This window comes from Microcaecilia unicolor, chromosome 2, assembly GCF_901765095.1.
Source record: "Microcaecilia unicolor chromosome 2, aMicUni1.1, whole genome shotgun sequence".
Classification (NCBI taxonomy): Eukaryota; Metazoa; Chordata; class Amphibia; order Gymnophiona; family Siphonopidae; genus Microcaecilia; species Microcaecilia unicolor.
In genome coordinates this window covers 421,233,010-421,521,367 of record NC_044032.1, presented here as the reverse complement: position 1 = coordinate 421,521,367, position 288,358 = coordinate 421,233,010, and the positions used below count along the sequence as shown (strand labels likewise).

The window sequence follows — 288,358 nt, the reverse complement described above, 5'->3', positions numbered from 1 at the left end:
CTTGAAACAATAATAGGGCCATCATTGATGGGGGACCAGGGTGCCTTGCTCCACCACACCATACACACTCCACTTTTAAAGGCACACAAGTTGTTCAGGTTCATCAGACAAAACGTTTCTACAAATACTCATAACCACACAGAACCCACCCCACCTCCCCCTCTACCCTCCTTTTTCTACACCCCAACCCCCTCCCCCCAACAAGAAATAACATGAAACAGTAAAACGTGATCTAGTCTTCCAGAATAGTCAAAGTAGAATATAACAAGCATCTCCAGTGCTGTCAGATGATTGAGGAAGGAAACAGCTACATAAATCTAGGGTCCACACAATCAGGAGACTCCATCCAGAGGCCATACTTCAGCAGGTTGGTGGCGCTTGGAGTGGGTATTGCGGGGAGAAACTTTGCTCCAGCAAGACAGTGTTGGTGTCAGTATTGGAGTGGGAGAGGCTGGGGAATCTGCTGCTTTCCAAAGTCCTGCTTAATCTAAACACTCCTGGGACTCTCTCACCATCTTGACTCTATGGGAGTTAACACTGAGGATGAAAGAAAGCCCAAAGGGAAACAGCCAGCGATATTTAATATGTTCCCGCTGCAATGTTTGAGTGGTTTGAAAATGTGGCATTTTTGTAAAGTGAGAGTTGAAAGGTCCTGGAATATTGCTATCTCTACCCCATGATAGGAGATCAGGCCTTTCCTACGTGCTTCTCTGAAAATAGTATCCTTCGAGGTCTGAGATTGAAAACAGGCCACAATATCTCTAGGTTTATTATTCTTGGGGGTACTCAGGGCCCCATGTGCTCATTCCACTGTAATGTCCTTGGGCCCTGATATAGAAGAGGAGGCAAAATCAGGGGCATGTAGGAGAATCTGGAAACTGATGGCTTGTATCAGTTGAATATAATTTTCCTCCCCCTTGGATTTGGGAGACCCGGAAATGGAGGTTAAAGCGCCAAGCTGTGTTTTCTAAATCATCCATTTTCTCCAGCTTATTAGCGATTTGAATGTCCTTAGTATCAAGGTGAATGGAGAAGGTATCCAGTGGGCTGCCTGAGCCTCTATATTATGTTCCTCCAGGCATGTGTTCATGTCCTCTAAACCTTCCCGCACATCTTTTATGAGCATTTTGTGTTGCCGCATGTGTTGTGGCATCTACTTGCAAGGCTTCTCGCAGCTCAAGCAACATCCGATAGAGATCCTGCTTAGTCAATGGGTTTGAAGCTCTGTCTGCAAAAAGGATAACCCTCCCGCTTCCTCCAAGAGGGCAAACGGATTAGGACCCACGATGACACTGTCATTGTCTTCACATGACTGCATAGCAAAATAGTGTTCTATCTTACTTGGGCGCCACCTCAACATCACGAATGCGAGGCTCTGAACAGCAGTGGTAATCAGAAAGGTAAGGATTGCAAACAATCTCACGTCCCATTGGGATACCTGAATTACTCACTCGATTCTGGGAAACACAATTGGATCCTCAGGCTAAGATCGCAATCACCCTGCTAATGTCACCAGAACTCCCAGACACTTTATTTAAAGCAGATGGGTTTTTTCGTTTGGGTGGTGACTGTACTGGATGTAAAGACCACTAGGCCTGAGCATTTTTAATTTTCAAACAGGTTAACACTTTGCAAAATAACACAAAACCCTGCAAAAAAAACACCCGAAATCTATATAGGAAACATACCAAAATATAAGAGCCCCAACCCACCTACAAAAAGACAGTGCTATGAATATTACATTTGGTCCTAGAACACCAATATACCTGCTTCTGGGAAACTGGAACAAGATGGACTGTTACAGATTCATACACAGACACTACATGCTAGCAGAATCCTTCACCTCAATAGCAAATGCAGAACATGACTCTCACCTGATACAAAATAGGGGACTACAACAAACATACAGAGCAAAACTGAAATGGAGGCAAAAACTGAAACCAGAGATACCAGACTCTGCATGTTCTGTAACACCAGAGAAATAGAAAGAAATGCATGTCCTCCTGTACAGTGCAAAATAAAGCTAACAGATGTAACTTCTCAATACTGACATAATTCAGCCACTAAATTATGGCTGAAAATAAAATCATTTCCCCTACCTTTATTGTCTAATGATTTTATTTTTCAAATCATCTTTTTCTCAGTCTTTGGTTCTGCTTCCCTCTTAACTATGTTTCCAGGGCCTTCTGTTCATTTGCTATTTCTTTTCTTGCCTCCATTCTTCTTCACTTCCTTCCCTGGGTCTATGTTTGGTACTGATCTTTCATGTTCAGGTTTCTCCAATTTTTCTTCCTCAAAGCTATTTAGTTTTCCTATTTCCCTCCCTTGCCCTTCATGTGGAGCACTCCCCCATCTACTTTCCTTCCCTTCATGTCCAACATGTCTCCCCTCTTCTCTTCATGCTCAACATGTCTTCCTCTACCTTTCCCTTCCCTTCATGTGCAACATGTCTCTCCTGTTCCTTTTATGTGCAAGGGTGCACGTAACTTACAGTATTCTGTAAGTTGTATGCATCATTGGCAGCACTACCCTTGCCCCTCCCATTCTCTACCCATTTGAATGCCCCCTTACATATATGCACTATGACACTTATGCATTGCTTGCTTTCCTGCCACTTTTGTGTGTAAGTGTACACTTACCCGCGAAAGTGCTTATATTCTGTACATCTACACGCACAAGTTGTGCGTGAAAGCAAGCACCCAGGTATACAATTGCCCTTTAAAAATGCATTTTTAGTGAATGCTGATGGTCTAACTGGCTTCTTAACATATCCCAGGAGATATAAGTGCATAACACAGATCTAAGTCATGGGGTCATTCTAAATTGACTTGACTGGTGGCAACCCTATCTCAGCACCTGCTCTCAACTGATATCTTTATAAATGATGTACGTGCCCTGACAGGATTTGGATCCAAGCAGCCAACTAAAATTAACCTGCTTGCAAGACCTATCAGATCTAGAAGTTATTAATTCAGTCTCTTAAGGAAGCATCAGCTTTGTGGAATAATAGGTGCATTATTTCTGCAGATGTGACCCAACTCTATTGTAGAAGGTTGGTTCACAACAGTTAGTTATATTCGTTGTATATGAAATCTCTGGAGGGCTCTTCTTTTCAAGTCACTTTGTTCAGCAACACTTTCAAGACGCAAAGAATAACCATAGACAGCCAACTGAATTCTATCCGCCATATAAGCTTGCAGTAAAATTAGAAGGGTAAATTCAACCATACATAGGGCTTAGAAAAATGTCCACAATAAATAAATAAATATATATTTGCTCCCACGAACAAATTAAAAATAATTGGACCCTGAGTTTGAAAAATGCTGCCAAGTAGATCTGGCAAATGCAATTAAACCTCCTTCGTGCAAGGTGTTAAAGTAGTTCCTGCTCTCTGTTATGTACTAAATTCATAGAGAAAGGGAAGGGAAATGGGACTTGATATACTGCCTTTCTGAGGTTTTTGCAACTATATTCAAAACGATTTACATATGTTCAGGTACTTATTTTGTACCAGGGGCAATGGAGGGTTAAGTGACTTGCCCAGAGTCACAAGGAGCTGCAGTGGGAATTTAACTCAGTTCCCCAGGATCAAAGTCCACTGCACTAACCACTAGGCTACTCCTCCACTCCAGCTTTATTATAATATGCATTAGACTCATTTTTTTCTTTTCAGACTTCCAAAATTGCTTTGCTGATGACAAGTGACATGGAATATGTCACAAGGAGCATTTAGAGATTTCCTTTATTTGGCTTCCAGACCCACTAGTCTCATGATACAACCACTATCACTATGATGTAGAAATAGCCTTTTTGAGTCAGTGAGCCATGGAAACAGAAATATTCAGTGATTTCTCATCCCCCCCCCCAACTACCCACTAGAGGACCCCTAGCATGTACCAGAGAAGTCTGTGGGAAATGTTGGGATCAGGGGATTGGAGGGTTACTTCTGTAGCTGTGGCAAGTGCAGCTACTTTATAGGCACTGTTACTGCTCCCCACTCCTTGCTATGAAATGCTATCAGAGACTTATTACTCGCCAACTCTCTCACTCAAGATTCAAGGCGAGTTACAACACTTAATTGAGAAAACTGATAACAACCAATCAATCAGGAATTAACAGAAAACACTATAAAATACAGATAATTAAAAAAAATCACAGCCTCCCCATCCTAGAAAACAAGTCTTCAAAGCTTTTTGAAATAATAAATAGCTACTCATTGAACATAACTCTGAAGGAAGAGCATTCCAATCATGAACAGCTGAGAAGAAAAAAGAGCTTTTAGCCGTAAACCTTTAGTTGACGGAAATATTAACATCAGGAGATTACAACTCCTAGAGCTAGCCATGAATTTTAATAGACTTAATAATTGAGAACCACCTTCAGGATCAGTACCTTCCAAAAACTTAAATACAAAACAAAGTGTCTTAAAAATAATTTGAGCCTGAACTGGCAGCCAATGTAAAGAATTCATCCATGGAGTAATATGATCCATACATGTTTTCTGAAATATTAGCCTATCAGCTGAATTTTGAATCATTTGAATTCTTGAAAGTTGACTAGAAGACAGACTCAGATATAATGAGCTACCATAATCTAGCAGTGATAAGACAGTTAATTGTACAATAACCCTGAAATGGTCTTGTAAAAAATAAGATCTTAACAATCGCAGTTGTTTAAATTTAAAATAGGCTTTTCTAGTTAGGCCATTGATCTGTGACTCCATAGTCAAAGATGAGTCCAAAACAATACCCAAGACTTTAGAGGTTTTCACTACATTCAATCTTCTCTTTCCAGATGGACTAGCCGGAGGCTTTCTTCCCTTAGTGTAATGGTGCAGTGGTTATAGGGAAGTAGGAGCCAAAGACAAAGGAATTGAAACTGACCTGGGTATTTATATCGGCACAGTTTCCCTCCTACCATTGTCAGTCACTTGTAGGCAGGCTAGCACCTTGCTCCAGAAGCTGTTGGGGTATTAACGTCAAACTCCATTATATTAGTCGAGCCATTAGAGTTCTTTGCAGTCTTTTAAGGGAACGGGTTTCTATACTTTTGAAAGGGGATTGAAGAGTTGTGAATCCAGGAAGTAATATTGACAGGGGAGTGGTGGGGGGATTGGGGATTTATTTTGGGAAGGGATCAGTGAGATTGTGGATCAGGGTGGGTGGATAATATTGGTAGGGGATCGAGGGCAGGGTTAGGACATTTGGGGGTACTTTTAATAAAGGATTCATGGAGTGGAGAGGATATATTTTTTTTTTTACCAAGCCACAGGGCCTTTAAGTTGCTCTCCAGGAGATTAGGCCATGCTTTAGTTTCCGGGATGGAAAGAGCAACATCTTTTGTGGTGTTCTCTTTCCATGAATAACACAGTTTGTAAGTTTTAATGTAAGCTCTCTCCATTCTCTGAATGACCATCGGATGGTTCTCCCAGGTCCGAGGCATGCCCAGCATGAATTGACAAGACACAGCGGAGCTAATATTTAGCCAGCAGGAGGCAGCCCGCTTAAGTGTCATGGTCAGCGCTGATCCTTGATATTCAATGGCGTGCCATTTCCGGTGACCGGCATTGAATATCCGGTTTCATTTTGGGCCGCTGGAAATTAACCTGTTAAGCTGATATTCAGCATTAACCGGTTAAGTTCCTAGTGGTTAAAGACAAGACTGCTATTTATGCGGTCCTAGTTAACCACTTAACCTAGAGCTGAATATCGGCGCTAACCGGCTATTTCGCATGATATAGCCGTTTAGCCACTATTCACTAATCACAAATATTCAGCGGAGATAACTAGCTATCTCCTGCTGAATATTAGCGGTAAGCCAGCTAAACACTATCTTACCGGCCAGGAGTCATTCTTGGTTAGTTAAATAGTGCTGAATATCGGGGGAGTACCTTATTTTTTTTCACTTCGCCTGCTCTCTGGAACTCCCTTCCCCTGGAAATTCATAGGGAACTTTCCCTGTCCCGTTATAAATCGGCCATAAAAACCTGGCTTCTTAAACAAGCCTTCTGTGCGCCATTGTGATGGAGCCTGTGCTAGCGCTGACTGCCTTGTATGATTGATCCTCCTCTTCTCTCTTAATTACCTTTCCTCCCTTCTTACCCCTTTGGAACCCCCTTGGATGAGTGTCTGACCTTTCCTGTTTGGATATTGCAGTTCTATTCCTGTTTTCTCAACTAGTCTGTACGCCGCTCCGTTCTGCTAGTCAGTAGTGGCGGTATAGCAAATCGAATAAAGAATTTTGCATAATAATGAACTGTTTTGGAATCATTTCCATGCTTTGCAACTTATTATTTAACATGATTTGCAATAAAAATCCATCATTAAGATGTGTTTTATTAGCAAAAAATACACGTTATTGCCAAGTAATGTATGTTAATTGTTAAATAATGTGTATTATTACTACGGCGCAGCTTATTTAATTTATTTATTTGTTACATTTGTACCTCACATTTTCCCACCTATTTGTAGGCTCAATGTGGTAGTACCGTAAGGCGTTCGCCAGTCGGCTGATAACAAATACAAGGTTATATTGTGGTCGAGTGAGGTAGGTGTGTATCGGCACCATGAGGGTCGAAGGGAATGAAGATTGTAATATTGTCCAGTACAATCATTGGTTATATTGTGTTGCTGGGTGTGGGGATTTACGTTGTATCGGTGGGGTAAGCCTTTTTGAAGAGGGTGGTTTTTAGTGATTTCCTGAAGTTTAAATGATCATGGATTATTTTCACAACTTTTGGGAGTCCATTCCATAGTTGTGCGCTTATGTTGGAGAAGTTGGATGCGTAAGTTGTTTTGTATTTAAGTCCTTTGCAAGTTGGGTAATGTAAGTTTAGGTATGATCGTGATGATCAGATTCTGTTTCTGGTTGGTAGGTCTATGAGGTCTGTCATGTATCCTGGGACTACGCCGTTGATAATTTTGTGGACCAAGGTGCAAATTTTGAAGATGATCCGTTCTTTGATTGGGAGCCAGTGTAGCTTTTCTTAGAGGGGTTTAGCACTTTCAAAGCATGTTTTACCAAATATCAGCTGGCAGCTGTGTTTTGGGTGGTCTGGAGTTTTTTTGCGAGATGTTCTTTACATCCCACATTGATTGCACATAATCTGCATGGCTTAGGACCATTGATTGTATTGGTTTCGAAAAGTTTCTCTCGGGAAGAAAGGTTTTATTCGTCTAAGTTTCCACATTGAATAGAACATTTTCTTTATTACAGAGTTTACTTGGCTCTCAAGGGTAAGGTTGTGGTCAATTATGATGCCGAGTATTTTTAGGCTATCTGAGGTAGGGAGGGTGTGTTCTGGGGTGTTTATGGTTGTGGGTTTGTACTTGTTATGTTGAGATGAGAGGATGAGGCAGTGTGTTTTTTCAGTGTTCAGTAAATGTTTATATTTTATGTTTTGTGCATTTGCATTTCAATACATTTTGAACTGTTATATGATACCAATTCATTAAATTTCATAAATTCTTTTTTTTTTTTTTGCTGCCCTTTATATAAAATGCCAGAGTACAACTAGGCAGGCCTGTTTTTTGGTGTGTCCAGATGTTTGGGTACCATCTATAGAATTACCGTCCACATGTCACAATAACATTTACAACAAAGAAAATGAAATACACATCTGCAACACGTGGAGGGGCATAATTGAACAGGGTGCCCGTACTATTGAAACAAGACGGGCGTCCATCTTTTGTTTTGATAATACGTCAGGGATGCCCTTCTTTTTTCCATTATCAGCCGAGGAAGCCCATGTGTTAAGCATGCCCCAGTCCCGCCTTCGTTATGCTTCCAACATGCCCCCGGGAACTTAGGTCGTCGCCGCGATGGAAAGCAGTTAAGGGTGCCCAAAATTGGCTTTCGATTATGCCAATTTGGGCGACCCTGGGAGAAGGACGCCCATCTCCTGATTTATGCCGAAAGATGGGCGCCCTTCTCTTTCGAAAATAAGCCTGTAAGACACTCATTTTCGAAGCAGATGGACATCTCAAAATAGCAAAAAAAAAGTCCAATGGATGAAAATGTCCAAATCATGATCATTGAAAGTCAGAATTTGGATGTTTTACACTGCAGTTCATCCAAATAGCAAGGGGGTATGTTGGAGGCGTGTTATGGGTGGGACTAGGGAAGGCCTAAATTAGGACTTCTTTCAGCAATAATGGAACAGGAAGAAACGTCCAAGGGAAAAAAAAAGGACATTTTTATGTAGACCTGCATCAAACATGTCCAGGGTACAAAACGGTGCCGTGATTGAGCAGCTGACCACTGGAGGGCTGAAGGCATGACCACTTCTTAATCTCCCAGTGGTTACTGACCCCCTCCCACCCTCCTAAGAAGTGAAAGTGACAGTGGATACCAGGCTCTATGACAGTTTCAGGTATTATGGCAATTCCTAATAGAGCAATAAGCAACTGGCCTGGTGGTCAATGCAGTGGACTTTGAACAATGGGACAAAGGAGTAACTCCCACTTTAACTTTATTTTTGTACAAATATGTGAGCCCTCCTGGAACATAGAAATATCTGCTGTACCTGAATTTATAAGACACCTGCAAGCATAATGGCAATTGTACTGGTTTACTTTTAGGTGTTCCTGGAGGGCTCACAATAACATATAAAGGAATTAAGGTCAGATTTGTACCTAGGTCCAGTCGTTTAAAGTCCAGTACAGTGATCACTAGGCTGCCCCTTAGCTCTACGGGATGACTGTGTGGCCATGTTTGTACAAATGATGCCAGACAGATGTTTTTGTGCCTGCTTTTTGGCATTCTTATTTTGGACATTTCATTTTGGACAATGGCTGTTCGTTTTGGACGTTTTCAGCACAAGCATGTCCATCTCACACATTTTCAAACAGGAAATCCCAATGTTTTTCCTGTTTGAAAATGGCTGTATGATGGATAGGGATTTTTTTGGGAAGTTATGAGCGCGATGTTCCAATTCTGTCTTGGACTTTCTTTTGAAAATGCCCCTCCAAGTATCAGAATCGGCCCAGTAGGGATAGGGGTGTAGGAGTAGATGAAGGGTGTGGTGAAGAATGCACGTGGAGCACACCTCATGGAATTACAATCCCCCAGTCTATGTGTGTCTGTGTAACGTATGCTTCTATGCGTGCATATGTTTGTGTCTCTGTTTTGTTTGCATCTTCTATGGGGTCCTTTTACTATGCTGTGATAAAAGAGGCCCTACAGTGTCTTCAGAAAGTGGATTTGCTACACGTTGAAGCCCCTTTTAACGCAGCAAGTGTTTTGTGGGAAATGCTTGTGTGGTAAGTATATACTTGCCAAGCAGCCATTTCCTGGGGGAGCCCTTAGGAGGCGGTAGGGGGCTCCCACACTAACCTGGTGGTAACCGGGCAGCGTGCATCACTGCCTGATTACTGCTGGGTAAGCCCCGGGTGGAAAAAATAAAAAAATAATTTCCAGTGCACCAGAAATGGCACACCGTGAGCCGGCGGTAGTGCCAGATTAGCACGCAATAAAGTGGCAGTAATTCTCCTGCCAGTTTGTTAAAGGTCCCTATATGTGTGTCTGTGAGTATACATATATATACTTGAAGCAATTCAGAGAAAAGCAACAAAAATGGTATGGGGTTTACATAGCAAGACAAACGTGGAGAGACGTGGAGTGGCATAATCGAATGGGGTGCCCAAGTTTTCGTGAGGGCGTCCTCACAGGACATCCCCGCGAAGGGACGGGGAAACCCGTAGTATTGAAACAAGATGGGTGGCCATCTTTCATTTCGATAATACGGTCAAGGACGCCCAAATCTCCACATTTAGGTCGACCTTAGAGATGGTCGTCCCTAGAGATGGGCCTCCCCGATTTTCGGCGATCATGGAACCCAAGGACGCTCATCTCAGAAACGACCAAATCCAAGCCCTTTGGTCATGGGAGGAGCCAGCATTCATAGTGCACTAGTCCCCTTCACATGCCAGGACACCAACCGGGCACCCTAGGGGCACTGCAGTGGACTTCAGAAAAAACCTCCCAGGTGCATAGCTCCCTTACCTTGTGTGCTGAGCCCCCCAAAACCCACTCCCCACAACTGTACACCACTACCATAGCCCTTAGGGATGAAGGGGGGCACCTAGATGTAGGTACAGTGGGTTTGTGGTGGGAATTGGAGGGCTCACATTTACCACCACAAGTTTAACAGGTAGGGGGGGATGGGCCTGGGTCTTCCTGCCTGAAGTACACTGCAGTACCCAATAAAACTGCTCCAGGGACCTGCAAACTGCTGTCATGGAGCTGGGTATGATATTTGAGGCTGGCATAGAGGCTGGAAAAAATATTTTAACATTTTTTTTAGGGTGGGGGGGGGGGGGGTTAGTGACCTTTGGGGGAGTAGGGGGAGGTCATCCCCAATTCCCTCCGGTGGTCATCTGGTCATTTAAGGCACATTTTTGTGGCTTGGTCGTAAAGAAAAAAGGACCAAGTAAAGTTGGCCAAATGTTTGTCAGGGACGCCCTTCTTTTTTCCATTATCGGCTGAGGATGCCCATGTGTTAAGCACGCCTCAGTAACGCCTTCGCTATGCTTCCGACACGCCCCCGGGAACTTTGGTCATCCCCGCAGTGGAAAGCAGTTGAGGGTGCCCAAAATCGGCTTTCGATTATGCCGATTTGGGTGACCCTGGGAGAAGGACGCCCATCTCCTGATTTGTGTCGAAAGATGGGTGCCCTTCTCTTTAGAAAATGAGCCCAATAATGACCTAAACTGTATACCTTGGATGAAAGGAGAAACAGGGGTGATATGATACAGACATTCAAATATTTGAAAGGTATTAATCCGCAAATATGTTTTTCCAGAGATGGGAAGGTAGTACAACCAGAGGGCATGAAATGAGGTTGAAAGGGGGCAGACTTAGGAATAATGTCAGGAAGTATTTTATCACTGAGAGGGTGGTAGATACCTGTAATGCCCTCCTGTGGGAGGTGGTGTTGATGAAAATGGTAATTGAATTAAAAAATGTGTGGGACAAACACAAAGCAATCCTGTTTAGAAGGATAGGATCCAAAGAAGCTTAGCAGAGATTAGGTAGGAAACATCTACAGTCTGTGCCCTGATCGAGGCTGAATAAATTTGGATGAGCTGGAGTGGAGCTATTCAGGAGCTTTGACAACAACTTCAGAAATTTTAGAACAAGACCAGTGCTGTGTAGACGTCTATGGTCTATGCCCTAAAAATGGCAAGGATAAATCAAAATCAGGTATATATATGATGTATCACTTCATTCCATATGTAATGAGTTATTATATTGGGCAGACTGGATGGACCATACAGGTCTTTACCTGGCGTCATCTTCTATGTTAGTTTATTACTAAGTTAGGTGTCATCGTGGACAGTATACTGAAATCTTCTGCTCAGTGTGCGGCTGTAGCCAAAAAAAAGCAAACATAATGCTAGGAACTATTTGGAAGGGAATAGAAAATAAGACAAAGAATATTATAATGCTTCACCTTGAGTATTGTGCAATTCTGGTTGCTGTATCTCAAAAAAGATACAGCACAATTAGAAAAGGCTCTTTGACAGTAATCTAGTTATATGGTTCTTCTAATGGAATGGAAGTTTATTATATTCTGTATTGTATTTGGATGGATGTTATATTTAAAATGAATAAAAAAATAATGGAACAAATGGCAAAGCACAAAGACTAGAGTACACTCCATGAAGTTACATTGTTATAGTTTCAAAACAAATAAAACAAAACATTTTTTCGCTCAATGAGTAGTTATGCTCTGGAACTCGTTGCTGGAGCATGTTACAGCAGTTATCATATCTGGGTTTAAAAAAGGTTTGGGCAAGTTCCTGGAGGAAAAATCCATAGTCTTCTATTAAAATAGACACGGGGAAGTCACTGCTTATCCCTAGAATCTTGTTACTCTTTGGGATTCTGCCAGGTACTTGAGACCTGGCTTGGCCACTGTTGGAAGCAGGATACTGGGCTAGATGGACCATTGGTCTGACCCAGTATGGCTATTCTTATATTCCTGTGTTATTATGTTCTTATTGTAAATTCCATACAAAACATAGCTTGGAGATGATTTCAAAGCAGGGGCAGACTGACCATTTGGGTAACTGGGCAGTGCCTGAGGGCCCAGAGGCTCTAGGGGGCCCAGGGGCTCTGCCCGGATGCCCGAACACTACAGCCCTCCCCAGTCCTACCTTTAAAGGTGCACCGCTGGTGATCTAGTGGCCCCTGCGAGGGGGGGGGGGAGACGGACGGACATGTTCTTTCATGCCCATTGTGCTGCTGCTATTCATCCTGCCCAGCACTGCTGTACTTTAAAAATGGTGGCCGAGACTCCCTGAGGAAGTCTCGTGAGGCTTTCGAGACCTGTGGGAAGTCTCAGCTGCCATTTTGAAAACACAGTGGTGCTGGCAGGTGGGAAAATAGTGGCAGCGCAGTGAGCAGGAAAGAACATGTTCCTCCCCCTCCCCCCCCCCCCCCGGCAGAGTCCACTAGACCACCAGGGACCTTCAGGTAGGCCCAAGGTAATGGGGACGTCAGCTGCAGCAGTAGGGGATATGTCGGACAGTGGACAGGTGGGGGGCCCAGACTACTCTCAGTCCACCCCTGCTTTGAAGGAGTATGATAGAGGTTTATATAAACCTGAGTATGTGGAACAGGTTAATAGGGAACAGTTATTTACTATTTAAAATAGTACTGGGACTAGGGAATTCACCATGAAACTAACTGACTTCAGTTTTAATAGAAATTTAAGAAAATATGTTTTCAAGATGGCTTATAGTACAGCTGTGTTTAAATAAGCGGGGAAAGCATGTGAAGTATGGCCCTTGGAATTCTTTGTAATCCCTCTGTATGTGTATGTCTTTGTACACATATATATTTCTCTGTGTGTGCACATTTGTTTGTATCTGTACAGTGTGTGTGTGTTTATGTATATGTGTCTCTGAGCTGGAGGAGGGAGGATGGGGTGCTTTGAATAGAGTGGTAATTGAATATTCTGTTAGTTTGGAAAGTATATTAAAATAAAGCAAAACATGACTATATATCAGATTATGAGAAGTTAATGTAAAATTTCAAGAGATAGATTTTACACTGACCTATAGTAAAAGGGAGATCCATATTTCTCCTCCATTAGTTGGCAGCATATATATATATATATATATAGAGAGAGAGAGAGAGAGATCATTACAGTACCAGTTACTGGTGTACTGTACAAAATAACCAATAAGAAAGCTCTATGGTTCAATCACTCACAGTAGAATTTACAACAAATTAAATAAAATGGGTTGTGTTTGTCATTCGAGTGTGTGTTTGCTTTGTTTTGGTGTGTATGTTTACGTCTCTATTTTACTTGTGTGTCTGTTTTTGGTGTAAGTGAGTGTTTGATGCTGAAACCAGCTCAAAACTCAAATTCAGACATGTTTCAGTTTCGGCTGAAAATGCCAGTGCATTTTTGGCTGAAACTGAATCTCCCCCCACCCCACCCCCCTGAACAAAAACAGGCCCTGCTCTGGCCTCACTCTGCCCCCCAATCAAAAATGGGCCCCCACCTCTAGGCCCATCCGGGCTTACCTTATAAACCCTAGTGGTCTAGTGGCTTTGTCACGGCAGGAACAATCCCCAGTTCCTCCTACCTATGCTGCCTCCACAGTCAAGATGGCTTCTGCAACTTCCCATGGTAGCCTCGTGTCATAACATACATACATAGTAGATGACGGCAGAAAAAGACCTGCACGGTCCATCCAGTCTGCCCAACAAGATAAACTCATATGTGCTACTTTTTGTGTGTACCCTACCTTGATTTATAACGTCTGTGGGAGATCGCAGTAGCCATTCTGAGGTCGGAGCCGGCATGGGCAGGAGCGACTGAGGATTGCTCTTGCCCCAAAGAGGCCTCTAGACCACCAGGGTTTGTATGGTAGGCCTGGGGGGTGGGGGCCCACTTTTGTTTTGGGGAGGGATTTGTGCTGGTACCGGTTTTGGTTCCAGCTTTTGCTGAAACTGCACGACAAATTTTGGTGTAGATTTGGTCTTGGCCGCCCTCTAGGCTGTTGTAAGTAGTAACTCCTAAATGTACACATGTTCTCTGCCACTTGCCCTAGTATTCTGTAAAGCAAAGTAGGCGCCTACTTTTCTTTACAGAATAGGCTTAAAATGGGCAACATAACCAGCCCTAGTACATGCCCTGTTATGAATTTAGGGTCCTGTTTACTAAGGTGCGCTAGTTTTTTAGTATTCCTTAAAAACTAGCACGTGCTAATGCTAAAGACATTCATATATTCCTATGGGTGTCTCTAGCATTAGCACATGCTAATTTTTAGTGTGCACAAAAAACGTTAGCACGTCTTAGTAAACAGGGCCCTTACCCTCTTAATATCTGCTCTGTAGGTAACTGCAGAGTAATTTAATTTAATTTTGGCACTTATATTCCGCTTGACCAAAAATACTTCTAGGTGGATCAGAACATATTAAAATGTACAAAGAAATATAGAAAAAACAGCACAAACATCAAATTAAAAAAACAAACAAACCTAAATATCCCCACATTCAATCACAATATTAGGTTCCAAAGAACATTTGAGTAGGGTTGTGCAGGCAAAAATTGTTATTTTGTTTATTTTTCTGTGTTGTTTCTACGCTTTTTTGTTTTGTTCTTATTTAGGAGGCAGTAAGGGCTCCCACGCTAACCCGGCGGTAACCGGCACATACCGGAACTACTGCTGGCTCCTGTGGTAGCCAGTGATAGGGCCGATTTGCTGTGCGCCACTGCCGTGTAGCCCTACCGTGGGTTTGTAAAAGGGATCCTTTATTCAGTAAACAGTTGGTTTGCCAGCTCTGGAGTGGACTCAATTATTGAGCAAGTGGAGATAAATAGTGACTGTGGAAGCTGCATATCGGCCTCATAGAGTTTTCCCCACCTAAATAAATATTATGTTCCAGGGAATACCACATCTGGGTATACTATAGGAAGTTATCTAGTAGCACTAAACCAACCCCAGGTTACATTTCCTCTTCCCCACTAATTCAAGATACTCTCTCTTTCTCCATTTCCTGCCATCTCTTGCCCTCACTCATCCACCTTCTTCCCCTTCTCAATTCCAACCTTTTCTGTCCTTCCCCCCCCCCCACCATGCTCTCTTCTGTCCTCCCACTTTGTCTCCATTGCTCTATCCCACATATACACTCTTCATCTCCTCTCTGTCTCCATTCCTGCTCCCTTCTTTTGCTTGATCTTTTGTTTCCATCCCTACCCTCCCTTCTCACTCACTCCCCAAATTTTTGTTTCCTCTTTCTTGCTCGCGCTTGTCAGTTAAAATGTATTTATCAATTTGCAATGGAACAATAAACAACCAAATAGAAAACTACATTAACATCATTGGTCATATCAGAAATAGAAATACACAGCTAGGGACTGTACATATGAGTCTAACTTTGCCCAGCCCCATGCTCACTTGTCCATATTTTCCAGATGTTCAGTCATAACCCCATCATAGTTACCATGCAGGCATGAGGTGTTTCAGCACACATGTACATCCAATTGCTCTTTCTTCTCACTGGTGCTCCGCTTCCTTCCCCCCCTCCCACACCTAAACTCTTGCTCGTTACTCTCTGGCCCTACCATATACTCACACTGTTGTTAACCTACTTCTGATTTCTCATCTCACTTAACCAGTCTCTTGTTCTGTCCTCCCATGACCTCCCCTCACTTACGCACAATCTTTTGACGTCTTCTCTGACTTTGCCCTCCCTCACGCTCTTGCTCTCCTCCCACTCTCAATCACTCTCAGACATAGTCTCTTGCTTTCTTCTCTCTTTGGACCGCACCATCACTCATTTTCTTGCTCTTTCCTCTTGCACCTTCCTCCATACAAACTGTTTTGCATTCCCCTCTCTGCCCTCCCCTCCTCCCCAAATATAATCCTCTCTGTGCCTTCTAGCCCACCACTAATACCTCTCAGCTTCAGTGTTGCCAAGAATTACCTTTCCCAAGCCTCCTATTATATACTAGGCACTTTCATAAAAGAGACTGTGTATAGAAAACAATTCTGCTGAACGTGATTAATCATTTTGTTTTCATGATTTGTATAGCTCTGTGAGATACATGCAGCCTTTTACAGAAACAAACAAGAAACAAAGAGGAGACTCGGAGTTATGTTGGCAAGAGCATGACTGGGGGCTATAATTGTGATTATCTGAGGAAGGGGCAAATTTTTATTGTGTTAATTATATATTCATCTTTGTATCATTCAGTGTGGTTCGACAGGTAATTGCAAGCTATATGAGTTGATTACATGAAATACTTCATACTGTTGAAATTGACATTTTTTTTTTTAAATTAAAAAAAGAACAGAGTGAAGAAATGCATGGTTAAAGGAGAAAAGGAAGAAAAAGGACATGTAAGATATAGGGCAAAGAAAACCACTACTGGGGTAATTCTATAAATTGTCACCTCAGTGTAGGTGCCCCAATGCCATGCGCTTAGCATTGGTTCGATAATGGCATCTGGCTTCATGGTTCGTTATAGATTACTAGAGTAAGTTAGCATTGGCACTATCATGTTTAGGTATGCCCTCTTCTGTTATGCCAATGGCAGGTGTAAGTTGGTATGTCTAGGTGTACCAAGTGACACACATACCCACAGATTCTATAAAAGACGACTAAAGTTACGCATGCAGATCAGCACGTGTAGCCAATTTGAGCTCACAATGTAATTGTTTAACAAACTAATCAGTGCTGATAATTGGCTACTAACAACCAATTATTGGCATTAATTAGAATTTGCATGCTCAGCTTTCTAAGTGTACTCTGTGAAGTGGTGCGTGTAAATTCTAAAGTGTGAATCACAAAAGGGGGTGTGGCCACAGGAGGGGCCAGGGTGGGTTGTGGGTGTTCCTGAAAATTACACGCACTGTTACAGAATTTGACCGATCCACGCCTGAATAAGACATGAGCATTTACACCAAGTTTTAGTTGGTGTAAATGGCTGTGCCTATATTTTAATCAAGGGATGGCCATGACACATATTCTATAAACCGTGTCTAACTTTAGATGAGGTTTATAGAATAGCATTAAGCGAGGTTTTTTCAGCACCAATTTTTTTTGGCGCCATGTATAGAATCTGACCCATAGTGTATAAAATTCTATAAATTCTGGGTCCGATATTCGGCCAGTGGTGATCAGCATTTTGCTGATGTCCGTCAGCATTATACCCAGAAATTCAATGCCGCGTTATGTCCGGGCTCCAGCATTGAATTTCTGGGTATACAGTGCCGGCAAAAAGAGCCAGTTAAGTGCAATATTCAGCAGCTAACCAGCTATGAAGAGCTGCATAAAGATAGGACTGTGTTTTATGTGGTCACATTTATGCGGTTAGCTTAGCCAGTTAAGTGCTGAAAAATTGGAACTTAACCGCCTAAGTGCTGACTCCGCCCCCAAAACATTCCCGCAATAGTCAGTTTCAGAATGGGTGCTAACTGGCAGTGGCGTTCCTAGGGGGCTGACACCTGGGGCGGATCGCCGATGCGCCCCGCCCCCCAGGTGCAGCGCGGACCCTCCCTGGCGAATGGACACCACTCGTGAAGGACCCCTCCCCGGGTGCACGCCACTGGGGGGGGTGCTGCGCGCGCCTGTCCTCCGTTGTTCCATGCTTCTTCTCTGCCCCGGAACAGGAAGTAACCCGTTCCGGGGCAGAGAAGAAGCATGGAACAACGGAGGACAGGCACGTGCGGCACCCCCCCAGCGGCGTGCACCCGGGGCGGACCGCACCTACCGCCCCCCCTAGGAACGCCACTGCTAACTGGGCATTTTCAGTGGATAGTGCCACTGAAAATACCTGGTTAGCCCTGGGCAGGCTATTTAAACAGCCAGGAGCCTGTGCTAACATGTTTAGTATGGAAAAAAAATCATAAGTACATAAGTAATGCCATACTGGGAAAAGACCAAAGGTCCATCGAGCCCAGCATCCTGTCCACGACAGCGGCCAATCCAGGTCAAGGTCACCTGGCAAGCTACCCAAACGTACAAACATTTTATATAAGTTATTCCTGAAATTGTGGATTTTTCCCAAGTCCATTTAGTAGCGGTCTATGGACTTGTCCTTTAGGAAACCGTCCAACCCCTTTTTAAACTCTGCCAAGCTAACCGCCTTCACTACGTTCTCCGGCAATGAATTCCAGAGTTTAATTATGCGCTGGGTGAAGAAAATATTTCTCCTATTTGTTTTAAATTTACTACACTGTAGTTTCATCGCATGCCCCCTAGTCCTAGTATTTTTGGAAAGCGTGAACAGACGCTTCACATCCACCTGTTCCACTCCACTCATTATTTTATATACCTCTATCATGTCTCCCCTCAGCCGTCTCTTCTCCAAGCTGAAAAGCCCTAGCCTCCTTAGTCTTTCTTCATAGGGAAGTCATTCCATCCCCGCTATCATTTTTGTCGCCCTTCGCTGCACCTTTTCCAGTTCTACTATATCTTTCTTGAGATGCGGCGACCATGGAGCGATACAACGGCATTATAACATCCTCACATCTGTTCTCCATACCTTTCCTAATAATACCCAACATTCTATTCACTTTCCTGCAGTAGGTTTTTGGCAGTTCATGTGATGTATAGGGCTTGGGTGCGGAAGATGTGAGATTGAAAGGCACTGCTGCTCCTGTGCAGGGCAGTGAGCAGTGCCACATTTCTACTGAACAGTATTGCTTGAAACCTTACACAGTGTATATATAGTATGTGTGTGTGTGTGTGTGTGTGTGAGAGAGAGAGAGAGAGAGAGAGCGAGAGAGCGAGAGAGCTAGCATATGAATACTGGTGCAGTAATAAATTGGCAATACCTTTTATAGATGTTTGTCCAACAGCAACATAAAATAAAATGTGACTTGATCACCCTGCACAGGGAAATATTTTTGGTTTGGTGTAGTGTTGAGCGTTGCCTTATTTTAGTTCTAATTAAGTTCTGATTAAGACTGTCGGCAGACTATCGTATGACCATTCTGTTGCCCCAGTCAGTCATCGTGCTGCCTTTGTAGACTGTGTCTGTTGATAGGTGAAATCTTTTCAGTCTTTGATAGTTATGAACACTTTTTTGTATTGTTTTGATAACATTTTAAAGTGTTGAATGAACCATAAACTTAAATATAGATTTTTTTAAACATACGAGATAATGGGGCCTAAAATTATGGATAAAAAGATGCAGGCACATATTTGGAGGCCTACAACTTAGTCATAATAATGAGAGAATCAAAATAAAATCATCTATGGCTTTTGGGGGGATTTAGCTTATGTCTTATCAACTGAAGCTCAAAATGAGTTGAATTTTGGTGTAGTAGGTATTTCCCTGTCTCCAGAGGACTTACAATTTAAGTTTGTACCTGATGCAGTGGAAGGTTACTGTATATACGTGAATATAAATCAAGATTTTTATGTGGAAAAAATGCATCAAAAATTAAATCTCAGTTTATATTCGGGCCTACTCTCCCCCCCTCATGGCATTTGGCATTCCTCTCGTTCTCTCCTCTCTCCAAGGTATCCTGCTGTGGCTGGCTCCACTCGCCATCCCCTCCTAAACTGAAAACATGCAGTCCCTCCCTCCCTCCATACAGAAAATGGCTCCCATGAGTTCCAGCGGCAGTCTCATGAGATTGCTGCTGGAGATTGCGGCAGCCATTTTGGGATTGGAGCCAGCAGGGCAGGAGTGGAATTGAACACTGGTTCTCAGCTTCCTGCTGTAACCACTGGGCTACTCTTCAACCCTGAGCAAACTTGCTATCATCTTAAAAGATTTCTTTCCTTTGTGTTGGAGGAGATGAATACGTAAGTATAGAGCTGCCAAGGGGTCCCAAGTTTTGAGAGGGAGATTTTAGTACATGCCCCAGCCCCACCCCACTCTGCTTGACCCCACCAACTCTACATGGCTCTGTCCCCTGACATACCTCAATCCCACAGTTATTTCAGAAAATATTTTATTTAATAGCCTAATACCCTTTTCACTTAGTTTTCAAAGTAGAATGCTGTTATGGTATCTTCTACTGACCTGAGGAAGAAAGTGCTGGTCTCTGAAGGCTAATCAAAAATGTTTTAAAATCTGTGAAGGTATCACCTTATTTTCTATTTTGTGTTTTATTTGCATTTATTAACCTTAACTAACACAACTACCACATTACTTTATCCTAAATTAAAAATAAAATTATTTTCTGTACATTTGTTGTCTGGCCATGTACTTTTTTCTAATTGTGTTGGTCTCTTAACTCTCTTGCCAGGGTTTCCTGTCCATTTGTCATTTTTCGTTCTTTTTTCTTTGTTTTCTTCAATTTATTTTTCTGCCTCTCTCTCAGTCCAGATTTAATTCATTTGTACTATCCATTCTTTAATTTCCCTATGATTACTTTATCTATCTATGGCTTTTCATCTTTTCTTCACTTTTGTTATCCCCATGCCCCTTACAATTATTCTCCAGTCTTTCACTAACTCTATCCTCTCCCCCTTTCCATCCAGCATCTCTCCTCTTTCTCTTCCCATCTTTCCAGTGTCTCCCCACCTCTTTCTCTCTGCATCCTTCCATCCAGCGTCTCCTCTTTCTCTCCCTATCCTTCCATCCAGCACCTTCCCCCTCTCTCGCCTACTCTTCCATCCAGCGTCTTCCCACTTTCTGTCCCCTACTTCTAGCATTTTCCCTCTTTCTCTCTCTCCTTTCATCCAGCATTTCTCCTCTTTCTCTCTCCATCTGACCAACCAGTCTCTCCCTTGCTTCCCTTCCTTCTCCCCAACAACTTGTCTCTCCCCTGCCCTTTTCCATGTCCCCTCTTTCTCCCCCATTTTTCCATTCATCTCTCTCTCTCTGTACCCCTCTTCTATCCAGCATCCTCACTCTTTTTTCTTTTCATCCAGCTTCTCCCCTCTCACCTCCATCCAGCATGTCCCCTTCTCTCTCTCTCCCTTCCACCCAACATCTCCCTCGCTCTCCACCTTCTGTCCAGTGTCTCCCTTCTTTCATCCATCACCTCTCTTTTCCTCCTTTCATCCAGTGTCTCCCCTTTTTCTGTCCCCATCCAACATCATTGATCTCTCTCTCCCCTCCATGCAACATACACTGTCTGACACACTCTTTCTTCCTCCTCCCCTTCCAAACAAAATCTTTTTTTCTATTCTCCTCCACCGCAGCATTTTTTGTTTCCCCATACCCTAGTTCCCTAGGCACCCAAGCGGCTGTTTTCTCCTGGGACCAGCCAGGGAGCTCAGCTGCATCCCTTCTACACGCTGTAACTGTGAGCAGCTGCAGCAAAAGAAGAAAAAAGAAGCGTGGGGCCGCAGCAGTAGTCAGGCATGCGCTGTCGGTCTGCTGGTCCTGTGCCCCGGAACAGGAAATTGATGTCACCGGGGGCAGAGGACAGCAGAGCTGACAGCGCATGAATGGCCCCACGCTTCTTTTTCTTCTTTTGCCGCGGCTGTTCACAGAGATGCAGCGGCGGAGGATCACCTCAGTGGGAGACTTTCCCGCTTTGGCGGGAGTGCGGGAGATGATCCGCTGAATGCGGGAGACTTGGCAGGTCTGTAACTACATAAGCATTGCCATACTAGGACAGACTGAAGGTTCATCAAGCCTAGTATCCTGTTTCCAACAGTGGCCAATCCAGGTCACAAGTACCTGGCAAGAACCCAAAGGAGTAAAATAGATTTTATGCTGCTTAACCCAGAAATAATAAAAAAATATAGCAAAAAATGACAACCCTCCACCACTTATAATTTGAACCATACACAACAAACTGTCAGTGGAGCAGCTCACACTTATTTATGCTTTGATAAAGGGGATGTCTCATACTGTCACACAGGCACTTCTTTTTTTGTGCTTCCTTAAAGCCTCAGCTTTAGTGACTCAGTTATAATCATCGACTACACCCAACCACCGATAGTGCTGTCAACCACCTCAAAATAAGTGTGCTGCAATAAATTAATCCATATTTCAACTGTGCTTATATAACAAATAATTCTTCTTTAGTTTATATCAAATTTTTGTAAATTTTTATGCACTATCGTTTGTAGCTTATATACAGAGCTTAAACTCGTGCAGAAACAATATTTAAACTTGTCAAGCAGGATCAATGTTTTGACTTATCTGGCTGAAAAAACCCCTGCTGCTTTATTATCTGTAGCTCATGCTGTGGATTCAGCCGTCCTGCATTGCTTAGATCTCACTTGTCAGCATTCCATTAAACAGCCGGTGAATATCTTGTCCCGACAGGAACCTGTTTCCCGGTGCCTGCTTTGTCAAGGGAACTTGCATATACTTCACCAGAGACATGCAGACAAAGAAATAAGAAATAAGCAGTGGATTTTCCCAAGTTCACTTTAATAATGGTTTCAGGATGATGAATGCCAGAGTTTAATTATACGTCGAGTGACAAAATATTTTCTCTTATTTGTTCTAAATGTATTACTTAGTAGTTTCAATGCATGCCCCCTAGTCCTTGTACTTTTGTAAAGAGTAAACATGCTATTTATTACAGTACTTGCAAAAGTGCTGTTAGCAACTACTAAGTTTGACCGTCACTTAACCCTAGAACGCATGACGTTAAAAATATACATATTAACGTCATGGGGGCCTTTTAGGCCCCCATGCACATAATGTAGAAAAACACACTTAAATAACTTTCACAAGTTTATTTCAAAATTGCTCAATAAAATATGAATAGTGGACAACATTTTAATTATAATTTTTCACAGAAAACACCAAAAAATCTTTTTTTTCCCAAATTTCACGCAAAGACATGAAAACACACAAAAATGCATAGAAATCTATAGCAAACTAGCTGCAGCTACATTTTTATTCTAACTTTCTTTTCTATTATATTAGTCTTCCAAACAATTCTGACATGTTATTTTTTCAGAAGAGTGTTCTTTGCAAACAGTTTCCTTACAAGTGGAACAATATCGCTCAGTTTTCCTCTCTATGTTTCTTGGACACATGAAACAACGCTTTCGTTTTCTTTCTCCTGGCTCTGGAGTAATCTGAAACTGTACGCCACACCGTTTCATTGCTTCTTTAGTTTTCTTTGGCAAGCATTTCAAGTCGCTTCGCTCTATCATGTGAGGTATTACAAGTTCATGACAAAGGTCCTTCAAGAATAAGCGTCTCCTGTCCTTCCTCTGTGCATGAAATTCAGGATGAGTTTCTGTATAAATAATGAATGAATTTAGGGCTGCTACATCAAGCATATTTGAAAATAGTACTACAGGCCATCGTTTTGTTTGCCTCTTACACGAATATTCTCCCACCATCTCATCCATTTTATCTACACCTCCTTTTGTTGCATTGTAATGCAGGATGATTTCTGGTTTCAATTTTTGGTTATTGCTGTCAACACTGCAATCGTGATGCATGGTACTGAGTAAAATTACAGATTTCTCCTTCTTTGCCTTGTAAGATACCAAAGTCGCTTTGTTATTGAATCCAAAGACACTCTCATAAAGTGCTCGCTGACGATTGTGTTTGAGTGCTGCTGGAATTTCTCGTCTGTTTTGCTTTATAGTACCAACAAGTGTAATAGCTTTTGCAAGCAGAAAATTGCCTAGTTCAACATTAGTGAAATAATTGTCCATGGTGATGTTTCTACCTGAATTGAATATTGGAACAGCAAGAGTTTTGACTATTTCAGACCCCAGATCCTTCTGTACTGGTGCACCAACCTCTTTGCCACAGTAGATTACGCCATTTATGCCATAATAATTTGCAGAATCACACATCCAGAAGATTTTTATACCGTACTTGGCTGGCTTGCTGGGCATGTATTGTATGAATTTGCAGCGTCCTCTGAACGGTACAAGTTGCTCATCTACAGTAACATTAGTACTAGGATTGTAAAGTTTTGTGCAATTTTTGATAAATATGTTCCAGATATAACTGATAGGGGCTAATTTGTCTGTTTCAAACCTCGCTGCACGAGTTCGCTTATCATCAAAGCGAATGATCCTTCTAATTTCCTCATATCTGCCCACTGACATTGTCGCCTTATAGTGTGGATCAGAAAGTGGGTCCAGAAATAATTCTCGTATTGGGACATCATACGATTTTTGACTCCCTGCCAGCAGGAAAAGTCCAATATATGCATAAAGTTCCTCTTTTGAGATATTTTTCCAGGACTTATTTTTTGCTGAAGCGATACGTCTTCCTTCTAGGTTTGAACATAATAGGACCTCTTCTGCAATATTGTCAGAAAAATAAGTACAGAATACATCTTTAGGGGTAAAGTAACTGGGACTTCCCACAGCTCCTTGAGCCTGTCTCACAATATTGTGTATTGGAGTACGTCCGACTAATGTAGGATTACTGTCCCAAAAAACATTTGTTTTGGATGTTCTACTTATCACTTCTTGAGGATCCACTAGATTCACTTCTTCATCATCAGAAGAATCACTGGATGAGGATGTTTGATTAGCTGGTGGCAGATATTCTTCATCAGACAAAGATAGTTCACTTTCATCATCGCTTTGAAACATAATCGCTTCAATCTCTTGGTCAGTCAGACACTTGGAGGAAGACTGTGCCATTGCTGACTAGATGTTAGAAAATAAAACAGATTTCCTCTCAACAGCTTATCTTATCACAGGTCCTTCAGCAATTAGCTCACAGTGTATACTGTCCTCAGTGTTCAGAGGACCTGAGGTGATGTCATGGCCTTATCACTCCCTCCAAAAATCACATGACATCCTCACATGTTATTATCCACACCCTGGCCCCTCCACCAGCATTACTGAGTACAAATAAAGTAACTTGAGACACAAACACTTCTGAGAACATGATAAAAACAGCGGGGGCCTAAAAGGCCCCCAATTCGTACAGATGTAGTTTTCACCAAACAAGCATTGTTACACCATAATGCCTATGAAAAAAAATTATATGAACAACTGGATATTATCAACAATGACATACTTGAGTAATACCTTGAGTTTCAAAATTCTAACTAAAGTAATTTTGCAGATAATAGCAAAAATGTAAGCATGGGGGCCTAAAAGGCCCCCAATATGCGTTCTAGGGTTAAACCAGAGTATATAGAACATCACTGTGAAGATTCAGAACTCTTGAACCAAAATCTTTTTTAATGCAAAATCATACAATGGAAATAACTTACGGTTCTGAAATGTTGAACAAGATTTTCTGCCCAGTAGATGGAAGAGTCTGTTCTCAACCAGCTCAATCTGTATGCAAAAGGAGCCAGGAGATCTCAGCCCCAAGCTGAGAGAGTAGATGTTGTAAATACTTTTAAACAGGTAAAAATTTGATGTCACAAATGTTTTGAAAGGCTCATGCAGCAAGGTACAGTGCTTAGTTACAGTTCATAGAGAAGCGCGGTGCAGACAATGTGAAGCAGATTTTTAAAAAGAGTTCCGGGGTGATCCAGGAAATTACAGTCTAGTAAGCCTGACATCTGTGTTGAGTAAAATAGTGGAAACTATTATAAAGAATAAAATTAAGGAACATAAATAAACATGGTTTAATGGGACAGAGTCAGCATGGTTTCAGCCAATGTCTTGTTTCACCAATTTGCTTCATTTCTTTGAAGACGTGAATAAACATGTGGATAAAGGTGAGCCAGTTGATGCAGTATATTCTAGATTTTCAGAAAGCTTTTGTCAAATTTACATATGAGAGACTCCTTAGAAAATTAAAGAGTCATGGGATAGGAGGCAATGTTCTATTGTGGATTAGGAATTGGTTATTGGACAGAAAGCAGAGGGTACGGTTAAGTAGCCATTTCACTCAATGGAGGAGGGTGAATAGTGGAGTGCCACAGGGATCTGTACTGGGACTGATGCTATTTAACATATTTATAAATGATCTGGAAATCAGAACGATGAGTGAGGTGATTAAATTTGCAGATGACACAAAACTATTCAAGGTTGTTAAAACACATGCAGACTATGAAAAACTGCAGGAAGAACTTAGGAAATTAAACGACTGGGCATCCAAATGGCAGATGAAATTTAATGTGGACAAATGCAGAGAGATGCGCATTGGGAAAAATAATCTGAATCATAGTTACCTGATGCTAGGGTCCACTTTGGGGGTCAGCACCCAAGAAAAAGATCTAGGTGTCATTGTAGACAATATGCTGAAATCTTCTGCCCAGTCTGCAACAGTGGCCAAAAAAGCAAACAGGATGCTAGAAATTATTAGGAAAGGGATGTTAAATAAAATTGAGAATACTATAATGCCTCTGTATCACTCCATGGTGCAACTTCACCTTGAATATTGTGTTCAGTTCTAGTCACCATATCTCAAAAAAGATATAGCGGAATTAGAACTGGTTCAAAGAAGAGCGACCAAAATGATAAAGGGGATTTAACTTCTCCCATATAAGGAAAGGCTAAAGAGTTTAGGGCTCTGGGTTTAAAAAATGTTTGGACAAGTTCCTGGAGGAAAAGTTCATAGTCTGCTATTGAGACAAACATAGAGAAGCCACTGCTTGCCCCGGGATTGGTAGCATAGAATGTTGCTACTATCTGGGTTTCTGAAAAAATGAAGAGGAGTATTGAAACCGAGCAAAAATGGTGCAGATCATGTAGGGCTATGTAAACAAAACTACCCAACAGAACTTTTGAAGGTAAATCCAGCTTGGAGGCATCATAAAGCAATTTGGTCGGATGTGATCTCCTATAGCACAAAGCTATTCCAGATCTGCAGCACTTTTGTATGTCTGACGGCACTTTGGTGGTTGGTGTCTGGTCTCTCATCCACTGATTGATGAGATGAAGGTGCACTGTTGGTGGCAAAAATGGTCATCTCCAGACAAATGGTTAATAATTATTTACAAGTCTAGACTTGAAATAGGTTTAAGGCCTATAAGAGGACCTAGGACCCTTATTATACTTTATCTGATATCTTTTGATCACACCAATAAAATATTCATAGAATATTACATTTGTGTGCTAGTATCACAGATGATTGTGTTTCCCATTATTTGTTCTTTAGTTTAAAAATTTATGGGGGAACAGTGGGTTGCCCTTTTTCTATTTATAAGATATGAAATAAATCATCTTCTGCCAATGTAGAATAATAGTCCAGTTCTTTTCTGATGACACCTCTTCAAAACCAATCATTTCCTTCATAAACTCAAATGTAGAGCAGATCCTAAAAATCACTTTAACCTAAGTATTAGCAAACTCATATCAGATTTAGCTCATATCAAATTTAGTATTCCTATCAACTAATGATTTAACTGTATTAAAGAGCTGATAAGGATAGGTGAAAGAATTAGATTTTATTTTTAGCAAAAAAGGATGACCTAACATTGTCATACCATACTTATACCATAGCTGAGATAATATTTTTTTATCTCTCCAACCTCATGTGCAACTTTCTTTAAATTAGTCACCTTATTTTCTAACTCTTCTTACTCTCTTACCTATCTATGCTCCTTTGCTTATACCCTACGCTGTCTATTAAAATGTTTTATGTACTTTGTTGACATATTTTGTAGTTATTTGAATATTTTTACTGTTGTAATTGTCTATTGCTTATGTTTGATTTAGTCTTACTGTACACTGCCTTGAGTGTGTTCTTTCAAAAAGGAGGCAAATAAATCCTAATAAATAAAAAATTAATTAATTAATTTGTTTATCTTCATGTTGTAAGGCCTTTGCCCTTATTTTATTTTATTTATTTATTTGCATTTGTATCCCACATTTTCCCACCTATTTGCGGGCTCAGTGTGGCTTACAATATATTGTGAATGATGGAAGTACAATTAGTTGCAGTACATTATGGGTTACATTATGAAGAGTTATGGGAAGACAGAGTAAAGTCAGGATATCATTTGGGAATAGAACAGCGGAATATAACAGTGGTGAATTGAGAGGGGGACAAAACAGTATCGAGGGAACATAAAGGTCTAACAATTTTATCTGTGGGTAGGGTTTTAAGAGTGGTGAGGATACGGGAGAAGAGACTTCAGAAGAGAGTGTATTGGTGCGTATCTATTAGTTTGTATGGACTTCAAGTGTTTTGAACCTTGCCGTAGATTTTCTCAAAGAGATAAGTCTTCCTCAAGATTTGATTTTTTTCCAACAACATTTAGTAGTACGATGAGAGCTCAACTGATCTCACCCCTGCTAGTTGTTGAGGGATAGCTGGAAGAACCCTCAAGTGAGAAAAGTGATTTGAGATTAATTTTGGGATATTGCAGTAATAGAAAAATATATCTCCTAAAGCTGGGTCTTTTGCATGAGTATATGTAACACCAGGTTCTTGGTTCTGAGACAACTGCGATTGGTCAGAAGATTTTTTGATCTAAATTCCTTCAATTCTCTCATTTTCTTTACTAGTTTCTAGGTTGGACTATTGTAATATTGTTTACATGGTTTATTCACAATTAATGCTGAAGAAACTTCAATTTTTCCAGAACATGACTATCTGTCTCCTTTGTCATCTGCATAAATCAGATCATGTCTACCCACATCCTCCTATGCAACTTATCCACCATCACCACCAAGGATTCCATAGTATGTCCCCTCCAGAACTCGTACTGAAAGGAGTCCAACCCCTGCACCTGATTCACAAATTCCTCAAACTAGCACAGTGCCAACTTCTCAATTGCCTTACCCACCAAAGGGAGCACAGATGGGTGGGTAAGAGAAGCCCCAAAATCATTAATAACCCTCAGAAGGGCAAGACATCAAATACCTTTATAGAATAGGGGAAAAGAGTAAAATCTGGAGAGACTTGTATACCAATGCCCACAGTATGGGAAACAAATTTTTAGATCTAGAGGCTGCAATGATAGAGGGCAATTTGGATTTAGCGGCTGTCACAGAGAAGTGGCTCATGGAGAAACATGACTGGGACGTAGTTATACCTGGCTATAAAAGGGGTGGAGTGGCATTATATGTTAAGAATAATATTAAAGTAACAGAATTGCAGGACATACAGGGTAAGGAAGAAGCACTGTGGGTTAAACTGGTATGAGGGAAGAGGGAAAAGAAAATGTATTTACATTGGTGCAATATACAGATTACCCCCACAGAAGAAATGGACAGAGATTTAATTGAAGACATTCACAAGATAGCTAAGAAAGGGTGGTAGTACTAATAGGTGACTTTAATATGTTAGACGTCGATTGGAGCGATCCTGCTGCGGGGTCATCTAGAAGCAAAGAGATCTTAGATTCTCTACAGGAAGAATTGTTCCAGCAGTGGGTGACGGAACTGACGTGGGATGGAGCAATTCTAGACCTTGTGCTTACAAACGGGGAGAATATTTCCAATTTTATGGTGGGAGATCATTTAGCATCTAGTGACCACCGGATGGTGTGGTTTAATATTAAGAGGAGGAGGAGAAGGCTTATTCAAGATTGAAGGTCCTAGATTTCTAAAGAACTAACTGCTGAGATGGGGGAATTTCTCAGGGAAGAGTTAGTTAGATGGGAACAGCTGAAGAAAGTAGAACATCAGTGGGCAAAACTGAAAGGAGCTATTCTAAAGGCAGCAAACTTTTATGTTAGAAAATTATATAAAAGGAAAAGGAAAAGAAGGCTGCTCTGGTTCTCGAACATAGTAGCTGAAAAGGTAAGGGAAAAAAGGTTAGCCTTTGTACATTACAAGATGACTCAGAAAGAGGAAGACAGGAAAAAATACATGGAAAAACTAAGAAAAGTTGGAAAAACTGTCAGAAAAGCAAAGAGACAAATAGAGGAAAAGACAGCTGATATGGTAAAAATGGGGGACAAGACATTTTTTAGATATGTAAGCGACAGGAGGAAGTGCCTTGGAGGGGCATAATCGAAACAAGATGGGCGTCCATCTTTCGTTTTGATAATACGGTCGGGGACACCCAAATCTTGACATTTAGGTCGTCCCTAGAGATGGTCATCCTTAGACATGGTCATTTCTGATTTTTGGCGATAATGGAAACTAAGGACGCCCATCTTAGAAATGACCAAATCCAAGCCCTTTGGTCATGAGAGGAGCCAGCATTTGTAGTGCACTGGTCCCCCTGACATGCCAGGACACCAACCGGGCACCCTAGGGGGCACTGCAGTGGACTTCAGAAAAAGCTCCCAGGTACAAAGCTCCTTTACCTTGTGTGCTGAGCTCCCCAACCCCCCCCCCCCCCCACTACCCACTACCCACAACTGTACACCAATACATAGCCCTTACGGGTGAAGGGGGGCCTAGATGTGGGTACAGTGGGTTTGTGGTGGGTTTCGGAGGGCTCACATTTACCACCACAAGTGTAAAAGGTAGGGGGGATGGGCCTGGGTCCGCCTGCCTGAAGTGCACTGCACCCACTAAAACTGCTCCAGGGAACTGCATACTGCTGCGATGGACCTGAGTATGACATTTGAGCCTGGCACAAAATATTTTTAAAGTTCTTTTTTGAGGGTGGAAGGGGGTTAGTGACCACTGGGGGAGTAAGGGGAGGTCATCCCCGATTCCCTCCAGTGGTCATCTGGTCAGTTCAGGCACCTTTTTGTGCCTTGGTCATAAGAAAAACTGGAGCAGGTAAAGTCGTCCAAATGCTCGTCAGGGACGCCTTTTTTTTCCATTATGGGTCGAGGACACCCATGTGTTACGCACGCCCAAGTCCCGTCTTCGCTACACCTCCGACATGCCCCTGGGAACTTTGGTCATCCCCGCGACGGAAAGCAGTAGAGGACGCCCAAAATCAGCTTTTGATTATGCCGATTTGGGCGACCCTGTGAGAAGGACGCCCATCTTCGATTTGTGTCGAAAGATGGGCATTCTTCTCTTTCGAAAATAAGCCTGATAATAGCATTGTGAGGCTCACGGCTGAGGGGAAGGAATATGTAGAAGCTAATAAGGGTAAATCTGAACTGCTAAACAAATATTTCTGTTCAGTCTTCATGCATGAAAGGCTGGGGGCAGGACCGCAGAGGACAAATGCTAATGAGGATGGATGTATGGTAGACCAGGACCAATTCTTAGAAGACTGTGTTCATGAGCACCTGGCAAAATTAAAAGTAGACAAAGTGGTGGGGCTGATGGGATACATCCGGGGGTACTCATGGAACTTGGAGAAGTTTTGGCAGCTCCGCTGTCTGACCTGTTCAATGCTTCCCTAGAATCTGGAGTGGTCCCGAGGACTGGAGAATTTATTTATTTGTTACATTTGTACCCCACATTTTCCCACCTATTTGCAGGCTCAATGTGGCTTACATGATACCGGAGAGGTGTTAATAGACTCCGGAGTAAAGCAAATTCAGATAATGGTTAAGTTGGGGTAGGAAGGGTAGGGACCACATGAAGGAACATGTGGTGGGGTCGTATAGAGGATAGCAAGAACAGATGAGATTGTTTGGTGATCAATACGAACTGTGGTGGTGTAGTGTCGCTGATTTCAGGCATTTAAGTTGGGTCGGGGTGAGGGGGTAAGCCTTTTGGAACAGGTGGGTTTTTAGATTTTTTCTGAATTGGAGGTGGTCATAAGTGGTTTTCACGGTTTTTGGTAGTGCATTCCATAGCTGTGTACTGATGTAGGAAAAACTGGATGCATAGGTTGATTTGTATTTTAGTCCTTTGCAGCTTGGTTAGTTAAGGTTTAGGTATTGTCATGCAGATGCGGATGTGTTTCTGGTTGGTAGGTCGATTAGGTTCGTCATATATCCCGGTGCTTCACCATGGATGATCTTGTGAACCATAGTGCAGAATGGCAGATGTGGTCCCTCTGCGCAAGGTTGCAAATTACAGACCAGTCAGTCTGATCTCAATGGTGAGTAAACTAATGGAAACGCTTCAAAAGTGGAGGATTGTGAGGTTTTTCGAATCAAATGGACTGCAGGACCCGAGGCAGCATGGTTTCACTAGAGGCAGATTTTGTCAGACAAATCTGATTGACATCTTTGACTGGGTGACCAAACAGATGTGGGAGGGATGCTAGATGTGGTGTACTTAGATTTTAGCAAAGCCTTTGACACGGTTCCGCACAGGTGACTGATGTCAATCGTCGCTGATAGGCTTTGGGTGTGCAGCCTGCTCTCTCTAGAATGGCGGCCTTCACTTTCACATACGTGGCCGTCCCAGTGGTGTTGACTTCCTAAAAGAAAGCCTGGCTGCTACCAATTAGAAGGTTCCTAAATAGGCAGTCCATGATGCTTCTGGCCAACCCGATAAGCCAGCTGTCCTCTCAACGCTTGTTAAAAAATAGTCCATGTCATCTTCTGGTACCATTTTTTTAAAGCATCGGAACTGGAGGAGTCGCTTGTAGACTGGGTGCCTGGAGGGCCACAGCTGCCTGGCCCAGAGAGCCCTGTTGCAGCTCTACCAACTTCTGCAACATTTGTTGCTGCACCTGCTGCCACTGCTGATGTTGTTCAAAGTAATCTTGCATACATTGCTGCTGTTGTTGCCATTGTTGCTCACACTGAGCTTGCATGAACTGCTGCTGCTGTTGTTGCTGTTCCCCTTCCAATAGGGCCTAGATCAGTTTCTCCATGTTTCCCATACACCCGCAGCACAAGAATCAAGACAAAATAAAAACCTGCCCGTCCAGCTCATACTAAACTTTTTCAAGGTTCCCTCTGTCTCCAGGGCAGAGCTAACCTCTCTAGCCTATTGGTCCTTTGTGGTAGTCCTACAAGAGCCAGAGCTCTGGAGACTAAGGATTCCGGCGTCTTCTGGCAAGATACTCTCAGATCCCCCCACTGCCATAACATGTGGTACCATGAGCAAGGTAAGACAAGCCACACACACTCCACAAGTTACGGTGAAAACAAATAGTATTTTATTAAAGGTGTCTGGGGACCGCTCCTGCTCACTTCACAGGAGAGGAGAAACAGTATTCAAAGCTAATTCTATAAGCACAGCAGTGTCTTTGGGTAGGACCACAGCATACATGGATTCCACTCCACTCAGCAACAATGTTTGCAGGTCTCTGGCCTGGTCCCTGGATCCAGAGTCCCAGCATAGTCTCTAGCAGGTACATTAGGCTGGTCTGCAGCCGGTCAAGTCAAAGCCAAAACTCTTCAAGGTTCCAAGTTGAACCTTCCTACCTGGTTGCAGCTTCTCAGCTTTGGAGTAAAGGCATCTGCATTGGGTCTCATTGGTTCCCGCTGGGCCCCCTTAACCTACCTCTGGCCTAGCCTTTTATACTTCCTGGATCATGCCCTCCTGGCTCAGTGCCTCCTGGTGCCTCCATAGATAAGCACAACAGAATAGAACCAAGACTATTAACTGCTGGTAAAACACATCTATTAATGCTAAAACCCCCCAAACAATGAGCTCAAAATAATGTCTCTGTTTTCAAAATATTGTTTCTCAAGGGTTTATTTGTGGTTTTTTTTAATTTTTAATTTTTTGAGAGTACCCTCAGCAATAACTACTGTTTTTTAGGCAATACTGTTTTATTAAATTACAAAAAATCAGGAAGATCAAATCCAACCAACCAAGTTAAACCTTAAACTCACTATAGTAAACTTGGGTTCAGAATAATTTATCTTTATATATATATATATATATATATATATATATATATATATATATATAATATGTTTTATTGCCAAGTGGCATTGCACCTCTTTCATCGGGCTACTCTCTTATTTTTTCAAATGTGCTATACTTAATGTGCTCAGTGTTTGGGGTTTTTAGCATTAATAGATGTGTTTTACCAGCAGTTAATAGCCTTGATTCTATTTTGTTGTACTATTACTATACACCATAGACTGTGGGGTTGATTTCTGATCCATAGATAAGCAGGCATATAGGACCGCACAAAAAGCAGTCCTAACTATACTTGCTTAGTTATGTGGGTGCTGGCTCTAAATATCAGCTAGCACCTGCATAACTTATAGGCATGGGTATAGTTTGGGGGGGCGAGGGGGACATTGCCCAAATGGTTTGCCACCTTCGGTATTGTCCCAAGTGGTGTGGCATCTCCTTCTCTCCTTCCACCCCCCTCACTGGAGGATTCAGTATCACTCTCCCCCCACCCCCCATGCTTAAATCTTTCAATCTGCTGGCAGCGTTAGCGATATAAGCATGCTGCTTTTGGCCTATCCCAGAAGCTTTCTCTCTGTTGCAACCTGAAGGCTTCCTGGACTGCCAGTAGCCCAGAAAGATTGAAGGACTGCAGCGTGGATGTCAAAAGACATCCGCAGAAGACTTGCAAGGTCACTACTTGAAATCTCGGCAGCCATTTTGAATCGGCGCCAGGAGAAAGACAGTCTGCAGATGCACCGGGCAGGAAAGAGGGGGGCCCTTTCCTGTGCCGAAGAAGTCACTAGACCACAGGGCACCACACTAAGGTAAAGGAAGGGAAGGGAGGGGTAGTGAATGGAGTCATGTGAGTGGAGGAAGGCTGGAAAATTGGGGAGAGGATCTACATAGGGGGGAGAGAGGGAATTGGGCTTTCTTTGGGGGGTCAAAGTGACAGGGGGCAGGGATCTACATGGGGAAGAGAGGGAATCTGGCTTTCTTTGTGGGGTCCAAGTGATGGACGATGCGGGGTGCGACAGGGGATGGGGCAGAGGTGCAACAGGGGTGGGATACGTGACCTGTTTTTTCTTAGGGCAAATATGGTAACCCTACCTTTCAGCTAACCTAAAGCTTACACAGAAACAGCACTCTCTAAAGTCTGTAATGACCTGTTCCTTGCCAAATCCAGAGGCCACTACTCCATCCTCATCCTCCTTGATCTATCCGCCGCTTTTGACACTGTGAATCATGACTTACTTCTTGCCACACTGTCCTCATTTGGGTTCCGGGGCTCTGTCCTCTCCTAGTTCTCCTCCTATCTCTCCCACCGCACCTTCAGAGTTCACTCTCATGGATCTTCCTCCACCCCTATCCCCCTATCTGTTGGTGTTCCCCAGGGATCAGTCCTTGGACCCCTTCTCTTCTCAATCTACACCTCTTCCCTGGGCGCCCTGATCTCATCTCATGGTTTTCAGTTTCATCTCTATGCTGATGATACCCAGCTATATCTGTCCACACCAGACATCACCGCAGAGACCCAGGCAAAGGTATCAGCCTGTCTATCCGACATTGCTGCCTGGATGTCCGACCGCCACCTGAAACTGAACATGTCCAAGAACGAGCTCATCGTCTTTCCACCAAAACCCATGTCTCCTCTTCCTCCACTTTCTATCTCAGTTGATAACACCCTCATCCTCCCTGTCTCATCTGCCCGCAACCTCGGAGTCATCTTTGACTCCTCCCTCTTCTTCTCTGCACATATCCAGCAGATAGCCAAGACCTGTCGCTTCTTTCTTTACAACATCAGCAAAATTCGCCCTTTCCTCTCTGAGCACACCACCCGAACTCTCGTCCATGCTCTCATTACCTCTCGCCTTGACTACTGCAACTTACTCCTTACTGGCCTCCCACTTAGCCATCTATCCCCCCTTCAATCTGTTCAGAACTCTGCGGCATGTCTCATATTCCGCCAAAACCGATTTATTCATATCACCCCTCTCCTCAGGTCACTTCACTGGCTTCAAATCAGATACCGCATTCAATTCAAGCTTCTCCTTCTTACCTACAAATGCATTCAGTCTGCTGCCCCTCACTACCTCTCCTCCCTCATCTCCCCCTATGTTCCGGCCCGTAACCTCCGTTCACAGGACAAATCCCTCCTCTCTGTACCCTTCTCCAACACCGCCAACTCCAGGCTCCGCTCATTCTGCCTCGCCTCACCCTATGCTTGGAACAACCTTCCTGAGCCCTTACGCCAAGCCCCCTCCCTGCCCATCTTCAAGTCTTTGCTTAAAACCCACCTCTTCAATGTTGCATTCGGCACCTAACTCTTACCATTCACTAAATCCAGACTGCCCCAATTTGACCACCCCTATCGGACTGTCCGTTCACTTGTCTCTTAGATTGTAAGCTCCTTGAGCAGGGACCATCCCTCTATGTTAAATTGTACAGCGCTGCGTAACCCTAGTAGCGCTTTAAAAATGTTAAGTAGTAGTAAACAACCAATGCCCCTCTGATGTTCCTTATTTCTCTGGGTTCTCCAGGAAGTTATTTCTCCCTCAAATGAGTAAAAACTAGCAAGGAATAACAGGAGATAGAGCTGTGGGGGCCTTTTGACTAAAATTTACATGCACTAACAGACATTAGTGCGTGCTAAATGCTGAGCATCTTATTTTTTACCTATGGGCCATGTGGCAGCGCAGGCTAAGCTTTAGTAAAAGGGCCCCTCTATCTGCCAAAATATTAATTTCCACCAGGTGTTCAGGCCTCCTTCAAAATGTGGTTATGAAACATGATGTACACAATGTCCACCCCAAGAGAAGAATTCCTCCTATTGGGATTTGCATATGTGTTACGGAAATTCAGAGATGATTGAGAAACCTGGTTCAGCAGCTTTTGATAAAGTGCCACTTCAGAGCTTCAGATCAAATTTAGGCCTATAAAAAATCATTTTTGCTCCGATCACAGTCTGAACGCCCATTTAAAGAAAGTGACTAAGAAATACTACATCTTTCTGGCAGGATATTTCACTGTGACTGTTCCATTTAGTTGGAGCAGCTGCACTTCTCATCTCTTTTCTCACAATCAATCTGGAACATGGAATATACATTTTTTTTAAATTTTGGGCAAATTAATGAGCTACTCTACATTTCTGCCTGAAATTGTTATGTATAGTAACTTGGTAATCAGGTATTGGAGCCCACCTAGGACCCAAGCTGCAACTCAGCCACAACTAATTCTTTGATTTGCTTTGGGCTATTGAATCAAAACACTTTTATGGATGAATTTATCAATTTCTATTGAATTGATCACATAATTCATAAATTTGGGGACAGGGGGGTTTGCCTGAAATGTAGCAATGAATATTTAGTGGGGTTTTTTCATTCATTATTGTATTTACAGTACTCTGACTAACCAAAAATGAGTTATTTGGTACATTCTTTCTGTACAAATTGTAACCATAGCTAGCTCCATTTGTAAAATCACTTTTATAAGAACACCATTTACACCAGTTCTTCAGAAATCATTTATTACTGTTTCTGCTCCAATAATACCAGATTCAATAATATACACTTTGCTTATGTTTTCTGCACTCCATCACAGAATTAGACCCCATTCCTGATGTCGGTTTATAGTGGAAGGGAGGTGAGGGGTGCGGAGTCTAAGTCTCTTGAAATAATTGCAGGGTGATAGATAATTTATCTGTGCTTTTGCTTCAGTTCTAGGGTCTGGGGGAAGGGCAGTGGGGATCAGGCTGCAGCAGATGTCACATGGTTTGCTCCTTCTGTTACTATAGGCATTCAGACTGACAGCTCTTGCAGCAGGGATGAAGTTACAGAGAACGTGCCAAGGGAGAAGGGGACTGAATCACAGTCCTGCTGTCCGGTAGCGGCAGAAGCCATGGAGGGGCCGCAGAAGTCGTCGGAGATGGCCTCTAGTCTGCTAAAGAGAGTCATTTCTAAGAAAATGCAGCTGGAGCAGGAGTTCTGCATGGAGCGAGGGGAGATAATGAACACCAGCCAACTGGCCAAAGAGCTGGAAGGGCTCAAGGAGAAGGGTTTGCAGAGACAAAACTCATGCTACTCTGAGGCCAGCTCCGAACACACCATCTGCATGTCTGATGGCCTGGAGGAGCTCTTCAATGCCAAGTCATCCCCGAGCTGTGAGTGTACTTGGGAAGTGCAGCAGGCAGCTGCTGGCGATGCCCAGCAGAGTGCAGCCAAGATCATCAAGGGGCACCTATTGCGAAGCCAGAACAGTGCCTTCCGATTCTGGCACGACAGAGAGCTGCAGAAGGCAGATCGTGCTGAGCCATATGTGGTCCGGATGAAAGACTGGCAGGCTGACCCAGACAAGCTCTCGGTAGGCCAATCCACTGAAATGTCTAGCCTTTTCATGCCGGGCATTCAGCAGCACATACCCAAGAAGAATCAGCCTGAGAAGCAAGCCACTAAGGGTTCGGCCACCTCCATCTACATGAACTGGAACTGCTCCAGCCGCTATAAGGAGGCAGCACCACCAACTGCCCCGGTTGCCTCCCAGGCGTCCAACATCCAGGTCATGGCCAGATCTGCTCAGGAAGCCAAGGATCAACTCCTGAATATCAATAAGCTGATGACACCTAACCTAGACCCCATTCCACCCTATCTCACCAAAACAACCAAAGATGGAGGTCAGATGGCACCCAAAAGTGAAGAGAAACTGCCCCATTTCTTCATTCGGGATGTAAGAGACAGCAAGTCCAAGACCCCAGGGACCACTCACCAGGTGAGAGACATCAGGAAGCTGATGAAAAGTGCCCAGCTGCCCAGCATCACCGAGACTACTAACAGGGCCAGTGCAGTAGCTTCAGCAGTAGCCTTGGAGCACAGCAGCCTCAATCCCAAGTCCATGCTGGCCCTAGCCAACATTCCCAGCTACAAGGTAGTGAAAAACAAGGAGGAAAACCTAGGTGCCCAGGGAATGCATGGCCTAGGGACCTCCAAGTCTCAGCTTCTAGACACAGTGCTGGTGCACCGCACCTCTGGCCAATTGCCTGTGGCAACCATTGCACCCAACAAATCATGCCCACGACTGCCTGTGGTGAAAATCGTCCCCAAAGCATCCACCTGGAAGCTGGAAAAGCCCAAAGAGCCAGAAACAAAAGAGGAGCTCAGTGCTCTAGAAAGGCTGACAGCGGCTGTGAAGAGCATGGAGGAGCCATACACCTTCAAGCAGCATGAGTGGAGATATAAGAATAAACTGCTGCCCATTGCCAATAACCACGTGCTGTCAGCGTTGGACAGCCAGGAGAAGGGGGCAATTGGGGCTAAGAAAGATACCAGATCCCCAGGGCTGACACGGATTCATGAACACCACGATTCCACGCCAAAAGTCACCAGGTTCCAGCGGACAAAGTCTATGCCCGAGTTAACGTTACAGGAGAAGAAGGGGGCAGAGCAGCCTGGTAGGGCACTGGGGAGGGAGCCCACCAGAATCAGCACTGGCACCACCAAGAGCCTCTTTACACTCAGCAGCACTCAGAAAATGCCAGGAGTTGGCAGCAGCAGGATCCAGTCTGCCCAAAGTCCCGCTGCCACCATTAAGCCACCACTGCCAAAACCCCTACCTGTCTCTTCAGCCCCCCATTCACCAAGACCGGAGAAAGACAAGGGAAGCAGACAAAGCACCACCAAGGCAAGTCCGCCCTTGCCCAGCAACCAATCAGGCAACACTGACTACGGCAACTACCTGACCATCCAGGAAAAGGGTGACAGTGGCAGTCCCCTGAAAGGACAAAGTGGAGGGGTACCCAAGAGACCTGTGCCGCTCCAGGCCACCATTTATCAGCCGTCCCCATTACCGCTGGTCTTCTCACCACCACCACTGGTGCCCATGGCCCCTCCAGACCTGCTGAAGCCACCCCCACCGCAAAGAAAGGTGCTGATGGACCTGAGCACAGGCCAATGCTTTGTTCTGGAGGCACCTAAGCGCAGACTCTATGACCCTGAGAATGGGCAGTATGTGGAGGTGCCTGTCTCACCCATGCCCCTGCCTATCTCCCCACTGGTGCTCAGCCCTGGTACATTCAGTCCTGCCTACATGCTATACCCCGGATTTCTACCTGCTGCCACTCCCCTGCTCCCGGCCAGTGCCCTCTTCTCAGAGGCCGGCTACAAGGTGCCCAAAGAGGAAAGCCCCTACTACCTGCCCACAGGAAAACCCACCAACGCAACCACTGCCACAAACATCACCAGTACTTCCTCGGAGAGGAAAGAGGGCCAGTGCCTCAGGGACTCTGCTTTGTGGCACCACCCTCCTTCAACAGCACTACCTTGAGGTTCATTGTGGAGCACCGATGAGGCAGGTAACTGGGGGAGGGACAGTGCTGCTTGCAACAACTTCAGGGTCCAAGGAAGAAGCACAGTTCCAAAGAAAAGCTAATACACCAATGTAGCAATAATATAAGGTGATACCCAATGAAATGGTGTCACCTTATATTCCCAATTGAGGGTTGAACAAGCTCAAAGGCTGACTATACTGACTATCAGATATTGACTATATCTGATACTGGCTAGAAGTTCTGCCTATGCCCTGCTGGTTGTCAAATCATCTCGTACTGTTGCTTTGTGCCAGTCAGCTTTGCCAGCTCCCCATGTTAATCTTCTACTATTTAGAACTGAGGGTGGAGGGAGACTGTGAATAAAAGATGAGGAGGCATAAGGGGTGGTAAAAGCAGGAGACAGACAGAAAAATGGGGAAACAGCGGAGGAGGATGAACAGAGAGAGGCTGAGAAACAGACCAGAGAGCTGAGAGGTGGAGGTTAAGAGCAGAAATAAGAGGAGAACAGCTACAGGAGAAGTGGAAAAGTGGTTGATGGAAATTTGAGAAGAAGAGAACTGGGGAGAGTGGCAGAAGATGGAAAGTTTATCAGAGGAGAGATGGAGGCTTTGATGAGATGGGTTAGAGTAGGAGATCTCATAACTTTTTGTAGCCTCGGAGAGTAGCTACTAACTCTTGCTACTGGCAATTTAGAAAAGATTTTCCACAAATTCACACATTCATTTCTCTACACCCTTCCATTCCACTTACCCACCCCACTCCATCTTCTCATAAGATCACCCACTCATATCTCCAAATGTACTTAACTACCCTCATCCAATGCTCTCACTACCCGATGTATAACTTAACTCTGTAGTCCTCTTCTGCCTTACTCACCCACCTCATCTGACCTCCTCCCATAATGATCTTAATCAGTACCAGCACTGTCTGGTCCCCTTCCAATGCTCTTACTCACCTCCCCTAATCCTCATCCATTCATTCATCTGCTGTTCTCTGGATTATGCCCATGTACACTTTCCCTATCCCTGATCCCTCCACCAACCAACAAGGTAAAAGAGAAACATCATTCCCTCCTGTCAAATGCCCTGTCTTGCTGTTCAAAGCTTGGCTACTGGACACTGCAGACACTAGTTGGAGGGAGATAGGGATTAGGTGCTGCATCAGGGGGTGGAGTGGGAGGAGGATCAGAGCTGCATTGGGGGCTGGGAAAGAGGTGCTTTATTGGTGGGATGTGGGAGGAAGATAGGCACTTCATCTGGGGGTGGGAAGGTGGATTGGAGAGGGATTAGAGCTTCTACAGGAGTAACAGGACATATGGGAGAAATTTATGCAGGTCTTGGCAAATATTGGCTGAGATCCGCATAAACTCCAGCGGCTAGCACCTAAAGAATTTGCCCTGGATATCCAATGCAGTGCCCAGACATGGCATTGAATGTCCGGGGCTAATTCAGCCCACGGCGGTGGCATTAAAAAAATGACATCTTGGCTCCACCCCTGAGGCACATTAAATTTTAAGACCATGATTTACCTCATGAGCCCATAAAGCTTTGACAGTAATTTTCCCCTCTGTGTCTGAGAGCTTGGCAACTCCATTATTTCCAAAGGAGTCTGTTTAGTCCCTCTTTTCTCTCCAGGGTTGTCTCTAGGTGTAGATGTAAGTGCCTGGTGTGTCTGGGAACATCATATTTGGTTGCTAAGCTGTCAAAGGATAGGAACAGAATAAATAAAAAAGAGGCAGTGAGAACTAGTTGGAGCTGTCTGATGACTTTATTCCAAATGAAAATCCAATAAGAGTTTGGCCCTCGAACCAGGTAGGGCAGGGCAGGTGGTCAGGGCTCCCCTTCATCTTCTCTGAGTGTGACCGGTGGCTTCTCTGTACTGCCGTTACCCCCTGTTCCTGGCTGAGGCTCTTCTCTGTGCGGGATTTCCTCTTTCACCAGTACTCTCTTGGCTTTCTGGTGCTATAATTTATGCAAGTTAACTGTGTGCCCTGCCCAGGGGTGTACTGGTAAATTTTTAACAACAGGCTCTTTCTCCGGACGTAGCCAGCTCTGCAGCTGGAAGAGCCAGGGGTGGCCGGGGGGTGGGGTGGGGGAGCAACACTTACTTCTCTCTCCTCCCTCCCTTCATGCGGGCATGCTAGGCATACCTTTGCTGGCAGCCAATAAATGGACTGCCACCACTCTCAACGTCTTGCTCTGAGTAGCATGCTGGAACTTCTCTCACATGCTCGAGAAGTCCCAGCCTGCTGCCCAGAGCTGGAAACAAGGAGCGGGGAGCAGCAGTAGTCTATTTACTTGGCTGGCAAGGCTTAGCATCCCCACCAGCAAAGTAAAAGATAATTCAGCAGGGGGCCCAAGCCCACATTTTGGGAGCCAGTTCTTAAAGTAGCCATGGAGGGCCCTACTTTAACAACCGGCTCCCAAAATTCTTAAAAACTTAACAACCGGCTCTTGCGAGCCTGTGAGAGCCTGCTCCAGCACACCACTGGCCCTGCCCCTGATCTGCCCAAATTCTGCTTATGATTCATAAGAACTGGCAAGAAAAGGCAGGATTTAAAGGGCTTTGCAGTATTCTCATTTTGTGATGTGAAGAGCAGTCTAGTTAGAACTGGGCTGACAACCAAAGAAGCCCAGTTGAAATCCTTCATTGCCTCAGGTTCAAAGTTAGAGGTCCTTTTACTAAGGTGCACTAATGAATTAGTGTGCCCACTAACACCTGTGTTTACAAAGGCGCGCTATAGGCGAATTAGTGCTTTTAATGCGTGTTAAACGCTAACACGCATCAAACGCTGATGTGCCTATAGGAATGTATTGGCGCATTAGTGTTTAACATGCCTTAACTTTATAGGCGCGTTAAAAACGCTAACGCGCCTTTAGTAAACGTACCCCTAAATCCGTTAGCACCTTAGTAAAACGACCCCTTAGACTGCAAGCTTCTGGGGACATGGAAGTACCTAGTATACCTGTAACTCACCCTGAACTACTACTGAAAAAGGTGTGAGCTAAATCCAAATAAAAGAAAGCAAGGGCATCGCCAAATACTCATAGATGGTTGGAAATGGATTGTCCAGATTTAAAGGAATTTACTCAATTGTCCTTGACGCAGGCATTAGCCCCAAAACATATTGTTCTGTTAATCAAATTTTCATCTGTACTGGACATCTTCACCTTGTTGTGACTTGGATTTTAGTTCAGGATAAAGTTGGCAGCTCCTACTAATTTTTACCATCTTCTTATTCTCTATTCAGTTTGCTGTAAGTGGATTTGCCTCTGTTGTTTTGTTTAAAGGATAACAGTATTCCGTGTTCCCAGAGATCTCAGAACTACTTCAGTCCTTGCTCCTTCCACATTTCACGTCTGATTCAAATGTAAATGGTGTGATCTGGGGGTTAAGACTCAGCACTGAAATAGAGGAAAATTCCCACATTGTTTTTATTTTACTGTATACTCCCAAGTGTACGAGGAAGTGATTTTTGGTAATGGAATCTTTCATGTTCCCTTATCTTCAGAGTCGTTAATTGTTAGGTTCTTGGGTGGAAGGTACAAGTAAAACTTTGTTTTGTTTCTGATTAGGTGATTTACTTAAAACGGATTTAGATTTCTAATTTGAATTTTCATTTTTTCCCCCCATAACTGGTCTATATGGCATGAGGGTGCATAAGTGGCTGAACAGCATGTCAAATGGGGAGTGCAGTGCAAGTATTCTTGGCTTTATGCCCTTTCACTGACATCAGTCTTTTCCAGATGTTGCTGATATCATGGGGGTGACTCATATCCTAAACTGAATAACAAGGTTCATGCATAAGTGAAATTAGGCTGCTAATGTAATACATATTTCAAGCAGAAGTTGCTGCAAAAGTGTGCATAAAGGTATTCATATGACTTTTGCAAAATGAACAGGTTCTGAATGATGCTTTCTTTAACATTAGTTTATTTTATTTATTAGGATTTATTTACCGCTCTTTTGAAAGAATTCACTCAAGGCGGTGTACAATATGAATACATCAACCATAAGGAGTATATTAAAGATACTGTATGTAAAACAGTTGCTCGACACAGGCCGTGTTTCACCCACAAAGGACTGCATCAGAGGCTAGATTGTATCTTTCTGAAAAGAACAATTTCAACTTACATACCAGCTTTGATAGTGAAGTATTCACTGGCGATTTGGAAACACAATAGGACATGCCGTTTTATGCTGTTTTTTTCTACGTTTCTTCCTTGAGCTGGTATGTAAGTTGAAATTGTTCTTTTCAGAAAGATACAATCTAGCCCCTGACGCAACCCTTTGTGGGCGAAACACGGCCTGTGTCGGGCAACTGTTTTATATAAGGTATCTTTAATGTACTCCTTTTGATGTTATACTGATCTGCTGGCTTATTTTCCACGTTGGATTTTGCAGATCACTTGCCTTGTTGTTTTTTGGTACATCAAACATAAGCAATAGACAATTACAGCAGTAAATATACTCAAATAACAATACAAAAGTATGGCATAATACACTACTTACAATGTCAACACAGAATATAATAGAACATTTTAATAGCGTAGAGGGTATTTGCAAAGAAGGAGCATAGATAGTTAAGAGACTAAGAAGACTTAGAAAGTAAGGTGACTAATTTAAAGAAAGTTGCACATGAGGTCAGACAGATGATAAAATGTTATCTCAGCTAGGACAAAAGTGGATAAACATGTCCTGTTGCAGTATGTGCAGCCCGTGTCACTCCTTGTGTACAGAAGCATAGCCAGGTTGAAGGTGTGGGGGAGAGCAGACCACCGACGGCGCCAGTGCATGTCTTTAACATAAAGTGAGCACTATTTAAACTTGGTGCCCGACTTAGATGCCTCAGTGAATGCTACAAGAAAGAAAAAGCCATGTGGAAGTTTTATGGATAGAAATTTCATGTGCAATGGGGAAACATATAGCAGGGGAAGTGGGTTGTTCTCCATCCGAATAGAGTGATAAAAACACAGTGGAATGCTAACAGAAATTAGGAAGACTAACAAATCTGATAACACAATAATAATAATGAGAGATTTTAATTACCTCAGTATTTATTGGGTAAATATCAGGACATGGGTAAGGAGGTTGAATTTCTAGATACTATAAATGACTGTATCGCATCCTGCAGCAGTTGGTCTTGGATCCAACAAGAAGATTACTTGTTGGACCTCAGGACCTGGTGTAAATGATAACGGAAGTGGCTCTGCTGGGCTAAAGTGACCATAATGTGATTACATTTTTCATGATGACTAGAGGGATCCTACAGAAAACTACTTCTACAGTTTTTAAAAGGGAGAAAATGAGAAAATCAGTTACAAAACAACTAAAAGGCATCAATGCTGTGTACAAATATTCCATGTGTTATATCAAAAAAAGATCAAATGAATGCTGGAATGGTTAAAGGGTGATTTGTGAAGCGCTGCGTACGACTGGTAGCGCTATAGAAATGATTTATAGTAGTAGTAGTAGTAAATGAAGGAGGCTATTAAAGCTGAAAGAGTAAGGTGCTTATTTTAAAAGCTCTATTCATGTTTTAGACATCTGAAAACCAGCATTTAGACATCCATATTGCTCATGTTTGATCTGAAGAGGAAGGTATTGCCTTTGAAAGCTAATCAAAAAAATATATTAAGTTAGTCCAATAAAAAGCGTATCATCTTTTTTCTTTGTTTTGTTTTATTTCTGTTTATTACCTGCTGAATTTTGAAAGTCATGAGAGAGGACACAATTTAATGTCTTAATGTGGATTTGGAGCTGCTTAAAAGATAATGAAATATTCTCGGGTTGATATTCAAAGCAATTTAACCAGCCAGAAATGTTTTATGGCTAACCGGTAACCGCCTATGTCAAAATCCACTACTTTGAGGGCATTCACTTTGGAGTCAGCACTTGGCAGGTTAAGTGCCAATATTCAGCACTTAACCTGCCAGGTTAGCCACATAAACAGGACCACATAAAAATCAGTCCTATCTTTATGCAGTGCCCCATAGCTGTTTAAGTGCTGAATATCACACTTAGCTGGCTATGTTTTACCCAGCTCCACAAACCCGTAAATTCAATGTCAAAGCCTGGACATGGCCCAGCACTTAATTTCCAGGCATAACCCTGACACCGCCTTCTGAATTTTGACCCATCTCTGTTTTCTATTTTTTTATAAATATTTATAGACTACTTTCTTGACACTCTAGAATCAACCAGGGCTCAGTGGTGTAACTACGGGTGGGCCTGGGTGGGTACAGGCCCACCCATTCTTGCCTCAGGACCACCCAGTCTAGTGGCCCTTGAGGCCTCAAAACACCTCGGTGGCAGCGCCTTCTTCAAAAAATGGTTGTGAAACATGATGTACACAATGCACTCCCCAGAGGGCTTATCCCAGAAATAAGCAGTGGATTTTTCCCAAGTCATTTTAATAATGGTCTACAGACTTTTCTTTTAGGAAGCCATCCAAACCCTTTTTTAAACCTCGCTAAGCTAACCGCCTTTACCACATTCTCTGGCAACGAATTCCAGCGTTTAATTACACGTTGAGTGAAGAAAGATTTTCTCCGATTTGTTTTAAATTTACTACTTTGCAGCTTCATCACATTCCCCTAGTCCTAGTATTTTTAGGAAGAGTAAACAAACGATTCACATCTACCCGTTCCACTCCACTCATTATTTTATAGACCTCTATCATATTTCCCTTCCGCCGTCTTTTCTCCAAGCTGAAGAGCTCTAGCCACTTCAGCCTTTCCTCACAGGGAAGTCGTCCCGTCCCATTTATCATTTTCGTCGCCCTTCTCTGTACCTTTTCTAATTCCACTATATCTTTTTTTAGTTGCAGCAGCTGTACTTCTTATCTCTTCTCTCAAAATCATTCTGTATCAAATTCCCCTATTTAACCACTCGAACATGGAATATCTTTTTTTTTTTTTGCAAATTAATGAGCTACTTTACATTTTGCTTATAAATTCTTATGTATAGTGACTTGGTAATCAGATATTACTGTCCATCTAGGACTCAAGCTGCACCTTAGAACGCTACAGCTAATTCTTTGATATGCTGTAGGGTATGTGGTGCCTTTACAATATTTGCTTCTAGAATAAACTTTTCATATATAGAAGAATATTGTCCACCCCTACTTTTTTTCTGCGCCATTTTTATTGAATGGATCAACAATGTTTTCCTTAAATGTAGTAGTGAGCATTTCATTTTTGTTTTTATTGATTACTGTATTCATAGTACTCTGACTAACCGAAAATCAGTTTTCTCTTTGCAGTTTGTAACCATAGTTAGCATCATGTATAAAATGACTTTAACAGGATCACCATTTACACAACTTGCTGAGGTATCATGTATTACTGTTTCTGTTTTAGGACCTTCTGGTGTTAATATAGGAACAAAAACCATACCACAGATCCAATAATATATGCTTTATTTATGTTTTCTGCTCTCCATCACAAAATTAGCTCCCAACCCTGACTCCGGTTTATAGTGGAAGGGAGGGAGTCTTCAAGTCACTTAAAATAATTGCAGGGTGACGCGTGCATCTCATTCAGTGGAAGGATAATTTCTCAGTGCTTTTGCTTCATTTCTGGGTGTCCGGGGGGGAGGGCGGTGGAGATCGGGTTGCAGCAGATGTCGCATGGGTTGCTGCTTCTGTTACAACAGGCATTCAGCTCTTTCTGCCAGACCAACAACTGGGAGCAGGGAAAGCGCAGCAGCCCCAGCCTAGTCCTGGGAACTGCTTTGGGATCCCAGCAAGCAGCAATGAAAGGAGCAGCGGCACGGCTCAGAGCTTCCCTGCAGCAAAACCAGAATGGTACTTATGTGGAGATCTGTGATTCCACCGGGGGCAGCAAGGAAAACCCTCAGACCATCAGGCTCAGTTTTGCTGGGAGCCAAGTGGCCTTTGTAAGACCCAAGCAGGGCACCACCACCTCTTCCTCCTCTGGGAGTCCCCCACAGCCTGCACCTGAAGGGGAAAGCCATGCTGGTGATTGGGTGGTGGGTAAACTCCCTCCAGTCCAGCCCTCCTCGGAAGATGAAAGCACAGAAAGCTTCTACAGTCCAGCCAGCACCACCACTGCTCTCTCCCCCACCTCTGACTTCTCCCAGGGCCGGCGGCCAGCAGGGGGCGGTGGTGAGGAGCCCTTTTACATAACCACCCACGAGATCCAGCTGTGTGAGGTGGACCACCAGCTGGACGATGACTCGGGCCCAGCCTCCCGCTGGCAGTTTGAGGACAACAATGTCATCTACTCTCTGGTGGACTATGCTTCCTTTGGGACCGAGGAGGGGGAGAGTGAGGATGATTCCGATTCCAGCTATGGCAGCCCTGCCACCACCATCAGTGGTGAGCAGCCTCTGGCTAGTGACAGCACGGAGTTGGTGAGCAGCAGTGCCACCTCCACCTCTGAAACCGATACCTCTGGCACAGGGGAGCATGGGACGCCTCGCTGCAAAAACCAGGGAGCAGCAGAATCCAGTAGAAGCCACTCTGCCGACCAGATACACCTATCAATCAAAGCGGCTGCCCAGACTATAAATGAGCCCAGCAAAGCACCAGAGAAGCAAAATATTATCACTGCAGCTGCCAAGCATGGAAGGGAAAAGGCCATGAGCCAGTCAAGATCACAGCAGCAAGAGGTGCTGGGCAGACATTTCATTGCTATGCCTGGGCGCCTGCAGACTCGGGGCTATTGCAGGCCAGCTGAAGTATCCAGTGGTGCCTCCAGTGCGGTCAGTGAGCTGGATGATGCAGACAAAGAAGTGCGGAGCCTGACAGCCAGAGCTTTCCGCAGCTTAGCCTACCCATACTTCGAGGCACTGCACTTCAGCTCCAGTGAGTCTTCATCTGTGTCCGAGCAGCATCGCTGCAGCTCTACTGTCACACTCATAGACTCGAAGGGAGGTGAGGATAGGGTAATGGGCACTCAAGAGGTGGGCAGCAAGACCCAACAGGTGGCTGCACCTGGGGACTGCAGGTTTGCCAAGCCTCCGGGAAATGCGGCAGCATTGGTTTGCAGCAGGGATGGAGTTACGGAGAGCATGCCAAGGGAGCCAGGAGCTGGATCCCAGTCCCGCTGCCTAGTAGCAGCAGAGGCCATAGAGGGACCGCAGAAGTCGCAGGTGGCCTCCAGTCTGCTGAAAAGTGTCATCTCCAAAAAAATGCAGTTGGAACAGCAATTCCGTATGGAGCAGGGAGAGATCACAGACATCAGCCAACCAGCCAAGGAGTTGGAAGGGCTGAGAGAGAAGGGCTTGCAGAGACAAAACTCATGCTACTCTGAGGCCAGCTCCGATCACACCATTTGCACATCCGACGACCTGGGGGAGCTCTTCGATGTTAAGTTATCCCCAAGCAGGGAGTGCATCCGAGAACCACAATTGCTGGCTGCTGGTGATGCCCAGAAAAGTGCAGCAGAGGTAGCCAAGGGGCTTTTCCTACGCAGCCAGAATAGCGCCTTCCGATCATGGCACAACAGAGAGCTGCAGAAAGCGGACTGGGCTGAGCCACACATGGCCCAGATGAAAGACTGCCGGGCTGATCTGGGTGAGCTCTCAGTTGGCCGATCCACCAAGATGTCTCGTCTTTGCATGCCTGGCGTTCAGCAGCACTCATCCAAAGAGAAGCTGCCCAAGAAGCAAGCCACCAATTGCTCTGCTGCCTCTGTCTACATGCACCAGAGCTGCTTCAGCCACTATGAGGAGGCAGGACCACCGACTGCCCAGGTCATCTCCCAGACACCCAATATCCAGGTCACGACCAGGACTGCTCCAGAAGCAAAGGATAAGCCCTTTAACATTGCCAAGCTGTTGACTCCTAACCTAGCCCCCAACCCACCCTCCCTTGCCAAAGCATCTGAAGACAGAGGTCATGTGCCACCCAAAGGTGAAGAGAAACTACCTCATTTCCATGTTCGGGATGTAAGGGATAGCCAGTCCAAAACTCGAGGGACCATCCACCAGGTGAGAGATGTCAGGAAGCTCATCAAGAACACCCAGGCATCCAGCACCACCGAGACCACTAGCAGGGCCAGTGCAACAGCATCAGCAGCAGCCTCTTCAGAGCAGAGTTGCCCCAATCCAAAGTCCAAGCTGGCTCTAGCCAACATTCCCAGCTCACTATCCCCAGTAGTGATCACCTGCCAGGCAGTGAAAAGCAAGGAAGAAAATCTGGGTGCCCGGAGAGTACAGGGTTCAGCGACCTCCAAGTCTCAACCTTTAGACACAGTGCTGGTTCACCGCACCTCTGGCCGATTGCCTGTGGCCACCATTGCACCCAACAAATCATGCCCTCAGCTTCCCATTGTGAAAACTGTATCCAAAGCATCCACCTGGAAACTAGAGAAGCCTAAAGAGGCTGACTTGAAGGAGGAGACCAGTGCCTTAGAAAGGCTGACGGCCGCTGTGAAAAGCATGGAGGAGCTGTACACTTTTGAGCAGCATGAGTGGAAACGCAAGGATGAGCCACTGCCTGTTACCAATAGCCATGTCCTGTTGGCGCTAGCCAGCCAGGAGAAGGAGGAGGAGAAGAGGGAAATCAGGGTAAGGAGAGGTGCCAGAGCCCCGGGGCTGACACGAACTCCTCAACACCTTGAATCCACTCCAAACACCACCAGATTTCAGTGGGCAAAAGGTGCACCCGGGCTCACATTCCAGGAGGAGAAGGGAGCAGAACAACTTGGCAGGACACCAGGGAGGGAGCCCACCAGCATCAGCATTAGCACTAGCACCTCCAATAGTCTCTTTACACTGAGCAGCTTTCCGAAAGCACCAGAACCCGCCCACAGCATGATCCAGCCTCCCCAGAGCACTACTGCTAACATTAAGCCCCCACCGCCCCCACCCATCTCCAAAGGCACTTATCCACTGAGACCAGAGAAAGGCATGGAGAAAGAACGAAGCACTGTAGAGCCATGTCCATCTTCACCAAGCAACCAATCAGTCAGCACCGACTATGGGAACTACCTGACCATCCCTGTGAAGGGCAGTGGTGGCAGCCCCCCAAAGGGACAGAGTAGAGAAATGTCTGAGAAACCCATGCCGCCCCCAGCCTCCATGCACCAGCCGTCCCCACTGCCACTGCTCTTCTCACCACCACTGATGCCTGTGGCACCACCAGACTTGTTGCAGCCACCCTCGCTGCAGCGGAAGGTACTGATGGACTTGAGCACAGGACAGTGTTATGTGCTGGAAGTGCCCAAGCGCAGACTGTATGACCCTGAGAATGGCCAGTATGTGGAGGTGGCCGTCTCACCCGCACCCCTGCCTATCTCCCCTCTGGCTCTCAGCCCTGGTGCCTATGGCCCTGCCTACATGCTGTACCCTGGCTTCCTGCCCACTGCCACTGCTGCCCCCTTGCTCCCGGCCAGCACTGTCTTCTCAGATGCTGGCTATGAAGTGCCTGAAATGGAAAGCCCCTACTTCTTGGCCACAGGCAAAAGTGCCATGGCAGCTGCCACCACCAACATGTCGAGGACATCCTTGGAGGGGAAGGGAGCAGAGAACCTCAGGTACCCCGCCTCATGGCCCCACTATCCTTCGACAGCACTGCCATGAAGTTCATCGTGGAGCATCAGTGAGTCAGGTAACTGGAAGGGAGGGGACAGCACGGCTTGCAATACCTTCAGAAATATAACCCAAGGAAGAGGCATCATTTTAAAGAAAAGCCAATACACCAGTGTAGCAACAATATAAGGTGATATCCAATAAAATAGTGTCTCCTTATATTCCCAAATGAGAGTTGCACAAGATCAAAGGCCTTACATATATTGATTATATCTGATACTGGCTAGAAGTTCTGCCTGTGCTCTGCTGGCTCTCACTTCATCTTGTACTGCTGCTTTGTGCCAATAACTTTGCCCCCCCCCCCCCCTAAATCTTCTAGTATTCAGAATTCAGGGGAAGGGAAGGTAGAGATTGTGAATAGGGAGAGATAAGGGGTGGTAAGAGTTAGACAGAGAGATAGACAAAGGGGAAAACAGAGGAGGAGGATGGACAGATGGAGGCTGAGGAATAGACCAAAGAGCTGGGAGGTGGAAGGTAAGAGCAGAAATAGGAGGAAAACAGCTACAGGAGAAACATAAAAAGTGGTTAATGGAAATTTGAGAGGGAGAGAACTGGAGAGAGTGGCAGAGATGAAGATGGAAGATTTATTGCTGCCGCTCTGTCCTAACTCTGCCCCAGCCCACCCCTAACCTAGCTGGTTATGGGATGGCTGGTTAGCAGCGAGATTCAGCGGAGTATATGGTATTGTAAGGGAAGATAGATATACTGTAGAGCTTGACCCAAACGATATGCTCTATGCACAAGGCAAAGAATTTTAAATAAAATTTGAAATGATACAGGGAGCCAATATATTTGGATTATTAGAAGAGGTGTAATATGATCGAATTTATATACCCGACAGAGTAATCTGGCTGCAGAGTTCTGAAGCCTTTTTTACATGAAATGATGGTAAACCAGCATATACAGAGTTACAGTAATCAAGACTGGCAAAGAGGAAAGTGTGTATAAGAGTATGTAGGAAAGCAAAAATCCAAAAAGCTGTGCAGGAATCTGATCTGACGAAGGGCCGCAAAGCCCTTATGACCTACCTCTGCCAACTGTTCCATAAAACAGTGTTTCTCAAGTTGGTCCTGGAGTACCTCCTTGACAGTCAGGTTTACAGAATATCCACAATGAATATGCATGAAAGAGATTTGCATACAATAGAGGCAGTGTATGCAAATCAATCTCATACATACTCGTTGTTGTGGATATCCTGAAAACCTGACTGACAAGGGGTACTCCAAGACCGACTTGGGAAAAACTGCCTTAAAAGACAAATGAGAGTCAATTGTAACACCTAAATAATGGAAAGATTAGAAGGGGGTAATCTGAAGATCAAATAATTGATATCCAACAAGCAATGGTTTTATTGGGATTCAGAACCAATTTATGGCTAAGCATCCAGTCAGCGTCAGATTGCAGACATTTCTGTAACAGATGAAGATCAATGTGCAGTGGGGAAGTAGGGAAAAGAAGGATGTCAATTGGCATAAAAATAAAACCAGATATTGAAGGATTGAATGAGAGTAGGAAGAGGACTAAGACAAATATTAAACAAAAGCAGGGACAAAATAGAACCTTGAGGAACACCACAAGTGACTGGGTAAGAGGCAGAGATTTTCCCAAAAAATAAAACTGAAAAAGCGCGACCAGCTAGAAAAGAAGCAAACCAAGGGGGTCTTTTACTAAAGGTTAGTTTGAGTTATCTGCAGCAGGTCCCATTTTATTCCTATGGGCCTTGCAGCAGATAACTCGAGCTAATCTTTAGTAAAAGACCTCCCAAGAGAGAATGGAACCTGCAAGACCTTGAGATGACAATCTACATAGAGGAGGAGAATGGTTTCTGAGGTCCAAAGCCACAGAAAGATCAAGCAAGATGACTAGACAAATCTCACCTCTGTCAAGGACAGAGTGAAGGTCACTGAGAAGTGATGTAACCATTGTCTCGATACTACTGAATTGGCAAAAGCCTGCTTGGTGGGGGTGAAGTATGGGGGGACTGTTTAGTGAAAGAGAGCAATTGTTTAAACATAACTTTCTTGGTAAGCTTGACAAAGAAACAGAGGTTGGAGACAGGGCAGTAATTAGCGGGGGCTACAGGGTCGGGGGATCCTTAGGAGGTATCTTTGATCAAACTTGGTAAATATACTTTGGGGTCCTTTTACTAAGGTGTGCTGAAAAATGGCCTGCGGTAGTGTAGACACGTGTTTTGGGCACGTACAGAATTATTTTTCAGCACACCTACCAAAAATGTCCTTTTAAAATTTTTGCCAAAAATGGACATGTGGCAAAATGAAAATTGCCGTGTGTCCATTTTGTGTCTGAGACCTTACCGCCAGCCATTGACCTAGCGGTAAAGTCTCACACGGTAACCGGGCGGTAATGACCTACGCGCGCCAAATGCCACTTGGTGCGCGTCCGATACGTGTGTCTGAAAATAAAAATTATTTTTTGGACACGAGTATCAGACACGTGCCAAAAATTAAATTACCGCAAGAGCCACGCGGTAGCCGGGTGCGGCTTAGTAAAAGGGCCCCTATGTTATTTGCACTAAGAAAATGGAGACGGTAATGCAGGTCTGAAAAGAAAGGGAAAACTTCTTAACATCAGCCTCAAATTTAACCTGCACATTAAAAAAAAAAAAAAGCAGAATATTGGGATTTTGATGCAGGTTTGACTAATTGTTTTTGGTCCCTTTTTTTCCTGAGTGCAGTTTGTATTTTTTGTGTTGTGGTACTTCTCAGTCATGAAGTGGAAAGCAGGTTTCATTGAGCAAGTGCAGTTGTCTAGTGCTATTTAAGGTCTTCTGACAGTCAGCGGATACTCAAAGTTTGAAGAACGCTGAAGCTATTTGTATCACAATCCTCATCAAAGGGGCTTGATTTTTGTGTGTATATATATATGTTTGATGGATTGTAAAATCAAATAGGGCTGGTGCTATGATCTGTGGCACTCCCCAGCAATATATAAATCTGCACCCTCCTCCCTCATTCTTTCCCTTCTCCTCCTCTGGTTATTGCTGTCCTGACTTAGGAAGTGAGTTCTTACCTTTTTGTCATTATGTTCCAGCCAGTGGTCACTTCCCCCCATTGAAGTTTGCTGTTTGAATTGCAGTTTTCCTTTTCCCAGGGTACTAGGATTACCAGCTTTTTGAAAAAGAAATCCCACCCTATGCTGCTCCATCCCCAAAATAACTACAGTGATGACAACACTGCAGACTTTAGTATTTGCAGGCCATAATGTGAGGGGGAGAGTAGAAGAGGATTGTACTTTTTGATCCCCATTGAGCCACAGTCCCCTCCTCAGTCCCCCAACATACCTAAGCTCTCCCATATGGCGTGGAAGAAAAAAACATCAAGATCATCCGATATAGGAAAAGCTGGTACTTATTTATCACACTGGTCCCAGACTGCGTACTCAACACTGGCTGTGTTTCGGCTTAACAGACTTCATCAGGAGTAACTTTAACAGAAATATATGAGACAATAATACAATAAATACATCATCATACATGTTGATGTCAAAAATAATATTTAAGATACAAATAAAAATGGAACTTGAATAAAAAGAAATAAGATACGAGTAATATAATAAGTGAAAATTACATAATATGTAAAAAAAAACCTCACCCTTAAGTGTTTAATAAACCAATAAAATCATGCTGAAAACATGTAAGAAGGAGTAGAAATATTAGAACCCCTAGGAAGGTATATCCAACACATCTCTGAATGGGTGATGATAAAATAAAAATGACATTATTTTTATAGGTCACAAGGCGAGGAAGTGAGAAGGCATACCATAATGATCCATCCTAAATACTAGACAACTAGACTTTATATGAACTAGACAAAACCGAACTCCTTACACTAGACTGATAACCTTCGTTGCTACTACTGAAAGTTATGTAATACGCACTACCACTTTATTTCTCATGCCGGAAATGTACTTTCTATAGTTGGTTACCTAACCTATTTTATAATTCACTCTATCATTCAGGAACTTCAATGCAATACCACTTTGTTTTCTACTTTACCATTTATGCGCCTTAACGCAATACCACTTCTAGTTCTCTATCCGGAAATGGCGATCGCCATTACGGCATAATGTAAGCCACATTGAGCCTGCAAATTGGTGGGAAAATGTGGGATACAAATGCAACAAATAATAATAATAATAATAATAATCTTATACATCCTGTTACCTGTAGGTTAAATATAAACATCAGTGGCTCTGTTTTAATACATATCCATGTTTTCATATTTTTCTGTAGTTTGTATCATTGAAGACGTTTTAACATTGTCTATTTTTTAAGTTTTGTACTTACTGCAAGTTACTTTTTAAGAAACATTGGGGCCCTTTTACTAAGGTGTGCCCAAAAGTGGCCTGCGCTGGTGTAGGTGCGTGTTTTGGATGCACTGGTCCATTTCCTGAGCACGTCTGGACAAAAGGGGATTTTTTTTAATGTGCTGCAAAAAGGAAATTTGGCAAAATGAAAACCAGTGAATGTCCATTTTCAGCCTGAGACCTTAACGCCACCCACTGACTTATTTTCTACCGTGTGTTTTGGGTGAGTGCCAAAAATGGAATTGCCACCCGGGACACGGGGTAGCCAGGCAATAGTGCCAATTTGACGCATGTTGGACGTGAGTAGGTGCTTTTGCACCTTTGTAAAAGGGCCCCATATTTATGTATGTTCATAATGCATAAGTTATCTTTTTGTACCCTCTTATGTACATATTCTCTGCGATAACAGGCCATATGATCTTTATCTGCCATCATTTTCTATGTGTCTGTAATTCTAATTCAGGGTTGCCTGTCAGTTGGCCACTTCTCTCTCTTTCACTTCCTCCCCTACATCCATCTCTAACAGCATTCTCTTTCTTTTATCTTTAATCCATACATTTTTCTGTCCAAATTTCACACCTCCTTCATACCAACCAGACATCATTCATCTTTATAGCTATCTACAGCCTTTCATCTCTTTCCTTCACCTCAGCCATCCCATTTCCTATTGCTGTCTACTTTCCCAGTAACTCCCCTGTTTTCTGTCCTCCTCCCCGGGTCCGCATTCACCCTCCCCCCATCCACTGTCTTACGTCCAGCATCCCCTCTCTATCTGCCAGATCCCTCTCTCTAGTTAGTCCAGCACCACCCCATCTGTATCCCTATTCCCCCTTCTACTGCCCAGCAGGTCCCCTTCAACCTCTTCACACCCCACTCTGTGTTCTCAAGTCCTTCATGTCCCTTTCCTCCCTGTGGCAGCACTCTTGACTCCAAATCTGCAAATGCAAGAGCCATGACAGAAGTAAAACACTACAGGATCTGTCTTCCATATAGGCACACTGAAGAAATGTTGGTGCCACCCTACAGATACTGGAAACCTGAGCTGAAGGAGAAGGAGGGATCGGCAACACTTCAGTGCACTTGTAAAGAAGGGAGGCCACACATGTCGTTTACTTCTGTAGTGGCTGTCCCGTGGGCAGGAAAGAGTGATTAAGAGGGCAGCTGCAGTCTAGGTCCACTCATGGCTATGCCCCTGCTTCAGACACTGCATAGTTGGTTTTCTGTTTTCCTGACCGCCAACTTCCCATTGTGAAAAAATGGTCAGGCTAGCTAAATATCAGCTGATTGGCATTAAGTCTGTGGTAGAGCAATGGGGTTGGTAGAGGTAAAAAATAGGAGACTGATGTGTTCACTGGAAGTCTCTGGTTTTATTTCCATTGCATTCAACTGAAGTAAAACCGGGACTGGTTTAATCCAGGGGTGTGCTGGTAAATTTTTAACAACGGGCTCTCTCTCTGGGCATAGCCGGCCCTGAAATTTTGGGGGTGGGGTGTGGGAATACATGCCTCTCTCTCTTCTCCCTTGTGCGGGCACGCTAGGCATACCTTTGCCGAGCCCCACCAGCCAATAAATGGACTGCCACCATTCTCTGCTGCTTGTTTCTGGCTCTGAGCAGCATGATGGAACCTTCTTGTGCTTGCATGAAAAGTCCCAGCCTGAGGCTCAGAGTCAGAAACAAGGAGCAGGGAGCAGCAGCAGCAGTCTATTTACTTGGCTAGTGGGGCCAGCATTACTGCCAGCAAAGTAAAAGAGAATTCAGGAGGGGGCCCAAGCCCACATTTTGGGAGTCAGTTGTTAAAGTAGCCATGGGGAGGCCTACTTTAACAACCGGCTCCCAAAGTTCTTGAAAACTTAACAAACGGCTCTCGCGAGCCCATGAGAGCCCGCTCCAGCACACCACTGGTTTAATCTATCCTTGATGACCTGGAGACATCTGGATAGCTGTTTTGGCTTCTACATCGGCTGTCAGATACAGAATTAGCTCCTCTTACTTTGCAGTATCTCCCTTTTCTCTTTATTCCCCTTCATACCCCCCTTCTACTGTTAAGCATCTCCCTTTTCTTTCCACGCCTCTCCATCCCACCCATCCATCCAGCATCACTTTTCTTACTCTTTCCTCCTTCCATCAACCTTTCTTTCGTTCCTCCTTTTCACTCACTTGACTAGCATTACCTGTCTTTATTCTCTCCTAGGTCCAGCATCACCTATTCTCACTTCCTTCTTCTCCCCCCCCCCCCCCCCCCCCATCATTGAGCATCACTTTCCCCTCTCCTACACAGACCAGCAGTCAAGAATCTCCCTTCAAACCCTTCAACTGCTGCTGCCATTGCAACCACCATTATACCTCTAGGCCAGCAGCAGCAATCAAAGAAGCAGAAATAATAAGGGCCGGGAGCTTTTGAGTCTGTGAGGGGGTTTATAGAACACTGTCCCTTACCCTTAAGAATAGTCCTTCAGGTAGTCTGAGCCACCTTAAGAACACTAGTCTTGCCCCAGGAGGAAGTGAGCAGGGAAGGGTGGAGTCTGAACCAGGGAGTATAAAGGACAGGGCCAGACAGAGATTAGAAAGGCCCAGGAAAGGAAGAATAGAAACTCCAGCATACACCACTACAACAGATGTTTAATGACTGTGACCTGGCTGAGGTAAGCCACTTTTGCTTCTTAACTGAGTCTTACAAGCCTTGCTTTGAGGTCTGGCAGAAGCCATACTTGGGACTCAGAAAAGAACTGAGAACTTACAGGCTGTGTTTGGGGCATGGCATCTCCAGCAGCTATAGACTGCAACAGTGGCATAGCTACGTGGGGCCATGGGGGCCTGGGCCCCCATAGATTTGGCCCTGGACCCCCCCCCCTGCCGATGACCCTCTCGACCCCCCCCTCCCGCCGCCAACCCTCTGCTGCTGCCGTCGGCTACCTTTGCTGGCGGGGGACCTCAACCCCCGCCAGCCAAAGTCCTCTTCTTCTGGCGCAAGGCTTCATTCTGTTTCTGTGAGTTTGACGTCCTGCATGTACAATGTGCAGGACGTCAGACTCACAGAAACAGAACGAAGCCTCGTGCCGGAAGAAGAGGACCTTGGCTGGCAGGGGTTGGGGTCCCCCGCCAGCAAAGGTAGGTGATGCAGCGGCGGGTTGGCGATGGGAGGGGGGGTCAAGAGGGTCATCGGCAGGGGGGGGCTCAAAGTTGGTGGTGGTGGCGGCGGGGGGGTCGGCAGTGCTGGGGTGGGGGCTAAAATGTGCCCCCTCACCTCGGGCTCTGGACCCCCCTCCTGTCGAAGTCTGGCTACGTCCCTGGACTGTGATATGGGCATGCCAGCCAGAGCCCACTTAAGACTGTGTTACTGAACCACAGAGGTTTTTCCACCTTATGTTCCTGGGCCTCTGACATAACAGGCTCCAGGATTCTGTTAAATAAGCACAATGTATTAGTAGACCGGTGGCTTCCATTCCACTGCTTATTAAGGTAATGGAGGGTTGGGATACTGAAAAGTTGAATTGCTTTTTGGATAAGATTCAAATATGTAGATCTCAATCAGAATTTCACCAAGACTTTTGCACAGAGTCTGTGGTCTATTCTTTGGTTACATTGGGTCGGAAGTTACCAGGTACAGACCAAAGTTCTATTATAGTTCAATTTAACCTGTCCAGTGCTTTTGAATTAGTTGATCACGGTGCCTTGCTTTTGCTCTTGAATTCATTAGAGATTGAGGGTTCTGTTTTATCATGGTTTCAGGGCTTTTTAATGAGATCATGTAAGGTGAAGATGCAAGGTGAATTCTCTGATGTTTGGGATGCATTCTATGGGGTACCTCACTTCACCTTTACTTTTTAATATTTTAATGTAACCTTTAGCGGTTCATCTAGACTCTCTACAATTTCAGTTTTATATTTATGCTGATGATATCTCAGTGTTAAATCCTTTCACTCCAGGAAATTCACTTCACAAAGCTAATGTATTAAGCTGTTTGCAGGCAGTTGATACCTGGATATGTACATTCAGGTTGAAATTGAATAAAGATAAGACCAAGTTTCTCTGGATAGGTCCCTTAATTTTCTTGAAAGATAATCCTACTGTTAAAATAGGTAACTCTGATTTAATTCTTTAAATGTAATTCTAAGATTATAGGAGTAGAATTAAATAGCTTTTTCTAACTACTCAGGTAAATAAGGTGGCTAGTCAGCTTTTTCTAACTACTCAAAAAGCTTTGGATTATTCATAAATATTTTGAGTTATCGGTTTTTTATTTAGTAGTGCAGTCTGTAATTTTATCCTTACTGGATTATTGCAAGTCCATTTATATTGGTTGTTCGAAATCTTTAATTATGAAATTGCAGAGAGTACAGAATGCTGTAGTTAAGGTCATTTTTTTCAGCAAACGAATATGACGTTATTTCCCCTTATATGTTACAGCTACACTGGCTCCCAGTGGAGGCCAGATTACTATTTAAGATCCTGGTGCTGATTTTTAAAGCTTGACAAACACAGACGAAAACTAGCCTCCGCACTTGGATACCCAAAGAGCAAAGTCACAGCGAAGGAGACAAAAAAAGATGATGCCAAAAAAACTTCTATTGGACTCAAAAAAGTTCACAGCAAAAGTTTATTGCAACGATCTGGACTCGACATGAGTCGTGTTTCGGCCACTCCGGCCTGCCTCAGGAGTCCCTCTATGTTGTTGTTACAATAAATGCAGGAAGACGACAAAGTATTCTGGGAATATGCAGCTAGCAAACTTAAAAGCTGTGGATAGACAAAACTTCTTTCCTCGAGTGTACGCCGTCTATACGATGCAAGCATCCTTCGCTGTGACTTGTAAAGCTTTCCATGGGGACTCTCCGGGTCATTTGATCAATCATTGTATATTTATCAATAGGAATCCTGGCAGAGCTACTAGAAATGTATTTCTTTTAGATTTTCCCTTAGTTCAAAAATTAAAGGCTCTTCGCCTTCATCAATCTTCGTTACTATATCAGGCTGCCTCTAGTAGGAACTCTCTTCCTCCTTTTTTGAGGCACACAGAACATTATTCTGAGTTCAAGAAATTACGTAAATACATAAGTATTGCCATACTGGGACAGACCGAAGGTCCATCAAGCCCAGCATCCTGTTTCCAACAGTGGCCAATCCAGGTCATAAGTACCTGGCAACATAGGAGCCAACTTTTCAAAATTAATGGGGGTGCTAAGCCCAATGGAAATAAGCCTTCCCTGGACAGATACAAGTAATTTTCTCAATATGTTTTGTTTATATCCCCTTTGTCCAGCTGTGTTATTTCACTGGCCTAACTGCAACCCTCACTCGGGTTATCACAGAGTCCATGTGCTCAGCAAAAGCCCTGCCAGTCCTGCCCCCTCTAATATGTACAGAACACATACACACAGCTGATATCTCAAGTGCCTCTGCTGATACCAGCACCACTAGCATGCTCCATTCTTGTGCATGAACTGAGCACGTGTAAAAACTGAGCATGCTCACAGTGCCAGTGGCGGCACTTTGAGCTACTGACAGCTGCACTCAGGGTTGGGTCTTAGCAATTGTGGGGCCCTGTGCAAACCAGGTGAGTGGGGCCCGTGCCCTGGACTTAAGGTTTCAAATGAGGTGTCAGGGATTATTTATTCATTTCAACAGAATTATTAATCACCGACTACTAGTGTAATCTTGGGGCCCTGTTTACTAAGCTGCACTAGAAGTGTGCTAGTGTTATTAGCACACGCTAAATCCTAGAGATGCCCATAGGAATATACGGGTATCTCGAGGGTTTAGCGTGAGCTAAAAATGCTAGTGCACCTTAGTAAACAGGGCCCTTAGTAAGACAGCAATGAGGAATAGAGGATGGGATCCATGAGAAGCTAAGGAAGTCACTCTGGAAAGAGAAAGGGCAGCAGAAGGGGATTCTACCTGAGTTATGTTGGCTCTGAAAAGAAAATCTGCAAAGCACATTCAGATAACCCAAGTTTACATTATGCCAGTCACCTACTTAGTACACTGTATTAGAAATAAAGCATTAGCTTATATTTATTTTTTAAACCAAATTTATTAAAATAAGTAAAACATATTTACATTATATCCTGGTAGAAATATGTCCAGAATTAAAAGCAAAATAAAATGAGAACTGTAAATAAAACTAGTGCGAGTCAACAACCACTGAACGAAATACCTATTTATATCACCCAGTGGCATAGCCACAGGGGGCCTTGGGGGCCCAGGCCCCCCCCCCCCCCCAACAATGATGGCCAGCTAGGCTGTCGACTGACTCTTAAAACCAGCATGACAAAAGCCGGTCTTTTTTTGCTCCCTCAGGCTCCCCATGGTCAGGCAGCTGAACTCTCCCTCCCTTCCTTTGTGTCCGACTGGCTGGCTACATCTTTCTCTCCTCCCTTTTCCCACAACAGCGAGTTCCCACAACTCTTTTGCGAGTTCTGTGCCTACAGTCATTGCAAGTGTTTGTTCATTTGTTTTAGTGCTCAAGTATTTTGGACGGTCTACAGCTTCGTATATGAGCAGACCTGTAGTCCTGCGCCTCTATCTAGAGCTTACTGTTTGACTCCTGATGGAGGCGCATGCATGTGTCGAAACACGGGCCGTGTCGGGTCCTTCCTTTATATATATATTTCTTCTTCAAGTTTGGTTGTAAAAGGCATGGGAATAATGATGGCTAAGGGAAAGCAACAGTAGAAGAGCTGGAGCTGAATGACATTTATGTTTTCCAAATGGTGATCCATAGCTTGATGGGATTTTCTTTTTGTAAGACCAGAGTAAATCATTTCTTAGCTTGTTAGCTGTGTGGTGACTATTAAATTTATTTCCATGTCTAATTTCCTTTTTGATGTGCTGACATCACGGAATTTGAAATGTTGAGATTTGAAGGCTCCATTGCAATCAGCAAACATAGCTAATAGGAAGTCCATTTTACTACTACTACTACTACTTATGATTTCTACATTGAACGGTCTTATATAATGTCTTTGAAGAAGTCTATGTTAGTCTCAGTTTGTAAAACTGGATTCAAGGTGTTTATAGTTTGCATTGACAGTTTACTGATGCTCTATGACTTCTTGATTGGTAAACCTGCATATCAAATGAGATTCCTGTGTGCCTTTAAAGTAAGCCTAGATCACGTAGTTATTTTTTGGCAAAATTCGGCAACTCGGGGACTGTAACAACAACCCATCAGCTAGGCATTTCATTGCTGTATATAAAAAAATGCTCATGCATAATCTGCAAGGTATTCTCCAAGGTAATTGCCTGCCTCTGGAAACTGTTCCCATTTTAACTGTATTACATAACTGAAGTAACACCCTCAGCATCAGTCCTTAACGATTCTATAAGTGGACACAAACTCATTGATCCTGATAAATGTGTAATACCCGGGGCCTTTTTTGAGGGAGTACTTGGGGAGGGGTGGGGTACTGAGTACGGGCACCTTTTCTATTGTCTGCTAAAATTGACCCATGATCCCCAAGTTTTAATGAAAGAACTCAGGATATACACACCAATTCTGCCTTGTCATAGATTCTGTGACTGGTTGCAGGGGGCCTGGTTATTGTAGGGTGGGTCCCGCAGTGATCATCCCACCCCTGAAGGGTGGCCTGGCATTTGAGTACCGACACCTTTTTCGCTAGAAAAAATGCACTGGTAATACCAAACCATGATTACACTTATATCCGAAGACCTGCCCATCTGTCCATGTGTTCAGAAACATTTCTTGTATATATTGCTGTATATGTTGTTTTTAAGTTGCAAATATCTCTACATTGTGAGCCCTGCATAAACGCTTTGAGTAATGATAGTGGCAGTGAACTGTGTTCATTGATAACACAGAACAGTAAAGCTGGCCTTATTTTTTTTCCCTCAACAGATGTTACTGAAATATGTATTGTGTCTTAAATCCAGCTAGCTTAGCAGCTTCGCTTTCTCGGGTTTCTTGTTTTGAAATAGTGCAGTTCTGTTTGAGAAGCTTCTTAACACAGACTATATTCTCCGTTTTGTCAGGACACGTGTAGGAAATCATGTGCTTTTGTTAATTAAAGCTGTGGCAGAAAAATATTTGCAAGTGTGATTTTATTATGCAGGAAAACAATACACCGCCAAAATACAAAATAGCAAGCAACACAATATTAGCTGCCAAGTTCATACAAAGTTAATTTTTTTTCAGTGGAAAATAAATCTGTTGGCTACCTGCTATGTGAATATTTCATCACTGTTTTATTATTGCTACTAAGTATTACATATTTAGAGCATATGCCTTCAACACAGATTGTTTAAATTCGTTTATCTGGACCTTACATGCAGATGGTATTGCTTGTTAAACCCAAAGGCAAAACCTAAGGGTGGTTAAACAATTTGGTATAAACTATGTTTATGACTTTACTTGTTTTGAGTTGGGTGAGCTTATAAGAAGGGAGGGAGGGAGAGGAGTATGGGAGGGAAGGTTTCTTGGGGTATGTTCTCTGTATAAGTTTTTTTTTTTTTTTTAATTGTGCAATGTCAGATGGTTCACTAGTTTTTCTTGTTCTGGAATGTGCTTTGCTGTTTGCAGGATTTGGTTTCTGGATCTCTATTTCTGTTATGTAAATTTTGTGAAGTAATCATAGAACATACATACATGTGGCTGTTTGTTTTTTCTTTTGAGATGGCAGCCCTAGTGCAGGCAGTTGGTTATAGAGGAGCGGGGTGATGAGGGTACAACAGTAGGTGTGGCAAGGGACTTGTGTCCACTTGCACGCGTATACACTAGTATGCTGTCTAACTGCTATTCGGCAAATACCGCCTAAAGTACATGTCACGTCTTTGCAGAATACATTCAAACACTGTGGCTGGAGACACTCTGGCCAACATTCAGTGCTACTTAACCGGCCGGGAACAGTCTGAATATCGGGTCCACATGTTTTTAATATTTCATCAGTATCCAGATAATTTATTTGTGGGTTTTAGTTTGGGGTAGAAAGTAATCTTGCATTTTGCTTCCTATAGTAGATAATGCATTTTTATTTTTATTTCTCCTGTGCTGTACTGCTTATAGAGAATGTGATTTCTTAGTGTTTCCTTTTCTAATTTCTGGTCCTTTATTCTGTAATTGGTGAGGATTGGTTTGCGTTCTGTGAGTGACTGAGGTAAGATTTTAAAATGTCAGTATTTCCATAAGTGTGAATGTGGTTTATGTTGATGCAGAACTGTTTACTTTTTAGAAATTCATCATAAAGCTTACTCTAAGGCATTATTTGGTATACACTTAAACACTACTCATATCTATATGCCTAGTGCCCCCCCATGTTAACTCTGCCCCCCCCCCCCCCCAAATGGCTACATCTCTGATATCACCTGCTGATGAAATGGGCTCTTTTAAAGCTTTTTTTGACATAAATCTTTCCACTACCAGGTAAATGGTGAAAACATACAAAATAATACATAAGTACAATGGTAGTAATAATCCTATGATTCAAACAGCAAAACCTTACCTATGAATAAGTAGGAATATAACTAGTACGCTGAGCCCTAAAACATCAAGAGGGGCATAAGCGAATGGCGCCGGCGATCTATTTTGGCGGCGACGCAACAGCTGGCCATAACTGTATTATCGAAAAAGATGGCCAGCCATCTTTTCTTTTGATAATACGGTTTGGCCTGGCCAAATGCCAGAGTTCGGCGGGTTTGAGATCACCGGTTTTGTTTTTCAGGGATAATGGAAAAAAATGCCGGCCATCTCAAACCCGGCGAAATCCAAGGCATTTGGTCATGGGAGGAGCCAGCATTTGTAGTGCACTGGTCTCCCTGACATGCCAGGACACCAACCGGGCACCCTAGGGGGGCACTTCTAAAAGTTAAAAAAAAATATACAAATACCTCCCAGGTGCATAGCTCCCTTACCTTGGGTGCTGAGCCCCCCAAATCCCACTCCCCACAACTCTACATCACTACCAAAGTCCTTATGGGTGAAGGGGGGCACCTACATGTGGGTACAGTGGGTTTTGTGGGGGGTTTGGAGGGCTTAACATTTACCACCACAACTATAACAGGTGGGGGTGGATGGGCCTGGGTCTGCTTGCCTGAAGTGCACTGCACCCATTAAAAATTGCTCCAGGGACTTGCATACTGCTGTCAGGGTGCTGGGTATGACATTTGAGGCTGGCATACAGGCTGCCAAAAAAGGTTTTTATTTTAATTTTTTTAGTGTGGGAGGGGGTTGGTGACCACTGGGGGAGTATGGGGAGGTCATCCCCAATTCCCTCCGGTGGTCATCTGGTCAGTTGGGGCACCTTTTTGAGGCTTGGTCGTGAAAATAAAAGGACCAAGTAAACCCGGCGAAATACTGATTAATGCTACTTTTGTTTTCCATTATCCGCGAAAGCCGGCCATCTGGTAGCCACACCCATGCCCGCCATGTCCCGCCTTCGCTACGCCGCTGACACGCCCCCTTGAATTTTCACCAGCTCGGCGACGGGAAAGCGGCGATGGCGTCAAAAAAGCAGCTTTCGATTATACAGATTTCGCCGCTTTTGAGAGATCGCCGGCCATCTCCCGATTTATGTCGGAAGATGCTCGGTGATCACTTTCGAAAATAAGCCTGCAATACACCTAACACAGACAGACTCTGACCAAATACATATCAAATGATCACAAAATTAGAAATAGAAATAGGAAGACAAAATAATGAACTGGGAACCCCAATAAATCAAACTCATACAACACTGGAGAAATAAAAAATAGAAATGCATATTTCCTCTTATAGTGAGTGCAATACAAAGTCATTTGTAATACACATTTCCTGAATCTAACATATTCCAGAGCACAGCACAGAGAGGGCCCAAAGTACAGAACAAAGTCCAAATAGCAAAAAGAAGCAAAAGAGCCTTCAAAATCGGGACAAAGTATCTTTAATCCAGTACCTTTTTGTGCTGGTACGCCCTGTTTTCCCCCCGGCGAGTCCTGCACCCTTCCTCTCTCTCCCCTACTTAATACTACGTCAGACTCGGCAGCGCGAACGGTGCAGGCAGTGATTGAGAGAGGCTGGCAGCGTCAGAGCTTCCCTCTGCGAGTCCCGCCTACGTTGTTTCAACTTCTTGTTTCCGCATAGGCGGGACTCGCAGAGGGAAGCTCCAATGCTGCCAGCCTCTCTCATTCGCTGCACAGTTCGCGCTGCTGAGTCCGATGCTGGCAGGCAGTGGAGAAGGAGGACAGGCTGGGAGGAGGATGGGCTGGGGGAAGAAGAATCGCTGGACATGGGAGGGGAGGGCAGGGGAGGGAGGAGACATGCTGGACATGGATGGGAGGGCAGGAAAGAGAGGAGAAATACTGGAAATGGATGGAGAGGAGAGCAGGAGATAGAGGAGCATTGCTGGACATGGATGGATTGAGGGGTTGGCGGGGAGAGAGGAGAAATGCTGGACTTGGGTGGAGGCAAGGGGAGAGAGAATTATTGCTTTATATGGATACAGGAGAGGGAAGAGAGGAGAAGTGCTGGACATGGATGGAGGGGAGGAAAGAAAAAAAGAAGATGCATATGGATGGAGATGAGGGAAAGGGAAGAGAGGAGAAAAACTGCACATGGATGGAGAAAATAGGCAAAAGCTGGATCCATGTTTTACCTTCTCCAGTAAGTTCCATGGAGGAGGACCCAGCTTTTTCTTATGGATATCGGGCAAGAAATGAAGAAGAAAGGAGAAAAGTAAAGAAATAAATGAAAAGGAAGCCCTGGAAACGGAGTTAAGGGAACAGATAGAGAGCAGCAGAATCAGAGACTGGGACCAATATGGATAGAAAAACAAAGTCACCAGACAACAAAGGTAGAAAAAAATCATTTTATTTTCATTTTAGTGTTTGAAATATGTCCAATTTGAGAATTTATATCTGCTGTCTTATTTTGCACTGGGTATACTGGAGCTGTAACAGCTTACAGAAATTATTTATAATGAAAAAAATCACGTTATTTTTTTCTCCTATACTAGTATAATATTTTCAATGATGTCTGTTTATAAGTGCCATGGCTGGTATAAGGGGTGTGGCTAATGTGGGTGTGGCTATCATAGGGGTGGAGCCTTATGTGGTGAACCCACCCATAATAAGTACCAGCACCTTTTTTTTCTACAAAAAAGCACTGCTTTAATCACATAACTTGGACAACAAGCTTCCAAAAATGACCCACCACGGGCCGTGTTTCAGCACACAGCACCTGCGTCAGGTATCATAAACGTAGTAGCAACTAAATGTGCAGTGGCGAAACTTGCTCCTTTGCACATGTATTATAATAAAAAGCTGTCCCTTTGTGCTCACTAACTTCCATTGGGTCTTCTCCTCCCATCCAGTTTTTTCTTTTCTTTTCTTAGTTTGGTGATATCTTTCTTGGAAAAAAGGAAACAAATCCAGCATAACATGAACAAAAAGATCATAAACAAATATAGCCTATACAGTAGAACAGCTGTTAAAGATATTCTCAGACATTTGAATATCACCTAACTCTGCCCTTTTACCTCATGGATCAAAGCATGTGTGCTGTGGGGAGTATGGAAATTTTCAAACAAGTCTTTTATGCAGGTATTTATTTCCCCACAGAGAAAGGCTTGAAAATTACTGTCTGAATGCAAACCTCTATTACGTTTTCACATTTATAAATCTAGTATTAACTCTACTACTACTACTACTTATCATTTCTATAGCACTACTAGATGTATTCAGTGCTGTACACTTGAACATGAAGAGACAGTCCCTGCTCAACAGAGCTTACAATCTAATCAAGTCAGACAAACAGGACAAATAAGAGATAAGGAGAAAGAGTAGTAAGGTTCCGTGCAGAATCCCAAAAAGTAGCAACATTCCAGAACCCCAAAGACTGCTACTACTACTACTTATCATTTTTATAGCACTACTAGACGTATGCAGCACTGTACACTGAATATGTAAGAGACAGTCCCTGCTTGACAGAGCTTACAATCTAATCAGGACAGACAAACAGAACAAATAAGTGATAAGGGAATTACTCAAGGTGGGAAAACAGACATGGGTACGAATAAGTGAATAGGGGTTAGGAGTTAAAAGCATCCTCAAAAAAGTGGGCTTTTAGCCTAGATTTGAAGACGGCCAGAGATGGAGCTTGACGTACTGGCTCAGGAAGTCTATTCCAGGCATATGATGCAGCAAGATAAAAGAAACGGAGGAAGGAGTTTGCAGTGGAGGAGAAGGGTACAGATAAAAGAGATTTACCTGATAAACGGAGTTCCCGGGGAGGAGTGTAGGGAGAGTGGAGAGGTACTGAGGAGCTGCAGTGTGAATGCACTTGTAAGTTAATAAGAGGAGTTTGAACTGTAAGTAGAAATGGATAAGGAGCCAATGAAGTGACTTCAGGAGAGAGCTAATATAAGCATAGTGACACTGGCAGAATATAAATCGTGCAGCAGAATTTTGAAGGGGAGAGAGATGGCTTAGTGAGAGACCTGTGAAGAAGCAAGTTGCAACAGTCTAAGTGAGAGCTGATAAGAGTGTTGTAATGTGCTAAGAGAGGAAGGGACGAATTTTGGTGATATTATAGAAAATGAAATGACAGGTTTTAGCAGTCTGTTGGATATGTGCAGAGAGAGAGGTGTCAAAGATGACCCCAAAGATACAAGCTGATGAGACCAGGCGCGTAGCCACAGGGGGCCTCAGGGCCCAGGCCCTCCCAATGTTGGTTTAGGCCCCCCAACGTCTGTACATTCACTGCCTCTCTCCTCCCATTCATTTATACCCCATTTCTCTCTTCCTTTCCACCCATCCCATATTACCAAGTTTCTTTCTCTCCTCCCTTCCAAGTACCGATGTCAAGCAGCACAAATTTCCTCCCTCCCTCCTCTTGCAGCTCTGCTGGGCCGTGCTAATAAATAACCCAAAGAAGACGTGTGGGACTGTGGCTCTCTCAACTTGCCTTCTACTGTTTCCTGTGCCGGCTCCACCTCCTCGCATGTAAATTTCTGGGGCAGGCAGAGAGCTGCAGTCCCGTTACGTTGGTACCTGGAAGTAGGGGAAAAAGGGGGGAGAGAGTGAGAAAGCACAGGGGCAATACTTGATGGGGGAGAGAAAGATGGGGCAATACTGGATTAGGGGAGGAAAAAGGAGAGAGAACACATGGGCAATACTAGAAGAAGGGAGAGAAAGATGGGACAATACTGGATAGGAAGGTAGAAACACAGAGGCAATGTTGGATGGACTGGAGAGACTTAACGCATGGTGAGGGGGGCGAGAGAGAGAGAAAGAAAGAGGGGCAGAGCTGGATGGGGGAAGAGAGATAGGCAGGGGCAATGCTGAATGGTGCAGAGGGTAGAGAGGCAGGGGCAGTGCTGCATGCTAGGAGGAGAGATAAAGACAGGCAATGCTGGATGGGGGGGGGGGGGGGTAGGAGAGACAGAAGAGATGCCCCCCCTCTCTCTCTCTCTTTCTTGCCTTTAATCCACCAATACTCTATGGAAGAAAGAGAGAGAGAGAGAGAGATAAGGAACAATGCTGGATGTGAGGAAAGAGAGAGAAGGACAATGCTGAATGGTGCAAGGGGAGGTGGGAAGGAAGAGAGATGAGGCAATGCTATATTCAAGGTGCAAACAGACTGACAGAGAGGCAATGCTGGATGGCAGGGCAGGAAAGAGACAGAGGAGATACTGGTTGGTGGAGTGGGGAAAGAGAGAAGAGAGGGGATGCTGGATGGCAGGGGGGAGAGAGAGACATGGAGGGTGGAGATGCTTGATAGTAGAGGTAGAAAGAGACAATTCTGGATGGCAGGGGGAAAGAGGAAATAATTATTGAAAGACTAGGAAGAGGAGGAAGAAGAATGGCAGATTTGGAGTTGGATGTAGTGGAGTAGGTGAAGACAAAGGGAGAGAAAAAAAAGTCAAATGGACAAGAGACTTTTGGAAAGGAAAAAAAAAAAGAGTTAAAAAGACAGGAAAGCAGTAACCAGAGACTGGGGCCAACACAATTAGAAAAATTAAATTGCCAGAGAGCAAAGGTAGAAAAATAATTTTAATTTAGGATGAAGAATGTGGTAGCCGTGTTAGTCCACTTTAAAAGTTAATAAATAGAAATAAAAGAAAAAAAATGTAAAAGAAGGTGATACCTCTTTATTGGACTAAATACATTTTTGACAAGCGTTCTTAAGCCAAAACCTCCTTCCTAAGTCAAGATAAGCTTACTATAACAGTGGTATACTGTTCAGATCTGAAGAAGATTTTGGCATAAGAAAGCTAGTCAAACAATATATTTAGCAGTAAAAAAAAAACATAGCACCTTTTTTCCTTTTATTTGATCATTCAAGTGTAGTAATTTGAATATGTCAGTTTTTGAAATTTACATCTGCTGTCTTTATATTTGCTCAGTACAGAAGGACATGTGTCTGTTTCTATTTCTCTGTGTTGCACTGTATGCAAAGTCCTGATTCTTGGGGGTTCATTTTAATTTGTGTCTACATATTTCTACTTTTAGTTTGTGGTTACTTATTCTATATTTGAGGGTCTACCTGTGTGTGAAGAAGGCCAGGTATTCTGTTAGCATTCCATGTCTGTGTAGGATTGATCTGTACTAATCCAGCTTGTTTAGTTTTACAATTGGTATATTGATGTTCTAGGTCCCACTGCAATATTTACTGTGTTGAGTGTTCCTGGTAGAATCCTTTTTGTGTTAGTGGTGTTATGGTAGATTAGCTCTATAGGTCCTGGGTAATTTTTCTAGGTTTGGCATTACAGGTACTTCACTGCAGAGTGTTTGTTTTTACTGAGATGACACCAAAATCAGATTTCCTTTTTTTTTTTTTTTTTTTTTTGGTATGGTGAGTTCCTGAGGAAATGCTCCTTTTCTGCTTTACATAAGAAATAAGAAAAGCCATATTGGGGCAGACTGATGGTCCATCTAGTCCAGTATCCTGCTTCCAGCAGTGGCCAATCCAGGTCACAAGTACCTGGCCAAATTCTGAATAACAAGATTCCATGCTGCCAACCCCCAGGGCCGCCGCTGCCCCCTCCGTCCACCACCGGGCCAGCCCCCCCTGAATTCAAATCATAGCGCCTCACCTCGACCTTGCTCCGTGTGAAAGAAGCGCAGCAGTGGCAGTCTGCAGATCGCCTCCCTTCGGGCCTTCCCTACCTGTGTCCCGCCCTCGTGCAAGTTATGTCAGATGAGGGCGGGCCACAGGGAGCAAGGTCGAGGTGAAGCGCTATGATTTGAATTCAGAGGGGCCCATCCTGGTGTTGGACAGAGGGGGGCGGGTGGAGGGGACTGCAGCGCCGGGCCCCCCTTGGAGGCCTGGGCCCGGGGAATTTTGTCCCCCCTACCCCAGGGATAAGTAGTAGCTTCCCCAACTCCACCTTAACAGCAGTGTATGGACTTTTCCTCCAGGAACTTGTCCAAACCTTTTTTTAAACCACGTTCTCCGCCAGCGAGTTCCAGAGCTTAACTATTCATTGAGAGAGAAAAATATTTCCTTCTATTCATTTTAATAGTATTACCATGTAACTTCATTGAGTGTCCCCTAGTCTTTGTACTTGTGGAAAGAATAAACAATCAATTCACATTTACCTGTTCTACTCCACTCAGGATTTTGTAGAACTCTATCATAATCCCCTCTCAGCCACCTCTTCTCTAAGCTGAATAGCCCTAAACCTCTTAAGCCTTTTCTCATGAAAGGAGTTCACTCCCCTTAATCATTTTGGTTGTCCTTCATTGAACCTTTTCTAATTCTGCTATATATATATTTTTTAATTCTTTTAAAATATCATTCTTAGAGGAGGGATTATGGAGCTGTATGTGGATGCAAAATATATGTTTAAATTAACAGCATGATGGTCAAGTGTGCAGTGTCAAGGGTTGATACTTTTATTTATTTATTTGTAGCATTTGTATCCCAAATTTTCCCACCAATTTGCAGGCTCAATGTGGCTTACATTTGCCGTAATGGCGATTGCCATTTCCGGTTAACAGGATTACAAATGGTATTGCGTTAAGGTGCATACATACATGATAACATGCATGGAACATATTATATATGGAACAGATCATGGTGTATATATATATATATACACCATGATCTGTTCCATATATAATATGTTCCATGCATGTTATCATGTATGTATGCACCTTAACACAATACCATTTGTATACCATGTGCAGACATACATGGTAAAGAAGAATACATTATGGTATTGCAAGAAGGTTCCTGAGTAATAAATTGGTAGTGCTTGATCATTAATAGGAAGGAGGTTAAGCAGTCATGCGATTAAAGTTCGGTTTTGTATAAATCGTGTATAATGTTATTATTTAGTATTTAAGATTTTTGTATATTAGATTTTAAGGGCTACATAATTAAACTACTACTTCAAAGGTATTTTTTCCTGTTTTATTAATACAGCTTTATAAGAAATTTATATTTGTTTTAAAGCAAAGTTGAAGGATATCTGACATTGTGGTAATTATTTTGCCAGATACTGCAACGTGTGTTGAGATGTTGACAAGACACAAGTCTTCTATAATGACAAAGTTTAAGTTATGGGATAAAGCTACTATATTTTAATTTTCAATATTTTTATTGATGACAATCTTGTTACAGAACATTCAAATTTTGGTCTAAACAGAAATGCTAGCATCAAAGCATCTATAATCGAACTGAAGGATAGCATCTGCCATCAAACAATTTTAACATTTTTCACCTCTTCCCCTTTCTCTCCCTCTCCCCCATCCTCAATGTTAACATAGTTACCATCATGATAACCTAGATTAAATTAACCTTAATCTATTTCCTCCCCTCCTCCCTCCCACCTCCGTCAATATACATCTAGGAATTTAATAGTTTTATTACATTCCCTCATCTCTTATCACGTCGTAACCACAATTTTATTAACCAGATCCTATGTTTCATTTTCCCTTCTTCCCCTATTCCCCCCTCCCCCCTCCCTTCTGTTAGCATGGTTCAACCTTAACTCAATCTACCTTCCTTACTTCCCAAGGCAACCCATTGAGCACTTGACTTCTTGCTCTTGGTGAAATCATATTTATATATTGTCTCCAGACAGTCAAAAACCTTGCTTGCCGTTTTGGCGTCTCTCTCGCCCCTCTCGCCTCCCATAACATTAATTGATGCATCTTATTCCTCCAGTACCAGTAAGAGGGGGGTGTGCCCGATATCCAATGATTCATAATACATTTTTTCCCCACTATACAGGATTTGCTCAAGAACACTCTATCTCCTTGAGTCCCTACACCCCACTGTTCAGGTATACTCAGCAGCATCCTATCAAATGTAATGAAAACCTGTGTACCTAAAACCTCCCTTGCGAAGTTTCCTATTCTCCGCCATAATGCCTGTATAGGCTTACACTGCCATATGCAGTGCGCTAAGTTGGCATTGCCCTGTCCACATTTTAGGCACTCATCTGTCCCTGTTACCCGTGCATGGAATGCCCTTCTGGGAGAGAGGTAAGCCCTATGTAGTATTCTGTATTGGCATTCTTGCAATTCTGCACTGTATATTACCCTCTGTATGCCCCTCAGTGAGTGTTGTAATTTGCGTTCAGAAATAGGCCTATGAGTCTCAGTTTCCCACTTCATCGCTACCTCTGTCACCTGCTTCTCCGGTTGCCCCTTCTCTAGTTCTCTAAAAACCAAGATATGGATACCTGTCCCAACGCATCCCCTTCCAAAAACTCCCGCAATTTAATCTCAAATCTATGGGTCAGCCCTTCTTTGGGGATACTATGTATGTAATGAGAAAGCTGGTGATAAGCCAGGATTCCTAAAGACCCCCCTGAGTATTTACTTTGAAAATCAACTAGGGAGATTACAGTGTCATCATCCTTAAGAAAACTGCCCAATAGTTCCACACCTTGTCCATGTAGCCTGCGAAACACTGCATTATCACTTCCCGGTGTGAAATCCCTATTCCCAATCAGGGGGAGGAGTCGACTAGCCGCTGGGTCCTGGCCCCACCGGTGTGCCAGATCCCGCCATGTATGCCATAATGGTCCCAACAACATGCTATCTCTAAACTTTTCAGGTATTTGTCCTTTTCTCCTAACATGTAGTAAATAATTCAGGTGCCAAGGATAAAAGTATGCCCTTTCTAGACCTACATCTGTGTATGTGTGTGCATCAAGGATCCAATCTCTCAAATGCCTCAAGAGACAGGCCTGGTTATATGTCCTTATACAGTGGGGGAAATAAGTATTTGATCCCTTGCTGATTTTGTAAGTTTGCCCACTGACAAAGACATGAGCAGCCCATAATTGAAGGGTAGGTTATTGGTAACAGTGAGAGATAGCACATCACAAATTAAATCCGGAAAATCACATTGTGGAAAGTATATGAATTTATTTGCATTCTGCAGAGGGAAATAAGTATTTGATCCCTCTGGCAAACAAGACCTAATACTTGGTGGCAAAACCCTTGTTGGCAAGCACAGCGGTCAGACGTCTTCTGTAGTTGATGATGAGGTTTGCACACATGTCAGGAGGAATTTTGGTCCACTCCTCTTTGCAGATCATCTCTAAATCATTAAGAGTTCTGGGCTGTCGCTTGGCAACTCGCATCTTCAGCTCCCTCCATAAGTTTTCAATGGGATTAAGGTCTGGTGACTGGCTAGGCCACTCCATGACCCTAATGTGCTTCTTCCTGAGCCACTCCTTTGTTGCCTTGGCTGTATGTTTTGGGTCATTGTCGTGCTGGAAGACCCAGCCACGACCCATTTTTAAGGCCCTGGCGGAGGGAAGGAGGTTGTCACTCAGAATTGTACGGTACATGGCCCCATCCATTCTCCCATTGATGCGGTGAAGTAGTCCTGTGCCCTTAGCAGAGAAACACCCCCAAAACATAACATTTCCACCTCCATGCTTGACAGTGGGGACGGTGTTCTTTGGGTCATAGGCAGCATTTCTCTTCCTCCAAACACGGCGAGTTGAGTTCATGCCAAAGAGCTCAATTTTTGTCTCATCTGACCACAGCACCTTCTCCCAATCACTCTCGGCATCATCCAGGTGTTCACTGGCAAACTTCAGACGGGCCGTCACATGTGCCTTCCGGAGCAGGGGGACCTTGCGGGCACTGCAGGATTGCAATCCGTTATGTCGTAATGTGTTACCAATGGTTTTCGTGGTGACAGTGGTCCCAGCTGCCTTGAGATCATTGACAAGTTCCCCCCTTGTAGTTGTAGGCTGATTTCTAACCTTCCTCATGATCAAGGATACCCCACGAGGTGAGATTTTGCGTGGAGCCCCAGATCTTTGTCGATTGACAGTCATTTTGTACTTCTTCCATTTTCTTACTATGGCACCAACAGTTGTCTCCTTCTCGCCCAGCGTCTTACTGATGGTTTTGTAGCCCATTCCAGCCTTGTGCAGGTGTATGATCTTGTCCCTGACATCCTTAGACAGCTCCTTGCTCTTGGCCATTTTGTAGAGGTTAGAGTCTGACTGATTCACTGAGTCTGTGGACAGGTGTCTTTCATACAGGTGACCATTGCCGACAGCTGTCTGTCATGCAGGTAACGAGTTGATTTGGAGCATCTACCTGGTCTGTAGGGGCCAGATCTCTTACTGGTTGGTGGGGGATCAAATACTTATTTCCCTCTGCAGAATGCAAATAAATTCATATACTTTCCACAATGTGATTTTCCGGATTTAATTTGTGATGTGCTATCTCTCACTGTTACCAATAACCTACCCTTCAATTATGGGCTGCTCATGTCTTTGTCAGTGGGCAAACTTACAAAATCAGCAAGGGATCAAATACTTATTTCCCCCACTGTATCTGGGATGCCTAACCCTCCCTGTCTCAAATTCCCAATAAGGTATTGCTACTTCATCCTAGGTTTACTACCAGCCCAGCAGTATTTCACTACTAAGCTTCGCAATGCCACTAGCTCCCGCCTTCCCAAGCGTAATGGTAATGCTTGTAGTACATAAAGCCAACGTGGGAATACTATCATTTGAAATAGCTGTATCCGACCCATAAGTGACACAGGTAACCCTGACCACCGTGATAATTGTTCCTGAGTGTCCTTTAGCAATTTGGTGATATTCAGGTGATAAATTTGCCTGGTATCCATAGGGAGCTGTATTCCCAGATACCTAAAGGAACCCCTTGCCCACCGTATAGGGAATCTATCTCCCCACTCCCCCTCAAGTTCTACATTGCTAGCTAGGGCCTCAGATTTCATGAGGTTCAGCCGGAATCCTGAGAAGTCCCCATATTCCTCCAAACTTTCCATAAGATATGGCAGAGATCGCTTTGGGTCAGTGATTAATACCAACAGATCATCTGCAAAAGCTGCTGTTTTAAAGCTATGGTCTCGTATCATAACTCCCTGAATATCTGTATTATGCTGGATTTCTCTAAGGAGGGGGTCCAATGCCAATATAAAAAGTAGTGGCGATAATGGGCACCCCTGCCTCGTACCTCTCTTTATCGGGAACCAGTCGGACCTTAAACCATTTGCAAATATCTGAGCCTGCGGGTCCGTGTACAAAGTTCTGACTGCCCTCGCATATAGCCCTGTGATCCCATAAGCCTTCAACACTGCGAACAAATAGTTCCAATCTACTCGGTCAAATGCCTTTTTGGCATCAAAACTAATAAGAAGAGCTGGGTTCCTATCGTGTCTTATTTTCTCCAGAGCAACCCAGATTCTACGCATATTCTTTGCTATGACTCTCCCACATGTAAATCCCACTTGTGAATCTATTATTAAAGATGGTAGAAATCTGGCTAGCCGATTTGCCATTATCTTTGCAAATAATTTCAATTCAGTATTCAGCAACGATATCGGCCTATACGAGTCTGGTTTATCTGCTGGCTTACCTGGTTTTGGCAGTACACTAATTTGTGCTCTATTAAGATGCCTGAGCATCTGTCCCTGTTGTATGGTGTCATTAAACACTACAGTCAATACGGGCCTGATCTCACTATTCAGAAGCTTGTAGAATTCGTTCCGCAGACCATCCGGCCCTGGTGCCTTCCCCAATTTGCTCCATCTAATTACTAGGTCTACCTCCTCTTCTGTAATTGGAGCATTTAACACCTCTGCATCTTCTTCTGAGATCTGCGGCAGTTCTACACTAAGAAGATAAGTCTCGCTAGGTCTCACTAGGTCTTTTTGTTTTGCATACAGACGACCAAAAAAATCCCCCAGAATTTTTACTATACCTTCATCCTGTGTAACCCGCTTTCCCATACTATCCTCCATCACGAGTATTTTTTTGGCATTGAATCTCCTTTGAGCAATCCTGGCTAGGAATCTACCACTTTTATTAGCAAACCTGTATAACTGATACTTATAATATATGTTTGTTTTTTGTGCCTTCTCATGTAAAAGTTCATTTAGGGCTTGTTGCGCCTCCAATAATTGTCTTTTGAATCGCAACTCATGATGTACCCCATATTTCTTCCGCAACTCTACTACTTGTCTTTCCAGTCTCATCACCTCTCTATTTCTGATCCGTTTTTTGAAAGCTAGGTAAGATATTATATCTCCCCGAAGCACTGCCTTCGCCGTTTCCCAAAAGAGCACAGGGTCTATCCTATGTTGTGCATTGGTACTACTATAATCCCTCCACTTCTCCACTAGGAAAGGCAGGAACTGGGGATCACGGTAGAGATAGGCTGGAAAACGCCATGCCCCCATCTGAAAGCCTCCCTCTCCTACTGTAATTTGTACTCTCACCCAGGCGTGATCAGAGATCATGATGGGGCCTATCTGTGCCTCCTCCACTTTTGTGAGTAGCTCCCTTGAGATCCAAATGTAATCTATTCTAGACAATGTTTGATGTGCTCTGGAGAGGTGTGAGAAATCCTTGTCTGTCGGATGTAATGTTCTCCACACATCTACTAGTTCTAACATATCACAGATTCTAGAGTTACCTCTCTCCCTTCTAGCCAGATCCCTCCCTGTTGGGTGAGACCTATCCCATGCCGGGTCCAACACGTCATTCAAATCTCCTCCCACCACTATGGGGATATCACCCAGTATGTGGATTTCACGTGTGATGCGATCAACAAACTTCTTATCATATGTATTGGGAGCATAGATGTTGCATAGCAGAAGTGGTTGCCTCTCCACAACCACTGAGGCTAGTACATACCTTCCCTCTCTATCAGCCACCACCTTCCTGACCTCTACATTCAGATTTTTCCGTATCAATATCACCACTCCTCCCTTCTTTCCGACTGCTGGTGCACCATATTGCTCTCCCACCCACCAAGTTTTCAATTTCTCATGCTCATCCTTTGTAAGATGCGTTTCCTGCAAAAATGCTATAGACACTTTTTTATCATTCAACACTTCAATATTTTTTGTCTCTTAATCGGGGAGTGAATACCTCCCACATTCCATGTTATACACTGCAAAGTAGTCATGTCACTCCTCTCTCTGTTCTATGTTTTGAATGTGAGACTTCATAACCACTCTTTTTCCTTACGTGCAGAGAGAGCGTCCCAGCCTTCGCCCCCCCTGCACCCAAAGATTCCTCCATTGTTCCCCTTTGGGTCACCCTTAGATTCCCTTTCACATTTCTTTCTTTCTCGCCCCATGCACACAGAAATATCCCCCTCCTATCCCCCCTCCCTCCTTCCCGTCCACCCCCCTCCCCCCACCCACCCTCTCTCTTTCCCCCTCTATACCCACCATCTGTCTCCCCTTGCCTATTGGCATACTTCCAGCTTTTCAAGGCTAAAGCACCTCCTGGATCTATAACTATCCCCACCCACCCAACCCATCTCCAAGGCTCTGCTCACCAAACCTCTTGTGTTTAATCAAGGTCCACTATATTGTCCCTTCTATTCATGTCATCGTGGGTACACCCAGTTCTCCTCAGACTAGTAGCCATGCCAGCCCCTCTCTGTCCAGTTGGTGGATGTGGTCCATCTAACTCCATGTCTCCTGATGTTAACAACCACAGTTATCCACTTCACTTGGAACAACAACTTCAAATCCCTGCAGACCACCGGCTCTCCTCTCTGTAAGGTACTGCTTCTTTCAGGTATTGTATGTCTCATTACTCCAATTTGGGCTGGTTGAATAGCGGATACCCATCCTGTATCCTAGCCCGGGCAGCTCAGAACACGACAAACCAATGTTCCAAGTAATCACAATCCACATCAGCCTTGCCCATTGCTCATTGCTCCTTTGACTTGTCCAGTTAGCCCCTGTTTGTTATGCCAAGTATCCTTACTGTTGCCAGCAACTGGCCTTACTGCAGACTGCAAATTCTCAAAAAACAAACAATCAATAGGGGCAGGCATCGTCCCAGAGGGCGGTGCTCCCCATTATCAACCAGTCAAACTGTATTGTAACTTGCAACTTGAATATCAATACTCCTTAACCCAAAACATGTCAATAACTTTCGTTTGTAGACTGCAGTCAAACTCCGCTGGTGTTGTTAACTTGTGAACAATGTTCCGGGATCTCAATCTCCCTCTCAATCTCAGCTCTCACGCCCCTTTGCCAGCATTCGATCTACATACTTAGTTGCATCTTCTACTTTGTCAAAGTATACTGTTTGTCCATTTTCCAATAGTTTGAGTTTGGCTGGGTAAAGAAGGCTGAATCTGTACTTGAGCCCAAATAGTTTTGTGCACAGCGGTGCAAAGCCCTTTCGCGCTGCAGACACTGCAGTTGAATAATCCTGAAAACAGAGGATTTTTTTGCCTTTATATTCCAGCTGCTTGCCTGCCCGCAGCTCTTATAAGATAAGTATTTTATGGGCATAGTTCAGAATCTTAAAAATCACCACTCGGGATCTTTCTGTGTCCTCTCTCCTTGTGCCAAGTCTATGTGCTCGTTCCACCCGTAATGCCACCGCCAACTCCGCGTTGCCAAGCGCCTCTGGGAGCCATTTTTCCAGGAATACGCAAAGGTTCCGCTCAGACAAAATTTCAGGCAGCCCTACTAGGCGTAAATTGTTCCTTCTTGAGCGATTTTCAAGGTCGTCGAGCTTTGCCTCCACCTCCGCTAACCGCGCCTGCATTATGGGTTGTTCCTCTGAGACCTTTTGTATATCCTCCTCAGCCTGCCCCACTCTCTGCTGTACCGCCTGAAGTTCATTAAACAGTTGTGTGTGCTTCTCCGTCAGCCCTTTTAATTTGTCCAATATTAACTGTAGTTTATTACCCACCGCTTGCTCTACCGCGTACCTCACTTCCTCCGTGAGCTCGGCCGCCCACGATGGACCAGGCGACGGCGATGCTGGAGCGGCCCTGTCCGCCATTTTGTTCTCTGCGCGGGCTTTTTCCTTCAGATCTTTACGGGTCATTTTTGCAGCCATCCGCGTCACCCTAGCCGCCACCAACAGTCAGTTCTTGATCACTATGCCTTCGCTGATTTATTGTTCCATTTTTTGGGTGGGTGCGCGATTTTTTCGAGCGCAGATTTAAATAGGTGCCCCGGAGCAGCTCTGTGTCATGTCCTCACTGCTCCATGCCTCAACCGGAAGTCAAGCTACTATATTTTAAAATGTTAGTGTTTCCAAAGTTAATATGGTGTTATTGTTGATGCAGGACAGAGTGTTTACTTAGAAATCCATTATCAAGTGTACTCTATGGCATTATTTAGTATATTAAGAACTACTCACACATATATGCCTAGTGCCCCCCCATGTTAACTCTGTGCCCCCCCCCCTCCCCAAATATCAGGTCTGGCTATGCCACTGGATAAGACGGGGAGGATGAAAATTATCCACAGAGATAGAGAATGGAGGAAGAGGAAAGGTAGGTTTAGGGGGGAAGATAAGAAGCTGAGTCTTGGTCATTATGTTTAGTTTCAGATGGCGGTGAGACATCCAGGCAGCAATGTCAGACAGGCAGGCTGAGACTTGGGCCTGGATTCCTGCTGAAATTTCTGGTGTAATCTTGTAGCAGCAGTGCATCCAACTTGCAGCAAAAATATCTTGTGCTATATGTAGGAAGGCAAGCCTCACTTGCAATAGGGGTGAAGGCTTCCAGGGACCATTTTTCTTTTCATTTACCAAAAATATGCTATAATTAAATTAACTGGGAGTCAAAAATATAGCTAGAGGTCAGCAGCATGACAACTGGCAGATGGCCACTTTCTGAAGGCCAAGTTTATTGTAAGTGTCTTTTTCAAGTAAGATATATTTAGACAAAGCAGCTCTCGGTGTTCTCCTCCCTTATTTCAGTCTACTCGTGGTAAAGGAAATGTTTTCATGTATAGGTACCCTGCTGTTTTACATAGTCCTGTACAATAGTTATCTCCAATCTTATTACCCCATCCAGTCTTCCTCTTTCTCTCGCTCCCCTCCACGGTTTGACTCCAGCAGTATGTCCCCATCTTGTTCTCGGAAACCCAAACCCACCCCTCCACTCATACCTTTACTTGCATCACTGTTTCAGCATAGAAAGCAGGGGCGTAGCTACCCACCCAGGCCCACCCAATGTCGGCTCAGGCCCGCCCACCCAAGCACGGTTGAAAAGCGCACAGCCTTCTCTACTGTCATTGCGTTTGCATAGCCGTAGAGTACCGCGGCGCCCGCTCAGCTGATCTCCAGCCCACCTACCTTTTGGGCTTGAGGCAGAGGCATGCACGGCACGCAGTCGCAGACGGCACTGAATTGAAATGCAGGTCGCAGCTCTAGTGGTGACCCCGTGCGTGACCGTGACGTTCTCTTCTGCGCTGAGGCTGCTGCGTGGCGTGCTGCTGATGTTGTTCCATCCTACGTGGTATGCTGCGGCTGTGTGCGGCCGCGGCGGCGCGCTCAGCCTCAGCCTCGTTCTCACTCCGCTCCGTCCGTCGAGATAGTAGTGTGATACAAAGTACAACAACCGAACCGTGGTGCACTGTTCAACTTTACTGCCAAGCAGCTGCCAGCCCACTGAGCCCAGCCCAGCACTGCAGGTAATAAAATTTTAAATACATTTTTTTACATCATAATTTTTAACATTGTGTAGTTTTTTTTTAAATTAAGCTAGCTGGGGCCTGGGCACTATTAAAATTTATTGTTGGGGAATTTCTGGGTGGGGTAAGCACTTCACTGCCTAAGGCAAAAAATGTATATATTTAATGATTATACCTTTTTTTGCCCTGCAGTGAAGAGCCCACCCCTACCCAGGTACTTTCTACATTTGAAAAGTAAGAGATGGCTTTGTTCTTGGTTTTTATTTTAAGCTGTTTGTCTTTACAAATGTCCCTGACATAGCCTTCAGGCGAAACATGGTCATGTTGGATGATTTTCAGTAAAGTTTTTTTGGTTTGTTCTTCGTCTGTGATTCGTTCTGTCTTTTGATATACATTTCTTGTAAAGCAAAGTAGAAGGATTAATCAGGCATTTACATTTGTTATAAGCAAAGTATATGCCATTGCTGTAATTATATTGTTATGTGTGTTGACATATTTGCCATTATAGTAGACATATCTGATCAAGTTTGATATGGCATAATGTAACCATATTTAAAACTATTGGGTTTTTTTCCACATTAAGTGGTTTATGCTGATGCAGGGCACCTGTTGGGCAGAATACTTAGAAATCTATCATCAAGTGCATTCTAAGGCATTATTTTGTAGTATCCCAAGAAACACTACTCATGTTTCTGTGTGTGTGTGTCTCTCTCTCTCTCTCTCTCTATATATATATATATATTGCCCACCCATATTAGCTCCGGGCCCAGCCAAAATGTCAGGTCTGGCTACACCACTGGGACGCCCATCTTGTTTCGATAATATGGATTGCCCTGCCCCTTTACTGGGCCATCCTGCGAGAACGGGCGCCCCGTTCGATCATGCCCCTCCAAGTCACCTGAGTAAGTGCAGAGGCCAAGTAGAGGCCTATTTTGAGGCTACTTTATAAAAACACATAAGCACCTCTGGGTCTATGTAAAATACTAGTACAAAATCTGCCAGAGCTGCAGCTAAAATGTAGTTGTGTTCCTTTTCACCAGTTCAGGAGCATGTGTAAATGTATATGGCTGAGGTTCGCTTATAGGCATGTATTTTGTAACTTGTGCAGACTCTGTGACTCCACCCACGCTCTGTCCAGACTCCTTCCATAAATAAGCCTGTACCCAGGTTGCATTTAAGTACATATCTACTTGTCATGTACTTTGTGCACAGGGTAATTTATATATGGTATTTGACACAAGTATACTGGCATATACATATGCACAATCCTTTATCAAATGACCCCTTTAATACTTCTGTATAGATTTATAATGCAAAGGTGTGCAATTCTGTTTGCTGCATCTACCCCCACCCTCCCCAAATATGCAAAACTAAAATAGAGAAGGTCAACAAAAGTGGTAATGGGAATAGAGCAAGTTGGTTATGAAGAAAAGCTGAACAGTATAGTGCTCTTGAACTTTGAGAAGAGCCAGTACAGAGGAGATAGAGGGTCATAAATTCATGAGTGGAACACCCACACAGGAAACATTTCTCTTTTCAAATTGTAGTAGGACTAGGGGACACTCCTTGAAACTAACAGGTACAAGATTTTAAAACAAATTCAAGATAGTATTCTTTCGGGCAACACACAGTTAAGTTGTGGAATCTGTTGCCAGAGGATGTGATCCAAATTAATAACACGGCTGGATTTAGAAATGGTTCATAAGAGTTGCTGGAGGACAGCTTCGTTAGCTTTATAATCTAGACCAAAGGTCTTCAAATCCAGTCCTCGAGGTCCACAACCCAGCCTGGTTTTCAGGATTTCCACAATGAATATGTTTGAGATCTATTTGCATGCAATGGAAGCAGTGAATGTGAATAGATCTCATACATATTCATTGTGGAAATCCTGAAAACCAGGCTGGGTTGTGGACCTCGAGGACTGGATTTGAGGACCCTGATCTATACAGATACGGCGGTCTGAGAATGAGCAACAGGGAGGAGACAGAATGCTGGGTTTGATGATGCTTTTTATTTCCTAATAGATTTTTACTTGCAAAGGCAAAAGGGGGAGTATTTGAGAGTAGAAAGTAACTGTAAATTTTGTATATAATCCAGAAACCTCATCTCAGTCTTGGAGGGCCAGTGGAAAGGCAGGAGAGAGCTGGATGAGGGCGTAATATAGCTTTAAAAATCGCTAGCAATTCTAGCACAGGACAGTTTTAGCAGTAGACAGAATACATGGGTAGGAGCTGGTAGGAAACATAGGTGAGTTGTATTCATAGAGCTACAGTAAATGAGAAGTAGACAGGATGCTTAGAAATAGAGGGGTCCTTTTACTAAGCCGTATAGGTGCCTACGCTCACCCAAAGTGCATCAGTTTGGCGTTACTGCCTGGTTACCATGTGGCCCTTGCAGTAATTTCATTTTCGACGTGCGTCCGCTACATGTGCCAAAAAATAATTTTTTATTTTCTGGTGCGCAGCAGAAACTGGGCGGTAATCGTCATTTTACGCGTGTAGATGATTACCACATGGTTAACACGTGAGACCTAACAGCTAAGTCAATGCTGGTGGTAAGGTCTCAGACCCAAAATGGACGCACACCAATTTTTATTTTGCCGCACGCCCATTTTTGGCAAAAATTTTAAAAAGGTCTTTTTTACAGGCGCGCTGAAAAATGGATCCACGCATGCTCAAAACACACGCCTAAACTAGCGTAGCCCATTTTTCCGTGCACCTTAGTAAAAGGGCCCCTTGATTTGTAATATGATTCCTGGTGGTTTCAAGAGTAACCTCCAGAGGGCAATATAGATCAGGATGCAGTTTTAGATTAAGAATTGTCACTTTTGGAAGCCCTGAACCCATAAGCCTGATTGCATTCCTGTATTTCTATAAGCAGACTTTCTAGTCATCACCTTTGTTTGAGCAGCCGTGCAGGACCCATTGTAGATTGACCCTCTCTGTCCATGAAGGATCAAAAACTTTACTGCCCAGCCAAGGAGAAATTGTTTTCATCTGATTTAAATTTATGGCCCTTTTGAGAGTAAATTTCTGGTTGCTGGGTTTTCCCATTGTTTGATGCATGCCGACCCAGTTCCATTCAGAATTTTGTAGAGTGGTAATGTCATCTGAATATTTTAACCAATTCTTCGATAATTTTATAAATAATATTTATGATGGTGATAAGTTTCAGTTTTGTAGCACCTGCCATCAAAGCAGAATCTTAATTTCTGTTGTAATATGGCAGAAAAATTGCACACGGCCACCTTTTGGAATGGAAGGGTTGGTTAAAAAATTATAATCCCATATCTGTAAGAGAGAGTTGACCATTGTCATTATAGTTGGCTGAACTGAAAATTGTCCAAGGTCAAGCTGTGAGAGTTAGTGAACAAGAAGGATTAGCACACCTAAATTCCAGGCAGAACTGATGCAAGGGTATTGGGTGCCCTAGGCAAACCTTCAGCCTTATGTCACTCACCCAATTAAATTTCAGGCCTCTAATCTGCCCCCCCCCCCCCATATATCATAATTTTAAATATTAAATTTTGGGGAAAGGGGGAGGTGTGCACCACACGCACAAATACTGTATTAAAGGCAGTTTTCATAAGTAATTTACTCAGGTACTGTAAATGGGCTCTTGAAAACTGCCCACTCTTCCTACCAGTAAAAGTTGGTATTGATGGTTATTTGAGGTTGTGTGATTGTCAGAGTATCTATTTTGACTGATGTTGCTCTTTGCTACACCCCCTCCCCCCCAGAAGCTGCTGCCCAAGGTGACCACCTAGTCTTTGCTAATTCTTGGCCCAGCCCTGTTTCCAGGTGCTCTCCCAATTACCACTTTTGATCTATCTGACAAAGCAGGGTTTTTCTTAATGTTGTACTCAAAGCCCTCAACTCAGTGAGGTCTTCAAGGCAATCAAAATGTATAGATTTACTAAGTTTGTAGACAAATTGCATGCAAATATACTGTAGCTCACATGCATGTTGTAGGTATCAGTAAAAACCAGAGCCAGCTCATGGTCATGAGGACTGAATCTGGAAAACCCTGAATAAAACGACTTCTTTATCATGGAAGCATGTATTGATATCTTAGGGGCCCTTTTACTAAGCCGCATAGGCACGTACGCACATCCTATGTGCGTCAACTTTGAACTACCGCCCGACTACTGCATGGCCCAGGTGGTAATTTCATTTTTTACGCACGTCCACTAAGCACGCCATAAAAGTTCTGGCACGCAGCACTAACCAGGCAGGAATCAGCATTGTATGTGCATAGACCATTACTGCCCGGTTAATGCGTGAGACTTTACCGCTAGGTCAATGGGTGGCGGTAAGGTCTCAGGCCCAAAATGGACGCGCGCCAATTTTTATTTTGCCACACGCCCATTTTTGGCCGAAAAATAAAGCCTATTTTGCAGGCGCACTGAAAAATGGGTCCAATACACGCACCTACACCAGCACAGGCCATTTTTTGGTACCCCTTAGTAAAAGGACCCCTTAGTTCCTATAGATGAAAAATACTGGTGATGTTCTGTTCAAACTGGAAGTTTGTGGTTTTATGGAGATCAGTTTGAACATGGAAAATAAACAAAGCAGATCGTTTAAGAGATGGACCCTTGGTCTTTTCCCAGTATGGCGGTGCTTATGTATTTTTTGGTTTTCATTAATAAGTTATATTTTGTCTCTTAAATGATCTGCTTTGTTTATTTTCCGTCTTGGAGTTTGCAGATCATCTGCCCTTTTGCTTACTTGGATCAGTTTGAACATACCATTTTCAATTTAGTTGATTCAAAAAGCATGGAACTTGTGATAACGGCTGTAAATGAGAAATGACCCCCCCCCCCCCCCTTGCTTTTAATAATGCTTTCATATGTGGAGTTAAACCTTATTTTACAAATAATCCCATTTCATTGATAGAAATGTGATGTATATTAAACAGAAAGCAAACAATTTACAAAAATTATTTTTTCTTTTGTGGTGTTTTCACAGGAGGAACTGAGAAGAACGATTGTACTTTAGTCTGAAATCACTTGGCAAATGCTACGCATTCATTCAGTCTGTTTCTGCAATTTTCTAATTTTTCTGCTGCATAAAAAGCAAGTGTGTAAGTTTCTTTTGTTTACACTGTCCACCCTCTCTTGACCCTTTTTCAGAATGGGACTATGTAAAACAGACTGACCACAGCATTATTTCTTCTGAAGGCCTCGTAAGATCAAGGGACGTAACTAGAGGTTCACATTCTGCCCATGTAGTAGTATTTTTAAAAGATTGAAAATGGAACAGTGAAGCAGGTGGACAGATATGTGATGTTTGGAACGCTTATGGTATTTTCACAGCCTGTAATGTGACTCAGGTTCACTTTGCATCAAAATACCTTTGTGTATCTTGAAAGATTTAGCTTTTGAATGACTTATAATTGGTCTCAACCACTTGATTAATGATGGAAATGGTGTTTAATTATTCTGCTTCACAAAATGTTTTTTTGTACCTATTGCTGGCATATTTTCTGCCAGGCTCTTCCACACCATGCCTTTATTTAAGGATGTACCTGCACGGAGTGGCAGTTACAACTCTAACCGCCTAACTGGAAGACGGGACGGGCCATTTCAGTCTTTGTATGCTGAAATCTACTATGTTATTATATATCTAGGTTATCCACTCAGTGTTTTTCATGAGCTAAATGTGGTTTTTCTAATGTGCGTTTTGTGGCTTTTGCCAAGCTCCCCCTCTATCCCCCCCCCCCCCCCCCCGATTGCTCAGCTGCAGCCAGTGTTCACTGTGAGGTGTACGCTTGCACAATTGCATATACCACTGGATCCCAAGGGAAGGACAGTGGAAACCCATCCTGCCTATGCTGCTGTTCTATCCTCTCTGTGTCTGCCCTGTGAGTATAGTCAAAATTCAGATTCCGACCTGTGAGTTGTGAATATATTCATAAGACCAGCACCATCAGGGAAGAGCATCATCTGCAGGTTGTATTTTTTCACAAAATGGGTAATGAAAATATACAACTGCCTTTAGGGAGGTGATAGAGTAACAACTGTATTAGTGTTCCAGAAAGATGAGATGAGCAAATAACATCTTTAATTGAGAAGAAGTGATGGGTGGCCTATTCAGTACTGTCGTGAGAAGAGTACATGGACACTCTAAATTGGAGTGAGCAAAACTTTTATCCTGAAAGTCGCATTGGGAACCCAAGTGGTGGAGCCAGTGAGAGATGGGACATCCAGAAGTCTACAGAAAGTTTCAGGAGTCAATAGAGCAAGGGGTGGGTTAATGGATCAACATCACTTGCAGCCAAATAATGTCTCACGTTTACCCAGAAGTGATATGCTGTACCCATCATGCATTGGGTCTGATGCATCTTGGTAGAATGGTTGGATTCTTATCATGGGCCAGGGTTTATCATTTTCTGGACTAGATGATCCATTCTGCCTTTTTATGATATTTTATTTCTTATCCAAGAGCATGCGTTCAATATCTTTTAGAAATGAGATGAGATATTATCTATCTCACGAAATGGGCAACCATGGTCCTCGAGGGCCACAACCTAGCTGGTTTTCAAGATTTCCCCAATAACTATTCATGAGATTGATTTGCATGCAAATCGATCTCATGCATATTCATTGCGGAAATCTTGAAACCCCAACTGCGTTGTGGCCCTCAGCAGTGACGTTCCTAGGGGGGCTGACATCCGGGGTGGATCGCCAATGCGCCCCGTCCCCCAGGTGCAGCGCCCCCCCTGGTGCAGCGTGACCCCCAAGCCAAAAGGACACACCCCCACCCCAGCGAAAGACCCCCCTGGGTGCACGCCGCTGGGGGGGGTGCCGCGCGCTGGTCAGCTTCGTTCGTTTCCATGCTCCCTCTGCCCTGGAACAGGTTACTTCTTGTTCCGGGGCAGAGGGAGCATGGAAACGAACGAAGCGGACCAGCGCGCGACACCCCCCCAGTGGCGTGCACCCGGGGCAGACCGCCCCCACCGCCCCCCCTTGGTACGCCACTGGCCCTCAGACTGTGGTTGCCCACCCCTGTTCTATCTGCAAGAAGTGTTCACATATACTACATGCAGGGGTGTTCAAATTTTTCAATAATGGGCCATATGACTAGAAATTCATGTGTGCAAGACATTAATTTTTAAGCCTGTGATAGCATGATTCATGCTCATCCAAATTTGTGAGTCTGTTCTGTAGAGGAGTGTGGTAGTCGTGTTAGACCACTCTTAAGGTTATCAATAGAAATCAAACAAAATAAAACATGGAAAAGAAAATAAGATTATACCTTTTTTATTGGACATAACTTAATACATTTCTTGATTAGCTTTCGAAGGTTGCCCTTCTTCGTCAGATCGAAAATAAGCAAATGTGCTAGCTGACAGTGTATATAAGTGAAAACATTCAAGCATTACTATGACAGCCTGACAGGGTGGGAGGATGGGAGTGGGTCGGATGTATGCATGGGGACATCAAAGCATATCATTGATATTCTAACAGGATAGGTGTGGATAGGTGAGGGGTGGGGGGATCAACAGAGACATACAGCTTTATGGTTTATAATGGGCTAGGAACCCCAGGACTTAACAAGGATCTGGGGTTCCTAGCCCATTATAAACCATAAAGCTGTATGTCTCTGTTGATCACCCCACCTCTCACCTATCCACACCCATCCTGTTAGAATATCAATGATATGCTTTGATGTTCCCATGCATACCTCCGACCCACTCCCATCCTCCCACCCTGTTAGACTGTCATAGTAATGCTTGAATGTTTTCACTTATATACACTGTCAGCTAGCACATTTGCTTATTTCTGATCTGACGAAGAAGGGCAACCTTCGAAAGCTAATCAAGAAATGTATTAAGTTATGTCCAATAAAAAAGGTATCATCTTATTTTCTTTTCCATGTTTTATTTTGTTTGATTTCTATTGAGTCTCTTCTGAAACTGTGACTTCATATTCATCGACTTGTTCAGCAATTTTTCAAAATCATGTATTCTACCTAATTAAGGGGCCGTTGTACAGACGCATGGCAAGCTTGCCACATGCCAATTTGGTACTATCTTCAGGCTACCATAGGAACCCAGCGGTAGTGCCTGCCCCCACCATGCGTCATTTCTGGCACGTCAGAATTTTTGAGCAGCGGGGGGTGCACCCGGAGGCACCACTGGGCTACTACAGGAGCACTTACCGCCTTCTAAATAGGAGGCAGTAAAGGCTTCCCCAGGAAATGGCCGTGCGGGAAGTGTAATACCACACCCATTTCCTTTTTTAAGAAGAGAAACCCGCTGTGGCGGCAAACCTGCATGCCAATGCCACCACGGGCCCCATTTTACCAAAGCATGGTAAAAGGGGCCCTAAGTGAACTTTTTTTTTCCTAAAAACTTCAAACAGGCTGCATCCTGAGGTCAGGTGGGTCATGTTTGGCCCACAGACTGCATGCGGGATGTCCCTCTGCTACAGAAAAACTACAATTCTAAAACATTTTTGAACAGGTGAATAGAAACTAGGGAGATCTTTTAATACTAGACTTGTAGCCCAAATGTTTGTAAATCTAGAGCCTAAGAGGGACTTTAGTGTCTCCTGAATTGTGGATGGAGCAGCAGACTACTGCCATAAGAAGGCACGGCTATACAGTGTAAAAAAGCTTGATTTTTGTTTATAGACACTTCAAATACCTCATGACTGCCATGGTAAAGGCACATAAACTTTTTAACGTGCAAGACTAATTATATAGGGAAAACAATGAAATTAAGCAAAGACAAAAGGATTTTTTTTTACATTAATTTGAGTCTGAAGAAATGTCCAGAGACTCCTTTTGGACTTTTGTTAGGATAGTACTAAGAGAATAGCTGGTTTTCCCTTCTTAGTAAAAAAACATGACCATTACAAAATTTTTAGGCCAAAAATTAATTTGCATTTTTAAAGTAATCTAGAACTTACTGCAAGTGTAAAATTTTAGACAACCTTGGTTAAAATGTATGTTTCAACACATCTCTAAGAGGGTCTTTTACTAATGATAGGATAGCACGTGTTATGTGCCATGGGCCTGTTTTATTCCTATGGACCCTGCTGCAGATGACATGCACTAACCGTTATTAAAAGCCCTCCTAAGTGAACTGAATCTGAAACAACCTCTATATGGTACAGTAAAATGTCCTCTTCATGCTGAATTACTAATTTAAAAAAACTGAAAATTATTTATGAATATGATAGGTACAACAGTTTGGACGCCCTTCCTGTTGATTCAGTACTACTGTTTTTGAAGTTGTTAATAAGGCCCCCCCAAAAGTCTAGTAACACTTTAGGCCTTCAGTTAATCCAACCCCTCTAAATTCTCCGCTTGTGACCTGCTTCTTCAAGCAGCTGTATGAGCATTTGAAAATTGAGATCATTCGCTCTTACAAAACAAAGAAAGGCTACAAAAAATCTCTTTAAATTATTTTAGCTAGCAATTTGAACTCTCATTGTTAAGAAATGGCAGTTACATGGAACTGAGGAAGTCAAGGGCAACTTCTAGATGACCAAGAGGGGTAAATCGAACGGGGTGCCCAAGTTTTCCTGAGGGCATCCTCGCAGGATACCCTCGCAGGACGTCCCCGCAAACCTGTATTATCAAAACAAGATGGGCGGCCATCTTTCGTTTCGATAATACAGTTGGGGACGCCCAAATCTTGACATTTAGGTCGTCCCTAGAGATGGTCATCCTTAGACTTGGTCGTTTCTGATTTTCGGCGATAATGGAAACTAAGGAAGCCCATCTCAGAAACGACCAAATGCAAGCCCTTTGGTCATGGGAGGAGCCAGCATTTATAGTGCACTGGTCCCCCTGACATGCCAGGACACCAATCGGGCACCCTAGGGGGCACTGCGGTGGACTAACTGATGCACTAACTGAACGGAAAAAGCCCTTCCCTTACTGATCCCTTAGCGATTCGGAAAGGAACGGGCATGTATGAAGGAAATCGCATGCAAATGAGCTGCTCACTGTTAGCTCATTTGCACATGATTTGCTTCCTAAGAAGGGGAAGCCAGTGCAGAGCAGCCAAGCATTATGCATGGCTGCTCTGCACATGCCAAAGACGGCTTCATACATGCAGACAAGCTGCATGTATAATAGCCATCTACAACCTTAAATAAATTGCCATCTACAACCTTAGAAAAATACAAGTCCAGGTGAAAACGTCCAAGTGCTCGTCAGGGACATCTTTTTTTTTTTTTTAGAGTATGGGTGAAGGACTTCCTTCGCTATGCCTCTGTCCCTGCAATGGCAGTTGAGGACGTCCAAAATGTGGATGTTTCTGTGAGAAGGAAGTCCATGCCTGGATGTTTCTATGAGGATGTCCATGCCTGCTATGCCTCTGACACCCCCTTTATTTATTTGGATTTTGGATCACAAGTAGCAGCAGTGGGATTTGAACTGACCACCTCTGGATTGCAAGACCAGTGCTCTAACCACTAGGCCACTCCTCCACTCCCTTGAAATTTGGCCATCCCTGGGGGGGGGGGGGGGCAGTTCAGGATGTCCAAAATGTTTGAAAGAAGGACGTTTACACCTTCGCTATGCCTCCGCTGACACACACATACCTCCTTTCCCAGGGACCTGCATACTGCTGCAATGGACCTGAGTATGATATTTGAGGTTGGCAAAAAAAAGTTTTTAAAGTTGTTTTTTTCAGGGTGGGAGGGGGTTAGTCACCACTGGGGGAGTCAGGGGAGGTCATCCCTGATTCCCTCCGGTGGTCATCTGGTCAGTTTGCACAACATTTTGAGGCTTGGTCGTAAGAAAAAATGGACTAAGTAAAGTCACCCACATGCTCATCAGGGACGCCCTTCTTTTTTCCATTATTGCTCGAGGATGCCTATCTGTTAGGCATGCCCCAGTCCCGCCTTCGCTACGCCTCCGACATGCCCCCGTGAACTTTGGTCGTCCCTGCGACGGGAAGCAGTTGTGGACGCCCAAAATCGGCTTTCGATTATGCCAATTTGGGCGACCCTGAGAAAAGGACGCCCATCTCCCAATTTGTGTTGAAAGATGGGCGTCCTTCTCTTTCGAAAATAAGCCTGCAAGACTACCTGGAAACCTGTCAAATCCATAAAACAGAACCCACTGAACAGTGCAAAGGACCTGCTGAAAAGTGAAGTTGACACTGGAGTAACTGTTCACAGTACAGTCCTGCTTACATGATTCTTGTCTACATGGAAGAGTTGTCAGAAGGAAGCTTTTTCTACAACCTTGACATAGTCATTGTCTAAAGTGTGTAAAAGAGAATTTTGATAAGCCTTAAACTTTTCGGAGCAAAGTGTTTTGGACTGCTGAGACAAAAATTGAACGATCTGGCCACAAGCACATATGATGTATTTGAAGAAAAAAAGGGGGAAGCCTTCCCCCTTTTTTTCCTTCAAATACAACATATGTATTTGTTAGCAAGCCTTGCTAACTATTACGCATAGGATGGATCCATTATGTTTTGGTGCTGTGTAGCATCAAGTGGCACAAGAAATAACGTGCCAGTTGAAGGAAGATTCGCTTGTAAAAGTATATGCCTTCACGGTGCTGCAAATGTCCACCTAAATGTTTATCTTAAAGTTATACAATACCTACTGTTTTGCTATACCAAGATGGACATATATGTTATGGGGAAAATGCCTGAATTTTTTGCCACTTTTCATATAATTTTTCCTTTTGCCTACAGCCAGCCCCAAATCATGTCTTTTTGAGTCTCCCACTTGATCAGCTAGAATTTAAATGTTGGATGGAATTTTTTTTTGTTAATTATGCACCCTACAGTAGGTGGTAACTTAACCCCATAAAATATAAGCAATAATGCATCATAGGACTTTAAAACACACACAAACACGAAAGCATATAGGGCTAGATTCTATATATGACGCCTGAAATTCTGCGTGAAAAAAGTACGCCTAGGCGTATTCTCAAAAGTACAGCTAAATGTTGTAGAATAGGCTTAAATTTCCACACGGTATGTAGAATACACCGAGCACCTCTCCACACGACCAAATTTAGTCATGGCCATTTATACCACGTTTTACCTGGCATAAAACTCAATGCCTAAATTAGGCACAGAGCAGGTGTGTTCTATAACACGCATAGATTTTCAAAATGCCCACACCCCGCCTATGGTCACACCCCCTTTTCAACTATGTGACTTAGAATTTAGGTGCACCATGTTATAAAATACACTTAGGGGCCCTTTTACTAAGACACGTAAGTGTCTACGTGCGCCCAACTTTCACGCCAAAATGGAGTTACCGCCAGGCTACTGTGTTACTCTTGTGGCAATTTCATTTTTGGCGTGCATCCGATACACGCATCCGAAAATTTTTTATTTTCTGGCACGTGTCCGCTACGTGCGCCAAGTGGCATTTGACACGCGTAGGTCATTACCGCCCAGTTAGCACATGAGACTTTACCACTAGGTCAATGGCTGGTGGTAAGGGGTCAGATCCAAAATGGACGCACGCCAATTTTGATTTTGCCATACGTCCATTTTCAGCAAAAATTTTAAAAAGGCATTTTTTGCAGACACGCTGAAAAATGGATCTGCTTGCACTCAAAACATGCGCCTACACTATCGCAGGCCATAGTGCTGGGCAGACTTATACAGTCTGTGCCAGAGACGGTGGTGGGAGGCGGGGCTGGTGGTTGGGAGGCGGGGATAGTGCTGGGCAGACTTATACGATCTGTGCCCTGAAGAGGACAGGTACAAATCAAAGTAGGGTATACACAAAAAGTAGCACATATGAGTTTATCTTGTTGGGCAGACTGGATGGACTGTGCAGGTCTTTTTCTGCCATCATCTACTATGTTACCTTAGTAAAAGGACCCCTTAGTGAGTTGTGTGTATAAATCTTATTGTTATAGAATATTCTTTGATTTCCACATGGAAGGTAAGGTGCTATATATAGAATTCTGCAGATAGCCTACTACTCGATGCATATTCTATAACAATGCACATAACTTAATTAGTTAACTAGCTAGTCAGCGCTGTTAATTGGATGTTAATAAGCAATTATCAGCACTAATTGGCATTAATTTAAGATTTACGCATACAACTTATTAAGAGTATTCTATAACGTGGTAAGCATAAATTCTAAGTTGCATAGTTGATAGGGGGCATGGCCATAGACATGGCATGGGTGCTTCTAAAATCTGCACATTATTATAGAATACATCCACTCTTGGTCAGATTCTATACATAGTAACATAACATAGTAAATGACGGCAGAAAAAGACCTGCACGGTCCATCCAGTCTGCCCAACAAGATAAACTCATATGTGCTACTTTTTGTGTATACCCTACTTTGATTTGTACCTGTCCTCTTCAGGGCACAGACCGTATAAGTCTGCCCAGCACTATCCCCGCCTCCCGCCACCGGCTCTGCCACCCAATCTCGGCTAAGCTCCTTAGGATCCATTCCTTCAGAACAGGATTCCTTTATGTTTATCCCACGCGTGTTTGAATTCTGTTACCGTTTTCATTTCCACCACCTCCCGCGAGAGGGCATTCCAAGCATCCACTACTCTCTCCGTGAAAAAATGCTTCCTGACATTTTTCTTGAGTCTGCCCCCCTTCAATCTCATTTCATGTCCTCTCGTTCTACCGCCTTCACACCTCCGGAAAAGGTTCGTTTGCGGATTAATACTTTTCAAATATTTGTACATGGCGCCTAGTTTCCACGTGGAAGTACATGTGTAACTTAATTGGCATAACAAGCCAATCAGCATTTTTAACAGCACTTAACAAGCAATAATGAGCACTAATTGGCAATTATCAGAAATTGTGCGTGGAAATCGCTAAGCGTATTCTATAAAGAATTGAGCCAAAATTGTAAAGCACACAGTTCAAAATAAATGTGCATAGTTTAGAAGGAACGTGTTTATGGGTATTTTGTAGGTGTGCCAAAATTTCCTTGCATAATTACAAAATATGGGTCAATGCGCCTAAATCTGCACGCATGAATTTATACCAGGTTTTTATTGGTGTAAATGGGTGTGTAGATTTAGGCACTATGGTATTGACTAAGTGTATTCTATAAACTGCGCCTAAATCTTATAAAATACGCTTAAATCCACATGGATATTTTAGGCGCCATATATAGAATCTGGCCCTCTGCACCAAATTTAGGGCCCTGTTTACTGAGCAGCGTTATAGGCATATTAATGTATATTAACCATGTACACCTACAATATCCCTATAGGCACCTACATGGTTAGCACGTATGTTAAGTGTAGGTGCGCTAAAAACAGTAACTCGCCGTAGTAAACAGTGCCCTTAAGTATTGGGATTTACACCAAGTAAAACATGGCCTAAATGGATGCGACCAATGGATGCCACTTGGCTTATTCTGTATACCGCATGGTATTTTAAGCCTATTCTATTTAGGCTTACTTTAGAGAATACACCTAGACATAATTTGTTTTCCACGCAGCTTTTTCAGGCACCATATGTAGAATCTAGTCCTATACGCGGAAAATTGTTGAAAAGCTTATCACTGATACATATCTAACTTTTTCAGACTGTGTGTGTGTCTCAAAAAGTTAGGTATGTATCAGTGATAAGGAGGGGGGGGGGGGGGGGGGAGAGAGAGAGGTGTTAATTTTGTATGATTTGTTCCTGCAGGAACTGTATTTAATTTGAAGCACAGTTGTCTGTAAATATGTATTTCAGCTTGTATTTCATCAAAATCTGTTTGTTTACAGGGACAAAATGGCGATGAAGTGCACTGCGAACACACAGCTAATTTGGCTTAGCACATGCTGATTTTTTTTTTATCTGCACAGTTGTGGAAATTCTGTGGCAAAAGGTTCACTTTCCTTATTTAAGGATATCCTCCAGTGTGTGATTGCAAATTTATATCGGGCTACCTTTCGTATTCCTGAATAACTCTGCCTGAAAATTGCACGGGCTTGTGTGTTTCTCTATTCAAAATAGATCTAAAAATATGTGCATTTTTTTTGTATGCTTGATTCTGGTGTGGTTGTAGAAAAAGATTGATTTCTAAGGCAATCTCTCTCTGTTATCTCAGAGTGAAAGTTCATTTTAAATTTACTAGGTCACATAAAGAAAGTACCTGTATTCCATTTGGCTTCCCTTCTATTAAAGGCAAAAATAGAATGAAACCTTTTCAAATTCTATTTGCCTTTCAAGCTGCTAGATTGGGAGAAGATATATTTTGCAAGGTTTTACGGATTTTTTTGTAGCTATTTAGATTTTAGGATGAGGCTTAAAACTATTCTCTTTCATAAATATGTGTTAAACAGAGAATAGTGTCACAAGCATTATAGTTTTTTGTTTTTAATCTAGAAGATTACTGTATTTCTTGTCATTTTATTATGTAAATCCCAGGTACTGCTCTGGCTTCTTTCAGTTTGTGATTAACTGTGAAGGTAATAGCGGAATATAAATCCCGATGTTATGTTATGTTCATTGGACTGCTGGACAGTACAGGTACCAAACTGAATCACCTTAACAATTGCAGGACTAGATATAAGAATATGATGCCCATAGGAGAGGTCAGCACACCGGGGGTGGGGAGGTGGGGGTGGAAGTCCCAGCTTTGAGTACCTTCATAATTTGGCATCCTAGGCACTTGCCTAGGCCCTCTATGCCTAAATACAGCCCTGCTGGCACACACTATCTACCATTCTAGCAACCATGTTTAAAATAGTAGTGATCTACATTTTCATTCATTTTTGTTGCTTGAAGAAGAGTTTCACTTTACAGTTTACAAGGTGTCATTTTGCACACAGAATTCTCAGGTTTTGTGCTCGACAAACATCTGCCTTGCACTTTTTTCAGGTGCCTTAACGGGAAAAAAAAAAACCTGTAAAAAGACCCACAAGTGTTACTGCCATCTTTACCTTTTTTGTCAGAGAACAAAAAAGCTTTTTTTTTTTGTAGGTGAATATTTTACTTTATTTTGTTAATATCATATCTACACTTGCCTAAAATTCTTGGGGATCAAGTATGCTGTTACATGCAGTTGATTTCCACAGACTGCTATCGTTTCGTGTTTCACTTTGTGGTGCATTATTGGGGTTAAGCATGTAATCCACATTTACAAAAAGTAATTCAAGAAGCAGCTGTCTTTGCCCTTTGATATCCATGCACATTGCTTACATAGAGAGAAGGATAAACGCACATATCCTCTCTTGGCAAAAGACAAGTGGCGGCAAAGAATAAAGATGATGTACAGTATGTGTATATTTTATATTTGGTGATGCCTTTACTGTTTAGTATTAATGGCCAAATTGTTGTTCCTTTCCTTGCAAATTATGGGGATGATATTCAAAAGCACATATGCAGTGAGCCGTGGGTGCTGACCATATACAGCATGGGGTAAATTCAAGTTTAATTAAATTTAAAGCTAGGCACCAAACATATGGACGCTGTGCTTAAAGTTAGACTCTATTTATAGAATAGTGCTTGCGCCTGGAAATCGTACTTAACTTGATGTGTGGCCATTTGCACCAACAGAAACATGGTGCAGATGTACATACCTACATTAGGCACGTACCTCCATTAATCCATAACATCACATTCCGCTGACGACCTCTCATTTCCGTGCCCCCTTATTCAAATCGTGTGTAAATCTGAGGCGCAGACCCCACACCTACATCCATGCATACAAAGTTCAATTAAATTTTTTTTTATTTTATTTTATTTGTAATTTTATTATACATTTAACAAGGTAATCCTTGCTAGAAACACAGGCAAATAATATACATCGTAACATTCTCATCCAGTGCTTTACCAGTAAATAAGGAAATACTTCAAAAAGAAGAATCTTATAATGGACAAGAAGATTAAGAAATAATTATACATTAAGGCAAAAAATAGTTTAGCCTTTCTTAGACCCCAATAGTGAGGGGGGAGTGATAGAGTCAGAGAAGTTTCAAAGAAAATAAACGATATTATTAAGTAAAAGCTGTCTTATATTCCAGGTTATTATATTACTTCAACTGTTTCATATCTAGAAACGATTTCAGTTGTTCTGGTGAAAAGAAAGTATATTTGTTCTGACCTAACTTAACTACACATTTAGATGGATATGCCAAGAAGAAAGAGCCACCAATATCAATTGTCTTCTGCTTCAAAGCGAGAAATGCTTTTCTTTTTTGTTGTGTTTGTTTAGTCACACCCCCTTCCCCGCCCACCCGCCAGTCAGCCATTGCTGACCCCGCCACCACCAACTTTGCCCCCCTGCAGACGCCCCCCCCCCCCCCCGCCGTCGCCTGCCTTTGCTGGCGGGGGACCCCAACCCCCGCCAGCCGAGGTCCTCTTCTTCTCGCAAAAGGCTTCCTTCTGTTTCTGACATCCTGCACTATAGAATACACCTGATCTGCACCTAATTTAGGCATCGGGATTTACACCAAGTAAAACATTGCCTAAATGGACGCAACCAAATGGGGTCACATGGTAAGCCGCTCGGCATATTCTATATACCACATGGAAATTTAAGCCTATTCTATAAAATTTAGACATACTTTAGAGAATACATAATTTTTTCCACTCAGATTTTTCAGGTGCCATATATAGTATCTAACACCAAATACATAGATTTTGAGTGGACAAGTTTATGTTCACCAAACTTTATCTGTTTAGGAGAGGTTGAGGCCTAAAAATGTGTCTATGGACATATTTAAGGCCTCAACCCCTCCTAAACAGATAGTAGTGATATTCAACCCCTCTCCATATACATTTATGGCTTTAAATTTAGGACTGCATATTTAATGGATAGGCCTGTGAATACTGGGCCTAAAAGGTCAGCAGTTAAATCATCTTCTACTTGCCTTTCTGCAATGACTGGCCTTTTGAATATTGTCCCCCATAATTCTGGTTCCCTGAGTGTGATTAATTTTGCCATTGAAGACTGCCAGCTTTCCTTTCGAGGACTGGGGGTGAGGGGATGAGATACCTGCAGTGTTTGTGCGGAGCTTGTACATGTATGTGAAGACTAAAGAAAGTAGAGACTGTGAGAGTTATGTGCACTAGAGGGAAGGGGACTTTTGAGCAAATGAAGGCAGCAAAGGGTGAATGCACTTATGCTTATGCGTGAACAGTGTACAGGACACAGAGGTGCACTGGAAGAAAGGCATTTGAATGGCTTTTTCTACTCAACTGGGGAGGACATTATGGCACTTTCTTAGCCAGAAACCTCAGTGATCATATTACAAAGTGCAGGGGGGTGTGCAATAGAAGAGCAACACATTCAGCAATAGAGCTCAAGGAATTGCACTAAGGATGTTGAAAGTGGAGTCAGATGTAATGGGCAAAGACGGATTGTTTTAAACTTACAGATACCAAAGTTTTTAATTGATTGTTTGATCATTTTTACTATGCTTTTTTTTCTGACTGATATAATGTATAAGATGTATTTTCATTAAAAATATATTGAAAATAAAGGTATCGTCATCATTTATGGAAAGTAGAGAAATGATACACAGAGGTGTCAGCCCAGACCACTTCCAGGTGGGTCCTAGTGTCATGTCTCCTCACCAAACGCATCCCCCAAATTCTGGGGCCCTTTTACTAAGCCGCATAGGTGCCGATGCACGCCCAATGCGTGCCAATTTGCAACTACCGCCTGGCTACTGCATGGCCCGGGCGGTAATTTAATTTTTTATATGCTTCCAGTATGGGCGCTGGAAAATATATTTTATTTTCCGGCACGTGGTGCTAACCGGGCGGTAATCGGCATTGTACACGCGCTGACGATTGCCGCCCGGTTAACTGCATGAGATCTTACCGCTAAGTGAATGGGTGGCAGCAAGGTCTAGAGCCCAAAATGGATTAGCACCAAAATGGATGATTTTCATTTCGCCGCACGTCTATTTTCAGCCAAAAAAGAGACTCTTTTTTGCAGGCGCGTTGCAAAATGGACCCGCGTGCCTCCAATACACTTGTCTACAACAGCACAGGCCATTTTTCGGGGCACCCTAGTAAAAGGACCCCTCTGTAACACGGCATGTAACTTTTTGTAATGCCTCTGATCTGCCCATGGCCATGCCCTTTTTGGGTCATGTGCGAGAGGATATAGGTGCTGGTCTTTATAGAATTGCACATAGGCTGTTGCATGCTCCAAATTAGTCACAATTAATGTCAATAGTTTATTTTTATTTATTTATTTAGATTTTGCTCACACCTTTTTCAGTAGTAGCTCAAGGTGAATTACACTCAGGCACACTGGATATTTCTCTGTACCAGGAGGGCTCACAATCTAAGCTTGTACCTGAGGCAATGGAGGGTTTAGTTGATTGTTCAAAACAAAAACAAAAATCCACTACCTCACTGGTAAAACAAATCAAATAGAACATCCACAACCAGGAGAGAGTACCAAATGTATAGAAAGGAGAGGAGCGCCCTCAGAAATTTAAACTCCCACCTGGTAGTCGCTGAAGACCACTAATGGGTGGAACAGTGCACTTCATTCAGTGCACTTAGACACCCATATTGCCCTTATAAAATAAACCAAAAATCAATTTTGTTTTCCAAATAGCCTATTTAATAGCTATGGTCCTCAGCGATGCCCCTCACTGATATTAACTTTACTATCAATGAGCATCTCACACCTTGTTCGTCATTGGCCTCACAGATCAATAATGTTGAAAACAATGGGCTCCATTTACAAAAATTTAAAAAGGTGCCTATTTTATAAGGGTCATGCCCTCAATGAAATTATATTTTTTTGGAAACCTATTTCTACATAAACCAAAGACCAATGTTTATTTATTTATTTATTACACTTGTATCCCACATTTTCCCACCTATTTGTAGGCTCAATGTGGCTTACAGAAACCTGTTATGGCATCACCATACAGGGTACATGATACAACTGGAGTTACAATGAGATCAAGGGATGACAAGAAGAATTATTCAAGTGATTATAGAAAGAAGAATTATTCAAGTGATTATAGAAAGAAGACATTCAGAGTAAAGGCGGAGTGGAGAAGTGTTATAGTCGGGTTATGAATTCTCGTGGTTTCCAAATAGCTTCACCCATTACAAATTCATGCTATCCTCCTTCCAGTCCTCCCTATTCCTTGCCAAACAGGAATATTATTCTCAATTAACCAATTCTCTTGGCTCCAACCCTCGTCGCCTCTTCGCCACCCTCAACTCCCTACTTAAAGTGCCCTCCGCTCCCACCCCCCTCACTCTCTCCTCAAACACTTGCTGACTACTTCCGTGATAAAGTGCAGAAGATAAACCTTGAATTCACTTCCAGGCCTTCTCCTCTCTGTGACTTCTTAACCCACTCCCTCAACCAACCTAACCTGGCCTCCTTCTCCTCCTTCCCTGAGATCACCGAAGAGGAAACTGCTCGCCTTCTTTCTTCCTCTAAGTGCACCACCTGTTCCTCTGATCCCATTCCCACCAATCTACTTACCAACATCTCTCCTACAGTTAACCCCTCAATCTGTCACATCCTCAACCTCTCTCTCTCCACTGCTACTGTCCCTGACACCTTCAAGCACGCTGTAGTCACACCACTTCTCAAAAAACCATCACTTGACCCCACCTGTCCCTCCAAATACCGCCCCATCTCTCTCCTACCCTTCCTCTCCAAACTACTTGATTTCCTCTCCTCTCAGGCCGTCCTCGATCCGCTTCAATCCGGCTTTCGCCCACTACACTCGACAGAAACAGCACTCTCTAAAGTCTGCAATGACCTGTTCCTTGCCAGATCCAAAGGTCACTATTCCATCCTCATCCTCCTCGACCTATCTGCCACCTTTGACACCGTCAATCATAATTTACTTCTTGACACACTGTCCTCATTCGGGTTCCAGGGCTCCATCCTCCCCTGGTTCTCTTCGTATCTTTCCCAACGCACCTTCAGAGTATTTTCTTTTTTTAAATTTTAAGTCTTTATTAATTTTTAATCAAATTAACAATACAGTTACATTTGAATAAGCAATGCAGAAAGGAAAATATAAATTTAAATGAAACATTTTTACCAAAAGAAAAAACAAAATATCTTCTTTAGACCACAATAATGGGGGATAGTCTAAGCAAGTATGAAGACTACACAAAGTAGAAAAAAATTAAATAGGAAATATGCATTGCATGTATACCTATCTTATTAACAAATATTTATTCATCAGGACCTACGGTTTACCAAGTTTCTTCATATTTATAAATGCCTTCAACTGTTCAGGCTGGTAGAAATAATACTTAAGACCCAAATATTTAATAACACATTTACAAGGAAAATTTAAGTAGAAGGCGGCTCCTAAAGATGTCGCTTCTGTCCTCATCGCAAGAAACAGCTTCCTCCTTTCTTGGGTCTGCTTTATAATATCGGGATATATCCAAATCCTCTTTCCCCTGAACAGAGTCTGCATTTTCTTGAAGTAAATACGCATAACCGCGTCCAAGTCTTGTTGAAAAATGAACGATACAATTAGAGTCGCTCTTTCAGAGTTTGAGTCCAAAGTTGTTTCTAGTAATTCAGATATGTTCAATCCTGGCTCTTCAGATGGAATTACTGGAAGAGAAGTTTCGGGAGGCTTTTTAATTGGTATATAATATACTTTATTCAGTGGTGGGATAGTTTCAGGGGAGAAATTTAAAACCTCCTGTAAATAAAGCTTGAAAGCATCCAGTGGAGTAATTCCAAGTTCCTTCGGGAAATTCAATAACCTTAAGTTAAGCCTCCGATTGTAATTTTCCATCATCTCTAACCTACGTTTCATGGAAATATTATCCTTTATAATTGTAGTCGTGACTTCATTTAATTTAGCAACATCCTGCTTAAGAGCTCCCAATTGTTCTATAGTTTCTTGTTTCGCGGTATTAAATGAAAGGGAAAGGTTTTCAACAGTACTTACAAGGTCTTTTATCTCTTTTGCTGAATTGGCCACCGTAGCGTCCACCCTCTGCAGAGCCATCCAAATGCTCTCGAGGGTCACCGCAGCTGATTTCTTCATTGGAGCACTATGCTCTACCCGATATTCTCTCGGTATCGGGTCTCCCTCTGACATTGTGACTCCCGCTCCTCGGGTCGCTTCCATACCTTCGACCACTTCCGGGTCAAGTCGGTCGCGCCAGGAGACACATTCTTCAGGGAGCGGCGGTGGATGAGAATCCGGAGGGGAGAGTGAAATTTCAAGCCCCAAATCCCCAAAGGAGTCTTCACCGACGGGGAACGCAGGGCCCCTCTCGGGAACTAAGGTAGGTGGCTTCAGGGTGTATTTCTCGATCGTTTGCTGAATAGGTGAGGATGTCCCGGCAGTCAAGGAAACTGCCTTGAGCTTCCCCTTACGCTTGGTATGAGGCATTTTCAATTTAGAGGTAAAAAGGTAATATTAGCAAACTACAGGAGAGTTCCACCTAGATCTCTCAACATGCAGCCATCTTAAGACACGCCCCCAAAACTTTTCTCGACAGTCCCAGAGTGTTTTCTAATGGCTCTTCTTCCACCCCGTCCCGCTCTCTGTTGGGGTTCCTCAAGGATCTGTCCTTGGACCGCTTCTTTTCTCGATATACACCTCTTCCCTGGGCTCGCTGATCTCATCACATGGTTTCCAGTACCATCTCTATGCTGATGACACCCAGCTTTACCTCTCCACTCCTGACATCACAGTCGAAACCCAGGCCAAAGTTTCGGCCTGCCTCTCAGACATCGCTGCCTGGATGTCCAACCGGCATCTGAAACTGAACATGGCAAAGACTGAGCTCCTTGTCTTTCCACCCAAACCCTCTTCTCCCCTTCCCCCACTTTCCGTCTCTGTTGACAACGCCCTCATCCTCCCCGTCTCTTCAGCCCGCAATCTCGGAGTCATTTTCGACTCCTCCCTCTCCTTCTCTGCCCATATCCAGCAGACAGCTAAGACCTATCGCTTCTTCCTCTTTAATATTAGCAAAATTCGCCCATTCCTCTCTGAACAGACCACCCGAACCCTCATCCACTCGCTCGTTACCTCTCGTCTTGACTATTGCAACCTTCTCCTCGCTGGCCTCCCGCTTAGCCACCTATCCCCCCTTCAATCTGTCCAAAATTCCGCCACACGTCTTATCTACCGCGTGAACCGTTACTCTCATATCACCCCTCTCCTCAAGTCGCTTCACTGGCTCCCGATCCGCTACCGTATACAGTTCAAGCTTCTCCTATTGACCTTCAAGTGCACTCAATCTGCAGCCCCCCATTACCTCTCTACCCTCCTCTCCCCGTGTGTTCCCACCCGTAACCTCCGCTCTCAGAACAAATCACTCCTATCTGTACCCTTCTCCACCACCACCAACTCCAGACTCCGCCCCTTCTGCCTCACATCACCTTATGCCTGGAACAGACTTCCCGAGCCTATAAGCCATGCCCATTTTCAAGTCCTTACTCAAAGCCCATCTCTTCTCCCTTGCTTTTGGTGCCTAACCACCTTCCCCATTCATGATACCTACACTGACTACATAGTTTGTTACCTTTAGATTGTAAGCTCTCTTAAGCAGGGACCGTCCTTCCCCATGTTTAAACTTGTACAGCGTTGCATAACCCTGGCAGCGCTATAGAAATGCTAAGTAGTAGTAGTAGTAGTAGTATATAAAATATTATATAATATAATATATAAAATATTTGTACTCAACTTTTTTTTTATAGTTACATTTTTTTTATTATAAAAGGTGCAGAACAATATAAGAATGCAATAGCAACAGTAGAAAATATATAAAATTTACAGTACCTTAATCTTATCTCATCTAAACCACCTCCCAGCATCCCTTATCCCTACCCACTCCTGACTCCCCCTTGAAGTATAAGCTTGTCTTTCATACAATCAAAAATTTAATAGGTAACTTCGAGCAGTAGAAGATAAATGGAGGCATAATCGAACGGCGCTCGCCATCTATATGGGTGGCCATCTCTAAGGCCGGCGCCGTAAAGAGGTGTCCTGAACTGTATTATCAAAACAAGATGGCCAGCCATCTTTCGTTTTGATAATACGGTTGGGGCCGGCCAAATGTCAGAGATGGCCGGCATTGGTTTTCGCCGATAATGGAAACCGATGCTGGCCATCTCAAACCCGGCCAAATCCAAGGCATTTGGTCGTGGGAGGGGCCAGCATTCGTAGTGCACTGGTCCCCCTGACATGCCAGGACACCAACCGGGCACCCTAGCAGGCACTGCAGTGGACTTCATTAATAGCTCCCAGGTACATAGCTTTCTTCCCTTGGGTGCTGAGCCCCCCAAATCCCCCCCAAAACCCACTCCCCACAACTGTACACCACTACCATAGCTCTTATGGGTGAAGGGGGGCACCTACATGTGGGTACAGTGGGTTTTGGGTGGGGAGGGGATGGGCCTGGGTCCGCCTGCCTGAAGTGCACTGCAGTACCCCCTAAAACTGCTCCAGGACCTGCATACTGCTGTCATGGAGCTGGGTATGACATTTCAGGCTGGCATAGAGGCTGGCAAAAAATGTTTTTTTTTAGGGTGGGAGGGGGTTGGTGACCACTGGGGGAGTACGGGGAGGTCATCCCCAATTCCCTCCGGTGGTCATCTGGTGAGTTGGGGCACCTTTTTGAGACTTGGTCCTAAAAATAAATGGACCAAGTAAAACCGGCCAAATGCTCGTCAGGGCCGGCCTTTTTTCCATTATTGGCCGAGAGTGGCCATGTGTTAACCACGCACCCGTCCCGCCTTCGCTACGCCTCCAACACGCCCCCTTAAACTTTAGCCAGTCCTGCGATGGACTGCAGTTGAGGCCGGCCAAAATCGGCTTTCGATTATGCTGATTTCGCCGGATTTGAGAGATGGCCAGCCATCTCCCGATTTGTGTCGGAAGATGGTCGGCCTTCTCTTTCGAAAATAAGCAGGACAGTTAACCAAAAAGGTTCTTATGTCTTTTGAAAATGGTGGCCTGGGTCACTATCGAAGGTCATAATCCCCTTGCCTGTTTAGGCGCATTTGCACCAGCAGTAATGTCCACCAGTATTGAAGAGTATGACTGGTATCATCCAACCAAGTCAACAAAATAGCTTTAATCCCAAACAGCACTGCTTGTTGAAAAAAACTGCTTGAAGCCAACAAGAATAGGAGCTGTGCAAGAATAATGTCCGAAAAGGAGTTGTGGATCCTGATTGCCTGTTGAACCCCAATAGGCCACCACAGCCTGCAGGACAGCCCTCCAAAACCGGGTGATCACAGGGCAGCTCCAATACATAGGGTCTGAAAACCTCCACACTTAGCTCAAACCATACTGTCTGTTAAAGTAGCCTTATATGCTCAATACAGAGCCTCAAGGCAAATTTATAGAGCAGTTCTCATTGCAAAATAGACATGTGCAAAGTATGCAGTCTTTTACTGTAGCTATGGAAATGCTCCGCTGTTAAAGTACATTGAAGATCAGCCGACCATCGCTTCACTAAGCTCCCATAATCCAGATCGGCGATAGTATCTTTTAAATATTCATGATGATATGCTAATGGCACATGTTGTTGAGAGTCCAGCATGTAGGCCTCTGCCACATGTTTCCACAACATCCTTGGTGAGGTCAGTCCATACTGATAAAGAAATATAATGATGAAACTGCAGATAAGAAAAATAATGAGCCCGTTGCAGTTGATTAACTGTATGCAGCAGATATTGAAGTCCATTTGCAGCCCATTGAGTAAATACACAAACCCTGAGCTAGAGGGAAGACTTGGTTATCTTTCAAAGATAAATAAGGTGTTACTTTTGATGAAAAATGAGATCTCTTACACACACAACACCACACTGCTCTCAGAGACCTAAGCAAGGAATATTTAGAAAAGGTATTAGGTGGCAGTTTACTAGATGTGTGCAAAATACGACTAAAATGCACTCCAGGGATCAAGGTAGTCTCCACCAAAGTGAGGGAAAAATGCTCCATGCCCCTAAACCAATCATTAATATTACGCATGCTGCTGGCCACAGTAAGATATCTGATGTTCAACAGAGCCGTCCCTCCATGAGGTTTGGGGCAGGGGTGTGCTGGTAAATTTTTAACAACAGGCTCTTTCTCCGGACGTAGCCAGCTCTGCAGTTGGAAGGGCTAGGGGTGGCCGGGGTGGGGGGGAGCAACCCTTGCCTCTCTCTCCTCCCTCCCTTCGTGCGGGCACGCTAGGCATACCTTTGCTGGCAGCCAATAAATGGACTGCCACCACTCTCAACGTCTTGCTCTGAGCAGCATGCTGAAACTTCTCACACATGCTGGAGAAGTCCCAGCCTCCTGCTCAGAGCTGGAAACGAGCGGGGAGCAGCAGCAGTCTATTTACTTGGCTGGCAGGGCTCAGCATCCCCACCAGCAAAGTAAAAGAGAATTCAGCAGGGGGCCCAAGCCCACATTTTGGGAGTCAGTTAATTCTTAAAAACTTAACAACCGGCTCTTGCGAGCCTGTGAGAGCCTGCTCCAGCACACCACTGGTTTGGGGGTTTGAATCAGTACCAGTGGCATTTGGGGTCTTTTTCCTTTACATAAGTAATTTTGCAATAGCTCATTGAGTAGTCATTTCTCTGTAACCCTCAAATACAAGGGCAATTGTTGAAATATATAAAGCCACTTAGGGGAAAGTATCATATTAAACAGGTGAATACAACCCCATAATGAGAGAGGATAAGCCTGCCAAAGTTTCAAAGTTAGTTTCATTTTTGTTTCCTCTAATAAAGGGGTAACATTGCTCTTGTATAGAGTGAATAGATCAGCCAGTAAAAGGATCCCTATGTAGCGTAATGCTGAGTCCTCCCAAGTTAAAGGAAACTCCCCCCTCCACTTCTGTCAGATCATTGGACTAAGCAGTAGGGCTCTAGACTTATTATAATTGAGAGAAATCCAGATAAAGTGCCAAAATGGCTGACAAGTGACAACATAGGGGACAAAGATTGTTGTGGAGAAGTGTGAACCAGCATGACATCATCTGCATACGCTAAGGCCTTTATGGGATAACCATTCAGATGAACACCCATGATGTCCGGTGTGGCATTCAAAACCTTCAGTAAGGGCTCTAAGGAAAGATTGAACAAAAGAGGCGACAAGGAGTAACCTTGTCATGTACCCCTTTGGATGTCTATCACGAGAGATCGCCAACCATTTACCAATAAGTTGGCTTGTGGAGACCTATAGAGCACCACCCCTTAAATCCCACCCAATATAACACCTGAAATAAGTAGTACCAGTGGACATGGTCAAAAGCCTTGGCGGCATCCAAGCTGACCAGCATTGCTGGAATATCGTGCGCTTGGCAGTGCAACATGGCTAAAAGAAATTTGTGTGTGTTAGGTACCGATTGCCGATTTGTAACAAAGCACACTTGAGATGGACTTATCAAATCCAGTAATAATAGGGACAATCTTGATGCCAACACTTGCGCCAACAACTTGCCAACACTTGCGCCAACAACATTAAGCAATGAAACTGGATGCGGCTTTCCAGGCTTTGGAAGTAAAGAAATTAAGGCAGTGTTTGTCACGTTTGCAAAACAGGAAACTAGGTTGTGAGCCCTTGGGCCACTGCCGAGGAGCGGCAGCGGCAGGCAAAACCACCCCACACCAGTGACAAGGCAGAGCTTTAATGAACAGTTAGGCTTCACCTGCACCTGGCCACTTTTCACCAAAGGTTGAGCCCTTGGCTTCAGGTGGCTGGCAGGACTTGTAGGACAGGGCAGTAACCGGATCCCAACTAGATTGAACAGGGACTGAGGGTCAGAGGGGAAAGGAACATACAGGGACAGCAGGGCAAGGAAAGGGTAAAATAAAGGACAGGACTGAAAGCTGAAAACAGCCACTAAAACAGGGAGCAAAATACTGATTAACAAGACACAAAACCAAAAGCTGCAGAGCAGCCACTAAGATACAAACAAACAAGGACTACACACAAAACTATAACCCAGAGACAAGACTAACAAACAAACAACAAGCTAATCTAACTATCCACAGACTAACTAGAACAGACAAGAATCAAGGCAGGAAACCATACTAGAAACTGGACTCAGCAGAAGTGCACCAGCACCCCAACATACCAGGGCCTTAGACGCGATGCAAAGGCAAAGCCAGAGAGTTTCAAAATGGCTAATAAGCCCAGACAGGAAAGACTCAGCTGCAGCAATCACCAGGAAGCTATGGTGGCTGTGCAGACTCAACTCAAGCAAGCAAACCTGGCAGCCTGGAAGATCCGGACCGGACTCAGCTAAAATCTGGAACGGGTGATGGTCCATAGCAGCCACCTGTACTGGCCACCAGAGGGCGAGGAAAGCACAGACGTAACAGTACCTCCTCCTCAAGACCCCCCTACCTCCACGGGGAATTCAGGTCTCCATGGGTAGCAATGGTGGAATCTACAGAGGAGCCTCAAAGCATGACCAGGGGTAACTTGGCTGAAGCTGGAACCAGAGTCAAGACTGACATCCGGACAGGCATCAAAGCTGACCCTCGGACCGCTCTCAGGACTGGACCTCGAAGCAGACTCAGGCATTGCTTGGCTGGAACTCAACCTCAGAGTGGACTCAGGAACCGCTGGGCTGGAACTCCACCTCGGAGCAGACTCCGGAACAGCAGGGTTGAAGCTCAAACTCGGAACAGACTCAGCATCCTCTGGGTTGGGATTCAAAACAGACTCAGGCAGTTGACTGGAACTCAGAGCAGGCTCAGGCACTTGGCTGGGATTCAGCGCAGACTCTGGAACCTCTTGGCTGGAACTCAGGGCAGGCTCAGAAACATCTTGGCTGGAACTCAGAGCAGACTCTGGCACTTGGCTGGAACTCAGTGCAGGCTCAGGAACATCTTGGCTGGAACTCAAACTCAGCAAAGACTCGGCTAGGAGTGCCACTTGAACAGGACCCCGGGGCTTGACTGGAAGCACCACCTGGACTGGAAGTGACGGCTTGGATTGAAGTACCCCTCGGGCAGGAATCGGAGGTTCAGTTAGAAGCACCCCTCGAACTGGACTCAGAGGCTTGATTGGATAGGTCCCTTGGACTAGGACCAAAGGCTCGACCTGGAGTGCCACTTGAATAGGTCTCGGAGGCTCCATCAGAAGCACCTCCCGAGCTGGCCTCAGGGGTTTCACTGGCAGTGCCACTTGAACGAGGACTGGAGGCTCGGCCAGACGTGCCACTCGAGCAGGAATCAGAGGATCAATCGAAAACTTCCCTCGGACAGGACTCGTCAGCTTAACTTACTTGAACTGGAATAGAAGGCTCGGTTAGAAGCGCTGCTCGGACAGGAATCCGAGCTGGGATGGAAGTGGAACTTAGTATGGGCTCAGAGGCTTGACTGGAGCTGGAACTTGGCTTGGACTCTGGAACAATCCGGCTGCGAGCGTCCCTCCGGATGGACTGATAGTACGCCCGGACCTCGGGCTTCACCACATGCTCTCTCTCCACGGCAGCTTCCAGAGTATTCCGCAGGGCTGGGTCGAAGAGACGTAGGTGACGGTATTCCCAGAGTGGGGTCTTAGGATCAATGGCAGAAACTGGGTTCACCCGGTGCCCAAGCCGGCGGACATGCTTTCTCTCCGCTGAAGCTTCATGCAGCTTCCTCACACATGGATCAGACAAAAGTTCTCTACGATATTCCTCCAGTGTCATGAAACGGTCAAAAACAACAATAAGGTCAGAACCAGACTTCACAAAGGAAACAGGAGCAGAAGTTTTAGGCTGGAGGCCCAGCAGGTCGGGTGATCTTGCTGAGCTCATGGCCTTTGCATTCTGTCACGTTTTCAAAACAGGAAACTAGGTTGTGAGCCCTTGGGCCACTGCCGAGGAGCGGCAGTGGCAGGCAAAACCACCCCACACCAGTGACAAGGCAAAGCTTTAATGAACAGTTAGGCATCACCTGCACCTGGCCACTTTTCACCAAAGGTTGAGCCCTTGGCTTCAGGTGGCCGGCAGGACTTGTAGGACAGGGCAGGAACAGGATCCCAACTAGATTGAACAGGGACTGAGGGTCAGAGGGGAAAGGAACATACAGGGACAGCAGGGCAAGGAAAGGGTAAAATAAAGGACAGGACTGAAAGCTGAAAACAGCCACTAAAACAGGGAGCAAAATACTGACTAACAAGACACAAAACTAAAAGCTGCAGAGCAGCCACTAAGATACAAACAAACAAGGACTACACACAAAACTATAACCCAGAGACAAGACTAACAAACAAACAAACAACAAGCTAATCTAACTATCCACAGACTAACTAGAACAGACAAGAATCAAGGCAGGAAACCAAACTAGAAACTGGACTCAGCAGAAGTGCACCAGCACCCCAACATACCAGGGCCTTAGATGCAATGCAAAGGCAAAGCCAGAGAGTTTCAAAATGGCTAATAAGCCCAGACAGGAAAGACTCAGCTGCAGCAATCACCAGGAAGCTATGGTGGCTGTGCAGGCTCAATCCAAGCAAGCAAACCTGGCAGCCTGGAAGATCCGGACCGGACTCAGCTAAAATCTGGAACGGGTGATGGTCCATAGCAGCCACCTGTACTGGCCACCAGAGGACGAGGAAAGCACAGATGTAACAGTGTTCTCATGCTAAGGAAAAGCACCTACTTCTACCACAGATTGATGATAAGCTAATAGAGAGCCAAAAGGTATATTTGCATGATCTTAATTCTCCAGAAAACCTGTCTAGCCCTGGTGCAGAAAAGTACTTTATCACTTATTGGATTTCTTTAGGATGAAGGGGATCATTTAAAGATGTTAAGGTCTCCTCTGAGAACTGAGTCAGACTCACTTTATCCAAAAAAAAGACTCTAGAATCTGGGAAGGGCCACTCTGAATAAAGGTCCTTAAAATGATCTGCTAAGATTTGTGTTATCATACCGGGCTTATTAGCTATCTGCCCAGCTCTATCTCGCAATGCTCCAATAGTTCAAGATCCCCCTCCCCCCCAAGATTTCACCACCCAAGCTAACATCTTACCAGGCTTATTACCAAACACGTGAAATCGATATTTCTGATATGAGACTTCTCTGGATCTGTTCCTGAATGAGATACTTCAGAGCTACCTGTATAAAAAGATATGTATCTTTATTTAAAGGTGTGGGGGCTCTAAGGTAAGCTCGTTTTACCTGCTGTAATTTCAGCTCTAACTGTTAATTGCTAGCCGCTACTTTTTATGGCACACTGTAGCATACACTATGATCTCTCAATACGTGTTAGGTATTCAAGGCAGAAACTAGGTTTGTGAGCCCTTGGACCACTGCCGGCAGGCAAAACCACCCCACACCAGAGACAAGACAGAACTCTGACAGAAACAGCTAGACTTCACCTGCACTTGACCGCCCTTCCCCAGGAGTTGAGCCCCTGGGTGCAGGCGGCCGGCAGGACTTACCGGACAGGGCAGGAACTGGATACCAACTAGGCTGAACAGGGACTGAGGGTCCGAGGGGAAGGGAATATACATGGGCAGCAAAGCAGGAAACTGGGCTAGGACTCACAGACAGACAATACTACACAAGGCAGGAAATGGACAAGCTAGAGGACAAGAACTGAAAGCTGCCAAGCAGCCACTGAAACAGGATACAAATACTGACAGACAAGAGTCAGGACTGAAAGCTGCAGAGCAGCCACTAAGCAAGAGACACAGACAAACAGAAACTAGACCAGGAATACAAACCTGAAACAAGACTAAGAAATAAGCAATAACCCTAAGCTAAACTACACACAGACTAACTAGAACCGGACAAGAAACTCAAACAAGAAACCAGACTAGGCAGAAGTGCAACAAAACACCAACAAACCAGGGACCTTAGATGATGCAAAGTCAAACACAGAAGTTTCCAGGTGGTTAATAAAGCCCATTAGAAATTGAAGTTCAGCTGCAAGAATCACAAGGCAGCTACGGGTGCTGTTCAGGCACAAACAAGAAAAGCAAGTCTGGCAGCCCGGAAGATCCGGACCGGACTCGGCTGAAATCTGGAATGGGTGACAGTTCATAGCAACCACTGGTTCTGGCCACCAGTGGGCGAGGTGAGCACAGACAAGGAAACATCGTGACAATACGTTACTGCCATTCCCGTACACCAAAACAATTGTGGTTGATCGGCATGTAGTTGATTGTACATTAAAAATTCTTCCCATTGAGAGAGCAAGTGAGTATGAAAGTCTTTATTCTTGGCTAAATAGATGGGAAACTGCCAACCTGGAGTCACCTGAAACATAGGGGTCACCTCCAAATCAATCCAAACCATGGAGTGATCAGAGATCACATCCAATCCAATCCTCGCCTCGGTATCCATGGGGAACAAGGAAGAGGAAATCAAGACATAGTTGAGCCGTGACAACATGCTAGATGTTTGTGAATCAAAACAGCTACATCCTTTCTTCTGTCTCCCGAGGAAACAGGTTCTTCTAAGCTTCATGTATTTCCTATCTGTGAAACAGGTCTCCTATAGACATGCAATATCAGCATTCTGTCTCTTAAGTGGAGTCAATATTTTCTTGTGCTTAATAGCGGAAATGATACCTCCTACGTTCCAGGTAATTAACCTACTCTGCAGCACAGACACTGAGGTCAAAAAGCATGTGCAAGCATATCAATGATTGGTAGCTGAGGTGCCCAGCCTTCACCTCAGCCAGAATATCATCCCCACGACAAAATGTACAACCATACAAAGTATAGAAGAGGGAGCCACCCCTCAAAAGATCTACTCGTATGTCCAACTCCAGCACAACTTGCCCACTATGCTTTCCAGTATACCCTTTACATACTTCTAGAAATCCCCCAACAGCCCAGCTCTCAAATCCTCCCCCTTCCCCAAAACCCACCCCTTTATCACACAACAAACCTCCACAGATGCCACCAACCACCCAACCTACTACCCACACTCCTCCCTCTCCCTCCCAGAAGAGGCAGCAAAAAGATCACTTGGTGCTTAGGGTTCCCGCACTACAACAACCTCCCAGGAAAGGGAGAACCAGAAGCCAGGTAAAAAAAAAAAAAACCTGTTCTGAGAAGGTGGTCCTTACCCCATAGCAATAGAAAGTACAGTGACAAAATAACATGAAGCAGAATAGTACAAAAACATGGCTACATAATTGCTGCTTACAGTCAATATTTCTGTCATACTAGTAAAAAAAAGAAAAGAAAAGAAAGAAGCAGGAGATGACACAAATTGTTTTAAGATTTCTTCATCCTCAGTTAAGGCCCTGTTTACTAAGCCACGCTATGGGTGCGTTAGTGGTTTTAGTGCACGCTAAAAATTACTGCGTGCTAAAATCTAGAGACACCCATAGGAATATATGGGTGTCTCTAGCGTTTAGCACATGCTAATTCTAGCACGCACAAAAAACGCTAGCACATCTTAGTAAACAGGACCCTTAATCTGCCAGAGTATTAAGACATTCCTGTGCAGCCGGAACTGAGACATAGGACACCCAGTTGCCATGCACATTAACGTTTAGGATCGCAGGATATAGTAATGACTTCTTTTCATACAGTTTAGTGCATATTGGGGTAACGCTCCTCCTTTTTTCCTGTACTGCCACAGATTAATCCTGAAAAAGCTTAACTGGTTCTCCCTCATAGGTTCTCTTTTTAGTTTGTATCCATGCATAATCTTAAATTTGTGAACGTGAACATAATTATGAATTTTTATGATGACCACTCGGGGTTTTTGGCACCTATCTTGGAGACGACCCAGCCAATGGGCCTGCTCTATGCAAAAAGGACCTAGTCTGTCAGTAAGGGCAAATTTATTTTCCAAAAGTATCACCAAATTTCTCTCAGGCAGCTGTTCCTACAAGCCCTCTCTCTGCAAATTACTGCGATAGGAGCGGTTTTCTAAATCCTCTAGCTTAGCTGACTGCTCCTGTATGGTGCACTCCAGATCTGCCAGTGTGGGGCCATGCTGAGAAGTTGAACCCTTCAGATCCGACACTCTTTTTTCCAGCTCAGTAGTACGCTTTGTGGTATCTGCCAACCACACTTCTATTTTATTAATTTGGTCAGATAGCATCTCCAAACGAGGATCCAGTGCTGCTCATATTGTCGCTGTGAGCTGTGCTAACTGATGGTCTGTGAATGCTGGCCTGGGCTGAGCAGTCTGGTCCGCCAACTTGAGCTCCGTGCCACACGGTTTTTCTTTCTCGATTTTACAGCCTCTTCTGGACATCCCAGTTGTTACTGGAACCATAAATTGGTCAATTGAGGGTTCCGTTGCGTGTTTCTACATTTGATATTCCAAATTAGTAAATAGAAAATAAAGTATTAGGTTGATGAAAGCGCAGGACCCCAGAATAGTGCTGACTTACATCCTCTGCTCTCAGTTCATCACGCGATCTACTTTGTACTCATCTTTAAGATTGAACTTTTCCAACGAATATCTGTAACTGTATGACCCGTCTCCAAACACTGATGCACCAGCAGGGCTTGCTCATTTTTAGTTGTAATACGTGATTTATTTTCTGTGAGTTTTAACCTCACGGTTCTGTTACTGCGTCCTACATAAATAAGCTTGCAAGGACATTCGATGATGTATACTACATTAGAACTAATACAAGTGGTATTAGTTTTTGAAGTTAACACTCACTGAATTTGCCCCTCCACCTAAGTTGAGTCAGCTATAGATAACAGGCACCACTGGCATTCCCCACATGTTTCATGAGTGCTCCGCTGTTGATTAGCAGTGATCTCCCATATCTCTGTCATGTTAACTGATCTCCAATTGTACGGCCCCGAGTATAAACAACAACAGGGAAATAATCAAAAATAGACTGTAAGAGTATCAAATGCCAATGTGACCTTATAATATTCACAAGTAGCCATAAGGTAATACACAAGTTAAAATGTCTTCATATTCAGACCGTTTGCCCTTCAGCAAAGGTTCACGCTGTGCAAGCTTCACTCGCAAATAAGGTTGACGCAAAGCTCTTTTACGGTACCCCCTCTCTCAAAACCATTGAGTAAGCAGTCGGGCTTGATGTTTAAAGTCATCTAACTCAGTACTGGTAGGTTATATTTAAGATGATGTGGATGGTAACTACGAAAGTGCATAAAAGTATTTCTTTCTACCGGTTTACGATATAAAGTTGTAACAAAGTGCCCCGCAGATTTTTGCACCTGCATATCCAAAAATTCCAGTTTCTGCCAATCATATTTTAATGTAAAGTATAAATTGGGGTCCAATGTATTTATCAAAGTGCCAAAAGATTGAAGATCCTACTCTGAAGCATCCTAAAGGAAAAATATATCATCCAGGATCCTCTTCCAAACCACCACTTTTTCAAACTCATCTGTAGGATACTCAGTAACAACACAGACATGCCCAAATATAATTAAAGAACAGGTTAAAACAATAAATAAAAATTCTTAACCCAAGTCTACTAAGCATACTGGCTCCTTCTGTATCACGATGGCTTGTTTTTGTGTGTTTTTCCCTTGAGCATTTTTTTTAATGGTCCAAAAAGATAGGCAAACCGAGTACAAAAACATCTAGCAAATGGGCATTTTTAAAACAAAAAGCTGGACATTTTTCTAGTTTGAAAATAGCCATGTTCGCTACTGGAATTTTGGATGTTTTCCACAAAATGTCCAAAATGGAATTTAGATGTCATATCGAAAATGCCCTGCCACAAAAACTACCTTTTTGTGGAGCAACCAAAGAAGAAAGGCTGAGAACCACTGCTGTAGGCTAATAATTTATTCTGCACCTGTGGAACTCAGTTTATTATTTACCCTCTCCTTTTTATGGATATATATAGACTGAGCCAGGTCCAATCAGGCTGATTTTTCTGACCCTGAACTTAAAGCAGGGTGCCCTGCCTCCTATATATTGAAAGGCAGACTGGAGGTAGTCAGGGTGTCCCATGGCCAATAGAGCATCCTCAGGTGCACAGTAGCCCAGAACAATGGCTGATAAAGAAAATCATCTCTATACACTGTGAACACACTCCATGCCTCTGAATGTCCATCATAGAACATGGCTGTGTCTGTGACCCTCCTGCAGTGGCCATTTCAACCTGTTGCACCAGCCTTCTCCTGGCCCAGTGCCCCATGAGTCATAAGAGCACAGTCAGCCCAAGCTCTAAAACTCTGCTTTGGTGGCTAGACTCAAAAATATTTTTAACCTCTGCAAAAAGAAAATATATTTTAAATGCTCTATTACACACCATTTTTACTATAAAATTGGTGCATTTAGTTTTGGTTTGAACACCCATGGGCAGTGTAATAGTTGAACATTATTTTTGGAAGATTCACTGTCTTGTTGTTGCTGTAACCATGGAGATACTATATATAAGTCATCACCTTCTAGTTCCCAGTTGCTCAGATAAACCCCCTAAGAATTCCCATTATGCCCATCTGTTATGGTCAAATGTCTTCAAAAACAAGTGCATTGTCATGATATCATAGAGCATCTGTGAAGTCAATTTTCACCTCTGAAGGGACATATTTTGGCAAGTATTTGCTTGTTATGACTAATGAAAAGCTGCACTGGAAAGTATGAAGAAAGTCTTCAAGTCGTTAAAATCATGTATCTTATATCCTTGCATTTCCACAGCATGAATATTGTGCACAATAATAACTTCACTTGTAGAGAGATCTTACAATAAATTATTGTTTGTTGTAATGATTTTAGTAGTTTAGGGGCAGAAATGCACATAAAGGGTGGAATTCTAGTAAGTTGAGCACACAAGGGCAACTTAACCTCTTATAGAATACTATGTTAATAGCCTGTACTTTGCCAGTGGAAATCTGCATGAGCAGGGTGCACCAACATACATTTAAATGATGGTATTCTATAATTTATATGGGTTGTGGCTGACATTTAGGCCCAGGAGTAAATGCCAGAGGTCAGGCCCAAGGGTATCCCGTGCCCTTGGTGAAACTTCAGCCATGTGCTCCCATGCTCCTTAAGGGTGGCTCACGGTCCTATCACCTTCCCTGATAGTTCAGCATCTTCCCTTTCCCAGGTGGCCAGCAACCCCTTTTAGCCTTTCTATTCCCTCAGTTGGCCAGCATCTCCCCTTTCACTTCTTAACTGCCCTCTTCATGTCCAGTATCTCTCTTCCCTTCTCTACCAACTCCTAGGTCTAGCATCTCCCAATACCACCCTTCAGGTCCAACACCTTCCCTTCCCCTCCCTACCTCACCCAGGTCCAACCTCTCCCCTTTACTTCCCCACCCTCCTTGTCTAGCATCTCTCCTCCCCCTTTTCTTTCCCCTTCTGCCAACAATGTCCCCTTCGCCATTGCTCTAAATGTACTCGATGGTGATCCAGGACCTTTCGGTAGAAGCATATGCTCAAGCATTACCGTGTCACAGCCTTGACATAAAATGAATTGGGAACAGTGGGGCTTGGTAATGCTTGAGCATGAGCCTCTAGTGAAAGGTCCCACACTGGCACTGAGTACATTTGGAACAACCAGGAAGAGGTAAGGCAGTAAGGTAAAGAGGTGAGATACTGCTCTATTGTCCTAGGTGGATGCCTAGTCTGTCTAGTGGGAGGGCCAGCCCCGCCAGAGTTACACACATAACTTATGGAATTCTATAAGTTACATGCAGAACTGTGAATCCTGTCTATGCTTGACCTAGACTTTGCCTATATCTACATCTATCTGTAAAATATATGCCATGTAATATGTGCATGTATTTGCAGGATAGTGCTCAGGAAGGCTTTTGGCATGTACACATGTATGTGCCCACATATTTACACATATGTTGTTATTCTAATTATTTATACTTGCTATCATTACATAAATGTTAGCACCTGTTTCATAGAATTACCCTTTTTGTATTCAAGTTAAATGGTCTTTGAATAATCAGATCTTTAAACATTTGTGCTCATGATACATATTTATTGCTGCGAAAGGCAGAAATAAATCATGACATAAGAAACTGTGAGCCTTAGGATATGACACTTAGAAGAGCATGTCCCATGGATTAAAACAGAAAGTATGTATACTTACTAAGCAAATAGCTATCTAAATGCTGCACTGAGATGTGGCTAGTCATGGTTACCAAATTACAAAGGGAGTAAATATAATGTCATGTTTTATTAGGAGTTATATTTCTGTAGTTCACACTTGCTTGTTAGGTTCATAGGGTTGTTGTGTCTTTTCCATGTGTCATGAAAACCTGTGTGTAGCTCTGTACTTTACATATGGCATAGGACTAACATTAAACATAGTAACATAACTTAGTAGATGATGGCAGATAAGGACCTGCATGGTCTATCCAGTCTGCCCAATAATATACATATTCTTGATCTTGATTTTGCCATTTTTCAGGGCACAGACTACTGAAGTCTGCCCAGCACTGGATATAATCTCCAACTACTGGAGAAGCCCACTCCAGCCCATCCAGATGGGTGTAGCCATAATCAGGACACAGACCATAGAAGTCTGCCGGACACTGGTCTTATTTCCCAATTACTGGACTTATAGTCTAAGCATAGCTAAGGTTTTTGTTCTGTTTCCATTCTCTTTCCTTATAGGAATCCTTTGTGTTTATCTCACGAATTTTTGAATGCTGATACTGTTTTTGTCTCCGCCACCTCCAGCAGGAGGGCACTTCAGGCATCCACCACCCTTGCTGTGAAAAAGTACTTCCTGACTTTACTCCTAAGTCGACCCCCCCTCCCCTTCGCAACCTTAATTCATGTCCTCTAGTTCTATCGCTTCCCCTCTCTAGAAAAGATTTAGTTGCGTATTAATACGTTTCAAATATTTAAATGTCTGCATGATATCACCCCATCCCTCCTTTCCTCTTACATATTCAGTTCCTTAAATTTCTTCTCATGTCTTTTGATCCAAACCTCATGTTGCTGCTTTTCTTTGAACCACTTCAAATCTTTACTCCTAGATACCTTTTTTTTTCCATACTATGAAAGCTCTTCTGTAGTGTGTGTAATATAGTGTCAGCTCCTCAGTTCATTTTGATCAAAATCTTTCCCAATTAGATATAGGGAAACTCTTGGATTCTTTATTTCTTTAGACAATATCACATTTTATTAGGCAGCATTCTGGTTGGCCAGGAACCAGTACAGCTGTGGTGGACAAAAAGACATAAGATTTTCATCCACTTCCTAATTTCTGAGTTTCATGTGTACAAGGTTCAGGTTTACTTCATAATATAAAGTTTAAACTGCCACCAGGTCCTTACCAGATACATATGGTTCCTGTGGAAAGGCCATGTACTTAGAGATAGTGGGAGGGGCGGGGCTTTTTTTGAGGGGGTACTTGGGGGTACTGAGTACCGGCACCTTTTCCATTGTCTGCTAAAATTGACCCAGGGACCCCAAATTTTAATGAAAGAGCTCAGGCTCTACACAACCAACTCTACCTTGTCATAGATTCATGACTGGTTGCAGGGGGCCTGGCTATTGTGGGGTGGGTCCCACAGTGATCACCCCACCACTGAAGGGTGACCTAGCATTTGAGTATCGGCACCGATTTTGCTAGAAAAATGCACTGGGGAGGGGACAAAACCATCTGCTAAGCACTGTCCCATGGGAGGTGCCAGAACCATTCATTCCAGTTTTTGATAGACTGACCCCATTCAGGGTTCCAGAACCAGACTGTGTGTGCTATTTTTGTTGGATTATTTGTAGTAAATAATTAGCAGATTTTAGTACACACAGCTTCAGCTTTAGAAATGTTAATTTCTTTCTTCATCTCTCTCTCATTCACCCCTGAATAATTCACTGCTGAGTCACTTTAAAGTTGAAGTAACAAAACATCTGTTTACTCACAGTTTGTAGTTAGATTATAATCAGACAGGCTTATATATACATATTACTATACATTTGTATTATCAGCTCCTTCCATGTGCTTAGATGGTAATGGATGCTCACACCACCATAGATCCTCTCAGGTTAGGAGAGATCATGAGCTCCATGTGCTCCATGTGCTGCATGTGCTGTATCTGCTGTGTCTATCCCCCACAGGAAGTTGCATAGCTGTGTGACCTCTCTAAGTAATTCACATCAGAGGTCACAGAGTAATCACAGAGAAATAATAGGTGACAGGCAATGCATGTAAAAATACAATTACATTCCAACAAACCCCTTCTCATGCATAACTGTCATGCAATTATTTATTCATACAAAGTCCAAGCTTTATACGCAGATTCACAAAATGTTCTCTGGATAACGGTTTGGTCATGATGTCAGCTGTCATCTCACTGGTGTGACAATAGTGTAGACTGATGACCCCTTCTTTTGCCAACTCTCGCACGTTGTGGTATTTCGTTGCGATGTGCTTGGTGCGTGACTGAACCTTGTCATTCTGTGACAGTCGGATGCAGCTCTGATTATCTTCCATTATCTGGATTGGTCTCTTTTCAGCTATTCCAAAATCCAGCAAAAGTTTTTCAATCCACATCAGTTCTCTGCACGCTTCCGATACGGCCACATATTCAGCTTCTGTAGAAGACAAACTCACAATACTTTGTTTATGACTGGCCCATGAAATTTGTACATTTCCATACATAAACACATATCCACTTGTGGATTTATAATCAGAATGATCCCCTGCCCAATCTGAATCACAGTAACATATTAGTTTTGGATTACTATTGGCTGAAATCTTTAATTTACAATCAATGGTACCCTTTAAATACCTTACCATCCTTTTAACTGCAGTCCAATCTGATTTGGTAGGTGAGCTGACCCTTCTGCTCAAAATTCCTACTGCATTTGCTATATCAGCCCTGTACGTGGCAGCTAGATATAAAAGCTTACCTATGGCTGATCTATATTGGATGTTATCTGGTAAAGGTTCTCTTACTGTTTCATCCTTCAGAAAATCAGTGATCATGGGAGTGCTTACAACTTGGGCATCTTGCATACCTAAACTTTCAATAAGCTCATTTATTTTCTGCTTCTGGCTTAGAAGATAAGAACCATCATTTTGTTTCTCAATTTCTATACCAAGATAGTATGACACATTACCCAGTTCTTTTATCTCAACATTGAGGTTTAAACATTTTACAATGTCCTTGTACTCTTGCTCACTTTTGCTTGCAATGAGCAGATCATCAACAAAAGCTAAAATGTATGCATATTGTCCATTTGTGCACCTAGTGTACAAGCATTTATCTGCTTCACCTTGCTTAAATCCTAAATTTGTCAATATTTCATGCAATTTATCATCCCAACATTCTGCACTTTGCTTTAATCCACAAAGACCTTTGTTTAATTTACACACTAGCTGTCTTTGTTTTGTATTTATGAAACCTGTTGGTTGTTCCATGTACAAGTCTTCAGTTATTTCTCCGTGAAGAAACGCTGTTTTCACATCAATGTGTTTGACTTGCATGCCTTTTGAGACTGCAATGCTCAGAAGTGTTCTGATTGTCGTGTGTTTCACTACAGGTGCAAACACTTCATCAAAATCTTCTCCATATTTTTGAAGATATCCCTTTGCGACTAATCTGGCTTTATACCTTTCCACTTTTCCTTGTGCATTCCTTTTTAACTTGAATACCCATTTGCATCCTATAGCTTTCTTGCCAGGAGGTAATTTTGTAAGAATCCAAGTATTATTTTTTTTTCAATGCATCAATTTCTTCTTGTGCAGCTTTATGCCATTCAGCAGCTTCTTCTGCTGACATTTTCTCAATCTCATCCCATGTTAAGGGCTCTTGAGCTTCTGCTGACTTTGTTAGGTAAGACAGTCTTGGGGGTGGAACACCTTTGTTTTCCCTGGATGAGCGTCTGACAACAGGTTGGTCTGACCTTTCCGCATCCTCTAAATCTGAGAGTTCTTCTCCAATTGATTCCCCTTCTCCAACTGTACTGTCTTCTTCAATGATCCTTTCTGTGTCTGCTTCCTCTGCCTGTTCCTCGTTAGATACAGGTGAGTTGCTTTCAGACATCTGCCTTGGTATGGCATTTATATACACTGGCATGTCTATTATTGTTCTAGTTTCATATTCTGGATGATAAGGCTCATCTGGGATAATCCAGCCTTTATCAACCCTCTTGTTTTCATCAAAATATGTAACATGTCTTATGCCAACAATGCCAGTTTTCAGATTCAAAATTCTATATCCTTTGTGTCCTGGAGCATAGCCAACTAAAATGCCCCTTTCTGTTGTGGAATCCAGCTTATGCCTTCTTTGCTTTGGTACATGAGCATATGCTGTACTTCCAAATGTTCTTATGTGTGACAGGTTTGGCTTCCTACCATGCCATGTCTCATGTGGTGTGCGCTCAGCGCCTTTAGTTGGCATTCTGTTTTGTAGGTACACTGCTGTGAGAATGGCTTCCCCCCATAGTCTTTTAGGGAGATTGCTATCTGACAGCATACATCTGGTCATTTCCACAATTGACCTAAATTTTCTTTCTGCAACAGAATTTTGCTCTGGTGTATAAGCTACTGTTGTGATATGTTGAATGCCTTCTTGTTCTAGAAATGTGCGCATGCTTTGTGAAGTGAACTCACCACCATTGTCGGTCTGAAGAACCTTTGGTTTTCTTTCAAATTTATTGCCCACCATGGCTACGTATTTCTTCAGCATGTCTGTGACTTGACTTTTTTCTTTCAGCAAATAGGCCACACAATATCTAGAGAAATCATCCAAGAATATCAGCACAAATCTGTTATTTCCCAATGATGGGATATTAAACGGTCCACATAAGTCACTGTGTATTAAGTCCAGTACTTTATTACTCCTATTTCCTGTGTATGCAGGAAATGAGGGTCTCACACCTTTTTGAGTAACACAGTCTATGCATTTCTCCATTTTACCAGCATCTGCACTTATCTGAATGCCGGTGGCCAGTTGCTTACTGTAAAGATCCTGGATCACCTTAGAATCACGATGTCCCAGGCGGCGGTGCCAGATTTCCAGACTACATTTACCATCATTCTTCCTTACTTGCGCCATATGTGAGGCTTCACCTGAAATGTTCAGCTTATAAACATCATTATGCATAAAAGCTTCAGCATACACTTCATCATTTTTAGAGATTGTGCACTTACTGTTTTCAAAATGAATCGCAAATCCCTTCTTATCTAATGTAGATACACTAAGCATATTGCAAACTGCTTGGGGAATATACAAGACATCACTTACAGGAATTTCTTTAACTTCATTAGACACTTTGCATTTTAAGAATCCAATACCTTTTGCTTGGATCTTAGCAGTCCCTGCGTTTGCAGTTTTAAGAATACCTTCCTCTGGACACATTTCCTGAAAGAAATCCTTACAATTGGTTAAATGGCATGTGCTCCCCGAATCCAAAATCCAAGTACTTTCATTTGAATTATTATTTACCATAGTCAAAGATTTTTCTGCCATTAGAAAGCCCTTGTGTTTATCTTTGTCCTTCATACATTTCCTGGTTTGAAAATTCTTTAGTTCCATTGGCTTAGGTGAGCTAGAGGGAGTGTTTTGTGTTTCCTTACACCATTTAGATACATGTCCCTCCTTTCCACATGAGTAGCAAATCAGCTTGCCCTTGGGTGGAGTTTTCCCATAGCTCCGCCTTCCTCTGTTCTTTGCCAAGAAATTTGTTTCATTTCTCTCTGACTTGCTTTGAGAACACATCTCCTCAGAATCATTTATTATGCATTCCTGCCTTAGTTTTGATGTTGCCTGTTCAAAAGATTGCCCCTCAATGGCCTCATTTACAGACCTAAAAACATCAAACTTCTTTGATAGTGAGGTAAAAAGAAATGCTCTTTTCAATGCATCACACATGGGAATTCCTGAAAGTTCTAGCTTTTGAAATGAAGACATAAGATGCATAATGTGATCATTACATTTACTTTTATCCCTTAATTTGGTTTCATTCAACTCTGCCAACCAAATTGGTTGCTGCTTTGCATATGTAGTTGCATACATAGTTCTCAGTTTATATAAAATGTCCTTTGGTGTATCTTTTCCCTCCACTAATATGGCTTGTTTCTCTGAGAGAGCTTCCAAAAGCATGCACTTCACATAATAGTTTGCATTGTCCCATTCAGCCATATTTTCAGCTGTTCTGTCTTGGTCTAAGCATATATCTAATCTTTTTGCTCGAAGGAGACATATGAATCTTAGTTCCCACTGCTGATAATTAAACTCAGTTAATCTAGGCACCTTGAGAGAATAGAACAATGGTGAATTTCTTCCCTCAGCCATTTCTTAGCCTTCTGTCTGCTGTGTGGGGGGAGAGAGAGACAGACTGAATCTTTCCTTTAAAACTTAAGAGAAAAATGTGGCCTTTTTTTTCTGCCTGGTAATATTTCTCTTATTTTTTCAATTCTTGGCCCTGGGCCCATAACCCTTTTGTTGGATTATTTGTAGTAAATAATTAGCAGATTTTAGTACACACAGCTTCAGCTTTAGAAATGTTAATTTCTTTCTTCATCTCTCTCTCATTCACCCCTGAATAATTCACTGCTGAGTCACTTTAAAGTTGAAGTAACAAAACATCTGTTTACTCACAGTTTGTAGTTAGATTATAATCAGACAGGCTTATATATACATATTACTATACATTTGTATTATCAGCTCCTTCCATGTGCTTAGATGGTAATGGATGCTCACACCACCATAGATCCTCTCAGGTTAGGAGAGATCATGAGCTCCATGTGCTCCATGTGCTGCATGTGCTGTATCTGCTGTGTCTATCCCCCACAGGAAGTTGCATAGCTGTGTGACCTCTCTAAGTAATTCACATCAGAGGTCACAGAGTAATCACAGAGAAATAATAGGTGACAGGCAATGCATGTAAAAATACAATTACATTCCAACAATTTTGACAGAAACAAGAAGCAGCACTTTGTCCTTTCATCCAAGTAGGGATCTGCAGAAGAGGCATTTGCTGAAGTCAAATAGGATATGGACTCTTCCATTGACTTTTCTGAAGGTTCTCTGTGGAGAGAAGAGCTGTCATTCCTGAGATTTGGCCCCAGCAAGAAACAAATTCAGTTTTTCGGGGAAGGGGGTACTTTTTTTGAATTTTGCCATTACAGATGAGAAGTTTCTGGAACCCACAACACTGAGAACCAAGAAATATCTTTGGAAGGAAAGAAGAAATTCATCAAATTATGCTACAAAGAGGAGAAAGCAGAATGAGTCGGAGCATTGGAGAACAGATGCAAGGGGGGGGGGGGGGGGTCATAGAGCAAAGAAGCCCTTCTTGCTGAAGAGTCATCACCCAAACAGATCCTAAAGTCAAAGGAAGCCAAAGGTGATTGTGAAAGAGTACACTATTGTATGATAGCACATGTTGTATCATTTGTGAAGCTATGGTTTCATCAGCTAAAAATGTTATCAGAATTGGGCAAGTTTTATATCAGTTGTATTTAATGTTTTCTGTTATTTCTATGTTCTTCTCTGGTATTCTAAGAGGGCAATGATGGCCAAATTTATTTATCTATCACTTTCTCTGTTTATTCAATTTGGTTAAATGCCTAATAAAATAATAATGACTAAGTGTGGTACAATTCAATAAAAGTAAAATCAATCATTAAACCATTCAAGCCTAAAAAAATAAAAGTAAAAATTACATCCAGTAATCATAAAACAAAGTATGACAAAAAGATAAGCCCGTGCACCTTTCTTTAAATTATTCACCTTATTTTCTAACTCCTCTTACCCTCTTACCTATCTATATGTTCTATCTTCGCTTATATCCTACAGTGTCAATTAAAATGTTCTATTACATATTGTGTTGACATTGTAAGTAGTATACTATCATACATACAGTTATGACTGCACCCATGCTTCAACCCAGCTCCTCCCCTGAAGTTGTAAAATACACACATAGGGCTAGGTTTACTAAGCGGCGCTATGGGCGCATTAGCGTTTTTAATGCACGTAAATGGTTTATGCGCGTTAAATGCTAACGCGCCCATAGAAATGTACAGGCATGTTAGTGTTTAATGCGCCTTAAATTTATGGGCGTGTTAAAAATGCTAACGCACCTTAGTAAACGTACCCAATAAACAGGTACTTTACATCAGTGTTTCCCAAGTCCAGTCCTTGCAAGTCAGGTTCTCAGCATATCCATAATGATTATGCATGAAAGAGATTTGCATATAATGGAGGCAGTGTACGCAAATCAAGTCCATGCATATTCATTGTAGAGATCATGAAAACCTGGCTATCAAGGGGTACTACAGGACTGGACTTAGGAAACACTGTTTTTTTTACATGCTAAAATCTATGTCTGCTCTTAAACTCAATCTAGGTACTATTTCTGTAGGACTTGTACTAGTGTTTTATGAAGACACACAGGGCTAGATTTTATATATGGTGCCCAAAAAAATCGGCACTTCCACCCAGGGGTTGTGTGTAAATTTAGAAGCCACCATTTGCACCAACGAAAACATGGTACAAATGCCTGCACCTAAATTTACCCATGCAACCCCCATATTCTATAATCGCACATGCAACTCAAAACCACACCCCTGATTCGCTCCCAAATGCCCATAACCCTCCTATTTCCATACCCCCTTTCTTTGGCCGTGCATAAAATTTAGGCACAGATCCTGCACCAAAATGTACACATGTAAGTTCAAATTAAATCTAATTAATGCCAATAATTGCTTGTTAAAAAGCCAATTGCACTAATTGGCTTGTTATGCATGTGCAAATTTTATAGAATTTCTTAATAAAACAGGCTGCAACCTGGCACTCTTTTTGCCCTTTGCATATAAGTGACTTTTTATAAATTTATCTTCCACTTGTGCGATTTTGCAGGAGAAAAAGTCCACAGTAAAACTGGCTGATCACACACATTATTGGACAGTTTTACTGTGGCTTAATTTTTTGACCCCTAAGTGAGATTCCGTGTGTCTCAAAAACTAAATCTAGTCTACTAAAGAGTGTTAAGTGGTGGGCTTAGAGAGTGCTAACTTGGGACATTCCTGCGTTCTAAGCCCATTTCCAATGTGCCCATGAAATAGGGCATTTCCCAGTATTTCATTTTCAGGTTGTCAGCTAATCTTCACATTAGTACGTGTAACCTGAAAATAAGTGATACAGGAGCTCTGGTAAAGGCTCCCACGATATGAACACACTAACCAGTTAGCACACGTAACTGTTGATGAGCTAGCTGAATAGCAGATACATGCCAATTCTCCGCTTCTTACACACCCCCTCTCAAAAATACAAAAATATAATAACACACAGTTAGCGCGTGCAAAAGGGTTACTTACTACAAAACACTTTAACACACTTTGCAGTACAAGTTTTCACATGCACTAAGTGTACGTCAGGACTTAGGAGTCCTTTTACTATGGTGTGCCAAAAAATGGCCTGTACTGTTGTATTGGACGCATGCAGGTCCATTTTCAGCGTGCCTGCAAAAAAGGTCTTTTTTTTGGTTGAAAATGGATGTGCGACAAAATTAAAATTGGCACGCGTCCATTTTTGGCCTGAGACCTTACCACCACCCATTGACTTAGCGGTAAGGTCTCACGTGTTAACCGGGCAGTAATCATCAGTGCACGTACACTGCCAATTACCGCCCAATTAGCACCACGCGGTAGAAAATAACAAATATTTTGGGACGCGTGTAAAAAATGGAATTACCACCCGGGGCACACGGTAGCCGGGCGGTAGTTCCAAATTGATGCACATTGGATGCGCATAGGCTCCTACATGCCTTAGTAAAAGGGCCCCTTAATGTCCTTTAGTAGACATACCCCTAGGATTGCTGAGTACTAGGGTAGCAGATTCGACCACAAGAATATGATCTTTCTTACCGCCAAGTGAAATTCAGCATGAGCAAGGTTTTAAAAATAATCTCAAGAAACCAAATCAATGATAGGGATGCTCTTTCATTTCAGATGAACTGGAAAACAACAACATTTCCTGTTTCATTTTACTTTGAAAACAAATGCAATTGTATTTGTTTTCCTTTCATTTTCAAGGAAACAGCCTCCAGCTCCGGCCTCTTTCCCCAACACTAGTGCCCCACAATTTAATAATGTGAGCCCCCACTACCCTCTGGGCCCATGTTACCCCATGGGTCCATGTCACCCCATGGGGCAAAAGCAATTCCCAGTCACTCTTATTCCACTCAATCAGTATTTCAAAATGGCAGGTTGGGGGGTTAAATCTGTACAACGAAATAAACAACCTCAGGGCCCAACAGAACCATTTTGAAATACTGACCAGCAAGACATCATTCATGCTCCATTTGGATCTATGGACCTGATAGATGAGTAAGATGGATTCATGTGGTGAAGGAAGATCTGAAGGTTTTCCATTTTTAAATTATGGAAATTACTTGATTTTATTAGGTGACAGAGGGGACCCTGCCTCCTGTATTTATCTTTATTTTCATCTTTTTTCCATTTCTTTCTTTATGTTGTTTCAAATTAATAAAACAAAGGGCCCTGTTTACTAAGGTGCATTAGTGTTTTTAGCGCACCTACACTTAGCGCATGAGCTAACCGTTTAGGCGCCTATAGAGATATTGTAGCCATGTACATGGTTAACACACGTACATGGTTAACGCGCGTTAAAAATGTTAACACGCCTACAACGCTACTTAGTAAACAGGGCCCAAAATGTAATAAACACAAATGAAACACACACAAAAAAACCCAACTAAAATATTAAGTGCACACCTCTAATAAAAGGAGGAGGACAGGAACACAGCATCCCCACAGAACTGACAAATGTTATGTTATTAAATATGAAACAGAGATAGCACAATCTTTTACTGTTCTTCCATATGCACAAGACTTATCCTAAATTTACTATAAAAATGTGGCAATCCTGTTCAGAAGGAATGTATCCTTGGGAGCTTAGCCAAGGTTAGGTGGCAGAGCCGGTGGTGGGAGGCGGGGCTAGTGGTTTGGAGGCGGGGCTAGTGCTGGGCAGACTTATACGGTCTGTGCCAGAGCTGGTGGTGGGAGGCAGGACTGGTAGTTGGGAGGTGGGGATAGTGCTGGGCAGACTTATACGGTCTGTGCCAGAGCCAGTGGTGGGAGGCGGGGCTGGTGGTTGGGAGGTGGAGATAGTGCTGGGCAGACTTATATAGTCTGTGCCAGAGCTGCTGGTGGGAGGTGGGACTGGTAGTTGGGAGGCGGGGATAGTGCTGGGCAGACTTATACGGTCTGTGCCAGAGCTGGTGGTGGGAGGTGGGGCTGGTGGTTGGGAGGCGGGGATAGTGCTGGCCAGACTTATACGGTCTGTGCCCTGAAGAGGACAGGTACAAATAAAAAGTAGCACATATGAATTTATCTTGTTGGGCAGACTGGATGGACCGTGCAGGTCTTTTTCTGCCGTCATCTACTATGTTACTATGTTACACACTAGGCCATGCAAAAGAGTATCAGATCATATAAACCTTTTCCTGTTTAACTATATGAAGCTGAAAACATTACAAATAAACAAACAGATCTCATCTCATGTTTTTAATGTTAACAGTATTTTATTTCCAAGTTCCACAAAAAAGCATACAAACAACAATTAAATGCACTAGATACCAACTAAAGGGCAGGAGCTATTAACATTTTTCTGGGTCTTAACATGAATTCAGCTTTAAATACTTTGACAAAAATATCAAGTTTAAATTCTCCAATTTATATGTATACTTTTATTGAAGTTGGAAAAATGGAGATTGAAACAATAGGCTACTGATGAACTCCTGTTTCTCTGCATGGAAGCGATTTTATATGCTCTATGAAAAGACATCTTCGTTTTTTGGAAAAGAAACCTTAAATAAGTTATTTGGAATCATGGAACTGCTTACATAATCCTGCATCTGAAGAGGTGTGAACTGTCTGATGGTAAGGTGTGAATGGCAGAGTGAATAAGGGAAGACGGACAGGGTCTCTTCTGGAGTAAGTATGATTAGAATTGTTTTTGATGATTGGATTGGTATCGATGCTTACGGTCATTTGTCTTGTAAATTGAAATGTTTATCAATTGTACATTCCTTTGCCCTGATTTTGAGAGTAGGGATGGGTAGCCAGAAAACATTTTTTTTTGTGTTGTTTCGTGTATCGTATCCGGGAATATTTGTCTTGATTATTTTCATTTGGCCTTTTTTTTTTGTCACGGGAGCAAAGTTGTTGAGTGTGTACTCTTTTGAAAGAGTATACACTATTTACAAAGGGTGTGCACTCTCTGAAAGGGTGCACAGTCTTTCAGAAAAATTGCACACTCCTTTCCCAATGGTGTGTCATCGTGTATATATGAACCGTTGTGCATGCGCAAACCACTTTCCAAAGGAGTGTGTCCTTTTTTCCAGAGTATACTCTTTTGAAAAAGTATGCATTATCAGCAAAAAAACAAGACAAAACATGAGTTTTTATGTTTTCTTTGTTTTTTTTTTTTTACTTTATGCAATGGCATGGGATGTGTCATTGACCTTTCCCACATCATTGCAAATGGCAGCCCATCCATAATTGAGAGCAGCCTGCACTACATAAAGTTAAGTGGCAGCATCAGAATTTTACTTTATGGAATCAATAGAAAACTTAAATGACCTTCACGCTTCAAAAAAATGTTTAGAGGGATGTAACCATCACAGAGCAGAAGGTATAACCCTAAAGAACAACATAGAGAAGTATGACTTGTATGGAGAGGCAGGTACAACTCTAGTCACCTTTCTAGGCAGACTAGATGGACTATACTGGTCTTTAGGTATTGTTATTCACTATTTTACAATGGCTGTTGGCCAGATCCAAAGGTCTCTATTCCATCCTCATTCGTCTCGATCTATCTGTTGCTTTTGACACTGTTGATCACCACCTACTCCTTGATATGCTGTCCTCATGTGGATTTTAGGGCTCTGTTCTTTCTTGGTTTTCTTCTTATCTGTCTCATCGCACATTTAGTATATGCTCTGGTGGAGCCTCCTCCACTTCTATTCCACTATCAGTTGGTGTACCTCAGGGCTCTGTCTTGGGACCTCTTCTTTTCTCCATCTCTTATTTTTCCCTTGGTGCTCTGATCTCCTCCCATAGTTTTCAGTATCACCTTTATGCTGATGACTCACAAATCTACCTCTACACACCAGAAATTTCAGCAGGAATCCATGCCCAAGTCTCAGCCTGCCTGTCTGACTTTGCTGCCTAGATGCCTCACCACCATCCGAAACTAAACATAGCCAAGACTGAGCTTCTTATCTTTCCCCCTAAACCCAGCTCTCTTCTGCCCCAGGCATGCCAAGTCATAAGCATTTTTTGTGTGACACACGCATTGGTTCCCCGACTCCAGCTCACATGCCAAAGCCCCCTCCTCTCATGCATTGAGAGGAGGCAACTTTGGTGTCTGGTCAGACAGCAGTGATCCCCTAATCACTGCTTCCTGTGCCAGCTCCGTGGTTTAAAATGGTGGTTGTGAACTCTTGAGAGACTACCACGAGAGGTTGTAGCCACCATTTTAAATTGTGGAGCCGGCGTGGGCAGCAGCGACTGGGGATCGCTGCTGCTCAACACATTGCAGCTCAGCAGTGGCAAGGAAAGTGGGAAGAGGAGATCGGAGTGACACACTGGACATGAGGATGGTAGGAGAGATTGGGGACATGCTGGGCATGGAGGAAGGTGGGAAGGGAGATTAAAGGGACATGCTAACAGAGGTAGATGCCATGCCTTATAGAATGGAACCCAATTATTGATGGTTAAGAGCTCAGCCAAATAATTTGCGTGCACATCTGGCAGCATGCCCAAATTTGGGTGCTATATATAGAATCTGGGGGTAAGCAACTTGCGCATTCATATTATAGAATCTCATTGACTGCGCACACAGCACTTACATTCACGCACGCAGGTGCTAGCAGTGTATCCTACAGTCTTAGCATGCAAATGGTGCTTATATTTAGGCCCTAAGGTTGTAGAAGAGGGGATAAACCTTTTACAATATCAGGCCCAATGTGAGCCTGCATTTCCTATTACATTGTAATGTACATTCTGGTTGATTTTGCTTAATAAATAAAATTGAAAAAATCATTTCTGTCTTTGTTTCTTTAATGGGACCATTTTACACATGGGTCTATTTATTTATATTTTTAAGTATTTGTGCATTTGTTATACTGTCATCAGACTTCAAGATGGTGCTATCTTATATCTACTACTCTGTGCAATTTTGGGGGACCAGATTTTTCTGGCAGCAGATTTATGAAAACACGTCCAGGCTGAATGAGTTCAGGAGACATGTTTTGCATTCTTTTGGTACATTGCATGCTACATTGAGCAAAGATTTGTTTGTGACACAACAGGTTCTTAATGCACATTTTTGGACCTCTAGGTCTGATCATTCCTCTTCACAATTGCCAGGGCTGTGAACAAGATGGGTTTTTTTTTGTAGATTTTTCGAATTACTAAGCCTCTGTGTTTTTGATCTCATAGAAATACTACACACATGCAGCATGAACACCCTAGCCAAGATTTGCAAGAGTCATCCTATATGCACAACCCATGCAATGAATTTGTGTGTCTCTGTCAAAATATTTATTACGAAATGTAAAGTACAAATTAAGAGTATGAACCGCAGAGGTCAGGTAGCAGCAAGCTGTTTATGATCAGGAGGTTAAACTTTGGCATGCTGTTACAGGGTTCATGGCATCCGGGGGCTTTGTAGAAGTTTGTGACGTGATCAACAGCTTTTCAAGAATCCACTGCAGCCGCTTCCATAAGAAGAATGAATGAAAAGCGGTGTGAGCAGCTGCACTGCAATTCGCAACAAGAACTTGGCTTCCAGATACACACATAAAAAATATTCCTAAGTTTATATCATAAATAGTGATTCTAGTTTTTTTTTTTAAATATAGGGGCCCTTTTACTAAAGCTTAGCACGTGCTAATAGAATTAGCGCGCACTAAATGCTAAGCAGCCCATAGGTACAAAAATGGGCTTCTTACCATTTAGTGTGTGCTAATTCCGTTAGCGCATGCTACGCTTTAGTAAAAAGGACCCAACAGTGTAATCGTTCCCATTTCAGATCTGCAGGATATGGCTTTCTGCTGCTCTTCCTTCCCTCCTGCAGGAAAACAAACCTACTATGTTAGAGTCATTTTGAAAAATACACAACCCAGGGCAGCCGAGAGACAAAGATGGGCCCAGGGCAAACAATCTTCAGGGCTCCGCTGCCCTCCCCCGCCACCACTGCTCCCCCCCCCCCCCCCCCCCGCTGCCTCCTCCACCACCCCCTTCCCACAGCAGCGATCGAGAGAGAGTGCTCTGCCGGCTACAGGTTCTTCTTCCTGTCGTGTCCCTCCTCCTGTGAATTAACTTCCTGTTTCCGCATAGGCAGGAAATGACAGGAAGAAGAACCTGTGGCTGGTAGAGCAGTCTCTTTTGATCGCTGGCGCCGGGCCCTCCTTGGAGGCTGAGCCCAGGGAGTCTTGCCCCACTGCCCACCCCTCTCTCGGCAGCCCTGCCACAACCCACATATGTACTGCACTAAAACCTTTGAAATGTAATCTTCTCTGAATGTCCTACAAAATCCCATATCTTTGCGACTATGTAAACAGATGCATAAACAATTACAGTACAGCACATGCTGGGATTAGACTTTCAGAGACCACAGAGGTTTTCTTCAAAACCAGCCGTTTGAGGAACTCGACTCCTCGCTGAAACTCTTCCTGCACATGTTGGAGTTCTCCTGATGTAGGGGCAGTTGAGTCCCTGGAATCTGATGTACTTTTCCTTTTCGGGATACGTATGATTTTCCAGATGGCAAGCGTTCATATTTAGTCACATACTGCCTGCAGAGACACAAAAAAATATACTTACTACAATTGAATTCATATACTAGTATTCATACACTTCTATCAGCAGCAGTGGCGTTCCTAGGTCGGCTGCCACCTGGGGCGGATCGCCACTGCGCACCCCCCCTGGTGCAGCGGCGTCCATCTCCCCAAGGTGCAACACGACACCCTCCCCCCCCCCTGGCGCAATGACACCCCCCGGAACAGGAAGTAATCTGTTCCGGGGCAGAGGGAACAGGGAACCAGCGGAGCCGACAGGCGCGCGGCTGCTCTCTGCACCCCTCCAGCAGCGTGCACCCGGGGCGGACCGCCCCCACCGCCCTGCCCTTGCTACGCCACTGATCAGCAGGGCTGACCTTTGGGCAGGGTTAGCTAGACAGTCATCTGTGACACCATGAGCACTGCTAGTGCTATCACTAGAAGGTGGCAGTAGCCCCCCCCCCCCCCAAAAAAAAATATGTCTTGCCACAATGAACTAAAAAATGAGATGCCATAGTCACGCATGGCAGAAGTTTGCCTCAGTTGTGCATCATGTGGCTGAATAAGTCACATCTACCATGGGGTGGAGAAAGCTGCTATGCTGGTTTAATTGCAACATGCAATCCATAGGACGGCCATAGCTAGCACCAGAGGGGTGAAAGGTGAATGGAGGCAGACTGGGGAAGGAAAGGGAAAGGAGAGTATTGGGAGCCTGGCTGGGGAAGGGGAAAAGGAGAGGATTGGGGTCAGGTTAGGAAAGTGTGGTGGAGAGGACGTCACTGGGGCCAGGCTGTGGAAGAGGGAAAGAGGGAGTGCTGAAGCTGGCTAATCCAAGCCAAGGACTGTAGAATGGAGGAGTTGGGGTGCCATTGCCAATTTCTTTCCTCTAGAGCATCATTTGTTCTCTCCAACAGTGATGTATACAGAAGTTATTGAATAACTCATTGATTGTGACTTTCTTCAAATATTTTTGAGATTGGCTTTGTACCAAATCACTAGCAATTGAGCAAGATTCCGAGTCTATAAACTGACTAATAAAAAGCTTTAATGGAGTCTGGTCCCCCTCACTTAGAAAATAGTAGAACCAGTTACCTCTAAGCTTTCTAGTGTGTCTTCTGTTTTTCCATGAATATCCTCAGAATGGGGTTGCCACTGCTCTGCTTCTGCCCTCTCTCTTCCTTGATAATCCCCTAGACCAGAAGGGATGTTTTGAGGTATGCCCGTAGGGGCCTCCAGGGGGTGGAGGGAAGATGTTCTTGGGCAGGGTTGGGGTGCTGCTTGTGTTGGGGGGTTCAGGATGGGATATATATCGTGGAGGATGATCTTGGGCAGGGGGGCTGCTGCTTCGGTTGGGGAATTTGGGAGGGGGCACTGTTTATGTTGAAGGAGTTAGTGAGGTAAGGTCTACTGGGGGGTTGATCTTGGGTGGGGGGGGGGGGCTGCTGCTTGTGGGGGGTTCAGGAGGGAAATGGAACTTATGTTTGGGGGACATTGAGAGCTGGCAGTCTATCACTGGGGGGCTGATCTTGGGTGGGGGTTCAGGAGGGGGCACTCCTTGGGTTAGGGGGACATGAGGATTCTCGTAGTCTGTTAGGGGGCTGATCTTGGATATGTACCAGGGATAGTGCTAGGGGATCACAGTGGGTGTGGGAGTGGCAGTAGTGGCAACCTGAAAGATGCTGGTGCCGGCCGATATTCAGTGCCAGCACCAGCATAGTTAAGCGACAAAAGTTAGGACCACACAAAAAGCAGTCCTATCTTATCTCTTAGCTGTGTGGGCACTGGCACTATATATGGCCCATGCCTGCATAACTGCCTGTGTCTGGATTTGACATCTGCAGTCTCCAGGAATATTTACCTTCCTGCTTAATTATTTTGAATATCGACCCAACACTGTCTCATTGGTTTTTCTCCTTCCACCAGGTCTCCAAGATGCCTTTTCTATCTGTCTCTTCATTTAGTGCAATATACTCTAACTCAAAAAAGATAAGAGAGTTAGAGTATATTGCACTAAATAAAGAGATAGATAGATGAGAATTTTTTTTGAGGCTTTTAGAAATTGTATACAAACATCTTAAAGTGTGCTTTTTTGTTTGTAACTACAAGCTGCTTCGCCATTGACAGGGATAATTTGTACTCTGCTCTTCCCTTAAAGGTACCAGGCTTATTTTTACCTTTGTTGCAACCTCACTATTGGGAAGCCTTAATTTCCTTGTTTTGATTCTTCAAAGACACCTCACCCTGAACCATGTACTCCAGAGGGACTGTCAGCTTTCCTCCCAGTTCTAGTTTAAAAGTTGCTCTCTCTCTCTCAACCAGAATTTAATTGAATCCCCCAGAATTTGCACAAATGTGAGCAATTTCAGTTTTATGACATTTAGGACCAAATTCTATAAATACTGCTGAAAAAATCAGCGCTGAAAAAATTGCACTTAGCACCATTCTATAAACCTTGCCTAAAGTTAGGCGTGGTTTAGAGAATATGTGTAGCACCTGTCCCGCAACTGAAATTTAGGAATGACCATTCACACCAATGAAAACCTAGTGTAAATGCCTATGCCTAACTCAGATATGTATCAGGTACTCTATAACAGTATGTGTAATTTTTAGGAACACCCATGACCCACCCATGCCTCTCCCATGACCACACCCCTCTTGAGATCCGTGAATTAGAATTTACGCACACCACTTTACAGAATACATTTAGAAAGTTGCACATGTAAATTCTAATCAGTGCCAATAATTGCTCATTAGTTTATTTATTTAGATTTTGCTCACACCTTTTTAGTAGTAGCTCAAGATGAGTTACATTCAGGTACTCTGGATATTTATCTGTCCCAGGAGGGCTCACAATCTAAGTTTGTACCTGAGGCAATGGAGGGTTAAGTGACTTGCCCAAGATCACAAGGAGAAGCAATGGGATTTGAACCAGCCACCTCTGGATTGCAAACCCAGTGCTCTAACCACTAGGCCACTCCTCCACTGCCAATTATTGGCGCTGACTGACTTGTTAAACAATTAAGTTAAACAACACAATTTGGCCATGCAGCCAGAATTGCGCATGGAACTTTAATTGCCATATATAGAATCTGGGGGTCGGGGGTAATTGGATAAAGTGGGTGCTAACATTTATGCACTGATTATACGCAAAAAGGATAAGAATTATGGTATATATTTGCATATGTGTACACATACACGCATAAAAGCCAATATCCCACCGAGCACTATTCTGTAATTATTCACATATCTTACATATGGCTCCATTTTCTAAGTTGCAGTAAGCACTAGCATATGCAAATCACAACTTAAAAGGGCTTACCACGGGGTGCACTCAGGCATCCTGCGGTAAGTTCCAAATGTGCACGCACTACACACGTACTAACAAATATTTTTTATTTTTTGTTGAGGGGACATGTCTGGGGGCAGAGAATGGGTGTTTGTGCACTAATCAGTTAGCGCATCAGCATTACTGCATGCTAACTGATTAGCGCAGGATTAGCGCGTGAGCCCTTACAGTCTACAAAATAGGAATATAAGGGTGTCTCTAGCGTTTAGTGAATGCTAAAAATGCTAGCACACATGGGCGTAGACTGGGGGAGTTGAGGGGGGCAATGCCCCCCAAACGACGACTACGTGACGACTGGCGCTAGTAGTAAAAAAAAAAACAAGCAGACACGTGCTCGTCTCCGTCTGCTTTGTTTCCCTGCCCTCTCTGTCTGCGTCCCGCCCGAAAGGAAATGACATCAGAGGAATCCTGTTCAGAAGGAATGGATCCTCAGGAGCTTAACCGAGATTGGATAGCAGAGCCAGTAGTGGGAGGCGGGGCTGGAGGTTGGGAGGCGGGGATAGTGCTGGGCAGACTTATACGGTCTGTGCCAGAGCCGGTAGTGGGAGGCAGGGATAGTGCTGGGCAGACTTATATGGTCTGTGTCGGAGCCGGCGGTGGGAGGTGGGGCTGGTGGTTGGGAGGCGGGGATAGTGCTGGGCAGTGGCGTACCAAGGGGGGGCGGTGGGGGCGGTCCGCCCCGGGTGCACGCTGCTGGGGAGTGCTGCGGCGCGTGCCTGTCGGCTGCGAGTTCGAATCGCTACTCTAAATTCTCTCGTTCGCTGCAGCTCCCTCCCTCTGCCCCGGAACAGGTTACTTCCTGTTCCGGGGCAGAGGGAGGGAGCTGCAGCGAACGAGAGAATTTAGCGTAGCGATTCGAACTCGCAGCCGACAGGCGCGCCCCGCAGCACCCCCCCCCCCAAGCGGCGTGCACCCGGGGGGTGTCATTTCGCCGGGGGGGGGCGCGCTGCACCCGGGGGGGGGGGGCGTATCGGCGATCCGCCCCGGGTGTCATGGAGGCTAGGAACGCCACTGGTGCTGGGCAGACTTATACGGTCTGTGCCAGAGCCGGTAGGGGGAGGCAGGGATAGTGCTTGGCAGACTTATACGGTCTGTGCCAGAGCCGGTGGTTGGGAGGCGGGGCTGGTGGTTGGGAGGCGGGGATAGTGCTGGGCAGACTTATACGGTCTGTGCCCTGAAGAGCACAGGTACAAATCAAAGTAGGGTATACACAAAAAGTAGCACACATGAGTTGTCTTGTTGGGCAGACTGGATGGACCGTGCAGGTCTTTTTTCTGCCGTCATCTACTATGTTACTATGAAGGCGGGATGCAGACAGAGAGGGCAGGGAAGCGAAGCGGACGGAGACGAGCGTGTCTGTCTACCCCCTCTCTTCCTTCCTCCCTCCAGCGCAGGCAGCAGTCTTCTTCAGCTTTTCTGTGCTCCTGGCAGTGGTAGCGACGTACACGCTGCCTTTGGCTCTGCCCCGAAGCCTTCTCTTCAAGTTCCTGTTCCCGCATAGGTGGGAACAGGAACTTGAAGAGAAGGCTTCCGGGGCAGACCGAAGGCAGCGTGTATACGTCGCTAACGCTGCCAGGAGCACAGAAAGGTTGAAGAAGACTGCTGCCTGCGCCGGAGGGAGGGAGGAAGAGAGGGGGTAAACGGAGTCACGATCCTGGACCTCGCGGGGGGGGGGGGCAGCAGAGGGAAGATGGATGGGACTGGGAGGGGTGGGGAGCAGAGGGAAGGAGCAAGAGATGGATGGGACTGGGAGAGGAGGTGAGCAGAGGGAAGGAGCAGGAGATGGATGGGACTGGGAGAGGAGGGGAGCAGAGGGAAGGAGCAGGAGATGGATGGGGCTGGGAGGGGTGGGGAGCAGAGGGAAGGAGCAGGAGATGGATGGGACTGGGAGGGTGGGGAGCAGAGGGAAGGAGCAGGAGATGGATGGGACTGGGAGGGGTGGGGAGCAGAGGGAAGGAGCAGGAGATGGATGGGACTGGGAGGGTGGGGAGCAGAGGGAAGCCTACTGGAAAGAAGACACTGCATAAAACAGAAGACACTGGGACCAAAGCGAATAGAAAAACTAAATGATCAGACAAGAAAGGTAGAAAAAAGTATTTTATTCAGAATTTATTAATTGAAATATGTCAGCTTTTTGAAATGTGCATCTGTGATATTTTGCCTGTAAATTTCAATTCCTTCCTCCATATTAGCATATTCATTTGCATATGTATATATGCAAATAAATATGCTAATATGCTCCGCCCCATCCTTTGCCCCCCCAAATGAAACAGTCAAACTACGCCTATGCTAGCACACCTTAGTAAACAGGGCCCTTAGACAACAAAGTTACATAGGGGTCCTTTAACAAAGCAGTGGCAAAAAGTGGCCTGCGGTAGTGTGGGTGAATCTTTTAGGTGTGTGCTGGGCCATTTTTTACCATAGCTGGGAAAAAGGCTATTGTTTAATGGGGCAGGAAATGGGCCTGCGCTAAAATTTACAGCCCGAGCCCTTACCACCACCCATTGACATAGCAGTAAGGGCTCACATGCTATCCTCGTGGTAAAAATGCAGCATATGCAAATGTGGGCACACTACCAGTTACCACTGGGAACACCCCAACGGTACTCGGCACATGCCAAACTTGGAATTACCACCGGGTGCATGCGCTACCCTTTTGATAGTGCTGATTGGGTATGCGCTACCTGTGCATTAGCCCTCCCGCACTTTTGTAAAAGGGACCTGTGAGTAACCTACGGAACTTTGTAAGTCTAAATGCTTTGAAAATGAGTCAAATAGTCACCTGGCTTCACTATCCCTTTAATTCTATACAGTTGGGTGTCCAACAATGCTTAGCATGCAATGCTGTGTGTACAATTTATAGAATAATTTAATAATTGGCTGTTAATTGGCATTAACATCTAATTATTGGCTTAAATTGTGTTAACTGGTACTAATTAGCAGCTATGTGCAGAACTGCCCTTAAGTTGTGTGCAAAATTTCTATTATACACAACTTGTACTGGGGCGTGGATGTGGGAGGGGCATGCCTAAATGTCAGCAACATACCCAGGAATTTTTCACAGGATATGCGTCTCCCCCCCTCCCCCCAATACTTTCAAATCACCTCCATTCCAGTCTTCACCTGGGCAGTGGCATCAACACTCATAGACTGCCTGCGTCTGCACCAGGACTTTCCCACCTTTCACAAAACAGGAAGTCACATCAGAAAGGGAGGAAAGCTCAGAGAGAAATTCCTGGTGCAGGTGCAGGCAAACTATGACTACCGCTGCCACTGCCCAGGCGAAGACTGGAGTGGAGGTGATTTGAAGGCACAAGCAAAGGGGGCAGGTGGGCAGGGAGAACTGCAGAGCGTCGCCGGGTGAGAGACGTCAGACAGTTTATCTGCATTCTACTTCCTGCCATTCGCGGTGGATGGCAGGAAGGAGAATGCAGATAAATTCTCTGACAGGAGGTGCATACACAACACATACACCTTGAATGGATACGCCATTGCTAAGAGTTACATGTGCGGGTTATAGAGTACTAGGGGTTATGGGGGGGCTTTTAGAAAGGCACGTTAGCATTTTTAGTGCGTGCTAATGATTAGCACATGCTAAATGCTAGAGACACCAATAGAAATATATGGGCATCTAGCGTTTAGCGTACACTTATTTTTAATGTGCGCTAAAAACGCTAGCCCACCTTTGTAAACGGGGCCCTATGTGCCTAACTGCCAACAGTTAGGCATGAACACTTACATCAGCCTTTGACATGCCACAAGTGCTCATGCCATTATAGAATTTGCGCTTAGCACATATTATCCCGGTATCTAAAGCTTGGCCATGGGCGTAGTTTGACTGTTTCATTTGGGGGGGCAAAGGAAGGGGCGGAGCATATTAGCATATTCATTTGCATATATATATATATATATATATGCAAATGAATATGCTCATATGTTTCTATCCATCCCCTTCCCCATTCTATCCAGCGTCTCCCCCCTCCCCCTTCCCAGCATCTGTGAACGGCGACGGCTGCGCGGGGGAGTGGAAGCAGAGATTTACCAAATGGCTTCCTACCTTCCAGTGGACTAGACAGGAGCAAGGAGCCAGCATTTCCCAGCGGCGAACAGGCGGGTCGGCGAGCGAGCGAGCGGAGGTTGTAAAAGCAGCAAGCAGGCACGCTCATCTCCATCCGCTTCCCTGCCCTCTCTGAGTCTGTGTCCCGCCTTCCTCTGAGGTCATTTCCTTTCGGGCGGGACGCTGAGAGGGCAGGGAAGCGGACAGAGACGAGCGTGCCTGCTTGTTGGTTTTACTCAGTGGTGCCCCGCCCGCCAGTTCACTGAAGCGACGTTGGGTAAGTCACTCGTCGTTTGGGGGGGCACTGCCCCCTCGCCCCCCCCCCCCAGTCTACGCCCATGAGCGTGGCACTATTTCTTGAATCTACCCCTATGTAGCTATGTCTAGGTGCTTTACATTAGGTATTTCCAGAGATGTAACTCAGTCAAGGGAGATAACATTGAACTACTAAATGTTCCAGGGAATACACATAGTTCCCCCGAACTAACCACATCTGCAGAAGCTTCAGGGGAAAATACTATTACTACTACTTATCATTTCTATAGCGTTACTAGACGTACGCAGCGCTGTACACTTGAACACGAAAAGACAGTCCCTGCTCGACAGAGCTTACAATCTAATTAGGACAGACAAACAGGACAAATACCTGAGTACTCTTCTCTCTCACGCTCATAGTTAATTTTCAAAAAGGAAACTACATGGATATTGTTTTCCTTTGAAAATTTGCTGGAGATATGTGAGTACAAAAGTATTTGTATTCTATGTCACTGTCAAGCTCATTTTCAAAGCACTTAGCCTCCCAAAGTTCCATAGAAACCTATGGAACTTAGCCTCCCAAAGTGCTTTGAAAATATGCCTCAGTGAGTCCTAGTGAAATTTGCTCTCAAAATTTACATTACTTTCAGAAAGGACTTTTTACATTTCTCATAGTTTTTCTTGCTTACCTGAAAGGATATTTGTCTTTATCCATCTGCAAGCAGACCAAAAAGGGATACTCTGAAAATTTTACTGTGCTCAAGAAGTCTAAGGCGACCTCACTTTCAAATCGGTTTTCCATGCCAGCTTTCACAAAGAGGGAATCAACTGTGATGTTGCCAACCATCACCAGGGCTCCCCTACATGGTAGAAATATTGAACATTTATGAATTGCTCTGGGAATGCAGCTGTCCATATGAGCACTGTGCTTTTCCCTGCGCCTATGAGTGAACATCTGTAAGGCAAAGTCTATGGTTTCATTTTATGGAGTAAAAGATGCGAAAAAGTCACTAAAGCTCGTAATGAACACTATATAACTCTCCTTCTTCACTGAATAAATTCAGATAACCCATGACTACACAAATATGTTTGCAACTGGAACCCTAAAATAGACTGCCTTATCCTCACTTCCATTTGTCATGAAGGGCCTGAGTGTATAGTTACAGTATGCAGATGCGGGATCTTACCGAGATCTAACAGTGGTTTTAAATTCTCTGTACCACAGACTGAACTCCATTCCACCTGAAATGTCAATGGCCATCACACCCTGGAACTCTGCACTGGCCCTCAGCCCAGACTGTAACTGAATGACCTGTGAGAAAGCAGAAGAGAAGAAATTCACCATCTGGCTGGACACCACACACCCACACACAAATTTCAATGTCTTGAAGTATATTTCTTTTAAAATGTGCTCCTAAAAATCCTAAGCTATCCAAATTTAATCATTTTTTTTAAATTTATGCATGTATTAAAAAAATAATAAACCACAGTGTGCTGGAAACGTGATATTTTTTTTCCATTTAGAGGGGAAGTTATCAACGTGGACTACTGTTGAGTTATTTTATTTCCAATTGGGTTATTTTAGCACAGGATCTCATTGCATAAAATGGGGCCCTGCGTTAAAATAACCCGCCTTGTGGTAAAATAACTCTACTTAACGGTAGCCCACGTTGATAACTTGTCCCTTTCACCTGCAGCATCCATCCCCACCATTTTCTAACCTGCTTCTGTTCTCAGTCAATAACATGCATCACAGCTGGTGGTCAATTTACATTTCCACACCCCTGCCAATGGTTTCAAGTCCGCTTGGGGAAACCCAGTCAAACTAGTGGGTAGCTGCTGAGATAAACTTTTTATTTCTGGCCCCTTTTACAAAGGCGCAACAGCGTTTTTAGTGTGTGCTAAATGCTAGAAACACCCATATATTCCTATGGGTGTCTCTAGCGCTTAGCGTGTGTTAATCATTAGTGGGCATTAAAAACGCTTGCACGCCTTTGTAAAAGACCCCCTTAATGTTTTAAAACCTGTTTTCCTTCCCCCAGCCCATTTTCATATCCCCTTCCTGGCCAGAAGGTAATACTATTGTGAGATTCCCAGGTCTCTCTCCCTCTCCCTCCTAGGGTTTATCATTAAAACCAATTCCTTTTTAGTCCTCAAGTGTTCTCTGTGTGTGTCACATTCTACCTTTGAAAACAAACATAGGGGCCCTTTTACCAGCAGGTAAAAAAGATCCCAGCACACATGGCCATGCGATGGGGAGCCCTTACCGCCACCCATTGAGGTGGCGATAAGGGCTCCCGCGCTAACCCGGCAGTAACCGGGCAGTGTGTAATGATGCCCAATTACCACCGTGTTACCACAGCGCAAGCCATTTCCGGGGTTTATCTTCTCACCCCCCAGAGGAGAGTCACATGAGTCCAGAATGAATATGCACAAGATGATTTGCACATACCAGGCAAGCAGTATATGCATGCAGGCTTATTTGCTGAAGTTCTGAAAACCTGACTGCCTGTGGAATTACTGGAGCAGGTTTGGGAAGTCTTAAAGTTGCATTTAGATTAAAGGAAAAAAAAAAAAAACATTTGCACAAGCCAAAGGGATACTAAGGGGCAAATATAAGGGGCCTTTTACAAAGGCTGGTTTTTAAGGCATGCTAAAAATAAGCGTGTGCTAAACACTAGTGATGCCCTGTTTTTAGTGTTTAGCGCACGCTGATTAGCTAGCGCTAAAAATGCTAGTGCGCCTTTGTAAAAGACTCCCATACTGAAGTGCATTAGCGCAGGTTGTTAGGACATAGGCCTCCATTAATCTATTAACTTGTATTTTCAAAACTAGGTCCCTAAGGGAGAGACATATATAAAAACAGGGCGCCCCAAAATGAAAAAAGCTGAAATAAAATCCCTTTTCAGTCACTCCACACTAATTTGAACAGTTTCCCTCATCCACAAGCATCTCGATTTATTTCTCCAATATAACTGGAAATGATTTGGAAGAGTAGAAATCGACATGTATAATTTGTCTCTATTAATCATGCACAAGGACATACATGCAGTGATATAAAAATACACGTAGAGAGAGAGAGAGAGAGAGAATCTTGAGGGAGAAACCTGTCCTGAGGTTTTAAAGCAACCAACCACTCTTTATCTAATGATTTTTGCCCATTTTATCCATGAAAAGGTATATTAGGTCAGTGGTTCTTACCCAGCCAGTTGTATTTTCAGCATATCTACAATGAATGAGGTAGATTTGCATACAATGGAGGCAGTGCATGCAAATCTATTCACTGTGAATATCCTGAAAACTGAACTGACTGGGTGAGACTCAAGGACTAGGTGGAGGCAGGGGCGTATCTGGACTTCACCGGTAGGGGGGGTCCAGAGCTGAGGTGAGGGGGCACATTTTAGCCCCCCCCCAGCGCCGCCGCCGCCACCACCAGAACCAGAACCACCTCCAACAACTGTCACCCCGCCCGACGACCCTCTCGACCCCCCGTCCGCTGTCGCTTACCTGTGCTGGCGGGGGACCCCAACCCCCGCCAGCCGAAGCCGTCGTCCTTCGTTCGTTTGTTTTCTTCTTTCTGAGTCTGACTCTGATGTGCTGCACACGTCCTGCACGTTGTGTACGTGCAGGACGTCAGAGACGAGTCAGACTCAGAAAGAAGAAAACAAACGAACGAAGGATGACAGCTTCGGCTGGCGGGGGTTGGGGTTGCCCGCCAGCATAGGTAGGCAACGGCAGGTTGGCAGCGGGAGGGGGGGTTGCGAAGGCCGTCAGTAGGGGGGTCCAGGGCCAAATCTACGGGGGCCCTGGCCCCCGTGGCCCCATTACAGATACACCCCTGGGTGGAGGACCCCTGTGTTAGGTCTTTCCCTTGCCCATTAGAGTAGAGGTGTTCAAACCAGTTCTCAAGAGCTTATCTGCCCCAACTGTTGAATGGAAGGATGGTTTTGCCTACTACAACATGGGTTTTTCCCCGCACACTAGGGCCATTTTACCACAGCAGTAAAATGGCCGATTTTCCATTTTTTTGTACTAATGGCCATTAAAATATTTCTGTGTGAGCCCTTACTGTCACCCATTTTGTAGGCAGTAAGGGTTCAAGAAGTAATCCTGCACTAACCAGTTAGCGTGCGGTAATGTGGACACACTGATTAGCACAGGAATGCCCACTCTCCGCCCCCCTGACCTGCCCCTCCATGAAAAAATAATAAAACATTTTTAGAGCCTGGATTTGCAGGGGCTAATTCGGCAGTTACCGCAGGACACATGAGTGCATCCCGCAGTACACCATTTGAAGGTATGTGTGGTACAGCTGAACACCTAATGTGGCTTAATGAAAGGAACCCTTTGTGACTAAGGTAGTGTCTAGAAATGCAAAATAGGATAAGGTCTCATCTACTGTGTATTGACTTCCCTGGCTGCCCATAGATCTTCAGGTAAAGTTCAAGTTATTATGACTGGCTTTTCATGTATTCCAGGAAGTTGGCTCAGGCAGTTTCTAAGTTAAGAAAACACACACTGAGATGGGCATTGTGATCTGGTCAATCAAAGAATTTTATGATAGCTGGGCCAGGCAATTTTTGGTTCATCAGAATGAAAGGAAGGGCTTTTTCAAGTATGGTTCCAAGGCTATGTATTAATTATATCTCCATGTGAAAATTTGCTTGGGTTTTTTGAGGGAGATTAAGGTACAGGCTGCCAGGTGGGTTCTGCAGTGGTTAATTCTAAGTTCTGTTATTTTATTATCATGCTTTTTTATGATGTACTTTACAATGTTTTGTGTTTTACAAAATATTTTGTGCTATCTGTATACTGCAATGTACATTTTGAAGAGTGAATTTGGGGTAAAGATTTTAAATAAATAAAATTAAATAAATATTAAGAGGTCCTTTTACTAAAGTGCATTAGGCTGCTAGCACACAATTTAGTGTGCTGTAACTGCTGCCGCAAAATCTTGGTAACTGCTTTTCTGTTAATTTTGCAATTACCATGGAACTTAAAGGTTATAACTAGGTGGGGCATGGATGAAGAAAGGGTATGGAGAGTGTAGCACAGTTAATGCATTGCACTTACCACACTCTAAGGGCCAAATTCTCAAAAGATTGCCGAAATGTGGGAGCTGGGAAGATATGTGGTAAGTGTGAATTTTATTATGGTTTTGCATGGAACTGCCACTATTGAATACTAGCATAAGCCCATAACTTTGCACCTAACTTTAGGTGCGAACTCTTACACCACCCAAATGGCTGATGTTAAATGCCCACACCTAACCAGCACACATAATTCCTAGGCACGTGTCTGACTCTCCCATAAGTACATAAGTACATAAGTAGTGCCATACTGGGAAAGACCAAAGGTCCATCTAGCCCAGCATCCTGTCACCGACAGTGGCCAATCCAGGTCAAGGGCACCTGGCACGCTCCCCAAACGTAAAAACATTCCAGACAAGTTATACCTAAAAATGAGGAATTTTTCCAGTCCATTTAATAGCGGTCTATGGACTTGTCCTTTAGGAATCTATCTAACCCCTTTTTAAACTCCGTCAAGCTAACCGCCCGTACCACGTTCTCCGGCAATGAATTCCAGAGTCTAATTACACGTTGGGTGAAGAAAAATTTTCTCCAATTCGTTTTAAATTTACCACACTGTAGCTTCAACTCATGCCCTCTAGTCCTAGTATTTTTGGATAGCGTGAACAGTCGCTTCACATCCACCCGATCCATTCCACTCATTATTTTATACACTTCTATCATATCTCCCCTCAGCCGTCTCTTCTCCAAGCTGAAAAGCCCTAGCCTTCTCAGCCTCTCTTCATAGGAAAGTCGTCCCATCCCCACTATCATTTTCGTCGCCCTTCGCTGTACCTTTTCCAATTCTACTATATCTTTTTTGAGATACGGAGACCAGTACTGAACACATGCTCCTCTCAGGTCTACGTCTCTTTGCCACGGCATGCTATGGAAATAGGGTGCTCAATTTATAGAATACTTACTACAGTCAGTTACATGTCTGTCAATCAGTGCCAATTAATAAATTGGTCATTATTGATGGTTAAAGGCAATTATAATCTAATTGAGGAGGTCTTTTACTAAGCTGTAGTAAAAGGGGTCCTGCGTTAGCATTAGTGCGTGTTTTTGACATGCACTGAGGCCCCCTTTTACTGCAGTGGGTAAAAGGCTGTCTTTTTTTTCCTGAAAAGAAATGGCCATGCAGTAAGTGAACTACTTACCGCACGGCCATTTCATGGGGGAGCACTTACTGCCACCCATTGAAGTGATGGTAAGGGCTCCCACACTAACATGGTGGTAGCTGCTGACTAAGCACTGGCACTACAAAAATAGAAAATATTTTTGCAGTGCTGGAGATGGCACATGCTGGTAGCCCAGTGGTAGTTCTGGATTGATGCGTGGCAAGCCTGGTTGTCGTAAGCCAATCTTTCAGTAAATGGACACATAACTGACCTTATTCTATAAATTGTGTATGCTAATCCCCGAATTCTATAAAAGTTGCTAAAACTTGTGTGTACAAATTTGGGTGAGCGTCCAATTTGTGCACTCAATTTAATTGGATAATGAGCTAATTAACCAATTATTGGCACTAATTAGATTTAATTAAAATATACAAATGTAAATGTATGAGTTCAAAAAGGAGGTACAAATGGGAGAGTCATAGGTGGAACGGGGTGTTCCTAAAATTTATGCAGGTAGAGAATAATGGGGATATGCATCTAATTTAGGTGCAAAGATTTGCACCACATTTCAGTTGGTGCAAATGGCCACACCTAAAGTTAGGTGCCATTCCCAGACATAAGCGTATTCTATAAGCTGTGCCTAACTTTAAGCGCATTTCATAGAATAGCACTTTTTTCAGCACCAATGTTTTGGGGCATCATATATAGAATTCACCCCTAAGTGTAACGTTAGGTATTCAACTTTATAGAATTAGTTGTTGATGCGGGACCGCTTACTGCCTCCTAAATAGGAGGTGCTAAATGCCACCGCGCTAACATCAACAAGAGTACCGTGCACTAATGCCAGGGTTAATGCAGGACATATACAGGAATATGTTGGGCACCCTCCCCCCACCAATAGTTGCTGCGTTGGTTTTGCAGCTATTGCGCACTCTAATGCTGAGACATGTTGAGCATCGATTACAACAACTAAATGATATGACATCGACAAACACCAGTATCAGAGGTTGCTCTTTTAATAAAGTTATATACATTTTCAAAGCCAATGGTTGGTTTATGTTGCCGCTTCTGTTCTTGGTTTTTGACACAGAAAACAGAAATGGCTGCTTTGGCTGTCCAACACCCGATGATGAGATGATAGCATACACGACTGCAATAGAACTGTCCTATTTCTGAACCATTTCTCTCAAAGAATGAGTATGAGTGAGACACTTACCCCAAAAAATAAAAAAAAAGAAAAGTGACTGATTGCTGCATCTAGAAATAGAGGTGTAAAGCCTCACATCTTTCTCTGTTTACAAAAAACTGGGAAGATGGGCTAAAAATAGGGAGGATTCTCTGGCAGTAGCATGGCAGCACACAGAGATATTGCATTACAGGACCTGGCATTCTCTGCAGTGGGATTTTTTTGCTTACACATGCAAGTTATCTAACCCCAGACAAAACAGTATGGAGTTCATATTCAAAAAGAGTTCTGTTTACCGGTGGCCAGTGAACATTTAAATATACGAAGGTCAATTCTATAACTGGTTGCCCACAGTTACGTTCCCCTTCACACACAAATGCACAGTGAATTAATACTTACGCAGATAAGCACCCTTTAGTGCTATTCTATAAGGGTACACATGCTGTAGTAAGTGTAAGGGGGCGTACATGTGGGTGGAGCAGGGGAGGGGCTGGGGCAAAAAGTGTTTTGATGTAGTTGATACACTACATCAAGTGGCGCCCCTTCATCTACATGTTTATTTACGCCTTCAAAAAAATGTAGCAAATTGATGAGGCAAGACTTCCCTTGGCTGTCACGTTAAACCATGTTTGTCTATGTGTTCAATAAGTTTGTTCTTTATTCAGTCATGTTGCTGGGCACTGACATCAGGCTTACCAGAGTGTAGTTTCCTGGATCACCCCGGGAACTCTTTTTCCTGCTTACTAAAAGTAATTGATCTCCAAGGAGCAGGCACAAAAAATGAAAAAGCATACGTGGAATAAAATAGATTGCATACATACATCTTTTGAAACACAATGCAAACTGAAGATTTAATGTGGTGTTATTACCTCTGAGTGATCTAACAAGAGGATAAGTCCTTTCACTATGCTGACGGGATCGTCTGTTGCGGAGAACATTTTAGACATTAGGTCACTGTATCCCTGGAAAAAAGTAACTGGTCTAAGCTGGACATCCAATAAGATGGTGGACACTCCAGTATAGGACTCCAAATCTTCCTCGCCCTCATCAGGTGTTGCAGCAATCATGGTCTCCAGGCCCTGAGCTTCAATTACCACCTACAAAGAAATATTGAAAACACTATAAGGGAGTAATGTCATAAAAGGGCATACATCAGTGGTGTAGCCACGAGGAGGCAGCCTTGGGAGCCTGAGCCCCTCACTTTGCGCTTGGGTTCCCCCCAGAACTGCAGTCTCTGCTTTCTTTCCTGCAGCCGTCAGCGGCGTAACTTCAGTTGCTGATGCCGGGACTTCTTGTGCATGCATGAAAAGTCCTGGCATTGGTGGTGAAGGCACGCCGCTGATATCTGCAGGAAAGGAAGCAGCGCAAGGAGAGGGGAGCAGTGGCCCTGGGGATTTATTTATAGAATACTAGGGGTTATCCCCCGGATTCTATATATCATGCTGAGATTTCCATACTGAAATCGAAGTGTATACCATAACAATATGCATAAGTTAATTGGTTAACACGCTAATCAGCGCTTATAATTGGACATTAAGTAATTATCAGCACTAATTGGCATTAATTAGAATTTATGCATATTACCTGCCAAGCGTATTCTGCAAAGTGGTGCACATAAATTCTAATGCACACTGCTAAAAGGGGGTGTGGTCATGGGCGTTCTAGAAAACTATGCTCAGGTTTACAAAATACGCCTGCTCTGCACCTAACTTAGGTGCTGGTATTTACACTAAGTTTTGCTTGGCATAAATTGCCTCACCTAGAGTTAGGCATTGCCATGGCCACTTGGCGTAAAGGACAAATCAAACTCCAGTATACATATAAAGTATCACATACCATGAAAAATGAATTTATCTTGTTGGGCAGACTGGATGGACTGTAAGGTCTTTATCTGCCGCCATTTATTTATTTGTTTATTACATTTGTATCCCGCGCTTTCCCACTCATCGCAGGCTCACTGCGGCTTACATAGTAACAAGAGAATACAATCTGTAGTATCAGAATCAACAAAGGAGGCATGTGGTAGGACAAATGAACAAGGGGTAAATGAGATAAAAGAGGTATGAGAGAAAGGATAGGGATAGGTAAGGACGTAGAGCGATAAAGAAGAGGTAGGGGAAGAGTATGGAGGGCAAGAAGATCGGTAGGAGGTAATTTCTAAGTCACTGTTGTCAATGATAAGATGAACTGGCAAATGGATGGGTTGCTTATGTTTGCCTATGGTAGGTCAAGTCGTTTGGGTAAATCTGTTTGAATTGATGGGTTTTCAATAGTTTCCTAAAGGGAAGGTACTCACTAGTTGATCGAATGTCTCTGGGTAGAGCATTCGAGAGTTGGGATCCCAGGTAGGGGAAGTTAGATGCATGATATGTTTTATACTTTAGTCCTTTGCAATTGGGAAGGTGCAGGTTAAGGTATGTTCGTGAAGATGTTGACCTGTTTCTGGATGGAAGATTTAAAAGATTGACCATGTAACTTGGTGATACTCCATGGATGATCTTGTGGGTTAGTGTGATGGCCTTAAAGTTCACTCGTTCTCTAATAGGGAGCCAATGAAGTTTCATACGGAGAGGTGTTGCACTTTCGAATCTAGGCTTCCCATAAATAAGTCTAGCTGCCGTGTTCTGGGCAGTTTCAAATTTCTTCATGATTTGGGCCTTACATCCAATGAAGATACTATTACAGAAATCAGCGTGGGTGAGTACCGTGGATTGTACCAAATTACGGAAGGTAATCAAGGGGAGATAAGGTTTCACACGTTTCAACATCCACATCATGTTGAACATTTTCTCGGTGATGGATATTGCGTGGTCTTCAAGGGATAAGTATTTATCCAATGTAACTCCAAGGACTTTCAGATTGTTGGATATAGGAATTGTGATATCAGGAGTGGTGAGAGTAGTTGGATGGAATGTGGAATATTGGGAGGAGAAGATTAAGCATTGAGTTTTGTCTTTGTTCAATTTCATTTTGAAAGTGTTGGCCCAAGAAGTTAGGATATTCATACCATTGGTTATTTTGTTGGAAATTTCTGCCAAGTTAGATTTGAAGAGAATAAATATGGTAACATCGTCAGCATAGATAAAAGGCTTGAGACCATGTTTGGAAAGGGATTTAGCCAAAGGAATCATCATAAGGTTGAATAGAATTGGGGATAGGGGAGAACCCTGAGGACACCGTAATCTGATGACCAGGGAGATGATATTGCTGTAGATGACTTGACTCGATAGGATCTAGAGGTAATAAAGCCTTCAATCCATTTTATAACATTTCCACCAATTCCCAACTTATCCAGAAGTCTAGTAAGAATAGAATGGTCAACCATGTCAAATGCTCTAGACATATCAAACTGCAAAATGAGTACGCTATTTCCGAATGATATTTCTTGCTTGAATCTGGATATTAAAGTAAGCAATACTGTTTCCGTACTATGGGTAGGACAGAAACCTGATTGAGATTCATGAAGGATGGAGAATTTTTGTATATACTCGTTGACTTGGAAGGTCACTCTGTTTTCCATTAATTTAATTAGTAGGGGGATGGAAGCCACTGGTCGGTAGTTGGTAACATCACCTATAGGTGTTTTGGAGTCTTTGGGTATTGGTGTGAGTAATATGTTACCGTGTTCTGTAGGGAAGGAACCTTGTTGTAACAAGAAGTTAAGGTGGGCAGTGAGATCTGTGATGAAGCGTTCAGGGGCGTCTTTCATTAAGTGGCTGGGGCAGGAGTCAAGATGACAATGGGATCTGGAGAGTTTAGAGATCGTCTTGGAAACTTCTTCGGTGGTGAGGAGGGTGAAACTTGTTCATGATTGGTCAACCAGAATTTCATTAATGTTGGGATCCAATTCATCGAGAAAGGTATCTATGTAGTTACCATCATGGGGAATTGAGTTATGAAGATTAGTAATTTTATTATAAAAGTGTTTAGCCAGTTGGTCTGCAGATGGGCAATTTAAAGGTGAGAAAGTAACTGGATTAGTGTTGAGGAGGCTCTTTATTAGTTGATATTGAGGGGCATAATCGAACGCGAACGCCCATATCCATGGGCATCTATGTCCGAAAACGGGTATGTGAAGAGGCAGGACACACCGTATTATCGAAAAAGATGGGCGTCCATCTTTCGTTTCGAAAATACGGTTTGCACGGACCAAATGCCATGGATTTGGTCCCTTCTGAGATGGGCGGGTTTTTTTTTTTTTGTGATAATGGAAAATAAAAATGCCCAGCTCAGAAACGTCCCAATCCAAGCCATTTGGTCGCGGGAGGGACAAATGTACAACACTACCATAGCTCTTAGGGGTGAAGGGGGCAATTACATGTGGGTACAGTGGGTTTTAGAGGCCTCCCATTTACCACCACAAGTGTTACAGGTGGGGGGCGATGGGCCTGGGTCTGGCTGCCTGAAGTGCACTGCAGTACCCGCTAAAAGTGCTCCAGGTACAGGACTTGTTCCTGGTGTATAACCTTGGCACAGCAGTTCACACCTGAAGACTAATCTCACTGAAAACGTCCTTTATTTGAATAAGCACCTTTACTCATAGTTAACTGCAGATCAGAGGGTGTGCCCCACTGGCAACGAGTCTCGCTGGTACTGAGATTAGCAGTAGGTCCGAGCTGGCAGAATGGTGTACAATGGTGTACAAAGTGGGGATAGGGAAGAAGCTGGAAACTACAGGCCGGTAAGCCTCACTTCGGTTATTGGAAAAGTAATGGAAGCCATGCTGAAGGAAAGGATAGTGAATTTCCTGGAAACCAATAAGTTGCAGGATCCGAGACAACATGGTTTCACCAAAGGGAAATCGTGCCAAACGAATCTCATTGAATTCTTTGACTGGGTGACGGGAGAATTAAATCAAGGACGTGCTATGGACATCATCTACTTAGATTTCAGCAAGGCTTTTGACACGGTTCCCCACAGGAGGCTCTTAAATAAACTAGACGGCCTGAAGATAGGACCCGAAGTGGTGAACTGGATTAGGAACTGGTTGACGGACAGACGCCAGAGGGTGGTAGTAAATGGAGTTCGCTCGGAGGAAGGAAAGGTGAGTAGTGGAGTGCCTCAGGGATCGGTGCTGGGGCCCATTCTGTTCAATATATTTGTGAGTGACATTGCCGAGGGGTTACAAGGTAAGGTTTGCCTTTTTGCAGATGACACCAAGATTTCCAACAGAGTGGACACCCCGGAGGGTGTGGAAAACATGAAAAAAGATCTGAAGAAGCTAGAAGAATGGTCTAAGGTTTGGCAATTAAAATTCAATGTGAAGAAATGTAAAGTGATGCACTTGGGGAGGAGAAATCCAAGGGAGATGTATGTGTTAGGCGGGGAGAGTCTGATAGGCACGGAAGGGGAGAGGGATCTTGGGGTGATAGTATCTGAGGACCTGAAGGCGACGAAACAGTGCGACAAGGCGGTGGCAGTAGCTAGAAGATTGCTAGGCTGTATAGAGAGAGGAGTGACCAGCAGAAGAAAGGAGGTTTTAATGCCCCTGTATAAGACGTTGGTGAGGCCCCACCTGGAGTATTGTGTTCAGTTTTGGAGGCCGTATCTTGCGAAGGATGTTAAAAAAATGGAAGCGGTGCAAAGAAAAGCTACGAGGATGGTATGGGATTTACGTTCCAAGACGTATAAAGAAAGGCTTGCTGACCTGAACATGTACACCCTGGAGGAAAGGAGGAACAGGGGTGATATGATACAGACGTTCAAATATTTGAAAGGTATTAATCCGCAAACGCACCTTTTCCGGAGATGGGAAGGCGGTAGAACGAGAGGACATGAAATGAGATTGAAGGGGGGCAGACTCAGGAAAGATGTCAGGAAGTATTTTTTCACGGAGAGGGTGGTGGACGCTTGGAATGCCCTCCCGCGGGAGGTGGTGGAGATGAAAACGGTAACGGAGTTCAAACATGCGTGGGATATGCATAGAGGAATCCTGTGCAGAGGGAATATATCCTCAGAAGCTTAGCTGAAATTGGGTGGCGGAGCAGTTGAGGGGAAGAGGGGGTGGTGGTTGGGAGGCGAGGATAGGGGTGGGCAGACTTATACGGTCTGTACCAGAGCCGGTGATGGGAGGCGGGACTGGTGGCTGGGAGGCGGGAAATACTGCTGGGCAGACTTATATGGTCTGTGCCCTGAAAAGGACAGGTACAAATTCAAGGTAAGGTATACACATATGAGTTTGTCATGGGCAGACTGGATGGACCAAGCAGGTCTTTATCTGCCGTCATCTACTATGTTACTATGTTACTATGTAATGCCCTCTTTCAGCAACATTCAAGGTAAGAACTAAGTGCTGTAACGTGGCTAACACATGAAAGGGATCTAAAAGTGTCTTACACAAATGGAGACTACCTCATGGACTACCGGAAACAAAACAGGGCACACTCTGACCCAGTAAGCAGAGGGAAAAACACCATGGGAGTAGAGCCTACCAACTACCAACATCGTGAGCTTTTAACACAAGCTAGTGGAATCACGGAGCCCAATGCATTGCTGATGTGACTCTGCAGTGCCCTTAACAGAAAAGGTGTCACACTCACCCGTGACCCACATCAGAACCAGGGAAAGGCTGTCAGAGGATAGAACACATTCTGCTGTCATGGAGGTGGATACGGCATTTGAGGCTGGCATACAGGCTGGGAAAAAAGTTTGTAAAGTGGGTTTTTTTTGGTGGAAGGGGGTTAGTGACCACTGGAGGAGTCAGGGGAGGTGATCCCCGATTCCCTCCGGTGGTCATCTGGTCAGTTGGGGCACTTTTTTGGGACTTGGACCTGAAAAAAAGGGTCCAAATAAAGCGGACCAAATTCTCGTCAAAAACGCCCTTCTTGTTTCGATTATCAGCTAAAGACGCCCATCTCTCCTCGGCCGATAACCATGCCCCAGTCCCGCCTTCACCACGCCTCCGACACGCCCCATTATATTTGTTCGTCTCCGTGATGGACTGCAGTTGAGGACGCCAAAAATCGGGTTTCGATTATACTGATTTGGGCGCCCACGGGAAAAGGATGCCCATATCCCGATTTGGGTCGAAATATGGGCGTCTTTCTCTTTCGAAAATAAGCTGGATTGTTTCTTTATATCTGTGCCATTGATTGTGATTTTTTGAGTATAGTAGGTTCCTTTTGCTCTTTTTATGGCGTTCTTATAAGTTCGCTGTGACTGTTTCCAGGCGTTAAAGGTGAGGTTGTTTCTTGATCTAATCCATGCTTTTTCTAGTTTTCTGGTTTGTGATTTTAGATTTTTTAGTAGGTCATTAAACCATGGTGATGGTTGACGTTTACATAAAGTTCTGGATCGAAGGGGAGCAATTTCGTCTAGGATGAGTTTGCATCTGGTGTTCCAAACTGTAAGGAAGGAGAGAGAGTTAGGTTGTGCTGACCAATTGTTGTTATATATATGTTGCCAGAAACTGTCTTTGTCAATCTGTCCTCTAGAGGTGATTGTTGAGGGATTTTGAGTTAAAAGTATATCCTTTGTGCGCCAATATAAGGTTAGTGTCGATTTATAATGATCAGACCAAGATATATATCAGATATAGTTATGTTTTGGTTGTTGGAGAATTTGTAAGAAATTATGTCAAGCGAGTGACCTTTAATGTGAGTTGGTTGCACTGGAGGAAGGTCAATATTGCATAGTTGAAAGAATTCCATGCAATTGCGGGTATTTGGGGAGTGGGAGTCTTCTAAGTGTAGATTTAGGTCTCCAATTAATAGTACATTGGAGTAATTAGTGCAGGCGTCTGCAATAAAGTCCATAAAAATAAATTGACTGTTTTTCCAGTTTATTGGAGGTCTGTAAAACAGAATGCAAGTTAGTTGGTCGCATAGTTTAAGATTATGGATTTTGAATGAAGCAATTTCTAGCTGAGGTGTGATTAACTCTGATATTGATTCGGGGACGAAATACGATTTATAAATAAGTGCTATCCCTCCACCTCTTTCTACTTTTCTTGGTCAGTGTATGATCTTATATTCAGGATGGCATAAATCAATTATGATTGGGTCGTTTGGACTATGGATCCAAGTTTCTGTAATGAATAGTAGATCAAGTTTGTCTGATTTAATCCAGTCTGTAAGGATTTCAGTCTTATTAGCTGCAGATCTGGGATTGACATAGCCCACTCTGACGGGTAGATAAGGTGCAACATTTGCGCAGGAGAAAGGGAGGGAAGAGGGGGAGAGAAGAGGAATAGAAAAGAACCAGGCACACCCGTTAAAGGGGGGCCGACCACAACCGGGCTGAAGGCCAGCGAAGACAGAAGTGTGGGGGAGGGTACAGGGAGAGCCAGCTAGAGAGCAGAGGTAGTAGTGGGAGGGAAACAAGGGGTAGCAAGGGGAGGGGCAGGAAAGAAGGGGAGGAGCAAGGGAGGAGGAGAGAGGAATTCAAACTGCATAGGAAGTCCTTTTGAATTTGGAGGCAGGAGAAGAGCAACGCTGGGCAGCAGCTCCTGAAATTTTACAGGCACACGTTTTGTATCCGCCCCGGGCACAGCTCGTGCAGAGTACAGTCAAAGAAGCTCTTCCAGCAGAACACGATATTCCAGCGAATCGAGAAAAGTTTTACGGTACGTAGACATTTAAAAATTTGTGTGGCTGCAAGGCGTTTTAGCTTTCTCCTGCCGACCCCCATTTAGCTTTTTCCAGGATGGCCGGCCATCTCGAGTTAGCTGCCTATCTCATGGGATTCCACGCACTAGGCTGGAGAGTCCCACATACGCCACCCATGGCGCATAGAAGGCGGGTTTGCCACAGAGCAGTACCCGTTTTTGGCCAGCCACGCGGTACTCACAATCCGCATTACAGCGGTTCAGGCATTAATGTTAGTGGCCGCGACCTACACCGAGGTCTCATGGGCCGGCCACGTGGTGCTTTATAATCCCCTTATAATGATTACAGCGCCAGGATTGTTAACTGCGTCCTAGCCGGCCATGCGGTGCTGGCGACTCACAATTTTACCAGTTCGTGGGCTGTTGCCGTAGCAGCGACATACAGCGAGTTTTGCTTGCCAGGTCATGAGATGCGTGCTAGTGTAGTTAACCGTGACCTAAAGCAGGAGGACAGGGCCTTCTGCAGCCTATCTCCAAAAGGGTATATTCTTTGTGAGCTGCTTGCTCAAAGGCTGCTTAGCTTTCTCCCCAGCAGAAACACTAGCCACACCCACTAAGTTTAAAACTGTTTGTGGGGGGAAGGGAGGAATTAGCAATGTTTGATGGAAAAGAGAGAAATCTGATGGCTTATAAACTAATAAATGTAATGTTGAGAACAACAGATACCAGCAACAGATAGGCAAGCTTAAAGCAGGAGGACAGGGCCGTCTGCAGCCTATCTCCAAAAGGGTATATTCTTTGTAAGCTGCTTGTTTAAAGGCTGATTAGCTTTCTCCTCAGCAGAGACACGAGCCCTGCAGCCTATCTCCAAAAGGGTACATTCTATATGTCACTATATGTATACACTGCACAGAAATTTAGGCTTATTGTATAAAGGAAGAGAGAAGAGCTGTGTGACTGTTTTATCCACTGGAGAAATTAAACTGATTGTCATGGGCAGGGTTGCCATATAAAAAAAAAATTCCCACACAAAACCGCTCAAAACCCGCCCAAAAACCGCACACACCCCACCCCCGACGTCATCAACCCCGCCCCTTCCGTCATCACCCCCGCCCCCGCCGTCATCAGCCCCACCCCTTCCGTCATCACCCTGCCCCACCGCCATCAGCCCCGCCCCCACCGCCATCGCCCCGCCCAATACATCAACAAACCCCGCCCAAAACGTCACAAACCCCGCCTCTGTCACCATTAGCTCCACCCCCTGCCGGCCGAAAAACCGCCCAGAAAAAACAAAACGAGCCCAAAAAACCGCAACCCGCCGCGGGCAAAAGTTTCCCATGGCGGGTTGCGGAAAACCGCCCAATTGGGCGGGAAAAACGCCCATCTGGCAACCCTGGTCATGGGTCTAGGAAGGAAAGCCCATGGGAGGCCGCCAAGCTCCTGACCCGGAGGTCCGGAGGGTATCGGCTGATGGTGGCCAAGTCCAAGAAAACACTGGATTGAGGCTTGTAGGTGGAAGGCTGGCTGCAGGAAAATGTTGGGGACTGGAGCACTGAGGAGGACTGGGGCACTGAGCAGTCAAGTACTGAGCAGGATGTAAATAGGAACAACAAACATAGTTTGAAACGTCTATATTGCGGAGTGGAGGTGTAGCCTAGTGGTTAGTGCAGCGGACTTCGGTCCTGGGAAACTGGGATCGATTCCCGCTGCAGCTCCTTGTGACTCTGGGCAAAGTCACTTAACCCTCCGTTGCCCCAGATAGAACACTTTGGATGTGGTTGCAAAAACTGTAGAAAAGCGGTATATGCGAATGCAAGAAGCCTAAGAAATAAGATGGGAGAGTTAGAATATATTGCACTAAATGAAAAATTAGATATAATAGGCATCTCTGAGACCTGGTGGAAGGAGGATAACCAGTTTGACACTGTCATACTGGAGTACAAATGATATCATATTGATAGGGTGGATCGAATTAGTGGAGGGGTAGCATTGTATATTAAGGAGAGCCTGGGATCCCAACTCTGGAATACTCTACCCAGAAACATTCGATCAACTAGTGAGTACCTTCCCTTTAGGAAACTATTGAAAACCCATCTATTCAAACAAATTTACCTGAATGACTTGACCTACCATAGGCAAACATAAGCAACTCATCCATTTGCTGGTTCATCTTATCATTGACAACAGTGACTTAGAAATTACCTCCTACCGATCTTCTTGCCCTCCATACTCTTCCCCTACCTCTTCTTTATCGCTCTACGTCCTTACCTATCCCTATCCTTTCTCTCATACCTCTTTTATCTCATTTACCCCTTGTTCATTTGTCCTACCACATGCCTCCTTTGTTGATTCTGATACTACAGATTGTATTCTCTTGTTACTATGTAAGTCGCAGTGAGCCTGCGATGAGTGGGAAAGCGCGGGATACAAATGTAATAAACAAATAAATAAATGGCGGCAGATAAAGACCTTACAGTCCATCCAGTCTGCCCAACAAGATAAACTCATTTTTCATGGTATGTGATACTTTATATGTATACCGGAGTTTGATTTGTCCTTTACGCCAAATGGCCATGGCAGTGCCTAACTCTAGGTGCGGCAATTTATGCCAAGCAAAACTTAGTGTAAATACCAGCACCTAAGTTAGGTGCAGAGCAGGCGTATTTTGTAAACCTGAGCATAGTTTTCTGGAACGTCCATGACCACACCCCCTTTTAGCAGTGTGCATTAGAATTTATGTGCACCACTTTGCAGAATACGCTTGGCGGGTAATATGGATAAATTCTAATTAATGCCAATTAGTGCTGATAATTACTTAATGTCCAATTATAAGCGCTGATTAGCGTGTTAACCAATTAACTTATTCACATTGTTATGGTATACACTTCGATTTCAGCATGGAAATCTCAGCATGATATATAGAATCCGGGGGATAACCCCTAGTATTCTATAAATAAACCCCCAGCGTTATAGGTGCATTAACATTTTTAATGTGCGTTAACCATGTATGTGCGTTAACCATGTATGCGCCTACAATTTTGTTGGAATAATGTATTGTATTTTACATGCATTGCCTGTCACCAATGTTTTTCTCTGTGATTACTCTGTGACCTCTGATGTGAATTACTTAGAGAGGTCACACCCATGCAACTTCCTGTGGGGGTTAGGCACAGCACATGGAGCTCATGATCTCTCCTAACCTGAGGATCTATGGTGATGTGAGCATCCATTACCATCTAAGCACATGGAAAGAGCTGATAATCCAAATGTATAGTATTATGTATATATAAGCCTGTCTGAATATAATCTAACTACAAACTGTGAGTAAACAGATGTTTTTGTTACTTCAACTTTAAAGTGACTCAGCAGTGAATTATTCTGGGGTGTATGAGAGAGATGAAGAAAAGAAATTAACATTTCTAAAGCTGAAGCTGTGTGTATAAAATCTGCTAATTATTTACTACAAATAATCCAACAAAAGGGTTATGGGCCCAGGGCCAGGAATTGAAAAAGAAGAGAAATATTACCAGGCAGTAAAAAAGCCACATTTTTCTCTTAAGTTTTAAAAGAAAGATTCAGTCTGTCTCTCTCTCCCCCCACACACCAAACAGAAGGCTAAGAAAATGGCTGAGGGAGGAAATTCACCATTTTTCTACTCTCTCAAGGTGCCTAAATTAACTGAATTTAATTATCAGCAATGGGAACTAAGATTCAGATGTCTCCTTCAAGCAAAGAAATTAAATATATGTTTAGACCAAAACAGAACAGCTGAAAATATGGCTGAATGGGACAATGCAAACTATTATGTGAAGTGCATGTTTTTGGAAGCTCTCTCAGAGAAACAAGCCATATTAGTGGAGGCAAAAGATACAGCAAATGAAATGTTATATAAACTGAGAACTATGTATGCAACTACATATGCAAAACAGCAACCAATTTGGTTGGCAGAGTTGAATGAAACCAAATTAAGGGATAAAAGTAAATGTAATGATCACATTATGCATCTTATGTCTTCATTTCAAAAGTTAGAACTTTCTGGAATTCCCATGTGTGATGCATTGAAAAGAGCATTTCTTTTTACCTCACTATCAAAGAAGTTTGATGTTTTTAGGTCTGTAAATGAAGCCATTGAAGGGCAATCTTTTGAACAGGCAGCATCAAAACTGAGGCAGGAATGCATAATTAATGATTCTGAGGAGATGTGTTCTCAAAGTCAGTCAGAGAGAAATGAAACAAATTTCTTGGCAAAGAACAGAGGAAGGCGGAGCTATGGGAAAACTCCACCCAAGGGCAAGCTGATTTGCTACTCATGTGGAAAGGAGGGACATGTATCTAAATGGTGTAAGGAAACACAAAACACTCCCTCTAGCTCACCTAAGCCAATGGAACAAAAGAATTCTCCAACCAGGAAATGTATGAAAGACAATGATAAACATAAGGGCTTTCTAATGGCAGAAAAATCTTTGACTATGGTAAATAATAATTCAAATGAAAGTACTTGGATTTTGGATTCGGGGAGCACATGCCATTTAACCAATTCTAAGGATTTCTTTCAGGAAATGAGTCCAGAAGAAGGTATTCTTAAAACTGCAAACGCAGGGACTACTCAGATCCAAGCAAAAGGCATTGGATTCTTAAAATGCAAAGTGTCTAATGAAGTTAAAGAAATTCCTGTAAGTGATGTCTTGTATATTCCCCAAGCAGTTTGCAATATGCTTAGTGTATCTACATTAGATAAGAAGGGATTTGTGATTCATTTTGAAAACAGTAAGTGCACAATCTCTAAAAATGATGAAGTGTATGCTGAAGCTTTTATGCATAATGATATTTATAAACTGAGCATTTCAGGTGAAGCCTCACATCTGGCGCAAGTAAGGAAGAATGATGGTAAATGTAGTCTGGAAATCTGGCATCGCCGCCTGGGACATCGTGATTTTAAGGTGATCCAGGATCTTCACAATGGGCAACTAGCCACAGGCATTCAGATCAGTGCAGATACTGGTAAAATGGAGAAATGCATAGACTGTGTTACTCAAAAAGGTGTGAGACCCTCATTTCCTGCATACACAGGAAATAGGAGTAATAAAGTACTGGACTTAATACACAGTGACTTATGTGGACCGTTTAATATCCCATCATTGGGAAATAACAGATTTGTGCTAATATTCTTGGATGATTTCTCTAGATACTGTGTGGCCTATTTGCTGAAAGAAAAAAGTCAAGTCACAGACATGCTGAAGAAATACGTAGCCATGGTGAGCAATAAATTTGAAAGAAAACCAAAGGTTCTTCAGACCGACAATGGTGGTGAGTTCACTTCACAAAGCATGCGCACATTTCTAGAACAAGAAGGCATTCAGCATATCACAACAGTAGCTTATACACCAGAGCAAAATTCTGTTGCAGAGAGAAAATTTAGGTCACTTGTGGAAATGACCAGATGTATGCTGTCAGATAGCAATCTCCCTAAAAGACTATGGGGGGAAGCCATTCTCACAGCAGTGTACCTACAAAACAGAATGCCAACTAAAGGCGCTGAGCGCACACCACATGAGACATGGCATGGTAGGAAGCCAAACCTGTCACACATAAGAACATTTGGAAGTACAGCATATGCTCATGTACCAAAGCAAAGAAGGCATAAGCTGGATTCCACAACAGAAAGGGGCATTTTAGTTGGCTATGCTCCAGGACACAAAGGATATAGAATTTTGAATCTGAAAACTGGCATTGTTGGCATAAGACATGTTACATATTTTGATGAAAACAAAAGGGTTGATAAAGGCTGGATTATCCCAGATGAGCCTTATCATCCAGAATATGAAACTAGAACCATAATAGACATGCCAGTGTATATAAATGCCATACCAAGGCAGATGTCTGAAAGCAACTCATCTGTATCTAACGAGGAACAGGCAGAGGAAGCAGACACAGAAAGGATCATTGAAGAAGACAGTACAGTTGGAGAAGGGGAATCAATTGGAGAAGGACTCTCAGATTTAGAGGATGCAGAAAGGTCGGACCAACCTGTTGTCAGACGCTCATCCAGGGAAAACAAAGGTGTTCCACCCCCAAGACTGTCTTACCTAACAAAGTCAGCAGAAGCTCAAGAGCCCTTAACATGGGATGAGATTGAGAAAATGCCAGCAGAAGAAGCTGCTGAATGGCGTAAAGCAGCACAAGAAGAAATTGATGCATTGCATAAAAATAATACTTGGATTCTTACAAAATTACCTCCTGGCAAGAAAGCTATAGGATGCAAATGGGTATTCAAGTTAAAAAGGAATGCACAAGGAAAAGTGGAAAGGTATAAAGCCAGATTAGTCGCAAAGGGATATCTTCAAAAATATGGAGAAGATTTTGATGAAGTGTTTGCACCTGTAGTGAAACACACGACAATTAGAACACTTCTGAGCATTGCAGTCTCAAAAGGCATGCAAGTCAACCACATTGATGTGAAAACAGCATTTCTTCATGGAGATATAACTGAAGACTTGTACATGGAACAGCCAACAGGTTTCATAAATACAAAACAAAGACAGCTAGTGTGTAAATTAAACAAAGGTCTTTATGGATTAAAGCAAAGTGCAAAATGTTGGAATGACAAATTGCATGAAATATTGACAAATTTAGGATTTAAGCAAGGTGAAGCAGATAAATGCTTGTACACTAGGTGCAGAAATGGACAATATGCATACATTTTAGCTTTTGTTGATGATCTGCTCATTGCAAGCGAAAGTGAGCAAGAGTACAAGGACATTGTAAAATATTTAAACTTGAATGTTGAGATAAAAGAACTTGGTAATGTGTCATACTATCTTGGTATAGAAATTGAGAAACAAAATGATGGTTCTTATCTTCTAAGCCAGAAGCAGAAAATAAATGAGCTTATTGAAAGTTTAGGTATGCAAGATGCCCAAGTTGTAAGCACTCCCATGATCACTGATTTTCTGAAGGATGAAACAGTAAGAGAACCTTTACCAGATAACATCCAATATAGATCAGCCATAGGTAAGCTTTTATATCTGACTACCACATACAGGGCTGATATAGCAAATGCAGTAGGAATTTTGAGCAGAAGGGTCAGCTCACCTACCAAATCAGATTGGACTGCAGTTAAAAGGATGGTAAGGTATTTAAAAGGTACCATTGATTGTAAATTAAAGATTTCAGCCAATAGTAATCCAAAACTAATATGTTACTGTGATTCAGATTGGGCAGGGGATCATTCTGATTATAAATCCACAAGTGGATATGTGTTTATGTATGGAAATGTAAAAATTTCTTGGGCCAGTCATAAACAAAGTATTGTGAGTCTGTCTTCTACAGAAGCTGAATATGTGGCTGTATCAGAAGCATGCAGAGAACTGATGTGGATTGAAAAACTTTTGCTGGATTTTGGAATAGCTGAACAGAGACCAATCCAGATAATGGAAGATAATCAGAGCTGCATCAGACTGTCACAGAATGACAAGGTTCAGTCACGCACCAAGCACATCGCAACGAAATACCACAACGTGCGAGAGCTGGCGAAAGAAGGGGTCATCAGGCTAGACTATTGTCACACCAGTAAGATGACAGCTGACATCATGACCAAACCGTTACCCAGAGAACGTTTTGAGAATCTGCGATTAAAGCTTGGACTTTGTGTGAATTAATAATTGCATGACAGTTATGCATGAGAAGGGGTTTGTTGGAATAATGTATTGTATTTTACATGCATTGCCTGTCACCAATGTTTTTCTCTGTGATTACTCTGTGACCTCTGATGTGAATTACTTAGAGAGGTCACACCCATGCAACTTCCTGTGGGGGTTAGGCACAGCACATGGAGCTCATGATCTCTCCTAACCTGAGGATCTATGGTGATGTGAGCATCCATTACCATCTAAGCACATGGAAAGAGCTGACAATCCAAATGTATAGTATTATGTATATATAAGCCTGTCTGAATATAATCTAACTACAAACTGTGAGTAAACAGATGTTTTTGTTACTTCAACTTTAAAGTGACTCAGCAGTGAATTATTCTGGGGTGTATGAGAGAGATGAAGAAAAGAAATTAACATTTCTAAAGCTGAAGCTGTGTGTATAAAATCTGCTAATTATTTACTACAAATAATCCAACAAATATCTCTATAGGTGCCTACATCGTTAGTGTGCACGCCATGTGTAGGCGCCAGTGGCGTAGCCAGAAGTCAATTTTTGGGTGGGCCAACAGGTTGGATGGGTGGGCACTAGACAGTGGTGTGCTGGTAAATGTTTAACAACAGGCTCTCTCCCCGGTTCACCTCTGCGCCCCCCCCTGTCCACCTGTGCACCTCCCTTCAAAATTGCAGAGCTGGCTATAGCCGGGGAGAGAGCCTGGGGGGTGGAGGAGGCAATGCATTACTCTCTCCAGGAAAAAAAACATTAAATGATCCCAGGTTCCAATCTAATTCATGTTTAATATGGGATAAAATGTCATAAATAAGTAAATAAATATAAACTTTTAATGTTGAGCACCTGATTCTCAAAGTGGACATGTTCCAATCATTATAATGAAAATAAAATGATTTTTTTCTACCTTTGCTGTCTGGTGACTTTGTTTTTCTGATCATACTGGCCCAGTATCTGATTCTGCTGCTATCTGTCCTCTTCCAGGGCTTCCTTTCCATTTATTTCTTTACTTTCCGCCTTTCTTCTTCATTTCTTGCTCTGGGTCCTCCGCAGACTTGACTGTCCAGTGGATCCAGCTTCTGCCTATTTTCTTCATCCATGTGCAATTTTCTCCTCTCTTCCTTTTCCCTCATCTCATCTCCTTCCTCACTCTTCCCTCCCCTCCATCCATGTCCAGCATTTCTTCTCTCTCCCTTCCCTCTTCTCCATCCATATCCAGCAGCCTCCTCTCTCCTGCCCTTCCCTCCATCCATCCATGTCCAGCAACCCTCCTCTGCCCCCTGCCCTCCCCTCCATCCACCCATGTCCAGCAACTCTCCTCTCCCCTCTATCCATCCCCAGCAATTCTCTTCTCTCCCCTGCCCCTATCCATCCATCCCCAGCAATTCTGTTCTTGCCCCTGTCCCCTCCATCCATCCATTCCCAGCAATTCTCCTCTCTCCCCTGCCCCCCACCTCCATCCATCCATCCCCAGCAATTCTCCTCTCTCCCCTGCCCCCCACCTCCATCCATCCCCAGCAATTCTCCTCTCTCCCCTGCCCCCCACCTCCATCCATCCATCCCCAGCAATTCTCCTCTCTCCCCTGCCCCCCACCTCCATCCATCCCCAGCAATTCTCCTCTCTCCCCTGCCCCCCACCTCCATCCATCCATCCCCAGCAATTCTCCTCTCTCTCCTGCCCCCACCTCCATCCATCCATCCATCCATCCATCATCCCCAGCAATTCTCCTCTCTCCCCTGACCCCCACCTCCATCCATCCCCAGAAATTCTCCTCTCTCCCTTGCCCCCCACCTCCATCCATCATCCCCAGCAATTCTCCTCTCTCCCCTGCCCCCCCACCTCCATCCCCAGCAATTCTCTCTCCCCTGACCCCCACCTCCATCCATCCATCCCAGTGACTGTCCTCTCTCCCCTCCCCTCCCGCTCCCATCCATGTGTCCAGCGATTCTCCTTCACCCCCATGCATCCTTCCCTCCCATTCCACCTGCCCGCCCTCTCTCTGACGGCAGCGCTTCCCAGACGCTGCCTCCGCCGCCACGATCTACCTCCTCCCTCTGTCTCACTCAACAGCAGCGGTAGCGTCGTGATTCAAACACGCTGCCTCCTGCTCCTAACCCGGAAGCAGAGGAGACGCTTCCAGGTTAGAAGCAGGAGGTAGCGTGTTTGAATCGCTACCGCTGCTGTTGAGAGTGAGACAGAGGGAGGAGGTAGATCGTGGCGGCGGAGGCAGCGTCTGGGAAGCGCTGCCGTCAGAGAGAAGGAGGCAGATGCAGGATCAGCGCTGCCTGCTCCCTCCGCTCCGCTGCTGGGTGGGCCTGAACCCAAACTGGGTGGGCCTAGGCCCATCCAGGCCCACCCGTGGCTACGCCCCTGGTAGGCGCGCTAAAAACACTAACGCACCTTAGTAAACAGGGCCGTAAGTGCTTTGAAAATGAGCTCCAATTTATCATCCAGCTGTGGGAAAGCAGTTCCATCCTACCACTGTCAGATGACCTCACCCACTTGTGTGCTTATCAGCCTGCTGTCTATGGGAAACACCTGTCACATGTGAGCAACCGTTGCTTTGTCCAAGTAGCTATTTGAAATGTGTAAAAGACTTTTTGTTGGTTAAATTTTCTTTAGAAAGAGGTGGTATTACCTTGAACTTGGATTATTTGGAACTAGAAGAACTATGTCTACATCAACTTCAGTTATGGGAGGAGAAACAAAAGAAGCTGGATGATGAGGAAAGATCTAAGCCCAAAACTGAACAGGACAAGCAGAAGAAAGAAGAGGAAAGGCGACAACTTCGGCACATAGAATTTGAGAGCAAAAAGAAAAGGCTAGAATTCATTCATTTGGTATAACAAATGCACAATATTTAAAACATATCTTTAATAATTGCTTAACTATGAATTTGTTTTAATCAAAGTTCTTTGAAATTATTTTTTCTTTCCTTCTTTACGGTCTTTTAATTCTTTAAGCCAGCATATCTTTTTTTCCACGTGGGGAATTATTAGTGTTCTGTATAGTAGCGTCTGTCTATCATGTTATTCTCTTATTGGTTATTACTTACGGAAAATGTGAAAATTTATCAGAGTGTCTTGAGCTATTGACAAATTATTTGAGGCCTGCCTTTTCTGCCAACTCGTGTTAAATTCACAACTTTGAGGATCTTTAAAGAAATGCAGTTGTTATTTTTTTTAAATACTTTTCTCAGTAGCTGATAGGCTTGTATACATAGGGACCAATTTTCAGTGGAACTTAGCCACTTAACTAGGGAGTTAGGGGTTTAGATCCTATGAGGGAAAAATGTCCCCTCTTTCTTATTTTAGCTACTGAAAAATTGGATGACTTTAGGCTAGCTAGGCACTCAAACCTAATGTTAGTACAGGAGACCTAAATGGGGTTGAATTGCTTTATGAGAATTTTCAGCTATGAGCCTTAACCATCAGCTGAAACTTTACCTAAACCTAGGCAGCCAAAATTCAAAATTGGGCTATTTATATTAGGGGATCATTTTTTTAGGGAATCATAGTACTGAAAATATTGTGTACTTACTGGGCAGCGGCGGGCACATTAACGCATTAAATGAAGCTCTGACTGCAGCCACAGATCTTTCCTACTGCATCACCTCATGCAGCGGAAACAGGCTCTGACTGACAGGAAGTACACGTCAGGAGGACTTGGAGGAGGTGAGATGCGAAGGCAGGAAAGGATAAGTTGGAAGGACCTGCAGCAAAGCACTCCGGAGAAGGAGAAGGACCTGCGGTGGTGCCTGGTGGCTGCGGCAGCAGAGAAGATTGGAGAAGGACCTGCGGTGGTGGTGGTGGTAGTGGTGGCGTCGGCAGACAGCAGCTGGTGGCAGAGAATCACTCTGGGTGGTTTCAGGTTTGTTTTGTTTTGGCGCCCTCAAAGGCCAAAGCCCCCCTGCTGTGCTTACCGTGCTTACCGGGTTGCACCAGTTTTGGGGGCTGAAGACTCTGAATAGGACTGAGGACTGGAGTCTCTGAGCAGAAGCGAGGCAAAGCAAGACAAGGAGCCAGCAGCAACATGCACCCAGGAGCGTAGGCGACATGCTGCGAAGGCAAGGTAGACAAGGACTCCGGTATTTCTTATACCCCCGCCGGCAGATGTCATCAAGGTGCGCCGGCCCCTGTCGGTCCTTTAAGTTAGCAGCTGTGGCGCGTGTGTGTGCCTAATGTAAACTGGCGTCAGCGTGACAAGGCAGAGAGGAGAAGACTGGGGAGTGTCTGGACCACGGCAGAAGGATGGAGTGGCCTAGTGGTTAGGGTGGTGGACTTTGGTCCTGGGGAACTGAGGAACTGAGTTTGATTCCCACTTCAGACACAGGCAGCTCCTTGTGACTCTGGGCAAGTCGCTTAACCCTCCATTGCCCCAGGTACAAATAAGTACCTGTATACGACATGTAAGCCGCATTGAGCCTGCCATGAGTGGGAAAGCGCGGGGTACAAATGTAACAAACAAAAAACAATTAAGCCACAATGGTGGAGGTGGCACAGTTCTGAAGCCATCCGGGGTGAGTGAGGACCAGGTCATGGTTGGGGCCATGATACTGATGTGAAGAGGGAGCAGTCTGAGTTAGGCAGGAGTAACCAAGCCTGTTCAAGGGCTTAAAAATTTTTTTTCCCCTGAGCTAGAGGAGAGCATTGCACAGGAATCCATCTGGAGAACATCACTGACAAGTGTGCCTGCACATCCCATGCTTGTCGATGGAGAAAAGTCTTTAATCTGCTATCACTGTGAATGCCAGACACAGGTCTCTAGGGGGTTCTCTTGACAGTTCCTCTGCATGGTTTCAAGCAGGCCCTGGGGTTTTTTGCACTTTGTTCTGATAGCCACATAAAATCTATTCATTTATGGGTTAGCTTACAAGAGCTGCTCTCTTTGATGCACCCACTAAGCCTGATTACCATTTGATGCTTTTTTATGCCAACACTAGAGTTGCAGCAATTCATAATGGGAATGTCAAAAAGCCAGGAATATTGACCTAAAGACTCCCGCCAGTATCTGGGTCATGCCATACTGCTGACACTGCAGCAAATGAATGACAGAGCAAGTGAATACAGAGCTTGGCTAGACAGCACCGTGATCTATGAGTAACCTTATATACTGTACCTGACTGATATGGAGTTGAGTATTTCTGCTGAACATAAAGAAGTCCAAATTACTTCTCCTGAGGATTCCAGAGCCAGAATAGAGAATATCCAGACTGTAAACAGCAGATAAATCTGAGCCACCTATGAGAAAGACTATCCAAAAGGTGTAATGAGTGCTGGCAATTACAAGAAAAGAGCCCACTAGTTAAAACTAATGTATTTAGAAGGCAGCAACAAAAAATGGGTCAAGCTGGATCTGTGATTCTGTGGCATTACTGTACACAGCCTAGTTCAATTCCTTGATCAGTTCTTTCACATCTGGGACTGGTGATACTGCAAAGGCAGTGTTCATAACCCTTGGTGTGCATGGGGATGGGAACAATGGGAAACCCACGGTAATCTGTGGTGTTGGTAACAAAACAGTCATTAATACTGTGGGAATGGAAGGGGATGAATTGGAAGTGAATGGGGACAGGAAGGGATGGGGACCAGATTGTGTTCCCATGTTCACCTTGATTTGGAAACTTGAAACACCAACAGCTAAGCTTAAAAAAATGGAATCCATGTTAATAATATGTTTTTCTTGCATATTTAATAAAATAATGCCTATTGTTTTGTGTTAAATTTTAACAAGTGATAGGATGTACTTAATGTTTTGTTTGAATTTAAAAGATCTTTTAAATGCAGATTGGATACATGGATGGGAAAGAAAACTGTGGGGATGATGAGGGGATGGTACCAATATGATGGAGATGGGGTGGGGATGGAAAGGAATGGACTGGGTAAAATGGAGATGGGGACCATATTATGTCCCTGTGCACACCTCTACTAGGGAAACAGGAGTTATAAGGATCAAATCCACAAATAATTCTCAATAATATAAATCTATTTCATTCAATGAACCATCAGAAAGTTAATTCATGTGGCACGTTTACACCATTATGATCATCAATTAATGCCAATATTCTTCATCAATCCGTCAATCAACTATTCTCTATACTTTTATTTATTTATTTATTTATTATCTTTTCTTTTTGTATTTTTTTTTTCAAAAACATCTCTTCATGAAATCTTCCCTTAAAAAACCATCAAATTGATTTTTACAAAAAATTCTTACCTATCTTTGTCAATATGTAGTCTGTAGGTATATAACATTCACAATGAGGACTGATTTGTTGCGATTGTTATATACTTACAGACAACGTGTTGACAAAGATACATAAATACATTTTGTAAAAATAATTTAGATTTTTTTTTAAGGGAAGATTTTATGAAGAGACTTTTTTTGAAAACATATAAAAATAATAAATAAATAAAGCTATAAAGAATAGTTGATATCAGACCAATGAAGAATATTAGTGTGAACTGATAACATCATAATGGTATAAATTTGTCATATGAATTAACTTTCTGCTGGTCCATTGAATGAAGTGAATTTATATTATTGAGAATTATTTGTGCATTTTATATTTTTGTTCTTGATATATCATAGAGTTCTAGTGAGACCACATTTGAGTACACTCTTAAGGATGACACCTGGTGGCCAGATTCAGAACCTACAATACAGGAGGAGCTCTGGCACATGGCTTCTGACTTCAGTACAATACCCTGGGATTGGTAGCATGGAATGTTGCCACGATTTGGGTTTCTACCAGGTACTTGTGATGTTGTTTGGCCACTGTTGGAAACAGGATACTGGGCTAGATGGACCGTTGGTCTGACCCAGTATGGTTACTTTTATGTTCTTATGTTCTTAAGTAAAGTATATGAAAAGACAGCTCAATTTAAAAAAAAGGTCTAAATGTGATTATTGCATCTGTGAGTTAAAAGAATACAATGAGGGGCATAATCGAACGGAAACGCCTATCTCCATGGGCGTTTATCTCCGAGAACGGGTCCGTGAAGGGGCGGGCTGAACCGAATTTTCGAAAAAATGGACGTTTTTGAGCTGGGCGCTTGTTTTTTTTAGCGATAACGGAAACTAAAAACGCCCAGCTCAAAAACGTTCTAATCCGAGCCATTTGGTCGTGGGAGGGGCCAGGATTCGTAGTACACTCGCCCCCCTGATATGCCAGGACACCAACTGGACACCCTAGGTCAGTGCGGTGGACTTTAGAAAAAGCTCCCACATGCATAGCTCCCTTACCACGGGTGCTGAGCTCCCAACCCCCTCCCCCAAAACCCACTACCCACAAATGTACAACACTACCATAGCTCTTAGGGGTGAAGGGGGCACCTACATGTGGGTACAGTGGGTTGTGGAGGCCTCCCATTTACCAGCACAAGTGTTACAGGTGGGGGGGGGGGGATGGACCTGGGGCCACCTGGCTGAAGTGCACTGCAGTACCCACTAAAAGTGCTCCAGGGACCTGCATACACGCAGGCCTCTAGGACTGGTTGGTGCTATATAACATTGGCCCAAGTTGACACCTGAAGACTAATCTCTCCGAAAACGTCCTTTATTGGAATAAGCACGCTTAGTCACAGTTAACTGCAGATCAGAGGTTGTGCCTCACTGGCAAGGAGTCTCCCTGGTACTGAGATGAGCAGTAGGTCAGAGCTGGCAGAATGCTGTACAATGCCCTCTTTCAGCCACATTCAAGGTAAGAACTAAGTTCTGTAACGTGGCTACCACAGGAAAGGGAACTAAAACTGGCTTACAAAAATGGCCACTACCGCATGGACTACAACAGGAAACACAACAGGGCACACTCTGACCCAGTTGGCAGGGGGAAAAGCACCATGGGAGAAGAGCCTACCAACTACCAACATCGTGAGACTGTAACACAAGCTAATTAAATCACGGAGCCCAATACCCTACACCCACCACAATGCAATGCTGATGTGACCCTGTACTGCACCTGAGAGCCACATCTGACCCAGGGAAAGGCTGTGAGAGGATCGAACACATTCTGTTGTCATGGAGTTGGGTACCATTTGAGGCTGGCATAGAGGCTGGAAACAAAGTTTGTAAAGTGGGGGTTTTTTTGGTGGGAGGGGGTTAGTGACTACTGGGGGAGTCCGGAGAGGTCATCCCCGATTCCCTCCAGTGGTCATCTGGGCAGTTGGAGCACTTTTTTGGGACTTGTTCGTGAAAAAAAGGGTAAAAAAAAGTGACCCAAAATCGCGGTCAAAACGCCTTTTTTTCCGATTATCAGCTAAAGATGTCCAACTCTCCTCGGCTGATAACCACGCCCCAGTTCCGCCTCCACCACGCCTCCGACACGCCCCCGTCAACTTTATTCATTTCCGCGACGGAGTGCAGTTGGAAACGCCCAAAATCGGCTTTCGATTATACCGATTTGGGCGCCATTGCGAGACAAACGTCTATCTCCCGATTTAGGTCACACTATAGGCGTTTTTCTCTTTCGAAAATAAGCTGGAATGTAATACAATATACATACATATGTGGCAAATTATATCCTTTACTTCTGCTTTTGTAGTAGTGGGTTTTGTAATTATTGGGTGATGTTTTCAGTTTGTTTATTTATGATGGTTGGTTTCTTTATCTCTTTAGCAGTTTTTGGCTTGACTAATTTTATTACGCTTGAAATATAGACATTCACAGCAGGTTAGTCAATGAGACCTTATGGTTCCTCACACCTCCTTTGTTTGACTGAAATGCTTATCCTTTCGCTAGCTCTATATTCTGGCTTATCCTCTTCATTTATTTACTTTTTGAAGTAAGATGACTTAATATGTTGTTGGCATTTAAAATGTTATTGATGTTAAAAATTATGCATATATACACATTTCACATTGGTGCTTGGGGCTTTGTGCTTTTTACTAAATATTTCTCCTTTTTCTGCCACTATCTCTCATGGGCGTTTACCTCCTTATATTGAAAAAAATGAAAATTATATATAATTGTTAAATATATATACATATGTATATTTATGTACTGATCTCTTTGTGATATATTTTTGTATTTGTGTATGTATATGTGTTTTTAGATACTTGACCCCTGAGGCAGGCAATTTTATTGCCGAAACACAGTCCGTGTCAAGTCTATTGAATCTGGTTTCTCAAATTTTACTACAATCAACCTCTTGAGAGTTGACTGACTGTTGGCCTACGTCCCTTCCCTATTATTCCAGTCAAACTGTAAGTGTGCACTTTTCAACTTGTTTTTACATTGATTAATGTAAATGACTACATAGTTTGTAACCTTTAGATTGTAAGCTCTCTTGAGCAGGGACTGTCCTTCCCCATGCTAAAATTGTACAGCGCTGCGTAACCCTGGCAGCACTATAGAAATGCTAAGTAGTAGTAGCAGTAGTAGTATTAATGCAGATCACAGAGGTAGATCTGTTAACTAATTTACGTTTTTTTTTTTTTGTCAAAACCACAATTTTCATATCTATAAAATTCTAATGGTGGCTTTAAAAATAGAAAGCACTTACTGTTTGATTACAATTGATATAAAAGCCCCAACTCTAAAATTCTTGTTACATACATGCCAAGTAGCCAGAGAAGGCAGACGATGATCCAGACTTGGAGAAGCGATCATAGTTTTGAACCAGCATGTCTTTAAGAACCTTACGAACCAATTTACTGCAAAGACGACAACAAAAAAAAGACCCATAAGATTATGCTCCTTGTCCATAAGATCCTCATCCTTAGAAGCTAGGTTTAAATAAAGTATAACATATGAAGTTTAAGGTTATGCTGAAGTTTAAGTCTACATATATCAGTGAGGCTCGACTGTCTGATTTAGGGAAGATGCTGAGAAAAGGTTACTGCATGCGCTATACTATCTGATCAATTAACTTTCTTAACGAAAAAACATTAATGGATGTAAAAGGAGAACTAGTAGCATAACAACTAAAGAAGAACAACTGAAGATGACAGAGGAAGCGTGTAGAGATATATTGTAAAGACTTGTTTTGATATAAAGAAGGACTGATTACTAAATACATCACCAACAGAGTTGGGAAAACTATTCAAGTCAGATAAGTGAAAAATCACCTATGACAATTATACAGGATTGTGATTCTAACAGCAGAGTTTGAACTTGTTCGTTGAAGAAGTGTGAAATCAGTCCATAGAATGGTTAGAGTATGAATGGTAGAATGAGTGTGCGTAGGGTTTTTAAATTTGTATAATTCAATAATAAAGTGGAGTAAATTAAAGGGTTTGGATGTACATGGAAAGTTTATGGTACAGTTACTTTAGAAAATACAATGACTATGAATGAGAGAGATTTGTATATAATGGACGTACAGGCATGCCAATCTCTCTCATGCATATTCATTAGGGATATCCTGAAATCCTGACTGGCTGGTGGTCCCCCAGGACAGTTTGGAGAACCACTGGTCTAGAAGAAGGAGCCACTTTGCTCCCTAATCTGATCCCCCTCATTTGTTGCTTCTCCCTTCCCTTCTATTCTGCAGGGAAGCTGGAATGGACAAGAGATCAGTTTTAGCCTACATATTTCTTTTTATAACTTGTAGTCACTATATTTGTGTTTGGAGAGGGATTTTTCTGTGTTCAGTGTGTGTGACCAACATGAAATGTTCTGCTAACTTACAGTTTTGTATAATATGGCTTGCTCTATATCCCTAGTAAAAAGTGTACTGATAATAATAAATGTATATTTTTAGTTCATCTTTCCAAACAAATTGGCTTATAGCATTTTGTAGAATTCGCCTATGATAAATTCTATCCCCAAAAGCTTATCATGTAAGTTGGAGACAAAAGGGCCCTTTTACTAAAATATGTTTGTAGTATTATTACTTTCGTGCTCACTGTAATTGATAATAATAAATATACTCACAGCACGTAAATCGTATTCACACAGTCTTTTTACTTCTTTTAATCTTTTAGACTTCAGATTGCTCCGGTGTGTTTATTATATTTCATAAACTACACCTCACCGCTATGTTTACAGGAAGTAGAAGCCATCAAAGCGTCTGACGCTATATAATCACGTGATCAGCGCCATTGTGGGTAATATACAAAATGACTGAAAAATCGAGCAGCTTATAGACTTAACTGATATACGAACTGGCACACTAAAGTTATCGCTCCAGAAGAAGGAATGACGAAACAGAAGCGCACTGTAGAGCGTATCAGTAACCAGTAGAAAAAACCGGAAAATAAGATAAGTGCTGTATTAATGAGTTATATAAAAAAATAAAAAAAGAAGTAAAAATTAAGAACACTCAAGACTAATGAGGATTCCCGCGGTTTATATTTAAACATAGCGGTGAGGTGTAGTTTATGAAATATAATAAACACACCGGAGCAATCTGAAGTCTAAAAGATTAAAAGAAGTAAAAAGACTGTGTGAATACGATTTACGTGCTGTTAAAATATGTTTGGCAATTAAATGGCAAATTAACTCACCTTAACTGCTCTCGCACAAGTACAGTAACTGGTATTATTTATATCTATACTAGTAAAAAAAGGCCCGTTTCTGACACAAATGAAACAGGCGCTAGCAAGGTTTTCCTCAGAGTGTGTATGTTTGAGAGAGAGTGTGTGTGAGAGATGGAGTATGTGTGTCAGAGAGAGAATGAGAGAGAGACAGAGACAGCGTATGTGTGTGTATTTGTGTGAGAGAGAGAGTGTGTGAGAGACAGAGTGTCTGTGTGTGTGTGAGACTGTATGTGTGTGACAGAGAGATAGAGTGTGATAGACAGGGAGTGTGTCAGAGAGAGTGTATGTGAGAGACAGTGAGTGAGTGAGTGAGTGAGTGAGTGAGTGAGTGTGAGCCCCCACCCCCCTCTCACAGAGCCCCCCTCCCCACCCCACCTCTCTGATCTCAGGACCCCTTCCCCACCTCCCTCTCCCCGGCCCCCCCTCCAGCTTCCCTCTCCCCTGCCCCCCCTCCAGCTACCCATGTCCAGCGACCCTTCCCTCCCCCCCGGCGTATGAAACCCCCTCGCCACCCACAGCTGCCAGTGGTAACGCTGTCCGGCCGCTGCTGCTTCTCCTGTTGAGCAGCAGCGGCCGCTACAAAAAGAAAAAAAGCGATAAATGTTTTAAAACCCAGCCCAAATCATTCACAAATGCCTGAGTCTTAAAACGCAGTCTGCAGCCGCTCCTCCTCTTGCCTGTCACGTTGCTGCGCTCCTCCAGGGTCTTACTCCAGGGGCAGTGAAGTGGAGGCGAGAGGAGGAGCGCCTGCAGAGACTGCGTTTTAAGACTTGGGGATTTGCGAATGATTTGGGCTGAGTTTAAAAACATTTATGGTTTCCTTTTGTAGCGGCCACTGCTGCTCAACAGGAGAAGCAGCAGTGGCTGGACAGCGTTACCAATGGCAGCTGCGGGTGGTGAGGGGGTTGATGTGCCCGGGGGGGGGGGGGGTGTTGATGTGCTTCGGGTGGGGGGAGGGGGGTGTTTGATGTGCTTTGGGGGGGGGGTTGATGTGCCGGGGGGGGCTTGGGTGATGCGCCGAGGGGGGCGGTTCTGTGTTGCCGCGCTTGTAGTTTTTTGATGCGCCGCGGCGCACTGACTCCCAGGCAGGGGGAGGAGTAGGGAAACACGCATGTGTATGTAATCGTGCAATTTAAGTTTTTTGCATGCAAAACAAGCTTTTTATGCAGTAGATGCTTTACAAAATTATATCCTAAAAGTATGGGGATCAATTTTCAAAAACCATACATTTTGGTGCGAAGTCCCTGGTTAATTTCACCTGCAGAAATTCTTAGGGTCTTTTCTTAAAGAAAACTAGCAGCATATTTCCCTTTAAAATATGCATATTTTAGGTACTTTTGGGGTGGGCAATTTTCAAAGATCCCTTTTATCCAGATAAATCTATATATAGCCATGCAAATAGTGTTTGAAAATAATCATCCCTTTATCCAACTATGTGTTAACATGATATTGTTGCAGGAGAGGCAGTGGTAGGGTCATCATGATTATTCATTTTAATTATCAAAAATCTCATAGAAAAATGAAGACAGATAAAGACTATATGGTCTAACCAGTCTTCCCATTCATGCCATCTACTATCCTTAGCACTCTCTTAGAGATCCTATGCACTTGTCCCAAACTTCCTTGATTTCAGTTGCAGTTTTCATCTCCACCACCTGTACTGAGAGGCCATTCCCCAGATTCAGTACCCTTTCTGTAAAGAAATATTTCCTCAGGTTACTTCTGAGTCTGTCCCCTTTCACCTTCATCTATGACCTCTCATTCCAGAGTTTCAGTTCAATTGAAAGAGACTCACCTCCTGTGCATTTATGCCATATAGGTATTTAAATGTCTCACCTCTCCCACCTTTCTTCCAAGGTATATATATTGAGATCTTTAACTCTGTCCCTATACACTTTATAAAGAAGATCACTGACCAGTTTAGTAGCTGCCCTCTGGACCAGCTCCACCATGTTTATATCTTTTTGAAGGTGTAGTCTCCAGAATTGTACACAATATTCTAGATAAGATCTTACCATAGTCTTCTAAAAAGACGTGGAGGGGCATAATCGAAAGGGACGCCCAAGTTTTGTTGAGAACGTCCTCGCAAAACGTCCCGATGGAGGGGCGGGGAAACCTGTATTATCGAAACAAGATGGACTCCATCTTTCATTTCGATAATATGGTTGGGGACGCCCAAATCTTGATCGTTTCTGATTTTCAACGATAATGGAAACCAAGGATGCCCATCTCAGAAATGACCAAATGCAAGCCCTTTAGTCATGAGAGGAGCCAGCATTTCTAGTGCACTGGTCCCCCTGACATGCCAGGACACCAACTGGGCAACCTAGGATGCACTGCAGTGGACTTCATAAATTGCTCCCAGGAACATAGCTCCCTCACCTTGTCTGCTGAGCCCCTCAAACCCCCCCTCAAACCCACTACCCACAACTGTACATCACTACCATAGCCCTTATGGGTGAAGGGGGGCACCTAGATGTGGGTACAGTGTGTTTCTGGTGGGTTTTGGAGGGCTCGCTGTTTCCTCCACAAACGTAACAGGTAGGGAGGGGGATGGGCCTGGGTACGCCTGCCTGAAGTGCACTGCACCCACTAAAACTGCTCCAGGTACCTGCATACTGCTGTGATGGACCTGAGTATGATATCTGAGGCTGGCATAGAGGCTGGCAAAAAATATTTTTAAAGATATTTTTTGAGGTTGGGAGGGGGTTAGTGGCCACTGGGGTAGTAAGGGGAGGTCATCCCCAATTCTCTCCGGTGGTCATCTGATCATTTCGGCCACCTTTTTGTGCCTTGGTCGTAAGAAAAACATGACCAGGTAAAGTTGTCCAAGTGCTCATCAGGGATGCCCTATTGTTTTCCATTATGGGTCGAGGACGTCCATGTGTTAGGCGTGCCCCACCCAAGTCCCGCCTTCGCTACATCCCTGCGATGGAAAGCAGTTGGGGACGTCCAAAATCGGCTTTCGATTATACCGATTTGGATGGCCCTGGGAGAAAGACGCCCGTCTTCCGATTTGTGTCGAAAAATTGGCATCCTTCTCTTTCGTAAATGAGCCCAATAATCACCTCTTTTTTCTTACCAGCCATTCCTCTCACTATGCACTCAAGCATCCTTCCTTCTAGCTTTCACTTTCGCTTTTCTACCTGTTTGGCCACCTTAAGATCATCACATACGATCACACCCAAGTCCCACTCCTCTTTTGTGCACAAAATTTCTGCACCCCCCCTAAACTGTATTTTCCCATGGGTGTTTGCAGCCGAAATGCATGACCCTGCATTTTTTAGCGTTAAATCTTAGCTTCCAAATTCTTGGCCATTCTTTTAACTTTGCCAGGTCCTTCCTCATGTTATCCACACCATCAGGGGTGTCTACCCTATTGCAGATTTTGGTATCATCTGCAAAGAGGCAAACCTTATCAGTACCAGCCCTTCAGCAATATCACTTACAAAAACGTGCACACCACTGGTACCATCCCTTTCCTTAGAGTAAACTTCAGATGGGTTGTGGCCTATGGGCCTAAAAGCTGCATGGGAGAGGGGAGGACACCCTTGCATCAGTCCTAAATATCCTATGCTTCTTAATACCCACTGAGCCTTCCTCCTTGGTTTTGATGCACAATTGGCATATGTATGTATGCTCTGCCCCAGTTGCTTCCTTCATTTACATGTATGAACGTCCCATTGTATGAATTTTGCTCACAGTGAAATTTGAGTAGCCAGATTTATCCTGGTGAAAACAGGAGTCTTGTGATATTCCTGAAATTATCTACCAAAAGACACTATAATACATGAGTTTTGGGGACCTGGTTGGTCTCTAATTTTCAGGTGCTACAACATTGTATTTGTTGGTTCTTTCAAAGCTGTCATATCCTATCTAGAAAGATTGATATGTATTTTTTTTAATGGATACAAAATTCACATTGAACTTCGTTTCCATCCTCATTTATCTGTATTAACCATTGACTTGGAAAATAAACAGTTGCACAGCCACACACTGTGCTTGAACTCTGTCACAAGCTAGAATTGCTGTTTTGCAGCTGTTCTGCTGCTGTGTCATATTTTGTCAATCTTTATTTCTCTGTAAAGCTGAGTGATGGAGTACCCTAATGGTTAGTGCAGTAGCCTGAGAACCTGGTGAACTGTGTTCCATTCCCCCTGTGGCTTCTTTTTGCCCCTGGGCAAGTCACTTAATCTTCCACTGTCCCAAATGCAAAGCTTATATTTCTGAGCCCACCAGGGACAGAGAAAGTACTTCCATCTGCTTTAGTTGTACTGCAGAAAGACAGTATATCAAATTCACGATCCTTTTAACCATGTTTTCTAACACAACATAACTATAAAAGCCATGTGACAGTGAAAAGTTTCCTAAACTTCGGTCTTATGACTGACAACCAGATATGATTTAAATAATGTCCACCTTGAATACTGTTGAGTCGTAATTATGAACACTTGGCTTAAGAAAAGATGAATTCGTATATCACAATTATCAGAGTCATCATTGGGAGCCCTGTGACAGAGGATGGTGGGGATAAATGTTTTATTCCCCTCAGTGGCTCCTACCTGACAGGCATCTCGAACTGCATAATGTCTTGGACCATGGACAGCATGTACTTGTTCATCTCCATGGAGAGCTCGCCAATGGATAGCAGCAGGTTCCTGACCTCCATGCTGGAAGGGTTGTTGTGGAAGATAATCTTGGCAGCAGCTGTGCGCACTGTCTTTTCATAGATTTTATTATTCTGATGATAAATTCTATTCATTATTTTCTTCACCTGTTCAGATGAATACATATTTTATGAACAACTACAAGACAAGTATCAATAAATCATACATTTATCTCTAGTTTTTTTTTGTTCTTGATTTTTTTGTTTCGGCCTACTGTGCTGCTCTACCAAAGACTAACATGGAATAATACTGAGTTATGAGGGTGTACGAGGGTGTATGACAGCTCCTGCACGTTATCATCTGGTATAGTTATTTAGTTTGTGCTGTTTTTAATCTCACGTTGGAGAAGATACAGATTTTATTTCCTGGACATCCATAGGTACTGGTATGCACAGTTACATACATTGATAATAAGGACCATCAAATAGCCCCTGACGCAGCCCTGCTGGGTGAAACATGGCCTGTGTCGGGCATTTTATTTTAGATACTATCAATAGAATCTATTTTTGATTTTCTACTGATCTGCTGTGTTGTCTTCCATCTTGGAGTTTGCGGATCATCTGCCTTGCTGTTTTCTTGGACCCCACCTTTCGGTATAGACAAGATTCCTAAATCTGGTTCCTTAAGGCTACAAACCAATTTGATTTCAAGGATTTCCAGAATGAATATGGAAGAGATAACATCTGCATATGTAACCCCCTTTCTGGGCACTTCTCTGGATAGGGATGGGCATTACTCAATACTGGACTGAGTTCTGATTCACTTTATCAGTTCTACAATGAGGGAATGGATTTACCTTCCAGGCTCATGACTTCTACTTTTGTCGCTAAGACTCTCTATGTAGAGCTGGTATTCCAAAACAAAAGTCATTACTGTAAAACTTCAACACAAATGGTCTGTCACATAACACATGGCCACCATGTGACATCCATAACTGAATTTCAATACACAATTGATGTATCTGATTCTTCTCTATATGTTGTTCTCAGATCCCCTCACTTTCCTCTGGAATTTAGGTTTACTTCCTCAAGAATACACTTGCACTTTTTCTCCAATGCTTGATTTATGCTCCTTCTATGTGGATTCATGAAGTAGGAAATAGTTGTAGATTGTATTTATTAGGAATACACCAAAGGGACTTGACACAGCAGCCATCGGCACCTAAGCGCCTGCCTCAGGAGTCTAGCCAATATGGTGTTACAAAGTCAAAAGGACTTCTATATAAAGGAGCAAAATGTATAGAAGTTCACGCTTTGCTACCTTATACAGAAGTCCTTTTGACTTTGTAACACCATGAGGGGCATAATCGAGAGGGGCGCCCAAGTTTTCCTGAGGAGGTCCTTGCAGGACGTTCCAGTGAAGGAGCAGGGAAATGCGTATTATCGAAACAAGATGGGTGTCCATCTTTCGTTTCGATAATATGGTCACGGACGTCCAAATTGCGAAATTTAGGTCGACCTTAGAGATGGTCGTCCCCGATTTTCGCCGATAATGGAAACCGAGGATGCCCATCTCAGAAATGACCAAATTCAAGCCCTTGGTCATGGGAGGAGCCAGCATTCGTAGTGCACTGGTCCCTCTCACATGCCAGGACACCAACCAGGCACCCTAGGGGGCACTGCAGTGGACTTCAGAAATTGCTTCCAGGTGCATAGCTCCCTTACCTTGTGTGCTGAGCCCCCCAAAACCCTCCAAATCCCACTCCCCACAACTGTACACCACTACCATAGCCCTAAGGGGTGAAGGGGGCACCTACATGTGGGTACAGTGGGATTCTGGTGGGTTTTGAAGGGCTCACATTTACCACCACAAGTGTAACGGGTAGGGGGGGATGGGCTTGAGTCCGCCTGCCTGAAGTGCACTGCACCCACTAAAACTGCTCCAGGGACCTGCATACTGCTGTCATGGAGCTGGGTATGATATTTGAGACTAGCATAGAGGCTGGCAAAAAATATTTAAAAAGTTTTTTTTTAGGGTGGGAGGGGGTTAGTGACCACTGGGGAAGTAAGGGGAGGTCATCCCCGATTCCCTCCGGTGGTCATCTGGTCAGTTCAGGCACCTTTTTGAGGCTTGGTCGTAACAAAAAATGGACCAAGTCGCCCAAGTGCTCGTCAGGGACACCCTTCTTTTTTCCATTATCAGTCGAGGATGCCCATGTGTTTGGCACGCCCCAGTCCCACCTTCGCTATGCTTCCGACACGCCCCTGTGAACTTTGGTTGTCCCCGTGACGGAAAGCAGTTGAATACGTCCAAAATTGGCTTTCAATTATGCCAATTTGGGCGACCCTGGGAGAAGGAAGCCCATCTCCCGATTTGTGTCGAAAGATGGGTGCCCTTCTCTTTCGAAAATAAGCCTGCATATTGGCTAAATTCCTGAAGCAGGCACTTAGGCGCTGAAACACAGCTGCTGTGTTGAGTCCCTTTGGTGTATTCCTAATAAATACCATCTACAAATATTTCCAGTGTCTTCCTCGTGGTTTTTGGAAGTGCCATCTTTGCCTACTCTTTGGTTGATTCTGATTCTACTACAGTCATAGGGTGTGTTGTTCCCTCACCTTCTGTGGTTGTTTTTGCTTGTTGATTCATGAAGCAGAGCACCAGGAGGGTAGCTCTTTCTTCTCTCCTCTACTCTCCAGGAGTTTGAGGACTCTGAATTTAGGACCTACCACTTTGGAAGTCCAGTATAAGCAAAGCAGTGTGGGGTAAGTCAGGCTTCACTCCTACTCCTAAAACCCATCAGCTGCTCACTAGTCAGTTGAGCTGTGTTAATTCAGTCAGATGACACAGGGCAGTTTCAGCCAAGAGCTTTGAGAACTGCTAAAGTAACAACCTTTTGCTCTGTAACATTTTTGCACTTTTGAAAATTAAAAACCATAGACAATCTAGTTTTTCTTTCTATATATTCACTTGCAACAGCTATTTTACTACCAGTAAAACGGCTACTTCCTTAGGTGAAATTGCTTTCGCCTGTAATTCGTAGGCCTTACTCCTGAGTCTTCCTTTGAGCTTTTTTACCTCCTGAGTGATGAAGGCAGTGTCATAATTCTGGAGAGCATTGACTGCAATGCTGCTGGCAGGCCCTTCTCCAAACTCAGCATGTTTCAGCAGCAGTGGAATGGCCTCAGGCAAAAGGGAATTCTTCACAGCGAACAAGTATGGTCTGATATCAGAACGGTTATCCACTTTTTCCAGTCCTCCCAGGATCAGTTTCTTGGCTTTCACAGTGGCCTGCACAGAAAACTTACGTTATTCTCTATAGAGGATATAATCCACAAATTATCCAACTCTCACAATGTGAAAGCACAGTGAACAGGGGAGAAGTCTTCCATCTCACGAGTTTTCTAACAGTTAACTGAAGCGAAAATACATTTGTCTGGTAACTTCTTTTGCCCACAGAAACTCTAAAGTATGTGTAGACAAAGTATTGGGCTGAATACTTAAGAATGGCAACATCACTCATAGCAATGTTGTACTGAGTATAATGAGTAATACTTCAAACACAAATTTAAACGTTCTGCATGCAAAATAAGCTTTTTATGCAGAAGATGCTTTACAAAATTATATCCTAAAAGTCTGGGGAGCAATTTTCAAAAACCATACATTTTGGTGTGAAGTCCCTGGTTAGCTTCACCTGCAGAAATTCTTAGGTTCTTATGTTCAGTTCTCAAAGAAAACTAGCAGCATATTTTCCCTTTAAAATATGCATATTTTAGGTGCTTTTGGGGTGGGCAATTTTCAAAGATCCCTTTTAGGTGCTTTTGTGCAATAGAAGGTTCCCTGCCAAAATCCAATCTGATCTCTGAAGAGAACCAGCCGTGCTAATGGAGGAGGAGAACCAGCTGTACAAGGTAGAATATCTCTGAAGAGAATCAGTCACATCCATTCACAACCCTGTTTCTTGTGGCTCTCTCTGAACTGCATGGATTGGGAACAGTTTCAAAAGCTGTGAGCTGGCTCTACATCATGGGATTGGCACAGCCAATCTATCCTGCCAGTATGCAGGACAGAGTGGCATTCTGGCCAAGAGGGCTTCATGTGTCACCATATGGCACACGAAAAGAAAGCTACTGACCCTTTTTGCCAGAAAGACTACTGGATCCAGGTTGGTACAGTGAACTGTTTTTAAGAAAATCGATTCATTGTGTTTGTTCTTCAGTGCACTGGATTTCATCCCGGTCCTCGGGACATACTGAGCCAACCTGGTTTTCAGGATATCCACAATCAATACACATAACATAGATTTCCATATAACAGAAGCAATGAATTGCATTGTGGGTATTCTGAAAACCAGGCTGGCTGAATATGTCCAGGGGACTGGGCTGGTAATCATTGCTTTAAAGGTAGTCAGATAATCTAAGAAACAGAAAATGAGCATAATTCAAAAACTTTCTTCTGCAGCATTATTAATCATTCTACTGGTGATTTAATGATTTGGTAATGGTTTGGGGATTTCTACAGAAAGTATGAAAACAAAGTCTTGCACTTACTGAAAGTTTACAGCCTCCGGTTTGGCACAGCTTTCTGACAACAGCACCAATAATTATAACAAATGTTTCTCTGATGTCATTGTTTGCAATCCTTTCATTGAACTTATTCTGTTAGACAATCAGAAATATGTTGTTACTACACAGCATTACAATCCAGGTGTTGAAAAAAGACATGTGGCTTTCATTAAAGATATCTTTGAAATTGTTGGAAATGGTTATGATGCCAGACGTTTGTTTATTTATTTATTGGCATTTATTAACCACCTTTATGAAGAGATTTACCCATAGCGGTGTACAGCAGATACAGTTTAACATCAAACTTACAATTTTGTTAACAGTTGCATAGCCACACACTGTGCTTGAACTCAGTCACAAGCTAGAATTGCTATTCTGCTGCTGTCTCATATTTTTGTCAATCTTTATTTCTCTGTAAAACTGAGTGGTGGAGTAGCTTAATGGTTAGTGCTGTGCTTGTATTGACCCCAAATCAGTGCTGCATTCTTGATTTCAACTATCTAACGTAAGTTCCATGTTTGATTATTTGTAATTTGAAAAAGTTAGAAATTAAGAAAGTGAGCCTTGTCATATGGATGTTGATATGATTTATCTTGTTGTATAATAATACTATTGATACATATTATGAGGACAGTGCAGAGACAGTTAAAACACCAGGCAGACAAAGTGTTTTCTCACACTATCACACTAATGCTGTCAGAAACAATCACTTGGTGAAGGCTGATATGTTTCGAAGTCCCAGGTACAACAACTTAGATTGTGAGCCCAGTAAGGACAGAGAAAGTACCTGTATGTAATATGTAAACCACTTTGGACGTACCACAGAAGGGTAGAATATCGACGGGTCGATATTCAAAGTGATTTAAGCAGGCCAGGAGAAGCCCCTGCCTGCTTAAATTGCTCAGGGCCACCCAACCGATGATCAGGCAGTCAGTGCCCTTGACTATGGGCTCTGACTAGCCATAAAATGTGAACTGTAAAGGGGGAGGCGCTAGGGAGCAGCAGGATGTCAGACTCACAGAAACAGAACAAAGCCTTGCGCCGGAAGAAGAGGACCTTGTCTGGCGGGGGTTTGGGTCCCCTGCCAGCAAAGGTAGGCAACGGCGGTGGCGGGGAGGGTTGGCAGCGGGAGGGGGGGTTGAGAGGATTGGCGGGAGGGGGGGGGGGGTCAAAGTTGTTGTTGGTGGTGGCGTTGGCGGGGGGATCGGCAATGGCAGGGGAGGTCAATGGCGTCGGGGGGGGGGGGGGCTAAAATGTGCCCCCTCACCTCGGGCTCTGGACCCCCCTCCCGCCGAAGTCTGGCTACGCTCCTGGTACACATGAGCGGAGTCTGGGTGGAGTGCAAAGTTTACATGCATAACCTATAAAATACTACTGGCCTCTAGCCGCGCTAGAGGTGCGTTAGTGTTTTTAGCACACGCTAACCATTAGCACACACTGTGTAGGTGCCCACAATATTCCTTTGGGTGCCTACACAGTTAGCGCGTGCTAATTTTGTGCATGCGCTAAAAATGCTGGCGCACCTTAGTAAACAGGGCCCTATAAGCTACACACATACTTCTGGAAACTAGGTAAGAACGTTTATACCAGCCCTATGGCTGCTGTGAAATGCTCATCATTAACCACATACATATATACATACCCAGTTACAGTAGCTGTTATTTCGTGTTTGATGGTGTTTGTATGTTTTATTGTTTATTTTATGTTTGCTATGGTGGTTTATTTGGTTTTATGATATTGTATTGTGTATGTATTATATACACCGCCTAGAACCATGGATAGTGCGGTTAAATGTTTTTTAAATACATAAATTATATAAAGGAAACTAGGTGCCTACTTTCCTTTATAGGATAGGTGCCCCTTTGTACTTCTGGGACAGGAAAGTGGTAGGAATTCAGACGTATAATAATATCTCTACCATGAGTCAATTTATCATGGATTTGCTCCCATTCTGTGCTTATGAGAAATAAGCTTGCAAAAAAGCAAACCCACATGCACATTCATACAACAGCACATCGTTAACTTCAAGCAAACAGATGCTTTGATATGATCCAGTTCAACTTACAAGTAAAGCACTCAGCAGCATCTCATTGGGAAGAGAGATAAATCCACAGGCAAAAAGAAATCTCTCTTGCAGTTGAGGACGACTTCCATTCGCAAAGTCCAAAAACTCCAGCAAAGCTTCCACTGAGGCTGGGGTCAGGGCAGAGGTCACAGCATCCACCAGCTGAGGACTGTTAAAAAGCCAGCCAAGAGAAGACATTGAGTTATACTTTAAACACAAATTCTGTTATAATTGTTTACAACCTTGAGGTTTTCTTTCTTTCTTTTTTAACCATTTATGTTAATACATGCCTGAAGCACTAACCTTGACTAGTACAGTGATTCTTAGCTAGAGGTACCCTGGAAGCCTATCAGGTGATAAATAACCAAATACCAGCTGTGACATGGGAGGGGAGTACAACCTGTACAACAGACATTTTCTCCACTGCACAAAGTGGCAACCTCAAGGTGGAGATCCTAGGCTTGCTGCCAGCTGCTCTGTTCTAATCTGGAGAAGTAATGTAGAGACATGGCTACCAATGAGGAGAGGGAAGCCTTAGGCCGCAACCCAGAGTTGAAGGCAGGCCTGGCTCTGGAGTTCTGTTGTCCCAAACAAACAATTTTTGACTGCCCTCTATGAATTTTTTGTTGTTTTTACCCATGCCTGTACTCTGAAATTTCTTTTTAAACATGCATTAGAAATTTTTAAGTTTAAATCGTTTTATTAGCAACAAACAGATAGGCCATATAAAACTCATATACAAATTTAAACAGTCTTGCCATGCAAAACAGATAGAAGTTCCTCAAGACCTTTCTCAAAGTTTTCTCTCCCTCCCTATTACCCCAGTTACCACAAACAAATTCTACATTAGACCCAAGGATAAGAAGCATATGTTGGAACCCACAGTGCCAACTGACCATCTAGTTTTTAATTTCCATCCATTATCCAATTCCCCTCCAGTGAATATAAAACTCCCATACCCCAGGACAAGTATGTTGATATTTCTCAAGTTCTCTACATGCTAAACACTCCATGTGTTAGGTCATAGATTAAATTCCTCCATTGGTAAAAAAAAAAAAAGGGGTGGGGGAACACCTCCTCTTATCTACAATAACAAGATAGCACACTTAACTATCAAAAAGGCTTGTGGAAAAACATTTATATCTTCCCTGTGTTGTCCAGTCTGTTGAGCCATTCCAGCACATCCCCTCTACATTCACACTCACATCTACTCCAAGCAATCTCCCCACATACCATATCACCTTGTCCCAGAAATCCCAAATAACAAGACAAACCCAAAAGGCATATTCTAAAGTACCCATCGCCCCTTATACTTTTAACACACTCCCATATCTACCATCCTTAACTTATACACCATCTGTTGAGAGATGTAGGTCCTCTGAACTATCCAGCACCACAGTACATCTCCCACAAATCCATAAAACATTGAGGGGGGAAGTTATCAATTAGTGTTAGGGCCTTAAGTCGCATTAATTGCCCTAATGCAGCAATATTTAGGTCACCACAGGTTACATAGCAGCGAGATGCAAAACATGCAAATACATGTAAATCAGTTCATTACTATGTAAAAGCCATAATGCAACTTGCAGTGAACACCGGGTGCCCACCACAAGTTGCATTATGGCCATAAAATCATAGTAAAATAACCCCAGTCAAAAGAAGGGGCAATTTTATCATGCTAGGAGCACCAGGCCTCAAAGCCATAAAATTCTACTGCTTTGTCACCCTCTTATCTACCATGCATCTCTCCCTGTCTCTCACCCACCCAGCTCCCCCTGTTTCTCACCTTACCCATCCCACCCTCTTCCTGTGAGTCTGTCATTGTCGACATTTGCTTATTTCTGATCAAAATCTAATCAAAAAATGTATTGTTAGACCAATAAAAAAGGTATCATCTTATTTTCTTTTCCATGTTTTATTTTATTTCTATTTATTACCTTTAAAGTAGACTAACAAGGTGACCACATCACTTTACTCACTGATCAGAAGAAAATCAGATAGTGAAACACACATACTATACGAAATAGAATTATTGAGCTCACAAGAATCTAAGAGTCACAGGGATAGATATTCATCTGGTGGCAGTGAGCATTTTATAGCCACCAGCAGTGTTATTCCTAGATATTCAATGGCGGGTCATGTCTGGGCACCAGCACAGAATATCCAGGTTTATGTGGCCAGATATCTCTTATGCGATTAAGTGCAATATTCATCACTTAACCAACTAAACGACAACACATAAAGAAAGGACTGACTTTTATGCGGTCTGATATGGCCGCTTAACTTAGGTGGTTAAGAGCTGAAAATCAACACTTCACCTAAGTGTTGGCTCCACCTCAGAGCACCCAGAAAATAGCTGGCTTTCACTTTAGTGGTCTGTGGTGATATTCAGCAGCACTAACCAGTTAAGTACCTCTGAATATCAGCAGAAAACCCTGCACAAGTGATTTAACCAGCCAGGAGCCGTTTCTGGACCACTTAAATTGCTTTGAATATCGACACCATTGTACACAATCAGGGCAATTTTATAACTGGGCGCTTAAAGTTAAGTGTCACTGTCAATCTTTAAACAAATATGCATTAGCCTGTATTCAGTTTAACAATTGTTTATTAATATATCGATATATGAGAACATACCAAGTCTAAAGATAGACAGAGTATGTTCTAAATTCTGGTCACCAGTCAGCCATTATATAAGGAATTTGGCATCTTGAATACACAGGATTAAAAGATTACAGGTGCATAGGTTAGTTTACTAAAGACTGCATACATATGGATTATACCTTTGGTGATACTGTCCTTTACCCCTTGACCATCTGATTACCCATTATTTATTGAAGTTATAATTAGTCACTAATCAAAATACGAATGCCTTACAAAGCTTTCCTTTCCATGAAGGTCTCTATAAAAAACAGTATACCCTGCTATTCACGTTTTAAGACAGTGAGGTAATGCACATCCAGCAAAGGTGTAACCTTACTAAGTTCTAGAATCCTGACCTAATACTAATTTAATAAGTATGGGCCCTTTTACTAAGACGCACGGGTGCCTACACGTGTACAACGCGCGTCAAATTGGAACTACCACCTGGCTGCCGTGTGCCCCAGGTGGTAATTCCATTTTTGATGCATGTCCAAAACGTGGCACTTACCCAGCGGTAATCGGCAGTGTGCCACTCCAGGTCACAAATACCCGGCAAGATCCCAAAAATGTACAAAACATTTTATACCTCTTATCCCACAAATAGTGGATTTTCCCCAAGTCCATTTAATAACGTTCTATGGACTTTTCCTTTAGGAAGCCGCCCAAACCTTTTTTAAACTCCGCTAAGCTAACCGCCTTTACCACATTCTCTGGCAATGAATTCCAGAGTTTAATTACATGTTGAGTGAAGAAATGTTTTCTCTGATTCGTTTTAAATTTACTACATTGTAGCTTCCGCGTAATCTACAGGGTAAGGCCAAAAAAAAAAAGTAACACCCTACAGTTTTTTTGCAGTTTTCTCAGCAACTGCTTTGAATTTGAACAAGAAAGTTTACATATTTATTTAGTCATCATACTTACATATTACTAAACAACATTTACCCCCCCCCCCCCCCCCATACACACACATTTACTTGGCTGTGCGGCAGTGCCTACACAGCCCATTTAAAGTGAATGGGCTATGTCGGCATTAGCACACGGCAGTCGCTAGTGCAACTTAGCAAACAGGGAGGATATCTTAAGCTATGTTGATATTACTGATATTTTAGGATTACTACCTAGCAATTTTTGTGCGTTAAAAATGTTTGTTAAAACACAGTGAAATAATGTCATTTAAAATGTGTCAGAATTTTGCAGTCACTGTGAACACTCAAAGTGTCCACCCCCAACTTTAACACGGGCCTTCAGTTGCTTTGGGATGTTCGTAACAGCCTTATTGATGGGTCCCTGTGGTAGGCTGTCCCAGATCATCTGCAGCGCTTCCTTGAGTTCGGCAGTTGTTTGTGGCTTTGGAGGGAGCTTGTGATAGGCCTCCAACATTACTCCCCAGACATAAGTTTATATCACTGGGACGTCATTAACAGTGAGCTGGTAACCCATTTTATTTTTTCAAATAATGGTAGTTTTGCAGTGCAAACATTTTTGAATGCACGAAAATCGCTGGGTAGTCAGGCTTTTTAGTCTGTAACTTTGCCGTGTTTAAAGATAATCTCATTCAACTTGGCACATAAATGTAGATAGCAAATAGTTATTTAATTTCACTTTGAGAAAACAGCTAAAAAAAACTCTAGAGGGTTTTTTTTTTTTGCCTCACCCTGTAGATTGTTTTTTTTTTTTTTTTTTGAAACAAGATGCTGGACTTGATGACCCATTGGTCTGACGCAGTGTGGCTCTTCCACTGCCATGTGTATATTGAACACTGCTTCATTTTAACTGCAGTCCATTTCTTACAAACTTTTTTTTCCAAAGGAAATATATGTGCTCTGCTTTCTGTATTTATGTGACAGAGAGGCTGCTGAGACCGATGCAGATGACAGTTGCCGTGGTGACCTCAAGCGATATGATACATCTGGTCTATGATCCGTAGTGCTTTGCTGATCTCCATTTCTACTTCAGGAGATTGGTTTTGCAGGTTGAAAGTACACTGCTCTCTATAAATAACAGACCTTGAGGCCAGATTATTGCACTCTATTAATGGAACACGCTCTTGCACAGCTGATCGGCACACTGTATCATTTACGCACTGGTTGTCTAAGGCTGAATTTTCAAAGACTTTGGCATGAGTATAAATAGAGTTATCTTACTTAAGTCAGCCATTTCTGGCTAGGCAGATTTTTAGCCAGCAGAAAGTATGTGCACACTTTTATAGCTCACATACTTTTGCGGGTACAGAAGAGAGGCATTCTGGGGAAATGACAGCAGTGCATATTCTGGAGTCACGGTAGTAAAATGCACCTGAATATTTCAGATTTTTTTTTAAAAAGTTCAAATACTTTGTAATAATATGCAGCAGAATATACATACATCATTAGAATAGCACTGTAAAGGCACGTTTGAATAATACAAGGCTGCTATAACAAGTTAGAAATACAATCCTAATAAAGGAACCAGCACTGTAAGAGAAAAGAAAGAGGAATAAAAGGGAGGAAAACCCTCAACTAGATGGAGACAAAACAGTAAAGGAGCCAGAGTACAGCTTCAAGGAGAGAAACCTTAGATGTGAGTGAGCTTGTGAGTCATTAATCCAGAATTTCAGTTTAAAAATATGTCCACGTGCTGTAGCTATGTTGATAATACGCACACTTTATTGTAATTCTGTAAGAAGCCACCTGGTGGCAAGAAGGCAAATAAATTGCAGTATTGTAACCATTTACACATATAAGTGGCCACTTGGGTACATAAATGACTTTTTAAAGAACACTGCCCCCCCCCCCCCCCCCCCACACACCAAGGATTTTAGCTTGCTGCATTCCATTCCATTCCAGAAGCAATTTATTAGCAGACCAAAGGGTTCTGACTGGTTTATACAACTTCAAAGTAGAAGACATCATAGCTGGTGCATCAGTCTTTAAAATCTTAAAAACTAGAGTTAAAATTTTAAAAGAAATCCTTTTTTCAATGGGCAACCAATGTAAAGAAACTAAAACCGGGGAAATATGCTCATGGCCTGGAATTTGTGTATCTTACGAGCTGCAGAGTTCTGTGCAACCTGTAGCAACTTCATCATATAAGCTGGAAGTCCCATAAGTACATATAAGTACATAAGTGTTGCCATACTGGGACAGACCAAAAGTCCATCAAGCCCAGAATCCTGTTTCCAACAGTGGCCAATCCAGGTTACAAGTACCTGGCAAGATCCCAAAAGAGTACAATACATTTTATGCTGCTTATCCTAGAAATAAGTAGTGGATTTTCCCCAAGTCCATTTTAATAATATTTGGGAAAGCGAAATACGAAAGCGCCAAACCCCTAAGAGAAAAATTGCACTGGCTCCCATTAAAAGTACAAATTGCATTCAAAGTTTGCACCTTGGTCCACAAAATCGTTCACGGAGAAGCCCCGACCTACATGTCAGACCTTATAGACTTACCTACTAGGAATGCAAAAAGATCAGCACGCACATTCCTCAATCTCCACTACCCCAACTGTAAAGGACTAAAATATAAATCCACATACGCAACCAGTTTCTCCTACATTAGCACACAACTATGGAACGCATTACCGAAGGCCATAAAAACAACGCAAGACCTAACTATCTTCCGAAGGCTTCTGAAAACTGATTTGTTCAAGAAGGCATACCAATAACACTCGCCTTCAATACTAAATAATAAGACTGTACATGAACTAGAATAACCGAACCCCTATCATTTGACTGTTTAACCTCTCTATATTAATGAAAAAGCATTACCAATCTAATCCTTATGTCGAATATGGCCTTTCTTTAGTCGACAACCTAATGTATGTTACAATCCAATCTATCACTCATGAACCAATATACAATACTATAATGTATTCTCCTTTTCCATGTATGTAATGCACCTTAATGCAATACCTTTGTAATTCTGTTACCCGGAAATGGCAACCACCATTACGGCAAATGTAAGCCACATTGAGCCTGCAAATCGGTGGGAAAATGTGGGATACAAATGCTACAAATAAATAAATAAATAAAACTCCCACCTATTCCTACCCATTCCCTGACTCTAGCCCCAACCCATAACCTTACCCACTTTAGCCTCCCCAAATAGTAGAGTCACCTACAGCCTATGCCCCTCTCTCAGATTCCAATCCCCAGAACATTCCAAAGCCCCCCTCTGATCTCCCTCCTGAAACACATCATGACCCTCCTCCCTTGTAGGATCCCCCTCCTTCCCTCCCATCTCCCCAGAATATAAATGCCCCCCCCCCCAAAGGAACCCTTCCCTCCCTCCTATCTTCCACCCCTCCGGAACATCAACACCCTCCTCTTGAATTGTGTTGGGCTTTCCTGCCCAATTTCTGATGGTGTAGTGCAGAAATAAGGACAAGCGATGCCCACCCACTCCTGCCTAGTGCAGCTGCCTCCTTACAATGGCTAATACAAACAACCACCAAAGTGGAGAAACAGGATCTGCTACAAAAAGGACAAAAGCCAAAAAAAAGAGAAGGAGTAGCGTGATCAACGGGACTCTTCCAAAAAACACAGAAGACATAATGATGGTTCTTTTCAATATCATGCTCTTCTCATTAAAGAAATTGCTATCAATTACTGTCTTCAAGGTAATGTCTTCTAACTTCAGACCGCTCAGAATACGGCAGCCAGACTTATCTTTGGAAAACCCCGATTCGATAGCGCAAAACCCCTCCACAAAAAACTACATTGGTTCCCAATTAAAGAACACATTGTTTTTAAGATCTGCACACTGGTCCACAAGATTATCTACGGTGGAGCCCTGGGTTACATGACAGACTTGATCAACCTACCAATGAGAAACACATCCAAATCAACACGAACGTACCCAAACCTGCACTACCCAAGCTGCAAAGGATTCAAATACAAATCAACTTACGAATCCAATTTGTGGAACGCATTACCAAAAGCCTTGAAAACTACGTATGACCACCTACACTTCTGGAGAACACTAAAACCAGCCTAACATAAATGCATGATCTCTGCATTACAACAAAACTAAAATACAGAATGGACAAAACACAATTCTCCCACTGCACGATGACCTTATGTGGCTGTACCACATGAACTTTATCTTATCTCAGCATCACTCTGTATTTGTTAACACTGGAGTCTGCAAACGCATCTCCGGCACTATGTAAGCCACATTGAGCCTGCAAATAGGTGGGAAAATGTGGGATACAAATGTAACAAATAAATAATGTATTTTTAAATATGATTGTACCCCCTTTTTAAAATATTATTGTATTTTTTCTAAATTTCTATAAGATTGTATTTATTATTGTCTTATTTGTTGTATTTTAGACTCCTGATGCAGGCACTCTGCTGAAACACGGTGCTGTGTTGAGTCCCGTTTTAACATTGATTAAAGACTTTACACCATCATTACGTCTCCTGTTTTTTTTTTTTTTAAGAGTCTCGTTGATCACGCTACTCCTCCCCTTTTTCCTTAAAATGGCTACTGTCAGGATTGCTGGAAGTCAAAATTATTGCTGGACATACTTATATTAATATGAAACCAGCTTGACATACACACCCAGAGACAGCCTGTACCAGTTACCTGTACTAAGTGCTGTGAGCCTATATATATCTGCAAATATAATATACTTTATATATCCAAACCCGTGTGGATTGCGTATTCTTTGGGAGTCCACTGCCTTTGTGAACTGGACCCGGGACCAACCCTAGACAACGGTTGCTGACAGCTACCATGACCTGAAGGTTGCCACGAGAGGTTGATTAGGACAGCCTTTTTTGTGTCCCGACTTTAGGCAGTTCCTTAGCTGGCTAGCAGACTAAAAATTACTGCTAACTGACTACATTTCTGCTCTACCCTAACTCTGCTCCCAGACTGCCCACAAAGTAGCCGGTTTCAGCGTGAGAAGTTATAGGGAGTATTTAGTGGTACTATCTGGTTACGTGCCACTGAATATCTGTGATTAGCCCTGGACAAGTGATTTAAACGGTACAACCTGCAATACAAAATAGAGGGAGCACCCCCATAAAGGTGCCACGTTAAATCTGAGCTTCGTACATGATGAAAACCTGCATTACAATGCAATAAGCCCAAATTCTAGCGCACTTTAGTAGAAGGGTCCCTGAATGCTTTTTTCCCCTCGATTTCCTTTCTATTTTACTTTTTGAAAAAATACAATAAGATTACAAAATAGGTAACACAACTTACAGCAATGCGTCATTCTCTCTGTGAAGAATCTGAAGAATGTCTTCCTTGTTTGCTCGTCTGAGACTCTCAATAAAAGACAAGAAACTTTTGCCTGCTTCTGCTTTTGAAAGGTTTTCAGGGTCCAGGTGCTGTCTGATGGCTTGCCAGTGCTCAGACACCTATAAAGTTATCATAATAAGCTGAGATAACATACTTTTAGTTCTAGGAACCTCTGACATTTGTACACAGCCCTTGCAAAGATATACATATTGAAGCAGCAAAATCTGTGAACTGTGCTTGGCACTAGGGCTGGTCTTAGCAATTGCTTGTGGGGTCCTGTGCAGACCAGTTCAGTGGTTACCTCTGCCTGCATGTGTCTGCCCTCTGCACCATCCCCTCACCCACCTGCACCTGGGCCTGCAACCATAAGCCATAATTTATCAGTTTAAAAGGAAGATTAGAGTTCTCAGAATCCCACCTCACCCCATACCTTGATATGCATTCACCACATTTCAGTAGAGAGCGGCAGACAGTGGCAGCAATTTTCATATCCCATCAGCTGCTGAGTCCAGAGCCTCCTTGCTGCTGCATCCCGCCCTTGTGGAAGCAGGAAGTAACATCATAAGGGGCAGGACACAGCATTGAGGAGTAGGCTCGGCAGCTGACAGGATATGAAAATCGCTGCCACTGCCTGATGCTCTCTATTAAAATGTGGATGCATATTAAGGTACGGAGCAGGGAAGTGTTCCGAGACATGAGGACAGAGATGCGGGCCCCTAGCAGCGTGAGGCCCTGTGCAATCGCCCCTGCCCTGCTTGGCACCTCTGACATTCTAAAGAGGCAGGAAACACTGCTCCAGAATTATCATTGAAAATATCTCAGGGGCAGAGACTGAAGATGTGTGGATAGTTTTGGATAATGAAAGCTACACACTCAGTTTCTAACAGAAAACATACACACACAAAAAAGAGGTGCAATCACTGTGCGTAACATTTTGCAGGCACAATAATCAAAGTAAAAGCCTACTTTGGATTTTTACTTGAATTTTTACTTGGATTACTGGTACAATCCCACAGGTATAAGGATAGCCATGGAATTTGCACCAAAGAAGGTAGTTTTTGTTACTGTCCTCATAGAAATCCACGGGAGACGTATGTGTTAGGTGGCGAGAGTCTGATAGGTTCAGACGGGGAGAGGGACCTTGGGGTGATAGTATCTGAGGATTTGAAGGTGACGAAACAGTGTGACAAGGCGGTGGCTGTATCTAGAAGGTTGTTGGGCTGTATAGAGAGAGGTGTGACCAGCAGAAGAAAGGGGGTGTTGATGCCTCTGTATAAGTCGTTGGTGAGGCCCCATCTAGAGTACTGTGTTCAGTTTTGGAGGCCGTATCTTGCTAAGGATGTAAAAAGAATCGAAGCGGTGCAAAGAAAAGCTATGAGAATGGTATGGGATTTGCGTAACAAGATGTATGAGGAGAGACTTGCTGACCTGAACATGTATACCCTGGAGGAAAGGAGAAACAGGGGTGATATGATACAGACGTTCAAATATTTGAAAGGTATTAATCCGCAAACAAACCTTTTCTGGAGATACGAAGGCGGTAGAACGAGAGGACATGAAATGAGATTGAAGGGGGGCAGACTCAAGAAAAATGTCAGGAAGTATTTCTTCACGGAGAGAGTGGTGGATGCTTGGAATGCCCTCCCACGGGAGGTGGTGGAGAGGAAAACGGTAACGGAATTCAAACATGCGTGGGATAAACATAAAGGAATCCTGTTCAGAAGGAAAGGATCCTCAGGAGCTTAACCGAGATTGGATAGTAGAGCCGGTAGTGGGAGGCGGGGCTGGAGGTTGGGAGGCGGGGATAGTGCGGGGCAGACTTATACGGTCTGTGCCAGAGCCAGTGGTGGGAGGCGGGACTGGAGGTTGGGAGGCATGGAAAGCGCTGGGCAGACTTATATGGTTTGTGCCAGAGCCGGTGGTGGGAGACGGGGATAGTGCTGGGCAGACTTATACGGTCTATGCCAGAGCCGGTGGTTGGGAGGCGGGGCTAGTGCTGGGCAGACTTATACGGTCTGTGCCCTGAAGAGCACAGGTACAAGTCAAAGTAGGGTATACACAAAAGTAGCACACATGAGTTGTCTTGCTGGGCAGACTGGATGGACCGTGCAGGTCTTTTTCTGCCGTCATCTACTATGTTACTATACAGAGCAATTGTCAAAGCCATTTCCATGTGGTCTCTAAACATTGCCCACCCCATCTGCAGGTATGCTTAACACATAGACCAGAGTCCATGAATGGCACTCAAAAATGGATGCTGGAAAAGATTGGCGCTAGGCGCAATTCTATAAAGGGTTTCTATAAAAGGCACACACCCTTTATAGAATTGTGCCTAGGGCCAATTTCTATGCCTTGACTTTGGGAACTGGACTTTCTCCCGCTGAAACCTGGTGTAGATGCTGGTGCCCAAGTTGGGTGTAGAGACCCAGTATTCTGTAACAATGCACACAACTTTTAAAACTCTCCTGACACACCCATGCCCCTCTCATGGTTATGGAAGATAAAACAAAGAGGCAGATCTTGTAACAAACACAGTCAGGCTCCCAAGTTTTCAATTATCTGTGCCCGACATGGACATATTTCACCAAAGAAATTGGCTGCATCAGGGGCAGAACAACCAGCTGGTGTAAACAGCAAACTTCACCTTGTCTGGTCCAGCAAAGAAAACGACACAAGCACTGGAGGCATATAGTTTGAGGTAAAACGAGGCCCCTGATGCAGTCAATTTCTTTGGCGAAACATGGCCATGTCGGGCACAGATGATTGAAAACTTGGGAGCTTTTTACTGAATAAAGACTGTGTGTTTGTTACAAGATCTGCCTCTTTGTTTTATCTTCCACATTGGATTTGGCACATCGCCTGCCTTGTTGTTTTTTTGCCTCCCATGCTCAGGCCTCCTTCTGAGTTGGGCGTGATGGGATTCAGGCCCCATGTGTTAAAGAATGGTGCATAGTCAGATGTGCGCACAAATCCTAATTGGTGCAAATTAACATCACTAATCGAATTATTGATTAACAGCTTGTTAGACAATTAAGTTGCGTGCACACCTTAGGATCATGCGTAAATTTATGCACCCAAATCTGGGCACCATACATAGAGTCCAAAGGATAGTCCCATTAAGCTTTTCCTGCAGATGGGAGAGACATTCCGTGGGCTCTGGAAGGGACAGGAGTACACATGTAAGTTCACTTTGGGAAATGTAGCCACACCAATAGCAGGGACAGATTTGTACTTACAATTTTCCCAATTCCATTCCCAAAGTGAAATGTTTCCTTTTGAAAACTGATATAAAGTCTATGGGTGAAAGTCTTTGCATACTGGACCTATATATATGTTTTTTCAAAGTTCTACCCCTTCCTGCCCCCCCCCCACCCCCCCACCAAGTCCACAGTTTGTAGAATTCACTATCTAGAAGGGACTGGTACGGATTTTACATACATAAACAAAGCTAATTTAACACACTAGTGTAACCAGAACTGATATTTTGGGTGGGCCCATAGTCAACATGGATAGGCACTATACATCTCTCTCTCCTTCCTCACTCTCCCCACGAGTCCAGCATCGCTCTCTCCCAACATCTCTTCCCCCCCACCCCCAGGTCTGGAATCTCTCCCTTGCCCTCAGTGCTCCAAGCTTTCATGTCTTTCTCTGACAGCAATAAAGTCAGGCTGCCTCCTGCTCCTGCTTCCCTCTATCACATCACACACACTTGGTAACAGGAAGTAGCATCAGAGGGGGCAAGTCACGGCAGAAGGAAAGCCACCCCCCTCTGCCCCAGAGGCTGGCCGTCACTGCTGGTAAATGACATGCAAGTTTGGAGGATTGAGGATGACGGGCAAATGCTGGACTGGATGGGGGAAGGGGGGAGGGGAAGAAGGAGAGATGCTGAAATGTAACACAATTTTTTTTTACCTGGACTTCAGTGGAGAAATTGAGGGTGGTGTCTAAAGAAAAAAGCAGCACCTGACTAGCCACCAGACTTGGGTGAGCCTGTGCCTATCCATGCCCACCTGGAGCTACGTCCCTCTTTAACAAAAGCTTAATATAAACCATAATACTTACCAAGGGACAGTTTTCACAATCTGCTTTGACTGGTTCTGCTATAAGAGAAAGTGACACATATTTAGGATCCAGTCCCTTGACGATGCTTGCAACCTGTTTCCCAGGAATATGCCTCGGGCCAGCCTTGGTTGACTGCAGTTCTAGCTTTTGCCTGCATGTTTAGAGAGGGGAAATCATATTTTAAAACAGGAAAAATTAGAAGTGAGAAAATTAATCACTTAGGAGCCCTTTTACTAAGCTGTGCACATCCATACATGGGTCATTCCCACACACTAAGCTGATTTCCAGCGCAGCCATAAATTTGGCCTTTTTATATTGTGTCTTTTTCTCTTAGCAATAGTGCACAACTATTTTTAAAAAAGTAACAAGGAGCACTTAGCGACTCCTATTTAGGAGGTGCTAAGGGCTCCTGCATTATGAATGCATTACCCATTTACACCCAGATGATCAAAAGCCCCACACTGTTCCAAATAGCGCTCTAAAATAGCGCTGGAACAGTGCGGGGCGCTATTAGACCTATGATCAGAGATAATGCATGCAAATTTAAGCAGCGCAATTATCTCTGATCATGGGGTAGAAGTGCGGGCAAATTGTGCCTGAGCATGTGCTCAGCACAATCCTCCCACACTTGTTTGACAGGTCTGGGCTGTCAAAAGCCCAAACCTGTCAAACACAGGGGCTGGAGGTCCATGGGACCACCAGGCCCTGACAACCCTTGTCCCGAGCAATGGGGGCTGGAGGTCCAGCGGACCTCCGGTCCCCCCGATGATCCCCCCCCAGGTTCAGGGAGGGCTGGAGATCCGGTGGGTCTCCAGCCCCCCCAAACCCCCAGAAAATGGTCCCTGGTGGTCCAGTGGCCGCCGGCCAAACTCCCCTCTCAGCGAGCGACGGGGGGGGGGGGGGGGGGCTGGAGGTCCGGCAGACCTCCAGCCCACCCCAACTCCCCCCCCCCAGTGTTGTGTGCCGAATCCATGGTGGTCCAGCGTGAAAAAGAACCCCCTCCCGGCCCCCTACCTTAGTTGGAGGAGGGAGGTAGCTTGCCTCTCTCCTCTTCCTTGGGTTGACGTCACCGCAAAATGGTGGCGCCCAGCCCCACCCAGTGCATCCTGGGATGCGCTGGGCGGGGCTACAGACCATATAAGGGAATTGCTAAGTTAGTGCTAAGGTAATGTCAGCGCCCTAGCTGATTAGTGCATCTGTGCCCATTCTCCACCCCTGGCACACTGCCTCCAAATAAAAAAAAATAAGATAAAATAAATACTGTGCAGTTAGCGTGCACAGATGGCAAAACTAACGTAGAATGCTTTAATGTGTCCTGCGTTAGGTCATTTTTCCTGCGTTTGGCGTGTGTTAGTCCCCAACACAGCTTAGTAAAAGAGCCCCCTTAGAAAATTATTATCTGTGAAAGGGCTATATGTTGGAACAATTTTTATTGCAGAGATGTGGAAAACAAGTTTTTTTGATTAATATATGCTGGAAGTCTGCACCCTCAGGAGATTCTGCAGCATTCCATCTGCACTTCCTAGTTTTAAAAACTATGTTCTCATATTAATATGTTGAGGAGGTTGAGGATTTAATTATCCAATAATGTTTGAATTAAAGATGTAAATTCAGGCTACTTTTTAACTGTTGATGAGTGTCTGGACCTCATGATGCAGCTTTTTTTAGATACCTTTGTTGAGTGTTAGATGTTTAAATGTATAATTGTTAACATACCAATTTATATATGCCAATTTTCTTCATTCAACGTGTAATTCAACTCTGGAATTTGTTGCCAGAAAATGTGGTAAAGGTGGTTAGCCTAGCACAGTTTTAAAAAGGTTTGGACGGCTTCCTAAAGGAAAAGTCCATAAACCATTATTGAATTGAACTTGGGGAAAATCCACTATTTCTGGGATAAGCAGCATAAAATGTTTTGTACTTTTTTGGGGCTCTTGCCAGGTATTTGTGACCTGGATTGGCCACTGTTGGAAACAGGATGCTGGGCTTGATGGACCTTTGGTCTGTCCCAGTATGGCAATACTTATGTACTTATGTATATGTAGGCAGGGTACAATTAAAAGGGAAAAAGGAAAATACTGGCTTGATGAAAACACAGTGGACCTCTCAGATTAGTGAGGTTGGAGGATACCCCAGGGGCTGCTGAGCACACAAGTTAGTTAAGGTCTGTGGCTAAAACACATCAAATCTTCCTTCAAAACCTTCTTTCCTGATGCACACAGACTATCAAAGTGTCCCCCAATGTTTTGCAAATAACAAATGCTGCCTTCCAAAGAAAGAACTCCACCCTGTCAAACATGGTGGTGGAGGTATCATGATGTGGGGCTAATTTGCTACAAGAGGACTTAGACATCTTGCTGTGAGTCTTGCTTTATATCAGAAAATCCTAGAGCAGAAAGTCAGGCACTCTGACCATGAGCTGAAGTAGAGCCAGAAGGGGGTTATGTAGCAAGACAATGACCCTAAACATTGAAATAAACCTACCACAAAATGGCAGAAGAAGAAGAGATTATGGCACTTATTTTTGAAGTATATGAACATCTCAAACTACCCAAATAGACGTCAATGTGCTTGAAACGTCCAAATCCTGATTTTGCGAAGGCAGAAAAGGAACATCCAATACTGCAGTATATCCAAATAGCAAGGGGACGTGCTGTGGGCATGTTTTGGATGGAACTAAGGAGATCCGAAAATCAGGACATTCAACAGTGATTATTGAATGGGAAGAAACATCCAAGTCTGAAAAGAAGGATGTCCTAAATTAGACCTGTTTCAGTCAGGGGTGTAGCCAGACCTCGCCGGGAGGGGGGTCCAGAGCACGAAGTGGGGGGGCACTGTTTAGCCGCCCCCCCCGAACTGCTGCCGCCACATTGGATCCCCCTGCTGGCCTGCCAACGATCCCCTTGAACCCCCCCCTCGCGCCACCAACCCTCCCCCGCCGTCACCGCCTGCCCTGCCACAGCATCAGATACCTTGTTTGCTGGCGGGGGTCCCTGAACCCCGCCAGCCGAAGAGAGTCTTCTTCAGCGCCGGAGTAGCGCCTTCGTTCAACTAAGTTCCTGATGTGATTAGCTGTTTCTGATGCCTTATGTCCTGCACGGTGCAGGATGTAAGGTGTCAGAAACAGCTGATCACACCAGGAACTTAGTTGAATGAAGGCGCTACTCCAGCACTGAAGAAGACTCTCTTCGGCTGGCGGGGTTCGGGAACCCCTGCCAGCAAACAAGGTATCTGATGCGGCAGCGGGGCGGGCGGTGACGGCGGGGGAGGGTTGGTGGCGGGAGGGGGGTTCAAGGGGATCATCGGCAGGGGGGCCCGGGCCTAATCTGTGGGGGCCCAGGTCCCCTCATGCCCCACGTAGCTACGACACTGGTTTCAGTCACATCCATGGTACAAAAAGGTGTTCTGATTGAGCAGCTAACCACTGAAGGCATTAAGGCATGATACCGCCTTAATCCCCCAGTGGTTGCTGTCACCCCCACTTCCCTGAAAGTGAAACTGAAAGAGGATGACAACTTCAGCTATGATGGGCATTCTTAGCAAATTAAAAAACAAGACTAAGGAGTGGCCTAGTGGTTAGTGCAGTGAAATTTAAACTAAGGGACCCAGGTTTAAATCCCACTCTATAATAATTTTTTATTTTGTTTTATTTATTTTGAGCCCTCAAGAAACAGAAAAATACCTACTGTACTTAAATATGTAAGCCACCTACAAGCCTGAAGGATACTGAAGTGGTGTACATTCAGGTATAGTGGGTATTTTTCTGTTTCTGAAGGGCTCACAATTACAAAATAAAAGCATTGAAAGTGGAATTTAAACCCGGGTCCATTGGTTCAAAGCCCATTACACTAATCAGTAGGCTGCCCTTCTGCTCCACAGGATGTCTGTGTGTCCGTTCTTCTAAGAATGCTGCCAGGCAGACTCCTTGTCCCTGTTTTTTTGTTGTTCATATGTAAAATGGCTGTTCATGCTGGATGTCCTCAGAACACAGATGTCCGTCTCATGTATTTTGGAACTGGAAATCCTGATGTATTTCCTGTTGGAAAATGCATGTGAGATGGATGTCCATTTTGAATGTTATTAGTTGGACATGTCTATTCTGAGTTGGACATCTTTTCAAAAATGCTCCCTTTTTGTGTTTTGAGTTAGCTAAGTCAAAGTCCCAGCCTAACCCTATAGAAATGTTGTAGCAAAATCTGAAAAAAGCTGTTTATGTACGGGAGTCTTCCAATGCACGAGAACTGAAACAGTTTTGTAAGGAATAACAGATCAAAATTCATCAAGGGCCAGGAAATGTTACAAGAAATGTTCACCCAGAGTTAATACTGCTTAAATAAGTGTTATCAGTTAACTTAATGAAAGGTTCACATACTTTTTCACACCAGAATACTAATTGTTGAACCATTTTGTTGAATAAATAACCAAAATATATATCCTTTTTACTCATAAAAAAGGATACAGATAGATACACAAACAGACAACATACATATATAAAGTGAGAGGCAAAGAGAAAAAGTATCCTTACTTTGACACAACTTTAGTAGCAAGTGTTTGAAAAGAACTCAGAGAAAGAACATGATTTTCTTCTGCCAGTACTGATTTAATAAAACCGTCCTCTAGACTGTAAATAGTAGCAGATGTAGCCTTAGTAATGATGTCAAAAACCTGAAACACAAAAGCACAACTTGATGAAGAGCAGTACTGTAACCAGCATGCATTTTGAGACAATGGCTAGTATTTGTCCATTGGACAAAGGATCCAATGGACACTAATTACATGTTTATTATCTTCTTTATTTATTACTGATTAATTGTTATTCTATCTTACTCTCAATACCTATTGCTGTTCAATTGTTATTCCTATCTTGCTCTAAATTTGCAAAATTGTACTTCTTGCATTGTAACTTTACTACAATATTATTGTAAGGCACTTTGAGCCTGCAATCAGTGGGAACATGTGGGATACAAATGTGATAAATAAATAAATAAATACATTTTATGTCAATGAGTTTATCATTTCCCTCAGCATTTGCTTCCATTATCCCATACTAGCTCTGTTTTCAAACAGAATAACAGGTAATATGTCAGATATCTTTTGGTAGTTTGTTCCATTGTTCTGGGCCTCTATATGCCTAGTAATAGCCTTTAATGGGGGGGGCGGTTCAATTTTTAGGAAGCCTAAAATGGGCAACAGAAGATACATTTCTCTCCTGCTCCCCTTCCCATCCCTAGCGGTGTCCAACATTTCTCTCACCCCCATGATGACCGGTATTTCTATCCTCTCCTCCCCCCCCATGATGACCAGCATTTCTCTCCCCCATCCTCCCCCACCCCCTGCAATAACCAGCATTTCTCTTCTCCACCCCCAACCCCCACAATAACTGGCATTTTTCTTCTCTACCCTGCCCCCCCCCCCCCCCCCCGTGGTAACCAGCATTTCTCTCATTCCCATGATGACCGGTATTTCTATCCTCTCCCTCCCCTCCTCTCACGAGACCGGTATTTCTCTCCTCCATCCTCCCCGCCCCCCACAATAATCAGCATTTTTCTCCTCCACCCCCAACCCCCATGATGACCAGCATTTCTCTCCCCCATCCTCCCCCACCCCCTGCAATAACCAGCATTTCTCTCCTCCACCCCCAACCCCCACAATAACTGGCATTTTTCTTCTCTACCCTGCCCCCCCCCCCCCCCCCCCCGTGGTAACCAGCATTTCTCTCATTCCCATGATGACCGGTATTTCTATCCTCTCCCTCCCCTCCTCTCACGAGACCGGTATTTCTCTCCTCCATCCTCCCCCCCCCCCCCCACAATAATCAGCATTTTTCTCCTCCACCCCCAACCCCCATGATGACCAGCATTTCTCTCCCCCATCCTCCCCCACCCCCTGCAATAACCAGCATTTCTCTCCTCAACCCCCAACCCCCACAATAACTGGCATTTTTCTTCTCTACCCTGCCCCCCCCCCCCCCCCCCCCGTGGTAACCAGCATTTCTCTCATTCCCATGATGACCGGTATTTCTATCCTCTCCCTCCCCTCCTCTCACGAGACCGGTATTTCTCTCCTCCATCCCCCCCCCCCCCCCCCCCACAATAATCAGCATTTTTCTCCTCCACCCCCAACCCCCATGATGACCAGCATTTCTCTCCCCCATCCTCCCCCACCCCCTGCAATAACCAGCATTTCTCTCCTCCACCCCCAACCCCCACAATAACTGGCATTTTTCTTCTCTCCCCTGCCCCCCCCCCCCCCCGTGGTAACCAGCATTTCTCTCATTCCCATGATGACCGGTATTTCTATCCTCTCCCTCCCCTCCTCTCACGAGACCGGTATTTCTCTCCTCCATCCTCCCCCCCCCCCACAATAATCAGCATTTTTCTCCTCCACCCCCAACCCCCATGATGACCAGCATTTCTCTCCCCCATCCTCCCCCACCCCCTGCAATAACCAGCATTTCTCTCCTCCACCCCCAACCCCCACAATAACTGGCATTTTTCTTCTCTACCCTGCCCCCCCCCCCCCCCCCCCGTGGTAACCAGCATTTCTCTCATTCCCATGATGACCGGTATTTCTATCCTCTCCCTCCCCTCCTCTCACGAGACCGGTATTTCTCTCCTCCATCCTCCCCCCCCCCCCCCCCACAATAATCAGCATTTTTCTCCTCCACCCCCAACCCCCATGATGACTGGCATTTCTCTCCTCCACCCTGCCCCCCACGGTAACCAGCATTTCTTTCCTCCATCCTGCACCCCCTCTCCCATGATCATCTAACATATCCCTCTCTAGTAAAGACCAATTGAACAACTTTATTGTGTTTCCAACTATAGCTTCATCATCCCCAAGTATGTATTTCTGCATCATCCAATGGTACCTCTAGCAGACTTTCTGCTTCTGATGCATTTTAAAAATACATTATTATTTTTTCTCTATTAATATGCAACTCAGACTCCTTTCTGGCTTTCCCTATTATGGTTTCACATGTGAAGGCCCAATTTAGACAGAACCTAGAAACTGAAATTGATATGTCTGAGTTGGGACTTGTACGATTCTGGTAGTAATTTAGGTAAAAGATCTGCTGACAAAGAGCCTTTTCTAAAACACATGCAGGGGTGCAGGTGTAGGTGGTGGCATGTTCAGTGGGAGTATCCATTTTACAAGTATAAATGTGGAAAAAAAATCAATTGAGGATACTCGGCAATCTACACATGTGAGTGTCTACAATATGTAACATGGTTTCAGAACATGCACATATATGTCAACCATTTTGAAAGCTTACACAGGTGAATGCTTTCATGTAAATAAAAAAAGTCACACTCATTCCTTTTTTCTAATTAGGAGGGGGAAATACACAGTGGGGGATTAAGAAGGTTACCACCCTTAAGCTCTCCTGTAAATGGCTGGCTGAATCCAAGGCCACCAAGAGAAAGAGCTGGGCCCGGAGCAGGGCCACCGCAGCTGCCACCCCCCAACTTGGGTTGCCGTCAACCCCCCTCCCCCAAACACACACACACAGGCCTTCACTGCTGGCTCCCCCACTCAGGCCACCGCCACCCCCCGTCCCCTGCCCCCCTTACCTTCCTGCATCTGCTCCTCCCTCGGTCTGACACTCTCCTGCTCCTGTGTGCCAGGACCCGGGTTATCACATTAACGCAATCACCCAGGTCCTGACACATAGGAGCAGAAGAGAGACAGACCAAGGGAGCAGAACCTGCTGGCACAAGGCCCCCCTTGGAGGCTGGGCCCAGGGAATGTTGCCCCCCCCCCCCCCATCCCCTCTCTCGGTGGCCCTGGCTGAATCAAACACTTTTGAAAAACTTGTCTGAGGAAATAAGCAGCTGTAAATGCTAATGCTGAAATATTGGGACATACACATGCATTTTTGTTCTGAAATGGGGAATACATATATAGATTTTGGTCCTGCCCAAGCATACCTAAATCGTGCCCCTTTGCCAGAGGCGTAGCCAGAAGTCCATTTTTTTTTGGGGGGGGGGGGTCCAAAGGTGGACTGAGTGGGCCAGGTATACTCTCCACTTTCCCCCTGCTGCTGCCTCTGCTCCCACCTCCACAATTTTAAAGTGTACCTTTGCTGGTGAGGATGTCAAGACCTGTGTTGCCAGAGCAGTGCTCAAGTTGGCGGCGCACTTCAGCTACTGATGGTGTTACTCTCGAGCATGCTCAGTTCAGTCACTAAACTGAGCATGTGCGAGAGAGCTGGCATCGACGGCCGAAGTGTGCGCCTGCTGACTTAAGTGCTGCTCTGGCAGCACAGGTGAAACTTGCAAAGAGAATTTTTCAGCTGGTGGGGCTTAGCATCCCACCAGCCATTAATGCAGAGAGGGCCCAAACTGAAGGAGCGAGGGCAAAGGCCTCCAAGATTTTCTCCCCCCCCCCCCAACATGGCTACGTCACCACTCCTTGCAATCTACACATAGTGCAGATTTTCACATGTAAACAGTGGTTTTCAGAAATTGGCACTTACACATATATGCTTTTTAGATCTGGAGATCACAAATAGAGCTTCTAAAAGAAGGGTTTTAAGGGGGAAGTTATCAACAGAGGTTGCCATTAAGATGTGCTATTAGTAACTAGGTTTCACTACATAAAGTAGCAAGATAGTGGTAAAATAACTCGTCTTAATTCGCCCATGTTGATAATTATGCCCCTTAATTTGACAGAGTGTGGGCAATCTTCTACTTTACTTTCCTTATTTGAGTAGGAGTTCCACTTTTTGAATATTTTTTAAAATTTGTATTTAACTCCTACCTTTTCAGTAGCAGAGTAGCTCAAGGCAAGTTACATTCAGATGAAGTAGGCATTTCCCTGTGCCCAGTCTAATTTTGTACCTGAGTCAATAGAAGGTTACATGACTTGCCCAAGCTCTATTTTCTGCTAGTTTAAGAAATGTAAACTTATGGATTAGAATTTCTTATGCCATTAACCTATATATTTTGTTTAAAAAATTAGTTTAAATGTTCAGTAGGAATCAGACCACAAAACCTCAAACATTTAATAAATTTAGTCAATTACAATACAAATTCAGTAAGGATGACAATATCAGAAGACATTGACAGTACCGTATTTTGTTCCAATTTGTCGATAAATCGATATGTAATGGTACAAGTAGTGCTAATACAAATATCTTCTATGAGATACAAATATTGTAATTGCTTCAAAGTGAAGCTTACTGTACCTTACTGTAGCTTGTAAAACCTGGCTTTGCTTTTTTACAGTTGTTCAGGGTCTTAATTTTAGTCACTTGGTTTTGACGAGCCTGGTAGGTAACTTTGCAGTTTCCAGACACATCTACCTGAAAAGTGAAAAAGGTTTTGAGTTGGAATAAGTAAGACAGATATTTTTCTTCAATCTAAAATGACAACAAAACATTTGCCTATCTTAGCTTAAAGGCCTTCCAAATCCTTAGTTGTATTTCTTTATGCATTTAGCTCAAGCTTTTTTCCAAGGCAAGCAGGGCCGGCTCAAGGGATAGTGACGTCCTGGGCCAACATACTATGGAAATACCTCCCATCTCCATAGCATCACTTCTGGCACCCCCTCCCTCCTCCCCCCACCCCATTGGCATCTCCTCCTTCTCATGGGCTGGCCGAAAGTAGCCTGTCATGCTGCTGCTACTCCCGCTGGCGACCAACATAAAACTTTACAAGACAGCAGGGTAGTGAGAGAGTTGAATGAACAGTGCTAGACCTTTGGGGAGGGGGAAAAGAGAAGGGGAGGGGAGAAAAGGCTTAACCTGCACACAAGGTGAGGTCAGAGGCTGGGTATTTTGGTTCCTAGACGCCGGCGCCCTGGGCCAGAGCCTCACCTGGTCCAATGGCTAAGACGGCCCTGAAGGCAAGTTACCTTCAAGTATATATTGTCCCTGTCCTTAGGGGCCCTTTTACTAAAGTGTGATGAAATCTGGGCTTAACAAATTTTAACATCAAACTTTCCCATGCATTAAGTCCAGATTTAACATGGCACTTATGGGAAGATTGTTTAAAGTATTTTTTTTTATTTCAAATAATTTTTGTTATTAGAAGCATGACAAGAAACAATGCAGCAAGATATAGGTACATCAATCAAATAGCTTTGCAAAAAGTTTACATGTATCATACAGTAAAGCTGCAATATAAGAACAAAATATATAGGTCGTGTGCTAATGTCAGTAGCACACAGCACCCGCAATCAGTTATTGAAGGAATACTAATTGTCTCCTATTTAGGAGGTTCTAGGTGCTTCCGCGTTAATTCTGTCTTATCCAGTTAGCACACAGTAATCATAATGTACTAGCTGGATAACATGGGTACACTCACTCTCTGCCCACAACACACCCCCTCCAAATAAATATATATATATTTTTAAGCAAAATATTGGGTACCATGCACTAACAGGCCGCAAAACACAAATTCTTTCATCTGTTCTTGTGAGCTACCCCGCATTAAGGACTTGTGGGCAGATGATCAAAAGCCCTGCGCTGTTCCAAACAGTGCTCTAAAAATAGTGCTGGAACAGCACAGGGCTTTACTGCACTTAAAATCAGAGATAATTGCATGCAAATTTAAGCATGCAATTCTCTCTGATCATGGGATAGAAGTGTGGGAGGATCTTCCTGCACTTGACAATCCTCCCACATTTGCTTGACATGTCTGGGCTGTCAAAAGCCCAGACCTGTCAAACACAGGGGCTGGAGATCCATGGGACCACCAGACCCCAACTACCCTTGCCCCAAGTCAAGCGAAACGGGGGCTGGAGGTCCGGTGAACCTCCAGTCCCCCTGACCCCCTTGACACAGGTTGAGGGGGGACTCGATATCTAGTGGATCTCCAGCCCCCTAACCCTCCCTAGCATCCATTCGATGTCCCTGGTGGCCCAGTGGGCCGCAGGTCAACAATCCCCCCCACCTGGTGGTCTCCAGCCCCCCAACCCTCCCTGCAGGAACCCCAACCCAACCCCCTAAGCATCAGGGGGCTGGAGATCTGGAAGACCTCCGGTCCCCCCGACCCCCCCTCCCTACACAGGTTTGGGGGAGCTGGAGATGCATCACACCCCAGCACATCCCAGGATGCACTGGGCAGGGCTGGGTGCCGCCATTTTCCCGGTGGCGCCGATGGAAGAGGAGGGAGGCCACCTCCTTCCTCCAACTGAAGGTAGGGGGTGGGGAAGGGCTGCTAGACCACTAGGTGGTGGTGGGGAGATTGTTGACCTGCAGCCCACAGGGCCACCAGGCACATCGGAGGGATGCAGGGGGGGTTAGGGGGGCTGGAGATCCACCAGATCTCCAGCCCCCCTGAACCTGTGTAGGGAGGGGGGTCAGGGGGACTGGAGGTCCACCAGACCTCCAGCCCCCTGTTTCTGGGGGGGGGGAGTCGGGTTGGGGTTCCTGCAGGGGGCTGCTGCATTGGGGGGAATGGGGGCCTGCTAGCATGCAAATGCATGCCAGACAGGGCTCACCATTCCTCCCCAATGGTCTGCAAACCCTAATGCTGTGAGCTGGCATAGGGTTTGCAGCGGCCAGCGAGCCAATCTTTGGTGTGCTGGTCACTGATCATTGGGGATAAATAGGTTTAGCATGAATTTGCATGCTACTTGCGCTAAGAGCCCTGTTTTGCATGCATTTCCATGCTAGTTGCATTCAGAGCCCACAAGTGCGTTATTTCACGCTCTTGGGGGCTCTGATCATGGGGCGGTAGCAAACGCAGGTGCTAGTATGGCACTGACAGCCTCTAGTGCCTGCGTTTGCTTCTGATCATCGGCCCATTAGTGCCTTTCAGTGAAAGGGCCTGAGGCAATGGAGCGTTAAGTGACTTGCCCAAGGTCACAAAGAGCCACAGTGAGATTTGAACTGGCCTCTCCTGCTTCTCAGCCTGTTGCAGTAACTATTAGGTTATTTCTCCACTCCAATACATGTACATTTTGTAATCCGCCAAGAATGCAGGATTGTGCGGAATAGAAATTTGGAATAAATTAGAAATAAAATAAATAAATAAATACAGGTGGAGGGTAATTAATTTTAAAACAAGTTGCCTAGGCGGAAGGAAAGTAGGCACCTATTTTGAAGACACTTGGGTGCCTCTCCAGCTTATAATCGAAATAGAAAAACGCCTATATTGTGACCCAAATCGGGAGATAGACGTTTTTCTCACAAAAACGAATAAAGCGGTATAATCGAAAGCCGAATTTGGACGTTTTCAACTGCACTCCATCGCGGATGTGGACAAAGTTGATGGGGGCGTGTCGAAGGCGTGGTGAAAGCGGAACTGGGGCGTGGTTATCGGGCGATCAGAGATGGGCGCCTTTCGCCGATAATGGAAAAAAAATATGCGTTTTTAGCGAGAATTTAGGGCACTTTTCCTGGACCCTGTTTTTCCACGAATAAGGCCCCAAAAAGTGCCCTAAATGACCAGATGACCACTGGAGGGAGTCGGGGATGACCTCCCCTGACTCCCCCAGTGGTCACAAACCCCCTCCCACCACAAAAATATGCCATTTCACAACTTTTTATGTTCACCCTCAAATGTCATACCCACCTCCCTGGCAGCAGTATGCAGGTCACTGGAGCAGTTATTAGGGGGTGCAGTGGACTTCAGGCAGGTGGACCCAGGCCCATCTCCCCCCACTTGTTACAATTGTGCTGCTTAATGCTTAGTCGTCCAACCCCCCCAAACCCACTGTACCCACATGTAGGTGCCCCCTTCACCCCTTAGGGCTATAGTAATGGTGTAGACTTGTGGGCAGTGGGTTTTGAGGGGGATTTGGGGGGCTCAACACACAAGGGAAGGGTGCTATGCACCTGGGAGCTCTTTTACCTTGTTTTTTTTTTTTTTTGTAAAAGTGCCCCCCTAGGGTGCCCGGTTGGTGTCCTGGCATGTGAGGGGGACTAGTGCACTACGAATCCTGGCCCCTCCCACGAACAAATGCCTTGGATTTATTCGTTTTTGAGCTGGGCGCTTTCGGTTTCCATTATTGCTGAAAAACAAAAATGCCCAGCTCAAAAAAAGATAAACATCCATGTTTTTCGAAAATACGGTTCGGTCCACCCCTTCACGGACCCGTTCTCGGAGATAAACGCCCATGGAGATAGACGTTTTCCTTCTATTATGCCCCTCCACGTATCTTTATAAAATAGCATCAGGAAACTTCTGAAAGCTTGACTAAAAGCAGCCACATACATTTACACCAGCTCCTGTACTTTGCCCATGCTTCATCCAAACTCCTCCCCTGAATATGTCTACCCTCAAATAAAATTATGTTCCTTCTTGTCAGTATGTATATATTTTCTAAGAGGGCTTTTATATACATACAGGTGTATATGAGCTCAAACAGGTGCCAATAAAATTTCCCTGGGATATATATGTGTACAAGTAGATGCCACAAAAAACATACAGACCGATATTCAAAGTGATTTAAGTAGGCAGGAGAGGCTGCTGCTGTTTGAACTACTCAGGCCCACCCAACTGCTGATATTCAGCCACACTTCACCTGGCAGTGCCACTGAATATCGATTCTGACCAGTCAACAAAAAAGTGGGCAGGTCAGGGGTGGTGTTGAGGGGGCAGCCGGCAGTTATGTGGGTGCCAGCAATATTCAGTGTTCCAAAGCTGTCCTAAATTCAGGCACTTAGCTATGCAGGCCGTGGCTGAATATCAGCTGGGACACACATAACAAATAATTAAAAAAATTCCAGAAGTCCTCTGATCCCCCCCCCCCCCCCCGGGCCCAATCCTCCCTTCTAGTCCCAAGACTCTGATCCACCCTCCCTTGTCACTCAAACCTAACCCCCCACACCCTCCCATATGCAGGATAAACCCCCTCCTGGGTCTACCTGGGCAGTCCCTCATGTCCAGTGGGTGTGGTGGGGACAGCAACGAAGCATATTCGCTTCTTTACCTAGCGGCTGCCTTTGCAAACTGGCTGCCACAACCTGGACCACCAAGGATTGCAGGTAGGCCCAAGGTTGCCTATCCTGCACGTGGAAGGGGGTTGGGGTGTTTGCATGACAGGAGGGAGGGGGGTCAGAGTCCCAGGAACAGATGGAGGGGATCAGTCTCGGGGAGAGGTTGGTGGGGGGAATTGGAGAGCCTTTGGAATTTTTTTTTGGGTTTTTTTGTTATGTGGGCCCTGGCTGAATATCAGTCAGGACCCACATAAACTCCGACAGCCAGCAATGAAACAGTTAGCAGTGGATATTCAGTACCGGTGTCCACACATGGCTCCGCATTTAATATCTGGGGCTAATTTAGCCAGCCATGGTCAGTATTTAAAATAAAACCGCTGACCTGCCACTGGCTGAATATTGGCCTGATAGTACCTACTTTTATGAGATGTATGTTTAGGTATTCCTGGAAGCAGATAATGGGTAGTAGGGGGTGGGATTGGCACTTATGCATTTATCTTACAAAGTAAATGTATGAGCACCAATTGTTACCAGCAAATAACACATATAAAGGGGCCCTTTTACAAAAGCTTAATGCATGCTAATGAAAATTAGCATGTGCTAAGTGACACGTGGCCCATTTTTATAAAGTAGGACGCACAGTATTTATCTCCTGGTTCATTAAAAATCTCCTAACTAAATTTCTTGTGGGATGTAGATAGAAGTCCATTTTGTTTGGGGGGGGGGGGAGTGGACTGGAGGGGCCATGCATTTCCTCTCCTCTCTTCCCCCTCCTCCTCATGGCATTAAAACTTACCTTTGCTGGTGGGAATGCCCAAACCCCCACCAGGAGAAGAGGTCTGCTGCCCAAACCCCCTCCCATGCTGCCAGAGTAGCACAGAAGTCAGCAATATGCTTCAGTCACTGACACCGGCATACCCACGCATGCCCAATTCGGCAGGTCAGGAATGCCATCATCAGTGACTGAAGCACGTCACAGACTTCTTCACTGCTCAGGTACCATGGGGGGAGGGCTTGGCCAATGGACTGTTTTGCAGAGCTGCCAAGGGGGCCCAACCTTTGAGAGGGAGATTCAAGCCACGTCCCCAGCTCCGCTCCACTCTAGCCATTCATGCCCCCGGTAAGGCCCTACCACACACCATAGATCCACTCACAACACCTCCTGGCTTGACTCCAACAAACCTTGGCCATAGCACCAACAAGGAGACGATGTCTTATTAACCCATCTATCTCTGTCAAAGGAAGGGGATGCTACTTAGCGCAGTGATGTATCTAGAATACAGTGGACCCCAGGAAGGAAAAATTAAAATGGGTCCCCTATAACTCCATTTATCCCAACATATTTGGGATGGGGGTGGGGAACCCTTTCAGAGCTCCAATAAACAACCTTCGAAAAGCAAACATATTCCAAGACCTATACAGAAAATCTATCATAGCAATACAAATAGAAACTGAAATGCAAGATATCAGATATGCACATTTCCCAAAGCTGACACATTGCAATTAATGCATTTAGAAACAAAAAATAAGTTTTCTACCTTTGCTGTCCCAGCATTGCGTTGGTCCAAGCGTCTCTTTTCTGCTTTTTTTTTCTCAACTCTCTTTCCCTGTCCTTTTGACATTTCTTCTTTCTATGTCCACCATCCATCTTTCCTCTGCATCCCTTATCCATCCTATCCAGCATCTCTCCTAAGTGCCCCTCTCCCTATTCTCCTCCTGTGTCCAGCCTTGCCCCTCTCTGGCACTCTCCCTATCCTCCTTCCATGCCCAGTATTCATTCTCTGTGTCTCTGTCCCTGTCCTTACCCATATCCAGCTTCTTCCTTCTCTCCCTTTTCTCCTGCACCCCCTACCTGGCATTATCATTTATCCCCCTCTCTGTCCTGCAACCCCCTCAACCATCAGGCCAGTATTTCTCTCGCTCTCTCCCCTGCTACACCTACCCTCCATCTACCTACCTACCTACCCACCCACCCACCCACCCACCACAGGACCAGCATCTCTCCCTCTTGCACCCTGACTCCCGTCCCCGCCCCCTGTTGTCTAGTGTCTATCTATCCCTCTCTCCATTGGCCAAGAATCTCTCCCCTCTTTCCACCTCCCCTTCTAGTCTGGGTCAGTCCAGAATCCCTTTTCCTATCCCTCCTCTCACCCCACCCCCTTGTAGGTCCAGCATCTGTGTCCCCTCCTCCCCCTCCCCTTCCTTCCTGCCTGTGACCCTCCCAAAGCAGCAGCAGCTGGTCAGCAGAGGCAGCACTGTAAACAGGTTGCCTTTGGCCAGCCCTGCTGGGGAATTTATTCTGTTGCGCTGCATCTGCCTACAGGAAGTGACAGGAGGGGAACACAGCAGAAGAAAAGCCCCAGCTGGTCCGTCTGTTTACTGGACTGTCTATGCCGGCCAGCCACTGCCGCTGTTTTGGGAGGGCCGCAGTGGGCAGGGAGTGGTATTTGGCACCTGAAGGAGAGCAGAGGGCAGCCCTTGACTCAGTGGGAGATTTTTCCTCCCCAGCAGGAGTGCGGGAGATAACCCACTAAAGTGAGAGTCTCCTGCTAAATGTGGGAGACTTGGCAGGTCTGGCTTTGGCTGGCAGGGTAGTGCATCCCTGTCAGCCATTCCACAGGTGCCACAATTTTGTGAGGGAGCCTGAACCCAAAGTGAGGGGGTCCAGGACCCTTAGGGCCCCCCTCCCCGAGGCTATATCAGAGATTCCCATAGCTAGGAACGCTGCACATTCTAGGCAGTGACAATGCCCTAGAAAGTTTTTAGAAAATGACTCCTGTGCAGGGTAACTATTTATAGAGGTGTCTGAGGTGCCCATTAACTTTGAGGCTCTGAAAGCCCTATAGCCTTTCCTCCTTCTTCCCCTCTACTCTGTGACACCGTGACACCTTCTGGGGAGCCTCAAATTCCTAAAGGGCCAGTGACTCCTCCTTCCCCTTCCAAATTCAGGCTGTGCCATTTCCACACCCCTATACTTACTCATGCATAAAATTTAGGTGCAGATCCTGTAACTAAATTTATGCGTGTAAATTCCAATTAAATCTAATTAGTGCCATTAATGGCTTGTTAAAAAGATGATTATTGGTGCTAATTAGCTCATTCCTCAATTAAATTGTGCCCAAATTTGTGCACACAATTTTTGGCAACTTTTATAGAATTAGGGGGTAAATGTCAAGTTACTGTAGATGGCCAAACAGATTGAACAAATGGTAAGTATAACTTGAAACTGTTAACTTTGATGGTTCATGTTATATAAGTATATTCTATAGTGCTACCTAAATGGATAGTGCTGCTAAATCTAAGATGAACGTGGAAAATATATGCATTAGACATTTTACATTACACATTCACAGCATGGCTAAATATTGACTTAAGTGTGTCTCAGTGTGTTTTTTTCTAGCGAAAAAGAAGCCGGTACTCAAATACCGGTCCACCCTTCAGGAGTGGGATGATCACTGAGGGACCCACCCCACAATAGCCAGACCCCCTGCAACCAGTCACAGAATCTATGACAAGGCAGAATTGGTGTGTAGAGTGTGAACGCTTTCATTAAAACTTGGGGACCATGGGTCAATTTTAGCAGATAATGGAAAAGGTGCCGGTACTCAGTACTCCCCCTTAAAAAAAAGCCCTAGTGTGTCTAGGGAGAGACATGGACCCTATTTTCTTGCAGTGTATGGGTCTTCATAGGGGTGGTCTGTACTTGGCAAGGGGGCACATTTTTTTCAACCATTAGTCCCAGACTGGGGCTTGGAGGGGGAAGTAGGCCCGCTGGCTTATCAAGTATTTTTTTTTCACACAATGAATGATAAAACTGGAATTTGTTACCAGAGCATATGGTCAAAGAGTTGATGGACTTTCTTCCAGGAATTAGTCCAAAAAAATTAGTAGCCACTGCAAGGTAGAGGAGAAAAGTCACCACTTCCCAGGAGTAAATAGGAATGCATCTATTGTTTGGATCTGCTGGTATTTCCTAATGAGCTGGACTGTCCACTGTCAGAGACAGGATGCAGGGCTTGCTAGGCCCTTGGTCTGAACTAGCTTGCCACATCCTATGTTCTTATCATTGGAACATTAGCAACCAGCACTGTCAGTGTACCATTTGATCAGCAGCATTACAACAGTACTTCACATATATAAGCAACATCCTTTTGCTATATTTTAAAAATTAGAGAACATGAAGGTATCACTGTGGGCAGAGCTAGAGCAGAGAGAGAGAAAGAGAGAGAGAGAGAGAGAGAGAACAGGCGGAACAGGGGCAGGAGCAACAGAAGAGGATGAGCTGGATTGCGAGCAGAGTGCCTGATCTCTGTTTTGTTCCAGGCTCTCCCCCTCCCTCCTTTTCCCTATATCCGCGCCCTTCTGTTGTGGAGTCTGAAAAGTACTGCGTTCCAGGCCATTCCCAAATACTGTGCTGACTGGGGTAGTACCTCATTGCTAGAACCAGAGTTTAGCTGTATCTGGAACAAGCTAGCCAATCCCCTCTTCATATTCAGGATCACTGTGGGCTCCTCCTGATAGGAATAGAAGCTTTTAACCTGGAAAAGAGAAAACAAATACAAACATTAAAATCTAGTTACCACTGTGTGAAATAGAAACAAGACATATACAGTCTGGGGAAGCTGTCCAGAATGAATTCTAGCTCAGATGGGTGTATTTACTGTAATTAGAAAGATAGGAAGGGGGGAGGAAGAATTCAGTTGATTGGATGGCACACATGGCATTCACACACATCTAGTGAGATAGAACTATTCCTGAGAATCTGGTACTCTGGGTTCCTGTGAGCAAGGTCTTCACTGAGACAAAGCTGCCATGCCCAGTAGTATGCTAGTTATTGGGTTTGAACCAGAACCTATCCATAGCTGAAAAGTACAGCATCGAGTAGGTTTGTAAATGGACAGTACATAAATAAGACAGGTGTACATCACTTCCACTGGAGATACAACTATTTTGATTCTATATTCCTGCTATGAAAGTATTGAGTTACACCATCTAACCTGTTACTTAAAGAGGGTACGTTTCCAGAACTTTGCGTAGGAAAAAATTGTGGGTTACATGGTGCTTATAAGATTGTTACTAGCTGATACAAGCTTTATTTACAAAGCCCATTGCATTTGCAAATTTTGCTGCATAAATATACTCAGAGAAGAGCTTTACTCTCCAAGTACACAAACACAACTCAAGATCTCTGTGACAGGAGTAAAAATAAAATCCCTCTCTCTATATATAATAAGCTTAGGGTTGTGCCTTCCTCTGTGAGAGTCCAGCAGCTGTCAGTGGGGTGAACAAAACTAAGTAGCTGCTGAGAAACTGGAGCGTAATGTGGCAACTCAGGGAGGACAGAGATGAGCAGAAGGCAGGAAAAGGGGTGACTGCTGTGACACAGGAGCCAGAGTGCTGCCTGGGCTGCAGGACTTCAGGGGGGGGAGGAGGGGGAGAGGGAAAGATTTCTAAGGCCACAGGACTGCAAAAAGACAAGTGTAGAAGAGATATAAAATGATTCTCTGGGGAAACTAGATATCAGCTAGTAATTTAATTAACACTCTGTGAATTAACAGTAACAGCTGAAAGATTAATAAAAAAACATTTGCCTCTACCAATCAGCACAAGTATTTTGAACATTAATTTAATACACACTGCCATTCTATCCATCTTATGGATATAAGCTTTGTGAGTCTTATTTATACTTTTGAATTGGTTTTTGGTGCAGACTGCTTTCTCTGAACCACTTCTATACCCTTTCGGAGACAAGATCTCCAGAAATGGGCACAGTAATCTACTTGAGGTTTAACCAACAGCTTGTACCAAGGCATTTTCACTTCCATTTTCCTACTGGATATGCCTCTCCCTATCACAGGGTACATCTCAACAGCAACATTAGAAAATAGTTCTGCATGAATAGTTGGTGGACACATAGAATGTTCTCCTAGGGGAAGTGGTTGAAACAAAAATGGTACAAGAATTCAAGAAAGCCTGGTACAGAGCATAGACAGAGCATCTTTGATTGAGAAGTGAGAGGAAAGCCAGAGATCAACCGCATTGCACCAGGGAAGAAATTCAGCAGATTAGAGGGCCTATCTTCTGCCATATGCTATGTGGTCGATACTCAATGGCACTTATTGGGGTAGGAGCATTGACTATTTCTTCTGACTGCCTCAGTACTTACTAGATCGTGCTGGGATGAACTGTGGGTGTAGCCAGGGATTATCTAGGTAGTGGCGATAGTCAGCACATCTATCTGGATAACTTAGGACAGCCAATAAGTTGTCCCAAGTGCTATCTAGATAAGCTATCCAAATAGTGGCTGAATATTGCCACTGTCCAGATATTGCTACAAGCTCACTGCTCTATCTGGAGATTCATCAGCAGCCACTCTCTAGATACTGTTCCTGAACATCCAGATATTTTTTTTCCGGGCGGCCGGTATTTTAAAATAATGTTGACTGCCACAAGCTCAATATCAGAGGGTGTGTTTCTACATAAAGTGTTCTCACAGTACTTAGAGGATGAGATGATCTGGCCATTTGAAAGCAAAGTTTCTCCCATCATACCGCCATGAGTGTTGCTTTATTTACCAAATATTCCATGTAGAGCAGGGGTTCTCAACCTAGTCCTCGGGACATACTCAGCCAATCAGGTTTCTAGGATACTCACAATAAATATGCATGAGATAAATTTGCATGCACTAACCCTCATTGCATGCAATTTTATCTCATGCATATTCATTATGGGCATTCGGATTACCTGACTGGCTGGGTGTGTCCCAAGAATTGGGTTAAGAAGAACCACTGATGTACAGGACTAACTCCTCTATTTTCACTGTGCTAGTCAGATGATATATATAGAAATGTGCATGTCAGATTTTTTGCACATTTTATGTCAAGGTGTTTTCCAGCATTTTCATTTCATTTGGGGGTGTTCTCATTTAGTTTGTTTCCTAATATTTTTTGTTTTAGCATGCACAATTTGCAGATAGTGCATGCTAAAATGGAAATGAAATTAAAAAAAAGATTTCATTGGGAGGTTTTAAAATATAGCTTGGAGATAAAACAAAACATGCTTGTATCACTGTGTTTTATCATTTTTTTTCCAAAATGAACACACATCTCTAATAATAATATATTTCAAAAACAGAAGGAGAGAAAGGATACCCTTATCTTTTTGTATTTTTATTACAAATGTCTGTTAAGGTGAAAGGAAAAGCATATCAACTCTCACACTTTTCATTTCCATTTACTTACTCACAAATGAAGTAGAACCATAGCAGGGGCCAGGCAGATAGATTGTAAAATAAGCATGAATCATTTTTATGCATACAATAAAATGGGATATTTAGGTAACTTGTTTCACAGAGATGTGGCAAAAGAGGGCTGTTGCTTGATGATGGTAATTCTTTTCTAGCACTGCAGTCCCTCTGTACAAATTGTACTTTGAATCATCCAGACTTACAGGCTACCCACTGTAGTTCTGAACACTCTGAAAGGGCTTAAGGATGACGTGTCGAGTTCTCACTGCAGCCTTTGAACCAGGAGAGCTGACTGCTGATGTCTCTCCCCTCCATCTCTCCACACCCTTTAACTGGAAAAGTGCTCACTTTCCTAAGGTCTAGCAAGGCCACTAAGATTTTATCCACATGTTCACTTTGGAAGTGGAGAACAGAGGAAAAAACAAAGAAGAGATACTGGGTACAAATGCCTAAAGTTAAGTGATGTAGACAGCAGGATTTGACAATTGAACAATGCATGTGGTGAACTGTGAGAAAAACCACTGGAAATGCCATGACTCTACCCAGAAGCTTCAGCTGATGTTCTTTCAAAACTGAACTTTCTGCATGTAAAATATTTTCATGTGAAAAGAAAGAAAAGAAGCAGAGCATTTCTATTTTTTTTTCCCATAGCTGCTTTTATTTACAGGGACCATGAAGACAGGGGTCCAATTTTAGGTTACATGTTTAGACTGCAGAAACCAACGGCATACAATTTCAACTGGCTCCTGTAGAGAATGTGGGGCACTTTTTAGATGTGTCTGTGTCTGTGTTCCTTAGAACTAATACCTACACATTCCTAACACAGCAAGGCACAGTCCAGGCCTGTGAAATAAATGAAGAATTTGCAGAAAATAACCAACTTTTTGTGCACAAAAAACCTTCAAAATCATTTGGCTTAATAAAAGCATAAAGTGGAAGAAAGTCACAGAACGCTTACAGATAACACATACCTTAAACTAGGGTTTCTCAGCCCAGACCTTGGAACACGCAATGGAGTCAGTGCATGCAAATTTATTTAATGCATATTCATTGCGGATATCTTGAAAACCAGACTGGCTTGGTGTGTTCTGAGGACTGAGTTGAGAACCTCTCAGCGGCGTACCAAGGGCGGGGTGGTGGGGGTGGTCCACCCCCGGGTGCACGCTACTGGGGGGATGCCGCGCGCCTGTCGGCTCTGCTGGTTCCCTGCTCCCTCTGCCCTGGAACAGGTTACTTCCTGTTCCGGGGCAGAGGGAGCAGGGAGCCAGCAGAGCCGAGAGCCACGCGGCTGCTCCCCGCAGGTAAAGATGCACCCGTGGGGGGGGGGGGGGGGGGTTGATGCGCCGGGGGTGTCATTTCACCAGGGTGGGGGTCATGCTGCACCCAGGGGGGTGCACATCGGCAATCCGCCCTGGGTGGCAGCCGACCTAGGATCATCACTGGAACCCCTGCCTATAGTGGTTTGAGTTTTGGTAATCCACTATACTGTCAATTTGTTGATTCAGATATGAATCTTGAAGGACAACTGAATGGGAGGGGAGATATTTTGTTAAGGTTTTAGTTTTGGCTTTTGATAACATCCGTAACTTTGGAAGGTTATTGATTTATAGGAATCAATGTCTGTACTACTCATATATATGACAGTATAGTTCAGTGCTTCTCAAACCTGGTCCAGGAAGCACCTCAGCCAGTCAGGTTTTCAGGATATCCATAATGAATAGTCATGAGAGACATTTGCATGCAGTGGCGGCAGTTCATGCAATTCTCTGTCATGGATATTCATTGTGGATATCCTGAAGACTTGACTGGCTGAGGTGCCTCCAGGACTAGGTTTGAGAAGCACTGGTATAGTTTATAAAAATGGCCCTATATACACAACTATATTTGAGCCAAAGCAAAAACATATTAGCTTAGCACAGGCTTCCTTAATTAGTCATCCAGTCCAGTCATGTGGCAGAGAAAGCAAAATATTTATTTGTTTACATTCTTGCTGTACCGTCATTCGATCAGTAAAGTTGGCATCATCACGGCTTATAATAGTAGTCAATATTTGAGACATCGTATATAATGCTTCTGGTCAAAATTCAGCCAGCGGCGGTGAGCACTAAAAATTTGGGGTTGACCAGACTGGAGAAAGCCTCTAGGATTTATACAGGTTCTGTTTGATATTCAGCCAGGCACCTGCATAAGACACTTTCTTGATTTTTATCTTGTCACACTTTAGGTCACACCTTTGTCATTTGTCAAATAGATTATTGTAATTCCATTTATTCCAATATTTCCCAATCCCAGCTCCACAGACTTCAAAAACTCCAAAATTCCTGAGCTCATTTCCTGTGTAGAGCTAGAATATTTTATTGTGTTATTCTCTTATTAATCCATCTTCACTGGTTACCTATTGAATATTGCTCTTAGTTCAAGGTTCTCTGTCTTACTCGCAAGGCCCTACACGTAGGTTCAATGTCCTACCTCTTTTCTCTGACAATTTTGTGTACTCCCTCTCGTGTTCTTCGTTCTCTCGATTCTAATTGCTTAGTGCTGCTCTCCCCCAGAAATGCCCACCATGAAACTACCCGGAGTTCTGCCTACTATTTTGTTGCCCCTAAACTTTGGAACAACCTTCCTCCTCCTATCCGTTCTGAAATTTCCTTTGTTAAATTCAAAATTTTGTTAAAACCCCACTTTTCCAACTTGCCTTTGGCATGATAGAGAGAGACTGGTGAAAAAAAAACCTTTTTCTTTATTGTCTTTTATTTGTATTAATCTTTTCTTTTCCTATTTTATGATGGCATTCCTAGTGTCATTTGTTAACTGTTGATTTTATTTTTCACTTTTTATATTGTAAACCGCTTTGATCCTCTTGTGGGCAAGTGTAGTATATCAAGAGTTTAAATATAAACATTAACATACTTAGCTCACTATCTGGAAATATTCAGCGGGAGATAGCCAGCTGTCTACTGCTGAATATTGCTGATTAGCACCTATCGGATAGCTGGTTTTATCGTGCAATATAACCGGCTATCTGATGATTTTCAGGGAGTCACTGGCCAAGTTTGGCGGCTAAATATGGCCGCGTGAATACCTGGAATATCTTTGGCCATTTCCAACTTAATTGGGCAGCGCTGAATATCAGCCTGGCTGGTTAAGTTGGAATTGGCCAAAAATAAACCAGATATTCAATGCTGGTCACCGGAAATGGCCCGGCATTGAATATCTGTGCTCAGCGCTGACCGCGGGACGCAGTCCAGCTACTTCCTGCGGTCTGAATATTGTCCCCATATAACAGTTGTATAAGGGTTCTTTTGCTTTCCTTCCTATTTTAAAACCCATATTGCCTTTCAGAAGAAGTCTGAATCAGTAGCAGCTTTGCAACTAACCTCTCCCTCTGAAACCCAACATAGAAATGACTACAAAATGCCTGGTGAATTGTTTCAACCTTCGGTTTCATGATGACATCATCATCCATAAAGACTTGGAAGGTGTAATACATGGATAAGCTTCTTATACTGCTTGTCAAAAAGTTTCAAAATGATAGGTCTAGTCACTCCTATTTCATCCTATGTGGATAATTGGAATAAAGTTAGGGGCCCTTTTACTAAGCTGCGGCAAAAAGTAATCTCCGGCAGTGCATCCTTTGGGCATGCACTGGGCCAATTTTTGCAGCATCCTAGAAAAATGGCCTTTTTTAAAGGGCTGGAAAACGGACGTGGGGCAAAATAAAAACCAGTGCGTGTCCATTTTTGGCTTGAGACTTTACCGCCACCCATTGATTTAGCGGTAAGTTCTCATGTGCTACCTAGGTGGTAGGCATGCAGTGCGTGTCCACTGCTGTTTACCATCCTGTGTTTTCGGTGCATGCCAAATTTAAGAATTACTGCCCGGGGCACGCAGTAGCTAGGTAGTAATGCTGATTTGTCGCATGCTGGATGCGTGTAGGCCCTTACACAGCTTTCTAAAGGGGCCCCTTAGTAAGCAAATTTTAGATTGGAATGCCCCTAAAAATGAAAAGCAGAAATTGAAGAGAACTACTGAAAAATGGCTTAAAGGTGAACTATTAACAATGAAACAAAACTGAAAGACATTGGAAAGAAAATGGCAAAATCATAAGACAGATTATAATAGAGATATTAGGAGAAAAGCCATAATAGAATATCAATCTAAGATTAGAGAGACGTGGAGGGGCATAATCGAAAGGGGTGCCCACGTTTTTGTTTCGATAATACGGTCGGGGATGCCCAAATCGCGAAATTTAGGTCGACCTTAGAGATGGTCATCCCTGATTTTTGGCTATAATGGAAACCGAGGACGCCCATCTCAGAAATGACCAAATCCAAGCCATTTGGTCGTGGGAGGAGCCAGCATGCATAGTGCACTGGTCCCCCTGACATGCCAGGACACCAACCGGGCACCCTAGAGGGCACTGCAGAGGACTTCAGAAATTGCTCCCAGGTGCACAGCTCCCTTACCTTGTGTGCTGAGCCCCCCAACCCCCCCCCCCCCAAACCCCACTCCCCACAACTGTACACCTCTACCATAGCCCTAAGGGGTGAAGAGGGGCACCTACATGTGGGTACAGTGGGTTTCTGGTGGGTTTTGAAGGGCTCACATTTACCACCACAAGTGTAATAGGTGGGGGGGGGGGGGGGGGGCTGGGTCTACCTGCCTGAAGTGCACTGCACCCACTAAAACTGCTCCAGGGACCTGCATACTGCTGTCATGGAGCTGGGTATGACATTTGAGGGTGGCAAAAAATATTTAAAATGTTTTTTTAGGGTGGGAGGGGGTTGGTGACCACTGGGTGAGTAAGGGGAGGTCATCCCCAATTCCCTCCGGTGGTCATCTGGTCAGTTCGGGCACCTTTTTGAGGCTTGGTCGTAACAAAAAATGGACCAAGTAAAGTCGCCCAAGTGCTCATCAGGGATGCCCTTCTTTTTTCCATTATCAGTAGAGGATGCCTATGTGTTAGGCACGCCCCAGTCCCGCCTTTGCTACGCTTCCAACACGCCCCCATGAAGTTTGGTCGTCCCTGCAACAGAAAGCAGTTGAGAACACCCAAAATCGGCTTTCAATTATGCCAATTTGGGTGACCCTGGGAGAAGGACGCCCATCTCCCGATTTGTGTCGAAAGATGGGCGCCCTTCTCTTTCGAAAATAAGCCTGAAAGAGGGTTGATAGGTAAAAATACTTTGAATACAAAAAAACTTTTTCAAGTGCTAAACCATTTATTGTACTGATAATTCTTGTTAAATTTCACCTTCTGCAATTCAGCTAGCTGATTGTTTCACAGAACAAATTTCTAATATTGTCTCAATTTAAGGACACTACAGAAGAGTTTCCACCACTGTCATAGGGCCATGAAATTGATGCAATCCCAGCAGACATGTTCTGGAGTAATTTCCAGGATGTCCAATGGCCAGATATGAATCAATTGATAAACACATTTTTGAAATCACACTATCAATTAGATAAATGTCCTACACAATTTATGAAGGTAACCCCTTTAAGTTTTAGGGTTATGATATTTAATTGGTTGAAAAGTTCCTTCTCCTTAGGATCATGCCCAGGTTCATTTGGGGAAATTGTCCGTTTTGAAAAATAAGAAAGAATCTTGGGCAAATGTAGCAAACTAGACCAGTAGCTTCAGTCCCTTTTCTCGCTAAACTTATGGAAGGCTTGGTCACTATAGAATGATTATCTTGAGAAATTTAATGCTTTACACAATTCACAATCAGAATTTTGTGTGAATTTTAGTACAGAAACAGTACATCAGCAACTTGTGGCAGTGAGGCTGCTGATGAGTGCAGGTAGAAAAGCTCTCGTCATGCAGTTTGACCTTTCCAGCGCGGTTGCCCCTGGATCCTATATAGTGCACCTAGCGTTCTGTGCCAAAATCCAGATGGATTCTATAACAGCGTGTGTAACTTAATTGGCTTAACAAGCCTATCAGCATTGTTAACAGCACTTAAGAAGCAATAATGAGCACTAATTGGCAATAATTAGAATTTACGCACACAAATCGTTAAGCGTATTCTGTAATTTAGAGCACCTAAATTTTAACGCGTGCAGGCAAAAAGGGGTGTGATCATGGACAGGGAAATGGTCATTTCATGGGTGTTCCAAAATTTACACACAAAGTTATAGAATATGGCCCAGTGCGCCTAAATCTATGTACTGGGATTTACACCATGTTTTCATTGGTGTAAATGGACGCACATTAGTTTTAGGCACTGGTATATCAACTAAGCATAGTCTATATATAATTTAAGAAGGATTTGGAAATATCTACACCAAGAAAAGTTCTGATTGGTTGTACAGGTCTTGTTGCTATCCAAATTAGACTACTGTAATGTGGTTTATTTGGGCTGCTCAAAACACCTACTACAAAGACTACAAACTCTCTACAAAATACCTCTATTTGTTTGATCTGTTCCCCGAACAAATTTGATAGAGTGACACCATGGTATATCTAAATACACTGGTTACCTATAGAAGCCAAAATTTATTATAAACTGTACTGTCTAATATTTAAAGATGTTCAGGGAATTGTTCTGCTTTATATGTATAAATTAATCAATTTCTCAAATTCTATCAAAAGGTACGAGTCATGTGATCAATCATACATAAGTACATAAGTACATAAGTAGTGCCATACTGGGAAAGACCAAAGGTCCATCTAGCCCAGCATCCTGTCACCGACAGTGGCCAATCCAGGTCAAGGGCACCCGGCACGCTCCCCAAACGTAAAAACATTCCAGACAAGTTATACCTAAAAATGCGGAATTTTTCCAAGTCCATTTAATAGCGATCTATGGACTTGTCCTTTAGGAATCTATCTAACCCGTTTTTAAACTCCGTCAAGCTAACCGCCCGTACCACGTTCTCCGGCAACGAATTCCAGAGTCTAATTACACGTTGGGTGAAGAAAAATTTTCTCCGATTCGTTTTAAATTTACCACACTGTAGCTTCAACTCATGCCCTCTAGTCCTAGTATTTTTGGATAGCGTGAACAGTCGCTTCACATCCACCCGATCCATTCCACTCATTATTTTATACACTTCTATCATATCTCCCCTCAGCCGTCTCTTCTCCAAGCTGAAAAGCCCTAGCCTTCTCAGCCTCTCTTCGTAGGAAAGTCGTCCCATCCCCACTATCATTTTCGTCGCCCTTCGCTGTACCTTTTCCAATTCTACTATATCTTTTTTGAGATACGGAGACCAGTACTGAACACAATACTCCAGGTGCGGTCGCACCATGGAGCGATACAACGGCATTATAACATCCGCACCCCTGGACTCCATACCCTTCCTAATAACACCCAACATTCTATTCGCTTTCCTAGCCGCAGCAGCACACTGAGCAGAAGGTTTCAGCGTATCATCGACGACGACACCCAGATCCCTTTCTTGATCCGTAACTCCTAACGCGGAACCTTGCAAGACGTAGCTATAATTCGGGTTCCTCTTACCCACATGCATCACTTTGCACTTGTCAACATTGAACTTCATCTGCCACTTGCACGCCCATTCTCCCAGTCTCGCAAGGTCCTCCTGTAATCGTTCACATTCCTCCTGCGACTTGACGACCCTGAATAATTTTGTGTCATCGGCGAATGAGTATTTCCAACATGTAAGGGTTTGAAATATAAGAGAATTTTCTCTTTTTCATTTTCTTATCCGGCAAGAAAAATATGGAATACATTGCTTATATTTATTAGCAATAAGCAAATTATGATGTTAGGAAATCTGTCAAGAAAATACTATTTAGGAAGAATGGAATCTCTTCTTAGCGGAATTGTTTACCCAGGATCATTTTAGTTAAATGTTTAGATTTTAGTTTGATGTGGTTTTTTTGTATGTTCCCAGAATTCTGGGAAATGTAATGTAAATGTTACCATTGTCTCTTCCCAAAGTAGCTCATCTCTCTCTAGCTACAAAACAAAAATAAGTGCTGTAATAGAACAAAAATGATGAATTTTGATTATTTTGGGACTTTTGTTCATTCATTTCATTTGAAACAAAATGAACCAAAAATTAACTTATTTGTCATGTTTTCCCATTCATTTCAAAACAAATTCAAGGGCCCTTTTACAAAGTTGCGTAAGGGTCTACCTGTGTCCAGTGTGCCAAATTGGTATTACCGCCCAGCTACTGCGTGTCCCGGGCAGTAATTCTGAATTTGGCGAGTGCCATAAACACACAGTAGAAAATATTTTCTATTTTCTATGGCATGGCACTTAGCCAGCGAAAATGGCAGTGGGTGTGAGCTGCATGCCTACCGCCCGGGTAGTGCGTGAGACCTTACCACTAAGTCAATGGCTGGTGGTAAGATCTTAGGTCAAAAATGGATGCATGCTGGTTTTTATTTTGCTGCACGTCCATTTTCCAGCCCATTAAAAAAGGCCCTTTTTCTAGGACGCAGTAAAAACTGGCCAGGCGCACGCCCAAAGGATGCGCTTGCACTGCCGCAGGCCACTTTTTACTGGGGCTTAGTAAAAGGGCCCCTCAACCAGCGGTAAGCACTAACACTTGTTTACCGCAGCTTAAAATGCCTTACCACGGGGCACGCTCTGGCATTCCATGTTAATTTTGGCATTGGAAAGCACTACACATGCACCAAAAAATAGATTTTACTTTTTTGTGCTGGGTGGGTCTGGAGTGCAGAGTAGGCGTGTTCTACACTAATTGGCTAGAGCTACATTGCCGCGTGGTAATTGATTAGCACATGGTTAGCACGTGAGCCCTTACTGCCTACAAAATAGATGGCAGCCAGGGCTCAAGGGCTAATGTGGCCATTGACAGAAAAAAAATTGAAAATTCAGCCATTTTACCCATGCGGAAAAAATGGCCTTAGACATTGGGGTTCACTCCTGTAGTTTGGAGACAGTTAGTTACTATTTCTAGTCTGCTAAAGGCTGTGTTAGCTCTCATGGACAGGTTTATTAACTGAATATATTTGACTTTTAGTATTGTCTTCTCAGGTATAAGTACTATATGCAGATATCTATTTTTGTGGAATTCTTACTCAAATCTTTGATGTAATCCTAGAAATATTTATTTTGTGTGCATACAACCTGAAATTACAACAACTGACCCCTCTATGCTTCAACAAGTCATCAAAATAGCTTATCAAAAACTTCCTTGCCCTACCCCCTCATTCATCCAAAGGAGCACCTAAAAGGGTATTCTCCTTTGATACGTTCCTTTGGCATGCACCTCCAATGATTTGCCTCTGGAGATGTGTTGTCACCTATGGCTGTTAAGAAAGGCATATGGAATGACATCTATTAAGGGGAGGACCTATCTCCCTTGCTGCAATGGCCCTAAAGAAATCAAACACTAATGTCCTTTAATAGTCACATCACTGCTGCTGTCGTGGATGGCATACTAGTGGCTTTCTGAGAAGTTCTGAGAGAAGAGGATATCTCTGTGGGTAAATGACATTATTTTATTCTGAGCTTGGTAACTTAAAGATTAGGGTTTAAAAGAGGAATTGTATGATATTGATTAACACAGTTAGAATTTTAAAATAAAAAGAGAAAGCAAACTTTATTAGCTGGTCTCCATACCCTTTTCCCCTTAGTTTTTAAAACTTGAAGTTTCTGCACACAGCTTAAAGATTAGGGTTTAAAAGAGGAATTGTAGGATATTGATAAATACAGCTAGAATATTAAAAAAAAACAAAAAACAAACTGTCCTGCTTATAATCGAATGAGAAAAACGCCCAAGTTCCGACCTAAATCGGGAGATGGACGTTTATCTCACAAAAACGAATAAAGCGGTATAATCAAAAGCCGATTTTTGGACGTTTTCAACTGCAATCCGTCGCGGATGCGGACAAAGTTGATGGGGGCGTGTCAGAGGTGTGGCGAAGGCGGAACTGGGGCGTGGTTATCTGCCGAACAGAGATGGGCGCATTTCACCGATAATGGGAAAAAAGTATGCGTTTTTAGCTAGAATTTAGGACACTTTTCCTGGACCCTGTTTTTTCACGAATAAGGCCCCAAAAAGTGCCCTAAATGACCAGATGACCACTGGAGGGAATCGGGGATGACCTCCCCTGACTCCCCCAGTGGTCACTAACCCCCTCCCACCACAAAAAATGAAGTTTCTCAACTTTTTATTTTCACCCTCAAATGTCATACCCAGCTCCCTGACAGCAGTATGCAGGTCACTGGAGGAGTTGTTAGGGGGTGCAGTGGACTTCAGGCAGGTGGACCCAGGCCCATCCCCCCTACCTGTTACAATTGTGCTGCTTAATGCTTATTAGTCGTCCAACCCCCCCCAAACCCACTGTACCCACATGTAGGTGCCCCCCTTCACCCCTTAGGGCTATAGTAATGGTGTAGACTTGTGGGCAGTGGGTTTTGAGGGGGATTTGGGGGGCTCAACACACAAGGGAAGGGTGCTATGCACCTGGGAGCTCGTTTACCTTTTTGTTTGGTTTTGTAAAAGTGCCCCCTAGGGTGCCCGGTTGATGTCCTGGCATGTGAGGGGGACCAGTGCACTACGAATCCTGGCCCCTCCCACGAACAAATGCCTTGGAGTTATTCGTTTTTGAGCTGGGCGCTTTCATTTTCCATTATCGCTGAAAAACAAAAACGCCCAGCTCACACATTGTTGAATAAAACATGGGCGTCTATTTTTTCCCAAAATACGATTCGGTCCGCCCCTTCACGGACCCGTTCTTGGAGATAAACGCCCATGGAGATAGGCGTTTCCGTTCAATTATGCCCGTCTGTATTAGCTAGTCTCCATTCCCTATCCCCCATAATTTTAAAACATAAGTTTCTGCCACAGCATTAACAGATAGTCTCTAGAAGGCACAGAAGGGCTCAGTTCAGGCCTCATTCCCACCCCTAGTTCAACTCTTCATTTATAGTCAATTATTCTAATTAAGACACCAAGAGGGGAATTTTCAATTTTCATTAGAGTCTGAATTACATTGAATTAGTTTCTAAGAAGCAAACCCTAGTACCTTAAGAAGTTTTAATTAAACAACTCTATAATATTAAGATGCAGTCAGTAGTCCAGCAGCGAGAGGGGTGCTATCCAGTCTTTTGCATTGAGTGTCACATGTATGATTATCTCCCAGTTGGTGAGATGTCATAAGTACATAAGTATTGCCATACTGAGAAAGACAAAAGGTCCATCAGAGAAAATATTTCTTCACTCAACGTGTAATTAAACTCTGGAATTCATTGCCAGAGAATGTGGTAAAGGTGGTTAGCTTAGTGGAATTTAAAAAAAGGTTTGGACAGCTTCCTAAAGAAAAAGTCCATAGACCATTATTAAATGGACTTGGGGAAAATCCACTATTTCTGGGATTAGCAGTATAGAATGTTTTGTACTTTTTTTGGATCTTGCCAGATGTTTGTGACTTGGATTGGCCACTGTTGGAAACAGGATGCTGGGCTTGATGGACCTTTGGTCTGTCCCAGTGTGGTAATACTTATATACTTCTGTGAAAGCATCACTGATAAGGTACTTGCAGGACTGATGAAAACTGACATATTCAATAGTCACAAATGATCCTTAGTCAGGTATTTAGGATGACATGCTCTAGTGTACTTAGTCAGCATTCTTAGGTGTCACAGTATTATAACATTTAGATATGCCAGATGAGGACAAAGATCAGATGACTCAGGCATTAAGAAATGCTGTAAAGTTCAGATCATGTACAGTTTGGCAGATTCTCTATTATCATAGGGATTTATTTTTAAAATTTTGTGCAGTACCTTCCTCTAGTTCATCTGAGCTTCCAGATTAATGGTAATCCATTCCTACTGGTCCTATCATTGTTCGTATGTCCCTACCCACGGATTTTTCCAATTTGTATTTCTCTTCCTCGTACTACTCCAGTTCCTCAACAGACTCTCCCAAGAAAAAGGACCCAGAAGTAGAATGGAGATATGTGAATAATATGAATTTGTGCATGTGATTGCTTGTGAGGCTCTAGAGCTAGGATAAGGTTATATATATGTGTGCACATATCTATGTGATTACGCCGTCAAGTGTACATATGTGTCTATGTGAGTATGCATGTATAACTGAGATATGTGGTATCAGTGCTTTGTATATGTGCATAAATAAGGTTACAGATATGCATGTGAAACCAAAGCTGAGTGTATGTGTATCTGACTAAGGCTGGGTATGTTTTGCAATAAATACCCAGTTTCTCATGTCACAATCAGAGCTACTCTCACATACCTCTATTTAATTCTATTTTTTCAGGCCTAATACAAGCACTTATCTAGACATCTCTAAGGTATTTAAAGGCACTGAATTAATTATCAGAAATCGGCAGTCAGAAGTCAGTAGAGGCAAAAATGGAAGAAATACACATCTTTATTTTCATGTGGGAAGGAAGTGACTCCATAAGAGCTTTGCAAGGTTAAAGGTTATTGGGAACAGCCTTGCAGATTTCTATTATCAGTGCCTAAGACACAACGAAAGAAGACTTGCCTTCCTAATGACACATTTGGGATTCTGCCAGTGGATGGGTCACTGTTGGAAGCAGAATAGAGGGCTAGATGGACCATTGGTCTGATCCAGTATGACTGTTCTTATGTTCTTATGCATATACCTATCATATTTTGCCTTGTTTACCAATTCACATACTCCTAAACCTTATTTTTACTATGTCTACATCAGTTATTATATTCTCCATTTAATACTTTGTAATTCTATTTACTATGTAAGCCACATTGAACCTGCTGTGTGTGAGAAAGCGTGGGGTACAAGTGTAATAAAATAAATAAATAAATAAACATTTCCATTTCTAATATGGTATCACTGTTGCCAAGAAAAGTATTTTATGCAAATGTAGAGTCAGAAAGCTGTCTTTCATACACCAGTTCCAAAATTGTTAGATTAGAGTGCCTCAAAATAGGCTCCATTCAACTTCATATCAAAGTTAACAACACTTGTTCAAACTGGCAATGAGTGTTCAAAGAGGAACCAAGACAGAGCATAGCAGGGGAGCTCACTGTCAGTGGGGTATCAACAAGTTCTTGGTCTACCTACCATAATCCAAATAGTCATTCTTTTTAGTGTTTGGATCTCACATACTCCATTGTGCTCAAATATCGCTAATGGTCAGAACCTTTAGCAATCAAGGAGCCCTTTTACTAAAGTGTGGTAGAATCTGGGCTTAATGTATTTTATGGAATATTTTACCATGTTCTAAGCCTATATTTAGTGTGGCAACTTTTGGAGGAGTGTCCTCTATTTTTTATTACAGGTCAGGCGTTAATGTTGCCCTTCGCACACGCTACCTGTTGAGAGTTAATGCGGGAGCGCTTACAGACAACTATTTAGAAGGCATTAAATGCTCCTACATTAACTCTGCATCATCCAGTTATTGGGTGGAAATTATTATTTTATTTGTGACATTTATATCCCACATTATCCCAAACAAGCTTGAGTTCAGTGTGGCTTAATAAACAGTATAGGATACATAACAAAGAATAATTTATTTATTTTTTATTTGTTACATTTCTATCCCACATTTTCCCACCTATTTGTAGGCTCAATGTGGCTTACATAGTACTGGAGAGGCCTTTGTAGGCTCCGGTGTGAACAAATGCAGGGTGTTGTTGTGGTAAGATCAAGTTCATGTGACACAGCCACATTAGGGCATCGTATAATAATGCCCAAGACAGTAATTTGTTGTAAGAATCCAATTTTACAATACAATATCATAAACATACTGGGATATCTATGGATATTTAACATTTAGAAAATCTATTATGAATGAGAAATTGTACATGAAGCAAAGAGAAAGTTAATAATATATGGAAATCTATTTACTAAATAGCCCTTACATGTCAGGGCTGATTGGATTTCCATCTTTAAATAGATCAGTTATATCTAGAAACCCATTATTGCTACAGTTTCCTATCCCAAAGGGCCTTCATTCTAAGGTTATTTTTTTATCCAGCATTGCTTATCTTGCTACACATACTTGGAATGAATGCTCTTCCTATTCAAGTAAGAACACTTACGAAATATGATTTATTCAGAAAACATCTAAAGGCTTTCTTCTTTAACAAATGTTTAATACAAAATTAATTAGAAACGTGCCAGTTTGTTGTTCTTCTCCAGTAATTCTCTGGTACTCTTGCAACTAATGCACTAGCTAGCTAATGCTTCCATGTCCATCCTCACCCATGCCAGACCCCATCAATGCAAAAATTCTACAAACTAACTAACGTGTTAGTCTCACTCACATACACAAGGAGTGACATGTGCTGCACATACTGCAGCAGGACATGTTTATCCACTCCTACCCTAGCTGAGAAAATATTTAACCATCTTTCTGACCTCATGTGCAACTTTCTTTAAATTAGTCACCTTACTTTCTAACTCTTCTTACTCCCTTACCTATCTATATATTCCATCTTTGCTTTACCCTTCACTATCAATTTAAATGTTCTATTACGTATTGTGTTGACATTGTAAGTAGTATACTATGCCATATTTTGTATTGTTACTTGAATATTTTTACTGCTGTAATTGCCTATTGCTCATGTTTGATCTATTCTTACTGTACACTGCCTTGAGTGAATTCCTTCAAAAAGGCAGTAAACAAATCCTAATAAATAAATAAATACACCGATAAATTCAATAATGCATGGTTTAGTGTATGTAAACAGGGAAAATATTACAAAATCCTTTCATGTCTTTGTGCAGAAGCTTTCACATAACCCCTGGATTCTATACATGGTGCCCAAATTTGTGATTTGGGTGCATTGCCGAGATGCGCACATAAATAAATTGGTTGATGAGCTCTTAACCATCAATTATTGGGTGCTAACAGACAATTATTGATGTTAATTGGCACTCATTAAAATTTACGTGTGCATCTGGCTGCACGCTATTCTATAAGGCACAAGACCTAACTCTAACAGTGTGTAACTCAAAAGGGGCTGTGGCCGTGGGCATGTCAGGGGCGTTCTGAAAATTGCGCACGTAATGTAGTGCCTGAATTTATACCAGCTTTCAACAGGCGTAAGTCTGGCGCCTTACGTTAGTTGTGGGAATCGGCATGACATGTCACAATATTCTATAAAGGGTGCGTGCCCTTTGTAGAATAGCGCTTACTTCCAAAAATTGTGCATGTAAATTTCAGCATGTGCCCAATTTGCGCACACAATTTATCGAATAATGAGCTAATTAGCACCAATCATTAGCTTTTTAACAAGCAATTATTGGTACTAATTAGATTTAATTGGCATAAATTTAGGTGCAATCAGAAAAGGGGTGCAGAAATGAGAGGGTAATGGACAAAACCGGGCATTCCAAAAATTAATGTGCATTGTTATAGAATAACAGGGATACACATTTAATGTAGGCGCATACATGTGCACTACGTTTCAGTTGGTGCAAATGGCCACTCCAAACGTTAGGCCTGATTCCCAGGCATAAATGCTATTCGATAAACCGCTCATATACTCTTTGACCAATCTTAAAAATAAGAACAAAAGGAATCATAATATCAATCTGGACCAATTGGCTCTCTTATGGGCCATCCCACTTCAAGTCCCAACCTTAGGTCTTAAAGTCCTCAATCATTTACGCTTCTATGTGCCCTCCTACTACTTTACAAAAACAGTTTTTACAAAAGACAATTTTACTGTATATTGACTTCAAATTTATTTAAACTTCAAATTTACTTCATATATCATCTCTGGATGCTATTACACATAATCATATTCATAAAGCAAAAAGCGATCTAAACAAAGCACTTAGCCTTAATGAACTGAGCACTGGCTGCCAATGGATCTTGCTCAACGCCAACAAAACACGAATCCAGGCTACACACCCTTAAGGGCGTTTTGGCACCATAAAGTGCCTGCTTCCGGAATTCTTCTCAACATTCTTTGGATCGCTTTCAACATTTTTCTCAAATAATGGAATCAAAAGTGTGAAACGCACACAAACCAACAGTCCTAAGTGCTTAACGCACTTTAGTAAAATGGCCCCGAAGTTATGGTTACCATAAGTCTGGTTTTACCTGGACATGTCCTCTTCTTGAGGACACGGCAAGGCATCCGGGTGGGTTTTGCCAGTCTGCCCATTTGTCCGGATTTGCAGACATAGTTTTAGGCACTGAGATATCAACTAAACATATTCTATATACCGCGCCTATCTAGGCGTAGGGTTACCATATGGCTCCAGAAAAAGGAGGATGGAGTGAGCCAGCCGGGTTTTACTTCCATTGCTTTCAAAGCAATGGAAGTAAAACCCGGCTGGCTCAATCCGTCCTCCTTTTTCTGGAGCCATATGGTAACCCTATCTAGGTGCCGCTTATACAATACGCTTAGTCAGCACTGATTTCCATGCCGATTTTTAGGCACCATAGAGGGAATCTCCCCCTTAGGGTGCCTTTTACAAAGCTATTCTAGCATTTTTAGCTCGCTGTAAAAATCCGACGCCCATAGGAATATAATGGGTGTCTCAGCGTTTACCGCCAGCTGATTTTTACCGCAAGCTGAAAACGCTAGTGCAGCTTTGTAAAAGACTCCCTTAGGTAAATGTTAAGCTCTATGCAAATGTTAAAAGGGAGGAGAAGAGAGAACCAGAATAAGCAAGCACATTTGGGATATCCAACAGAAGTACATGATAACCTCTAAATCCTCTAATAATATCCGGTTTGCTGGAACTATCTGTTCAGGTGAGAAAAAGAAGACTTTAGAATCCCACAGACCTCAGGTCACAGAGATTATCTTAAATTATCAATAACTGAGGGGGTCTTTTACTAAAGCTTAGCTCAAGTTATCTGCGGCAGGCAGGGCCATGCCTAGGGTCTCCGGTGCCCCCCTGCAGTTGGCCCCGCCCTCTTCTCCCCAGATCCTTGTCCATCCTCTGGGGGGCACCCCGCCACATCATGCTTACCTCGCCCTCTTCTCCCCAGATCCTTGTCCTTTTCCTTTTTGTTTAAATTTACCTCTCCGGCGCGCGGCAGTGTAGCGTTAGTGAGAAGGAGGCGGCGCTCCCCCGCCCCGACGTGTCTTCTTCCCTTCGCTCAGTGTCCCGCCTTCTTCTGACATCATTTCTGACATCAGAAGAAGGCGGAACCGAGCGAAGGGAAGAGACTGACACGTCGGGGCGGGGGAGCGCCGCCTCCTCACTAACGCTACGCTGCCACGCGCCGGAGAGGTAAATTTAAACAAAAAGGAAAAGGACAAGGATCTGGGGAGAAGAGGGCGAGGTAAGCATGGTGCGGCGGGGCGCCCCCCAGAGGATGGCGCCCTCCTGCCATGCTTACCTCGCTTACCGTGTCGGCACGGCCCTGGCGGCAGGGCCCATTTTATTCCTATGGGTCCTGCTGCAGATAACTCAAGATAAGCTTTAGTAAACGACCCCTTAGGGTTTTGTCTTGCAAGCTCAGTTTCCAAGAATCTGTATTTCTGTCTATCCTCACAGTGTATCAAGCAATGAGCAATTATTTAATCCGAGTACAATATAGACAACTGACAATAACTGTTCAAATTACAAAAAGGAACAGTTATTTTTGGCCTGATTGTTTTACTCTGTTGCCTTGGCTGGAATAGCTCACTCAGAACTGTCTTCTACTGGGCTATGGAGTCATAAGCCTTCACTCACAACTGTCAGTTTGCCCATTTTTAAACACCCCCCCTCCCTTCCTGTCTAGCCCTGCCTCTGCAGTGAGAGTTCTTGGCCAGGGGAATCTACCCATTGGCTCCTTCTGGGATGCAGTAATATGGAACTTGAGTCCAGTGCACAGGTGTCACTAATCTGTAAATTCTGAAAACCTCTTCCCTTGGGGGATGTGAACTCCACCTCCCTGTCATACCCAGCCCTGGCCAACCCAAGGAACAGAATCTGGGTCTTGGATCATAGTCAGCTCTTCCATGAGATGGCAGAGCACTGCCAGCGAGCCACCAGGCTAGCCCACAAGCATTAACAAAGTACGAAAGAAAATAAATTAAAATGCACATGAATCATGAAGAGTTGACTGGCTCTCACTCGAGTACCAAATCTCTTTCAAAAAAAAAAACCCTCTTAGTGCAGAAATTTAAATTAATGAAATTTACACACCCATAAACAGTAGAAGCACAGCCTTCGATTACTCAATGCATGGATTTAAATAATAAGCATTTCAACCATTTAAATATCAACAGGATTTCACAGATGCATACCTTCCAACCTGTTGTTTCACAGATAACACTTCTTTTTAGACAGAAAGATGAAGAAGCCCTTTCACTAAAGTTTGGCGTGTGCTAACAGACATTAGTATAAACTAAGTGTCACGTGGCCCACTGGTAGGAAATAGGAAATGAATCATTTATATATCGCGCCTAGCGTTCCATTCTGAAATCTAAGCATATTCCACAACAATGCGCATAACTTAATTGGCTTAACAAGCCAATCAGCGTTTTTAACAGCACTTAACAAGCAAAAATGAGCACTAAGCATATTCTGTAACGCACAGCACTTACATTCTAAAGGGTGCAGTTCAAAAAGGGGCATGGCCATGGGGCAGGGAAATGGGCATTGTGTGGGCATTCCTAAATTTACACGCGCTGTTATAGAATATGGCCTGTGTCCGCATAAATCTACGCACAGTCTTCATTGGTACAAATTGAGGCGTGTAGTTTTAGGTGCTGAGATATCAACTAAGCGTATTCTATATACCGCGCCTAAATCTTATAGAATACGCTTAGGCAGAAATGTTTTCCACACAGATTTTTTAAGCGCCATATAGAGACTCTGGCCCTTAACGGGTGCTAAATTTTAGTAAAAGGGCCCCTAAATTTCCTAATGATAAGATAGGTAGATCAATATTACTGAGACCGATAACATTGAAGTCTCCAGTATTAATGACAAGGCAGATGGGTGACAATGAGTGCAACATATTTATCCACTCCTAAGATAATATTCAAGCACCTTTCTGACCTCATTTGCAACTTTCTTTAAATTAATATCCTTATTTTCTTACTCCTCCTATTCTCTTTTCTATCTATATGTTCCATCATTGCTTACAGCCTGTGCTGCCTATTAAAATGTTTTCTTGCGTATTGTGTTGGCATTGCAGTGTAACATACTATGCCATACTTTACATTGTTATTTGAATATTTTTATTGCTTTAATTGTCTATTGGTTATGTTTGACTTATTCTTGCAGTACACTGCCTTGAGTGAATTTCTTCAAAAAGGTGGTAAATAAATCCTGATAAATAAATAAACTAGTCTTAAAATAAGTCATTACCCTCTGAGACCTGGTCAACGGCCTATGTAAAGCTGGGTGGTATTAGCTTAGCTCCCAGTAGCAGGTGTCTGCGGCACCATTATGAACAGCTCCTCTATTTGCAGTCTCAGCAGAGTCTAAATGATTGCACATTCATGGAGAATGAAATTCGCTCTCACTGCTGGATGTGTTCTCTCAGGAAGCAAGCTTGGAACACAAGTATCAAGAGTGGTGTGTGGGAGAACTTTGCACTGCTGTTGACCAAGCAACCTGTACAAGCTCCATGAATTAAAGGTCTTTAGTTTTCTGAGCAGTCAATCTGGTACCTTACATACACTAAAATGCACTAGAAAATTGTTTTTAAATTATACATACATATAGATAGATAAACAGAGAGAGAGAGAGAGAGAGAGAGATTCAGGTACATAAGGTTTACAATATAAGGGGCTTTTTACTAAGCTGCGCTAAATAAGCTTAACATGTCCTTACACGGGCCTTTCCTGTGCTCAAACTTATTTCTAGTGTAGCCGTCAAAAAGACCGTTTTTCTATTTCTTCAATATATGGCTGTGTGCTGTTAGCTTTAGCATGTGGCCATTAAAAAAAATTATCTATTTAGGAGGCACCAAGGGCTCCCATGTTATGGATGCGCTAACCAGTTAGAGTGGTGGTTATGCCAGCGCACTAGGCGACCCGTTTACTAAGCGGTGGTAAGCCCAACACGGGCTTACCACCGGCCCAACGTGGGCGCCGGTGGTAATTCCACTTCTAGCATGCGGCATTTCCGTCGCTAGCAGAAATATTTGAAAAAATATTTCTACAGGGGTTTACCTGGTGGTAATTGCTGGCCATTTAGCATGGGAGCCTTTACCACCACCTCAATGGGTGGCGGTAAGTGCTCCCCCTCACATGGCCACACAGTAAATTGGCCATTTCTTTTTTCGGCCTTTTTACCCTACTGTGGTAAAAATGGCCTCAGTGTGTACTGCAAAAACGATCACCGCTGTTAGCGCAGGGCCCCTTTTAACGCAGCTTAGTAAAAGGGCCCCTAGCTGACTAGCACATCGTTGCCCCTTCTCTGCCCCTGAAACACCCCCTCCAAAATAAAAAGCAAAAAAATTAATACTGTGCACTTAGCGCACACAGATGTCAAAACTAACACAGAACACTTTAGCGTGTCAAAGTTCCATAGAAACCTATGGAACTTAGCCTCCCAAAGTGCTTTGAAAATATGCCTCATTAGCACCTAACGCAGCTTAGTAAATGGGCCCCTAAGTTTGTAGCTGAGGAAATGGAGAGTTAAGTGACTTGTCCAAGATCACAAAGAAAATCAGTGGGATTGAAACCCTGGCTTCCCAGGTTATCAGCCTAAAGAGGGGGAATGAAGGTGCTAATTTTAAAATGTTATTTATTAACTGACTTCTAAACTTAGTGGTGTACTGGTTATCTGTGCTTTCAACAGCAATCTAATCAAAGGGTTAATCAAATTGCTGTTGCTTCATTCTCCTTCTGCACAGCTATCACTCACTTTGCTTATGTGTCTTTTAACTATTGGCTCTTTCTTGACCTTTATACAGTCTTACAGCATTGCCACAGCAAGATGAAAGATCAAAGTATCAGAAAGACTGAGATAATGAGAAAAGCAAGAGGATTTTTAGTTCAGGATTATACTTGTCATCAGTGATGACTGTTCATTCATGGCCATAATAACTGTGCTGGACTTATGTTAGATCTCTCTGAATGAAGGCAGTGAAGATTTTGTTAAACAGAGCTGACAGAATTCAACATCTGTTACACCTGTAAAAATAATCTGAAGCATGTCCTGTCTGATTATGAGGCTGGTGCTATCATTTCAAAACTGAGTCTTGTCTTGGCTACACAGAAGCTTACGCTAATAAGAATGTATATTATAAATATATATATATATATATATGTATATATATATATATATATATATTTGCTGGTGAAGGTACGCCTTAGACTTTAAGAGGGGTTGTCTTCATGGCTGGCTTAACATTAGGCAGACTTGGCAGGCATTTACCTATGGCAGTAGCTTCTGGGGGGGGAGGGGCGGCACAGAGTAGTTGCAGTCAAATAAAACAATCCCCCACCGCCGGCACTGACTCAGGAAATTCAGTGACAGGCCATATCCAGCGACCGGCGTTGAATATCCGGTTTCTGTTTTGGCTGTGGCAACTTAACCGGCTACGTGAACATTCAGTGCCAGCCAGTTAAGTTAATAGTGGTTAAAGATAGGCCTGCTATTTATGCGGCCTATGTTAACTGCTTTAATGTAGCCGGTTTAGCGCTGAATATATGTGACATAGTCAGTAAGCAGGTAGGCACTAAGGGAAGGATTCTACATATGGCGACTAAAAAAATCGGCAAGGAAATCAATGCCAACTAAGCATATTCTATAAGCGGCACCTAGATTTAGGCACGGTATATTAAATACACTTAACTGATATCCCAGTGCCCTAAAACTACGTGCCTCCATTTACACCAACAAAAATGTGGTGTAAATCCCGGCACGCAGATTTACACACACTGGGCCATATTCTATAACTATGCATGTAAATTTTGCAACACCCATTTCCCCACCCAAAATCACGCCCCTTTTTGCCTGCGTGTGTTAGAAGTTAGACGCACTGCATTACAGAAGGCGCTTAGCAAGTTGTGTGCATAAATTCTAATTATTGTCAATTAGTGCTCATTATTGCTTGTTAAGAGCTGTTATCAACACTGATTAGCTTCTTAAGCCAATTAAGTTACGTTCATTGTTATAGAATATGCTTGGATTTCGGCACAGATCTCTAGGCGCTCTATATAAAATCTGGCAGTAAGCATTAATATTCAGCAGAGATAACCAGCTATCTGATGCTGAATATTAGCACTTAGCCAGCTAAGCACTATTTAGGCACGGTATATAGAATACACTTAACTGATATCCCAGTGCCATAAAACAACGTGCCTCCATTTACACCAACAAAAATGTGGTGTAAATCCCGGCACGCAAATTTACACACACTGGGCCATATTCTATAACTATGCATGTAAATTTTGCAACACCCATTTCCCCACCCAAAATCACGCCCCTTTTTGCCTGCGTGTGTTAGAAGTTAGACGCACTGCATTACAGAAGGCGCTTAGCAAGTTGTGTGCATAAATTCTAATTATTGTCAATTAGTGCTCATTATTGCTTGTTAAGAGCTGTTATCAACACTGATTAGCTTCTTAAGCCAATTAAGTTACGTTCATTGTTATAGAATATGCTTGGATTTCGGCACAGATCTCTAGGCGCTCTATATAAAATCTGGCAGTAAGCATTAATATTCAGCAGAGATAACCAGCTATCTGATGCTGAATATTAGCACTTAGCCAGCTAAGCACTATTTAACTGGCCAGGGCCGCAAAAAGACACAGCCAGGCGTGGGGCAGAACCGTACCGCCACTCCCCCCCCACACACACACTCACACAGCTGCTCCTGCCCACCCCTTATCTTTTTGTCTCTGCCTCCAAGCCAGCAAACCTCTTCCTGCCTGCTGTTCCCACAGTCTGTCCTCTCCTGCTCCTGTCCATGCCGGGAGTCGGGACCCGGGTGATTGCATTAACACAACATCATGCTAATGCAATCATCCGCAGGAGAGGAGAGACCCGGAAGCAGGCAGGCAGGCAGGAAGAAGTATGCCAGCACCGGGCCTGGGCCCTCTTTTGGAGGCCGGGCCTGGAGAATTTCCTCCCCCCCCCCTCCTCCACCAGCAGCCCTGTTAGTTAGCACTGACTATCAGGCCACACAAACTCAAAGAGCCAAGCAGTGTATACTTTTACCCTCAAGGAGGCAGGCAATTTTCACTTAACTAGCATTTGGTAACTGTCCTTGTGAGGGATAATTTTATAGCAGGACACCTTAAAGTCTCAGAAGGTGCCTATTTCAAGACTACTTTACAAAATAGGCTCTCAGAACATAGACCAATGGCACAATTTGACGCATACAACTTCACACCTGTACCGAAGTTTATAAAAGTGTGCAGATATGCTAGAAATATACCCTCTTGTTTTCCAAAATATGATCTAAGCACAGGTACTCATATGCATATACATATGCATTAGTCTCACAATTTCTGTTTACGCTTTTTCTTTTGAAAATTTAAGGGGGAGAACGGGTCGATATTTGAAAGGACTTATACATGCGGCCATAGGAGCCAACTTTTCAAAATTATTGGGGGTGCTAAGCCCAATGGAAATAACCCTTCCCTAGACACATACAAGGAATTTTCTCAATATTGGGGGTGCTCAAGCACCCACAGCACTGGCTCCTATGCATGCGGCTAATATATTTTGAGTTCTATCTTCTACTTTAATATTAATTAGGTAAAGAACATACAGAGTTGTAAGATAGCAAATAATCACTGTCAACTGCTAAATATATAAACAAAAAAATCACTTTGAAACGTCTGTATACAAATGCTAGAAAGCCTAAAAAAGATGATGGGACAGTTAGGGTATATAGCACTAAATGAAAAGTTTTGCAAACAATGGAAGTAGTGGGTGTAAATTAATCTCATCATATTCATTATGGATATCCTGAAAACCTGACTAGCATGGTGTGTCCTGAGGACTGGGCTGAGAACCCCTGTGCTAATATGTACCACATAAGCCAGGGGTGTCCAACCTCGGACCTTGCCAGGTCGGGTTTCAGGATTTCCCCAATGAATATGCACGAGATCTATTTGAAAACAATGGAGGCAGTGCATGCAAATAGATCTCGTGCATATTCATTGGGGAAATCCTGAAAACCCTACTGGATTGCGGCCTCGAGGACTGAGGCTGGACAACCCTAGCATAAGCTATGTACTTATTACACTAACACATTATGCCCCATCACAATATGAATACTACAGCTTACTTAGTCATATAAAATAAAATGTATTGTTACTAGCATGCTTGCAATTCTATCCAGGCAGAGATTCTTAGGAAATGCAGAAGAACTTTCTTGGTCTCACCTTTCCGTGGTTCCAGTGCAGAAGAATGGGCCTCTGTAAAGCTCCAATGTAATCTTCTCCCATTAAACTCTTGACATTTGTTCCAGTAAAGATATTCTTTGCTGCTGGGCGTTCATTCACATTTTCAACTTTAACATCTTTTATCTAGGAGAAGACAGAGAAGATCGAGAGCTCCAGGTTACATAGAATGTAAATCTTTTGCAAAGTGTGCGGCAGCAGCCATAAAAGCAAACAGGATGCTAGGAATTATTAGGAAAGGGATGGAAAACAAGACCAAGAATATTATAATGCCTCTGTATCGTTCCATGGTGCGACCTCACCTTGAGTATTATGTTCAATTCTGGTTGACGTATCTCAAAAAGGATATATCGGAATTAGAAAAGGTTCAATGAAGAGTGACCAAAATGATAAAGGGGATGGAACGCCTCCAATATGAGGAAAGGTGAAAGAGGTTAGGGCTCTTCAGCTTGGAAAAGAGACGGCTGAGGGGAGATATGATTGAGGTCTACAAAATCCTCAGTGGGGTAGAACAGATAAAAGTGAATCGATTTTTCACTCTTTCAAAAAGTACAAAGACTAAGGGACACTCAATGAAATTATATGGAAATACTTTTAAAACAAATAGGAGGAAATATTTTTCACTCAAAAATAGTTATGCTCTGGAACTCGTTGCCAGATAATGTGGTAATAGCGGTTAGCGTATCTGGGTTTAAAAAAGATTTGGACAATCTCCTGGAGGAAAAGTCCACAGTCTGCTATTGAGATGGACAAGGAGAAAGCCACAGCTTGCCCTGAGATTGGTAGCATGGAATGTTGCTACTATCTGGGTTTCTGTCAGGTATTTGTGACCTGGCTTGGCCACTGTTAGAAGCAGGATACTGGGCTAGATGAACAATTGGTCTGACCCAGTATCGCTATTCTTATGTTCTTATTTAGAGATCAGAAGTAAGATGTCCAGATCAGGATGTGCTGAATTTCAGTGGTATTTTCCAAAAGATTTGCTGACACAGAGCCTTTCCTACAATACCTGCAGAAGTCCATGTCTTTGCTGGCATATGAAGGCGGAGCATCTATTTTACAAAAGGGTACATGCGTGTGTGCCTATCCCTATAGATTTAATTTGGCATTCCACACTTACATGTGTATGTGAGCCATGTTGCAAACGTAGACATGTGAATTCTGCCAGTTAAATACAGAGGCTGGAATTTTTTTTTTGTAATTTTCAGTTTGGAAAGGGAAATAAACAAGTGGGGGATTGAGGAGGATACCTCCCTTAATCCTTTCTGTACAAGGAGGCTGGTTGAAAGGAGCACTTTTTAAAAACGTATAAGTGCCAAAGACCAGGAAAGAGCTGGAAATCCCCACTTGGAAATATTAGCTCTTTACAAGTGCATTCCTTTTATGAAATGGAGAATTCACATGTAAACTTTTGCCCTAACAGGCCACACCCAAACTATGCCTCCAAAAATTCCCCTTTCTGTTTCCACATGTAAACTGAGCCCTTTCTAAAAATCACCATTTACATATGATGATGTACGTCGTTTCCATGTGTAAATACTGGAATTTCCACATGGAAATAGTGAATAAGGCTTCTAAAATAACCCCCGTAGAATCATATTCAATAAAATACTTTTTCCACTCTGTCTTCTGGGAAAGTTCATTACTGGCTGAAGACCATAAGAGGATGATACAAAACGCCGGGCCTCTCTATTCAGTCATGTCAACTAGAGCACGCAGTTAGACATGAACCTGGGGAAATCATTCAGGGGTCCTTTTACTAAGCTGCGGTTCATGCTACTATGCACTTACCACAGCTTTAAATGGCTTATCGTAGGACATGCTGAGGCATCCCACAGCAATTTCCTGATCTGCGCACACAAACCTGTGTTACAAATATTTTACATTTTATCACAGAAGGGGTGTGTCTGGGGGGGGGGGGGGTGCGGAGAGTGGGCGTTTCTTCATTAATCAGTTTGCGCAGTGGTTCCCAAACCTGCCAGCCAGTCGGGTTTTCAGGATGTCCACAATGAATATGCATGAGATAAATTTTCATGCAGTGGAGGCAGTGTATGCAAATCTCTCTCATGACTATTCATTGTGGATATCCTGACTGGACAGCTTTGGGAACCACTGAGTTAGTGCATCTACATTATTGTGCACTGATTAGAACATGATTAGTGTGTGAGGTAAAGATAAGTGCTTATGTGCCTGCGTGGTAATGGCGACAGTAGCACATGGCCATTAATAGAAAGTTGGCCATTTTCCGGCTGGAGTAAATAAAGGCCTTAGGTGCATTACTACCTTAGGTGCATATTTACTAAGGTGCATTAGTGGTTTTAGCACACCTACATTAGTGCGCATGCTAACCATGTAGGCGCCTATAGGGATATTTTAGGCATGTACATGGTTAACTCACATTAAAAATGTTAACATACCTATAATGTTGCTTAGTAAACAGGGCCCTTAGTATGTGGGGAAAAACCCACATAAAGGCACTTTTTAATTGAAGCTTAGTAAAAGGATCACTCAATGAGGCAATAGAGGCCAACCCAAAACATACAATGCACCACCTTAGGTTTTCTAATGCTGCTGCACCACCACAGAACTTGCTAAAAAAAATCAGATACCGAAAATAAAAAAGTTCAGAATAACCCAATCAGTCACACTGAGCTCCTGACTCCTGAGGCCTTCCCGTGGGTCTAGTGACTCCAATCCAAAATCTCAAACTAATGAGAAGGACCGGGCAATCGTACAGGGAACCACCACATCAGGGCTCAAAATCCAAAAGCTTCACTAAATGCCCCATGTAACAGAAATTCCAAGGGTGGCCCATCCCAAAGAGTGAGATTTACCAGAGACTGAAGGCCAATGAGTCGAGTTTTTCTCGTGGTGCATTCAGGGTATAAATTTACCACAGTGCTAGAGGAATTGAGGCTTGAGGTAGGATTGTTAGCTACTCTTATTGACAAGTAATATTTTCACATGCACCGAAAAATGGATTCTGCATCATGGGTGACACTTTACATATTTTACATTCAATTATTTCAAGCACTTACCAGTACTATAGGCCCTTTTACAAGCTGTGGTGAGCACTGTAGCAAAAAATGGCATACTACGGGGTGTGCTGAGGCATCCTGCGTAACTTTACCATGTGTACGCACTACCCACACACCAGTGGCGTAGCCAGACTTCAGTGGGAGGGGGGTCCAGAGACCAAGGTGAGGGGGCACATTTTAGCCCCCCCCCGGGCGCCGCCGACCCCCCCCCCTGCCATTTGTACCCCCCCACCCCGCCGCCACCACCACCAACTTTGACCCCCCCCGCCGCCGCCGCCGACCCTCTCGACCCGCCCGCCTGCCGCCAACCCTCCCCCGCCGCCGTCTACCTTTGCTGGCGGAGGACCCCAACCCCCGCCAGTCGAGGTCCTCTTCTTCCGGCGCAAAGCTTTGTTCTGTTTCTGTGAGTCTGACATCCAACCCTATGTCATTCTCTAGTTTGACCTCTATAAATTTCTAATCTGTCTTCATCATATTACCTATAACTTAAAATTGTTCTTGCATTGTGATTTCATATTTTTTTGCTGGAATTGTCTTAAAGGTGCTTTCATTTGAATCTGTGCCAAGTGACTTAATCCAATCAATAGAATCTGGTGAATCTGGTGTCTATAGTAAAGGTGCATTCATTAGAATTGTGTTTTGAATCTTCAGACTTAATTCAATCAATTCAGTTACAGAGCATCTGATGACTCATAGACTGTGTGCCTTTGGAGGAAGGGCAATTGTATACAGCTCTGTGGTAAAAGAAAAACCAGAACTTAGTTTACCTTGAGAGCTGCCTATGCTAAGCTGGGCATTTTCAGACTTAGAATTGTAAATTGACGTTACCCGTGTCCTGCTCTTAATATCTTCCTGATAAACTGCTGACTCTACCAACCTCCTCCTATTCTATCTTATTTTTAAACAAAACAAAACTGTCTTTTCACTTGCAGAGGGTCTGACTCTATAGTCCCACCCACCCACCCCTAGGTGAACTTCCTTTGGGCAATCAAGGGACAAGTATCTTCATTACACCATAATAGTTCACCTTTTCAGACTTGTGTGAATCACATCAATATGACCTTCATTCAGTGCAATACATGTTCTGCTTTAATCCTAAAGCAAACTATCTGGAACTTTAGAGCTTGTCCCATCTGTCTCCAAATATCAGCTTTGAAAGATGTGATCAACAAACTCAAGAAGGAATTAGCTACAATTAAAAGCATCCAGGATTACTCAATTCCCAGCCAATTTACCACCACCACTGTCACAGAGAATGAAACAACAGAGGACTAGATGGGTCACAGCAGGCTCTGGTAGACTAAGATCTGTGACACAGAAGCACTCATCCTCTCAACCTTTGCCCCTGTCAAATTCTTTTGATGCGTTGCATCAATATGATGCTGAAAAAGAAGTTCTGTGGTGGAACCAGAGGCAATGAAAGTAGCACAACCCAAGAAACATCCCCCAAAACAATGACAGATTGGTGAAAAACAGAACATTCTTACTGCTCAGAGACTCCATTATCAGAGGCATTAACTTAGGAACGCAGTTCAAAGGTTCCAACCTAGTGAAAAGCCTTCCAGGATCTTCAGCTACCAGATGTACCAACCAAATACTGAAAGTGATCCGAGAAGAGAGCAAGGCTTCAAATACTGATGTTGTAATTCACCTGGGGACAAATGACCTGGCCAACAATAGCAAGTTTACAGCACAGAGAGCATTCCAGAAGCTTGGGGAGGGACTAAAATCTTTGGTTCAGACTGTGGCTTTTTCTGAAGTAATTCCTACATGGGGGAAGGGAGAGGAAAGACTACGCAAAACAGTGGAATTCAATAAGTGGCTTGAGTCTTGATATAAAGAAGGTTTTAAATACATAGGAGAATGGAATAATACGTGGAAAAATAACAGGCTGTACTATAATGATGGGCTACATCTTTCTGTGACAGGAGAAATTCAGACAGTATGTTTCTAGACATTTAAACTAGAGGGTAGGGGTGACAAAAGGAAACAAGGGAATTCAGAAAGTCACTCCCTGAATAAACATGATGGCAGAGGGAAAGGTCATCTAAATATAGAAATCCATCTAAACTCACTAAGCACATGGAAAGCAATGAGCACAAATGCTCGTAGTCTAAGTAAAAAAGTTCAAGACTTGAAGCCCTGATGTTTGAAGAAAACTTGGATATTGTTGCTATTACAGAGACTTGGTTCAATGATTCCCATGAATGGGATGTGACCATACCAGGCTATAATCTTTTTAGGAAGGATAGAGAGGGCCGAAGAGGTAGAGGCGTGGTGCTGTACGTGAGAGACACTATCAGAACAGCTAAAATGCAGGGAACCTGGGGAAAGGAAGAAGCTTTATGGATCGTCCTGGAAAGAGAAGATGGAACCTGTATCTACACGGGGGTTATCTACAGACCTCTGGCACAAACAGAGAAGCTAGAAGGATCTGATAGAAGATAATGGGCATAGTTTGGGAGGCGAGAGGGATCATTGCCCCACCAAACACAGGGACGGTGCAACCCGGCTGCAGGTAGCTCTCGATCCCTCCTTCCCCCCCCCCCCCCCCACAGCTCCCCGACAATCCTCCTCTCCATTCCTGCCTCCCTATGTTTAAGCCTTTTATTTTAAATCGCAGCGACGGCACTGAAAACAGCACAGCAGGCTCGCCTTCAGCCTTTCCCTTCCCTCTCTGTGTCCCGCCTTCCTCTGATGATGTATTTCTTGTTTCCGCGAGAGCGGGACACGGAGAGGGAAGGGAAAGGCTGAAGGCAAGCCCGCTGTCACGCTGGAAATAAATTATACTTAAGAGATTGAAAAAAAAAATGCCTGCCTCACTGGGGACAAAATAACTGACAAATTAAGAAAACAGGACCAGATTTGAGATGGAGGGAAAACCTGTGAAAAGATACATCAAATTTGAAAATGGGCCACACTGGACTGGAGGTTCTAAATATTAGCGCCCCTCCCCTACCACCACCACCACCATAATACACACACACAAAATGGCCCAATGCATGTCTACAGGTGAGGTACTATAAGGACACGCATAAGTGAAATAGCGTATAAATACATAGGCCGGTCACACGGGAGGAGCAGTGTTTCCACTTATACACACACCTTACAGAATACTGTAAGTTACATGTGCCTTTGTCACATTTAGACACCCACAGTTATGCCAGATCTATGATGAGGGTAAGTATGGGCACTGATGATGGGTATGCTAGCATTCAATAAAAGAAATCTGGGTGTCCAGGTGCTGTTATAATAAGCTTTTTATCACACAGATTCAAGATGCCTAAAAGGGAGCTCCCACTTATAGAATTGGCCCCTTAGCCACTGATACTCTATGACTAAGTGCAGTGATAGCCCTACCATGAGGCCAACTGAGGCAGGGGTCTCAGGCACTCTCCTCTTTCCTCCTTAACCCTTGTCCCCACATTTACCTTATTTTTAAAATTTTCCAAAAGGCGGCAGTGGCAGCGATTCCCACAGGCTGCTCTGCCACCGGCACTGGCTTCTTCTCCCTACTGTGGCCCGCCTCTTGACGTAACTTCCTGTTTCCTTACAGGCAGGACACAGTAGAGCAAAGAGGCTGGTGCCAGCAACAGAGCAGCCTATAGGAATCGCTGCCATTGCCACTGCTACTGGCGCCTTTTGGAAAAGAAGAAATAAGGTAAACGTGGGGAAGAAGATTAAGGAGGGAAGGTGGGAGATGCCAGACCAGGCGCGGGCAGGGGAGGGGATGGGGGGGGTCTCAGACAGCCTGAAAATCCTTGGTGTCACAATGGACCGCTACTTAACGCTAGAGAGCCAAGTAAAATCCACAACAAAGAAAATGTTCTTCACCATGTGGAAACTCAAACGTGTGAAACAATTCTTCCCGAGGGAAATATTTTGCAGCCTGATACAATCAATGGTGCTAAGCCATGCAGACTACTGCAATGGAATTTACGCGAGATGCAAAGAACTAATCTTAAGGAAACTTCAGACCGCTCAAAACACGTCAGCAAGACTCATCTTCGGAAAAACGCGATTTGAAAGCACAATACCCCTTTGCGAAAAACTACTCTAGCTCCCAATCAAAGAACGCATCGCTTTCAAAATCTGCACTATGGTTCACAAAATCATCTACGGCGAAACACCGGGATACATGACAGACTTGATCGACCTACCAACCAGAAACACATCCGCATCAACATGAAAATACCTAAACCTGCGCTACCCAAGCTGCAAAGGACTAAAATACAAATCAACTTATGCATCCAGTTTTTCCTACATCAGCACACAACTGTGGAATGTGCTACCAAAAGCCTTGAAAACCACGTACGATCACCTACACTTCAGGAAAAAACTAAAAACTCACCTGTTTAATAAGGCTTACCCTCCACGACACTACAACACTACATCTCGTATTGGTCATCAAACTATCTCTTCCGTTCTTGTTTTCCTTTATGTGGTCCTACCACATGATCCTTCAGGTGGTTCCTACCACATGAACCTTATCCTACCACAACATAACCTTGTACTTGTATTTGTTTACTCTGGAGTCTACAAACACCTCTCCAGCACCATGTAAGCCACATTGAGCCTGCAAATAGGTAGGAAAATGTGGGGTACAAATGTAATAATAAATAAAATAAATAAAATAAATCTCATCCCTGCCTCAGGCAGCAGATTGCCTTGGGATGCCCCTTCCTAAGTGCCTTTGAATATGGGATTGATTAGTGTTTCTCAGTGCTTGTGACACACCTACCCACAATGAATATGCATGAGATAAATTTATATGCTCTGCCTCCATTGTATGCAAATCTACCTCATGTATATTCATTGTGGATATCCTGAAAACCTAACTGACTAGGTGTGTCCCGAGGACTGGGTTGAGAACCCCTGTTGTAACCCCATTTACCTGATGAACATGTTCTTACAGTATTACTCCTAAATATTGAACAGGTGATTCAGGGCCTCATTTTCTCGGGCTTTAATTCCCATTCTGTGTCTGTGGGAAACAAAGCTTAGTAAATCAGGCCCTTCATTTGCTCATTTATCTCAAATTGCATCAATTTTGAAGAATCAATGATGCACAACGTTAAAAACTACATAAAAATACATAAAGTGAAGTTGTTTGCTAAGGTATGACTATCTGTGAAACATCTTACAGTCAGTTTAATCAGTTGGTCATCATCGTTGTTGGGGTTTCGCCATATTAGGTTGACATCCACTTTGGATGAAATCCTGTAGCCCGCACTGTCCTGGGGTAGGCCTCTGGGCCTATTGATAAACACTTCACTTGAATAGGTAAATGTATACAGTTTGTCATTGTTCAGTCTTGGACCACTCGTGTGCTCTGTAAGAAATTACAAAGAAAAACAAACTGAGAAGACACACAAGAAATATTATAGCCACATCACAATTCTTGCATTACGTATTTTATAACACTTTTGGGGTTTACACGTTGAAAAATTTTTTAATATAATTCTATGCCGGAGATGCACATGTAAACGTTTGCACAGACAGAGATCCCACGTGTACTTTTATACATACTGAAAACAGGTGTTTCTGGGGTGGAGTTGGGCAGAATTATGGTATTACATATGTACTTTACCAACTTCAAAAACATACATTGTAAAGGAAATGTGGAAAACCATAGGAACCTGGGGGAAACGAAGGGAAACAGATCCTACAAACCCCAAAAAGCCACAGAGGAGTCTCTCCCTTACAGGCCACTTTTCCCCAAGAGCCAACTTAGGATCAGGAACTACAAATCCCAGCAGCCACCTTGGGAAAAAGAGAGACAAACCAGGGTGCATTCACAGGAGTCACCAGAAGGGGGCTACCGGAGAAGGAGAAATACTAATTCTCCAACCTGGGGGAAAGAGAGGGGGAACAGGTGGGAAAAAGAAGAGAAAAGACCCGAAAAGGTTAATGAGGAAAATGAGGAGCCGCTGGGAGGAGGGTGGGGCGAAGAGAGTATGGAGTGGGCTCCTGAGAGGGAGAGAGAGGAGTTAGGGCCTTGGCCCATGGAGCTGACAGTACCGGAGCAGGCCCTGGAGGAGCCCATGGATATTTCAGCCCTGGCCCAGAGAAAGACACAAAAGTAAGACAGTCTCTGGCTAAGAAGGGACCCGGGCCAGAGGAAAAGGGATCAAGCGGGAGGAGGTCAGAAGAGTAAGAGAAAGTCTGACCAAGAGGGTGGGATCCCAGGCTTTGGAGCCCGCGCAAAGCCAGATGAACTGTGGATTTAAAAGGCCAAGTTATATTGCTGATTTTGGAGAGCTTGGGGATACATGAACTGTGGATTTAAAACCCCAAGTTCTATTGCTGTTTTTTGAGAGCTTGAGGCTACATGAACTGTGGATTTAAAACCCCAAGTTATAGTGCTATTTTGGAGAGCTTGGCTACCTGAATAGTGAATTTAAAAGCCAAGCTGTATGGAGCTGTTTTTTTTTATGTGTTTTGAACCCAGGCGGTATGGGGACTGTGTTATAACAATCCTGGGTGGTGCTAAATAAGACTTTCTTTCTTTTGGAGCCGCTCCGCCCAAAGAAACCGGAAAAGGGGAACCAGCGGCGGAAGCATGGGCTGTGTTCTACCAAGCGGCCTAGGAGAACAATAAAAGGGAAAAGTTCGTGTTTGATCCTGATGTTGTTTCGTTTGTTTTGGTTGAAAAAGACTTGTATGCTAGAGGCTGCTGAGAAGGGCGGAGAGCCCTAGAGGCTGAGCGAAGCCCAGCAACCTTTTACAATTGGTGTCAGGAGTGGGATCAAAATTTTTTTTTGTTTTGAACCTGTCGCTCGAGGAGATCGAGACCAGCCCAGCAGAAAAGCCCGACGGAGGGGCCAACGCTGATAAAGGCGCAGACCCATCTTGGGTTCCGGTAAGCGGGGCCTGGATTGGGGGGGGCCGGAGGGATCTTAGAAAGACCCAGGGAAGTGGGGGAAATCGCACTTGGAGTGGTCCTCTGTGTTTTTTTTCTTCTAGGAGGCGATTCCGGAGCCGGGGGATGGATCCGAAAGAAATTTTCGCGTGGATGACCATGCAGTTTCAAAAACAGCAGGAACTGACAGCTAAGATGGTGGAGGACTCCTTAACGGCGGCGAGAGACCAACAGCAGCCGGTGCTAAAAATGCTCCAGGAGTTCTTTCAGAGGGGGATCCCCGCTCCAAGGGACATGGACCCAGCAGCCTTAGGACAAGGGACCGGAGGCAGCGGTGCGGTAGGAACACTATCCATGAACACACTGACCTGGGGGAAGTTAACAGAGCAGGACAATGTTGATGATTTCCTAACAGCCTTTGAAAGGGTGGCTGTGGCTGCTAGTTGGCCACAAGAACAGTGGGCCATGCGTTTAGTCCCTTCCCTGGCAGGGGAGGCCCTGGCCGCATTTAGGGACTTGTCTCCAGGAGATGCTGCCCACTATGGAAGGCTGAAAGAGGCCATTAAGGACCGTTATGGACTTAGTACCCAGGCATATAGGCGGAAGTTTCGCGCCACTAAGTGGGAAAAGGGCGAAACCCCAAAAGCGGTGGCCAATAGATTGATGGACTTATTAAAAAGATGGTTAGAGCCCGACCACCACACTATCCAGGAAATTCTCCAAGAATTGGTGGTGGAGCAATTCCTCCAGGGCCTACCCGGAGAAATAAGAGCAGAATTGGTAAAAAGAGGCTGTAAGACAGTGGAGGGAGTGACGGCGGGGTTGGAGTGGTATCTGGAAGCCCAACACTGGGGCGGACCCGAGAGGGAGGGGGGAAAGCCCCGACCCCAAGGGGGTGGGGGTCCCAAAAGTTACGCCTCCAGGATGGGGCAAAAGGAAGGGATGCCAGACTCCACTTGGCTGGAAAAAAAGAAAGGGGGGCTCCACGGGGAGGAAAAGAAGCTGGCCTCTTATGGGGTACCGCAGTGTTATAAGTGTGGCAGAACGGGGCATTTCAGGAAGGATTGCCCGGGTCGGGAGGGATGGATCTCACAGGTTAACCAGGGATTCAAACCCAGGTATACGGCCCCTTTAGAGGTGGAAGGTTTATCGGTAGTGGCCATGTTAGACTCTGGGGCAGACCAGTCCATGATCTCCCGGCGGTTATGGGACCGAATAAGAGGGAGGCGGAATAGAGGACGGGTTACCTATGAGGGAGCGGTAGCGATACAGTGTATCCACGGGGCCAGTACACGATACACCCTACATAGAGTGAACCTAAAAGGGCCCACAGGGGACCTAGAGATGGCTATGGCGGTTCTTCCCAGGTTACCCCATGAGATGATTTTGGGAAGGGATTGGCCCCCTTTTTCCGAATGTATTAGAGAGAGAAGAGTATGTGTAACTACTCGGGCTCAGGCTCTTCGGGACCTAGAGGGGCAGGAGGAGGGAATAGAAGATATTTTTCCTTTCCAGGGCGAGGTCCTAGGAGAACCTGGGAAAGAGAGAAAAGGGAAGGCGGTGAAAAAAAAGGCAAGAGGTAATAAAACAAGTGCAGGAAATGTTAAACTTTGGGGTGATTGAGGAATCAACTAGCCCCTGGTCCAGCCCCGTGGTGCTAGTACCTAAGCCCGAGGGGGAGTGGAGGTTCTGTATCGATTTCCGCCAGCTGAACACCATTTCTCAGGCAGATGCCTATCCTATGCCCTATATTGAGGAGCTGGTGGATCGGTTAGGAACCGCACAATATCTCACTACCCTGGACTTAACAAAAGGGTATTGGCAAATCCCACTTACTCCCGGGGCTCAGGCAAAGACAGCTTTTAGCACACCAATGGGCTTGTACCAGTTTAAAAGGTTGCCTTTTGGCCTGAATTCAGCAGCTGCGAGCTGTCAAAGATTGCTAGATCGGGTTCTTAGACCACATCAGGCCTACGCAGCGGCGTATATGGATAATGTGGTCATACACAGTGGGGAATGGGATACCCATGTGGTACAGGTAGGGACGGTGCTGCAGGCTTTCCGGGAGGCAGGACTCACCCTGAACCCAAAGAAATGTCAGTTTGCGCAATTTCGGGTGAAGTATTTAGGTTACAATGTGGGCCGAGGGGAGGTGAGGCCCTTGATAAATAAGGTTAAAAGCATACAGGAGTTTCCCCGCCCAAACACCAAAAAGCAGTTGAGGCGCTTCCTGGGAATGGTAGGGTACTACCGCCGTTTCATCCCTCGGTTTTCAGCTATGGCCACCCCCTTAACGGACATGCTAAGAGGGAAGAACCCTGATCATTTGAGATGGGGGGGGGGAACTGACGGCTTTTGAACAGATGCAGAAGGCCCTGTGTCAAGAGCCGGTCTTGAAGGCAGTAGATTTCGAGAGGCCCTTTATCCTGCAAACGGATGCTTCAGGGAGGGGGTTGGGGGCGGTACTATCCCAGGAGCATAACAGGGAAGAACATCCCGTGTTGTATTTGAGCCGAAAATTATTGCCCCATGAAGAGCATTACTCCACGATAGAGAAGGAATGTTTGGCCATACGATGGGCCGTACAGGAATGTAATGTTTATTTGGAAGGAAAAAAATTCAAACTAGTAACGGACCATGCTCCCTTGAAATGGCTAAACATGATGAAAAACAATAATGGACGATTAATGCGATGGTACCTAGCTTTACAGCCATTTCAATATGAGGTGGAGCATCGTCCCGGGAAGTGTTTGGCTCATGTAGACGCCCTATCCCGGGTAGACGAAGAAAAGGGAGCAAATGAAAGGAAAGAGAGAGAGGCGAGCTTAAGGGGGGGGGGGGGGTATGTAAAGGAAATGTGGAAAACCATAGGAACCTGGGGGAAACGAAGGGAAACAGATCCTACAAACCCCAAAAAGCCACAGAGGAGTCTCTCCCTTACAGGCCACTTTTCCCCAAGAGCCAACTTAGGATCAGGAACTACAAATCCCAGCAGCCACCTTGGGAAAAAGAGAGACAAACCAGGGTGCATTCACAGGAGTCACCAGAAGGGGGCTACCGGAGAAGGAGAAATACTAATTCTCCAACCTGGGGGAAAGAGAGGGGGAACAGGTGGGAAAAAGAAGAGAAAAGACCCGAAAAGGTTAATGAGGAAAATGAGGAGCCGCTGGGAGGAGGGTGGGGCGAAGAGAGTATGGAGTGGGCTCCTGAGAGGGAGAGAGAGGAGTTAGGGCCTTGGCCCATGGAGCTGACAGTACCGGAGCAGGCCCTGGAGGAGCCCATGGATATTTCAGCCCTGGCCCAGAGAAAGACACAAAAGTAAGACAGTCTCTGGCTAAGAAGGGACCCGGGCCAGAGGAAAAGGGATCAAGCGGGAGGAGGTCAGAAGAGTAAGAGAAAGTCTGACCAAGAGGGTGGGATCCCAGGCTTTGGAGCCCGCGCAAAGCCAGATGAACTGTGGATTTAAAAGGCCAAGTTATATTGCTGATTTTGGAGAGCTTGGGGATACATGAACTGTGGATTTAAAACCCCAAGTTCTATTGCTGTTTTTTGAGAGCTTGAGGCTACATGAACTGTGGATTTAAAACCCCAAGTTATAGTGCTATTTTGGAGAGCTTGGCTACCTGAATAGTGAATTTAAAAGCCAAGCTGTATGGAGCTGTTTTTTTTTATGTGTTTTGAACCCAGGCGGTATGGGGACTGTGTTATAACAATCCTGGGTGGTGCTAAATAAGACTTTCTTTCTTTTGGAGCCGCTCCGCCCAAGGAAACCGGAAAAGGGGAACCAGCGGCGGAAGCATGGGCTGTGTTCTACCAAGCGGCCTAGGAGAACAATAAAAGGGAAAAGTTCGTGTTTGATCCTGATGTTGTTTCGTTTGTTTTGGTTGAAAAAGACTTGTATGCTAGAGGCTGCTGAGAAGGGCGGAGAGCCCTAGAGGCTGAGCGAAGCCCAGCAACCTTTTACAACATGCATAACCTAGCAGGCACAGGCATATATATTTACATCTTCTCTGAAGTGGGCATGAACACACATGCGTCTTCCACCACTGCTTCCACATGTAGATGGTAATTTTATAGCAGGTCACCAAGTAAGCATCTATTTTGGGTCTGGGCAGACTGGGTAGGCCATGTGGAGGGGCATAATCGAACGGGATGCCCAAGTTGTCATGAGGGCGTCCTCGCAGGACGGCCCCATAAAGGGGCGGGGCAACCCATATTAGCGAAACAAGATGGGCGTCCATCTTTCGTTTTGATAATACGGTCAGGGATGCCCAAGTCATGAAATTTAAGTCGTCCTTAGGTCGTTTTTGAGATGGTGGTCCCCAGTTTTCGACGATAATGGAAACCGAGGACGCCCATCTCAAAAATGACCAAATCCAAGCTATTTGGTCGTGGGAGGAGCCAGTATTCGTAATGCACTGTTCCCCCTCACATGCCAGGACACCAACCGGGCACCCTAGGGGGCACTGCAGTCGACTTCACAAATTGCTCCCAGTTGCATAGCTCCCTTATCTTGGGTGCTGAGCCCCCCCCCCCCCAAAAAAAAAAACCCCACTCCCCACAACTGTACACCACTACCATAGCCCTAAGGGGTGAAGGGGGCACCTACATGTGGGTACAGTGGGTTTTGGGGGGTTTGGAGGGCTCAACATTTACCACCACAAGTGTAAGAGGTAACCGGGGGATGGACCTGGGCCCGCCTGCCTGAAGTGCACTGCACCCACTAAAAACTGCTCCAGGGACCTGCATACTGCTGTGATGGAGCTGGGTATGACATTTGAGGCTGGCAAAAAATATTTAAAATGTTTTTTTTAGGGTGGGAGGGGGTTGGTGACCACTGGGGAAGTAAGGGAAGGTCATCCCCGATTCCCTCCAGTGGTCATCTGGTCAGTTCGGGCACCTTTTTGAGGCTTGGTCGTGAAAAAAAAAGGGACCAAGTAAAGTCGGCCAAATGCTCGTCAGAGACGCCCTTCTTTTTTCCATTATTGGCCGAGGACGCCCATCTCTAAATCATGCCCCAGTCCCACCTTCGGTATGGTGCCGACATGCCCCCATGAATTTTGGTCGTCCCCGCAAAGGAAAGCAGTTGAGGACGCCCAAAATCAGCTTTCAATTATGCCAATTTGGGCAACCTTGAGAGAAGGACGCCCATTTCTCGATTTGTGTCGGAAGATGGGTGTCCTTCTCTTTCGAAAATGAGCCTGATGGTCTTTATCTGCCTTTATTTTTCTATGTTTCTATGTCTCTTTTATAAAGACCACTCCAGAGCAATAAATATTATTAGAATAGTGGGTACTAGTCACATATGCAAAGTAGAATACCCACAAACAAAAATTAGCTCAAAAGAATCTTAAATGTTTCAATTGTTTTTAAGATGACCTCAGCAAAACAACTCATCAGTCTTAAACTTTGCTGACGAGCATTACTCATCATAGTTGTCACTGGTCAATCTTTTTTATCAGTATAAATAAATTCCATGTCAAAAAAATTAATAGAAAAGTATACTCATCTGAGTTTAAAGAAGAAGTTGGCTAGGGGATATTTAAAGCAAATAAGAAGAAATTATTTTTCACTCAGTAAATATTTAAGTTTTGGAACTCTTTGCCAGAGGATGTAGTAATAGGGGTTAGCTATCTGGGTTTAAAAAAGGTCTGGACAAGTTCCTGGAGGAAAAGTCCATAGTCTGCTATTGAGACAGACATGGGGAAGCCACTGCTTGCCCTCGGATTGGTAGCACGGAATTTTGCTACTATTTGGGTTTCTGCCAGGTAATTGTGACTTGGATTGGCCACTGTTGAAAACAGGATACTGGGCTAGATGGACCATTGATCTGACCCAGTATAGCTATTCTTATATTCTTACTTTTCTATAAAGTTTTTTTGAAATGGAATTTATTTATACTGATAAAAAATTGACCAGTTACGACTGTGATGCATAATGCTCATCAATAAAGTTTAAGACTGATGAGTTGCTTTGCTGTGATCATCTTAAAAAACAATTGAAAAATTTAAGATTCTTTTGAGCTAATATTTGTTTGTGGGTATTCTTCTTTTATAAAGACAGCATGGGCACCTACGTGTCATGTTAAAGTAGATCTAGAAAACCTGCATCAGTTGCATGTAGATGTAATACATACAGGCATATTTTCAAAGCACTTAGCCTTCCAAAGTTCCATAGAAACCTTTGGAACTTTGGAAGGCTAAGTGCTTTGAAAATATGCCTGATAGTAACATAGTAGATGACGGCAGAAAAAGACATGCACGGTCCATCTAGTCTGCCCACGATAAACTCATATGTGTATACCTTACCTTGATTTGTACCTGCCTTATTCAGGGCACAGATCGTATAAGTCTGTCCAGCAGTATGCCCACGATAAACTCATATGTGTATACCTTACCTTGATTTGTACCTGCCTTATTCAGGGCACAGATCGTATAAGTCTGTCCAGCAGTATTTCCCGCCTCCCAACCACCAGTCCCGCCTCCCATCACCGGCTCTGGCACAGACCCCATATAGGTCTGTCCTCCCCTATCCTAGCCTCTCAACCACCAACCCCTCTTCCCCCTGCCACCCAATTTCAGCTAAGCTTCTGTGGATCCATTCCTTCTGCACAGGATACAGGTAAACTTGCAAACAGACCCATGTATTTTATAAAGCATGCAAAAGCATATTGCAACTCTGCCCGTGCTCTGCCCGAATTCCTCGCCTAGACATAACTACATTCTGATTGCGTGAAAGTAAGCATGAACATTTTTCAGTACCTATGTTTATTTATTTATTGGGATTTATTAACCACCTTTATGAAAAGATTCACCCCAGTTTAACATACAGGCATAACCCTGGGGTCATTTTATAAAAATCTTTTTCTGCAGGAAGAAGTATAAAAATACCCTAAGGGGTAAATTTAGAAAGATTTATCTGCATGTAAAAAGCCTGTTTAACAGGATGGAAATAAATACCTGTTATAAAGTTATTCAAAGAACGGATCACGTTCAAGATGTGCACGATAGTTCCTAAAATCATTTACGGAGACGCCCCGACCTACATGCTAGACCTCGTCGACCTACCTCCTAGAAATGCAAAAAGTCAGCCCACACATTTCTTAATCTACACTTCCCTAGTTGTAAAGGATTAAAATACAAACTAACACACGCGACCAGCTTCACCTACCTGAGCACACAGCTGTGGAATGCACTACCAACAAAATTGAAAACAACCAACGAAATAACTAACTTTCGCAAATCTCTGAAAACCTATCTCTTCAACAAGGCCTACCACGAGAACCCATAACTTAACTATAACACTTCACCTGACTCTGAATAATGTCTTTCTATAACTGTTTGCTTAGTTCCTATCTGTCATCCTTGATCTCTTTTAACACCAATTGTATCTTTTACCCTGTAATGGTGATGCTATAACAGATCTTTGTAAGCCACATTGAGCCTGCAAATGGGTAGGAAAATGTGGGATACAAGTGCAATAAATAAATAAATAAAATAAAATAATAAGATAGCATGTACTTTTATATACAGTGGTGGAAATAAGTATTTGATCCCTTGCTGATTTTGTAAGTTTGCCCACTGACAAAGACATGAGCAGCCCATAATTGAAGGGTAGGTTATTGGTAACAGTGAGAGATAGCACATCACAAATTAAATCCGGAAAATCACATTGTGGAAAGTATATGAATTTATTTGCATTCTGCAGAGGGAAATAAGTATTTGATCCCCCACCAACCAGTAAGAGATCTGGCCCCTACAGACCAGGTAGATGCTCCAAATCAACTCGTTACCTGCATGACAGACAGCTGTCGGCAATGGTCACCTGTATGAAAGACACCTGTCCACAGACTCAGTGAATCAGTCAGACTCTAACCTCTACAAAATGGCCAAGAGCAAGGAGCTGTCTAAGGATGTCAGGGACAAGATCATACACCTGCACAAGGCTGGAATGGGCTACAAAACCATCAGTAAGACGCTGGGCGAGAAGGAGACAACTGTTGGTGCCATAGTAAGAAAATGGAAGAAGTACAAAATGACTGTCAATTGACAAAGATCTGGGGCTCCACGCAAAATCTCACCTCGTGGGGTATCCTTGATCATGAGGAAGGTTAGAAATCAGCCTACAACTACAAGGGGGGAACTTGTCAATGATCTCAAGGCAGCTGGGACCACTGTCACCACGAAAACCATTGGTAACACATTACGACATAACGGATTGCAATCCTGCAGTGCCCGCAAGGTCCCCCTGCTCCGGAAGGCACATGTGACGGCCCGTCTGAAGTTTGCCAGTGAACACCTGGATGATGCCGAGAGTGATTGGGAGAAGGTGCTGTGGTCAGATGAGACAAAAATTGAGCTCTTTGGCATGAACTCAACGCGCCGTGTTTGGAGGAAGAGAAATGCTGCCTATGACCCAAAGAACACCGTCCCCACTGTCAAGCATGGAGGTGGAAATGTTATGTTTTGGGGGTGTTTCTCTGCTAAGGGCACAGGACTACTTCACCGCATCAATGGGAGAATGGATGGGGCCATGTACCGTACAATTCTGAGTGACAACCTCCTTCCCTCCGCCAGGGCCTTAAAAATGGGTCGTGGCTGGGTCTTCCAGCACGACAATGACCCAAAACATACAGCCAAGGCAACAAAGGAGTGGCTCAGGAAGAAGCACATTAGGGTCATGGAGTGGCCTAGCCAGTCACCAGACCTTAATCCCATTGAAAACTTATGGAGGGAGCTGAAGCTGCGAGTTGCCAAGCGACAGCCCAGAACTCTTAATGATTTAGAGATGATCTGCAAAGAGGAGTGGACCAAAATTCCTCCTGACATGTGTGCAAACCTCATCATCAACTACAGAAGACGTCTGACCGCTGTGCTTGCCAACAAGGGTTTTGCCACCAAGTATTAGGTCTTGTTTGCCAGAGGGATTAAATACTTATTTCCCTCTGCAGAATGCAAATAAATTCATATACTTTCCACAATGTGATTTTCCGGATTTAATTTGTGATGTGCTATCTCTCACTGTTACTAATAACCTACCCTTCAATTATGGGCTGCTCATGTCTTTGTCAGTGAGCAAACTTACAAAATCAGCAAGGGATCAAATACTTATTTCCACCACTGTACGCTGTGTGTAAGCAGTCCTGGGGCATAGGTAGTAAAGGGGTAAATTTGAAATGTATTTCTATTGTATATAATATACAAGTAGACACACGGAGAGTAATTCTATAAAAAGGTAAAGGAGTGGCCTAGTGGTTAGGGTGGTGGAGTTTGGTCCTGAGGAACTGAGTTCAATTCCCAGCACAGGCAATAAAGCGCGGGGTACAAATGTAACTAAAATAAAAAAAAATTATGTGCCAAGGATGAACCTATTTGGAGCCTATGATATAAAGAAAAGTAGACACCTAGTTTTCTTTATAGAATACTGGCGTAAAAGGTCACAAGCATGCCTATATTTTAGGTGTGAATGCATACACCAACCATAGAGCTGGTGTACATGTTCACACTTAGGGCCCTGTTTCCTAAGGCGCGCTAGTGTTTTTAGCGCACGCTAATACTAGAGACACCCATATTACTATGATTGGTAATGGTGCAATGATCGTAGTATTGTATAATATACATGTGTAAATGTGTGCCCTGCCCATGCTCTGCCCAAACTCCACCCACATAAGAATATAAGTGTTGCCATAGTGGAATAGACAGAAGAAGGTCCATCAATCCCAGCATCCTGTTTCCAACAGTGACCAATCCAGGTCATAAGTACCTGGCAAGATCCCAAAACAGTACAATGCATTTTATGCTGCTTATACTAGAAATAAGCAGTGAGTTTTCCCCAAGTCCATCTTAATAATGGCTAATGAACATTTCTTTTAGGAAATTATCCAAACCTTTTTTAAACCCTGCTAAGCTAACTGCTTTTACCACATTTTCAGGCAATGAATTCCAGAGTTTAACTACAAGCTGTGTGAAGAAATATTTTTTCCAGTTTGTTTTAAATTTACTATTTAGTACCTTCATTGAATGCCCCCTGCAAAAAGTGCACGCCTTCAAATACTGGTGTATACTTATAGTCTAGCATGTAGTTGGGAAATGGTCATTTACATGTGGATGTGTCTACATATATGCACACGTGACAAGAATGCCAGCATTAACACATGTTCTTGCCCCTAAATATAGGTGACTCCTTAGAAAATTGATCCCCACAGAGACATCTTTTTAAATGCTGAATGGCATCAGAGCACACATGTTCATATATAGTGTACTTACTCTGTTGTTACACATAGCTGGGGACATTGGTCTAGGCCAATCAGTACTTTAAAAGAGGCCATTTACATGCAAAAACAGCTTTATAAAATTATCCCTATAGAGTACACACGTTTACACCTGCTTTGGAGCAGGTGTAAAACAAGTACACTAGCATTTACACACTAGATGGGCTGGTTCTTGGAAAGTATTTCATAATGGCCTATAGGCGCCTCTGTTGCCTTTATAACAGAGGCATAAAATAGTCACTTTTTGAACCACCCATAGGCGCTCTCTTATCAAATCAAGCCCATAAGCAGCAATTTTATAAAAGCAAACATCCATGTACTTTCCCTTTATAAAATAGCAACCTTTTATATGTATACCGGCTACATCCACTAATGTACACTAATCCACTCCTTTATACACCATCATTATCAGATCTCAATTGTCGGATTAGTGAATTCTTAGTCACATACATTTCTATGTACCATTCAGTCTTTCACAGAAGTCCAAATGTCAAACTGTGTTTTAAAACCCATAACAAGCCCATTATACTACTGAAGGGCCCTCTTAATGCATGAGCCAGGGCAGCTGTTCAGGTGTGTGCCTTTATTAGTACATTTGGCATCCAAAACATTTCTAACTTTAACCTCAAGTTGCTTCCAACACCATGCATTAAGAAGTTTACTGCTTGCCAATAGTACTATACTACAGTGTTTCCCAAGTCCAGTCCTGTAGTACCTGTTGCCAGTCAGGTTTTCAGAATATCCACAATGAATATGCATGAATTTGATTTGCATACACTGTCTCCATTATATGCAAATCTCTTTCATGCATATTCATTATGGATATCCTGAAAACCTGACTGGCAAGGGGGTACTCCAGGCCTGGACTTGGGAAACACTGCTTTACAGTATAGATATGCACACATACAAGTGGAGGAGTGGCCTAGTGGTTAGGGCAGGGGCGTATCTGTGTGGGGCCTCAGGGGCCTGGGCCCCCGCAGATTTCGCCCTGGACCCCCCTACCGCTGCCAACCCTCCCCCTCCGTTGCTGTCGCCTACCTTCGCTGGCGGGGGACCCCAACCCCCGCCAGCCGAGGTCCGCGTCCTCCTGCCGCTGCCGGCTGCCTGTAAAAGAATTCCGTCAGCTGGCGGGGGACCCCCAACCCCGCCAGCCAAGCTGAGGTCCTTTCATTTCTTCCAGTAAAGCTGGCGCCGAAAGTTTCTTCTGAGTCTGACGTCGCTGCACGTTGTACTTGCAGGACGTCAGACTCAGAAACAGAATGAAGCTCATTCTGTTTCTGAGTCTGACGTCCTGCACGTACAACGTGCAGCGACGTCAGACTCAGAAGAAACTTTCGGCGCCAGCTTTACTGGAAGTTCTGGTAGAAATGAAAGAACCTCGGCTTGGCTGGCGGGGGTTGGGGGTCCCCCGCCAGCTGACGGAATTCTTTTACAGGCAGCCGGCAGCGGCAGGAGGACGCGGACCTCGGCTGGCGGGGGTTGGGGTCCCCCGCCAGCGAAGGTAGGCGACAGCAACGGCGGGGGGGAGATTGGCAATGGTAGCGGCTGGGGGGAGGGGGATCGGCAATGGCGGCGGGGGGGGGGGGGGGCTATAATGTGCCCCCTCACTCTGGCCCCCCCTACTGCCGCAGTTCAGATACGCCCCTGGGTTAGGGTGGTGGACTTTGGTCCTGGGGAACTGAGGAACTGAGTTCCATTCCCACTTCAGGCACAGGCAGCTCCTTGTGACTCTGGGCAAGTCACTTAACCCTCCATTGCCCCATGTAAGCCGCATTGAGCTTGCCATGAGTGGGAAAAGCGCAGGGTACAAATGTAACAAAAAAAAAATACATACAGCACTGTGCACACACACCATAATTTTTCAGTCATAGCAACCAGTAAACAATAAAGATTTCTTTGTAGCAATAAATGTGATGACATCACCGGGGGGTTCTATCGGATATGCTGGTTGGTCAGATTATTGAGACTGTACTGTATATATACACATGGGGTAGATATTTAGCCAGCTTTGCTCAGCGTTTTGCTGACCACAACCAGCTTTATGCCCAGATGTTCAATGCTGGGTCATGTCTGGACTCCAATATTGAATATCTGGGCACACGCGGCTGGACAACACATAGCTGGTTAAGGGCGATACTCAGCACTTAAGCAGCTATGGTGAATCGCAAAAAGATAGGACTGTGTTTTATGTGGTCCTATCTATGCAGTTATCTTAGCTAGTTAAAGGCCGAATATTGTCACTTAACTGACTAGGTCCTGACTCTGCCTCTCAGGGCCGGCCCAAGGCAAGATGCTCCCCCCCCCCCCCCGGGCCGAGATGCTGCCCCCCTTCCTATCTGCCGCCCCGGCATTTCCTTCACAGCGTTACCCGGCAGTGGCAGTGATTCCTGTAGCTGTCCTGCTGCCGGCACCCACCTCTTCCCTTTACTGCGGCTGCCTGAGCCTCCGAATAAACAGGAAGTTACATGAGAGAGGCGACTGCCATAAAGGGAAGAGGCAGGTGCCAGCGGCAGGACAGCGTATGGGAATCGCCGCCGCTGCTGGGTAATGCTGGGGAGATGCCACTCCTGAGGAGTGCTACCTGAGGCCCCCGCCTCAGGTGGCTTGCCTCTGAAATGCCTATAAAATATCTCATTAAGTGCCATTAAATATGCCCAGTTAGCCCTGTAAAAGCAATTTAAATGGCCAGAAGTTGTTTCTGGCCGATTAAATCACTTTGGATATCAACCCTACATACATGTAAACACACCATATATAGCTATAAGTGGCAAAGTCATGCATTAAGTTGTTGCCATGACTGAAAAAGTACAGTGTGTATATATGTGTGTGGTTTGTGTATATACATGTATATATATGTACGGTGTATGTACAGTGTATGTACAGTCTATATATATGTATGTGTAAATACATATATAAAGTTGCACACAGTACTGAAGCAGAAAGTTTGCTTTCTCCTATTACTGGGGCACTTTTGAAGAACTCCTTGCTAGCTGAGTTAAAGATTCATAATTTTCGGGCTGATATTCAAACAGATTTAAATATTCACTGGCACCTGGTGAATGTGTAAGTCTGCTATCCATGTATTTTGAGAAACAACATGGGTGAAGGGTAATTCCACAATAGGACTTGGGCGACCCTGTGAGAAGGACGTCCATCTTCTTATTTGTGTCAAAAGATGGGCGCCCTTCTTTTTCGAAAATAAGCCTGATAGTAACATAGTAAGTGACGGCAGATAAAGACTTGAACCTGGCAACAATGACCCCCTAGTGGTAGTATTATGGTATTACCACTGGAGGTCATCATCACCATTTTTTGAACGAATTGGGTGGGAATGAAAAGGGACTGCTCCTGCCCCACCCAACTAGACTATCAGGGATTGCTTCTGGATAAGTCCTGGGTAGGGAGGGATACTGTGGAGTGCAGGGAGGAGACATGGGTGGGACTTGGATGCAGAGGGGTTTCGAAGAGAGATCGGGGAGGGACTGGAACTGGAAGGAGGGTTTGGGGGATCAGAGTAGCTGTGGGATAGGAAGTCAGGTCCGAAAGTTATGCAGTTGTCAGAAGATATTCAGTGCTGGCACCTACATAGCAAAGCAGGCAAAATTAGGACTGCCTTTTGTATAGTCTTATCTGCCCACTTAGCTATGGAGGTACCAACATTTAATGTGGCTTCCTCCTGCATAACTTCACCCCTGGACCACTCCAGTACTGCTCAAGATGTACCTGGGCGGTCAGAAATGATATTGAGCAATAAGTACCGCTGAATATTGGTGGTTAGCTCACTTAAACCACACTGAATATCAACCTCCTTAGATTATAAACCCTCTGGGGACAGGAAAATACCTAGTCTACCTGTATGCAACTCACCATGAGCTACTACTGAAAATGATGTGAGCTAAATGCAAATAAATGCAAGGGGGGCATATGCATGGCTCGGACTCCCACTTATGTGCATAATTTACAGAATACTATAAGTTACACATGTCCATGTTGCACTTACACAATAAAAGTTAAGCCAGGCCTTTATGCATAAATGTAAGGTGCGCTAATATCAGGTTACACTGGTATTCTATAACAGAATCTGAGCAGCCAGACGCCATTGTAGAATAGACTTCCACAGAGCGCCAAAATGTAGAACTGCCCCCACAATGTGGATTTCAACATGCGAATAGGGGCTTTGTATGGAATATACATGTGTAAAATCAAGAATAGAGCCATTATGCTACAAGCTCTGTTCTTCCATCTGTTGTCCTTCAAGCTGATTACAGGCTTGTAAGACTTTGAATGTATTTATATATCTACAAAAGTGGACAGTGAGTTCTCATTAAACAAGATGTTCCTCGCAGAATGAATGAAGCCTATTTTTCAGAACACTTGCACTCATAAACCATGATAGGAAACAAAAACTACCCTGCCCTGTCAGCATCCTGAAAATTTAATGTGGATAGCAGACTTGTGAGGCCTATTTTCAAAGCACTTACACTTACAAAGCTCTATAGTAACCAATGGAACTTTGTAAGTTTAAGTGCTTTGAAAACGAGCCCCTAAAAGGGTAATTTTATAAGAAGTCTCCTAGTTTTAGGAGGGAAGAAGCCGGTAAATAGCTGTGTTCTAGTCACCCACATGTGGAAATGGCCTCTTATTGAATATCAACTAGTTGAAAAGTATGTGTCAGGCTTTGAAGGCATATACTTTGTTGGTGGGCATTTGCATGGGTGAAGTGCACATATATGTACATAAATTATAGAATACTCTAATTTATGCACATTCATACGCATATCTAGGTATAGGTACTGGCTATAGGGCTGAGGTAAGTGGTCACACCTAGATAGGCATGTGTTCTCTGCCGTTTGCACTCATATTCTGTAAAGAAAAGAAAGTGCCTACTTTTCTTTAAAATAGCTTTAAAACAGGCATCAAATTCAAGCACTTATAAGATGACCCTCTAAAAGTTATTAGGGGGACATTCACAGACAATTTCATGGGCCTTTTTTTTTTGGCTAGAAAAAAAGATAGTACATTTCATTTAATGGCCAGTCAGACCCTGGTTTTAAAAGTCTGTTCAACATCAGTGCTGATGTGGCATTTTCATAATAAACAAAGACAGGTCACTCAAGCAACTTTGTTTTAAATTTCTTTTACTAATCGCAAAAGTACCCTTGCAGGCAAGCATTATCGAATAAGTGACCTCACCATATTGTTAAGTAACCTGACTTCTAACTTGGGATATTTCATTGTATGCCTGGGTGATTATCATACCATGATATGTGCTGTACCACTGTGGCAGTCCCTGTAAAATCAGTCAGAAGCCAGCCAGGGCTACCTGAGAATTTCAGATCTAGACACCACAGCAAGATTGTATCTCTGTCCATAGGAACTAACTTTTCAAAATTGCTGGGGGTGCTAAACCCAAAAGGAAATTACCTCTCCCTAGACAGAATCAAGGAGTTTGTTCAATATTGGGGGTGCTCATGCACCCACAGAGCTGGCTCTTATGTCTCTGTCCTGTGATCACTAGGGGGTCCTTTTACTAAGCCGCGGTAGTGCGGCTGCATCTTTTGGGCACTCGATGGGCCATTTTTTTTTACCGCGTCTATGAAAAAGGGCCTTTTTTAAGGGACCGGAAAATGGACAAGTGCTAAAATTGAAACCAGCGCATGTCCATTTTTGGCCTGAGACCTTATCACCAGCCACTGACCTAGTGGTAAGCATGTGCCAACTGCCATTTACCGTTGGATAGGTGTCCCACGGTAGAAAACAGAAAATATTTTCTACTGTGTGTTTTTGGCACGTGCCAAATTCAGAATTACTACCCAGGGCACGCTGTAGCCTGGGTGGTAATGCCAATTTGGCACATGCTGGACACGTGTAGGCCCTTACGTGCCTTTGTAACAGGGCTCCTAGGTGGCCAGTGCTTACGATTATCAGAAAGACAAACAGAATAAAAGAATGCACTTACCTTTTACAGAGGCCGAGAGTGCCGAGGCTATACATAGGAAAAGCAGAGTAAGGGCTGGCATGTTAAGCTTTTTTTTTTGTAATGGCCAGGCTACTGTGCACCAGTCCTGACCAGAGGAAGGAAAAGCAACCAAAAAAACTTGGTAAAAAGCAGTGACCAGCCCAGATTGGAGCAGAGTGGATAAAGAGGCTCTGATGCACCAGGAAAATGTTTATCTAGATGTAGTAGAGGTCAGATTCCAAATTCCATGCGCTGGTACTAAGTTCAGCAAATGAAGCTGGTTAATGATTAGAGGTCAGTTACTTATAGGTGCCTCCTTAATGAAACAATTAGCCTTCTCCCCCAACCCATTATCAGGCCTAAGACAACTGTAACCTGGCACTTGAAAAGTGCAGCTGATTAAGGAGGAGCAGCTAGTGGTTTCAGTACTTCCTTCCATGGAGAAAAAATTAAGAGGGACAGAGAGAGAGAGACTGAAAGGGTGTGTTTGTAACCAAATATTTCTTTTCACATTTTTTATTTGTTTATTTTGGCCCTCGTTCACCATCACAGTAACGTGCATTGTTTGCTGCTTCTTCCTTAGCCTATGTGTAGAAGATAATGACATTTAAAATGGTCACATGAAAGTGAACACAACCACTTTAACGCAGTCACTTTCCGTGCTGCTATCCCCTTGGATTATTTTGATTATTTTCTACGATGTTATTCTGATGCATTTTGCTATGTTATTTTGCACTGTGCTATTCTGTTCTTTAGGTCCTCTGTCTTGGGGGTGGGGGGGGGGGGGGTGGTATGTGAGCTTAGAAACAGAATTGTAATCAGTTAGCAGGAGCTGCTGGGCATTAGGTGCAGGAAGGAGGAAGGAAGTGCCCACCAACACAGAAACTCATTGTTCCCCATCACCCGAAAATGGAATAGTTTTTCTTAGCATATAAAGCCTCTGTTACAGTTCCATGGGCTAACATTTAAGGGGGGCTATTTTACAGTTACTATATTATTTATTTATTTGTTGCATTTGTATCCCACATTTTTCCACCTATTTGCAGATTCAATGTGGCTTACAATAATACATCATGACAAGCGCCAATCAAGAGTAGATAAACAATTGGTTACATAAAGAACAAGTGTAACAAAATGGATATAATCAATTGAATAAAGCATACAGATTATCAAGTAATTAGTGATGTGTTTGGAATTCCTATTATTGATTACTAGTAAAAGAGGCCCGTTTCTGAGCAAATGAAACGGGCGCTAGCAAGGTTTTCGTCGCCAACACCCCTCCCCTCCCTCCCTGGCCAACCCCTTCGTTGTTCTGCCATTGCTCCGCCCCCAAAGTCATCCCCCGCCTCCCTGCCTCCCTCCCTGCCAACCCCTTCGTTGTTCTGCCATTGCTCCGCCCTCGAGGGCGGGGCCCGGAGCGATTTTGGTGGCTTCACCACCACGAACCTTCGAACCTTTTTGAAGGAAGTCAGGGCTTGGCTTCACTGACGTCAGTGTCCTCAGAACGTTGAGGGTGAGTTTTATTATAGTAGATTATGGTAAATCTTGTTAAAAAGTATCAGTATAAAGCAGAGCCGATAGACACAGAAAGCCTCAGTTTAGACTTTAATTCCCACCCCTGGCCAGATCTCTAATTTATAGTCCCTAGAACCAATTAGAAGACTACAAATTTAAATTGGGACATCTCATCAGCCAGTAATTATCTCTTAGAAATACAATCTACTTAGATCCATAAAGGGGAACCTACTGATAACATTATTGTTCTTATTATTATCATCATCATAACTAAATATTAGCATAGCCTAGCATATAACTAGCAATCATAGGGGACTTTAGTTCACATGGAGGGGCATAATCGAACGAAAACGTCTATCTCCATGGGCGTTTATCTCCGAGAAAGGGTCCGTGAAGGGGCGGACCGAACCGTATTTTGGGAAAAAATAGACGTCCATGTTTTATTCGACAATTTGTGAGCTGGGCGTTTTTGTTTTTCAGCGATAATGGAAAATGAAAGCGCCCAGCTCAAAAATGAATAAATCCAAGGCATTTGTTCGTGGGAGGGGCCAGGAGTCGTAGTGCACTGGTACCCCTCACATGCCAGGACACCAACCGGGCACCCTAGGGGGCACTTTTACAAAAACAAAAAAAAAGGTAAAAGAGCTCCCAGGTGCATAGCACCCTTCCCTTGGGTGTTGAGCCCCCCAAATCCCCCTCAAAACCCACCACCCACAAGTCTACACCATTACTATAGCCCTAAGGGGTGAAGGGGGGCACCTACATGTGGGTACAGTGGGTTTGGGGGGCGGTGTGGAGAGCTCCCATTTACCAGCACAAGTGTAACAAGTGGGGGGGGGATGGGCATGGGTCTACCTGCCTGACGTCCACTGCACCCCCTAATAACTGCTCCAGTGACCTGCAAACTGCTGCCAGGGAGGTGGGTATGACATTTGAGGGTGAAGATAAAAAGTTGTGAAACGGCATATTTTTGTGGTGGGAGGGGGTTAGTGACCACTGGGGAAGTCAGGGGAGGTCATCCCCGACTCCCTCCAGTGGTCATCTGGTCATTTAGGGCACTTTTTGGGGCCCTATTCGTGGAAAAACAGGGTCCAGGAAAAGTGCCCTAAATTCTCGCTAAAAACGCATATTTATTTTCCATTATCGGCAAAAGGCGCCTATCTCTGATCGGCCGATAACCATGCCCCAGTTCCGCCTTCACCATGCCTTTGACACGCCCCCATCAACTTTGTCCGCATCCGCGACGGAGTGCAGTTGAAAACGTCCAAATTCGGCTTTCGATTATACCGCTTTATTCGTTTTTGTGAGATAAACATCTAGCTCCCGATTTGGGTCGCAATATAGGCGTTTTGCTTTTTCAATTATAAGCTGGATATTCCCACTCCATTTGCAACTTAATTAAGAAATCACCAATAATAAGATGCAGGCAGCAGTACAGCAGCAAGATAGGGGCTATCCAGTCATTTGACTGAGTGTCCCATGTTTGATTATCTCCCTGTTGGTGAGAAGTCATATGTGTGTACTTGGTGCAAAGAACTCCTAGCACTCAGGGAATGGGTTTGATCTCTGGAAGCTAGAATAGCAGATTTAGAGGAACAGACAGAGAGGCCTATAGGGATATAGTAGCGAAGTCTCACCTCCAGCCTGGCATCCCCCGTGCTGCCATAGAGGAGAAATACTCCGAAGGGAGAGCATCACTGTGGAGAGGCAGAAAGTGATCCTATAGCCAGGACTTTCTTGTCTATTAGATTGTAAGCTCTTTGAGCAGGGACTGTCTTTCTTCTATGTTTGTGCAGCGCTGCGTATGCCTTGTAGCGCTATAGAAATGCTAAATAGTAGTAGTAGTAGACTTGCCCTCCAGGCGATGCAATATCCTATCACACTGAGGATGTGTTTCCAGGGGCTTCTGCCCAGGAGGGAAGGGTTAGGATGGCCATTGTAGTTGGAGATTCCATCATTAGGCATGTAGATAGCTGGGTGGCTGGTGGAAGTAAAGATTGCATGGTCACCTGCCTGCCTGATGCAAAGGTGGCGGACCTCATGAGGCACCTAAATAAGATTTTAGACAGTGCTGGGGAGGAGTCTGCTATCTTGGTACACGTGGGTACCAGTGACATAGTAAAATGTTGGAGAGATGTTCTGGCAGCTGAAATCCAGAATCCAGGGTAGCATTTTCAGAAGTGCTCCTCGTTCCACGCACAGGACCCAAGAGACAGGTAGAACTCCAGAGTCTCAATGTGTGAATGAGGTGATGGTGCAGGACATTATATTATACTTCTATACCGCTAACACCACAGGGTTCAAAGCGGTTTACAATGTTAAGAAATAACCAGGACAAACTCCTAGGCAATGCAAATAAATTTCCTAAAAATGGAAAAATTAGACAAAGTACTGAAACATGGTTGCAGTTCTTTCCAGATTTTAGCAGCTTGGAATGCAAGAAGTCTTTCATAAATTTTAAATTGTTTGACTCACTTCAAGGTAAGAGGAACAAAAGGGGAATTGAACATTGATCTTCTGATTCTGTTAACAGATTGAAACTCCAAGTGAAATAATAACTACTCTGGACATTCACCATTCAAAATCTTAAACAATATACATGAAAATTTGAGCAAAATCCTTGCTTCAATTGGCAATCCAGTATTCTGGATGGTTTGTCATTTTCGAACAATCTATTTTGGATCACACATTTGTTAGGAAGTGAGCAACATTCTGGTGAAGGGGGAGCCTATTCCGGAAAGATGGACTCCACCTGAACCAGGGTGGAACCAGGTTGCTGGCATCAACATTTAAAAAGGAGATAGAGCAGCTTTTAAACTAGAAACTGGCTAAGAGTCACTCAAAAGCGCATGGTTCAGAACAAAGTATCTTAAAAAGATATCACCATAACAGGGAAGACAGCACACCCTGATAGCGAGGTTGCAACAACTAAGCTACAAAAAAGTGCCCAAAACAGTTTTGTCCTGGATGTTTTTGTTTTGTTCCATTACAGCTGAAAAATATCCAGGTCTTAGGAATACCCAAATTCCACCCTTAACACACCCCCTTGAGATTTGAACGCACTGCAGATGAACTGCATAGAAAAGCATCTGAGAAATGGTCCAATTTTGACGTTTTGGTGACAAAAATATCCAAGTGCTATTTTAGACCATTTTCTAGATGTTTTTCTATTTTGAAAATGAGCCCCAAAGCCAACATGGATTTAGTCAAGGGAAATCTTGACTTACCAATCGAGTACATATCTTTGTGGATAATGGTTGGTATTGTGTATCTGAATTTTCAAAAGGCATTTGACAAAGTACCTCATGCAAAAATTCCTGAGGAAACTAGAAAGTCATGGGATAGAAGTTAACATCCTATTGTGGATTAAAAAAACTGGTTAAAAGATAGAAAACAGAGAGTAGGGTTAAATTTTAATTTATTTATTTATTGCATTTGTATCCCACATTTTCCCACCACTTTGCAGGCTCAATGTGGCTTACAATACATCATGAATAGTGGAAGCATATAAGAAAATGGTAAGTATTCTCTACGGAAAAGGGTAGATAGTAGGGTTCCTCAGGAGTCTGTGCTGGGACCACTGCTTTTTAACATATTTATAAATGATACAGAGATGGAATAACTAATAAGGTAATTAAATTTGCTGATGACACAAAGTTATTCAAAGTTGTTAAGTCACAAGAGGAATGTGACAATTTGCAAGAGTACCTTGCGAGACTAGGCATCCAAATGGCAGATGGCATTTAATATGAGTAAGTGCAAAGTGATGCATGTGGGAAAGAGGAACCCAACTATAGCTATACGATGCTAGGTTCCACATTAGGAGTCACCGACCCGGAAAAGGATCTAGGTGTCATCGTTGATGATACGTTGAAACTCTCTGCTCATTGTGCAGTGGCAGCTATGAAAGCAAATGGAATGTTAGGAATTATTAGGAATGGAATGGGAAACAAAAATGAAAATATTATAATGCCTTTGTATCGCTCCTTGATGCAACCGCACCTCAAATACTGTGTGTAATTCTGGTCACCATATCTCTATCAGAGGAGAATGAAAGAGGTCTATAAAATACTGAGTGGAGTGGAACGGGTAGACGTGAATCACTTGTTTACTCTTTCTAAAACTACTAGGACTAGGGGGCATGCAATGAAGCTACTAAGTAGTAAATTTAAAACAAGCCAGAGAAAATATTTCTTCACTCAACTTTGCCAGAGAATCTGGTAAAAGCAGTTAGCCTAGCAGGGTTTAAAAAAGGTCCTAAATGAAAAGTCCATAAGCCATTATTAAGATGGACTTGGGAAAATCCACTGCTTATTTCTAGGATAAGCAGCACAAAATCTGCTTTACTGTTCTGGAATCTTGCCAGGTACTTGTGACCTGGATTGTCCACTGTTGGAGACAGTATACTGGTTTTGACGGACCTTCAGTCTGTCCCAATATGGCAACGCTTAAGTGGAGTTTTGATGAATGACTTAAAAGGGAAAGATATAGTAGGATAGGGAGAGAAGGGGAATAGAGATAAATTCTGAAGGATGGATTGGGTAAAAGAGAACAGAGAACATGGGGACCCAAATGAAAGAGGTATTCCTTCCTAGAATAGGTAGAAGGAGAATGGGAATTGAGTAAGGGTGGGAGAGAAGATTAGTACTGACTTTTGGATTGTGAATGGAAGACAGAGTAATTTGAAAATGGGTGGAAAGGATAATGAGCTAAGATTATTTATCCAAGAAACTCATCTCAGAAAAGGGGATGAACATCTAACAAAGGTAATTGGCTGCCAACCATGCAAAGCACAGGAAAGGAGGAATGATCATACTAATTTGTAGAACACAAAAATATGGAGATCATAGAGATGGTAAAAAATACAAATGACTGATATATAATACTGAAAATCCATATAGAGAGTGTTGTTAACCCTAGTGGGATTATATGCACCAAACACATTGCAGGGAGTTTTCTTTGAAGAGTTAGGGAATAAACTGAGAGAAAGGGAGGGATGGAGCGATCATTGTAGGGGATGACTTTATCTTATCTTAACTATTAATCCTAGGCTGGACAATACGGAGAGGGGAGAGGGACTTAGTAATAAGGTGACGTGGAGGGGCATAATCGAACGCAAACGCCTATCTCCATGGGCGTTTATCTCCAAGAACGGGTCCGTGAAGGGGCGGGCCGAACCGTATTTTCGAAAAAATGGACGTTTTTGAGCTGGGCGTTTGTTTGTTTTTAGCGATAATGGAAACTAAAAATGCCCAGTTCAAAAACGTCCTAATCCGAGCCATTTGGTTGTGGGAGGGGCCACGATTCGTAGTACACTGGCCCCCCTGATATGCCAGGACACCAACTGGGCACCCTAGGTCAGTGTGGTGGACTTCAGAAAAAGCTCCCACATGCATAGCTCCCTTACCACGGGTGCTGAGCTCCCAACCCCCCTCCCCCAAAACCCACTACCCACAAATGTACAACACTACCATAGCTCTTAGGGGTGAAGGGGGCACCTACATGTGGGTACAGTGGGTTTTGGAGGCCTCCCATTTACCAGCACAAATGTTACAGGTGGGGGGGGGATGGGCCTGGGGCCACCTGGCTGAAGTGCACTGCGGTACCCACTAAAAGTGCTCCAGGGACCTGCATACATGCAGGCCTCTAGGACTTGTTGCTGCTGTATAACATTGGCACACCACTTGACACCTGAAGACTAATCTCTGAAAACGTCCTTTATTGGAATAACCGCGTTTACTCACAGTTAACTGCAGATCAGAGGTTGTGCCCCACTGGCAACGAGTCTCCCTGGTACTGAGATTAGCAGTAGGTCAGAGCTGGCAGAATGCTGTACAATGCCCTCTTTCAGCCACGTTCAAGGTAAGAACTAAGTTGTCTAACGTGGCTAACACAGGAAAGGGAACTAAAACTGGCTTACAAAAATGGCCACTACCACATGGACTACAACAGGAAACACAACAGGGCACACTCTGACCCAGTAGGCAGGGGGAAAAGCACATCGTGAGACTGTAACACAAGCTAATGAAATCACGGAGCCCAATACCCTACATCCACCACAATGCAATGCTGATGTGACCCTGTACTGCACCCGAGAGCCACATCTGACTCAGGGAAAGGCTGTGAGAGGATCGAACGCATTCTGCTGTCATGGAGGTGGGTACGGCATTTGAGGCTGGCATACAGGCTGGAAAAAAAGTTTTTAAAGTGGGGTTTTTTTGGTGGGAGGGGGTTAGTGACCACTGGGGGAGTCCGGGGAGGTCATCCCCGATTCCCTCCAGTGGTCATCTGGGCAGTTGGGGCACTTTTTTGGGACTTGTTCATGAGAAAAAAGGGTCCAAAAAAAGTGATCCAAAATCGCGGTCAAAACGCCTTTTTTTTTTTTCGATTATCAGCTAAAGACACCCACCTCTCCTCAGCTGATAACCACGCCCCAGTCCCGCCTCCACCACGCCTCTGACACGCCCCCATCAACTTTATTCGTTTCCGCGACGGAGTGCAGTTGGAAACGCCCAAAATCGGCTTTCGATTATACCGATTTGGGCGCCTTTGCGAGAAAAACGCCCATCTCCCGATTTGGGTCGAAATATAGGCGTTTTTCTTTTTCGATTATAAGCTGGATAGAGTGAAATTTAAAAAAAACTCATGGGATTGATAAATGTAATTTATACATGGAGATTTAAAGAGGATAATATAAGAGAATTCAGCTTTTACTCATGGGTTCACTAGTTATATTCATGCATTGGCCTAATAATGATGGAAATCTCCCTTAAACAGGGATTCCAGGAAGTACATAAGAACATAAGAGCATAAGAATAGCCATACTGGGTCAGAACAATGGTCTATCTAGCCCAGTACCTTGCTTCCAACAATGTCCATTCCAGGTCACAAGTACCCGACAGAAACCCAGATAGTAGCAATATTCCATGCTACCAATCCCAGTGCAAGCAGTGGCTTATCCATGTCTATCTCAATAACAGACTATGGACTATTTATCCAGGAACTTGTCCAAACCTTTTTTAAACCCAGATACACTAACCTCTTTTACCACATCCTCCAGCAATGAGTTCCAGAGCTTAACAATTCTTTGAGTGAAAAAAATTCCTCCTACTTGTTTGAAACATTTTTCTATGTAACTTCATTGAGTATCCTGTAGTCTTTGTAATTTTGAAAGAGTGAAAAATCGATCCACTTTTACCCGTTCTACACCACTCAGGATTTTGTAGACCTCCTTCATATCCTTCCTCAGCTGTCTCTTTTCCAAGCTGAAGAGCCCTAAGTCATCCCTTTTATCATTTTGGTTGCTCTTCTTTGATTTTTTTCTAATTCTGTTATATCTTGTTTGAGATGCGGTGAACAGAATTGAACACAATGCTCAAGGTGAGCTCACACCATACAGTGACAGAAGCATTATAATAATCTTGATGTTATTTACCATCCATTTCTTAATAATTCCTAGAATCCTGTTTGCTTTTTTGGCTGCTGCTGCACACTGCACAGATTTCAGTGTATTGTCTACAATGACACCTAGATCTTTTTCTTGGGTGATTGCTCCTGAGGTGGATCCTAGCAAACTTTGAATAGTTTTGTGTCATCTGCAAATTTAATCACCTCCCTTATTGTTCCAATTTCCAGATCATTTATAAATATGTTAAATAGCACCGGTCCCAGTTCAGATCCCCAAAGTACAGTGCCGTAGCGAGGGCGGCTGACACCTGGGGCGGGTCGCCGCTGCGCACCCCCCCGGGTGCAGCATGGCGCCCCCCTCGGCGCGCCCCCCCTTCCGGCACGCACCCTTCCCCCCCCCCCGGAGCGCATTGTTACTTACTTTGGAAGCGAGGGGCGGGCGGGAGGGCCGATCCGCCCTCGAGTCCACGTCGCTGGGAGCTGCGTCGGCTCCATTGGTTCCTTGCTCTCTCTGCCCCGGAACAGGAAGTAACCTGTTCCGGGGCAGAGGGAGCAAGGAACCAACGGAGACGACACCCCCCAGCGGCATGCACCCAGGGCGGACCGCCCCACCACCCCGCCCCTTCCTACGCCACTGCTATAGTACTTCACTATTCACACTCTTCCACTGAGAAAAATGGCCATTTAACCCTACCCTCTGTTTTCTGTCCAATAACCAATTCCTAACCACAAAAGCACATTGTCTCCAATCCCATGACTTCTAAATTTTCTCAGGCGTCTCTCATGAGGAACTTTGTCAAAAGCTTTCTGAAAATCTGGATACACCACATCAACTGGCTCACTTTTATCCACTTGCTTATTCACGCCGTCAAAGAAATGAAGCAAATTGATGAGGCAAGACTTCCTTTGGCTGAACCCATGCTGATCCTGTCCCATTAAACAATGTTTGTCTATATGTTTCATAATTTTATTCTTTATAATAGTTTCCACTATTTTGCCCGGCACTGTGGTGAGGCTTACTGGTCTGTAATTTCCTGGATTACCCCTGGAACTCTTTTTAAAAATCAGCATTACATTGGCCACCACCCAATCTTCAGGAACTACAGATGATTTTAACAACAGGGCCCAAAGTAGCATGGCTTCACTAGAGGCAGGTCGTGTCATACAAATCTGATTGATTTCTTCGACTGGGTGGCCAAACAGTTGGACATGGGAGGGGCACTAGATGTGGTGTACTTAGATTTCAGCAAAGCCTTTGACATGGTTCTGCACAGGCGACTCATGAATAAACTAAGTACCCTCGGTATGGGACCTAGAGTAACTGACTGGGTTAAAAATGAGTTGAACGGAAGGCGATAGAGGTTAGTAGTAAATTAAGCTTGCTCTGAAGATAGGGATGTTATCAGTGGAGTACCGCAATGATCGGTCCTACGGCCGGCTCTTTTTAACTTGTTTATGAGTGATATTGTGGAAGGGCTGTCTGGTAAGGTTTGTCTCTTTGTGGATGATACCAAACTCAGCAACCGGGTGGACACCCCAGAGGTTATGGATGACGTGAGGAAGGACCTAGCAAAGCTTGAGTAATGGTCCAATATTTGGCAACTAAGATTTAATGCTAAAAAATGCAGGGTTATACACTTGGATCACAAGAATCCGAGGGAACAGTACAATTATAGGGGGTGAAGTGCTTCTCTGTACAAGAGTGGGACTTGGGGGTGATTGTATCTGATGACCTTAAAGTTTCCAAACAGGTAGAAAAAGCAACGGTCATAGCCAGAAGGATGCTTGGGTGCATAAGGAGAGGGATGACCAGCAGGAACAAAGAAATGATAGTGCCCTTGTATAAGTCTCCTGTGAGGCCCCATTTAGAGTACTGTGTGCAATTCTGGAGACCGCACCTATAGAAAAATAAAACAGGATGAAGTCGATCCAGAGGATGGCTACAAAATTGGTAGGCAGTCTTGGACATAAAACATATAAGGACAGGCTTATGAACCTCAACATGTATATGCTGGAAGAGAGGAGGGAGAGAGGGGATATGATAGAGACATTTAAATATCTCAGGGGCATTAATGTACAGGAAGTGAACCTTTTTCAAATGAAGGTAAACTCTGGAATGAGGGGGCATATGATGAAAAGACGAAATAGGCTTAGGAGGAATCTAAGAAAGTATTAGTTCATAGAAAGGGTGGTGGAAGCATGGAATGGCCTCCCGGTGGAGGTCATGAAGATGAGGACTGTGTCAGAATTTAAGAAAGCGTAGAACAAGCACATGAGATCCCTTAGGAAAAAGAAGAGTTAGTGGTTACAGTGGATGGACAGACTGGATGGGCCATTTGGCCTTTATCTGATGTCATGTTTCTATGTTTCTATAGGCTTTGGAGAGAACCTTATCCAATGGATAAAAGCAATGTACTGATAACTAAAAGTGCACATCCAGATAAATGGGAGATATTCAAGAGACTTTCCATTAGGCAGGAGCAAAAGACAAGGCTGCCTGTTATCCCAGATGATATTTTCAATAGCAATAGATCCATTAACATAAAATGTTAGGGAAAATGGGGACATGAAAGAGATGGAAGTTGGGCCTTTAATTTCAAAAATAGTCTTACATACAGATGATATTATATACACAATAGTACAACCTTGCATGACAATGCCAATATTGTTCCAAAAGATGAAGAGATGCAGCCAAAAGTTAGTCTCCAAGGTAAACTAAGATAAATCAGAGGCTTTAAAAATATTCATGATTGACCAGAGGAAGAAATGGTAAGGAACGCTTTCCCTTTTAGATGGGGGGAAATAAAACATGAAGCACTTGGGAATGAGAATCAATGCAGATCTGGGAAAATGTTTAAGAATAATTATGGCTCACTGCTAGAATGTGTAGATTGAGATTTTATGGAAGTGGGAAGGCCTAATTTATCATGGTTAGGAAGGATAGCAAGCGTGAAGGTAAATCTGCTTCCTAGGTTCCTATACTTAGTTCTGTCATCACCTGTAGAATGCCTGTAGGGGTGCTAAGGTTTCCTAGAAGTTATGAAGGTCTTCCACATCCGAATCTGACTACAATCTGGTCATGTAACTTGATGACATAAACAGTCTCCCGGAAGTGGACTATATAAGAGCTAGCAGCGTTGGCACTGCCAAGAAGCAGGTCAAGCTCCTTGAGCCTACTCTACTGAGCGAGCTCTAGGGTGAGGAATATAACAATAAGAGGGAGCATATGTGGTTATGTTTTTCTGAGTTAGTGATGGTGGGTAGTTTGTTTTTACTGTTTGGCTGCATTTGATTTTTAATGGTAAGACTAGATACTACTACTACTACTACTTAACATTTCTAAAGCGCTACTAGGGTTACGCAGTGCTGTACAGTTTAACAGATAAGGTCAGTCCCTGCTCGAGGAGCTTACAATCCAAAGGACAAATGTACAGTCAGTCAAAATAAATGATAGATGATAGTTCCTTTTTGATGAGGTGGAATCTGGTCTTCTGATTCCTGTGGTCTGGGGTCTGCGGCATCTGATTGGCTGTCAGTACGCTAATCTTTCCCAGGAATATTGTTTATGAACCTGTGTGTCTCAGTCACTGAGTTTGTCTACGTATAATATGGCGCCTTTAAATTGTAGGTCATTATAGGAGTAGATGTAATTTGTGTTGAATTATCTTTCGGACTCCAGATTCATATTTTATGCCTCACAGAGACATGGCTTAAGGCAGGTGAGGATGCCTATTTGGGTACTTGTCTTCCACCAGGTTATGCTGTTATTTCAATGTTACATTTAGGGTCAGATTCTGTAAATGGCATCTAAAATCTAGACGTGTCTGAAAAAGCGATTAGCGCTATTCTATACAATGTGCTTAAACTAAGGTGTTATGTATAAAATATGGCATAAGGCCATGGAACATGCCTACATTTAGGTACGAAGCCAAAAAAGAGGAGGAAATGGCACTTCCACAAAGCACAAACAAACCAAGAGTGGAAGACTTCAAAAAAGGTGTCCCAAGGTGACCAATTAATATAAAAAGAAAGTTCTCAAAGAGTTCAAAGGCTAAAAAGTAAAGATTTAGTCTCTAACAAAATGCAGGATGCGTCGACAATCCATGACCAAACACAGGCCATGTTTCAGCTATAGGCCTTCCTCAGGAGTCCTGTGAACAACGCAATTAAGGCCAGGAGACTAGCCTGAAAATAGGAAAACAATATTGATGCACAGCAAGGTTGTCTGCAAAGTAGTGTTTAGTTCAGCCATTTATGCCACTGAAAACCTGGTGTAAATACCCCCACCTAAATGTAGGCACGTTCCCCTGAATTCTATAGCAACGCGCATAAATTTGAGTAATGCCTGCAATGCGCCCACACTCCTCTCATAGCCGCAGTTCCTTTTTAGCTACATGCGTTAGAATTTACGCAAGCCTCTTTTTAGAATACACCTACAAAGAAGCGCAGGTAAATTCTAATTATTGCCAATTAGTGATGATAATTGGTTGTTATCGGCCAATTATCATCACCGACTGGTTCATTACTCAATTAACTAGCATATGTAAATTGGGTGTGCGCCCAATTTAATGTGCGCTACTCGCTGTGCCTTATATAGAATCCAGGGGTTAGTGGGGAAAAGTGGAGGTTTGGTGATATTATATTTCAGAAGTCCCCTTTAGTCCTGACTCCTCAGCTGTCTTATAATAAAGTGTTGATGATTAAGGTGAGAGCAAAAGTGCCAGTGCATATTGCATTACTGTATTGTCCACTGGGATTATCTTCATTGGTGTTGGATAATCAGTGTTTTTTTTGTAGAAAAAAGGTGCCGGTACTCGTTATGGGCAGGGCCACCACATATGGCTCCACCTCCTTTATAACCACACCCACATTAGCCACACCCCTTATACCAGCCATGGCGCATATAAACAGACATCCTTGAAAATATTATATTAGTATAGGAGAAAAAAATAACGTGATTTTTTTTCATTATAAATCATTTCTGTAAGCTGTTACAGCTCCAGTATACCCAGTGCAAAATAAGACAGCAGATGTAAATTCTCAAATTGGACATATTCCAAACACTAAAATGAAAATAAAA

General features: G+C 43.7%; 2 protein-coding genes across 3 annotated transcripts; one reads left to right on the top strand and one right to left on the bottom strand.

Annotated features, from left to right (window-relative positions):
- Positions 1 to 47,150: 47,150 nt before the first annotated feature.
- Positions 47,151 to 99,440, top strand: C2H4orf54 (chromosome 2 C4orf54 homolog). The gene is given in 5 exon segments (XM_030192154.1): positions 47,151 to 48,138; positions 48,187 to 51,196; positions 51,199 to 51,287; positions 87,408 to 87,522; positions 97,134 to 99,440. Coding segments are annotated over 3 exon segments (3,900 nt in total). The 5' UTR covers positions 47,151 to 47,332; the 3' UTR covers positions 51,283 to 51,287; positions 87,408 to 87,522; positions 97,134 to 99,440.
- Positions 99,441 to 135,420: 35,980 nt separating this feature from the next.
- On the bottom strand, positions 135,421 to 274,676 carry MTTP (microsomal triglyceride transfer protein). 2 transcript variants are annotated; one of them, XM_030190736.1, is made up of 18 exons: positions 274,357 to 274,676; positions 256,410 to 256,597; positions 248,210 to 248,353; positions 221,179 to 221,286; positions 212,048 to 212,164; positions 207,383 to 207,522; positions 202,858 to 203,008; positions 198,757 to 198,914; positions 189,920 to 190,088; positions 187,840 to 187,947; positions 186,368 to 186,580; positions 183,248 to 183,459; positions 176,761 to 176,858; positions 172,324 to 172,457; positions 151,870 to 152,097; positions 144,812 to 144,936; positions 144,314 to 144,484; positions 135,421 to 135,984 (listed from the first exon to the last, which is right to left on the bottom strand). In XM_030190736.1, exons 1-18 carry the CDS (start codon positions 274,415 to 274,417, stop codon positions 135,816 to 135,818), a joined length of 2,694 nt encoding a protein of 897 aa, XP_030046596.1. In that variant the 5' UTR covers positions 274,418 to 274,676; the 3' UTR covers positions 135,421 to 135,815. The 2 variants fall into 2 exon arrangements, with proteins under 2 accessions (XP_030046596.1, XP_030046597.1); XM_030190737.1 differs by having other exon boundaries at positions 172,324 to 172,445.
- Positions 274,677 to 288,358: the final 13,682 nt, after the last annotated feature.

Bases quoted from the DNA above. Each gene is read 5' to 3' on its own strand.
- MTTP (XM_030190736.1), bottom strand. From the start codon at position 274,417: ATGCCAGCCCTTACTCTGCTTTTCCTATGTATAGCCTCGGCACTCTCG. The intron at 212,165-221,178 runs GTACTACCCCAG...TTCACTTTTCAG, and splicing joins ACTCTGGTTCTAGCAATGAG to GTAGATGTGTCTGGAAACTG. The intron at 190,089-198,756 runs GTAAGTTGTGTT...GCTTTTTAACAG, and splicing joins AGAGAGAATGACGCATTGCT to TCCTCAGCTGGTGGATGCTG.